This window comes from Oenanthe melanoleuca, chromosome Z, assembly GCF_029582105.1.
Source record: "Oenanthe melanoleuca isolate GR-GAL-2019-014 chromosome Z, OMel1.0, whole genome shotgun sequence".
NCBI lineage: Eukaryota > Metazoa > Chordata > Aves > Passeriformes > Muscicapidae > Oenanthe > Oenanthe melanoleuca.
This window is the reverse complement of record NC_079362.1, coordinates 30,392,898-30,680,084: the sequence shown is the minus strand read 5'-3', so window position 1 is coordinate 30,680,084 and position 287,187 is coordinate 30,392,898. Positions and strand designations below refer to the sequence as shown.

General features: G+C 40.7%; 9 protein-coding genes and 1 pseudogene across 12 annotated transcripts; 5 read left to right on the top strand and 5 right to left on the bottom strand.

The window, feature by feature from the left end:
* Positions 1-757: 757 nt before the first annotated feature.
* Positions 758-4,148, bottom strand: LOC130265449 (serine/threonine-protein kinase PAK 3-like; annotated as a pseudogene).
* An 8,301-nt stretch (positions 4,149-12,449) lies between these two features.
* Positions 12,450-21,415, bottom strand: LOC130265448 (serine/threonine-protein kinase PAK 3-like). Its single transcript, XM_056514548.1, has 12 exons — positions 21,337-21,415; positions 20,386-20,423; positions 19,863-19,985; positions 18,809-18,989; positions 17,824-17,887; positions 16,650-16,698; positions 15,710-15,822; positions 15,068-15,185; positions 14,319-14,418; positions 13,686-13,882; positions 12,962-13,099; positions 12,450-12,569 (listed from the first exon to the last, which is right to left on the bottom strand). Exons 1-12 carry the CDS (start codon positions 21,413-21,415, stop codon positions 12,450-12,452), a joined length of 1,320 nt encoding a protein of 439 aa, XP_056370523.1.
* Positions 21,416-24,036: 2,621 nt separating this feature from the next.
* LOC130265447 (serine/threonine-protein kinase PAK 3-like) lies at positions 24,037-33,280 on the bottom strand. The gene is made up of 13 exons (XM_056514547.1): positions 32,935-33,280; positions 31,986-32,023; positions 31,446-31,585; positions 30,815-30,938; positions 30,409-30,589; positions 29,424-29,487; positions 28,250-28,298; positions 27,310-27,422; positions 26,668-26,785; positions 25,919-26,018; positions 25,286-25,482; positions 24,562-24,699; positions 24,037-24,169 (listed from the first exon to the last, which is right to left on the bottom strand). Exons 1-13 carry the CDS (start codon positions 33,278-33,280, stop codon positions 24,080-24,082), a joined length of 1,698 nt encoding a protein of 565 aa, XP_056370522.1. The 3' UTR covers positions 24,037-24,079.
* An 18,590-nt stretch (positions 33,281-51,870) lies between these two features.
* Positions 51,871-61,811, top strand: MARVELD2 (MARVEL domain containing 2). The gene is made up of 6 exons (XM_056514020.1): positions 51,871-52,954; positions 54,578-54,610; positions 55,680-55,816; positions 56,636-56,807; positions 57,215-57,265; positions 58,191-61,811. Exons 1-6 carry the CDS (start codon positions 51,878-51,880, stop codon positions 58,305-58,307), a joined length of 1,587 nt encoding a protein of 528 aa, XP_056369995.1. The 5' UTR covers positions 51,871-51,877; the 3' UTR covers positions 58,308-61,811.
* A 1,426-nt stretch (positions 61,812-63,237) lies between these two features.
* Positions 63,238-75,480, top strand: GTF2H2 (general transcription factor IIH subunit 2). The gene is made up of 15 exons (XM_056513411.1): positions 63,238-63,601; positions 63,693-63,770; positions 64,759-64,795; positions 65,387-65,473; positions 66,276-66,326; positions 66,745-66,799; positions 67,553-67,658; positions 68,584-68,674; positions 68,841-68,928; positions 69,476-69,583; positions 70,753-70,816; positions 71,679-71,782; positions 73,304-73,406; positions 73,697-73,736; positions 74,160-75,480. Exons 1-15 carry the CDS (start codon positions 63,546-63,548, stop codon positions 74,277-74,279), a joined length of 1,188 nt encoding a protein of 395 aa, XP_056369386.1. The 5' UTR covers positions 63,238-63,545; the 3' UTR covers positions 74,280-75,480.
* Positions 75,481-82,342: 6,862 nt separating this feature from the next.
* Positions 82,343-87,740, bottom strand: SMN1 (survival of motor neuron 1, telomeric). Of its 4 annotated transcripts, none has more exons than XM_056513412.1 (9): positions 87,658-87,740; positions 87,506-87,577; positions 87,284-87,409; positions 86,802-87,002; positions 86,273-86,422; positions 85,189-85,260; positions 84,554-84,664; positions 83,538-83,623; positions 82,343-82,910 (listed from the first exon to the last, which is right to left on the bottom strand). In XM_056513412.1, the coding sequence occupies exons 1-8, from the start codon at positions 87,715-87,717 to the stop codon at positions 83,567-83,569; spliced, it is 849 nt and encodes a 282-aa protein (XP_056369387.1). In that variant the 5' UTR covers positions 87,718-87,740; the 3' UTR covers positions 82,343-82,910; positions 83,538-83,566. The 4 variants fall into 4 exon arrangements, with proteins under 4 accessions (XP_056369387.1, XP_056369388.1, XP_056369389.1 ...); XM_056513413.1 differs by having other exon boundaries at positions 82,343-82,906; XM_056513414.1 differs by having other exon boundaries at positions 86,829-87,002; positions 87,658-87,734.
* Positions 87,741-89,618: 1,878 nt separating this feature from the next.
* On the bottom strand, positions 89,619-93,894 carry SERF1A (small EDRK-rich factor 1A). Its single transcript, XM_056514786.1, has 3 exons — positions 93,812-93,894; positions 90,637-90,745; positions 89,619-90,129 (listed from the first exon to the last, which is right to left on the bottom strand). The coding sequence occupies exons 1-3, from the start codon at positions 93,816-93,818 to the stop codon at positions 90,057-90,059; spliced, it is 189 nt and encodes a 62-aa protein (XP_056370761.1). The 5' UTR covers positions 93,819-93,894; the 3' UTR covers positions 89,619-90,056.
* A 400-nt stretch (positions 93,895-94,294) lies between these two features.
* On the top strand, positions 94,295-146,429 carry BDP1 (B double prime 1, subunit of RNA polymerase III transcription initiation factor IIIB). The gene is made up of 42 exons (XM_056514785.1): positions 94,295-94,607; positions 99,148-99,700; positions 100,366-100,472; positions 101,443-101,502; positions 101,845-101,985; positions 102,858-102,991; positions 103,971-104,065; positions 104,637-104,691; positions 105,368-105,508; positions 107,029-107,313; positions 107,643-107,814; positions 108,825-108,978; positions 111,497-111,573; positions 112,974-113,115; positions 113,260-113,336; positions 113,925-114,084; positions 114,505-114,587; positions 115,646-115,877; positions 116,885-117,069; positions 117,740-117,947; positions 118,446-118,633; positions 119,196-119,370; positions 120,784-120,899; positions 121,561-121,780; positions 122,276-122,463; positions 125,191-125,383; positions 126,340-126,557; positions 127,435-127,825; positions 129,883-129,996; positions 130,269-130,305; positions 130,731-130,814; positions 131,445-131,676; positions 132,600-132,757; positions 133,383-133,521; positions 134,064-134,250; positions 135,528-135,588; positions 137,127-137,313; positions 138,700-138,913; positions 139,778-139,820; positions 140,667-140,961; positions 142,203-142,437; positions 142,807-146,429. Exons 1-42 carry the CDS (start codon positions 94,432-94,434, stop codon positions 142,933-142,935), a joined length of 7,041 nt encoding a protein of 2,346 aa, XP_056370760.1. The 5' UTR covers positions 94,295-94,431; the 3' UTR covers positions 142,936-146,429.
* A 525-nt stretch (positions 146,430-146,954) lies between these two features.
* Positions 146,955-183,685, top strand: MCCC2 (methylcrotonyl-CoA carboxylase subunit 2). Its single transcript, XM_056514784.1, has 17 exons — positions 146,955-147,169; positions 150,309-150,375; positions 153,636-153,720; positions 153,958-154,059; positions 154,644-154,771; positions 157,033-157,145; positions 161,787-161,900; positions 167,548-167,612; positions 168,528-168,627; positions 169,548-169,643; positions 170,862-170,934; positions 171,139-171,215; positions 173,243-173,309; positions 173,563-173,719; positions 174,491-174,605; positions 175,864-175,949; positions 183,239-183,685. The coding sequence occupies exons 1-17, from the start codon at positions 147,038-147,040 to the stop codon at positions 183,354-183,356; spliced, it is 1,695 nt and encodes a 564-aa protein (XP_056370759.1). The 5' UTR covers positions 146,955-147,037; the 3' UTR covers positions 183,357-183,685.
* Positions 183,686-190,178: 6,493 nt separating this feature from the next.
* Positions 190,179-191,924, top strand: CARTPT (CART prepropeptide). Its single transcript, XM_056514630.1, has 3 exons — positions 190,179-190,362; positions 190,442-190,525; positions 190,904-191,924. Exons 1-3 carry the CDS (start codon positions 190,246-190,248, stop codon positions 191,009-191,011), a joined length of 309 nt encoding a protein of 102 aa, XP_056370605.1. The 5' UTR covers positions 190,179-190,245; the 3' UTR covers positions 191,012-191,924.
* The last annotated feature ends 95,263 nt before the right edge of the window (positions 191,925-287,187 follow it).

Here is a 287,187-nt window from a genome sequence, read left to right as displayed (position 1 = left end):
ACCCAAGGAACTCCTTCACCATTTCCCATGGGCAGGCAGGTGTTCTGTGTCTCCAGGACAGCAGGGCCCCCTCAAGCCTCACAGTGACTTGGAAAGACAAATGCCATCATTCCAAATGTGCCCTCCTACCCCGCTCTTGTGCCCAGCTTGAAATACTGAGCAGGATGTCAGAGGGTCTGGAACAGCTCCTCGGCCACTTTGGGTCACCTGCCCTGGCTGTGTCTCCTCCCAGCCTCCTGGCACGCAGCGTGACCCCAGGCAGCTCTGTCTGGGCAGCTCCTTCAGCTGTGGTGGGTGCCCCGCTGACACAGGCCGTGGCTCACGCAGATCCAAAACTGCAGAAGTTTTCACTCCCTCACGTTGGCCGTAGTACCCATGAAGGATTCACATTCCCGCTGGACACTCACCTGCACCTGAGCCTGTGGAGAAGCCTGGCTGCCTCCTCCTCTGCCCAGAGCAGCATAGACACTCCCAACCTTTCCCTGGAGCTCCAACCCAACCACGGCCACAGTGGCGTCCCCAGCAGTGACACCACTGCTCTGCTCGCTTTCGTTCTACTCTGCTCCTCTCTTCACAGCTACAAGCCTGTATCTTCACAGGAGGTCGTGGCCTGGAGGCAATGAAGGAAGAAGAACTCTGCCCACTTCCAAACTGTGCCACAATCTGTGCCCATCCATGGTTTAGAAACGCCTGACCATTAAGAAGAAAATTTAGACCTTGTTCATAGGTTGAGAACAAAGGGAAGCTTCCAACACAGTGAAGGTTTTAAAGTATTTATTTTGACTATCAATCTAAACAAACTACCTGCCAGAAACTAGAAACTACAAACTAGAAACTACGAGCTACAAACTACAGCAAACAACAATGGCCTCTTCCAGGGCTAGTATCTGCTGTCAGCCATAAACTGCTGTGCTGCCATGATCAGAGGCGTCAGGCTGGAGGTCGGCTTGGCTGAGGTTACAAACGGATGCTGCCCAAAGAGAAAAAGAAGACATGAACATCTACTTTCCTCACAGGCTGAAACAGCCTTTCTCTGTCTACCAGAAAGAGACAGAAAGGAGGGCACGCTGTGCACCTCTGTCTCCACGTCCAGGACCCTGCTACCACGGGAAACCATGGCTCACAATCCCACAAAGGCATGAAGCCAGATGTCTTCAGCTTAAGGAGGTTTGGTCTTGGTGACCTTGAAAGGCTCCTTCAAAGCCAGTCCTCCCAGGCCAAGATTCTCCTTGCTTTTCCTTCAAAAAGCCCCCAGACTGGAGAATCTTAGGAGCAGGGCCCATCTGACGCCTTGCACTCGAGCCCAGGAGGAGCCCCTGGCAGCGGGCAGCTGGCGCACCCTGCGGCCGCTCTGCCTTTTACCTGCAGAAGTTCCTGGGCACACCAGCGCCTGTCCTCGTCTGTCTGCAGGCAGCAGCGCAGAAAGTCTCGCAGCCAAGGGGACTGCTGCCTGGGGTTCTGCAGCTTCGGGGTGCCCCCGGTGCTGATCAGCTGTCCAACCTGGAGTAGAAGGCAAGGTCACACTGCACCTGTCTCCTTCGCACCCAAACCTGCTCACCCACACCCCACTGCGCAAGCTCCACTCTCCAGTGGCGCTTTCCTCCCTGCCAGAGGGTGGCACATGCCTTTCCTAGCCCAAGCAACAGAACGCAAAGCCAGAGGCAAGCACAGCCTGCCCAATGTGCAAAGGCTCCTGCCTTGGGCCCTGATTTCATTGCCTGATGGAATTAGGAGCCACTTGATCAGCAAAAGCACCCTTTGCTTCTCTGAGGACTGACACCCCTTTAGAGTCCATTTGGAAGAGGGACTTTGGTCGAACTCTGCTATTGCCAAGGTTTTTTTCCAAAAATTCAGCTCGGCGCTGCTCGCTGCTCCCTTAGGCAAAGCTTCCATCAAGCAAAGGGCATCACAGATTTTTGGGCTCTTCATAATTAAATGGCAAGGGGAAAAAGCAGGGAACGATGCACAAGAGACTATGCAGCCCAGAACCCATGGTCTCCAGGTGTTACCAAGCTTCCCAGGCAGAAGGATGGGGACAGATTTTGCTAGAGTGACAGGAGGCTGTGAGAGAAGTTGCAGCGCACCGTGCGGGAGGTTTTCATCAGGTAAGGAGGCGCTCCTTCCACCATCTCGATGCCCACGATGCCAAAGGACCAGATGTCCACTTTGGGGCCATAGGGCTTCCTGGTGAAAATCTCTGGCGCCATCCAGTAAGTAGTGCCGACAGCTGATCTCCGTTTGCTCTGCTCAGCCGTGAGCTGAGCAGCGAGTCCAAAATCAGCTGAGGAGAAAAAAACCACTCTGATCAAGCCAGCGTGAATTAGGAAAGCAAACAGAAGAATTCCCCCCTCTAGCAATGTCCAAGAAGGCAGTGGGCAAACCAGCTGCAGAAGGGGCCATGCTGGCCTTCCTTAGGCCTGCAGCTGAGGGAATATGGGATTGCCCATACAGCAAAAGCCCCCAGTTTCACACAGTGGCTTTTAGTCCCCTGAAGCTCGAGAGTGAAACTGCCTTGCTTGGGAAGGGACACACACAAGCCAAAGCCCCTCCTGACACCTTCTTCCCAGCCACACCGCCCTGCACCTTGTGGCTGTGCTCTGCCCTTGCTGCAGGGCAGCCTGCACTGCCACAGGCGCCACTCCTGGGGATCTGGCAGTCACTCAAAGGCACCCCCACCCCGCAGCCCAGCACGGCTGAGCCTGGCCAACAACACCCACCCAGCTTGACAGATCCATCCAAGCTCAGGAGAATGTTGTGGCTTTTGATGTCTCGGTGGATCACTTGCTTGGAGTGAAGGAAATCCAGGCCTTGCAGGCACTGAGGGAGGAAAAAGAAACATGAGCCTAGGAGTCCCTCATCTGATTGCATCCCACAAGCAGGGAAGCGGCACATCTGCAAGACAGACTTGCTGGGCAGTGCTGAGCCGTGGCAGGAAAGGCTGCTGGCAAGGGCAAGAGCTTGCTGCTCCAACACGAGCACAGCAGTGCCTTTCTCAGTGAGGGTGTGTTCATTTTGGAAAGAGAAAGGGCAATTATTTCAGCTGACCAGTGCCCTGCAACCACAGACTGAAGGAGCACTGCTGCAGGGGCTGTGCTCTCTCCAGCCACATGGCAGCGGGTGCTTTTGCAAATCCCACTTTGGGTGCAAGGCTCTCCTTTGAGGCTGAGCTCTCTGAGAGCTCCTGCGAGTATCTCTTTGTCTTTCCCACTCTGTTGATATTGTGCCACCAGCACGTTTGCTCTTACCGGGACGGAATGCAGTACACGCAGGCTCCAGGCAAGTGTTTAGAGTGGCAAAGACAAAGAAACAGACTAGAAGAAGGGCCTGCACGTTGGCAGGCACTTCAGAGGCTCTTGCTCCTGGCAGTCATAAGAGAAAGGCAGAAAGGAAGCTCGGAAGGTAAAATCAATCCCCTCCTTGCCACCCATCCCACCCAAGGCACGGGAAGCACAAGCGCCGTCCCTCACCTCCCGAGAGACGACTGCAATCTCTCCTTCTGCCATCCTGGTCTCCCTGATGACATCGTGTAAGGAAGTCCATGTATTCCATCACAAGCCAGAGTTCCTCGTGCACCAGGTAGCTGAAAGGAGGAAACAACAGCCTGGAAATGAATGCGCACTCCTGCAAGACCTGGTGGATTCTTGTTTCCGTGTCTCTCTCCAAGGAAGACAGGAGGAAGGGAATAGTCATTCACTAGGCTCTACAGGGCTTGAACTCTGTGCAGTCTAAAAGACTGCTTGCTATCCACACCAATGCAACAGGCCAAGGGAACTACATCCTATAGTGCTTTGTCAGCACTTCAGAACCTTGGGAAAGAAACCAAACCCCAAAGCCAACAGGAAAACATGGAGGCAGCACAGCAACTTTGAGGCTGTTGGCTCAGTAAAATAGGGCCGAGTCCTGGCCTTTGAAAGTGCACTTGCAACTAGATATGGCAGAAAAAGATTAATGCAGCTCCCAAAGCAGTCTCATCCAAGATGCTGTAGATCAGCCCAGAAACAGGAATAAACAGCTCCACCCTCTGCCAGCAGCCAGAGGAGTGGTTGAAGCTCTGCCTTGCAGGAGGTGAGTGACCGCCCATGGCAGAAGAGCAGAACCACTCACCTGTCTATATAGTTCACCAGGTTGCCGTCCTTATTGTCCCGCATGACCTGGATTTCCTTCACGCATAGCTCGTTGCTGCTCTCTTGCAGGAGACTAATTTTCTTAATGGCCACCTAAAATGACATGCAAACCATGAACCAAAGTAGTTTGCCACAGGACCACATAGGGAACATGGGGGGCTTGATCATGACTCCAGCAGCCCACTACACAACAAGAAAGCAAACTTTTACGGACATGAGAAATAAAATGTCACCCTAGAAACATCCTCACCTTTATCCACCATAAGAAATACAGCCCTACAGATCTTATGGAAAAAATGCCCTGATGATGACCGCATCGTTAAGGACACCACCAAAAAAGACAATCCCTGCACTTTGTCACTTTAGGAATTTTCATTTTGCTCCACTAAAACACGTTTCTGCAAACCTCTGACATTTAAAATTCCTGCCTGAGTGCAAAAAGAAACAACCCAAGCCTTGAACCTCTAGCGATACATGCCGGCCTCTGAGTAGGGCTTAAGCCCTTGAGAGGCTCCTTGCAGACCTCTCTCTCTAAGCACACTTCCCAAGGGCAGCACTGAAGGTGGCTGAGCAACTACCAGCACAATTCCCATGGATTTGCTAACAGCCAGAAGTGAGAAGTCCAGGGAGCCCTGAGCTGCAGCCCCAAAGAGCAGTGCCATTCTCTGAGACACCCCCTCGGCACTAAGACCCACCTAGCATGTCCTCCTCTGCAAAACACCCCTTGGCTTCTTTGCATTCCTTGCAGCAGCTGAGAAGGACAAACTCTGTCCCCACTCTGTTCGGCAGGCTGACTCTGCTCTGCACTGCCTTTGCCTCTCCTGCAAAGCTCACCAGCGACCCAAAGCTCAAAGGCACAGCTCACAGCAAGGGGGAGGGCACTGGAGAGCTGCAGGAGCTGCAGCACTGCTTGACGCTTACCTCTTCTCCTATGGCAGTCTCCACTGCCGTGCACACAGTGCCGAAACCCCTAGAAACAAAACAGCAGCAGAGAAAGGAGAAGGCCTTTAGTCCCTGCAGGTGCCAGACACTGCACTCCAACAGGAAACAAAGTCCTGGGACAAACAGCAAATGCACCACCACAGATTGTGCTCTGCACTTTATCCCATTACTCTTTCGGGAGCTGTGCATGTGTGGGATCTTTCCAGACACACACATTCCCGCTGGGCATGCTCACACCTCTCCTTGGAGTCTATCTGCCAAATTCAGGCAGCAGCACACAGGCCTTCTGTGAAGCCTGAAGCCATGCAAGAGCAATCAGAGGAAAGCTTCCAGTAACAGATCCTTTCTCCAGCTGACAAGGAGAGTAGTCTCCAGCCACAGCTGCTTCTCTTTGGTGCACCGAAAGACACGGGAAGGACTCCACTTTTCAGGTGACTTCTTGCACGTTTGGCTCCTCCCAGAGGAAATGTTGCAAATCAATCCCATTTCCAGTCAGCAGAGCTGCCTTTCAAAAGGGACCAGATTGGTGGATTCTTTCCACTAAAGGCCTAAACCTCACAGGATCCACTGAGGGGTCTGACATCAGACAGATGTTGCCTTTTCCTCTAGAGTGCATTGGCATTGGGCAATCCCGTGAAGCCTTGACTTTTTCCACCTCAGCTACAAAAGAGAGCTGCTTCTTTCCTTTCTGCTTTTGCCTTCTAGACTAGAAGGTGGTCATGCTGACCACTCAATCTTGTTTTCAGCAAAATACTGGAAAGAAATTTTACTGACAGCTGACAGCCCTCAGCTACTAACTGGACCTTGGAGGCAATGAAGTTTTCCTCCTTTCATTCCCACGTATTCTGTATTCTTTTGGGACACACAGAAATTATTTCTCCTGAGAAAAGCGGCAAACAGGGGCAACACGCTTGAGGGAACAGGAGATCTGCCAGGTGCTGCACTTTGCTGCAGGAAAGACATTGCCACCATCCAGGCGTCTTTGCCATGCCTTCGGACCGCAGCTGTCAATGCTGAGCAGTACTGAGAGACGGCAGCGTCTCAAGGCAGTGTCTGAGCAGCTTTGGAGCTTGCCTGACGTCACTCTGGGGAGATGTGCCACCAGCACTACACAGCCCCTCCCTTTGAAGAAGGACCTGTGGCTGCACTCACCCTTTGCCAATGATTTCCAGATCTGTATATTTAGCCTCTGGATCTCTTTGCTCACCAGCATCCCTGTAAAAATGCAAAGGAAAGATGCTGACTTCAAAACAGAGATCCCACCGTGCAGCAGATCTGAAAGGCAGCCCCACTCTCTGGCCCACTGGGCCCGTTCAACTCACTCAGGAGAGAAACAACAACACCATTACTGCACCACCTGCACCACCAAAACAACAGCAGCAGCAAGAGCAGCAGCTCTGCAGCAAACATGGCCTGCACAAAACTACAAGTGTGAACTGAAATCTGAGCACATGGGGAAACTGTAGGGGAGACAGGGATCAGAAAACCATAACCAAAAGAAGTGATTGTTGTCTAAAAAAACAAAACATTTCTGTTTTGCAAAGAAAACCCTGTGACACTCAACAAAAGCTTTAATCCTTGCAAACAGCAAAGGCACCTTGGGCTCTGGAACCAGAACCTTTCCAGAACCAGAAGAACAGTGCAAAGTGCTCCCAGCAGAGGCGCGATCTCCAGCTGACAGCAGGACTTTGCCTAAACAAGGCCTTTCTGGCTTTCCAGAGCAGCAGCTGCTGTGAGCAGCTCCTGCAGTGGGCCTTAGCAATGAGGGCCCAGCTTTAGGCTGGGCTCAGCTCTCAAGATGGCCTTGGCCATGGCCCACAGGAGCTGGGCCCCACAGCAGCTCCCTGAGGCCCACGCATTCACAAGGTCACAGCCTTCCTGCCCAGCCAGAAACAAGCTCTGCTTTGCCTTGGGCAGCGAGGCAAGCTCAGGCAAAGCCAAAGCAGGCCAGGCTGCCCTCTGAGGCGGGAGCAACAGCCCGCTGCTCCTTCAGCACCTCAAAGCACAACCACAGCTCCTGTGTGGAGGCCACAGCACCGACACTCAGCTGAGCAGCAGCACCAGGCGGGACAGCTCGTGCTGACACACGCACACACAAGGCCCTGCTCCAGCAGACAGGGATCACAAAGGACATACTCAGCATGGCCAGCCACTCGTCCTCTGTCCTCTCTCGCAGCTGCTCTGTGCCGCCAGAGGAACTGCTTGTGCTCCAGGTGCACGAGCTGCTCGTGCTGGAGCTCCCAGCTTGGGGACTGGCGGCTTCTTCAGAGCCTGCAGCTGCAGCTCGTGCAGGTGCCACGACAGAGGCGCTGGAGCTCTGGGACAAGAGATGAGTTTGGGTCAGAAATGTGCCTGGCACAGATGCCCCTGCAATCCCATCTCAAATGCAAGCCCCTAGCAAGATGCTGCCGGCCACATCCAGGGCTCTTCACCTCTCGGCATTTGCTGCCCCTACTCCATCTCCAGGCTCAAAATCCATAGATTGCTTTTACATATGCACAAAATGACACCATAGACACAGCTAAGCAAAGCAGACACTTACTGATGCTGGCAGCTCAGGCCGTGGGCTGACAGCAGTGGCAGCTTCACTGGCACCTTCCTCCTCTTCAGCCTCTTCCTCGGCTGCTGAGGCAGCCAGAGCAGGTGCTGGCACTGCCCCTGTGCTCTGTGGGCAGACAGCAGCATGAGGGACAGGAAAGAACCTGTCCTTCAGAACCTCACGTGTATTCAGCTACAGGCCCCTGCTGCATCTCAGCTCTTCCTTTAGCTATCCACAGCTGCTCCATGGACAGGACCAGGTCCCTCCAGGGGACAGTGTCTCCTGTGGATCCTGCAAGGCTGTGAACTGCATGTTTGTGCAGCTCCCCTCACATCGGGCAGGGAGCCTGCACAGCCACTGGGCACAAAGGGCCTCACTTGTACCCCAGGAGCATCCAAAGACACCCCAATGCTACCTCTTGTCTCTTGCTGAGACAAATTCACAGCCCCTGGCACAACAGTGGGAAATTGATGCCCAAACGTCCAAATTCCACACCCCATTTCCAGGCCACACTGGCCAGAGAGCGTCTGGAAGTGCTGGAAAGATTCCAGCCCTCAGCATCCTCAGCCACGCATGGCAGGTGCTGTCTGATCAGAAACTTCCAGCTCTGCTCTGCTCCAGCTACAGGGCTACCCAGAGCTGGCGCTTACTGATGCTGGGTGCTCAGGCCCTGCAGTGGCAGCATCTGCAGCTTGGTGGGCATCTTCCTCCCCTTTGGCCTCTTCTTCAGCAACACAGGCAGCCAGAGGAAGCTCAGAGGTTGGTTTTGGGCTCTGCAGACATAAAGCAATGTGAGGGACAGGCAACCTTCTTTATATTCAGCTGAAGAGTCACATGTGCTTAGGAGAAACCATCTGCATTCTAAGTTGGTCAGCCTCAAGTAAAATGGGCCACGCAGAGCAGACTGCACTCTCTTGGACAGGAGAAATTCCATCATGGCTCCAAGCACCGAGCAAGCCCACTTTCATCTGCTGAAAAAGCTCTGAAGTGGAACTGGAGGAAACAGCCAGGAATCCTGTGGATGATGCTGCTGCTGCTGCTGCAGCTGCACAGAGCCTGGACTGTGCTTTCATTCATCCGAGCAGGCTGGCACTGGACTGCAGCACGCCCAGCTCACGCCGTGCTCCACAACTGTCCAACGCTCCCAAGGCCAAAGGCTCCTTTCCCACTCACCCAAGGAGCGGATTCTCTCCAGGCACGGGCGATGTGACCTGCAACACACAAGGGAAAAAGAAGCGGATGCTGTGAGAAAGCTGCCCGCACTGGGCAGGCCCAGCAAAAATTCAAGCCAAAGACAGAGCATTCTGCTTTCACTGCTTCCCTCCAGCAGCAACCCTTGTGTCACACAGCAAGCAAGACAAGAGCACAAAGTACTGTCTTGTGTCTGCCTTTTGTCCTCCTTGGCCACTCATCCCACAGAAACTTGAGACAAAGAAAGTCCAGATGGTTCTGTAACAGTCGCTGCTTCTGCCCCACCCCAGCCCTGCAGGAGCTACAGCTCCTCTCTTTGCTGGACTTCAGTTTTCTGAAGAGATGGCAAGCATCAATTGCCATGAGCTTGCTGAAAACTTTTCCTCAGAAGAGCTTCACCCAAAAGCCCTTAGCCATGGTGGCAGTTCTATTGTGACACAGCACAAGAACAGCTGCTGGGCTCAGGAGCATTCAAGAGCTCTTAGGAAATGTTGATTTCAGAGGCCATTTCCAAGTTGATTCCGTGATTTCATCACAGAGGGAAGGTCTCTTTTAGCACACAGCAAGTGTCAAGTTCCACAGACACATCCTGGGATGAGCGCATGCAGACAAGAAGATGCTTCTCCCCAGGCCTGGAGAGCAGCACACAGTTTTTACAAGGACTCCTGCCAAGCTCTCCCAGGCTTCCTGTCTTGAAACCTGTCTTGCTTGAGCCAGCAAACTGAGGAGATTCCCAGACTCCACTGCCACAGGCCATGCCATGGCATGGGGCAGCACAAGCCCTGCAGGCTACATGGCAAATGCAGCCCACGCCCTGCTGCCTAGAGACACCCCCTGCTCAGCTGAGGCTGGTGACAGCAGCTTTACCCAACCAAAGGCCTCTTCATGGCATTTTGGTTTCCACATGCCGCACCCAACAAAAACCTCTACTTACGTGCCAGGTGGGTGAAGAAGTACCCGGAATAAGCCACAGAAAAAGCCGTGCAAACTGCAGCAGCGCACACTCTGTCCATGGTCGCAGCAGTGCTGCTCAAGTCTGCACCGGACAATACCTGTGGGCACAAAGAAAATACTCAGAGTGCTGTCAGGGTGCAGCCTGCTGGCAGACACCTCGTCAAGCAGCAGCTCCCGCCTGCAGCGAGCGTGCCAAAGAGCTGCTCTGCACACTGAGGCCTCCCGAGCCTCGGCACAGCAACTTTGCCGTGACAGCGCCGGGATGCGGCCCCTGACATCACAATAGGAGCTCCACATCACAATTAGGAGGCTGGCTGGTGACGTCATGTGTAGAAGCAGACCTTCTCTACAGCTAATGCCAAAAAATGCCTGCAAAGTTCTCTGCTACAAAGCCACACAAAAAGCCCTCCTAGTGCATAACCTCTTGCTCAAGGCATCTAAGAGTGACTCCAAAGACACACCGAGCCCCTATAGCCCACACTGAGAAGCTGAACACTTGAGAAGGGACCATGATGTGAGGAAAGCAAAAAAGACAGCAGGACCTTTGGCCACTCATTCCCCTGTGGTAAAGCACAAGGCCTCTTCCAGCTAGGGCTCTAAAAGAAACATCCAAGGAAATCCCCGCTGCAATGACAGCTGGGGGACAAAACCTCAGGAAGCATTTTGGTAGATCTTCTTCCTCACATGTTTGCTGCAGTACAAGGTGGGACACAGGCCTAAAAACGGGTGGGCTTTAAGAAAACACGGAAAACTAAGCAAGACATCCACTGCAAACACACCATGCTGCTGCTGCACTGCCGTGGCATTTCCAAGGAGCCTCGCCCAACTGAGGTGCACCTCTGGGAGCTTCCCTGGCCACATCCGTGCATCAGAGGGAGCCGCCTGCTGTGGATGTAAAGCAAGCAGGAAAAGAATGTTCTAGCACGCTCTGGGGCAGCTCACAAAGTGCTGGTAGGAGGAAAGCAGTGGGCCCAAGTGGGCCGGTCCCAGAAAAAGTGAAGGTGTGAGGCAGAGTCCAAATAGATCAGGTGCTGGACAGGCTACAGGAAGGCAGGCTTAGGAAAACAGAAAAACCATCACCACCACCATTCCAAAATTTGGATGCTACATTCTCCCTCCTCTTGCATTAAAACCACTTTTTCTCTATTTCTCATGCTGTGGTTTAACCCCAGCCCGCAAGCAAGCACCACGCTGTCGGGGCTCTGGCTGTGTTGCATGAATATGAGAGACTCTGACTTTAAGAGAACTGCATCATTCTGTACTTTTCAGAGAGAATACTGACACTGAGCTATTCGTGAAGGAGATAAAAAGTAGTAACAATGAGCGGATGGGAAAGAATCAGAGTAGCAACAGTAGGAGGCTGAGGAGGTACATTAAAGTAGCAAGCGAGAAGGTAGACGGGCAGAGAAAATAGAATAAAGTAGCAAATAGGTAGAAGAGACGTGACTGACGTAGGGTGCTAGGATTGCTTGAGCCAAGAGGTGGAGAAATTGTCGTAACAACGCGTGAAACCAATCAATAAATAACAAGTCACATATGGACGATGCTCACTAACCACTGATATGCTTGCTGGCCTCGCGTGTTGCAACAGTGTTTAAGTACAAAAGAAGCAGTGCACAGCTAATAAACGGATAAGCCTTGCACCATACTGATGCGTGAGTCTTTTCTCATTCACCATGAAGATCCTTCTCTAGCTACGGCTCCGACACCAAACACAGCCATTCTCACTCAATGCCCCACCAGCAGGCTGGACTGTGCAGGGAAATGGAAGGGTAAAAGCAGGAAAGCTCACAGGTGGAGAACAATTCATTTGCATAGGGAATGCAGAAGCCATGCACACAGGCAAAAAACCCAAGGAACTCCTTCACCATTTCCCATGGGCAGGCAGGTGTTCTGTGTCTCCAGGACAGCAGGGCCCCCTCAAGCCTCACAGTGACTTGGAAAGACAAATGCCATCATTCCAAATGTGCCCTCCTACCCCGCTCTTGTGCCCAGCTTGAAATACTGAGCAGGATGTCAGAGGGTCTGGAACAGCTCCTCGGCCACTTTGGGTCACCTGCCCTGGCTGTGTCTCCTCCCAGCCTCCTGGCACGCAGCGTGACCCCAGGCAGCTCTGTCTGGGCAGCTCCTTCAGCTGTGGTGGGTGCCCCGCTGACACAGGCCGTGGCTCACGCAGATCCAAAACTGCAGAAGTTTTCACTCCCTCACGTTGGCCGTAGTACCCATGAAGGATTCACATTCCCGCTGGACACTCACCTGCACCTGAGCCTGTGGAGAAGCCTGGCTGCCTCCTCCTCTGCCCAGAGCAGCATAGACACTCCCAACCTTTTCCCTGGAGCTCCAACCCAACCACGGCCACAGTGGCGTCCCCAGCAGTGACACCACTGCTCTGCTCGCTTTCGTTCTACTCTGCTCCTCTCTTCACAGCTACAAGCCTGTATCTTCACAGGAGGTCGTGGCCTGGAGGCAATGAAGGAAGAAGAACTCTGCCCACTTCCAAACTGTGCCACAATCTGTGCCCATCCATGGTTTAGAAACGCCTGACCATTAAGAAGAAAATTTAGACCTTGTTCATAGGTTGAGAACAAAGGGAAGCTTCCAACACAGTGAAGGTTTTAAAGTATTTATTTTGACTATCAATCTAAACAAACTACCTGCCAGAAACTAGAAACTACAAACTAGAAACTACGAGCTACAAACTACAGCAAACAACAATGGCCTCTTCCAGGGCTAGTATCTGCTGTCAGCCATAACTGCTGTGCTGCCATGATCAGAGGCGTCAGGCTGGAGGTCGGCTTGGCTGAGGTTACAAACGGATGCTGCCCAAAGAGAAAAAGAAGACATGAACATCTACTTTCCTCACAGGCTGAAACAGCCTTTCTCTGTCTACCAGAAAGAGACAGAAAGGAGGGCACGCTGTGCACCTCTGTCTCCACGTCCAGGACCCTGCTACCACGGGAAACCATGGCTCACAATCCCACAAAGGCATGAAGCCAGATGTCTTCAGCTTAAGGAGGTTTGGTCTTGGTGACCTTGAAAGGCTCCTTCAAAGCCAGTCCTCCCAGGCCAAGATTCTCCTTGCTTTTCCTTCAAAAAGCCCCCAGACTGGAGAATCTTAGGAGCAGGGCCCATCTGACGCCTTGCACTCGAGCCCAGGAGGAGCCCCTGGCAGCGGGCAGCTGGCGCACCCTGCGGCCGCTCTGCCTTTTACCTGCAGAAGTTCCTGGGCACACCAGCGCCTGTCCTCGTCTGTCTGCAGGCAGCAGCGCAGAAAGTCTCGCAGCCAAGGGGACTGCTGCCTGGGGTTCTGCAGCTTCGGGGTGCCCCCGGTGCTGATCAGCTGTCCAACCTGGAGTAGAAGGCAAGGTCACACTGCACCTGTCTCCTTCGCACCCAAAACTGCTCACCCACACCCCACTGCGCAAGCTCCACTCTCCAGTGGCGCTTTCCTCCCTGCCAGAGGGTGGCACATGCCTTTCCTAGCCCAAGCAACAGAACGCAAAGCCAGAGGCAAGCACAGCCTGCCCAATGTGCAAAGGCTCCTGCCTTGGGCCCTGATTTCATTGCCTGATGGAATTAGGAGCCACTTGATCAGCAAAAGCACCCTTTGCTTCTCTGAGGACTGACACCACCTCTTAGAGTCCATTTGGAAGAGGGACTTTGGTCGAACTCTGCTATTGCCAAGGTTTTTTTCCAAAAATTCAGCTCGGCGCTGCTCGCTGCTCCCTTAGGCAAAGCTTCCATCAAGCAAAGGGCATCATAGATTTTTGGGCTCTTCATAATTAAATGGCAAGGGGAAAAAGCAGGGAACGATGCACAAGAGACTATGCAGCCCAGAACCCATGGTCTCCAGGTGTTACCAAGCTTCCCAGGCAGAAGGATGGGGACAGATTTTGCTAGAGTGACAGGAGGCTGTGAGAGAAGTTGCAGCGCACCGTGCGGGAGGTTTTCATCAGGTAAGGAGGCGCTCCTTCCACCATCTCGATGCCCACGATGCCAAAGGACCAGATGTCCACTTTGGGGCCATAGGGCTTCCTGGTGAAAATCTCTGGCGCCATCCAGTAAGTAGTGCCGACAGCTGATCTCCGTTTGCTCTGCTCAGCCGTGAGCTGAGCAGCGAGTCCAAAATCAGCTGAGGAGAAAAAAACCACTCTGATCAAGCCAGCGTGAATTAGGAAAGCAAACAGAAGAATTCCCCCCTCTAGCAATGTCCAAGAAGGCAGTGGGCAAACCAGCTGCAGAAGGGGCCATGCTGGCCTTCCTTAGGCCTGCAGCTGAGGGAATATGGGATTGGCCATTCAGCAAAAGCCCCCGATTTCACACAGTGGCTTTTAGTCCCCTGAAGCTCGAGAGTGAAACTGCCTTGCTTGGGAAGGGACACACACAAGCCAAAGCCCCTCCTGACACCTTCTTCCCAGCCACACCGCCCTGCACCTTGTGGCTGTGCTCTGCCCTTGCTGCAGGGCAGCCTGCACTGCCACAGGCACCACTGCCGGGGATCTGGCAGTCACTCAAAGGCACCCCCACCCCGCAGCCCAGCACGGCTGAGCCTGGCCAACAACACCCACCCAACTTGACAGATCCATCCAAGCTCAGGAGAATGTTGTGGCTTTTGATGTCTCGGTGGATCACTTGCTTGGAGTGAAGGAAATCCAGGCCTTGCAGGCACTGAGGGAGGAAAAAGAAACATGAGCCTAGGAGTCCCTCATCTGATTGCATCCCACAAGCAGGGAAGCGGCACATCTGCAAGACAGACTTGCTGGGCAGTGCTGAGCCGTGGCAGGAAAGGCTGCTGGCAAGGGCAAGAGCTTGCTGCTCCAACACGAGCACAGCAGTGCCTTTCTCAGTGAGGGTGTGTTCATTTTGGAAAGAGAAAGGGCAATTATTTCAGCTGACCAGTGCCCTGCAACCACAGACTGAAGGAGCACTGCTGCAGGGGCTGTGCTCTCTCCAGCCACATGGCAGCGGGTGCTTTTGCAAATCCCACTTTGGGTGCAAGGCTCTCCTTTGAGGCTGAGCTCTCTGAGAGTCCTGCGAGTATCTCTTTGTCTTTCCCACTCTGTTGATATTGTGCCACCAGCACGTTTGCTCTTACCGGGACGGAATGCAGTACACGCAGGCTCCAGGCAAGTGTTTAGAGTGGCAAAGACAAAGAAACAGACTAGAAGAAGGGCCTGCACGTTGGCAGGCACTTCAGAGGCTCTTGCTCCTGGCAGTCATAAGAGAAAGGCAGAAAGGAAGCTCGGAAGGTAAAATCAATCCCCTCCTTGCCACCCATCCCACCCAAGGCACGGGAAGCACAAGCGCCGTCCCTCACCTCCCGAGAGACGACTGCAATCTCTCCTTCTGCCATCCTGGTCTCCCTGATGACATCGTGTAAGGAACCTCCGTCCATGTATTCCATCACGAGCCAGAGTTCCTCGTGCACCAGGTAGCTGAAAGGAGGAAACAACAGCCTGGAGATGAATGCGCGCTCCTGCATGACCTGGTGGATTCTTGTTTCCGTGTCTCTCTCCAAGGAAGACAGGAGGAAGGGAATAGTCATTCACTAGGCTCTACAGGGCTTGAACTCTGTGCAGTCTAAAAGACTGCTTGCTATCCACACCAATGCAACAGGCCAAGGGAACTACATCCTGTAGTGCTTTGTCAGCACTTCAGAACCTTGGGAAAGAAACCAAACCCCAAAGCCAACAGGAAAACATGGAGGCAGCACAGCAACTTTGAGGCTGTTGGCTCAGTAAAATAGGGCCGAGTCCTGGCCTTTGAAAGTGCACTTGCAACTAGATATGGCAGAAAAAGATTAATGCAGCTCCCAAAGCAGTCTCATCCAAGATGCTGTAGATCAGCCCAGAAACAGGAATAAACAGCTCCACCCTCTGCCAGCAACCAGAGGAGTGGTTGAAGCTCTGCCTTGCAGGAGGTGAGTGACCGCCCATGGCAGAAGAGCAGAACCACTCACCTGTCTATATAGTTCACCAGGTTGCCGTCCTTATTGTCCCGCATGACCTGGATTTCCTTCACGCATAGCTCCTTGCTGCTCTCTTGCAGGAGACTAATTTTCTTAATGGCCACCTAAAATGACATGCAAACCATGAACCAAAGTAGTTTGCCACAGGACCACATAGGGAACATGGGGGGCTTGATCATGACTCCAGCAGCCCACTACACAACAAGAAAGCAAACTTTTACGGACATGAGAGATAAAATGTCACCCTAGAAACATCCTCACCTTTATCCACCATAAGAAATACAGCCCTACAGATCTTATGGAAAAAATGCCCTGATGATGACCGCATCGTTAAGGACACCACCAAAAAAGACAATCCCTGCACTTTGTCACTTTAGGAATTTTCATTTTGCTCCACTAAAACACGTTTCTGCAAACCTCTGACATTTAAAATTCCTGCCTGAGTGCAAAAAGAAACAACCCAAGCCTTGAACCTCTAGCGATACATGCCGGCCTCTGAGTAGGGCTTAGGCCCTTGAGAGGCTCCTTGCAGACCTCTCTCTCTAAGCACACTTCCCAAGGGTAGCACTAAAGGTGGCTGAGCAACTACCAGCACAATTCCCATGGATTTGCTAACAGCCAGAAGTGAGAAGTCCAGGGAGCCCTGAGCTGCAGCCCCAAAGAGCAGTGCCATTCTCTGAGACACCACCTCGGCACTAAGACCCACCTAGCATGTCCTCCTCTGCAAAACACCCCTTGGCTTCTTTGCATTCCTTGCAGCAGCTGAGAAGGACAAACTCTGTCCCCACTCTGTTCGGCAGGCTGACTCTGCTCTGCACTGCCTTTGCCTCTCCAGCAAAGCTCTACCAGCGACCCAAAGCTCAGGCACAGCTCACAGCAAGGGGGAGGGCACTGGAGAGCTGCAGGAGCTGCAGCACTGCTTGACGCTTACCTCTTCTCCTGTGGCAGTCTCCACCGCCGTGCACACAGTGCCGAAACCCCTAGAAACAAAACAGCAGCAGAGAAAGGAGAAGGCCTTTAGTCCCTGCAGGTGCCAGACACTGCCCTCCAACAGGAAACAAAGTCCTGGGGCAAACAGCAAATGCACCACCACAGATTGTGCTCTGCACTTTATCCCATTACTCTTTCGGGAGCTGTGCGCGTGTGGGATCTTTCCAGACACACACATTCCCGCTGGGCATGCTCACACCTCTCCTTGGAGTCTATCTGCCAAACTCAGGCAGCAGCACACAGGCCTTCTGAGAAGCCTGAAGCCATGCAAGAGCAATCAGAGGAAAGCTTCCAGTAACAGATCCTTTCTCCAGCTGACAAGGAGAGTAGTCTCCAGCCACAGCTGCTTCTCTTTGGTGCACCGAAAGACACGGGAAGGACTCCACTTTTCAGGTGACTTCTTGCACATTTGGCTCCTCCCAGAGGAAATGTTGCAAATCAATCCCATTTCCAGTCAGCAGAGCTGCCTTTCAAAAGGGACCAGATTGGTGGATTCTTTCCACTAAAGGCCTAAACCTCACAGGATCCACGAGGGGTCTGACATCAGACAGATGTTGCCTTTTCCTCTAGAGTGCATTGGCATTGGGCAATCCCGTGAAGCCTTGACTTTTTCCACCTCAGCTACAAAAGAGAGCTGCTTCTTTCCTTTCTGCTTTTGCCTTCTAGACTAGAAGGTGGTCATGCTGACCACTCAATCTTGTTTTCAGCAAAATACTGGAAAGAAATTTTACTGACAGCTGACAGCCCTCAGCTACTAACTGGACCTTGGAGGCAATGAAGTTTTCCTCCTTTCATTCCCACGTATTCTGTATTCTTTTGGGACACACAGAAATTATTTCTCCTGAGAAAAGCGGCAAACAGGGGCAACACGCTTGAGGGAACAGGAGATCTGCCAGGTGCTGCTCTTTGCTGCAGGAAAGACATTGCCACCATCCAGGCGTCTTTGCCATGCCTTCGGACCGCAGCTGTCAATGCTGAGCAGTACTGAGAGACGGCAGCGTCTCAAGGCAGTGTCTGAGCAGCTTTGGAGCTTGCCTGATGTCACTCTGGGGAGATGTGCCACCAGCACAGTACACAGCCCCTCCCTTTGAAGAAGGACCTGTGGCTGCACTCACCCTTTGCCAATGATTTCCAGATCTGTATATTTCGCCTCTGGATCTTCTTTGCTCACCAGCATCCCTGTAAAAATGCAAAGGAAAGATGCTGACTTCAAAACAGAGATCCCACCGTGCAGCAGATCTGAAAGGCAGCCCCACTCTCTGGCCCACTGGGCCCGTTCAACTCACTCAGGAGAGAAACAACAACACCATTACTGCACCACCTGCACCACCAAAACAACAGCAGCAGCAAGAGCAGCAGCTCTGCAGCAAACATGGCCTGCACAAAACTACAAGTGTGAACTGAAATCTGAGCACATGGGGAAACTGTAGGGGAGACAGGGATCAGAAAACCATAACCAAAAGAAGTGATTGTTGTCTAAAAAAACAAAACATTTCTGTTTTGCAAAGAAAACCCTGTGACACTCAACAAAAGCTTTAATCCTTGCAAACAGCAAAGGCACCTTGGGCTCTGGAACCAGAACCTTTCCAGAACCAGGAGAACAGTGCAAAGTGCTCCCAGCAGAGGCGCGATCTCCAGCTGACAGCAGGACTTTGCCTAAACAAGGCCTTTCTGGCTTTCCAGAGCAGCAGCTGCTGTGAGCAGCTCCTGCAGTGGGCCTTAGCAATGAGGGCCCAGCTTTAGGCTGGGCTCAGCTCTCAAGATGGCCTTGGCCATGGCCCACAGGAGCTGGGCCCCACAGCAGCTCCCTGAGGCCCACGCATTCACAAGGTCACAGCCTTCCTGCCCAGCCAGAAACAAGCTCTGCTTTGCCTTGGGCAGCGAGGCAAGCTCAGGCAAAGCCAAAGCAGGCCAGGCTGCCCTCTGAGGCGGGAGCAACAGCCCGCTGCTCCTTCAGCACCTCAAAGCACAACCACAGCTCCTGTGTGGAGGCCACAGCACCGACACTCAGCTGAGCAGCAGCACCAGGCGGGACAGCTCGTGCTGACACACGCACACACAAGGCCCTGCTCCAGCAGACAGGGATCACAAAGGACATACTCAGCATGGCCAGCCACTCGTCCTCTGTCCTCTCTCGCAGCTGCTCTGTGCCGCCAGAGGAACTGCTTGTGCTCCAGGTGCACGAGCTGCTCGTGCTGGAGCTCCCAGCTTGGGGACTGGCGGCTTCTTCAGAGCCTGCAGCTGCAGCTCGTGCAGGTGCCACGACAGAGGCGCTGGAGCTCTGGGACAAGAGATGAGTTTGGGTCAGAAATGTGCCTGGCACAGATGCCCCTGCAATCCCATCACAAATGCAAGCCCCTAGCAAGATGCTGCCGGCCACATCCAGGGCTCTTCACCTCTCGGCATTTGCTGCCCCTACTCCATCTCCAGGCTCAAAATCCATAGATTGCTTTTACATATGCACAAAATGACACCATAGACACAGCTAAGCAAAGCAGACACTTACTGATGCTGGCAGCTCAGGCCGTGGGCTGACAGCAGTGGCAGCTTCACTGGCACCTTCCTCCTCTTCAGCCTCTTCCTCGGCTGCTGAGGCAGCCAGAGCAGGTGCTGGCAGCTGCCCCTGTGCTCTGTGGGCAGACAGCAGCATGAGGGACAGGAAAGAACCTGTCCTTCAGAACCTCACGTGTATTCAGCTACAGGCCCTGCTGCATCTCAGCTCTTCCTTTAGCTATCCACAGCTGCTCCATGGACAGGACCAGGTCCCTCCAGGGGACAGTGTCTCCTGTGGATCCTGCAAGGCTGTGAACTGCATGTTTGTGCAGCTCCCCTCACATCGGGCGGGGAGCCTGCACAGCCACTGGGCACAAAGGGCCTCACTTGTACCCCGGGAGCATCCAAAGACACCCCAATGCTACCTCTTGTCTCTTGCTGAGACAAATTCACAGCCCCTGGCACAACAGTGGGAAATTGATGCCCAAACGTCCAAATTCCACACCCCATTTCCAGGCCACACTGGCCAGAGAAGCGTCTGGAAGTGCTGGAAAGATTCCAGCCCTCAGCATCCTCAGCCACGCATGGCAGGTGCTGTCTGATCAGAAACTTCCAGCTCTGCTCTGCTCCAGCTACAGGGCTACCCAGAGCTGGCGCTTACTGATGCTGGGTGCTCAGGCCCTGCAGTGGCAGCATCTGCAGCTTGGTGGGCATCTTCCTCCCCTTTGGCCTCTTCTTCAGCAACACAGGCAGCCAGAGGAAGCTCAGAGGTTGGTTTTGGGCTCTGCAGACATAAAGCAATGTGAGGGACAGGCAACCTTCTTTATATTCAGCTGAAGAGTCACATGTGCTTAGGAGAAACCATCTGCATTCTAAGTTGGTCAGCCTCAAGTAAAATGGGCCACGCAGAGCAGACTGCACTCTCTTGGACAGGAGAAATTCCATCATGGCTCCAAGCACCGAGCAAGCCCACTTTCATCTGCTGAAAAAGCTCTGAAGTGGAACTGGAGGAAACAGCCAGGAATCCTGTGGATGATGCTGCTGCTGCTGCTGCAGCTGCACAGAGCCTGGACTGTGCTTTCATTCATCCGAGCAGGCTGGCACTGGACTGCAGCACGCCCAGCTCACGCCGTGCTCCACAACTGTCCAACGCTCCCAAGGCCAAAGGCTCCTTTCCCACTCACCCAAGGAGCGGATTCTCTCCAGGCACGGGCGATGTGACCTGCAACACACAAGGGAAAAAGAAGCGGATGCTGTGAGAAAGCTGCCCGCACTGGGCAGGCCCAGCAAAAATTCAAGCCAAAGACAGAGCATTCTGCTTTCACTGCTTCCCTCCAGCAGCAACCCTTGTGTCACACAGCAAGCAAGACAAGAGCACAAAGTACTGTCTTGTGTCTGCCTTTTGTCCTCCTTGGCCACTCATCCCACAGAAACTTGAGACAAAGAAAGTCCAGATGGTTCTGTAACAGTCGCTGCTTCTGCCCCACCCCACCCTGCAGGAGCTACAGCTCCTCTCTTTGCTGGACTTCAGTTTTCTGAAGAGATGGCAAGCATCAATTGCCATGAGCTTGCTGAAAACTTTTCCTCAGAAGAGCTTCACCCAAAAGCCCTTAGCCATGGTGGCAGTTCTATTGTGACACAGCACAAGAACAGCTGCTGGGCTCAGGAGCATTCAAGAGCTCTGAGGAAATGTTGATTTCAGAGGCCATTTCCAAGTTGATTCCGTGATTTCATCACAGAGGGAAGGTCTCTTTTAGCACACAGCAAGTGTCAAGTTCCACAGACACATCCTGGGATGAGCGCATGCAGACAAGAAGATGCTTCTCCCCAGGCCTGGAGAGCAGCACACAGTTTTTACAAGGACTCCTGCCAAGCTCTCCCAGGCTTCCTGTCTTGAAACCTGTCTTGCTTGAGCCAGCAAACTGAGGAGATTCCAGACTCCACTGCCACAGGCCAGTGCCATGGCATGGGGCAGCACAAGCCCTGCAGGCTACATGGCAAATGCAGCCCACGCCCTGCTGCCTAGAGACACCCCCTGCTCAGCTGAGGCTGGTGACAGCAGCTTTACCCAACCAAAGGCCTCTTCATGGCATTTTGGTTTCCACATGCCGCACCCAACAAAAACCTCTACTTACGTGCCAGGTGGGTGAAGAAGTACCCGGAATAAGCCACAGAAAAAGCCGTGCAAACTGCAGCAGCGCACACTCTGTCCATGGTCGCAGCAGTGCTGCTCAAGTCTGCACCGGACAATACCTGTGGGCACAAAGAAAATACTCAGAGTGCTGTCAGGGTGCAGCCTGCTGGCAGACACCTCGTCAAGCAGCAGCTCCCGCCTGCAGCGAGCGTGCCAAAGAGCTGCTCTGCACACTGAGGCCTCCCGAGCCTCGGCACAGCAACTTTGCCGTGACAGCGCCGGGATGCGGCCCCTGACATCACAATAGGAGCTCCACATCACAATTAGGAGGCTGGCTGGTGAGGTCATGTGTAGAAGCAGACCTTCTCTACAGCTAATGCCAAAAAATGCCTGCAAAGTTCTCCTCTGCTACAAAGCCACACAAAAAGCCCTCCTAGTGCATAACCTCTTGCTCAAGGCATCTAAGAGTGACTCCAAAGACACACCGAGCCCCTATAGCCCACACTGAGAAGCTGAACACTTGAGAAGGGACCATGATGTGAGGAAAGCAAAAAAGACAGCAGGACCTTTGGCCACTCATTCCCCTGTGGTAAAGCACAAGGCCTCTTCCAGCTAGGGCTCTAAAAGAAACATCCAAGGAAATCCCCGCTGCAATGACAGCTGGGGGACAAAACCTCAGGAAGCATTTTGGTAGATCTTCTTCCTCACATGTTTGCTGCAGTACAAGGTGGGACACAGGCCTAAAAACGGGTGGGCTTTAAGAAAACACGGAAAACTAAGCAAGACATCCACTGCAAACACAGCATGCTGCTGCTGCACTGCCGTGGCATTTCCAAGGAGCCTCGCCCAACTGAGGTGCACCTCTGGGAGCTTCCCTGGCCACATCCGTGCATCAGAGGGAGCCGCCTGCTGTGGATGTAAAGCAAGCAGGAAAAGAATGTTCTAGCACGCTCTGGGGCAGCTCACAAAGTGCTGGTAGGAGGAAAGCAGTGGGCCCAAGTGGGCCGGTCCCAGAAAAAGTGAAGGTGTGAGGCAGAGACCAAATAGATCAGGTGCTGGACAGGCTACAGGAAGGCAGGCTTAGGAAAACAGAAAAACCATCACCACCACCATTCCAAAATTTGGATGCTACATTCTCCCTCCTCTTGCATTAAAACCACTTTTTCTCTATTTCTCATGCTGTGGTTTAACCCCAGCCCGCAAGCAAGCACCACGCTGTCGGGGCTCTGGCTGTGTTGCATGAATATGAGAGACTCTGACTTTAAGAGAACTGCATCATTCTGTACTTTTCAGAGAGAATACTGACACTGAGCTATTCGTGAAGGAGATAAAAAGTAGTAACAATGAGCGGATGGGAAAGAATCAGAGTAGCAACAGTAGGAGGCTGAGGAGGTACATTAAAGTAGCAAGCGAGAAGGTAGACGGGCAGAGAAAATAGAATAAAGTAGCAAATAGGTAGAAGAGACGTGACTGACGTAGGGTGCTAGGATTGCTTGAGCCAAGAGGTGGAGAAATTGTCGTAACAACGCGTGAAACCAATCAATAAATAGCAAGTCACATATGGACGATGCTCACTAACCACTGATATGCTTGCTGGCCTCGCATGTTGCAACAGTGTTTAAGTACAAAAGAAGCACTGCACAGCTAATAAACGGATAAGCCTTGCACCATACTGATGCGTGAGTCTTTTCTCATTCACCATGAAGATCCTTCTCTAGCTACGGCTCCGACACCAAACACAGCCATTCTCACTCAATGCCCCACCAGCAGGCTGGACTGTGCAGGGAAATGGAAGGGTAAAAGCAGGAAAGCTCACAGGTGGAGAACAATTCATTTGCATAGGGAATGCAGAAGCCATGCACGCAGGCAAAAAACCCAAGGAACTCCTTCACCATTTCCCATGGGCAGGCAGGTGTTCTGCGTCTCCAGGACAGCAGGGCCCCCTCAAGCCTCACAGTGACTTGGAAAGACAAATGCCATCATTCCAAATGTGCCCTCCTACCCCGCTCTTGTGCCCAGCTTGAAATACTGAGCAGGATGTCAGAGGGTCTGGAACAGCTCCTCGGCCACTTTGGGTCATCTGCCCTGGCTGTGTCTCCTCCCAGCCTCCTGGCACGCAGCGTGACCCCAGGCAGCTCTGTCTGGGCAGCTCCTTCAGCTGTGGTGGGTGCCCCGCTGACACAGGCCGTGGCTCACGCAGATCCAAAACTGCAGAAATTTTCACTCCCTCACGTTGGCCGTAGTACCCATGAAGGATTCACATTCCCGCTGGACACTCACCTGCACCTGAGCCTGTGGAGAAGCCTGGCTGCCTCCTCCTCTGCCCAGAGCAGCATAGACACTCCCAACCTTTCCCTGGAGCTCCAACCCAACCACGGCCACAGTGGCGTCCCCAGCAGTGACACCACTGCTCTGCTCGCTTTCGTTCTACTCTGCTCCTCTCTTCACAGCTACAAGCCTGTATCTTCACAGGAGGTCGTGGCCTGGAGGCAATGAAGGAAGAAGAACTCTGCCCACTTCCAAACTGTGCCACAATCTGTGCCCATCCATGGTTTAGAAACGCCTGACCATTAAGAAGAAAATTTAGACCTTGTTCATAGGTTGAGAACAAAGGGAAGCTTCGAACACAGTGAAGGTTTTAAAGTATTTATTTTGACTATCAATCTAAACAAACTACCTGCCAGAAACTAAACTAGAAACTACGAGCTACAAACTACAACAAACAACAATGGCCTCTTCCAGGGCTAGTATCTGCTGTCAGCCATGAACTGCTGTGCTGCCATGATCAGAGGCGTCAGGCTGGAGGTCGGCTTGGCTGAGGTTACAAACGGATGCTGCCCAAAGAGAAAAAGAAGACATGAACATCTACTTTCCTCACAGGCTGAAACAGCCTTTCTCTGTCTACCAGAAAGAGACAGAAAGGAGGGCACGCTGTGCACCTCTGTCTCCACGTCCAGGACCCTGCTACCACGGGAAACCATGGCTCACAATCCCACAAAGGCATGAAGCCAGATGTCTTCAGCTTAAGGAGGTTTGGTCTTGGTGACCTTGAAAGGCTCCTTCCAAGCCAATCCTCCCAGGCCAAGATTCTCCTTGCTTTTCCTTCAAAAAGCCCCCAGACTGGAGAATCTTAGGAGCAGGGCCCATCTGACGCCTTGCACTCGAGCCCAGGAGGAGCCCCTGGCAGCGGGCAGCTGGCGCACCCTGCGGCCGCTCTGCCTTTTACCTGCAGAAGTTCCTGGGCACACCAGCGCCTGTCCTCGTCTGTCTGCAGGCAGCAGCGCAGAAAGTCTCGCAGCCAAGGGGACTGCTGCCTGGGGTTCTGCAGCTTCGGGGTGCCCCCGGTGCTGATCAGCTGTCCAACCTGGAGTAGAAGGCAAGGTCACACTGCACCTGTCTCCTTCGCACCCAATACTGCTCACCCACACCCCACTGCGCAAGCTCCACTCTCCAGTGGCGCTTTCCTCCCTGCCAGAGGGTGGCACGTGCCTTTCCTAGCCCAAGCAACAGAACGCAAAGCCAGAGGCAAGCACAGCCTGCCCAATGTGCAAAGGCTCCTGCCTTGGGCCCTGATTTCATTGCCTGATGGAATTAGGAGCCACTCGATCAGCAAAAGCACCCTTTGCTTCTCTGAGGACTGACACCACCTCTTAGAGTCCATTTGGAAGAGGGACTTTGGTCAAACTCTGCTATTGCCAAGGTTTTTTTCCAAAAATTCAGCTCGGCGCTGCTCGCTGCTCCCTTAGGCAAAGCTTCCATCAAGCAAAGGGCATCACAGATTTTTGGGCTCTTCATAATTAAATGGCAAGGGGAAAAAGCAGGGAACTATGCACAAGAGACTGTGCAGCCCAGAACCCATGGTCTCCAGGTGTTACCAAGCTTCCCAGGCAGAAGGATGGGGGCAGATTTTGCTAGAGTGACAGGAGGCTGTGAGAGAAGTTGCAGCGCACCGTGCGGGAGGTTTTCATCAGGTAAGGAGGCGCTCCTTCCACCATCTCGATGCCCACGATGCCAAAGGACCAGATGTCCACTTTGGGGCCATAGGGCTTCCTGCTGAAAATCTCTGGCGCCATCCAGTAAGTAGTGCCGACAGCTGATCTCCGTTTGCTCTGCTCAGCCGTGAGCTGAGCAGCGAGTCCAAAATCAGCTGAGGAGAAAAAAACCACTCTGATCAAGCCAGCGTGAATTAGGAAAGCAAACAGAAGAATTCCCCACTCTAGCAATGTCCAAGAAGGCAGTGGGCAAACCAGCTGCAGAAGGGGCCATGCTGGCCTTCCTTAGGCCTGCAGCTGAGGGAATATGGGATTGGCCATTCAGCAAAAGCCCCCAATTTCACACAGTGGCTTTTAGTCCCCTGAAGCTCGAGAGTGAAACTGCCTTGCTTGGGAAGGGACACACACAAGCCAAAGCCCCTCCTGACACCTTCTTCCCAGCCACACCGCCCTGCACCTTGTGGCTGTGCTCTGCCCTTGCTGCAGGGCAGCCTGCACTGCCACAGGCGCCACTCCTGGGGATCTGGCAGTCACTCAAAGGCACCCCCACCCCGCAGCCCAGCACGGCTGAGCCTGGCCAACAACACCCACCCAACTTGACAGATCCATCCAAGCGCAGGAGAATGTTGTGGCTTTTGATGTCTCGGTGGATCACTTGCTTGGAGTGAAGGAAATCCAGGCCTTGCAGGCACTGAGAGAGGAAAAAGAAACATGAGCCTAGGAGTCCCTCATCTGATTGCATCCCACAAGCAGGGAAGCGGCACATCTGCAAGACAGACTTGCTGGGCAGTGCTGAGCCGTGGCAGGAAAGGCTGCTGGCAAGGGCAAGAGCTTGCTGCTCCAACACGAGCACAGCAGTGCCTTTCTCAGTGAGGGTGTGTTCATTTTGGAAAGAGAAAGGGCAATTATTTCAGCTGACCAGTGCCCTGCAACCACAGACTGAAGGAGCACTGCTGCAGGGGCTGTGCTCTCTCCAGCCACATGGCAGCGGGTGCTTTTGCAAATCCCACTTTGGGTGCAAGGCTCTCCTTTGAGGCTGAGCTCTCTGAGAGTCCTGCGAGTATCTCTTTGTCTTTCCCACTCTGTTGATATTGTGCCACCAGCACGTTTGCTCTTACCGGGACGGAATGCAGTACACGCAGGCTCCAGGCAAGTGTTTAGAGTGGCAAAGACAAAGAAACAGACTAGAAGAAGGGCCTGCACGTTGGCAGGCACTTCAGAGGCTCTTGCTCCTGGCAGTCATAAGAGAAAGGCAGAAAGGAAGCTCGGAAGGTAAAATCAATCCCCTCCTTGCCACCCATCCCACCCAAGGCACGGGAAGCACAAGCGCCGTCCCTCACCTCCCGAGAGACGACTGCAATCTCTCCTTCTGCCATCCTGGTCTCCCTGATGACATCGTGTAAGGAACCTCCGTCCATGTATTCCATCACGAGCCAGAGTTCCTCATGCACCAGGTAGCTGAAAGGAGGAAACAACAGCCTGGAGATGAATGCGCGCTCCTGCATGACCTGGTGGATTCTTGTTTCCATGTCTCTCTCCAAGGAAGACAGGAGGAAGGGAATAGTCATTCACTAGGCTCTACAGGGCTTGAACTCTGTGCAGTCTAAAAGACTGCTTGCTATCCACACCAATGCAACAGGCCAAGGGAACTACATCCTGTAGTGCTTTGTCAGCACTTCAGAACATTGGGAAAGAAACCAAACCCCAAAGCCAACAGGAAAACATGGAGGCAGCACAGCAACTTTGAGGCTGTTGGCTCAGTAAAATAGGGCCGAGTCCTGGCCTTTGAAAGTGCACTTCCAACTAGATATGGCAGAAAAAGATTAATGCAGCTCCCAAAGCAGTCTCATCCAAGATGCTGTAGATCAGCCCAGAAACAGGAATAAACAGCTCCACCCTCTGCCAGCAACCAGAGGAGTGGTTGAAGCTCTGCCTTGCAGGAGGTGAGTGACCGCCCATGGCAGAAGAGCAGAACCACTCACCTGTCTATATAGTTCACCAGGTTGCCGTCCTTATTGTCCCGCATGACCTGGATTTCCTTCACGCATAGCTCCTTGCTGCTCTCTTGCAGGAGACTAATTTTCTTAATGGCCACCTAAAATGACATGCAAACCATGAACCAAAGTAGTTTGCCACAGGACCACATAGGGAACATGGGGGGCTTGATCATGACTCCAGCAGCCCACTACACAACAAGAAAGCAAACTTTTACGGACATGAGAGATAAAATGTCACCCTAGAAACATCCTCACCTTTATCCACCATAAGAAATACAGCCCTACAGATCTTATGGAAAAAATGCCCTGATGATGACCGCATCGTTAAGGACACCACCAAAAAAGACAATCCCTGCACTTTGTCACTTTAGGAATTTTCATTTTGCTCCACTAAAACACGTTTCTGCAAACCTCTGACATTTAAAATTCCTGCCTGAGTGCAAAAAGAAACAACCCAAGCCTTGAACCTCTAGCGATACATGCCGGCCTCTGAGTAGGGCTTAGGCCCTTGAGAGGCTCCTTGCAGACCTCTCTCTCTAAGCACACTTCCCAAGGGCAGCACTGAAGGTGGCTGAGCAACTACCAGCACAATTCCCATGGATTTGCTAACAGCCAGAAGTGAGAAGTCCAGGGAGCCCTGAGCTGCAGCCCCAAAGAGCAGTGCCATTCTCTGAGACACCACCTCGGCACTAAGACCCACCTAGCATGTCCTCCTCTGCAAAACACCCCTTGGCTTCTTTGCATTCCTTGCAGCAGCTGAGAAGGACAAACTCTGTCCCCACTCTGTTCGGCAGGCTGACTCTGCTCTGCACTGCCTTTGCCTCTCCAGCAAAGCTCTACCAGCGACCCAAAGCTCAGGCACAGCTCACAGCAAGGGGGAGGGCACTGGAGAGCTGCAGGAGCTGCAGCACTGCTTGACGCTTACCTCTTCTCCTGTGGCAGTCTCCACCGCCATGCACACAGTGCCGAAACCCCTAGAAACAAAACAGCAGCAGAGAAAGGAGAAGGCCTTTAGTCCCTGCAGGTGCCAGACACTGCCCTCCAACAGGAAACAAAGTCCTGGGGCAAACAGCAAATGCACCACCACAGATTGTGCTCTGCACTTTATCCCATTACTCTTTCGGGAGCTGTGCGCGTGTGGGATCTTTCCAGACACACACATTCCCGCTGGGCATGCTCACACCTCTCCTTGGAGTCTATCTGCCAAACTCAGGCAGCAGCACACAGGCCTTCTGAGAAGCCTGAAGCCATGCAAGAGCAATCAGAGGAAAGCTTCCAGTAACAGATCCTTTCTCCAGCTGACAAGGAGAGTAGTCTCCAGCCACAGCTGCTTCTCTTTGGTGCACCGAAAGACACGGGAAGGACTCCACTTTTCAGGTGACTTCTTGCACATTTGGCTCCTCCCAGAGGAAATGTTGCAAATCAATCCCATTTCCAGTCAGCAGAGCTGCCTTTCAAAAGGGACCAGATTGGTGGATTCTTTCCACTAAAGGCCTAAACCTCACAGGATCCACGAGGGGTCTGACATCAGACAGATGTTGCCTTTTCCTCTAGAGTGCATTGGCATTGGGCAATCCCGTGAAGCCTTGACTTTTTCCACCTCAGCTACAAAAGAGAGCTGCTTCTTTCCTTTCTGCTTTTGCCTTCTAGACTAGAAGGTGGTCATGCTGACCACTCAATCTTGTTTTCAGCAAAATACTGGAAAGAAATTTTACTGACAGCTGACAGCCCTCAGCTACTAACTGGACCTTGGAGGCAATGAAGTTTTCCTCCTTTCATTCCCACGTATTCTGTATTCTTTTGGGACACACAGAAATTATTTCTCCTGAGAAAAGCGGCAAACAGGGGCAACACGCTTGAGAGAACAGGAGATCTGCCAGGTGCTGCTCTTTGCTGCAGGAAAGACATTGCCACCATCCAGGCGTCTTTGCCATGCCTTCGGACCGCAGCTGTCAATGCTGAGCAGTACTGAGAGACGGCAGCGTCTCAAGGCAGTGTCTGAGCAGCTTTGGAGCTTGCCTGACGCCACTCTGGGAAGATGTGCCACCAGCACTATACACAGCCCCTCCCTTTGAAGAAGGACCTGTGGCTGCACTCACCCTTTGCCAATGATTTCCAGATCTGTATATTTCGCCTCTGGATCTGCTTTGCTCACCAGCATCCCTGTAAAAATGCAAAGGAAAGATGCTGACTTCAAAACAGAGATCCCACCGTGCAGCAGATCTGAAAGGCAGCCCCACTCTCTGGCCCACTGGGCCCGTTCAACTCACTCAGGAGAGAAACAACAACACCATTACTGCACCACCTGCACCACCAAAACAACAGCAGCAGCAAGACCAGCAGCTCTGCAGCAAACATGGCCTGCACAAAACTACAAGTGTGAACTGAAATCTGAGCACATGGGGAAACTGTAGGGGAGACAGGGATCAGAAAACCATAACCAAAAGAAGTGATTGCTGTCTAAAAAAACAAAACATTTCTGTTTTGCAAAGAAAACCCTGTAACACTCAACAAAAGCTTTAATCCTTGCAAACAGCAAAGGCACCTTGGGCTCTGGAACCAGAACCTTTCCAGAACCAGAAGAACAGTGCAAAGTGCTCCCAGCAGAGGCGCGATCTCCAGCTGACAGCAGGACTTTGCCTAAACAAGGCCTTTCTGGCTTTCCAGAGCAGCAGCTGCTGTGAGCAGCTCCTGCAGTGGGCCTTAGCAATGAGGGCCCAGCTTTAGGCCGGGCTCAGCTCTCAAGATGGCCTTGGCCATGGTCCACAGGAGCTGGGCCCCACAGCAGCTCCCTGAGGCCCACGCATTCACAAGGTCACAGCCTCCTGCCCAGCCAGAAACAAGCTCTGCTTTGCCTTTGGCAGTGAGGCAAGCTCAGGCAAAGCCAAAGCAGGCCAGGCTGCCCTCTGAGGCAGGAGCAACAGCCCCGCTGCTCCTTCAGCACCTCAAAGCACAACCACAGCTCCTGTGTGGAGGCCACAGCACCGACACTCAGCTGAGCAGCAGCACCAGGCGGGACAGCTCGTGCTGACACACGCACACACAAGGCCCTGCTCCAGCAGACAGGGATCACAAAGGACATACTCAGCATGGCCAGCCACTCGTCCTCTGTCCTCTCTCGCAGCTGCTCTGTGCCGCCAGAGGAACTGCTTGTGCTCCAGGTGCACGAGCTGCTCGTGCTGGAGCTCCCAGCTTGGGGACTGGCGGCTTCTTCAGAGCCTGCAGCTGCAGCTCGTGCAGGTGCCACGACAGAGGCGCTGGAGCTCTGGGACAAGAGATGAGTTTGGGTCAGAAATGTGCCTGGCACAGATGCCCCTGCAATCCCATCTCAAATGCAAGCCCCTAGCAAGATGCTGCCGGCCACATCCAGGGCTCTTCACCTCTCGGCATTTGCTGCCCCTACTCCATCTCCAGGCTCAAAATCCATAGATTGCTTTTACATATGCACAAAATGACACCATAGACACAGCTAAGCAAAGCAGACACTTACTGATGCTGGCAGCTCAGGCCGTGGGCTGACAGCAGTGGCAGCTTCACTGGCACCTTCCGTCCTCTTCAGCCTCTTCCTCGGCTGCTGAGGCAGCCAGAGCAGGTGCTGGCGCTGCCCCTGTGCTCTGTGGGCAGACAGCAGCATGAGGGACAGGAAAGAACCTGTCCTTCAGAACCTCACGTGTATTCAGCTACAGGCCCCGCTGCATCTCAGCTCTTCCTTTAGCTACCCACAGCTGCTCCATGGACTGGACCAGGTCCCTCCAGGGGACAGTGTCTCCTGTGGATCCTGCAAGGCTGTGAACTGCATGTTTGTGCAGCTCCCCTCACATCGGGCAGGGAGCCTGCACAGCCACTGGGCACAAAGGGCCTCACTTGTACCCCGGGAGCATCCAAAGACACCCCAATGCTACCTCTTGTCTCTTGCTGAGACAAATTCACAGCCCCTGGCAGAACAGTGGGAAATTGATGCCCAAATGTCCAAATTCCACACCCCATTTCCAGGCCACACTGGCCAGAGAAGCGTCTGGAAGTGCTGGAAAGATTCCAGCCCTCAGCATCCTCAGCCACGCATGGCAGGTGCTGTCTGATCAGAAACTTCCAGCTCTGCTCTGCTCCAGCTACAGGGCTACCCAGAGCTGGCGCTTACTGATGCTGGGTGCTCAGGCCCTGCAGTGGCAGCATCTGCAGCTTGGTGGGCATCTTCCTCCCCTTTGGCCTCTTCTTCAGCAACACAGGCAGCCAGAGGAAGCTCAGAGGTTGGTTTTGGGCTCTGCAGACATAAAGCAATGTGAGGGACAGGCAACCTTCTTTATATTCAGCTGAAGAGTCACATGTACTTAGGAGAAACCATCTGCATTCTATGTCGGTCAGCCATAAGTAAAATGGGCCACGCAGAGCAGACTGCACTCTCTTGGACAGGAGAAATTCCATCATGGCTCCAAGCACCGAGCAAGCCCACTTTCATCTGCTGAAAAAGCTCTGAAGTGGAACTGGAGGAAACAGCCAGGAATCCTGTGGATGATGCTGCTGCTGTTGCTGCAGCTGCATACAGCCTGGACTGTGCTTTCATTCATCTGAGCAGGCTGGCACTGGACTGCAGCACGCCCAGCTCACGCCGTGCTCCACAACTGTCCAACGCTCCCAAGGCCAAAGGCTCCTTTCCCACTCACCCAAGGAGCGGATTCTCTCCAGGCACGGGCGATGTGACCTGCAACACACAAGAGAAAAAGAAGCGGATGCTGTGAGAAAGCTGCCCGCACTGGGCAGGCCCTCCAAAAATTCAAGCCAAAGACAGAGCATTCTGCTTTCACTGCTTCCCTCCAGCAGCAACCCTTGTGTCACACAGCAAGCAAGACAAGAGCACAAAGTACTGTCTTGTGTCTGCCTTTTGTCCTCCTTGGCCACTCATCCCACAGAAACTTGAGACAAAGAAAGTCCAGATGGTTCTGTAACAGTCGCTGCTTCTGCCCCACCCCAGCCAGCAGGAGCTACAGCTCCTCTCTTTCCTGGACTTCAGTTTTCTGAAGAGATGGCAAGCATAATTGCCATGAGCTTGCTGAAAACTTTTCCTCAGAAGAGCTTCACCCAAAAGCCCTTAGCCATGGTGGCAGTTCTATTGTGACACAGCACAAGAACAGCTGCTGGGCTCAGGAGCATTCAAGAGCTCTGAGGAAATGTTGATTTCAGAGGCCATTTCCAAGTTGATTCCGTGATTTCATCACAGAGGGAAGGTCTCTTTTAGCACACAGCAAGTGTCAAGTTCCACAGACACATCCTGGGATGAGCGCATGCAGACAAGAAGATGCTTCTCCCCAGGCCTGGAGAGCAGCACACAGTTTTTACAAGGACTCCTGCCAAGCTCTCCCAGGCTTCCTGTCTTGAAACCTGTCTTGCTTGAGCCAGCAAACTGAGGAGATCCCAGACTCCACTGCCACAGGCCGTGCCATGGCATGGGGCAGCACAAGCCCTGCAGGCTACATGGCAAATGCAGCCCACGCCCTGCTGCCTAGAGACACCCCCTGCTCAGCTGAGGCTGGTGACAGCAGCTTTACCCAACCAAAGGCCTCTTCACGGCATTTTGGTTTCCACATGCCGCACCCAACAAAAACCTCTACTTACGTGCCAGGTGGGTGAAGAAGTACCCGGAATAAGCCACAGAAAAAGCCGTGCAAACTGCAGCAGCGCACACTCTGTCCATGGTCGCAGCAGTGCTGCTCAAGTGTGCACCGACAATACCTGTGGGCACAAAGAAAATACTCAGAGTGCTGTCAGGGTGCAGCCTGCTGGCAGACACCTCGTCGAGCAGCAGCTCCCGCCTGCAGCGAGCGTGCCAAAGAGCTGCTCTGCACGCTGAGGCCTCCCGAGCCTCGGCACAGCAACTTTGCCGTGACAGCGCCGGGATGCGGCCCCTGACATCACAATAGGAGCTCCACATCACAATTAGGAGGCTGGCTGGTGATGTCATGTGTAGAAGCAGACCTTCTCTACAGCTAATGCCAAAAAATGCCTGCAAAGTTCTCCTCCGCTACAAATCCACACAAAGGCCCTCCTAGTCCCCAGTGTATTGCTCAAGGCATCTAAGAGTGACTCCAAAGACACACCGAGCCCCTATAGCCCACACTGAGAAAGTGAACACTGAGAAGGGGTCATGATGTGAGGAAGCACAGTAGTGAGCTTTGGCCACTAATGCTTATAAGCGAAAACTAAATCTCCTATTCCAGCTATTCCTTAGCTCTAGAAAGCAGCAAACAAGTAGAAGCATGACTTCCATTACATTTTGATGTTTCTCCTTTTCTAGAGAGACTAGGTCATGGATTTTTTAGAGCTATTTATTTGAATCAGATTCTATCATAGCCATGGTTGTGATTTAAGCAGGGAATTTTTATCACCAGAAATGTAAGGCGGATCATTCTGTCTTGCTCAGCGAGGCCTTGGGGCCCCAGCACCACCACCATTTCCCCCCTCATTTTCATCCTTTCATGTTAGTTTTGAGGACATGGGTTTGAGATGGGTGGCATGAGTTAGCAGTCCCTCTCCATTGTCATGGGGAAGGGGAGAGGGCAGAGACTTTACAGGGACTATCTCAAGTTAAGGACAAAGGAGAAAAAGCTGTTGAAAGAAAAAAACAACCCTCATGCTGCCTCTTTTGGAAGGAATAAAAGTGCAAGTTTCTTAATATCCAGCCACAAATCTTTGGAGTCTTGACAGCCAAGAAGCACAGGAACCTGGAAACCTTGTTGTGAGAGACTAGGGGAGATTGCTGACTTAGAACAATTCAAGTGCTAATAGTACGGAAAGCGACAGATCAAGCCTTGCTCTGGTGAGGCAATGCTCTGCTCTGCACATCCCACATCCACAGGCCTGTTTCCAAGCCCAGCAGATCAGGGCTGCTGATCTCTGGAACACCAGAGGCAATGTTCCACACCTGTGTCTGGAGCCCCTAAGCCAGCTCCTAAATGGCCAGGTGAGTGGGAGCCCTATGCAGGGGAAGGCCCCAGGAAAGCCAAAGGGTATTTAAGTCAGGCTATGTGGCAACCATGTCTTACCCCTACCTCCTCTTGGAATTTCTATCAGCCGAGCACCACTAGAATGAAGAATGGTAGCTATGTTGGCTCTTTTCTATGGCTTTTTTGTCATTCTCTCTTTATTTTTTTAATTCTCTCTTCTCAGATTTTTGAGTAACTTAAAATCTAACAGGCTTGGAGTTTGTAAGTTGAATGGGTTAAGTTAATACTTTATGGAATGCTTTATGTTGATTGAATGCTGCTCTAAATTTTTTACTAAAATTCTCTGATTTTTGAAAGTTGCCAGTGAAGGTTTTATTGTTGTTTTGACCTCTTGAGAACATCTTGTCAGTATTTCTCCTGCTTGTCTAACTCAGAGTACGTGAACAAGTTTAAGTCCTTTTAAGTCCTTAAGTATCTCAGTGAGCAATGTTTTTGGGGTCTTACATTTTAATTAGCACAGCGAGCAGTGTACTCTTGAGGTGACATGGCTCAGTTACAGATACAGCAGTAACTGCTCATCACATAATAGCTGCTGTTTTCTGGCAGAAAAGTAATGGAATCCCACAGAGTAACTGATCTCAACTGCTCTCTGCTGACAGACTTGCAAAAAGCTTATACAGAAAGCTTGTCCAGCCCTGAAGAGAGATGGGCACTGAGAAAAACTAGCCCCATCCGCAGTTACTTATGGAGACAACATGAACTTCGGTAAAAGAAAATTTAAAAATCCTAGTAAAGGACAAGGCCTGGTATCCACATGCATGTAGGTTTGACTCAGAGCAATATAAGTTGTGGAACAGCTAGAGAAGGAGCTGAATGAGTCGCAAATTGCCTCAGAGGCTGAAGCAACAGCCAGCCTCACGCTGGAGCAAGATTTGAATGCTGGGAGGAAGCTTGCCCCCAAAACCTGATAAACCAGTTAAACACGATTGTCCAAAGCCAAAAGCTTTAGAGTTGCAATTCAACACTGATGGGGAAGGCCTGCAACCAGCGTTTTCCAGACTCAAGGAAGGGGCGACCCTCCCTAAGAGCAACATCACTCCCACATCCTTTGAGGGGGGCTTAATGCGTCAAAGTCAAACCCCCCACCTCGTTCTGAACTCCGCCCACCCCTAAAAAATAGAGAGATGGACGCCCCGAAGATGATGTCACCTTCCTTCACTCCCTGGAGGAGAGGTTTGACTTTGCAAAACCAATCTTATTCCCACTTTCTCATCCCAAGCCCTGCCCACTCTTAAAGAAGGAATTCGCTTATCAGGAGGCGGAGTCCACTTTACGGATACCTCAGACTGCAACAGAATTTGTTTAATTACGCGGGAAAGTTAGCAATAATCCCAAAGAAAGTGAAATATAGAATGTTTTGAGAATTTCTTTAATGGGGGAATGAAATAAATCTTTTCGAGAAGGAAGTGCATGGTGAAAAGCCCTGGTCTTTTGTCCGGGGAACAATCTATAGTGTGGAAAGTTTGGACCCCTTGGAGGGGGGAGAACCCCTATCTATCCCCGCTCCAAAGTGTGCTGAAATTACTGGGAGAGTGTGGGAGGCAGCTGACCTCCAAGCAATGCATGAGAAACAGCTGATATCCCGTTGACCTTCTTCTGTGTTTTTGTTATTTATTTCAAAATGTAAGGAGAAAGACTGAGAAAACAAAATCTCAGCACCACCCCCAAAAAGTGAGTTGGCAGCGGGTGGTGAATTCAAATATCCTGAGAGGCTCTCTGGAAATGGGAAATAAATGGAATTCAGTTTCCCTGTAGCCTTAATGAAGCTTTGCAAGCTGCGGCTGCAGTGCCTCCTTCTGGCAGTAGTGGGTATTGAGCCTTGTCTGCCACCAGGGGCTGAGGCCGAAATGCTAGAGAATCGGCAACCTACAGAAGAAAACGTTTTTATCAGCATGCAAGTTTGTTGTTTTGGTCTCACTAATAACCCTGAATGTTCAAGTATATCCTCATCAGTCAGCAGACTGGGTATATGCCCAGACCTGGAATAAAGAGTCATTTAACCAGAAGTGGAAAGGGTTTTTGATCCCATGGCTGTGAGATCTACAGCTGTAGGCTCCTAAATTATGCTATTACAGTCAGCTCTGGACACACAAAATTGTATTGTACTGCACAGTAAACCTAACTCCGCTGCAGATAAAGCCGCAATGGAATAAGAAGCTCTAAAATTAAAAACATTAGATGGTTCATCTTTCCAGAGCAATGTCCCCAGTATGGCAGCATTTCTATTTGTTCCTGAATTAGTCAACTGTCCAAGCAGGACCTTGTACCTATTGACTGTAATAGCAAGTATGGCTTTGAGTGCCAGAGGGGTAAGAGAACAAGAAAGAAAAGAGATCCATGTCCTTTTCCCTAAGGACCACCCTAACATGACTCACATAGAACAGATACTACCGGACCCTCAGAAACAAAATTTTGTTTTATGAATTTCAGTCCAAATTTGCAAAATGTAATGTAGCAGAATGTGTAGGTCCAACCAAAAAACCCGCATGTTACCTAAAACTGAAAAGGTCTCAAAAGGATGATTGGATACTCTAACTTAGTTTGCCTACATGGTGCTAAGAATCCTCATCAGTATTGTTAAGGTACTAGATAATTTAAATAAGAAACCTTTTGCCGTGTAAGTTTTATTCATGATTGTCAGTTTCTTGATATCTTCTATATTTCTTTTTACAGACTTTTATTGTTGTTTTGATTGAAGGATCTCCAAAACTTTCTGCGGCAAAGAACACAAAAGAATACCAAGTGGATAGTTCTTCCTTATGAAGTAGGCCCAAGAGGGACTGAGCTTTCTCCTTCCAGAGGTGTTTCATGGAAAGATGAAGTGGTGACAGGAATGAAGAACTGCTGTTTTTCACTGCATCGAGTGTTTACACTAAGTTTTAAGACATTTATGTTCATATATTTTATATAAGTTTATTGCAAGCAGTATTTTGAAATTTTTGTATTTTCTCTCTGGTTGCCACATTGGGTGGTAAAGATTCCTCCCTAAATTTACCTTAGGCAAATTTTTATGCCTCTTCCCATCTCCTCAGAGCAAAGTATAAAATTACCACAGCAAGGCAAGTACATGTAGTAATGGTAGATGATGTGTAGAACATGATTGTGCAGAAGAAGGGCATATGGAACTGTTGGTGGCCCCTGGAAGCAGGGAGAAAAGGGGCTGACAGAGGAGCAGAGGTGGCCTCTGGAAAGCGCTCTCCAGCATAAATGACAAAGACAAAAATGGCTAAGCTGATAAAATACAAGAAGAAAGATTTTGGGTTTGAGAACCACTGAAGAGTTACGTAAAGTTGGAAAGGTATTTCATCTCAACCCAGGACTTTGACTGAAATTATATGCTGAGGTTGGAACCTCTTGAGTTTTGTTATATCTTTGACCCCCACTCCTGAGGCAATCCAGACTATTATGACTATTAGGTAATTTCAGATGATTTTACTCAGAAAAGTTGCTCTGATGTCATTTTCTGAAATGCAGTGAAATGATCCCTCTCTGGGTGCCTGTTCCCTTCTCTACCCCACATGGCAGCGAAAGTGAGCCCATCTCCAGCCAGTGGGGTGTGCAAATGGGGGATATCATGAGAATAGATGGCCAGCATGGAGCACTGCTATTGTGATGCAAAAATTCTGGTGGGACAAAAGGTTCTTGTGTCTCGTTTTTCAAGCTGAGCTTCCTATCCCCTTTCAAATCCTATCATAGTCTAATGCTCTGTCAACAGTGCTTCATTTCCATGATGGGAATTCTGAACTTCTTTCAAAGAATCTTTGTCTGAAAGAGAACACATCTTGCTTGCATTGTTCTGTAGGCCTTAGGAAACCACTTTGTCAGCCCTTACCTATCTATTGCCCAAAAGATCAAAAGATTTGCTAATGAAAATTATTGTGTGCCTGATGGGATCAAATCACGTACCAGGTGGGTGAAAAAAAAAAAGGACCTTAAGCCATTTATAATTAGCTCAGACAACAATCAGGGAGGAGAAGGTGCAAAGAAAGGAAGAGGTAGAAACATCAAAGGAATGAGAGGACTATGTACAGAAGTTGAAAGTAGCAAAAAGAGGGGAAAAAAGAGTAGTTGGATAAAATAAAGAAAAATTGAAGTGAGGCTTCTCCTGATGCTGGATGGTGCATTGAGGGATGGTGTTGGCAGCATTGGGTGCCCACCTGTTTTCCCTAAGCCCTGACAGGTCCAGGCAGGCTTTTTAACAGCATTGTCCCACAGGCTACAGAATCAATCATAAGCCTTTGATTAGCTTGTTTTCAGAAACGGGAAAGTGATATCAAGTTTGTTGTAGAAGTTTTCTCTGGGGAACACAAAATGCATTTTTAATCCAGTTTGAAAACATAGTTGGCCATTGCTTGAAAAACTCCCCAAAGATATCTATGGTACTTCATTGAATTCTCCTACCACTGTGCAAGGATTTCAGTTTAGATGTTTAAAGAAGTTTTTTATTTTAAGTGGATTAATTAGATGTCTAAATACTTGCAAGCATACACTCTACTGCTATCAGGATCACCCATCAGCTGGAAAATACATCTAAAGAATCCCTTCTGAAGGGAATGCCATGCATTTTTAGGCATTTTTGTTAGTTTGCTCATGTGGAGCCAGAAGAAATGTATGACCTCAAGACTAACTAGACTTCATTTAATCAGGGTGGGGATAAAAGACCTATGTGTTATTGTAAAAATGAGTGTAACAAAGGTTGGTATCATTGGGTTTTGGAGCATGCTTGGGTAGTAGCCAGGACCCACACAGACAGTGGCCTCCAACATGCTGTATTGGTCCAAGTGCCCCATCCCAATGAGCTGGACATCCCATTGTGATGTCACACATACTGTCACCTGGCAGTGAACTGTGATGTCTCTAGGGCTGGACTGCAACCTCACATCTCTTGGGGCTTTTATTCAGGCACAGAGAGAACCTGACCCAGGCTGGCTCAGGCACGATTTCCTACCATGTGTGTCCACAAAATCTGCAGGATTGAGCACAGGGACAGCAAGGGACCAAGGTTTCTCCATTTTGTTGCAGTGTGTGAGATCCTTTGGTAGTGCTAGTGATGGGAAGCAGCTTCTCAGGACTCCCTGAATTGCCATGGAGAACAGACAGAGCCATGGGGACAGAATGGAGCTGCCCCATCTGCCATGATGAGCAAGAGGGTGTTGCTTATGTGATACCCTGTGGCCATGAATTCTGCATGGGCTGCATCCTGCGTTGGGCAGAGAAGAAACCAGAGTGCCCACTCTGCAGAAGATTGATAGAGTCTGTCAGGTTTTCTCTGCAGGAACAAAAATATCTAGAATGTGTCATAACACCCCAGGGAGAATCACCAAAGACCATTAGCCAGGCAGAAAGATCTCTTGGCCTCCTGGATGGAAACAGCTGCCAGCGCCCTGGAGGGGTTCCTGTGCAAGGGACACTCTCCCCAGCTGAGCATGGTCCTGCAGGGTCAGAGGCTGTGGGTAGCCTGCTGCCCAGGGTCTGGGCAGAACTTTTCCGGAAAGAAGAACATGTTCTTGACCCCATGCTGCCCTGGCTGCGTCAGAGGCTGGATGCAATATATGGGTCCCAGTGGTGGCTGGCAGTGAGAGCAGAGAACAGCATCCTGTACACCCTGTGCCTCTGTGGTCCAGATAGGGAGGTCATGGTCCAGATGCTGCAGCCTCTCCTGGAGGAATATACAGAACAGCTGGTTGATGGCACTGTCAATTTCATTGTGGGCCAATGCAATGAGGAGGCCCAGAGGCTGCTGGGTTCCCATGCTGCTGGGAAGGAGGACAACAGCCCTGAGGCCAGTTCCTGCTCCATCCGCTCCAACTGCGCCCAGGGAGGAACTCCTATGTGGCATCCATCCCCTGCCAGCAGCCCTGCAGGCTCTGACATGGAGGACCAGCCCAGCACATCAGAAGCTGCCCTCTGTGCCCTCCGCATCCTCCAGCCATCTGTGCCAATTGGTACAGAGCAGGTGAAGCCCCAGAAAGAGCAAAAGGAGGTGGTGGTGGCAAGTTCCTCTACCCAAGGCAGCAGCCAAAATCCCACTGCACCTTGTCAGGGCCAGGAACACTCGCACAGGGGGTCCCAGCATACCCCAGAAAGGAGGGCCCCCAGCTGCCAGGACACTCCATGGAGTACAGATGAGTCCACAGAGAGAGAGTGGAGCTGCCCCATCTGCCATAATTCTCATGAGGATGCTGCTTATGCAATGCCCTGTGGCCACCAGTTCTGCCTGGGATGCATCATGCATTGGACAGACAGGAAACCAGCGTGCCCAGTCTGTAGCAGAACAATTTTGATTGTCAAGTTTTCTGTGCGTGAGGAAGACGACTATCTGCAGTGTCTTGTCACACCCTCTGGAGAGTTGCCAGAGACCCGCTGCCAGGCAGGAAGAGCTCCCAGCCACTTGGAAAACCATAGCCCCCATTGCCCTCTGCCATCCCTGCCATCTTCTCCACAGGGGACACTGTCCCCAGCTGAGCAGGGGGCTATGGGGCCAGAGGCTGTGGGGGGCCTCCTGCCTGAGGTGTGGGCAGAACTTTTCCAAGGTCAAAAGCATCTCCTAGACCGCATGCTGCCCTGGCTGTGTCAAAGACTTGAAGCAATATATGTGTCCCAATGGTGGCTAGCAAAGAATGCAGAGGGACACATCCTGCAGGCCCTATGCCTCTGTGGTCTGGATGGGAAGTTGTTGTTCCAGATGCTGCAGCCTGACCTTGAGGAATATACAGCACCACTGGTCTATGGCCTTATTAATGTCATTGTGCGTGAATGCAGCACGGAGGCCCAGAGGCTACTACAATCCCACATTACTGGGGAGAAGGACCATGACCCTGCAGCCAGCTCCACTAGCTCCTGGGAGCAAAATCCTGTCTTCTCTACAAGCAGCCCTGAAGGCTCTGATATGGAGGACCAAGCCAGCACCTCACAGACTGCCTTCTGCAGGGATACTGACTGTCCCTCCTCCATGTCCTCGCATGCAGAGCAGGTGCAGGCCCAGGAGGAGCTGAGGGAGGTGGAAGAGGCAGGTTATGCCCAGGGAAGGAAATGCAGACCCTCTTCCTCCATCCGAGGCAAGAACTTTTCACATGGGGGGTCCCAGTACCCCCGGAAAAGGAGGGCCCCCTGCTCCCAGAACTCTCCCAGCCCTGCGAGAGGCCACTCCAGTGGTGGCACAATCAAGGCTCCAGCAAGTCTTTATTCAAGAGACAGGAAATAAATTGTTATTTCCCTGACACAGTCACTGAGTGCTGCTTTCTCTCCCTTCACCTGGGGCCTGCCCCTGATCCCATGACACTCCACAGTCCAAAGATCTGAGGAACCCCATGGCCCTATTGGTGGTACCTCCTCCTGCAGGAAATCCTGCTGCAACCATGACAGTGGAAGAGGTTCTAACTAAAAAGGGAGCAGTGCATTTATGTAGGAGAATGTGCCAAATAAAGGCAAATGGTGCCCATGCACAGATGGAATGAGCATACTGCTCTGTGCAATGCCTTTCTGTGTGGCCAAGGGGACAGGAAGGTGGTCCTCTGGTCAGAGGGGTTTCTGGCCAAACAGGGTGGCAGGATGGCTCCTGCATCCCAGTCATGACAGCCTACGTGACTGAAAGGATGGTCTCCCTTCTAGGGTACAGGGCACTGGAGCTTCAGAGCAGCTTCTCTGAATCGAAACACTGCTTTTAGGGATAACCAGAGTTCTGTGACTGATCACAGCACTCAGATTGGCTCTGGCAAAAGAAAACAGTGGCCTTGATGCTGCTTGTAAACCTACACTTGCATGAAGAAATGGGGTTCAAGGGAGACGCTCCTTAGCTGATCCCTTGGCTGATCCTCAAAGTCAGGAAGTTTCTGGCTGATGGAGTGATTCTTCCTCCCTTCCTTACTTCCTCTCTCCCTCCCTACCTCCTTCTCTCTCCCCTCTCTGTCCCTTTCCTCTCTCTCTTCCTTCCTTCCTTCCTGTCTCCCTTCTCTCCTCTTTTTTCCACTTTCTCTTCCCCGTATCTATTCTGCCTCTCTGTCTCATTGAGGAGAACAATTGATGGGACATCACATCCCACCAAAACCGGGCTCTTGGTCTTCCTGGAGTAGAAAGAAGGTTGTCCCTTGTATCTTATTCTGGAGAGACAACTATAGTTCCTTCCTGTGTCTACAGGATCAGGTTCCATTGCTGGTGTTTTTGAGCAGTACCAGTACAACAGCTGACCAGGAGCACCGGCTTCCAGAAGCATGGCAGATATGGTAAGTGGAGAGGGACATGGCGTTGTGGGCAAGTGCCAATGGCACTGGATGAGAAGGTATTGTGGTTTAATCCAAGTCATCAACCAAGCATCATGCACGCACTTTCTCACTCCACTACCAGGAGCAGGGGAGAAAGAACTGGGAAAGTAAAAGTTACAAAACTCGTAAGTTAACTAAAAGACAGGTAATAGGTAAAACAAAAGCTGGATACAGAAGGAAAACAAAGCAAGGAATTAATTCACTGCTTCCCATGGGCAGGCAACCATTCCCAGAGAAGCAGGACTCCATCATGTGTAACATTTACTCGGGAAGAGAAACACAACAACTCTGTGTGTTCTCCCAGTCCTTCTTCCTCACTCTACATGCTAAGCATGATGCCATTTTGCAGTTACTGCGTCAGAATTCATCCATTCCCTCTTTGCTTCCTTTGGGTAACTGAGTGCTCCTGATAGCTCAGAGTTGTTTCTCCTGTGTACTGCCATGCAATAATGAAATATGCTCCAGCAGGTACTCCAAGCCTGCCTGCCTGCCACCTACTGAAAGCATTGTCCAAACAGTTCTTGAGCTCAGACAGACTTGGTGCTTTAACCACTTCCCTGGGAAGCCGTTCCAGACCCCAACCATCCTCTGGATGTAGAAACTTCTCCTGAAATCCAACATAAACCTCCCCAGATACAACTTCATGCCATTTATTTGTTTTTGTCACTAGTCAACAGAAAGAGGAGATCAGTCCCTGCCCCTCCACTTCCCCTCATGAGGAAACTGTAGACTGCTAAGGTTTCCAGTGTTTCTTCTTTTGCTTTTTCTTATTAGGAGGCCTCTCTGTGTCCACCACTTTTTCTTCATAGACTGTGTCCACACTTGGACTCCTCATCCTTTTTTTTGTTTTTTGTCACATTTTGTCTCACTGCATGCTAGGTATCCTGAAAGACTATATTCATCTTTTTAGCAGTCACTGAATTATGATAGTTTTGTCAAGGTCATTTTTTCTCACTGGGCTTGCAAGTTCCTCAACTATGCTCTCCATAGCAAGTTTTGTATTTCCTTTACCCAGCAGATTTTTCACTTTTCACCCTGCTCTTTTCTCCAGAAGAGCCCCAGTGATCTGTTATTTTTAGAGTTTCTCTTTTGTCAGAGCAGTAATATCTGCTGTTGTGTCCCCTCTAGCTGTACCTCTCTATTCAGTAAAGGATTTTATTCTGTTCAGTAGATTGCTGTAAACTGTGAACAGTAGCCTGAACCCTCCTCTGCCAAAGGACTAATCTTTCAAAAAACAGAACCTCTACAGTAATTACTATGCTTACTGTCTCTTCTGCAATATTGATTTCTGTCTCTGCTTCTTTATCTCTTTCTACCTTTTTCTTTACTACACAATCCTGACGTGCTTACTTCTCTAGATGTAGTGCCCTTAAGACTTAAAGAGCTAGAGCCTGACTCTTTGGAGAACACAGAATCACGGAATGGTTGAGGTTAGAAGGAATTTTGCATTGGTGCAAGAGGATTAGGTCAGGGAATACTTCAGCACACTGGAAATAAATAAATCTATGGGCCCTGATGGGATGCACCCATCAAATGCTGGGTGTTGAGGGAGTTGGCAGATGTAACTGTGAGGCCCCTCTCAGCAACCTTTGACCAACTACAGCAATTGTGGGCACTGCCCAAAAACTGGAGAAAGCTAATGTCACTCCTATCTTCCATGATGGTAAGAGCCTTCTCCTACCTTTTCCTGTTACTTTGGATGTTGTAAACTGTTCCTTGCAGAATAAAGAACAGAATTGTGTTCCCTCAAGAAGCTCTCTGGATATGATTTGCAAGGCTTTTCAGGTGATTTTCTTCTATGACAGATAAAGGCATATGATTTTGGTGAAAGTTAAATGACATTTTGACCAGTTCTGCTATAAAGGTGTTCCGCTCCCTGTTGAAACTCAGTAAAGAGAGCTGTGCAAAACATTTTTGATGTATTAGTCTAGAGCCTGAATAATTTTTTTTATAATGAATATGTAGAAGGGTTATGTCTATAATGTAAAATCTCAGAATTAGTTAGCCCAAATCCAATATTAGATATCTGTTACATAAATATTTATATAATTCAATGCAATGCCCTGTATTCTTTATGATTTTTTAATCACTATGACTTTACAGACCAAAGCTATTTATGATGTAATCTTTATTTGGGGGAGATATTTTTACTATTATGTTCTGTATACTTATCTAGGTTGTTACTGCCACACTTGAAGCATTTATGAAATAGCCCATTGACTTTGTATATGGCACTTCTGAAATAATTCATTTTGCTTTGAAGTGGCCACAGCTGCTGGTAAATTGAAGAGCTGGATTATATTTGATGTATTAACTGCATGTCAGAGGGAAGAGCGTTGTGTTTCTAGGTTTAACTTGTAAACATGAAAATAAATTTATTCTGGTGGTAACATTCTAAGGTTGTATTGTTTTATGTGCATTAGTAAAACATAACAAATACCTCTCATTAAAAGCATTTTGGCATTTTGGATTTCATGCCATTACACGGGTAAATGGATGGGCATGTCCAAGAGAGGTTCACTAGCTTACTTAAAGAGCTCATATATACTGTAGAAAAATGAAATAGTCCTAAGTTAACCTTAGATTTTAAATAAACTATCTTGAACTATAAAAACCAGAGTTACGAAGAGAACTTCAGAAAAACAAAGGTAACAGTTTTACAACTTCTGCAAGAGATATGTCAGAATTAGATACTCACATCATATTGCACTGAACACTGCTGTCTTGCATTTTATTTGGTGGAGACTAATGAGACAGGATGATCATGTCAAATAAAAACGGCTCAGTTGTTCGGGTGTTTCACTTAGATAACAGATTTGTACTCAATGATATTTTGCAAATTTTGGGGAGACCTCACCTTGATGCTGATATCCTGAGCACTATCAGAATATAGTATTATATTACTTTTTACACAGGTAATTTTTATTTTGCATTTCTGTATGTGCAGCACAAGCAATACAGTCACTTTGGCAGTATTAATGGATAAAATGGATCCATGATAATCACAGGAAAAGAGGCAGATAAATATGTAAAGTTTAAGTTCCCTTAGTTCAATAAAGAGCTTTCACTTGCCACTAAATCCAACTGTGGGTTTAAAATTTGAGTATTAAGTTAAAGAAGGGGTTTATTCCTTGTAGTTCATGTCATTGTGAGAAAGGTTCTTAGAAAAATAACCTAAATGAAAGGCTCTCTTTGCCTTCTTATACTTCAGTGAGAACATTATACAGGTCATGCCGATAGATGAGAAATTAATAATTGAATAGAATGCAACTGAAAGATTATTTACATATGTTTGCATTTCTGCTTTGTTTATAAAGAAGAAATTTAAAAGAAAGGCAAACTGTACACTCATTAGAGCTACAATGAGTAACTAAGGATCCCAGGTTCTCTTTGAGATCAGTTATTAATTATTTTAAAAATACTCCACACCCTGTATTTGGCTTAAGGCACAAAAGTGGAATGGAGCTTGCTAGTTGAGATGACTGGGTTGCCTTCCTAATTAAAAAATCTTCTTTTAGCACTTCTATTCATAAAACCTTTTCTGTTCCTTATATTTCCTTTTTTTTTTCCTTTTTTCCTGCTTTAGAATATTATCAGTATGATGTAGTAAGTGTAGAGCTTAAAAAAATTGAATCATGCTCTTTATCCTGTTTAAATTATTGCTTTGCTTTCTCATTGAAAAATCACTTTTGGTCAAAGTGGAAAGAGACATCACCACTCAAACATAAAGCGACAGCAGTGTCTGGAACAAGGAATGCATATTTGATATTTCAGAAGAGTGGGAGGTACAAGATGGCAAAGATGCTTTCTTCTGTGTTTTACGTGTTCAGGAGGAAATAAGCTACTGCAAAAGTTTAATCCATTTTTCTTTGTAATTGAGAAAAAATGTCAGCTTCTAGCAGCTAGTTATGTTAAAGTGAGGCTTAGGTTAACTTCTAATTCATGCTTGGACATAATAACAGTATAAAAACTAATGAAAGTTTGTGGTAACTTGAATTGCAGCTGTCTGCATCCATTAGCTAGATAGCACACACTTCAATAAAGGTCTGTTACATGTACATAATAAAACTGGGTAACTCTAATTGCAGTAGGTTTATGTGCCATCACACACAGCAAGCCAGGTAAATAGCCACCACATTTGTTACCTTGTGTAAAAGTAAAATTTTTATTTTGTATAGAATTTACACAGTGGTGTGGTTCTGTTTCGTATTTGTCAAAGGTTATAAAACAGTCCTGCAGCCTCTCAGCTACTGTTTCACTTATTTGTGTATAAGAGTGTGATTCCTTCTGCTGTTTTTTCCTCTCTTTCACTCACCTCCTTTATGTCTTTTGTGAGGAATAAATATGTGAGAACTCCTTTCTGACCTGGAAGGTTTTCCCACCTCTCTTTGCTGCCCTGTCTCCCTCTCCACCTCTATGTAATGTTTTCAACTTTCCTACTATTGAAAATTCAACATTTTAAACACTCAGGTTGGGTAAATTTACTTCCTGTCTGCTCCCTGTATGGGGCCACAGTGTAAAATTTTAACGTTTAAAAACTGTGCTTCCTAAGAATTTTATATTGCAATACTATCTGCACTCAGCTAAATTTGGATCTATGATGGCATTGGCTGTCCGTGTTTAGATAACAATGCATAGTTTTCCAAAATCATTTGAGGAGAAATAAGGAGATGAGGGGGATATGAAAATAATTTAATAAAGTATAATGTAACTAATCAGGCATTGACTATGTAACACTTACTATACAATTAAGTACTTATGCCTGCATCAAGAATGTCCTAGGAAATGAAAATGATGCAATATTTTGGTCAATGGATTCAGTAGTCGCTAGAAATCTTGTTCAATATACATGTTAAGTTGCTATTCATGCAGTTACATATCTCTGTTCTTGCTCCTTGTCATTTGTATTTAATTTTGACAGACATTGCCTCTCTTTCTCTTTAACCAGCTCACGCTAGGGGGTGGAGCTTTCTTTGCTGCAAGCTTTCACAGCTGCCTTTGATCTTTCTGCTCCACAATGTCAGGAGGAATCTGAGCTCACCTTTCTCTAATCACCAGAGCTAAGGCAGCGAAGCCTTCTGTCCCTGCACCTCACCATTAGCTTTTGCTGTGAGGAAAACAGCTTTCCTCCTGTGTATGAGCACCACTTCTCAGGTCATGAATGCCAGCTCCCTAACCATCTAAATGTATCCTAGATTTTATAGAATGTTTTTCCTTTTACAATGCATAAAACCTGAAGTAATTTTATCTAATATATTTATTTCTGTTTTGTTTGTATGAGTTTTTAATATGACATTAAAAAATCACATATGTCTGCAAAAACGTTCAACCTATACCTTCACCACCACTATGCAGACTTCTTTTCTGACATAGATAGATGATGTCAGAGAGACAATGAACACTTGAGTACTGCTGTTGTTCTTTGTAGGAATACCTAGAAATGTGAATGTAATTTCATATTCATATATGCATTTTTTTATACCCTGAAATTGAACTTCTAGATTCTTCTCTAACTGTTCATGAAGGATAGAAGACAATTATTTTCTTACAAGCTATATTGCTTCATATGTCTAGTTTAGTATAGGTGACAGTAAATTCTTAAAGACTGTTAAACTACATCAAAAGCATGGGATTCTGGGCTGTATCTGAGCCCCAGAGGTTCCTTATCAGTTAAGAGGTAAATGCTTGATGCTTTGAGGGAGATGTTATACATAAATCTGTTAGATAAGTAAGCAGAGCAGATAAGATTTCTACTCAATGTTAAAGTTGTTCACATATTTTACTAAAAGGTACTTGTATTAAAATACTTGCTTGAAGAGGCGCATTTGTATTTTTCCTTAAACGGAAAAATAAACAGGGGGCCTCTGATAATTCTATTCTTTGTGTCCAAGTTAATCTCTCTCTGTATTTCTGAGAGAATCGTAATTCCTTATTCATAAAAAAAAAAGTAATGTAGAAATACCGCAAAATATTCCTAATGTCAAGTTTAAGCTGGTGCAGTTTCAACCACATTAAACTGTCATGTAAATGTGCTTATCAAAAATAGCTTGTTCATGAGATTCCAAAGTGCTTGTCAATTTTTTACATTTGAACAAATACTTTTGTAGAGTGTAGCAAAAAAAAAAAAAAAAAAAGTATGTTGGTCCACACCATTAGTGAAATTTATGATTGAAGGATAAAAATTGTAATTTTAATATCCAGTGAAGGCAGAAATTGGGGAATGCATCATATTTGTGATCGGTATGTATTAACTCCATCTGCTTATGTATTTTCTAGATTCATTCTTCAGCAGTTTATGTGTAGTTATCATTAAAGCCATCTTGCTGTTTTTCCTTGCACAGAATATATCAAATAATTGTGGGAGGAACGGGTTAAAGCTTGGAAGACTGTTGAGAAGGATTGTAAATCAATCACTCAGGTGACCTTGCAGTTGGAAATAACTCTTTATAAGCCTCTGAGAACCACAGTCCAGTGATCCTCTAGAACGGACCATCTCTGCTTCTGTGCCTCTGCGCTGCTTTGGGGATCCCTTCATCAGCAAGGTAAATGGAAATACATTGATTGTTTATGTTCTGACTGCAAGTTTGTAGCTGTTCTGGCTGCCTGCCTGTGTCAACTCACAGTTTGAAACAAAACCAGTAACATCTTTAAAACTTAAGTAACTTCATACAATTAAATTTGTATCTGTCCCATCGAAGTGAGACGTATGTCATGCTTTATAAATACGTGAGCCAGGGTCCTCATGTTGCAGTATTTTAAATCCTTCATCTCTTTCTCTACTGCATGGATTTTAGGTGTCTGATTATGTTGAATTTGTGATGTTATTTGCCATTCAGTCTCATAAACTCCTGGCAGAATTCTTATGGCAGACCACATCCTTACTGGCCTGTCTAACATAGCATCAGTAGCAAAGCTGCTCGTCTCAGTCTTCACAAGGTTCTCTTTTTTTTTTTCAGAAGGTTATGTTTAGGAATATACTGGATAGCCCACGTCCCAGCACTGATCTCTGCAGAACTTTAGTGGCAAGTTTCCTTCATTCCAGGAGTTAACCATTAACTCATACTCCCTTCTCCCATTTCCTTCCCATCTGTTAATTATTCATCAAGCCTAAGAGCGAAGGTGTTATTTTAGGCTTAAGCCTTCTTTTAAGGCTTAAGGTTTCTTTCAAAATAAGTCTGCTTTAGGAGACTTGGAGAGAAGCCTTTTGGAAATCCCATAGACTCTATTAACTAGATCCTCATTGCTTATTGATCCTTTTAAAGGCTTTAAAAGCTTTTCCTTGCAGTAATAAACAAGACCAAAGTTTGCAGTACATTTAAAAAATGTGTACAATGAGGCAAGTACCAGATGATTACTGAGTACGGTATTTAATCCAAAAACCAGTGTTTAGACATCTGGGTCACTAAGCTATGTTAATTACTCCTAATAAAAGGCTTTATGTCTTAACTAAGGCTTTACCATCTGGATTAATTAATTTTTCAAGGTATGTAATGATAACTGTGTGATAAATACATAGCTTATGGACTGCAGGGGTTTATTAGTATTTGGAGGCAATTTGTAAATATGTTATGAAAATGAGAAAATATGAAGTGAAAAACACTTCAAATGTATATAAACTTTGGTATCCAAAATAATGCAGATATAAACAGGACCACTTAACTAAATATATGAATTAATTATTTTCCAGTGTCTTTAATGCTGAGTGCATTATGATCTACCCAATATAATACTGGTGATTATTTTTCTTAGGTCAGATTTCCTTTATACAAAACATAGGAAGACACTACAATACTGTAAAGGTATTTTTGGAGGTAAGCTTAGAACTTATCTTTAAAGAACACCTTCTTTTTTATTAAATTAAGGAATAACTCTTTAACACATTTTTATTTACTTTGCATTTGTATAGCTTGTTTCCAGAACCCATGATTGATAAGTTGTGAGCATTTGAAGGTTTTATTAAAATTTATACCTTAAGAACAATCACTCTTTGGAATTTTAAACCCTATAAAAGGAGAAACTGAAGCATACTGTGAACAAGTTGATAGCCCATACTGACAATGCAAATAAAACTCCTACTGCATTAATACTGTTTTGTACTCAGATGCAGATTACGTGGTGAATGTAGAAAGCTCTTTGCAGAAGACAATGGTGCAGCACACCAGATTTCTCCTTCAGCTCCTGAACCTGATAAATACTGGGAGAAATGCTAGTTTTGTCCAAACAGACTGCTCAGTGCCTTGGGTTTTGCTGTCATTGGGCTGGCTCCATGCCAGGCACTGCCCAAGCACAGCACAGGTTGGGACTGAAGCACAGTTCTGAGGAGAAAGACTTGCGAGTCCTGAAGGACAGCAGGCTGTCCATGAGCCAGCAGCGTGCCTCCGCGGCCAAGAAGGCAAACGGAATTCTGCAGTGCATTAGGAAGAGCATTGCCTGCAGTTTGAGGGAGGTGGTCCTGCCCCTCTATGGTGAGGCATATCTGGAGTGCTGTGTCCAGTTCTGGGGTCCCCAATACAAGAGAGACATGGAGTTCCGGGAGTGGGTGCACTGGAGAGCAGCAAAGTTGATGATGGACTGAAACATCTGCCTCTCTTACCAAAAAGGGCTGAGGAAACGGCACCAGCTTAGCCAAGAGAAGAGATGACTGAGAGGGGACCTTATCAATGTCCCTAAGTACCTAAAGGGAAGGTGCTAAGAGGATGGATCAGTGGTGCCAAGCAATAGGACAAGAGACAGTGGGCAGAAACGGAAGCAAAGTAAGTTCCACCTGAATGTGAAGAGTGCCTTTCTTTCTGTGCGAGTGACCAGGCATTGGGACAGATGGTGGAGTCTCTCTCAGCGGAGATACTCAAGAACTGTCTGGATGCAGTCCTGTGCGATGTGCCCTAGACGACCCTCCCTGAGCACCTGAGCAGGGAGATTGGAACCCACGACCCTCTGCGGTCCCTTCCAACCCGACCCACTCTGTCGCGCTGTGAGTCACCCTGTCACACCGCGAGTCACGCTGCGCCCGTCCCTCCTGCGCGGCCCGGCCGCGCCCCGCCGGCGCACGGCGGTTTCGGAAAAGCTCCCGCCGCTCCTGGCGGGGCCGTCCCGCCGCTCCCGGCCGGAAGCTCCCGCCTCCCCGGGCGAAGGCCGTGGGGCCGCCGCAGGTGAGGCCGCCGGGGCGCGCAGGTGTTGGGCGGCTGCTCCCTCCCGGGCCAGTGGGCGCTCTCCGCCCGGCTCGTCCCTCTCCGGCGCCGGCTGCCCTTGGCACCCCCCGGCAGCTGCCTCCCGTCGGGTGAGCCGAGCGCGGCCATGTCGCGGAGCTCGCAGGGCGGGCGGCCCGGCAGGTCCCCGCCGCCCCGCGGGGCCAGCCCCGGCTCGGCCGCCCCGCTGCCGCCGCCCCCGCTGCCCCTGCAGCCCCCCTTCGGCCCCGGCGGGGCCAGCCCGGGCCCCAGCGGCCCGGCAGAGCTGAAGCCGGTTCGGCGCTTCATTCCGGACTCGTGGAAGAACTTCTTCAAGGGGAGACGCCAGCCCGGCTCCAGCTGGGATAGCACGGCCTCCGACATCAGGTACATCTCGGACGGGGTCGAGTGCTCGCCGCCCGCCTCTCCCGCCCCGCTGCAGCCCGGTGCCAAGGCGGTGCCCGGCTCCTACACGGACCCGTTCGGGGGGTCGGGCGGGAGCTACAACTCTCGGAAGGAGGCCGAGGCCATGCTGCCCTCCGGAGACCCCTCGGGCTCGCTGGAGCGGCGCGCCGGCACCGGGCAGACGTACAGCGAGCGGGTGGAGGAGTACCACCAGCGCTACGCCTACATGAAGTCCTGGGCAGGGCTGCTCAGGATCCTCGGCGTGGCCGAGCTGCTGCTGGGCGCCGCCGTCTTCGCCTGTGTCACCGCCTACGTACACAAGGACAACGAGTGGTACAACATGTTCGGGTACTCGCAGCCCTACGGATACGGGGCGGGCAGCGCCTATGGGGGATACTCCTACAGCGGGCCAAAAACGCCCTTCATCCTGGTGGTGGCGGGCATGGCGTGGATCGTCACCATAGTGCTGCTCGTGCTGGGCATGTCCATGTACTACCGAACTATCCTCCTCGATTCCAACTGGTGGCCCCTGACCGAGTTTGGGATCAATGTGGCCTTGTTCTTCCTGTACATGTCGGCTGCCATAGTGTACGTAAACGATACCAACCGAGGCGGGCTGTGCTATTACCAGCTGTTCAAGACGCCGATAAATGCGGCTTTTTGCCGTGTGGAGGGCGGTCAGACTGCAGCAATCATCTTCTTGTTTGTCACGGTGATCATGTATCTAATTAGTGCGGTGGTTGCCCTAAAGTTGTGGAGGCACGAATCGGCCAGGAGGCACAGGGAATTAATGGAACAGGAGGTAAGTCATTAGTTACTGTTTTCTGTCTATCGGGTACCATATGATGGGGAGGCAGCAGCTGTAAGATCTTACCGTGGTGTAGACGGAGTCGAATCAAATGTCTTCTCTACAGCAGATCTATAGCCCTGAGGTTGAATTTTAACCAGTCTTACAGTATTAGAAACTGCCAAATGAAAAGTGTTTTTAAGGTGTCAGATCGAAAGTCTTGGACGCTTTTTTTTTTTTTTTTTTTTTTTTTTTTTTTTTTTTTTTTTTTTAATGTTTATAATTCACCTTGGGTAAGGACCTGGCTCTGTTCTCTTCATAATACTGGGCTCTCTTCTTGAGTCAGCTGATTAACTACTTCCTAGTGTGTATTTTCCAAACAAAGGAGGAAACGAACAATGTTCATCTGTTCAGCAGGGTTAGGTGGCTTAAAGCCACCTAGCATTTATTTGAAAACTGTGCATTCAGCACATCAGGTGCTAGTGTGAATAAACCTAAGAATGTGAAACACTTATTTTTGCTTTGTAAGCAAAATTCCAAGCAAAACGTCTTTATGCCTTTTCAGCTTTCCTCACAATAGTTATCAGCAAATATTAGTAGTAATAGCTTTGGCTAGATTTCAGTGTCTCAGATTTCAGTCAGCCACATCTTCTTCATGTCAGATATTTTGCCTGACCACTGGCCTTGCCCATCCTAGAAGCATTCAGTATTTGCCTGGTCAATGATAAACTATACCAGTAGAGATTGAACTCTGTAGGTAAGAGCGTCAAAAGTAATTTTGTGAAACTTACTTCACTTGAAAACTTCACCAAAAAACTCTTTAAAAATGAGTAAGACTTAATATGGAGTGAAAATTAATGCATGTGAAATGTACATAAACCTAACTTAAGGAGGGGTCAGCCTTTAAGTGATTTTAGAAGGCAAGAGTTTAAAGCTGTATTTCCTCTGCTCTGTGTCTTCAGTCTGATTTGAAGCATTTTCATTTAACAATAATTTCTAGTTCACCATCTTCCATAAAATTGAGACTTTTCTTTTGAGAGCTAATTATAATTCTTCAGTTAAAGTTTTTTAACAAACTGATAGTACGACCTCCAAGAATGAGGTGATTGCCAGTTACAAGGTATTCATTCTTCCCTGTTACTATCCAAGTTCTTTTAGTCCAGTTACTAAACATTTTTAAAGGGAATACTTTAATAATAGAGGTTATACTCTGGAGAGTGCTGTGCAAAACAGCTGCAGGTTGAGCTACTGGTTAGTGCACTGTTGTGTGTTCTAGGCAATGAATTAGGCTCAGAGTGTTAGTGAGTTAATGAACTCTGTGGGCTGGAATGTGAAACAATAATAAAGGAGCTTGAGAAGTGGATGGAGTATTTCCTGCAAGCTGTTCCTTACAGCTGTGCTCTGGGAAATCCTGTCGTTTTAGGGTTTGGGTGGTTGTTTTCCTTAAGCAACAAGTCTTGAAATTAGTGGATTTGAAAATATTCCTTATGCTAAATTTCATCATACCTAAATATAAATGTAATTTTCTATACAGTATGATTTTGAAAATGTTAAAATTTTAGGAGTCTGTGCTTATGCATAACAGTTTTGCTGAAAATAAAACTTAGTTCTTTCTTTTTTTTTTTTTTTTTTTGATAGATGAAAACACAATCCTCGTTTCCAGAAAAGAAGGTAGGAAAAATAAATTGATTTTTCTGTTTACTGATATTCTAAATGGTTATTCTTTCCCTTGTATTTTTAATTTATTTATTTGTTTGCTTATTTGACACCAAAGAGATTAGGTTTCATTTTTAAAGTTAGAATGGACAGCCATCTCGTGCCTAGAAGATTCAAAAGGAGTTTGTAAAGAACTTACTTCTAGTTTGGCTAAGTTAAAAAAATCTATAAAATTGTAAAATAGCAGATGTGATGGCTGCCTCTCCATGTGCTCTTACCCTTTTCTGTAAGGTGACAAATTCTCATCACAGAGTTTGGCAGACATGACTAAAACAGCAGGTCATCTGATTCTTGATAGGTTTGAGACTCTCTTCCTGGCTGTGTGCTTAATTTGCAGGAGAGTCAGTGGAAGCACAGTGTAGGTGCTCTGTGGGTTGAGCTTCTTCCTTGGTCTCTCTTCCTTGGACTGCTCCAAAAAACTCTTTCCAGTTCTAAAGAATCATCAATGTTAGTGTTTCAGCCACACAAAGTGTCATTGCATGCACTGCAAAGATTGCATAGGGTTTCCAGAGAAATTATGATGTATTAATTCCAGTCTTAAATGTGTGGATTTTCTACCACTGTTTTCTCTGTTGATTCAGAACTGGATCAGGATCCTTTCATTTGTGTTTTAAGAAGATTCCACGTTTTTGTTTCTGGATCAATGGTAGAATTGTGCTGTAAGAAACAAGGAGAAAAGGGAACTCCAGAGAACTGAAAAATTCCAGTTTATTCACAAATTAAATGAATACTTAAAGGAAACTTCCTCACAGTATTTTTTTAAGACATGCAAACAAATCTTTCCAAATCTCCAGAAGTATTTATCTGTACTGCTGTTAGGACAAACTGAAGAAAAATACTGTGTGAGAAGCATTACTGTAACTCATTAAACTGTTTTTCTATTTACAATAAGAGTTGTAAGAAATATTTGTGATTTGCTTCTACTGCTGCTCAATACACATATCTTCATCTTAAAGTTGCATATTCTGTGATACTTACGTAAAACTGATTTAATTAAGAACAAACTCCTTCTCTTTTAAAACAGTACGAAGCTGATGACAGACCAAGGGAAGAAGTCAGTTACAGGCAGCTCAAATCACTGGAAAGAAAACCAGAGCTACTTAATGGTCATATACCTGCAGGCCACATTCCTAAACCTATAGTGATGCCAGACTACTTAGCGTAAGTGACTTGATTTTGATGGACCAACTTCATGGAGGATACTTGAAAAATGCTTTTCACTCTGCATTTCTCCTATATACACTTGTGGTTTCTCTCCCATGCATGTGCTATGGGAACTCCTAATTGTGTAGTTAAAAAGTAGAGAGGATGGGACTGGTATCAGTGGCATAAGACCAGTAACTGTAAATAAGGAGTCTTAATTAAAAAAACAAACCCACACAAACCTTGAATGTTGAAGCACAATGTCATAATCAAGCAAGTACAGCAACTGCCAGAGGAGCAGAAGACTACTATATAGATACTAGAGGAAAAAACTAAAATTCAGGCCTTTTTAGGGCCTGAAATTTGACTAGTCTTATACTTTCTAAGTGCTGAATTTGTAACATGCTCCCTTTTAAAGGGTAGAGCTTTCCAAGTTTGATATAATAAATTAACTTTTATACTATTTGCTATGGGCACAAATAGAAACAAGGAGGTTTCACCTGAATATTAGGAAAATATTTTTCTCTGTGAGAGTTTGCACAGGTTTCCCAGAGAGACTGAGTCTCTATGCTTGGAGATATCAAAAGCTGTCTGGAACAGTCCTGGTCTAAGTGTTCCTGATTGTGCAGGAGGTTAGATCAGATAACCTCCAGATGTCTCTTACAACATCAGCTATACTGTGATTCTCTGATTTCAACGCTTTACAGACATGCAAATTTTAGCAGGTTATGAGATTAGCAAAAAAGTACAGAAATACACTGTTGGGGTGAAGAGTCTAAATATTGTTAATAAGTTGTATCTCTAAAACTAATTCTTAATTTATTGGTTTTTTTTCAGGAAATACCCTGTAATTCAAACAAATGAAATGAGAGACCGGTACAAAGCAGTATTCAATGATCAGTTTGCTGAGTATAAAGAACTGTCTATGGAAGTTCACGCTGTTTTAAAAAAGTTTGATGAGCTGGATGCATTGCTGAAACAGCTTCCACACCATCCTGAAAGCATATATGTAAGTACCTGTGAAATAGGCTCATGGAAAATAGTTGTATTAGGTGGTATTAGGCAGATTTTGACTGTCTTCAGCTAGGGCACAGTTTTTTCTAGTGCTGGCTGTGACCTGGTGTGAGAGGAAGTTTCCCTGTAGGTTACATCATCTCTCAGCATTAATTAGAGATACCAAGTTCCAGTTAAGATGTATACGTGGTTTTCTGGGGGTTTCTTTGCTTCATACTAGTAGCTTTTAAGTTCTAGTGAGTCACAGCTGATGTATTTTTATTATTTCTCAAATACAAGATTCACATCTAAAATGTTATAACCACAAGGTATTGATCAAATAGGAACTGATGAATATTTTGTAGAATCTACATTAATATATGGAGCACACTCAAAGTTTAAAAATCTGTGGTTTCTCATTAGGAACAGGAAAGGATATTGAAAGTTCTGCAAGAATACAAGAAGAAGAAAAATGTAAGTGTTTTTAGATTTACATTGCTATTGAATCTAATGACTAGCAAAGAGAATGTAAATAGCCAATACTTCTGACACTAGGCAGATTTCAGTACTTCAGGGTACCTGTACTGCTTTGTGTATTTTGTCTTCTAAAACTTTGGTAAAGTTAGGACACAACCCATACATTCATGCCAGCAAGCATTTTTGAGAATAGTGAATCCATAGCCACATGTGGGGAAAAACCCCAAACCACAACCCCAAACCAAGAGTTGAGCATTTTCATCTTCTGAGAGTATGCTTCATCTCTTAGCATTCTGCACTCAGAAGATTAGTTCAGTTATATTCACTGACTGACACAGCCAGTGGATGAAAACAGAAAACATAGTCTTACCATTGAAAAGAAGTTTTGTAACTTTTGAGGCATGGAATTTAGACACTCTCAGAAAGTAAATTTCAGTGTAAACCAAGAGGTCTCTCTGTAATTTTTAAATGCAAGCAGCAAATACGTATCTGCGTCCCATTAAAAACATTACATGTTACAAATACAAATTTTTTTTCTTCATGGATTTCAGAGTTTGTGTCCATCTTAGTTATCTTCATTGCTTTTTTTTGGGGGGAGGGGAAGGATTTATTGAGCATATAACAAATACAACTATTAAATCTAAATTATAAAATCTAAGCAGTAGGATGTAATTTGTATTTGCAGATTTTTGTTTTAAAAGAACTCTAAGTAACTACAACATATAAAGGCAGAACATTTTCTTCTGGCCTTTCATGAAGGAAGGGGAAACAGGAAATTAGAAAGGGCCAGGGGAAAAGAGTGTGATTTTTTGAGAATATTTAAATACTATCCTTTTAGTCAAGAACATAATTGGTAATAGACTATGCTTGGAAGAGTCTGAAAGCCGAATATATTAATGTAAAGGTTTTGTATTTTTGGCAGGATCCTGCATTTCTGGAGAAAAAGGAGCGTTGTGAATATCTGAAGAATAAGCTTTCTCACATAAAACAACGAATTCAGGACTATGATAAAGTTATGAATTGGAATGTAGAAACTTAGCAATGCCTTCACTTCATGGATGCTATTATCTGTTTTTAAAATCAATATATGTATTTTAACGTATTTATTCATTCTTTGAACAGTACACTTACGGGGATTACTTAATCACTGTCATATATTTGGATGTTGTTCATTACTGATAGGTTTTGTTTGCAGATCCAGTTGTAACTGAAGTTATGAGATAAGTTAGGAAACCTCTGCTAACATGCTGCTTTCATTCGTGCAAATCCTAGCCTCTTAAATATGAATACCTTATTTGAAAATACTTCATTTGCAAACTTGCAAAGCCTACCAGAGAAAGCAGTTTTCAAATACCTTGCAGAAACTTCGCACAGAAATGCTGTTAATAATTTTGGTTTTATTTCTATCTAACATCTTAATGATATCAGAAAGAGCTGAGCTGTTCTTTCTGTGTGGGGTTTTATGCACTGCCTAATTGTATTCAATAATTTGGGCAATTCAGAAGCTAGTTTAATAACAATTTTTATATTGTATTTCCAAATGCTGTACATTTTACCAGAAATCATCTTGAATTTTGCCCCACAAGAGAGGAAAAATAGCTTCTTATTTAAGCAGCTGGGGGAAGGGGACTTGGGTTTGGTTTTTGTATTGCCCTCTTCAGAGATGATGCAACAAATCTATACTTGGCCTTAAAGGAACAGAGGTACAGAATGAGACATATTAATGTTCCATTAGTGTTGCTATAGGTCAGTGTGCTCTGCCTGCCTTCTGGATCATGCTGTTAGGGGTACATGTGTTGAAGGGCTTCACTCTTCTTCAGCAAGTAACAGGACTTTTTGTCTATGCAGCAGCTCTTAGTGAACTTGGCATTCAGAGAGTAAGTACAGCAAAATGAATTCTCATTCAAAGTGTAAATTGCTAGTATCCTCTTTTAGGCCAGGTAAAATGTATTAAAAGACATACTTTCCAGAACATATTTGCCTAAATTCTATATATATTTTTATAATTTCTGGGGATATTTTGCTGGGGATAGGTTTGTATGTGCAAGTATTTTCATAAGCCAGTAAATTTTCTCTTTGTATCCTTTATTTACTTTATTAACTTTTTTACTTACTGAAATTGTTAGAAACATTGATAGTTTTTGTACAGTTTTCTATGACTGTAATTTGTTGGTTCTGAAATATGTTTTTAATATTTAAAAAGCCCACCAGTGTAGCCATATTACTCTATTGTTTCTAAAGACATTTTGTTCGAAAAAGGTGCTCTGGTTAGAGTTGCTGCAAATTTTTGTTAGTGATTTGGTTTTTTTCTTTGAAAGAAAATTTTTAACTTCTGCCTTAATTTAAAGGAACAACATCAGGAAAGCCATTTCCAGTTCAGTATGGTCATGGTAGCACCTCCTACTTCTGCTCTTCACTGCTGGAAATGTGTTAACATACCTCACTATGACCATTGTAGCCCTTCTGGTTTTTCAGCCCTTATCATTCACACTGCAGTCCTGATGGCCACCTTCATATTTGTAAAATTGACATTCCAGTTTTATCAGCTACTTAATGCCAATAGCTTTAGTGGATGAAGTAAATAGCACAAGATGCCATGGGAGCACTGAGAGAATTTGAAAATTTGGCACCTTTTCATTTCAAAGCCCCAATCTCATCTGCCTGGATAGTGCCTCAGTATTTTCATTATTCTGAGAACAGATGGCAGCCAGTGCTATGCCTTGTTCTCTCTTTTTCTTCTGTGCCTTTCTCTCTGGTTCTGGTTTGTATTCATTTCAAAGGAGAAACCTCTCTTCCACATAAAGGAGATGGGCCAATTTTTTATACTTGTGCTGAATACTTGTTAAATTGTTCTTTGTAAGAGAAATACTTGTCCAAATCTCCACAATTTAAATAAAGGACTTCTCACTGTATACCCAGATTTCTTGTTTTTTCTCAGTGAGAGTTCTGGGCATTGCATTGATAACAGAAGAAGATTAGTGCAAGTTTGAGGATCAACTGGTGTTCATAAAGTGCTAACAATAACATGACTGATGTTTTCTTTGAAAGATTCTGCACACTTAATAGGTCTTCTTTCTGTAGGACAGTGAGATGCAGCTCCGGGCTCCTTTTGACGGTTTCAATTTTCAAGAAACTGCCCTGTGGTCCCTCAGACAGTGTCTGCCTAGCCTGCAGAGAACCATCGTGCTGCTTCTTTCCTGCAAAATTTCCAACAAATGGATTGGGAAAAGGGAACACCATACATGTGCCTGGAATGAGGGGATCAAGTGGCAACATCTGTATGTGGATTCTTGTGTTTCCCAGCAGGATGCCACAGGTGTGGCCAAGTAGATTTTCCAAATGTTGGGAAGAGAAGGTGGGAGAGAAACACTCCCTTCTGCCCACCTTTTAGGTTCCAAACAGGATTGATGTTGGGCATGACAGAAGTAAGCTACCATCCTAATGTACTACAGACTATCCTAAGGCTGCAGCGTGTTGCAACCATTACAGTAAATTTTTTGCCCAGTCCTGTGTCTGTTACAGGTCTCAGGGCTGCTAAAGCACTTCTCATGTGTACAAACTGTGCACTGGTTTTGCTCTAACCTACCAACAGACGACTGGAAAGGGTCTTGTCTACAGTGCTGCAGACATGCTGGAGAAAGACTAAAATTAGTCTAATAGGTTAACATGTTCATGTCTCAGAGAAATTGAGATTAATGAATGAATTAATGGCCGGAAGCTAAAGTAACTCATAGCAAGACAGAAATTAGGAGGAAAGTGATGGGAGAATCCCTCAATCTGAGTTACCTAAGAACTATCAAGGAAAGTGGCCTCTTGATACTCTTGAAGAATAGAAGGCATACGCCAGACAAAACTGAAGCTTTTAGGTGATTATCACCTCAGTCTCTCTGTGTAGTCCTTCTAGGCCCAGCTCTGAATCTACACTTTTGCATGTACGTGTAAAAAATGTGCTGCAGGGTCTTACTGTGTGACTAGGTTTTTGCAGAAGGTAATTAACACATAAATGAATCACCAAGGAATATTGCCTTACATCAGTGGACTTGTCCTCAAACCCTGAGTGTACACAACAAGAAGTTTTATCCTTCAGTCTCCTCTTAGAAAATGCTTGCCTGGCTACATAGATCTACAAATCAAAATGCTCAAGATTCTTAGCATTTCTACAAATACTATAGTTTCTAAACAGGATTTGTGTTTTTCTTGTCTCTGTGAGCAGTTGGATATCCTAGATCAAAACAACTGTGGCAAGATTGGCATACTGTTTACTAAACCATACATTTTTTTCAGGCCAGATAAAGCAGTGACTAACAAATGTACCCAAAATTTTGACTTGTGCAATAGCCTGACCAGCTTTTGTGATGGCATGTTGACTACAAATGTTCATGGCAATGAAAAACCTAATTGCTTTGAAATTGTAAAAGGAGGTATCCAGTACATTATTAATGAAATACAATCAAGTTTTACAAAATGACTTTATATCCTGTATTTCAGTCCAGCACTGAAATTCTTGGTCTTGAGAATAAAAAATACTCCTGTTCTGAAAGAAGTCTTATTTCTCTCTTCTTTTATTCAAACTGCTAGCTTATAAGACACTTCATTTCAGTGTCCTATAGACTGGACTTTTTCCTGCTAAAGAAAAGATGGTGTATGTTCTTACGGGAGTTGTTCATACTGCAACTATTTCAGTTCCAAAAACCAAATCCTTGACTTTTCAAAGAATTCCTCTTTTCCTGTCTTCAGATTGCTTTCTTCAAAAAAGTTATTGGTTTTTCCCAGGTATGGTGTTGTAATTCAGTATTTGAGGTATAAGAAATTATATCAAGGTATCCTGTAACCGCCTTCCTGCAAACCCCAGTTCATGTCTTCCTTTCCGGTCCTGTGACCTTCCCCTGTGTCCTTGTACCCACCGGGGGTCGGGCAGGCTGTTCCTAGTCCCCCTGTGTCCTCATCCCTTTGGCAGCTAGCCAAAGCCACTCCCATTCCCTTCTCCTGAATACCTGGTTCCCAGAGAAACTCGGCCTCTTTCCGGCCACACCATCGCCCTGTAATAAACTGAGACTGAAAGAGCCTCTCTTTGTATCCTTCTCCATCCATGATGCGATACTTTGTCTAATATTAAATAATTAGGAAATAGACACAGTGTAACCGCATCAGTATGGTTTAACTGATAGCTAATTAATTCTCCTCTCTTTCCGTTATAATTATACTTTGCTTCTGATAAATGCAATAAGCTGAAGGGTACAGAAGTGGTTAGTTCTGCCCCACTCCTGTTTCAAGAATTGTTACTACTGTTTACATGTTTTCTTCCTCGTGTATTGTCCTACTTGGATGCAGAGTGAGACTCCTTAGAAACGGATGTTCGGTAATTTTCCTGTAATTCAGGAGGTGAAGCCCAGTCTTGGCATACTTCCACTGTACCCAGCAAAGTTTTAATCTCTCCTCAGAGCAATCAGCAATTAGCTCAGCTAGCTCTGAGCTAATCCTCACTGTGGTGTTTATGAAATGGAAGCTCTTGGTGACTTGAATGCTCAGAATTATTTTAGGCAGATGGAAAAACATAATTACTTAGCATCAAAACACCTTCAACTTCTTGCTTTTGCTGGCGGGATGATAGATGCCTTCCTTCATTAACCTTCATTATGAGCATAATCCTGTTGAAATCCAGTGCTTTTTCCAGGCTCCTGCGTTGTTCTGTTAATTACTGAAATGCTTCTATTAATTGCGAAGAGCCACCAAGACCCGGGCAGTGCCAGGAGCCTGGCGGCCGTGCCCGGGGGGACACACGAGCGAGGGCGTTCCCCGTGAGGCTTCTTACCCAGGCTCTTGTCCTCTCCATCGATGTCTCCAGGAGGAGTTTTAACGAGGCGCTGGTCCTCTCCATGAGCGCACTTTGGAGGATTTTGACGATGCTGTGGAAAACACAGCGGAACCTTCCGGCACGGTCGCTGCGCCTCCGGGGCGGCGGCCGGGGCGGTTTGGCGGCGCACCGAGGCGGAAGAGGGCGGGCGCCAGCGTGTCCGGGCGCGGGGCCTGGCGGCGGGCGCGGCCGGGGCTGCTCTCCGTGTGCTGCGCTTCTCCTCAGCCTTCCTCGGCTGCCCTTAGCCCCCCTCGGCCCTTCTCACCCCCCTCATCTCCCTGGGCTCTTCTCTCACCCCGGTCTCCTTCTCGCAGTCCCCCTCGTCAGCCCTGAACCCTCTCATCTCCCCTGAGCTCCCCTGATACTCGCTCAGCGCCCCGCATCTGCCCTGGTCTCCCCTCAGCCCCCTCGGCCCCCACGGAGATGGATGACGAACCAGAACGGACCAAGCGCTGGGAAGGAGGCTACGAAAGAACATGGTGTGTTCTTACCCCCTCACCTTTCCTTCCTGGCGAAAGAGGAGGAAAGATCTCCTCTCTGCCCACTGTTTTAACTCTCTGTGTCGCGTAGGGAAATTCTTAAGGAAGACGAATCCGGGTCGTTGAAAGCAACCATCGAGGACATTCTCTTCAAGGCAAAGAGGAAAAGGTACTTGGTGTGGCCACGACCCTGCTAGCACCACGGACTTGGGTGGTGGCTTGGTCATCCTGGAACGGGTCATGTGGGATGAACCGAGCATAAGGCATACCTGCAGGATGTTTTTATGGCCTTTCTCCTTCAGAGGGGCAGGTGCATGCCAGAAAAAACGGTGAAAAATTAATTTTTTATCTTTAAATACTGAATGTATACAGGATATGTATCCCCTGTGTATGCAAGCTGCAGGTCTTGTTCTGATTTAACAATGCAGTTGAAATCTGCACAGCTTAGAGGAATCTTCCTTTTTTTTTTTTTTTTTTTTAATATATAAATCAGAGATTTAATATGTATATTAATATGTATATTTAATATGTATATTAAAAAATTTAAAAACAGGATAGTTTAGGTTGGAAGGGACCTTAAAGATCATCTCACTCCAAACTGCCATGAGCAGGGACACCTTTAATGGGACCAGATTGGTCAGAGCCCCATCTAACCTGGCCTTGAGCTTACCCAGGGTTGTGGCATCCCCACCTTCTTCAGACAACCTGCTCTATTGCCTCACCACCTTCACGGTAAAAACATGTTTATCACTATCTAAATCGACCGTCTTCTAGTTAAAAATATTGCCCCTTGTCCTGTCACAACAGAATCTAGCTTCTGGTGTCGTGGTTACTGCTTTCTTTTTCAAGCTTCAGAAAAATTGCTGGGAAAAAAACCCAAGTTTTTGCATTATTTCAAGTTATGTTAGAACTTGATTTATCAAATTTGTGTAAAATTTTAAAGCTTCATTAACTGGTAGTAAGAAATAGTTCTTATTTATTTTCTGAGAGTTGCAAAATCTGTGATTGAGCTGTGGAGTATTTCAGCGTGAATAAATGTCTGCAGTTTGTTGCTTCTACATTTTTGCTAGAAGTCTAGTATTGGATTTGTTTGGACTTTTCTGTTAGGAGCCATTCACTCGTTTGAATTTTATTTAAATCCTTCTGTGTTTTCTTAGACTCTATGAACACCATGGACAAGTTCGGCTTGGAATGGTATGTTAATACCTTAACCTTGTTCTTTCCTTAGTCGAAAATTACTTGGCTAGAGATGGTATTCTGAGTCTGAAATACACTTCTGCTGGCCTAGCATACTTCATACCAAACCTTGTGGTTTCCACTGTTCATATTATTTTTTTAAGCATTATTTGTTGCCAGCGTGGAAGTGGAGCATAGCTATTCAGGGTTTGACACACGGGATGTTTTTGGCAGCGGAATTCAGACCACATGAGCTCACACTGTCCATTTCTCCTCATGTGAAAAATAGACATAATGGAAGTGAGTTGTAAATAACCACATTGGTTTGTGCTACACTGTGCTCTTCAGATGAAGACATGAATGTTCAAACTATTCATGTTATGTAGTTTATCATGAGAGGAGAACCGTGTGCAGTTTTCAAGAGAGGGGTTTTTTTTAAGAAAAAAGTGGAAGAATGCATTAATTTTCAGTTGATATTAATTGCACCTCTCAATCTATAGAATTTTCCCTGGTAGAGAAAGGAAGTAGAGGCTTTTTAAAGTAAATGGAGTAATGAATTCATTTCAATATGTATTCTGTGAGTGATTTTCAAATATGGTGGAAATGCAGATGCGTCATCTTTACGTGGTTGTTGATGGATCAAGAACGATGGAGGACCAAGACTTAAAACCAAACAGACTTACCTGCACTCTGAAGGTATTCCTGCACTCAAAAGTTTTTTCTTGCTGAGACACCCATTTCTCTATGAAGGGGTTGCATTTTGCATTTCAAAGAATTGCAGTTCCCTGTATGTACATAGCCTCATCTCTCATTCCTACATTTGTCTCCTTGCTTCTGTTGCTAATCTGTTACTTTCCTGTTTTTTGAATAGTAAAATCTGTGTGGCATTATTTTGCCTTGTACATGTACTTCTTAACAGTAGAAACTTTGTACGGGTGTATAATGGGAAGATACATTTGGAAACTATATGGAAATCAAGTGTTGCCCATAATAAGGGGATGAGATGTTTTCATTACACATCTAGAATTAGTTTATATTTTTTGCTTACAGTTGGGTTTTTTTTATGAATTCTTATTTGAAAGGATGCTAGATGAGAGTTTAACTGGGTTGCTGTTTCAGATTGTGTTCTTCGTGTTCTGGATGGTCTACTCCAACAGCTAAAGCATGAAATCATTTATTTTAGTGGTTTTGTACAGTTTAGTGTGTTTTGGTGTACTGAAAACCTCCATTTGAACCAGCAAGAATCTAGAATGTCAAGATAGGACATGAATAAAATAAGGGGGAGGGGTAATTTCTGAAGTCTGCATTTCACTGGTTACATGGGATGAAGGGGGAGGGATGGGGTGAAAGAAGAATGGGAAAAAAAGGCTCATTCCCCTTTTTGTGTTACCAAACTACTTTGATTTGCTTTTTAGCAAAACTAAATGTTTTGCATGTACTTAATGCATGTGTAATAAAAGTATAATTAGTTTTTAACTGTCTTAACTTTTCTTTATAGTTACTGGAATATTTTGTTGAAGAGTACTTTGACCAGAATCCTATTAGTCAGGTATGTATAGCAATGAAAGAAACAAATAACAGAAAACTGTTTTAAAAGGTAGTTTGGTTATAACACTACATAAACACTATATAGTAAACTATTTTCAATTTATGTGTACATTCCCATCCTTTATTCATCAGTCTAGTGAAATTCTTGTTTCTGCCTGCCTGTTTCTGCCAGGCATTTTGAATTTTAGGAGATTTCTTTTTGTACCTTTTGGCAGTAGTAATGAAAATATGGGAGTGTTGTAAACTGATGCATCGTGTTGTGCTACTGTTGTTACACTTGAAGTAGAACTTGGCCAGACTTATATGGTTAAACAATTCTGATCCATAAAAATGTAAAAAAAAGTATAATAAAATTCCAAGTAAACTCACTGTAAAACTTTCTAAGAAAAGTTTTATCTTTTTATTTCCCCCTTTTTCAGATTGGCTTAATTGTAACCAAGAGTAAAAGAGCGGAAAAAATGACAGAACTCTCAGGTAGGGAAGTAGTATTCTTTGCAGATGTTTTTGTCCTTTTCATTGGTGTTATAAGTTCTGCCTGATACATTGCTGAAAATGAAGTTATGTTATTATAATTAGTTTTAATTTGAAAGATAAATTACTGCAAGCTGTCTGAAGCTATCATCTACATCTTGACTGCTTTGATCCAGAATTGTCATTGTATGCTTGTCTGCAATCAAGTCTTGACCAGAATGCAACTCAAATATGTTCTGTTCTCCCCACAGTTAATTTTCTACCCTGTTTGTTAATTTTTTATGTCATGACATCTGTGTTTTTTGTGAGATCTGCTCTGATGTTAAATCAAGGTTTGTTTGGTTCCTATGTGCTGTTACACCAGTCTCCGTGGCTTCAGCAGGTTTCATTGAGGAAATTGAGGATCTTTGAACCATACTTTGAGGATAACAGAGGAAACGAAACTCTTTCATTTGTGAGACCAGTTGCTCTCATGTTGAGTGCTTAATGATACCCAGCTGTAACTTTATTATTTTCAGCTTCTAAAATTTCTAGCATCTGAGTGCCTGTAGGGTAAAAGTCGGTTTTACTGTTTTGTGCATTCTGCTCAAAATACCAATTTCTAAGGAAAAATACAGACCTGTTCCACTTTTAAACCCTTCTGTTGTTCAAGTACACTTCATTACTTATACAGTTTAAATATTTCTTTAAACTTTCTCTAAAACGTTCTTTAACTTGTTGCTTCATTTAAACGGATTGCATTTTTTTCACTTACAGGAAACTCAAAAAAGCATGTAACTGCTCTGAAGAAAGCAGTGGATATGAACTGTAGCGGAGAGCCTTCTCTATATAATTCCCTAAATTTGGCCATGCAAACCTTAAAGTTAGTATATACATGGAGTTTTTTGTTTTCTTTGTGATTGTGACTTTTTTGACAGGCAGGGACAGAATTTTTTGTAAGTAGTGTCTTGAATCATGCTGACTTGAGTCTTTAAAAGGTGACTTTATCTCATCTTACAATACAGATCATTAAGTTAAATCCTGTAGTGCAGAAGTTTATTTTTTATAACTAGATGCTTGTATTTAAGGACTTGAAAACCAAGTTGATGATGGTATGTAGATATTATGATGAAAGACATTGCAATTCTTTTTTACTGAAGGGCTGAGGTATGAGAGAGGACAGAGTTAGGGGCTAATAATGTAAGGGAACAGGAGAAGAAACAGCATTGTGTCACAATGATCTTGAGAGATTTTTGGCATACTTTAGAAAGATCAATTTTTGCGTAGGGTAGATTCAGAACACTTATTTGCTATGTGAGATATTGAGATGTATCCCAATTTGTTGAAGACTGAATAAAGAATTACAGCTAAAGACACTGACTGAACAAAGTTAATAATCAGTGTAGAGAAAAGCTATTTAATTACTAGCAGGAAGAGACTTTTCAGCTGAGGACTAGAAGTAATTAAAAGTAACAGATTTGCACTTGAAAAATGATTTGAGCTTTTTAGTAAGTCAGGAAGACTTACTAAGTGTGCTAGTTTGAAGATTATTTTTACCTGCGAGTATGGTTAAGGTACAAAGGATTCATTGTAGCAAATAATCAGGTCGCAACGACACAGTTAAATCCTGTATTTTAGATATTGGAAAGGTGTGGCTTTAGGAAGGTGAAAATCTGATGTTCAGACAAGGATTTGTAGAGGATTTCGTGTCATGTCATCTTTTGACTCCAATACATTAATGTCCTTGGAGATGTTATCATACAAATAGCTTAGTGTGCAGAAGAAAATTAACTTTGTGCTTTCCTTAGGCACATGCCAGGACATACAAGCAGAGAGGTTTTGGTAGTCCTCAGCAGTCTGACGACATGTGATCCAGCCAACATCTATGATCTAATTAAGGTACAGAACTGAAGTTTGACTACTGCACTGAACTGATCTAAGCTACTAGAGGAAAAACAGGCAGTTGCAGTGTCATCACCAGTTAATTTTCATTTAAGACTTTAAACCTTTTTACTATTTCTTGTTCTGCACATGAATTTAATATGCTTTTTTCCTCTATTTTAAGTGTCTAAAAGCAGTAAAGATCAGAGTATCTGTCATCGGCCTAAGTGCTGAAGTTCGAGTTTGTACAGTACTTGCCCGAGAAACTGGTGGTATGTATCTGAAGTTCAACAGTTATATTAATAAGACAGGTTTAAACTAAAAATTAAGTATGTAATTTGTTATATATTTATTACTGCGTTTTGATATTTTTAAGGATAAATAATTTCCATTGTGCTGGCAGAAAATTAAAGAGTTGCCCAAATCTAAACAAAACATACAGTAGTAAATGGAATAATTATCAGCTGGTAGCTGCAGCTCTAGATATATTTTCAAACCTTTTGGTCCACATACAGAGCTGTGTGATATGGAACTTCATCAGTGTAACATGTTAATATCCATTGCTACAGTGGTAACTCTTAGAGTATCATTACTACAGTGTAATTTTGGAGAAAAAGCTCTGTGCCTTCATATCTAATTTAACATTCTGTTATTACTAGTTTTAAAATTTGTCATTTACTGTAACATTAACAGGGCTGCTTTTTAGGAACAGGTTTGGATAAATTGTGTTTTCTACCTAAGTTTTTATCTGTCATTTGGAGTATATATTTGTATTCTTTTTTGCTCATAACCTGACAATAAGGCATTTCTTTGTGACAGGAACATACCACGTTATTTTAGATGAAAGTCATTATAAGGAGCTGTTGATGCACCATGTTAGTCCTCCACCTGCCAGTTCAACTTCTGAGTGCTCCCTTATTCGAATGGGTAGGATATGGTTTTGTCAAACTCCTAGCACGAGATTTGCTTTGTCTTTTCCTTTGTTTGCCTCTTCTTTGTTAAGGCTATACAAATAGTAAGAAGCGTAATAAAGACACAGTGCAATTTTTTTTTGTTTTAACTTTTATTTTGCTAGATAAGTATTAGTTTCCTTGACGTTATTTCTGCAAAGTAGTAAGCTTTTAAATAAAGCTTTTTAAGTAAGACAAGTTACTAAATAAAATATGGAAACAACAAAGTGGAACAATATTGATAGCATGGTAATTGTTAAAAACTTAATACTTAAAAATGAAGAATGAAAAACTATTTTATTTCTCTCTCTGCTTTTTTCCTTGCAGAAGGCAACTATTACAACTATTAATTGATTTAAGAACCATAGGTAGTACACATTTATTAGCAGCTTCTGGAGTATTCTTTCAATGAGTAGATTTGGTACCGTTTCTTTTCCTGATGTGTTTCTCAATAAATATAAGCTTGGAGTTAAACCAGAATAGGAACTCTGATGCTACAAAGTAGAGCATTGAGTTGTTACTTTCATCCACCTTTTCATAGATAAAAACGTATGTATTTTTATGTCTAGATATAGATAATGAAAAGGTTTACTTCTCATAGGTAAAGCCTGAGCAGCAGTTGGAGAAACCAACTTCTCATCTGTCACAATCTATAAAAAATAAATTATAGAAAGAAAGAAAGGTGTCAGTGTCCAAGAAGCCCTGTAGTCTCATCTGCCATATACTGCACTTGGAAGGTGAACATAGGCTGAATGGATGTTTATGAAAATATTTCCCCCTTAATTAGAAACTATTGTTTAAGTGAACTTTTGTATGCTGCTCATTCTGCTTTCCTACCATTTCACATATTTTTCTTTTTAACTGTTCTTCAAAAATGGGGTTCCAGTGCACTTCAGTTAATGCAAAGTCTATGACAAAGACATTTTTTCAGTTGAGGGGAAGTAAAGTCAGGGAGGTGTGGATGTAGGTACAGATCTTTGGGAAGAATTTGATACCTAGCAAGAGTGTATCAGTTCTCCTGTGATAACAAATGGGAAAGAGATAGGCCTGACTGTCAAGAATAACCTTTGAACTTTTCATTGAAGTAAGAAGCTGACACATTATTGCATGTTTAAAATTGTTACTGTGGGATGTTTTTCTCTTCAGGTTTTCCTCAGCATACTATCGCTTCTTTATCTGATCAAGATGCAAAGCCTTCCTTTAGCATGGCGTAAGTAGCATTGATTAGAATTCAATGAGCTGGTAATAATTCAATTTTAATTAGTCATATTTAGAAAATCTGCTTGACAAATGAAAGTATTGCAAAATAATATGAAAAAAAGAGTGAGCCAAATCTTGTGACTTCCCAGTAGACATTTTATTTCCATTGGTAGCTCCAGTGTGTGTCCATAGTTACCTCTGCTAAATACGTGCTTTAAAATTTGCATTTATGTTTGTTTTTTTTAAGGTAGTAAATGATACTTAGTGCTGTTACACAATGCTTGGGACGCACAGGTTGCTACAAGGTATTAAAGTAATCACGTGCAGTTCCTGGTTGAATTAATACTATCATTATAAAAGATAATTATGAGGATAAAAGGGTATTATCTGAATAAAGTATTTTTTATATTTTTTAACATGACTTTCAAGGGAAGTTTAAAGTAGAGGCCTCATTTCATGACTAGTGCACTTCTCGATGAAAAGAATCATTGTTTTCCAGGATGATAGGGGTGTCTGAATTTCAGAGTGAAACAGTTTGTAACAGCATGTGCTATTTGGAAGAATAAGTACTATGTGCTTCTAATATACAATATTAAATATTTTTGTGTCTAAAAAGATACAAGCATGTAGTTATTGTTCATATCTTTATTTTTAAAGATTGGATCCTTTATATGGAAATATTTGATCTTTGTTTCCTGTGGGAAAATGTGGTCACTGATATCTCACCATATCAATTGTTTTCTGACACACATTAAACCATTATGTGCAATCTAGTGAAACTTTTAAAATTATTTGATGTGAAAACATTATTTGTAGTTACATAGTAACATGATATTATTTTTTAAGTACTGACTTGCTTCTTTCTACTGTAGGCAATTGGAAAATAACAGTGACCCAGGTCTTACACTGGGTGGATATTTTTGTCCTCAGTGCAGAGCCAAATACTGTGAGCTTCCTGTGGAATGCAAAATATGTGGTAAGTAGCAAGAAAAGGTGAGCAGATGAATCAGGAGTTCATGGTAAGAGAGTTAAGGGGTAGAAAAATTCAGCTGTTCTTAATAAGTAAAAGCCAGTTCTGCTTTGTGATCTGGGATGTTAGCTTCCTACAAATGTTTCTCAGAACTATACCTGTAACAGTAAAGCTGTATCATATTCCTTGGTATAAGGAATATACCTAAGGCAAAGTGGGGTGATGCAGATGGGAATGGTAACTTCTCAGGAATCCTCATTTTACTAAACACACACAAGTTTCAGAGTCCTCAGTGCAAGGCCATGAAAACAGTGCTTTGGAGTAAGAGGACAGAAGTAACCTCACCTTCCAGGAGTATGTGGATGAAGGATTTCCAGGTTGAACCCAAGGGCAGGCTGCATAGTGACACATGGCAGGCTGTAGAGTTGTAAACAGAAGCTCTTCGGTCTTGCAAATGTTAATGGATGTGCAACCAATAATGCCTCCCTCCATTGCTCTTAGTGAGGATGAGAGGGAGTATTACATGGTTTGTAATACTAATGTTGTGCGGGGATGTTGTTCTCCTAGCTTCTACACGATAGGTGTTAGCAGGATGTGTGTATTTGGTAAGAGGATGAAATTATAGTTTTGGGTCACTTTATCCTAGTTTAATTTCAAGTTTTTTCTACCAGCATGAGTTTCATTCCAGCAAGGGAATAGTGTAACTGGAGAAATCCTGTGTATCTGCAGTGGATTTTCCACAGCTGCAGTTTAGACATTTACACTACATGTGAGCGTGTGATGGAGTTGTTTGTGCCAGCCCATGCCCCAGCTAACCTGTTCCCTTGGTCTAACCCCAACTGGCAACTCACCCACACATTCCCCCCTGGTGAGATGGGGGACAGAATCAGAAGAGTAATATAGTTACAGCAAAAGCTGTGCCTGCAAGGCAGGCAAAGTAGGTAATTCATTCACACTTGCCATCAGCAGAATCTCCAGGAAAGCAGGATTCCATTATGGGTAACAGTTACTTGAAAAAGTAAATGCCATCACCCTGAACATTCTCCCTTTTCCACCTTCTCCACCCAGCTTTATAGGCTGAGCATGATGCCACATAGGATGGGATATCCCTTTGTACTCTTGGCGGACTGTTGACTGCAATCCTAACTGTTTCCCCTCTTAGTGCCTTGTGCACCCCTGAGCCTGCTCACTGGTGGAGTAAGAAGCAGAAAGGTCCTTCATTGTGTGTAAGCACTACTCAGCAGTAAAAAAAAAAACATTCCTGCCTTATCAACCCTGTTTCCAGCATAGATTCAAAACACAGCCACATGCTAGTTAGTGTGACAAAAATTAACTGTTTCAAAACCAGCAGACCTATGTTAGCTGAAATAGGGCTGTGGCATGTTTTTGGCAGTAGTATAGCAGGCTGTAGTAGAGCTTTGTAAAAGGGCATAATTTTAACTGGTGGTGTGATACAGCAGAACCATCATTGCTAAAAGGAGCTTCCTAGCTGGCCTGGTAACAATATTTATGTCTCTTTATTTACAGGTCTTACATTAGTGTCTGCACCTCACCTGGCTCGGTCTTACCATCACTTGTTTCCTTTAGATGTCTTTCAGGAAGTTCCGCTGGAAGAATACAAGGGGGAACGGTATGCATATCTTATTTGTGATAATGAGTGTACTTATGGATCCTGTAACTTTTTGTCACAAAAGTAAGAATAGCTGGCAACAGTTTCTTTGTTGATGGAGATCCTCAGTGTTTGGGTGGTGTGGGGCATCTGTGACACTAAGAAATACTTGTAGTTTCCATGATCTGTGAGTTCAGTTAAATAGCTGAAATAATTGCCAGAAATTGTTATTATGTATGAGATCTTTTTTTAAACACTGATTTACACATTCTTGATTTTTTTTCAGTTAAAATATGCAATTATTCTTTTAGGCATTGTCAAGGCTGCCAGGGAGAAATAAAAGATCAAAATGTAAGTATGTTGAGTGGTGTTTTGATTTGCATTGAGGGGTTTGAGAAACAGAGATGATCCTTTAGCATTGTATTTTAAAGAGTAGAAAAATACTTGTGAAAATTAAGGTCATGGTTAACTAGAGTTCTGTATTACACAGTCACACTTTCTAGACTGCAAAGTGTATAGAAGTGTGGGAAGGGATTTCCTGGGAAACTGCATTAAAAAGCTTCCACTCTCAGCCATTTGGAAGCATTTACAGTGACCTCAGCTCAAGCCTGTGGATATACTTGCTGTCAGAAGATTTAATTCAGTTGAGTTTCTGTGATGCTAGCAGTATAGTTTGTTTACATTCTCTTGATGACATAACTGTTGCCCTACTCTAGTGCTATGATGATAATTTTTGCTAATTTGACTTGTCTTTCTGTCCCTCCCTATTCACAGGTGTACATATGCAAAGTGTGTCAGAATGCATTCTGTGTGGAATGTGATCTATTTGTTCATGATTCGCTGCACTGCTGTCCTGGCTGTATTCATGAGCACCCTGCTCCTGTGTCTGTATGATCTAATTTCTTTTAAAAAAATTGCTGTATTTTTGTCAATCTTGCATGAATCTAATTTGTTTATTCAGCCATCACTTTAACTGACACAACAAGAAGATGGTTACAAAGGGATGAACAGTGGAGTAGGTGCAAACTTTAATGTTTTAATGATTTTATTACTGTTAATGTATACTTTAATTATCTGTACGTATTTTTTGTTCTTGTCTAAAGAACTATGGCTTTTTCCAGCTGTTATTATAATAATATGTATATTTGTAAATGCGAAAGTTATAAAACCGGTTTTTATGAAAATGTGATGATTAATCTTGGTTTCATTACTTGTTCAGAAAGAAGCCCTGAAAATACATTTAACACATCTATTGTTACAAGATTTTGGTTTTGGTGGATGGTGGATTTCTGTAGATCAAATTATTCTTTTGCAAGAATTTAACAAAGATGTTTCTGAGCAATTAATTGGTAGATATTTCATGTATTAATTTCAAGTATTTTGAGTATTCACTTTGACTATTGGTAAGGCAGTACAAATACAGCTGTTACAAATGTGTGAAAACACATTTTAGGTTTTAATGGTGCAGCTCAAACTGAATTCTGTTGGTCATGTGTCTGCAGCTGTCTGGTTTAAGTTTCAATTTCTTGTAGGAGGGTAAGATTGCTGAAAGGCAGTGAACTTGCAAAAGGGCAAGACCTGAGTTAATACAAACTATTGTTTGATGCACTCAGTATTGAAGACAAAAAGAGCTGTTTTTGGTTCTGAGGCTGCATTGAATTGACGGAACTGCACGTCTTCTTCTCTCCTTGGCTAAACTCTTAGACGGACAGACAGTAAGGTGGGTGCAGGAGGAGAAGTGTCCATCCTTACCTGAAGTTTTAAGAATAGAAATTGAGACAAATGCAAGGCTGCTGTTTTGCAGTGTCTGTTCAAAGAGTGTTTGCAGCTTGAACCTGTGAGAATTGTAATGTGCTACACTTCAGTAAAAGGAGGTTACAGGTGCAGGTCTGAAGCAGTACATTACAATGGATTTTCTTGAGTCACCTTGTGATGATTGTAAATACATCAGTGACTGAGTTGCTCTGGGTGTATATGACTTAATTTTTGAGCTTTGTTTTCTGTCATACTAGAAATGGCAATATAACAGCTGAATCCTAACACAAAAACAAACAAAAAATCCAGCCCCCTCCTCTTACCTTGGTTCAATTTTTCATGCTCACCATATATAAACATACATGTAACTTTTCGGTTCTTACAGGCACTTTTCATTCACTTGTTCGTAAAGCTTTTTCTATGCTTTTTCTACTGATAGTGCCTGCATGCTGGATTGAGTGCAGTCATTCTTTTGTGTTGGCAAAAAAATAACTGTTGAGCATCTGCATCTCATTTTGTGCTGAGTCAGACAATCCCTATAAACTCTGCTGTCAGGTGGTTGCAGTGCCTATTATTAAAAACTAGCAGAAAAAGGACATGAGTGTTTGCTCTGGTCTAGCAGGCCATTCCAAGCCAAACAAATGCTCTAAGCATCTGGCTCTTAGATATTCTGATGCTGGTGACAGCCTCCTGAGACAGCATTTTCTGGTAATATTTTCATCTTTGCAGTCAGTATTTTCTAATGGAAATAAAAGGGGGTTTCAGAACACTTCAAATCCTCCTTCTTCTCTTGCTAGATACCAAAATAATATACTCCTACTCAGCTTCTATTTCTGAAAGAAAAAACCATGTAGAAGTTGCAGCCATATACTCCATTATCAGTACGTGGTCACAGCAATAATTTGGTTTATACTTTCCTACCCTTCTCATTGGCAGAACAGTTCAAACTAGCTCCTGAAAAATCAATACTAAGGCATTATTTCTCTGGTGTATAAAGACTTTCATTTCTGTCCTGTGTATTTAAAGCAGCATGGAGGAAATATTTCCTCCACTTGTTCTTTTTGACTGGAATTCACTGGCTCTCAAGTCTCCCTAGCTCCCTCTTTAATTCTTGTTCATTTCATTGTTTGCTGTATCTGCCATAAGATAAGTCAATCAATGAGGTTTTTAGGAGGCCTGTGAGAAATTCTTGTATGTCTTGAAGATACTGCATGAAAGATTTCAGACTTAAAGTGCTGAAGGAAGAGACAAAATGACCAAAACATCCTGTAGTGTAGTTGAGGATGCAGCTGTGGCAAGAAGTTTCGAGACTAGAGAGTGGTGCCTTGTGGAAGGGAGAGGATTTCAAAAGGGCGAGAGCCCTCACTTTCCTTCTAGTTTACATTTTCATTATAGGAATAAAAGTTCCCATCTGTAGTAACATTCATAGCTAATTTCCAAGAGTGGAAAGGCTGAAAATATATTAATTAAAATATGAGTAAAAGAGGACCCCACAAGTGAAGCAGGTGGATGCCTGAAGAAGGCCATGACCCTGTGGAAGGTCCACACTGTAGCAGGTTCTGTGGCCCCATGGAGAGTGGAGTCCATCCTGGAGCAGGTTTGCTGGCAGAACTCATGACCCTGTGGGAGACGCAAGCTGGAGCAGCTTGATCCTGAAGGACTGCACCCTGTGGCCAGGTTGTACACCAGAGCAGTTCTTAAAGAACTGGAGTCCTTGAGAAGGACCCGTATTGGAGCAGTTCACAGAGGACTGTCTCCCATGGGAGAGACCATACTGGTGTAGGAGAAAAGAATGAGGAGTTGTCCCTGATGGAGAAGAAGCAGTAGTATGGTGTGATGAATTGACCACAGAACCCATTTCTCTATATTGCTGGGGGATGGAGGTAGAGAAAATTGTAAGTGAAGTTAAATCCATGAAGAAGGGAAGGCTGGAAGGAAGGTGTTTTAAGATTTGGGTTTATTTCCGTTAACTTGCTTTAATTTGGTAGCAGTTTTTTAATTTCCCCTGTTTAAGTCTGTTTTGCCCAACAGTACCTGGTGATTAATTATTTCCCTGTGCTTGTATATTGATCCACAAGCCTTTCATTGTGTTTCCTCTCCTCTGCACAGCTAATGAGAGTAGGGTAGAGCAGCTTTGGTGGGCACCTCTTGTCCAGCCAGGGTCAACCCACCACAGTAATTTTTCAAAATACAGTAGGACTAGAAGACTTCTATAACAATCATAGCACTTTTTGGCTTGGGATTTGGCTAAGAGAGGAATGTGACTTTTATAGTCAGTAAAAAAAATAAATTAAAATGAAGAGATTATAGATCCTGGATTTAGAATCACTTTCTTAGGATGAATTTGTTTGGTAAGTGTCGTAAATCTTTAGGATCCCTCAATTACTTGGAAAAACAAGCTCTTTGGACTTACAGGGAGCAGAATTTGAATACATCTCGCTGAACTGCAGACATGTCTGCTACATTCTGAACCATCACAGAGCAAAGTATTTTCTATCGTCTTACCACAATACTAATAACATGACAGAATTGTATGTTTTGCCACCTGTTTTTTTTCCTTAATCTAAGCAAAAATTCAAAATGTGCTATCAACATTCAGTAATGGCTTTCAGATGGAAGAATTAAGATTGAGAGGTTTGTTGGTTCACTGGGGCCACTCTAGGTCTTTAAACTGCAGGATTAAGTTCTTTGGATCTGCTAATTGCCTGTGCCATCTTGCTCAAATCTCATTTCTCTTCTTTCCCTTCGTTTTGGTTGTAACACCTTCCAAATACTTGCTATTGTTATTGTAAAGGCACTAGTCAATAGGAGTTCATAGAAGTTTCAATTTGGTTAGTCAGATTTAATAATACACCTGTTTATACCATCTCTGCAGTTACCTAATCTTTTCTTAGCACACTAAAATCAACTTTCTATGACCTGTAGAAACCATGTTATTAAGGACAGAGAGGTGCTGATTAATGTTATCTAAGAGATGTGCATAATATAATTTAGTATATTTTTCAAAAAACAAAAGCATCTTTTTCAAAAAAGATCCTGTAGCAGAGACAAATAACAATTAAACACATGAGCTGAATCCTTCTGTTTTGTACTGATTCCCACATGTAGTCTTTGATTTTCTCACATTTGTCAAATACATGGAGACAGAAATCCAGGATGGTAATGAATAACTGCAGAAGAGTTAAAACCCTACCATAAAAAATGAGTAGGATAGATTAAAGTCCTTTTGGTCCAATACATCTTACTCATCATGGTCTTCAACAGATATGGCAACTGCTGCTTTTTTTCTCACACCCTTGTTCAATCCAGCAGTGTTTTTGCTATGGGTTATTTACCATGATGGTTAGATGTACCCCATGTGAACACACATATGAAGCACAAGAAATTCTGTCCCCCTTGTGAATTTGTCCTGGGTAAAAGTGTGGATAATATTTCAAAGTATGACAAACATGTTCAGAAGTTGAAGACCCCAGCAGAGACACTTAGAGGCACAGTGTGCAGGATGCAATTCTTTGGTAGATGGCTGTTGTATGCCAGAGGATCAAGCCCTGATTTATTTGCCAGAACTCGGTTCTTCTTTACAGGTAATTGAAAGCAAAGCTGGGAGGGATTGTTTGATTTATAGAATGGCAGAAGCCTACTTACAACACTTGAATGAGTATAGATTTTATTTTCATGCATCATTTGGCAATGCACTATATCCTGCATAAATTCTCTCATCCTCATGATGAAGAATACAGGCAACTCATTCAATCCTCAGGCAAAAAGTGCTCCAATTTTTTATCATCCTTACTGTGCTCCCTGCACCTTTTATTGTCCTAATAAAGTATTTTTTTGAGTTGAGAGGACTTCTTTCAAATGCACTGTGTAAGGTGGATCAGCTGTGAATTTTTACAGTGACATAATTTTCTGCTTGTTAGCCTGTAACAGATGCTAGGCTTACAGATGCAATGTCTTCTTCTCTACCCTAGAGGTGCAGATTGCTCTTTAAAAATTGGCAATATGTTTTCCCCACTGAGCAATAATTGATTTGATTTTGAATCTACCTTCTGCTATATGCCCTCCCCTTTTCTGATTTAGACAATGGGAATCTTCCTGAATTCATCTGCAGTGGACATTAATAAAATTATTCCAGAGAGTGTCACTTCAGATCCTCTACAATTGTATGGTTCCTTTGTAATCTGGTTACCTGGCTCTGCCAGCTTTTTTCACTGGCTTTTTGTTCCTGCTGTCTGGAAGAAGGTTTAAATTAGTTTAGCTGTTCTCAGGTATTTCATTTTTTTACCCAGCCAGAAGTTTTGAGCCTTTTGTTTTCTTTGTTTAAAAAGCTTCAGTTTTTTGAATTATGCTTTTGAATGGGAGCTTCAGACGAAGTTTATCACGGAGACCCTCCCCACCAAGACATGAAGTGCAGAGAGGAGCCACTTACCTTCTAAATTCAGGGTGGCTGGGTCCACTCTCAGCCCCAGATTTTATTTTCCTGTAAGCCCAAGATGCTGGTAATCTAGTTCTGTCTCTGCCTTGGAGAATGTGATAGCAGGCCAATGCTTTCCTAATAAATCACGTATCTTTGATTGCAAAGGCGATCTCACCTTGAGCAACTTTGAAGATGGAGAAGTCTGACTAGACTCTTTCAAAAAACTTGGCTTGCAGAAGCCCATGTGGAAGCCACATGGCTCTTACTAAGGCCAGGTGTTTTACATAAGCTTGAACTGTGCCAGTTAGCTATATAAACACAAAATTAGTAAAAGATACACTTTCCAATGCAGGTGGGACAGATGTTCAATGTAGTCCTGGTGCCTAGCTAAATTCTTGTCTTGGCTTTCCATTAGGAGAGTAATGCAGCTGAAAAATGAGAATGGCTTTTGCAAAAGTTGTGACAAGGAAATTGAAATTAAATTGCCCTAACCCTGTGTGAGGTAAAAGTCAGAGCAAAGAGTGGCAAAGAGAGTATGTTTCTAGAAAGGAGAAAGCATTTATCTGGACATTATTTGTATGGTGTTACTAGGAGAGTAATACTGAATAAGGTTTCACAAAGCAGTTGTAATGAAGGGCGTGTGTTCAGGTCCTTCTGAGAGGGATTAGCTGAATGAGATGAATGGTTCTCCTCAACTGGAATCGGAGGTGTTGAGCACCTCTGAAAGCCTAACACTGTCCTCCTGCAAAAAAACCCAGGTTTATAGGGAACAGGGGAAGGTTGAAACGGATTGCATTTGGAGAAGGGAGGATTGCTCTTTATTTCTGCCCTGTCCCTCCTTCCCTTCTTTTCCTGTGGGTGCCTTGACTTTAATGGAAAATTCCTTCTATCTCTAGAGTACTCATGAGACCTCTTGCACCCTTCCTGGAGAAGTAGTTTGCCTTTTCTGCTGATGACCTCTAAAAGCTATTGAGTTACAGAATGAAAAACAACAGCAGTATTATCTTCCTTTATTTTTGACATTCATTTCAGTATATATAGTGACGTAATTACAGAAGTCACATCTTCTAAGTAGGGTGGCCATAAGGCAAGGCTGGACAGCTCATGTGATGGCACTCAGGCCTGAGATTATGCTTGGTATCTCAATCTCTGCAGAGCTGATCTGCTGTCTGACCTCCAGTGGCTGCACAACTGGGCTTTTATTTGCTTTGTTCTGTATGAGTGGTATTTGAACACTTGTAAACATACCAGTATCTTATTCTGTTAGGCATTGATATGCCTTCTAGAGTATCCTTTATCAGTCTCCTCAGTCTCACAATGCTCAGAGTTCAAAGTTCTACTATTTTTTTGAACCTAGCAGCAACAAATTTTTATTATTTTTAATCTACAATGCCTCGGTTTCACTGTTTTTTGTTCACGTTTCATATGGCTTTGGAGCATTTTTAAATACTTATTGATGTCTGTTTAATTTTGCAGTGAAAGTAGCAAACTACAGAGGTTTCCAGAAGCTCGGAAAACTGTTAACAAGTCACATATTTGGTGTTACAGATAATTTAGAATACTTGATAATGTGTCTGCTTTAAAGTGGCCATTATCCGCATGTTCACACATCAGATCACAGCCAGAGAAGTGGCAATGGTGACTTTTCATCCCTGTTTCTTGATCATCTGGTCCCATGACAATGGCAATGGTGGGTTGGCTCCTTAAGTCAGAGGCTCTGAAAATCTCATGATGAAGGATCCCTAGTGGAGGAGTTTAAAATTACCCTGGCGATGGGTTTGCCCCTTTCACCAATTTTTAAAGCCTAGAGGAGTTTGAAAGTGTTAGGGCTTGGGGTTTTCTTCCCCCTCGTCTTCATGTATTACTAACTGTTCATTATAACCTCCACTGCAAACAAATACTGCTATGGTTCCAGCCAGGGTAGGGTTAATTTTTCCATCAGCCAGGAGAGGGCATTCTGTACCACCTCACAACGTCGATGGGAGAAAGGACCTTTCCAAGGTCACTTATCCTGGCAGTGGTCAGCTGTTTTTGGGAGTTCTAGTGTGGTGAGAACTCATGTGTGAACTATTTGCCTCTTTCTTGTATGCCTTTTTATTAATATTCTATTCAGTTGTTTTGCTTGAAAATAAATCAGTTACACAAATTACTTGTTTAAAACATAAACCTAAAATATAAACTGAAGTTGTAACTGCAGTAAAATTGTTGTATGCAAGATTTTACTAGTGTTAAAAACTGATGAAGACCACTTTTTGTAACAATGCCAGACACCAACAAAACTGAAGCAGAGGGCAGTTCTGCCTCTCTGAGAAGATGATTTATAAGCTTTGCCTCACTGCAATCAGTCTTAATTTATGTCACCTAGACAATAAAAAAAAAAAAAAAAAAAAAGAAGCCTTCAAAGTAGCTTAGGTAGGTTATGAGTAGGGTTTTTTTCTCAATTACTGTAGGAAAATTGATTTTTTGACACATGACCACAGTAGGAAGAGGAATGCAGTAAAGTTCATGCCTGTATTTCCCTGAAAAGCAAACCACTGGCATTAACTAAATTACTGTCAAGTTTTGTGGCTACAGCCTCTATTAAGAGTAGAGTAAAATTCAGCCCTGCATTGTAAGGGCTGAAACCTATGTCCATACTTACTTTTCCACAGGCTTTCCCTAATTTGCTTTCAGTAATGGTACTCAGAAAAAGACAACACACAAAGGCTTTCTGCTGCATTCAACCATTCATCTAACCAAGGAAGCTCAAAATAAAAACCACCCCAAACAAATTACATCCCCAAACTCAAAGCTTAAGAAGGAGAACTTTATTCACACATTTGATACAAGACAATAGCCTTCCTGAAACGAGCTGTGGTATTTCATGATTCTAATCAGACCTGTAAGATGTCCCTCCTACTATGACAGTGCACTGTTTTCCATGTCAGTGCCACTGTAACACACATTGCTGCCATAGCTCTCTCCTAAAAGACGATACCATACTCAATCATTCTGCTGCTGCCATTCAGACAGAAAGTCTAAGGAATGCAAGACATGTTGAGAGAGAAATGAAATCTATCACATGGGGTCAAAAGAGTTAAATCTATAGTGGTAAGAAGACTTGAGACTGCCTCAGGGAAGTAAAAAAGTATTTTGTTGCTGCAGTGCTTTTGAAATACATTTGACTAAAGGTCTTTAAGAAATAGTTCATTTCAATGCACATTTAATTACTAATCTGAGGTTATTTATTTGTTAATAGGAACAGCTCAGTGTTAAGAAAATGTTATGACTAATTGTCTTGAAAAAATTCAATTCTTCACAATCCCCAATGCATACGTGATAAACACTTCTCAGTGGAAAAGATCTGTACCTGGCTTCAAAAAAGAAGCAAAAATTAGTATAAAAGAGCTTTTTGGTTTTAAACACACAAAGAATCACTCAGTTACACAGAAATTACATGTTGTCACAGAAAATCAGAAAACAATTCCCCAGGAGAATATAGTTTTGTTTTATAAGGAAGTGAACAATACACTGGAGAATTCTGGACAAAGCATTTAAAATAAAAGAATAGCTACTGAGGTACTGAGAACAGAACTGCTAAACATAACCAAACTGAATTTGTCCTGAAAACAAAGTCTAGCTACAACCTACCATCCCATCTGCGTAAGGAAACACAGGTGAAAAAACTGCATTTCACTTACAACCTTTTGTTTTCAAAACAAGCCACTATGAACCATTAATAATTCAAACAAGTTGCCCTGTTAATCCTGATGTAGATACATTCTGTAGTTAAAACTCTCATCAGAGCAATTAATACTTTTCCTCATTCTAGCCACAAAAATACAATTCCACAGCTGCTAAGCAAAGATGGGATTACTACTGGCAGAAGTAGTCTTTACAGAGAGCTGTAAGAGTGGACCAAAGACCCAAAGCCAAGTGGTTTCTGAAGGGAATTCAAAACTTGGTTGTATCTTCATTTACCACAAAGCTGAAATACTTACAATCCTTCAGAACAATGGTGGATATTTGGTTACTTTGCATGCGTTTGTCTCTCCAGCGTTGCTTCCATTCGGCTTTGTTTTAAACCCTACAGGATATAATTTAGTAAAATCTTAGTTTTGCCAACATGCAAATAAAAACTTTAGTCGCAGAACAAAAACATTTCTGGACAATCTTCTTCAGTCCTCTACAAATAACGAACAGTTTTTAACTTTCTTTGGAAATCAGAATGGGCAGTTTAAAAACAATAAAAGCCAAACTACATGTTTTCTTTATAATCAGAGGCTGTACAAAATAATTTCAAATATATGCTTCTTATCCAACTGAAAGTAAATTAAAGCAATCCACAATTATATATAATTTGAAGCACCAAATCTTCCCTTTCCAATGTCCTCAGTGCAAAGAGTTCAGCACATCATTTTCTTTCTTCTTAAGTACACAGATGAAAATATGAATCAATAGTACAACTCACAGATTTTCAGTCACAGCACAACTATGCTGACAATTTATACTGGACCTTCACAATGACATGAAACAATTTCTGATGAATCATCTCTGCAAAAGTGCCAAATCTGATCTTAAATGTGATACTACCATTCATACTGAAAGAAAATACATACAAGACTATCAATAAATATATGTATTTACTCCCCCTGTCTACAAAGACAGAATTGGTTGTTTTAGAACGGCTGTAAAACAGTGGCTATAAAAGTACCTGACAGGACCCTCCAGCTGAACAAAGTACTAAAACATCAACTATATATATACATATATATATATACATAAACACACACGTTTACACATATATGTGTGTGTGTGTGTGTGTTTGTATACATATATATATGCTGGCTCATGTGAATTCTACTCAATGACAATACTTAAACAATACAAAACACCCTTAAACATAGCTATTGTAAATCAGAATAAGCAGCCCTCCCTGTATGGCTTCTTGCTGCAAACAGGAGCACCAACAGCATGCAAAATTACCAGGACACTTCAAAAGCACAGCAGCACATACCAGGTAATATCCAGTGTGGTAACCACTCATGTACCAGGCTATCAACATGCTCCCCAATGCTTCATCGTCCTCAGCAGAGTCTGGCATCATGGGCGGTGGAGGAGGAATCAACTAAGAAATCACAAAGGAAATGCCTGTTTCAACAGGATGTTCCCCAGATTTAATTATTTTATTAGAATTTAATTATTCTAAAATTCTGAGATTAAAACATGAAACTGGAAAATAGAAACATATCCTCAGTTTGTTTTCTGAAAGGGAGTCAAAGATGTTTTCTGAACACTTGTAATTTCCAAAGCCTAGGAAAAACAAGGCTCTGTTCGCTTACCTGTACAAAATGTGTTACTAGGGAAAAATACTAGCTTCTTCAGTGAAATGCTGTTAATATAAACTGTAGTCTCCTCAAATAATTTACCCCTTGATATTCTTACCAACAGCTTCACTGTCAGAGAAGTGAGTGCAAATCAGACCTTGTAATGTTAGATTATCACAGTATTTGCAACTGAATGTGCTAACAAATATGTGAAAAATACAGGCAAACAGAAAAAAATGTGTTCTAAAAACACAGGGAGTGAGCATATTCAGTGAGAAAACCTGAGATCACCAATACTCATCTTACCCATTCTTCTGTCACTTACTGGTGGTCCTGCTGGGAAGGGTGGAGGCCAGCAAGATAAAAATGATGGAGGTACCTTGAATTTTGATCCAGACTATATGAAAAAAAAAAGTAGAACAGTACAAATTAAAAGGGAATTTGGAGTATTAGGATTTTACTTAAGAGAATTATGTGAAACAATTCACATACTTTAAACAACAGACAACACATCCCAGCAATTTAATGAAAATAAAGCTATTTCTGAGGCACATTCCATAATTTGATAAGTACAATTTAAGATTACACATGTCACTGAGGTAAACACTACTGAAATAGGGTTCTGGTTAATACAAGCATTTTTAAAAGGTTTTCCTAAGTGGAAGTCAATGGTAATAACACTCTCAACAGGAAGAAACAGATCAAATATTCACAAAGGTAAACAGGCAGTTCCTCTGCTCCTGTGCAGATGAAGAATTTGACTAAATTCCATTATTCAAGTGAATGTCCTTAAATAAAGATCTAGATACAAATCTACTGACACAAAAGAAAAAAGATTAAATAAAGCCTTATAAAGAAATCTTGCACAAACAATAATATTTAGAAAACATAATGTCATAGTTTAGAAAAAAACTGCGTTACTACACATATTCCTACACAATAGGAAAACTGAAGGGTGTATCAATGTCCCATTCACTCCTAATTCAAGAGAGCAGCTACAGCTGAGAGGCTCTATGACATGGGAACATCACCTTCAACATCCTGTGAAGGGAAACATACCAAAATCCTCAAACATCAACAGCACTGCCATTGATCACATCACCAAAATCCAGGCAACAACATGCCTCTTAGTTAACTTCTTAGTTAGAAGGCAATTGGAAATTGAGTGTTAGCTGAGGACCAGAAGGTTCTCCTGACTAGACAGCAGCATTGCAGAAGGACTATACTGTGGCCAGCTTATTACAAAATGGCAAACCAACAGATACTGACAGGGGTATCTGTACATCCATTCCCAAAATGCTGCTAATTGAATTCCAGACAATGGTAAGTATCATCATATTGTCTCAGAATTCACAATAATATCAAGCTTAACAAGGGTACTGAATTATTTCAATTAAGGTTGAGCTTACCTTTCCTAGACCTGGGGCTGGTGGTGGTGGTGGTGTGGGAAATCTCAAGTTTTGAGGGGAAAATCTTGCTTTTGTGCAGTTGTTTTTGTTTCGGGGTGACTGGGAAGATTTTTCACTTTCATCTGTTGAATATGGGGTCTCATTGTCATTCTAGAAGACGAAGACATTTTTATGACATGCACTAAACAAAAGTTTACAACAAGCAATTTAGTGTGAAAAAGCTTGGAAAGTTCCATTCACACCCCTCCCTCTCTCTAGCCCTCCCAGTTCTACTCAGGAATAACTTTATCTGCTCACCATTTTAGCTATGTTATCTTTCACTAATGAATTTCTTGTTGTCCTCTCCCTTTCTACCATGCTGAGTTCAAGAAGTAAAAAAATGCTTTCATTCTCTCCATCAACTTGTGTCTGTTTACAATAGAATTGTGCATCGCTTCTCACTCTGAACACCAACAGTGCCACCAGATATACTAAAAGTTTATTCTCCAGCTTTCCCATTTGTTTACAGAAGAATAAGAGAGTCCCTCACCTCCCCAGAATGCCCCATCCCATTTACTGTTTCATCGCTGGCTGGAGGAAGTAGATCAGACAGGTTCTGCTCCTCCTGATTTCCATATCCCGTGTAAGTGACAACACATGTGCCTCGCTTCTGGTTGATGGAAGCAATAGTTGCTAGATACAAATTACCATCCTCAGACCAAACAGCACTGCAGCTGTCACCAACCTTCCACTGCAACAGAAGCAAGAGAAGCGTGTTAACACCTACACCAACGGCTGGACAGAAGGTGCCTTTTCCTAAACATCTTTTTGCCCAAAAAGATGGATTCCCCCTACAGTGTTTCCTTTGTACTTATTGAAATTTCTCTATGTAACCTAAAAATAAAGTTTATAATGTTATCACCCCACATCACCACCCCAAAATGTTACTCTCAAGGTGATGAAGTAGCTATTTTTGAGTACGGAAGTACAACACGCAGTACGAGCACCACCAGCATTTACAAGTGAGACGACCTGTTTCAAAGGCGCTGTATTGCTCTTTTTTCTATTTCTGTTCTTTTTATGGTTTTTTCTCTTTATCACCAGGCGCTGCTCCTGCTTCTCTGAAGGCTCAGAGCATTCTCCGTTCTTTAAGGCATTCTTAGGGAAGAGAAAGGAGAAAATAAATAAATGCCAACAACTGCCAATCCAGCGGCCTCAGCCCCAGATCCAGCCACGGCCGCGCCGACCCATTACCTTGAAGGAGGCCACCGCCTTGTCGTACGCCTTGATGAGGGCCGTGTCGTCCCAGATGTCCGAGTCGTCGCTCTGGGGAGGCCACAGACCGTTTAGCGCCATGGCAAGGCCCCGCTCCCGGCCCCGCTCCCTGCCCGCCCCGCCGCTCCCACCTGCCCGGTGCCGCGCCGGAACAGCACCGCGTCCGCCATGGCCGCGCGCCGCCCGCGCATGCGCCGAGCCGCGCGCCCGGCCCGCCGCCGGAAGGGGCGCGGCCTGGACCGGGACGGGGCCCGCCGGGAGCCGCCGGGAGCCGCCGCGGGGAGCCCTGGGCCGGCTCACCGGGACACCCGCCCTGGCCAGCTGCAGGGCTGTCACCCTGCCCGGGCCCGCCGGGAGCCGCCGCGGGGAGCCCTGGGCCGGCTCACCGGGACACCCGCCCTGGCCAGCTGCAGGGCTGTCACCCTGCCCGGGCCCGCCGGGAGCCGCCGCGGGGAGCCCTGGGCCGGCTCACCGGGACACCCGCCCTGGCCAGCTGCAGGGCTGTCACCCTGCCCGGGCCCGCCGGGAGCCGCCGCGGGGAGCCCTGGGCCGGCTCACCGGGACACCCGCCCTGGCCAGCTGCAGTGCGGCGTCCGCCAGGGCCAACGACAGGCGGGCAGAGGAATGGCTGCTGTGTTCACTGCTGGGCTCCTCCGTACAGGAAAGACAAAGAGTGCTGGAAAGGGTCCAGCAAGGGGTCACAAAGATGATTAGGGGTCTGGAGCGTCTTTCTTACGAGCAGAGGCTGCAGAATTGTGCCTGCTCGGTCCAGAGAAGAGAAGACTTAAGAGAGGGTCTCATGAAAATGTACATATATCTCAAAGGCAGGTGCCCAGTGGTGCTTTTCAGTGGTGCTCAGCGATAGGACAAGCAGTAATGGCCCTAAACTAAAACTCAAGAAGTTCCACCTCAGTGTCACAAGGAATTTCTTTACGCTGAGGGTGGCAGAGCCCTGGAACAGACTGCCCAGGGAAGTAATGGGATCTCACTCTCTGGCGATTTATCTTCACCTGGGCACGTTCCTGTGTCACCTGTTCCAGGTGACTGCCTCGGCAAGGGGCTTGGACTACATGATCTTCACAGGTCCCTTCCAAACATAACAATTCAGTGTTTCTGTGAATTTGCTTAATTTCTCACCAACTGCAGGTGTTAAATAGCCAGTACCAGCTCTGTTTTCCTTCCAGCTCTCCTAAAGTTGTGCCAGGGGCCTGTTACCAATAAATGCATGCACTTAGAAGGAACACAGCTTTAAATGCAAAGGCTTCAAAAGCTGTCTCTAGAGACGGCTGAGGAACACACTCAGTGCAGGCAGCTCAGGGTTGCAGCTGCAGTGGGAACCCAAGGCAAGAGAGTGTGAACTGCCAACCCACTGCAACTAAGGACACAGGGAACTGAGACAAGAGCCGGGACCCATCCCTAGACTGCGAGGATATAAAAGCTCTCTACTGAGGCACCAAGTGGAGCTGCTGTTACTTTGTATTGCACCAAAGTTAGGTTATATTAAAGATGAGGATGTCTGAGAATCTGCTATGGGAATCCCCATCTGAATGTGAGTGTGAATGGTGCAGCTGTGAAGAGGTTCAGTCCCAGCTCAGGTGGCATGAATGCAACTGCCAGAGTGGCTCCTGGATGGTCAGGTGGGGAAGTTTTCTCAACAGTTTTCCCATGGTCAGTATACAATATACTCAAACATGCCTGTGAAGCAAGGGCTGAATTTTTCCACACTAACTTTTATTCCTGAGATAGGTTTAAGCAGTAATTTCAAATCATTTTAGTGGTGTGACAGTTTCAAGATCTGCTTCCATTGGAACTCATTAACATCAAGCCTGCAGCTTCTTTCAGCTGGAATTAGGACTCAATTGAGTCACTTTTACACACCAATGTCTGCAACTCAAGAGGCATTTTTTCCTATAGGGTAGACTTAAACTGTATGTGACAGTACTTATAATACACATTTCTTATAAACTTTACTTTTATATTACACTTATATTCTTATACTTACTTCTCCACAAGATTATCCATTCCTTATGTTCTTAGTAACTTCTTAGAAATCAGTGGATTCTGAAGCATAACCATTTCAGATTAGACAGTATTTCATGCAACATTTTATTGTAAAAATAGTTTGAGATTTACAATTCAGACCTCTGCAAGGTTAAGCACATTTTATAAGTGTGTTCCATTCTGAATGAAGCTCTACTTTCAAGAATTCAGGCAACCAAATCTGGTCTTAACTGTAGATTCAGAAATTCTTTAACTGGAACCACTAAGTTAAACTAACAAATGAAGCAAAAGCTAGAATAAAGCTATTGCTTGGTACTTTTATTCATACACATGCAGAAGGGTGTAGTCAGTTTTGAAAGAGCACTGTAGACAACTAGGCCTATAGTAACCAGAAAATACTCTAACTAATGATAGTTGAACAACTCTGCACAATAAATGTTTAATCATTTAATGGCCAGACACTTCTATGAATGATCTTCTAGGTCCTTCCACTTCATTCGGTGTACTCTATCTTCTCCATAGTGGCAGATCATTTTGCTCCTGCCTGCAGAGATTTCCTTTCATTAGCTGCTTTTTGCTTTTGCTGCATGATTTCAGAGTCCCTGTGAAGAAAAAAAACAGTTGGATATCAGATACTGGCTCACAATTTTTCAAAGCAGAGTTCTCTCTCTTTAATAACCCCCACTTGAAGAAAAAAAAAAGGTCAGTATAAAATTTCTCAGTTAGCCACAAGCACAGTATTTTTATTACTCCATGAGGCAGACAATTTACTTGATTAGTAGACCTCATATAATTCTTTTGGTTTTAGAAGTAAAGGACATAATGGATGAAGCATCTTCAAGAAAGCATTACATAACCCTTTCCTGTTTGCAGTAGGCAAAAAGCTGCTCAAAAACAAATAAAAAGCTTTACAGGACTTAATAAAAATAAATCTGTTTAACAGCAGATACAGCAAAAGTTCACCCACAGTTTATGCTCTGGTAAGTGATTAGCCAATGAATAAAAATGAAGTATTCAAATGCTGTGTCAGCTAAGACACTGGATTCTTTCTGGCCCACTTCCCTCTCCTTCTTCTGCCTAAAAATTTCCTCAAGTTTACTAGATCTTACCTCTGTTTCCTCTGAGAAGCAGACAAGCTATCTTCTTTCCTTTTGCCTTTGTGGATTTCCTGAGTTTTCTTCAGGTTCTTTTGGCGAGCGAGTTCACGCTGGTTCCCACCTGCAAGATAATAGACAGTTAAACAAGCAATACCTGGAGAAAATAAAGGCTCATAGTTGTTACTTTTCCAATTCTGTATGTCATCTTCAGGAGATTACCAAAATGTTAATATTCCTTACAGAAACAAAACATAGTTTGCCATAGAAGACTAAAGGAAAACCATCACACCAACAGGCTGGGCAAAATCATATCAGTAACTCATCAAAAAAGGAGCCATCCACTCTCAAAAAGATTTCAGCATTCAGTATAGCTTACAAATTAATTTTAGACTGAAAGAACAGCATTGTAATTGATTACGCTCAAATACTATTGAAGAGGTGACCTCAACACATTTTGGTTTTTTACTCTGAAGTCAGGTGAAGAACTTAAGCCTGGGCCTTAGCAACTGGGTAGTATTACTTCCAACAAAAGTGAGAGGAGTAACATGACTTCTATATGGATATAAAGACACAAGCCCACATCACTGTGAGTAGAGAGGACACTTCAGGGAACAGACAGCTTTCCCCACAACTACCAACAAGATAGGAATGCAATCTCTTCGATCATACAGAGTTCCTGAGGGCACAATATCCGAACTATCAACTCACCATCTAAATACTCAGGGTCTTCCAGGCAATGGCCACAGACTGAAAACTCTTCTCCATTAGCTGGCAATCTGTCCTCAGTATTCTCTTCCTTAGTTCTACTTTCCTCCAACCTGCCAAACCTGGTTCATCACCTTGATACTTCTTGCTCTACTTTTTTTGGACTGACAGTGTTCCAGATACACTAGGCATAATCATTTGTGCTGTTGAACTAACACGATCACATTCTTTTATACTCAAAAATGACCATTATATATCTTCATAACTTCTGTTGTGTCTCTTCTCAGTCTCTCTACACTTTTAAGACTGCCTATGCCATCTTTCAGTCTCAAAGCCAGAGATATCAATCTCCAAGTGCCTGTAATTTCTGGTCTACAAAAGCATCTTAGGACTAGGTTACTTTTAAACAACACCCCGCTGTTATGATCCACCACTTGGTACCCACACCACTTCTGATCAGACAAAGGCACCTGCCATGTCAACAAGCAGACAAGAGCAACCCTGCAGAAGCAGGGGTTTGTGCATTCTTCACAACAGCCTATGGACCCCCTGCTAAGAGATGCCAGAAGCTCAAGTGAAAACAGCCTGTATGACTGCTCTTCCCAAGGGCTGCTTTTGTCTTGAAAGATATTTTTTTTGTCTGTGCCAGGACATTAAGTACTACCTTTTGGAAAAGCTAAGAGAACTTTTACTCATCATCCTCACTAGCATCCTGTCTCTTCCTCCGGTCGGAGGAGGATGTTTTCGCGTTCTGCTTCGGACAGCAGCAGACGTGGGGAAAAAAAACCTCCTCCGCACACACTCACCACTGGCGAGATTCCGCTGTGCCCAAAGTCCATCTAGAAGAAGACGACTTGTTAAGAGACTAAAGCAAACCAGCTGGCAGTACTAGTGTTGATTAAAACCTGATGACTCATGAGCAGATGACACATTCCAGGCCATAAATGGTTCCTGAGTTTTGTGGTGCTCAGGAGGCAAGAACATTATATGAACGAGATATGAAAGAGCTCTTCTGCGGTGCTTAAAAAAAATATCTTCTTTTATCATGAAGAAAACAGAAAGGAAGTCAAAACAAAGTGCTAAAGACAGAATTACCCTCCACCCCAAACCTCATGTATTTCCTTATAAGCAGTTACTCTCCACCCTTAACCCCCAGTTCTTCCTTGTTTTCCAAGCAAACACTGAGCACGGGCTCTGCAGAGCTTTTCCATACACATGGTAAGGTTTTGTATTTAGGAACAGAACTCAATTGCTGAAAAGCAACTGGCACAGCAAAGCAGAGAAGGTAGAAAAGCTGAACAAAACAGAATGCATACAAAAGCATAGAGTATCAAACAACTGTCTGAAGAGAAACTTACTCGTACCACCAATGCTTCCAAGTAAACATTGCCAAGGACTGTTTGTCCCCATTACTTCACCTGGGATGCTGAATAAGTATCCTTATCTTCAACGGAACCACTGGTGTTTTCTACATTCTATAGTATCAATCTAAATCTTGTCCCAACAGAAGACAATTAATCTTCCTGAAATTAAAGCATAAACTGCCACAAAAAAAACAGTACACCCTTCCTGCTTATACATTTTCATACATTCCTCTTAAGCATTCCCATCCTAGCCTGCTTGTGTAAGACACACACCTTAGTTCAACCTGTCCTTGCTCTTCCAACTCCAGGAGAAGAAAAATGCCAACAAAAATCATAAATGTGCCTCTTTATTATGTTCTGTGCACAAACTGTTTACATTCCAGGTCTTCAGCTGCACTTCACCAGCAGTGTGCCCTCATAACTGTGTATTTTCAAGACGAATGTGAAAGCACAGCCTCAAAACTATGTTTTTTTCGAGTAAATGTGAAAGCATAACACCGCGTTTCATTACTGCCAAACACAGTAGGCAGAAGGCAGAGGAGCACAGCCACCAGTCAGGGGAGCCGGCGCATCCTGGGTCCAGTTCATTCTCCGCCATTTTAGAGCGGGTGTACGAACACTGCTGCTCGTCAGCACGGAACGCAGTCACGATTTACCGAGTGCTCTTGTCCTTTCAGCAACAGCCTCAACAACCCCAAGTTATGCAGCGTAGTACTGAATGTTCAGCAGTGGTATAAAAATCCTTTTTTTCAGTCTGGACGGCAGCCGGGACTTAAATGGAGTGTGGCTGTTGTTTCAGCCCATCATCACCTTTATCTCTTCCTCCGGTCGGAGGAGGATGTTTTCGCGTTCTGCTTCGGACAGCAGCAGACGTGGGGAAAAAAAACCTCCTCCGCACACACTCACCACTGGCGAGATTCCGCCAGTGGGACGCCGAGTCCGCAAAGAGCCAGACGCGGCAGCGGCCTCAACCGCCGATGCCAGACCCCGGCCCAGGCATGACCCCCAGCTGGACTGTCCTGGGTGCAGCGCCCACACCTGGAACCGACCAGGAGGGGTCCCAAGTCCCGCCACCCACTTCGCTACCCAACGGGCCTCAAGCAGCCCCCGGTACTCACGGGTCATGGCGACACGCTCAGGCCGCGCAGCACTGCTGTCCCTACTACCGCAACCGCCGAGAGCTCCCCAGCAAACCCACGCTCGCTCCCACCACCGAGGCCGTTTGAGGCGCCGCCCGCCGCCGCTGCCCCTTATGCCGCCTCACTGGTCGCTGATGTCACAGCGCCGCGCGGACCCGGCCCAATCAGCGGGACGCGCGCCGCTGCCTCCCGCCCCTTGGGCGGGGCTCCTACGGAGGTTCGTGCGGCGCGTCCGCCCGAACTGGGCTGTGAGGGAGCGGCTTGGTGGGGGGGGGGTGTGGTGTAACAGGCTGGGCTCGGGGCCAAAGCGGGCGCCTAGAGAGCTGCTGAGAGCCGGCTGAACCGAGGGCTACGCGGCTGAGGAGCTGCTGGGGCGTTACAGGCGGTTCCGGCGCCGCTATTGGTTGCCCCCGACACGCTCCCCCTCCTGGCCCTCGTCTCCTGGTCGGCGCACGCTGATGACGTAGTCGGGCGCGCCGCCGGGGCGGCACGCCGTCAGCCGGCTGGGGTCGCGGTATCCGCGGGCCGCCGCCGCGCGCTGCTGACGCCGCCGAGCTCACGGGCGGGCGCGCGCCTCTCCCGGCGCCGCCGCCTCCGCCATGTTCCGGCGGGCCCGTCTCACCGTGCGGCCCAATGTGCGGCCCCCCGGCAGGGCCGCCGCCAGCGGCACTGGCGGGGTGGACCCGGAGCCGCCGGGACCCCCAGGTTCGGACACCCCGGCGGCGGATGGAGCAGGGACCGCGGCGGGATCGGCGGACGCGCGGCAGGCAGACGGGTGAGTCCCGCCAAACTCGCCGTGGCAGGGCAGTGTCGCGGCAGTGGGCCGCGTATCCCCGGGAGCGGGACGGGCCTGTGAGGGCGGGACCCGGCGGATCCCGGGGGGTGGCGGTGGCTCTGTGTAGCCGGGTTGTGGCCTGTCACCGCCCGGTTATCGGTGCTCCGCTGGCTCCTCCTGGAGACCTCGCGAAAGACAAGTGCGATCGGTGCCCGGTGGCTGCGCCTCCGGGGCTGTCGGACAGCATAGGGACTTGCGGGTGTTCGGCGCGTTCGCAGCCTAGCCTGAACCCGCGTTTCTTCACTGCCGTTGTGCAGCAGGCGCTTAGAATAACATCGGAACGGGCTGCCTAGGGAGGTGGCGGAGTCACCGTCCTTGGAGGTGTTTAGGGGAAGACTGGACATGGCATTTAGTGCCATGGTCTGGTTGACCAGGTGGTGTTGGGTCATGGGTTGGACTCGACGATCTCGAGGTGTTTTCCATACTGATTGATTTTGTGATTCTGTAAGTTAAGGCTGCAGAAGAGTGGCCCAGTGTGGTTTGACACTCCTTTTTTCTAACTCCATAGCAGCCAGTAAACCCTGGTTTACTGCGTGCAGCAATTCTTTGTGCTCTGTAACCAGATGAGCTTGATTCTGCATTCTTACAGCATTTTGTCTTTTGTATCCATTTCTTCATGTGTCGAAGGAGGACTTCCTGTCTTTTTGCCTATTTAGTTTTTGAGTACTTTTTATTGTGATGGAACGCCTGGTAAAAGTTGACCTTAGGAGTGGTCCTCCCTGAGGATCTCCCTGTTGTGGGTTAAGCCTGGCTGGTTGCTAAACCCCACAGTTTATTACTTGCTTCCCGACACGCCTGCCCCTCCCAGTCTCTTGCGATGGGCAGAAAATTAAAACGGGAAAAGTGCAAGAATAGGTGTGTCAAGATAAAGACAGTTCAATAGATAAAGAAATAGCAGTGCACATAAGCAAAGCAGAATTGGGAATTCATTTGCTACTACCTGCAGGTGTTTTACTGTCTCCAGGAAAGAAGGGATGTTGCTGTTGACCTCATTTAGAGAGATGGGACATATTCTTTTCATGGAGCAAAAGAAGCTAAAGGTTTATTACACACATCCCTTTATATGTAGCATTTAACAAGCATGCCATGTCTATCCCCTATTGATTAGTAACAAGCTGTTACCCCTGTTAATTATTGGTCAGTCTAGAAAAGGTGTCTATGTGCAAGAAAGAGTTGTTTATAAGATACTGCTTTCATTCTTCTACTTGACGGTTGAGAATTGCTGAAATAGGTGCAAGGAACAGTCCTAATCGGTAGAATTCTTTCCCAGGGAAACAATCTGCTTTTCACCATTGCAGGGGTCTGTTCTCATGAAGAGCTGGTAGCATTCTCACGGATCAAGTCAGAATTCAGTCAGTGAGACTTGCTCAGGCCTGTACAGGACTGCTGTTTCGCCACCACAACAGGATCTATCATTCATAGCACTTACTTGGGAAGACAAATGCCATAGGTCTAAATGTCCTTTCTTCCTCTAGCTTTTACTGAGGAGCATGATGTGGTATCACAGCAGTGATCAGTCATTTGATATCAGCTGTCCTGGTTGTGTCCTCTGCCAGCTTCTTGTCCATCCCCAGTGTGCTCAGCCATGCAGCAATGTGAGAAAAGACCCTGGTGCTGCATAATCATTACTCAGCATTAGCTGGAAACATGGGTGTGCTATTGGTGCTGTTGTTTCACAAATCTGAAACATCACCATGTGAGCTACTGCCCACCAAAGGCAGTGCAGATCAGCATTTCAGGACATTTCCTCAATCTGATAATTGTTCTTCAGAACAGCATTCACGCTTCTTTTGTACAGTTGGGTTTGAGTTTTCATAAATACCTCTATTCTTTTAGTTGAAGCTTGTCCCTTATGACAGTATGATGAAATAGAGTTAGAGTCTCCTGTTTTGGTGGCTAGAAATTCAGGACTCAGACTAGTTGGCAAACCCATGCTGCCTTTTATTCCTTACATCTTTACTTGTTTTGCGTTCTGCTTCAAGGATGTCATTATTTCAAGTTGTATTTATAAAATTTTTATGTTACAGGGATCACCTGCTATCTGATTTTTTTAATGAAAAAAATTTTACTATTTTTCACTTAGATCCTACTGTTGTTTTAAACGATTTGTTAAAGACTTTTGTGTTTGTACTTTAACAAGTGATTACATTTAACTGATATGTATAACAATATATCAGTGTAATATAATTTTGAGTTTCAAAACTAGATATTGGTGCGACTCTGAAAGGCTCTCTGATTTATTCTCATGGCCTAAAAATAGGCCTTTGCCTTATAACTTCTGATGGGGTAGCCCACCTAGCTGACCAAAGGAAGCTGGTTCATGTAGTCTTTTTGATTTCAGTAAAACTTTTGAGACTGGCTCTCACAGTATCCTTCCTTCTGGACAAAACATCCAGCACACATCTGGATAAACACATAATGGGATGGGTGAGCAACTGGCTCACAGATCAGGTACAAAGGGTTACATGAATGGGTGACATCAGACTGGTGACCTGTCACTGGTGGGGTTCCACAGAGCTCCAACCTCAGCCCTGTGCTCTTCAGTATCTTCGTAAATGAATGACCTAGACACAGGATTCAAAGGTATATTAAGTAATTAAAAAAAGGTAGATTAGCCTGTTGACTCTCTTGAGGACAGGGAGGCCCTGCAGAGAGGCCTCAACAAATTAGAGGGCTGGGGAAACACCAGGCATATGAAGTTCAAAAAGGGAAATTGCCAGATTCTGCAGCTGAGGTGGGGCAACACTGAGTGTATGGACAGACTGGGGAACAAGAGACTGGAGGAAAATGACCAGGGGGTCTTGGTCAGTGGCAAGGTGAACATGAGCCAGCAGTGCCCTGGCAGCCAGGAGGGCCAACCCTGTCCTGGGGTGCATCAGGCACAGCATCACAGCCGGGCAAGGGAGGGGATTGTCCTGCTCTGCTCTGAGCTGGGGCAGCCTTACCTCCAGTGCTGGGGCAGAAATGGGTGACACAGAGTAAGAAAGACATTGAGCTGTTAGAGAGCACCCAAAGGGGGGCAACAAAGTTTGCAAGGGGCCTTGAGGTGAAGTTGTACGGGGAGTGGCAGAGGTCACTTGGTCTGTTCAGCCTGGAGGGGATTGAGGGGAAGCCACATTGCAGTCTAAAACTTCTTCGTGGGGGGAAGTGGAGGGGCAGACACTGATCTCTTCACTCACAGGTGCTCAAGTCTGTGTCTGTAGTATCAGACACTTTATATTGCTTTGTTTTCTATATACTGAATAAGTTTTGTTAATTATCAGGGAAGTGAAAATTTTATAAGTGTAAGAGAATTGTAGTTTTTTTAACACACTTTCTGTTAAATTGTATTTAACTGTTCAGAAATCCAGTATTGCACAGTGGTTAAAAACACCACATAACACAGGTGGTATGAAGAAGGTGGATGAAGAATTACTTTCCATTGTCTCCTGCTGTACAAAGAACAGTGGGTGTTGAGTGGAATTTGCAAGGATCTCGTTCAAAACACATAAATAGGCACCATGTAATAAGCCCTCAAAACTCTTTTCCCAGGGGTTTCTGTATTAAAAATGTGTATGAACTCACAGTGGGGACAAATTGATTCAGCCATTTAACAGAGGCTGCAGAATGCAAGCACATCATCTGCAGCGTTTGCCTGAATCACAGACAGTAGCTGGAGACAAATTTGAAAAGTTTTACTGTGTATTTATACACTTTTTGTATTTCTTGGAAAGCATTTACTTCTGACCATTTTTCAAAAGAACCATGGGTGTGGTTGTCCTCACGTACAGAAACAGGGCATAGTTCCAACATAAAATTAAAAAAACTCTTTATGATTCAGTTATAGTTATACTGCAGTCTTGCCATCAGCAACAGCCATAAAGCTGAGAACTGGTGGAGTCAGCAGACTTGGATAATCATAATGATTGGCAATTTTACTTGCACTTTGAAAATTATTTCTGCCTAAGTGGTAGAAAAAGTACTAACATATAAAGTTTTCTAGGGAAGCTAAGTGAAGTGTGAGCAGCAGTTTGACTGCTGAAGTTTTTCTGGAAGCCACAGTTTACATATCATCTTGCAAATGTGTAAGAGGAATGTTCACTTTTAGTGTAATAAAAGTCATTAAACCACTGTTACATACAGTTTTGTTAAACTGTTTTTAATGCGTTGCCTACATTATGTGGGTGATCTTTTATAAACCTTTATGATATTGGTATTTTTAGCTGAAAGGAGAGAGCCTTCCAAAAAAAGAGGTGCAGTGTGGGAATCTGTTACTGTTACAATCTTGATCAGTGATTAGTATTAGGAAATAATACACCTGTTCTTAAAGCTGATTATTTTATGAGGAGGTACCAGCTACAGGTTGGTCCCAGCATGGCTCCTTGTGTATAACTGTTTTCCCACAGCCTAGTGTTTGATTGGCCCATAAACACATCTTGAAAGTAAAAGTAACAAATCTATGGCTGCAAAGACCTTCAGAATACTCTCTTCAATTTTGCAGTGATGACAAGGCAAATAATACAAGCAGCGCTGGGGAAGCTAGTAAGCCTGCAGAGATGCTTACCCAGAGAAGAAAACGTATCTCCACCATGCCAAATCTTGCCAAACCCAGAGCTGGACCATCGTCTGCTCCACGTTCTGCACCAAAACCGCAGAGGCGACCATCACAGACTTCTGATGGCAGTGCTTCATTTCAGAAGGATCCCTCCCCATCAGAAAAGAGTAATGTTGAAAGCTCTGTAAAGTCTCCCATGCTTCCTGAGAAGAAAACACCTGTGCCTCAAGTGCCACAATTTTCGCCGCTAAAAAAATCTGTGAACAAAGAGCAAACTGTTAGTGTAGCTGCTTCGAAAAATGATGATAGCTTGCAGAAGAATGTACCCTCTCCTCTCAAGGAGAGACCAACACAGGAAAGATCACGAACACAGGAGGAAAATCTACCTGTGAAACCTTCTCCTGAGAAAGTCAAACGAACATGTTCTGACCGGGAAAGGATCCTCAAAGCTCGGAAATTAAGAGAAATGCTTAAAGAAGAGCTGAAGAAGGAGCGAATGGTAAGGCCTCTGTGTTGAGCAGTACTTATCTGTGAAGGGAAAGACACCCTGTGATTCAGCCTGCATACATTGTCTCATTGCTGTTGTGTTTTCTGATGTTCGTCAGTACTACTACTGCCAGTAGTCTGTCTTACCTCATAACTCTCTATGTGTTTATTCTGTTTATAAGCCGTAGCAGCACTTTGTTCCCTAATAATACAGATTTTACAAGGAATTGCCTATATTTTTATTTGATTAGCCATCAGACTTTTTGACATAATACCTGGTTTTTTAGTTAACTTCTAATTTTGAAAGTTTCATGGTTTGTAATACAGCAGGGAAGTAGGCTGCAAGAAGCTTGGATTTGGGATGTCTCATATTTTTTCGAGTTGATCATTGTCAAAGTTCTATAATTTTGAAGAACTTTTAATTTATTTGTGCCAGGTATTGAATGCTTCTGAAAGGGTAAGTGGCTTAAGGGTCCATATTGCCCTCTCTGAGAAAGGAACACTTTTAAGATAATCTTGTTTTGGTTCTTGGGAGTGGTATATGTGTGCGTCTGAACAGCGAAATTCCATTAATGGAAATTTTGTAAACAAACAAGAGTAATAATAATGTGTGAGATATTAAATACTTTTAGGGTAAATTTAAGCATTTGTTTTATTTCATTTTGGTTTGTATGGAAGAAGTCGAAACACAGGCCTCCAATAATTGAAGGGCGTTCTCCACCAGATCGTTCTAAAATGACCATGAGAGACTTAATATACTATCTGCCAGAAAACAATCCTATGAAGTAAGTATGACTTTTTTTCTCTCTCCTTAGGTTAAATTACTTTCCAACCTCTATAATACTTAAATACAGAGTTTTAGCACAGACACAGTATTGTTGCAATAGTAACCAAAGCTTCAAGACTAGCTTCTAGTTTTCACATCTGCTTAATTATAGTATAGAAGTGAGAATGGAGCTTTGTGTACTGTTGAAATACATGAACATGAACCTGTCCCTAGTGTTGATTTATCTCTACAGAAATACAGAATAGTAAAATTTTATTATTTTTTCCAGCTGCTTGCTGTGAAATTTTTAGTTGTGGCTGTTAGTTGTTATAATTGCCCACTAGATCCAATGGACTCAGGAAGCTAAGCAATTCTCCTTCTAGATGCTGAAGTGCAAAACACACTGCAAGACCCTTGAGGGTGGCTACTGCTGCTCCACTGACATGTTTCACCAGTAGCAAGGCTGAGGTGCCCGCAGGGAGCACTAATGTAGTGGGCTGCACAGGCTGCCGCAGACAGAGCAGAGCAGGGCCTTCTCCCTGCAACTGTCACCAGCAATCACGTGAATAGAAGTACAGTTATCCAAGTCCTGTTCCTTCAGTAGTAGATGAGTTTTCTGGTGGTGTCTGTTATCACCTGCTTGTTACTGTTTGTGTGCTTGTGCGTTTTATTTTATTTATCACTTCCCTTATTTTTTCTTTTACACTGAATAGTCCCTCAGGAGGTAAAAAGCAAGACGGTATCATATTCCCTTTATCCTAACAAGGGATTTCTGCTTGAGATACTTTTTTTGTCCTTGCTTGTACAAAAACAAGGCAAAATTTACTAAACCTTGGTGGTTGTGTAGTTGAATCTAGATGTGATACAAATAATTGAATAAAAAAAGCTTTGTGTTTCTTTGTCCATTGCTCATTAAAAGCCAGTTTCATGGAAGAAAGTTGAAATGCATCTGTACAAACAATCATCTCTAGCTTTTTATGATATTCTAGGTCTTCATTGGTAGAAGAAAAGAGAACAGAAAAAAATTCTTCACTGAGTCAGATGAAAGAGTAAGTCTTGATGGTGAAGTATAGTTAAAAAGTTTTCTGGTATAAAAACCCCTGCATTTCTATGATAATACAGTGTAGATATATGTCTTTACTGTTTCAGTATCATAGCCTAATTTATAAAAATTGTACTTTGGGCAGGTAGGGTGGTTAAAAAACATTTTACTTTCAACATTAAATTTTGCATATTTCTGTTTTACAGTAGAATGAAAAGCAGGTTTTAAAGTTCACATATTTCTTGATGTGTTGTATTGCTGGGTGGTTCATCAGATTGTTGAGTGTCTGACATACTAAGCAGCAATTCAAAACACTTAATATTTTTGCTTGCTGTCTTAAAAACTGTAGACAGGAAGAGAAAAGTACTCCTGATCATGAAGAAGAGGAGGAGGAAGAAGAAGAGAATGGGGAGGAGAGTCAGGATGGCCCACTTCTCGTTCCTCGTGTGAAAGTAGCAGAAGATGGTTCCATCATTCTGGATGAAGAAAGGTGACAAATTCTGTACCTGACTCATGTGGACTGTACTGCACTGTGGCTCAGTTTGTAAACAGAGGAATACTTTGCTCTGGGACAAGTATGAGTATATTTATGTTTGGGAGTTGAGCCACACTGACTTAGGAAACAGTGCAAGAATGTGGCAAAATATGAGCAGTAGTAATTTGCGTCTCTGTAGTGGCATTCTTTATGAGAAGTGTTGTTGGGGAAGGAGGTAGAGAGGAAGATTACATATTTTTTTACTGTGAATGAACACTGAAGATGTGTCAAACTTTCAAATGTCTTCTGTTTAGCTGACTTTTCTGCTTCTCACAGTTAACATGTATCTGCTTACTGTTATTTTGGTTATCAGTACAATTTGCTCCAGCTTTACATCTTGCCTGTTGCTACTTTATTCTTCTGGCAGTGTTTTTAGTAACTTTGCTTAGAATATGATGTTTAAAAAGTAGATTATTAAATTTCTGAGTTCCCCAAAGGTACTAACACAAGATTTAGGCCAAGATTTAAGGATAAAGAGGGCCTGGTAAAAAATTTTGAAAGTAATGTCGAAGGATATTGAGTTCTAATGGTTTTACAAAATGTATTTCTCAAATGTTAAGAAGGTTTTTTTTAAACGATAATTATGCCTATCTGTATTATATCTTATAAAACAGGAAAAGGAGATTTACTGACAGGGGGTAAATAGGGTAGTGTTTTCTTGCTACATTCTCCCATTAAAGTACATGCTAGTGTAATTATTAAAATTATTACATAGTAGAAGTGCTCACTTGTGGGGGAAAAAATTGAATAGCTGTCTTACAAACATCTACTGTGTGTTTTCTTAGCAATATTTTGAGGTGAGTCTTCTTGTGTGTTTTCTTTCCCAGTTTAACGGTAGAAGTTCTAAGAACAAAAGGTCCATGTGTTGTAGAGGAAAATGATCCCATCTTTGAGCGTGGCTCTACAACTACATATTCTAGCTTCAGAAAAAGTTTTTACACAAAACCATGGTCAAATAAAGGTGAGTATATTTTTGGTTTCAAGTTCTGAGTCTGCAGAAAAGTCCCAGTTTTCACCTATGCTTTATACTTGACAGTTTGCATCCCTAGTGGACTAAATGGATCTACTTACATGTCATATCAACCCTCCACACTCTTACAACAGGCAGAGATGTGGTATTTACTGTGAAACTGACTTTCTAAAAATCCAGTGCCTTTTAATATGTAGACTACCTGTGCTTTTTTTCCCGCCATGGATGTTCTGATGCTGAGGAAATGCTAATCTGCTTTATCAAGAGCATAATTTTGGGTTTTGGTTTACAGATATTTGGGTTCTATATGGAGCTTAAACTAGGTTATTCCAGCATGGGCAGGAATAGATTGTGTAGGGTATCTCTGTGTGGACTGATTTCAGTGCAAGTGGACAGCTGTGTTCTTATGAGTGGTTGAGTTAGGTTCTTCGTTACGCCTGCTGTGAATTTAGTATTGTCTCTAGGCTGACTTACAACACTGTGCAAGACTTTTTACAATTGAAAATGACTTTTTACTGCTATAGATGGAAAAATTATCTTCGGAATTCATTGTGCTCTCTTTGGGATGCACTCTTTTCCTGTTAATAATGGAGACAGTAGATTTACATCATGTTTTTCTGATTTCTGTTTGTGCTTGTGTTCATAATAAAAATGGACATGGACAATTTGGGGTTGGTTAGCTTTGATTTACTAGCTTTAGAAAGCACCCTTCACGTTCTGAAGTTTTCTAGTAAATTAGACAGTCCTTTTTGTTGATAGTTCATTTAGCAAATGTTGATAGAGGGACCAAGGTAAAATAACGAACATATACTCCATGTATATTCATCTGGACTTGCAGCTACAGTAGACCACCTCAAAGTTACTGATCTTATCACATTAAGGTAGCAAGGTGTTCTTATTTCTTGTAGCAAGAAGGATGTTTTAATAAATATTTAAGTGTGTGTAATTTTTTTCTTTCTTTCCCTTCTAGAAACAGACATGTTCTTTTTAGCTATCAGTATGGTAGGAACAGACTTCTCCTTGATTGGGCGGCTGTTTCCTCATAGAGCCAGAGCAGAAATTAAGGTAAAAATTAAAGCATTCAATAAATAAACTGAACACCTGGTTTTACTTTTCTTCTTCTTATTTGCATTCCCATGCTTCCTCTACTAGTGTTGATAATTTTGGTGAGAATTTTCTCCACAGTAGTGCTTTTTTTCTGGTAGCTGTTTCAAGAGGTTGTAAGTATCTGAAACATTAAAATGCTGGTTGGATTTCCATCAATGTATCTAGTAAATGTAGCGTACTTGAACTGACTGTTTTAGTTGTAGAATGCTGATATGCCTAAATGGCTTTGGTGCGGGGCTTCTGTGTTATCTCTTGTTGTACACAGCTGGGAAAGTTTTTGATATTTCAAATCTTGCTCAGATTAAAAGTCAGGAAAAGGTGTAGAAAATAATAAAAGTGTAGCTGGTGATAGTCGTGGTAACAGATGTTATATTTAAAAATTAATTGCAAACTTGTGTGGATATGTATGTGAATTCCAACAACTTTAGTTGATTTGTTACAATGAAGGCTGAGCTTGAGCTGCCATTTTGTACTACATATTGTTGCATTTCTTGCTTAATGATAAACACAGCTGTGCATTTGCTTTTAGAACAAGTTCAAACGTGAGGAAAAAGCTAATGGATGGAGAATAGACAAAGCTTTCAGTAAGTAAATATTCCCTACCCTATAAAGAGTCACTAAATGGTAGCCATCTATTTTCATGGTAATTTCTGTGCTTTGCCTTGTCTGAACTACTTAGAATAAATTTTTTGCTCATAGATGAATCCAGAAGCTGTGGAATCTTAGGTTTTCATAACAAGCATAGTTCACATTAACAATCTCCAGGTTTGTTTTTTATCTTTTCTAGATGTCTGCTAAATGAGATTAATATAAACTTTCTCCTGTATATTCAGTTGAAGATATTTCTTCCTATTCATGAGAATTTCTAGCACAGTTATTTATTGTAAACTGCTTTGAGACTTCTTGAAGACTTTCTTTGTTAGTTGAATGAGGTACATATATCCTACAGCAGCATGTTAATACATTTTTTAGTACTATGGTACAATTTATGTATTTGTCAGTTCTCAAGTTTTTTGAACTACTTAGTTTTATAACTTGTTTTTTAAAAGCTAGCTACCATAATCCAGTCAACTTCAACTCTATGTCAACTTCAGCCCTGCTCAAGTGATACAGAAAATACTTTCAAGATCTCTGTTTAAATGTATATAACCTTTGCTTTTTAGTATTATATCATGTATGACTGATTATTTTACAAAGATGAAACTCAAAAAAAATAATCAACTTTAAAATCTGTTCTCTTTCTTTGCTTTAACCTTATAGAAGAAAAACGACCCTTTGATTTTGAATTCTTTGCCCAGCTGCTTGAGAAGGTCTTAGCAGATGAGAGAAAGAGGAAGCAAAAGACTGTTAAAAACCAAAAGCCAAAAGAAAAAAAGTCTCCAAGGCCACAGAAGTCAAAAGGTACTTTAAAAGAGTACTTGAGATGGCATTACAGAGCAGTGGTCAGTAATGTGTTGCTAGCAGAGGAAAAATCACATAGGGCATTACATTTTCCTTCCCTGTTGTGGACACGATAAGAAAATCTTCGTTTTGTAGTGTAACTTTTTCAGGTGTAGTTTATTGATATGCAGGGTGGTAATAATTAGTAAAAGAGCAAAAAACATGATACCATGGTGAAAATGGTCCTCTTCTACTATCTGAAGTGCTGATATTCTAAGTTACCAGTTGATAGTATCTCCATGAGTTGCTAATCAATTCACTTGTAGAATTTTTGAGCCAAAATAATATTTTTAGCAAACTCTTCTGTGTTGAAAGTTTTCTTGTATTTAAAATCCTCCTCTTTTAAGGGTTCTGTTTCTCCTTTAATGGTAGTTTAACTTCTTGAGTCTTAGGAGTATGATTCTTCTCAGAGAATCATGTAAAAGTTGTTTTTTCTTTCTGATCTGTTCAAAATAATGATTATGCTTAATTACTGTTGATCACCACTGTGTCTTACTACCTCAGTACCTGGGAAAGGACCTTTGACAGATGCACTTTTATTAAAAACAGTTATACTGACGCCATTTTGTGCATTTCTTGCTAATTCTAGTTTGTTCCACAAAGGCCCATCCTTTTGTAAGTGGTATTGTGAAACAAACAAGTGAACATCTTTTAAAGGGGATGCTAGCTAGGAAGCAACATCTCTTAAAATTGAAGTAGTTGCTGCTTTTCTGTAGCCTTGGCTTTGGATTTGATTAAGTAAAATATCCCATGTATTAGGCCTTAAAACCATGTAGAGAAATCTTGTTTCTACACTTTAGTGGTAGACTAAAGATTATGTCGTGTGAGTATGCTTTTCTACTTCTTTTCATTTTGGACTTCTTAATTACAAGGAAACAAGTTCATTTAAAATGAATAAAAAGGAAAGGAAAGGTTCTTGGTGGTTAAATACAGGATCAAGGCAAAATGTCCTTAAAATAGTGGGGAGGGAAATTTTAGAAACTCATTAAACCCAGAAAATAACTTTTTAATTATTAGCTAGATAATATTTCAGCTTTCTTACGTAAGCTAGAATGATCAATTCTTATGCATTTCTTGATGAAAAATTACTTTTGCATAGCTTACATTCTGTAATCATCATCACCTATTTCTGCAGACATACAAAAATTCTTTGTAGGAATAGCAATTCTGTTTTCCCTGAATGCAAATGTAACTGTATTAACTGAGAAAAAGCACAGGCACAATAGCATTTACTAAATTTGTTGTACATTTTGACCTTCCCCTGGTGAAGTGTTGTCCCATGTACTAAATGCTGAAGTGAGTCTGTGCTGGAGCTTTTCTGATAAGTCAATGACTGATGCTCCCCAGTCCTGCTCATACACCTGACAGTGTATTGGCAGTGCTTTGTGAATACTCAAATGTTTTTAATAGAGGTGCCTTTGCTGTTTGTGGCTCCTGCTACTCCACCAGTCCATTTACCAAGAACCATATTGTCTCAATAGCAAAAGCTGCTAGTCCAGAAGCTGCTAATGATCAAGATGAACTTCAGGAAGCCAGAATTTCTGAATCAGAAACAGAAGCAGATGGTGTAACAGCTGAGAAAGAAAATGAGGAATCTTTGGGCATTCCTGAACAGGCAGAAGAACAGGTTACATCAGAGCCAGCATTAGCCAAAAAGAAGAGAAAGAGGAAGAGAAAAGATGATCTTGAACAGGAAGTGGAGAATATTCCAGAAGAAATGCCTGTTCCTTCAAAAACTGCTGAAGAAGGGAAGTCCTCTAATAAAAGTAAGAGACAAAAATGCTTGCTTTCAAGTGTCAGATAGAAATTTTATATAAATTCATTGCAAACGTAAAAGTCAAAATTTGGTCTTTGTTTTATATTGCTGATCTGCCTTGTAGGAGGTTGTGGAACAATGCCTTTTAAAATCAGCATTCATTCTAAATCTAAACATATTTTGTTTTAGATGAGAACAGTTCTCCTAATACTTAGATTTTTTCAAATGGGACTTTTAGGCTTATATTAACTCTTCTTCACTGAATCTAGTATTTGGCTACTGGAATTCTAAGATATTTCCCAGAATGTCCAAACTAATTTAATTCTTACTAATTATCAGGGAAAAAAATGGTACATGCAAGCAGTGATGGTCGTACTACTTGTGGAGAAGAAGTGGATTGTGCTATTGACGGAAAACAAAATGGGACTGCTGTAACAGAGGAAGAGAGATCAGAATCCTGTTCACCAGTGAATAACCAAATGGAAAGAGAAGGTGGTGTCAGTTTATGCAGGTAATGTTTATAATGGAAAGCTTAGGCAAAACAAACACATAGTTTCAAGTTTTAATATTGGTTTTATTTTTTCATGATTACCACCATTTAACTGCCACAGAAAGTGCAGGTTTCTGAGACCTGTCACGGGATTTATTTAGTAAACTGTTTATAATTTGCATAGTCAAAATATTCTTTGCCTTAATGAGCTGCCCTTGCAAAATTAATTACATAATTGCAGAAGTCACTTCCAGTAGTTATTTGATTTTTTAAGGGTGTTTAGGAAGACCATTGTTTATCCTAACTTCTAGTATTTCTCTTGAAGCACTGCTTGATAATGTTGGTAAGTTGAGTTGATATATGCTTGGAATTCTTATCTATAATAAAATTATTCTTGTGAAAAAGGAATATTGCTTTGATTTTATTTATGCATAATCTAGGTGAACAGCAAGCTTAGGTTCAGTTTTGGGCATACTTTTACTAAAAAGAAAGTGTATACTTGTTTATTAAACTTGTTTTAAGTGAAAGTGGTAAATCTAAAAATTCATTATGATACTACTTCAGAATTTTGTGTGTTAATTTGTTGTATTTAGTTGTATTGTAATTGTTTGTAGTTTTATACAGATTCCCAGAAACTTCAATTTTCTTTAATAGTTCATTAGAAATAAATGAAGGGACAGTTATTTGCCTTTCTCAACTTAGAAAGTTACAAAAATCAGATAAAGAACGATTAGCACACAATTGTTCATGTTAAAGTTTATTTTCATAAAAGTAATCAGTCTAGAATCATCAGATTAAATTTTAACATCATATAATTGCAGTACAAAAGTACAAAAGTTTTTTTGAAGGTCACAGTCTGCAAATATTACTAAAACTTTGTGAGATTCTGTGAAATTTATTTAGGTTTTATTTATTTATTTATTTATTTATCAAAATTGCATTATTTTTCAGTGAACTTCCTCTGTCTGTAAGCAAAATAGCTTTTTTTCTACAAGTACACTAATGTTCCTGTATGTTTTTATTTATTTCAGCCTTGAAGATAGCAATGATGTTATACTAGAACCTGCTAAATTGAGAACTGGAGATATTAGAGATAATACATCACGGGAAAGCCAGATTCCAGAGTTACCAGTTTCAGATAATAGAACCAAGGAAACACAAGCTCTAGAAACTACAGAATCAAAGGTATTATTATATTTTTATATAGTTCTTCTCAAGATCTTGCTCTTGATCATTAAAAGTGGTTTGTAAATCAAGGCCATTTTTTGGTTGTTTGTGTGATGTTTTCACCACCAGGTGGAAAACAGTCAATAGGCCTAAGAACATTACCAAAACTGAAATTCTCTCCATTCTCCTGGGCTTAATGGGCTGTCGGTTAACCTAAATGTATTCAGAGAGCTGTGCGTGCCTAACTTAGCTCATCGACAATTTAAACAGCTGAACAGTTTAGTTATTCAAAAGTGAAGGATTACACAATGAGCAGCTAGACCTCGGAGCAGGATTTTTCTGGTATATGCTTAGTGGCACGGTGTTGAAAACCAATTTGAGTGGAACACGTTGGGTTGTTGGTGTTGCTTCGTGAATGATCTAGATACTGGAGCAAGGTGTAACCTCAGCAAGTTTACAGATTAGGCAGGTCTAGAAGGAATTGCTAAGACATCCAAAGGTTAAACAGGCCTCTAGAGGGACCTGCATAGGCTGGACAAATGGGCTGACAGGAACCTCAGGAAGTTCAGCAAGGGGAGATGCCAAGACCTGCACAGGGGAGAAACAACCCGAGGCACCAGTGCATGCTGCAAGCCAGCCAGACAGAAAGCAGCTTTTCAGAAAAGAACCTGGCTGTCCTGGAGATCTCTGAGTTGAGCATGAGCCAGGAAGGTGCTGTGGCTGCACAAACTGCTAAGAGTGACCTGGGCTGCAGCAGGAGAAGCGTTGCCAGCAGGCCGAGGGAGGTGATCCCTGCCCCTTGTTCAGAACTGGTGAAGCCAAACCTGGAGGACTGACCAGTTCTGGGCTCCCTGGTAGGAGATACTTGGACACGCTGGAGACAGCCCCTCAAAGGGTCACACAGATGGTAAAGGGCTGGAAGCATCTCTCCTATGACAAAAAGCTGAAGGAGCAGCAACTATTCAACCTGGAGAGAAGGCTCAGGGGGATCTCTTCAACAGCTCCACCAAAGCCCAAGGGAAGGGTGCAACTAGGACAGAGCCAGGCTCTTTTCAGGGGTGCCCAGTGACAGTTCAAGAGACAGTGGGCAAACAGTGCAAGACAGGAGGTTCCTTCTGAGCACCAGGAAATTCTGTGAGGGTTACCAAGCACTGGCACAGGCTGCACAGAGAGACTGTGGAGTCTCCATCCTTGGCAAGTTTCAGAAGCTGTCTGGACACAGTATTGGACAACCAGCTCCAGGTGGCTTGATGTGTTGGTTTTGTGTGGCCTGGTTTGATAACAAGGGGCTGGAGGAGTGGCCTCCAGAAGCTCCAGAAGCTGGAAGCTTCTTCCATGCCCAGCAGAGCCAATCCTTGGTGCCTCCAAAGATGCATGTGCAGCTGGCCAAGGCTGGGCCAATTAGAAATGATGGTAACACTCTGTGGTAACAGATTTGAGAAGAATTCAGAACAAAAAGAGGTTGTAGAGGTGTAACTGCTACCAGAGAAGAGTGGAGTGAGAACATGTGAGAGCAACTCTACAGGTTGGTGGAGAAGGAGGGGCAGGAGGTTCTCCAGCCACTGGAGCCAAGATTCCCCTGCAGCCTGAGGTACAGACAGACTATGGTGAAGCAACTGTACTCCTGCAACTCATGGGGATCCACAGGGGATGCAGAGATCCACCCACAGCCCATGGGGATCCATGGGGGATGCAGAGATCCACCCACAGCCCATGGGATCCATGGGGGATGCAGAGATCCACCCACAGCCCATGGGATCCATGGGGGATGCAGAGATCCACCCACAGCCCATGAAGGAGCCCCATGCTGGAGCAGGTGGGTGCCTGGAGGAGGCTGTGACCCCGTGGGAGACCTGTGGAGAGAGGGGCTCTGCTCCTAGGGTGGAGCAGCTTGTCCTTGGAGGACTGGACCCTGTGGAAGAGTGACCCACACCACAGCAGTTTTGGGAGGACTGTCTGCCCATGAGATGGAGCCAGGTCAGAAAAGCTCATGGGGAACTGTCTTCTGTGGGAGGGACCCCAGAGTGCAGCAGGAGAACAGATCCTCTCCCTGAGCAGTAGAAGCCTCGGGTAATGACCTGACCGTAATCCCCATCCCCTGTCTCCTTGCACTGCTGGGGAAGGAGGGAGAGGTGTGGGGAAGGTATACTTAAGGATTTATTTAGCTTCTTATTATCCTGCTCTGATTTTGTTAGTAATAAATTCATTTCATATTTCTAAGTTGAGCCTGTTTTGCCTCTGATGGCGTTTAGTAAGTGATATCTCTCCTAGTCCTTATCTCCTGCCATGAACCCTGCATTAAATTTTCTTTCTCCTGTCCAGCTTCAGAGAGGACAGAGTGAGCAGCTTTGGTGGTGCCTGGCATCTGGCCCAGGTTAGCCCACTATCCTTGATCAGGGGGACTGGACCTGAAGACCATAGCAGACTCTTCCACTCTCAATCACTGTGGCAATCTTGTTTCTGCTTTTCTTCATATTGCAGTAGATGACAAAAAAGTTTATTGGTTCTTTTCTACAACATTTATTTTCTTCCCCAGAATGAAGAAACACATCACTCACAAAGAACAGATGGAAAGCAGAGTGCATCAGAAAGTGGTTCACAGTCTGAAATCACGTAAGTGGGATTATTCTACTTTGCACTTGCACTTGAACTAAACCTGGATCTATTCAATTTGAATACAATTCCAATTGACCGTTTTGAGTTGAACCAGTCAGGAGATAGTGATAACTTGTTTTCCATATTCAGTGGAGTTTTTTGGTAAAAATTCTGATTGCTGAGTAGCAGTGCATTAGCTAAGATCTAAATGGTAGATAGGAATAGGGAGAAAGACTTAGCTAAACTTTGAGGAAAAAAAAGCTAATCTTTCTACAGCCAGCAAGAGCAAGAAAATGAAGAAATTCTGCCAAATTATGGGTAAAGCTTGGCTGTGAAATTTGATTTTTGTTTTTTTTAATAGAAGGGCCTCTCTGAATTCTTTGACATTCATAAGCTCTCCATCAGAGCTTATTAGCTGTACACATCATGAGTATAGTGTATTTCTTCTTTCTTACTTGGAAACTGTTCCTCTTCAGAACTTAGTGCAAGCTTCTAAGATAAAAAAACTCTCAAAATGTCTCTATCTTATCTGTACTCCTTTATGAAGTTAATTTTGGTGACTGTTTCCTACATTGAGAAATGGTATTTAAAGAAGTCTGTGCCTAAGATTTCCATTTTTGCATGATCATTGACTTCTTATTTCATAATACTGTTTTTTAAAAGCGATTTAGAGATGGGGTACTAGTTAATGCTAAGTTGGTTTTCATACTTCTGTCTTTCCCTTTTTGAAGGGCAGATCACTCTTATGATAAAGACTGTCAAAGCTTTATTTGTCTTGTTCTAGGGAGAATATAAGAAAAGTTAGTAGTTCCCAATCTGAAGATTATTGATAAGATGTAGGGCTGTGTCAGTGTGTGAATCCCAGGATATGCCATTGCAATGGTTAAGGACACAGAGAGTGATGTACATACCCCATTCTTCAGTAAGATGTGGATGTTGGCAGTAGGACAAGGTATTTGAAAAAAGTTCGGTTTTCCATGACTAAGATAGCTTTGAAAGGGTATGGGAGGACAGGAGAGGTGGATGCAAAATATTGTATGTAGGACAGATTAATATTGTTTCTGTATAAAATTAATCACACTGAAATGAATTGTGAATCCCTTGGAGAAGATATATTCCTATTTATGTAACAGCAGGAAATACTTCCTTCAAGTATTTTGAAGTAGATTCCACTGAAATCCAGCCAAGCTGTTAAGGTTTATTTGATGTTCTTTTAATAACTTTGTAGCATTTCTTCTAATACCAGAAAGATGCAATGGGGTTTTTTTCTGTTTGTTGTCTGCTGCATGCAATGTCCATGCAGTCCATGATAATTGACACCATGCAGTCTGTGATGCTCTTGAAGTACATCTCGAACCATATAAGGCTTTAAGTTTCACTTTGGTAATAATGTATACCACCTTTTTTTATACCTTAAGGAAAACTGAAAAGCCAGCAGATAGAAGGCGCTTGCAAAGACCTAAACCCAATTTGGTGAGATCATCTGGAAGGAGAGAGACAGCAGCACAAGACAAAATGGAGGCCAAAACTTCTCCAACTGTTGCAAATGCAGATGAAAAGGTCAGAATGTTGTTCTTGATGCTGCGTCTGTTTTGTTCAGTGGAGATACTGTGGGCCAGCAGCAGTCATAGAAATCACATTTTCGGAACATCTACTAGGACATCTGTACACTTGTAAAAGTAATATTCCTTGCCTCAATTCCAGTGCTCTGAAGAGGACAGCAGAAGAAAAAGAAATGAGGCCACAGAAGTAGAGAGCAGGGATTTGGATACTGCATCTCAGTAAGTATTGAGAGCACTTTTCCGGTCTCCTAGTATTAACTGACTATACTTGTTAATTTATTCCATATAGTTCTCTTAGAAAAAGATAGTAGTAACTGTGAAACTTTAAAATAAATTTCAAAATTGACTTCAGCATTTTTTTGGATATCAGGTGGTACTAAGGTGGAAGGTATATGCTTCTTTCCTGGCAAGTTGATGAAAGCATCACTTTATGAAATACCAACAATGCCTGTAATTTGAGAGGCAGGAGTGGTAGTGATGACTATGTCTTTGCTTTCCTCCCAGCCTCAGTTATCCAGATAATGGCTCTGCTTCTGGTGCTTGCAGAAGCAGCTGTGGTATGCAATCTAGTTAGGTTCCTCCCTTGTGTGACAAATCAATCTCCTTTTAATACGTAGATAAATTGAGTTTTCACACATTGTTAAGACTAAACAAAACTTGTTTCTTGTGTGAAGCAACTTGCGTAAGTTTGGGCAAATCTTTCTGAAGATAACACAGTTTCAATAAAGAAATCTGTGCAAGATGTTTTATGGTTAGATAGCTTGAATATTATGGAGTAAATGCAACTGTTCTGGATCCTTTGTGCAGAGAACCCGAAAAAAATGCAATTGCAAAGACAGTAGTTAGAGGATATCGACAGAGATTTAAGCCTAATATTACAAGAGCATCTGGAAGGAAAGAAGAGCCTGAAAAAGATGCAAGAAATGATAAAATATCCCATCTACAGACTGAGGGGGAAATGGAAAAGGTATTAATAAAGTAACATAACTGAATATAATGTGTTAGCTAAAAAGCCGCTGAATGCAACAGTAATGTTGCCTCTTTTTTCTTTACTTTTTTTGCTCCTGAGTATGACCAGGAATTAGCCACTTACTTAACCTGCTTTCAGTGATAGTGTGGTATTGCTCAGTAACCTCATCTGTGGTGAGAGATTATTATACAAATAGTAGATAACAATAGTCTTTCATGTCCTTCAGCAAATACAACTTCAGGTGTTTGCTCTAGTTTTTATTGCGCTTGTCTGACTGAGAAATTTGTCCTGTAATTGTTTGTGTGTCGTAAGTAATCTCTTTTGTCTCCTCTTATGAGCGGTTAATTGGTCAGTTAGGTGATGCTGTACTTTATGAATGTAAGACAGTTCATGTCATAATACTCTGTTTCTGTTCAGAATAATGACCAAGGTAATAGATCTGGTGTTAACAGTGAAGATGCTGTAGAAAAAGATGACAAAATCCTGGAGACAATGTCTCAGTAAGTATGAGAAAAATAAGACGACAACTGCTGCTGTCCAGCAATTTATCATTCTTGTCACTTCTGTAGTATTTTTTAGTGCGGTAGTTATAGAAGTTTTTGAAGAAACTTCTGCAGTACAGAAATTGAGGTTAAAATATGAATCTTTATTAATTTATGAAACATACATTAACCATTTTCATTTTTAAAGTGGTACTTCTAAATTATAAGTCAGTCGTGATAAATGTAAAAGCTAAAACAAGCCTTAGCTACTTGCTTTTAATGCTAAAATGCATCAATTTCAGTGGTTAAGTATTTAAACAGTAGTCGTAAGTGTTCTTAAAGAGTAGTTAAGCGTTGCCAAATAAGAGGAGAAAAAAATCCAATGTGTGGGCATTGTAGTACATATATTCATTAAGTGTTGTGTTTTTCTTCAGTGAAGTGGCAGCTGTAAAAGGAGTAATACATTTTACAGAAGACATTGTAAGAAATAAAAACTAAAAAAAGCCAACTTTGCCCCAAATACTCCCCCACAAAAAAGTTCCCAAAACAACTTAAACCAAGAACAGAAATAAAAAACCTGAAACCTCAAACTTCTTTTAAAGGGAGTTAGTTGCGGAGAATGGATAGATGTAAAATGGGTGCAATAATCTACCAGAAAAATATTTTCGGTTATTTCTTTCATGAACCTGCTCTGTAACTTGATGCTCAGTTTTCTGAATACACTAAACTCTAAATATTTGCATATTTTTTAAACTCTTTATTAAATTAGGTCTTTCTGCCTCTAGACCAGATAGGAATACAAAAAGGTTGTCCATTATGGATCAGAAAAAGGTGTCTCTTATGTAGTATTCTGTCGCCAATGGGAAGAAGAAAATAACAGGGCAAACATATGTTTAAACTCTCAGTCACCAGTAGATACACTTCCAATTTTATTTTTTCAGAAAGCTAATAATACATTTTAGATAACTGTATGCTAATAACTATTTAAAAGAAAGGGGGGAAAAAAATCACTTCTCCAAAGTCTCCTCCCGTTTCAGATGTGGTATGTACTTCCTGGATTATCTGTGTTTTTCTAGATGTAATGAAACAGCTGGTTTAAAAGAAGATGGCAAACAGATTGTGTTGAATCAAGCACCTCTGAAGAGAGGTAGAATACAGAGACCAAAACCAAATCTTGGAAGAACTGTTGCTAGGCAAAAAGAACTGATAGATAAAAAAGATCCTGAAGAGGAGACAACTGCAAGTGGAGAAGCAGAAAAAGGTGTCAAACACCATCAAGATGAAAACAATGATCCATGCTTCAAAAGTGTAAGTTTCTTGAGCAGTTGCTTATTCACACTGTTTTGCTGGGTCCTTAGTAAAAGCCTTGGTAACAAAGACCTAGTAATTTGTAGGGATTGGCTTTGCATTCTTTATTTATTATTTCAGAATAAACTAAATTTGTGATAAAATTTCCTCATTTTTCCACTGGGGTTCTGTTTTCCATTGTGTCAGGTTTAACCCCAGTCAGCAACCAGGTAGCAGCTTGCTTGCTCACTGGCCCACCAGCAGCACTAGAGACAGAACTGGAAGGGTAAAAGCTGGAAGACAGGGGCTGAGATAAACTCCTGTGTGCTGGATGTAAGGCTTAATAGAGAAAGTAGAAGCTACACTCATGTGCAGAGCATTATCAGGAGCTTCCCATGAACAGGCAGGTGTTCAGCCATCTCCAGGAAAGCTGGGCTTCATCACACATAATGGTTACTTGGGAAGACAAAAGCCATTCCCCCCACTTTGTGTATGAGCTGCAGGACATGGTATATCCCTTTGGTCACTTGGGGTCACCTGTCCTGACTGTGTCCCCTCCCATCCTTTCATGCGCCCCCGACTTCCTCTCCAGCTTGGCAATATGAAAAGCAGAAAAGGCCTTGGCTCTATGTAAGCCCTGCTCAGCAATAATTAAAACATCTCTGTATTATCAACCCAGCATTAACCCAAAACACAGCCCCATACTTGACACTGTGAAAAAAGCTAACTCTACCCTAGTCAAAACCAGCTTATGTGGAAATGGAATATGTCTCATTTTGTTGTATTGTGATACCAGATCTGAAAAGAGAAATGCAGAGAAAAAATGTCTCAGAAGATTAACCACTTAAAAGAGAAAATATAAAGAAAAACTTTTCTTTCATAGTGGGCACTGGTATTAATTGGATGCACAAGAAGCAAGAGAAGTCTTAGTGTTTCTGTAGAAAATATTAAAACTTTCTCATTTTTCTCCTACTCTCCTAGAAGAGAGATATATCCTCTTAACAGAGTGGAACTTTTATTTGTTTTAGGATTTAACAGTTCATGAAAACACTCAGCCATCTACTGTGATATTAGAGGATGTTTCTACAGATTCTGAGATGAACTCAATATATTCAAGACAGTGTTTCCAAGAAAAGTCCTCAGACGCAGAAAGCTATGAAAGTGAAAAGGAATTGTCAGATGTCTCGAAACAGATTTCAGATTCCAATACAAGGTAAGGTTATTTCACTTTAATGGAGAAAAATGGATGGTTCAAAGCTATCAGTATTTCTAGGTATTATACCATTTTACATTCAACTCCAGCATTACAAACAAGTTTTATGTATATAAAGACATATTTAATCAAGACAATACTAGACTTTAGCCAACAGAACTCCAAAAGCTTGAAAGCATTAAATTTACATGCTGTTGGAGGTTAATTTGATTTTTAAACTATTGTCCTAATTTTCAGAAAAATGCATCTTTCTGATACTCAGTCCCTGTTATTGTCTTCTCCATGTTTGTCTCCATAATGCATCCCAGTGTGCTTCTATAAATTCTTGGGTACAGTGTCTGGTTTCCTATTAAAGCATCTCTTAAAAAAAAAGTCAAGCACAGGTATTCTGTAAGTCTGCTGGGTAGCTCTAGACATAATTAGAGGAAGGTATTCGTAAAATATATATATCATTCTAGAATGTCTCAAATTATCTTCCATCTCTCAAGTGGAAGTGGCAGTCAACTTACCTTTGCTTACCTGCTTGTAAGATACAGAGGCTTTTGGTGATGATCACTGTGTTATTTTGGATCTTTTTCATGTCACTAATGTTGTTATTGCTCCGAGAGCTGTATACAAATATGCCATTTTGTCCCATGGCTTTGATTGTTCTTTTTGCTTATTTTTGTAGGGAATCTCAGAAGCAAGAGGAGAAAACTGTTGTATCATCAGCTCAGCTAGTGAGGACACGATTCCAGAGACCAAAGCCAAACTTAAGAATGACGAGTAGAAAGGAAGTTCTGGATGTAAATAGTAAAGGTTTATCACAGAAAGATGCCAACAGAGAAGGAAGTTTGGCACAGTGTGATAGTGAATGTAGCATTCCTTCTGACACAGATGTAAGGCTTTTGGTTTTTTCCTTTAGTTACATTTGAGCTTTTGGTTTTGTGAACTGGTGATTTAAAAAATACAGAGTTAACTTTTTGAAACAAATTTTTCAAAAGCTAAAATTTTCTGCATTAAAACTTGTGTGCTTTTCATTTGGTCATATGTGAGGAGAAAATAATGACTGAATCTCTTGTTATGTGTCCAGATGTCTTTCTGACTCAAGGTGGTATTATAGAGTTGACCGGGAAGAAAGAAAATGTATTAGTGGAAGATGGCACAGAGGAAATACAGATTTCAAGCTATTTTATCTTAAATTAAAAAGTGTGTATTTGTCCAGGAAAGACTAGGAAATCGTTAGTTAGCGATTACAGAAGAGTTTTTTAGGAGAGGGCAAAGAACTCTCTTGAGTTTTTCAGCCAGTAATAAGTACCAAACTTCACGGACATCATAAAGTCTCCTTTTGGTTTATTATTACAGCTTTTTCTGGTTCTTTTGTTTACATTTTTCAGAAAGCAGGAAAATGTGAAGTCTTAAACACACTAGAATCCTTGGAAAAGGAGAAGTCACTTTCCTCTCAGCAGGTTCCTGAGAGGCCAAGTTGTAAGTCTCCAAAAACATTTTCAAGATCAGAGGATGGTGAACTGGAGTTCTGTCACCTTGAAATTAGCCGAGATGACATTTCTACTACTATTGCAGGGTAAGGGCTTAGTTATTTTTGATTCTTGGCTGTAACAATGAAAGAATTTTACAAGGAAATCATCGTGCCATCTGGCAAACATAGACTAATGAAAATACAGCACAAAATTTCCATTCTCATAGTTTAACACTAGTGATACTACAATTTTAGTAGCTTCTATGCTAAGCATGACATTAATAAGCATTTACTCTACTGTTTCATCATCTCAAAGCCTGGATTCATTCCATGTAAGCAGGGAAATGCTAGTTTCCTTACCAAAGAAACCATATGAAAATTGCTTTGGTTTTATAGCAACAAGTAGTCAGTAAGTTAATACCTTTAGTGAGTTAGTTAATTCTGTTGTTGGAATCATTTAGAAGACCAGTGCGTCGAAATTTTTGCTGGAACATTGTAGTTTGTAATTTAAACTCAGCTGAACTTCTAGTTCACAAGATTTCTCTTAAAAACTCAAGTGTTTTTTGCATGAAATACTAATGGACCTGTGTATATATTTGTTATATGCATTTGTACCAAGTTTTGGATTATTTTTGCTGTCTTAACTTTGCATCATTGACAAAAGCAGCACTCAAGAAGAGTGTCAATACACACCTCTTCCACCTGTCCAGCTGGCACGGAACAAGAGGTACAAGCCAAACTTGGTAAGCACTGTTGGAAAGAAGGAGTTACAAACATCAGAAAATGAGAGGAAGAGAAAGCCTGAAGCCAAGCAAAACGATGAGTTTGACAGTACTGTCATGGTAAGCCTTACTAAGAGTGAGCTTTGCCTTCAAACTTGGTTTGAAGTGCATGTTCACTTTTATGAAGTTAAAAGAAAACAGTGAAATTGCATTGCCTGAAGTTGGGACAGTATATGAAATGAAAAAAAATTCCCAAACTCTGGTAAGCTGAATTATTGTAGGTATGCAATCAGTAAGGTCTTGAACTTGAAGTTTTTTTGTTTTTTTTTTTTTTTTTTACAAAGGATCTGCTTTTGGTTGGATTGCATGATAGGAAAAAATTATGCACATTTATACAACCTCTATGACAAAAGTGCATAAAAATTAGCTTTTTTTTTTCTGATTTCATCTTTCCTGTTTGGATGACTCACATCTCTGTTGGGCATTCTAGTATAATGTCTCAAGTGAAGGTAGAGAACACCTATTTCTATGAAAAAAGTGGTTTTAAATTTGATAAGCTTTAACTGCCCTCATCAATACAGTACCTGATACTCCGCTATTTCATAAGAGTAACTGGCACTGTGTATCCCCACAGACATTGTACTAGGGACTGTAAAAAATGTGGAAATCCTCGGAAGCCATTTACAGTGTGATGTGTTCTCTGTAACCATTTTGTGAGTTGCGCATGAATCGTATCACGGGGTAGTGGTATCTGTGTAGACTTGCCTTAGGTGTGGAATACAGCTAAACTTTGCAAAAGTGACTGTTTTGGATGATGTTTGGTTATAGCTGGTTTTGTTCTTGAGTCTGTGAAAAGTCCTTGTGTCCTGCGTTCATGTCTCACCTCCCATCTTCCTTCAGTGCCGCAGTCGGCTCATCCCTAGCTGCGATAGTTTCTTGTGGTTCAGCTCTGGCTGCTCTAGACCTGTGGCGTGTGAACCATGCACATGCATCTGTTCTGTACTGGGGAAACCTGTAGAACCGGAGCAGATTTGATGCTCCTCTTTATTAATCAAGCTGACACAGGCTGAAGAGGTGAAAGATACATTTGAGTGGCTTCTTTGTGGAACCAGTGTAGCAAATATAGACATAAAACTTATTGGGCCTTCTGGATCTTGAGGTTGTGTTATTGTGGCTTGGGTGTGTCTGTGCTGCCCTCTGCAGTGTCCAGTTTTCAAAGGCTTTCCATTTGCTGAAGTATCTTGTTTCCACAGTGCTTCATGTATTAGGGAATTGATTGAATACTAAATAGACTAAGTGTTTCCCATAATGCTTGGGTGCACATAGTATTTAAGAGCTTAACTCTAGGTATCCCAGGAGTCTGAGGACTTCTGTTTCTTTTTGCATATAAATTGAATTACGGTAACATGATTCTTGCCCTTATTCCAATTGGGAAAATAACATTGTTTCTATTCTTGTATATAAAATATATGTATCTTTCAGAAGCTTACATACTTCTATTTTTCTTCATGCTTCTTTTACTGTAAATTAAAGGGTGAAAATGAAGCTGTATTGTATCAAGCTAATGTACTGAGCAAAGAAGAACAGGAACAGCAAGAGGTGCCTCAGGTGCTCTCTATTTCTGAAACCTTATTGTCTGAACAAAGCAGGTGAGGTTTGAGTTTATGAAAATTGCATTTGAAAAGCATTTGTGCATAATGAGACACCTTTGCAATTGTCAATTCTTCTGTTCCTTGTCTTTTGTCTTTACAGCATTTCATTTTCAGTACCTACAAACAGCTTCTTCCAGTGTTTTCAGAGAACATTTTTTTAGCTGCACTCCTTGTCATTGTTTATCTGGTACATACTTGATCTGTGTGAGCTCACAGGTCTTCTTGACAAAGGTTTTTTATTACTGGATCTGCATTTGCTTAAGTAACAATCACACATGTAAGATATGTAAAATACAAATTTTGAGAAATGTCAGAGACTTGACTTTCATTGATCCATCCATGTGCTCTTCTATTTTACTGCCACTGTTGGTAAAATAAGATCTTCAGTGTGTGTTAGACTGCTGATACTTTGATGTTGGTGTGGTTAGCAACACAACTTACTTTTTATATTAAAAATGCCTTGACAAAGACTTTTTGTTTTTCTGCTCTAAAGTTAACCATAAATGAGAAATACATTTGAAAGTATCATTTTATCTATCTTAAAGCAGTCTTGTGTAAGTATTGATTTAAAACTTAAGTGCAGAAGTGCTTTATTTCTCTCCCAGCCAAAGTCAAATGTGTTTTTTCTGGTTTTGTTTGTTTGCTTTAAATTCACCAGTGATGAAAAATTTACCTCCCAAGAAGGCAAGCTGAGTACTCTGAAACCAGAACAATTCATAAAGGCTGAGTCTCCAAGAGCTAGACCAAACCTAGAAAGAGCAAACAGTGAAAAAGGATGTCCAGTAGTACAAAAACTTGCTGCCCCAGATGAAGAAAAAATGAGTCAAGGAGAGAATCTGCCTGCGGCAGAAGAATCTGAAAACCCTCTCTCCTCAAAAGTGAGATTCTCTTAATTTATTTATGATGACACTTTCTGATGCTTGGTTCCACACTAGCTGTTTTTAAGACATCTAAATGAGCTGTTGTAAATGCATTAATGAATTTCAGCCTAGTAGGAATTATTTTTCAATATTTGCAATCTATTATAGAGTTTTCCAAAATCCTGTGACACTTTGATAAGATGTACAAAGTTCACTTGAACTTTGACATTTCAGTCATATTGATGATACATGAATAGTTACCTACATGCTGTATTTTTGTTGCTGGGTTTCTCCTGAGCTCCTTGATAGCTTCTCATGAAGGACTATATTGGTTATAGTATCTGTTTTTGTTAGCTAAATGCCTTCCTAGTGGAACAAGAAACAGTGATGATGCCATAAACTTCTTGGAAGTTTTTAAGTGAAGTTTCATCTCAAATTAACAAATTGATCATAATTTGCAATACTTTATTTTACAAGTGCTAATGTTGGTTTTTTTTTTTTCTCACATCAAAGGGTGACATGGAGGTATTGTTGCTTGTGGGGAATTTGGCTGAGAATGACAATTTAGACATAAATTCAGGGAGCATGACATCAGGAATGCTTTGTTCTTCTAAAAAATCACCAAGTTGCAACAGCAGAAATGAGCAAGAAGAGTGTCTATATACAGATGCTATAGGAAGCATTCAGGATACCACAGAAAGGTAAAGTTACCTGTTGACAAAATCAAAAATCTCTCTTTTTGATTTCAGCTTGGGTAGAATTTATTTTCTTCTTAGTAGCTGGTACAGTGCTGCATTTTGGATTCAATATGAGAATAGCATTGATAACACACTGACATTTTAGTTGTTGTGGAGCAGTGCTTACTCTGAGTTGAGGTCTTACCAGTGTCTCATAGTCTGCTGGTGAGCAGGTGCACAAGCAGATCACAGCCAGGACAGCTCATCTGAATATCCAAAAGGATATTCCATAATATAGAACATCATGCTTAGTCTGTTAACTGGAGAGACCTGGCCAGGGGCTGCTGAACACTGCTTGGGAACAGGCTGGGCATCAGGCAGCAAGCAGTGAGCAGATGTGCATAATTTGTTTTCCTTGCATTTCACTCCCCTCTGTTTGTCTCCTTTTCATTATTTTATATTTTACTTTGTTTTGGTTATTAAGCTGTTCTTATCTAAACCTACAAGGTTTACCTTTTCTTTCCAATTCTCCTTCTCCTGGGGTCTGGGGACTAACTGACTGACTGCATGGCACTTACTTGCCAGCTGGGGTTAAGCTGCAAAAGTACTTTAAAAATTTTGTGCATTTGTCTAGTTGTTTTCGTACTGCACTTGCTTTTGGAACCGCAGGCTCTGGGTTGTATTAGGTGATATCTACTACGTACTGTGAAATCACTAGGTGGCATTCTTAAGTCATGTAAGAGTTTTTAACAGGATTAGGGGATTTTTTTTGAAGGCTGTTTTCCTTTTTAGAGGGTACTTCATGGGTGAGAGCAGATGCAAGGGTTTAGGGTCTGAATTTCTCACTAATAAACTCTTGGGGTACAGTGCACCATGAATGTTTAACAAAGGCTGAGCAGCTCCATTTGCACTCCCATTTAATTGAGAAGTGGCAAGAAGACAGCAAGCCCATTTTATGTTTCTGTAAGATATATTCTGAGTCTCTTCAATTTTTCTTTCCAGTAGGAGAAGTTCTGTAATGATGCTTATATGTGAAGTATGAGACAGATAGTGCCACTTATAAGTGATAATTCTGAGTTACATTATAAGCTACCTTTTGCTCAGTCTTAACTTACACAGAGCAGACCCAAATCAATTTATTTTACAATTTTGCTGTTTTCAGGAATTAACTTCTGTTTTGCATCTGTCTCTTCAACTTGAAAACTCTAAAATCTCTTCCGTAACTTATGTTGCAATCATGTCCAAAGTCTTTGTGATAATAAGACAAGGGCCTTATTTGACAGTCTTCATGTCTTCTGTGATGGTGGACTTCCAAAGACTCACAGAATGGTTGAGGGTGGAAGGGTCTGCTAGGAGTCTTCTGATCAACCCCCCAGTTAAGCCACCTGGAGCTGGTTGTCCAATACTATGTCCAGACAGCTTCTGAAACTTGCCAACAATGGAGACTCCACGGTCTCTCTGTGCAGCCTGTGCCAGTGCTTGGTAACCCTCACAGAATTTCCTGGTGCTCAGAAGGAACCTCCTGTCTTGCACTGTTTGCCCACTGTCTCTTGAACTGTCACTGGGCACCCCTGAAAAGAGCCTGGCTCTGTCCTAGTTGCACCCTTCCCTTGGGCTTTGGTGGAGCTGTTGAAGAGATCCCCCTGAGCCTTCTCTCCAGGTTGAATAGTTGCTGCTCCTTCAGCTTTTTGTCATAGGAGAGATGCTTCCAGCCCTTTACCATCTGTGTGACCTTTGAGGGGCTGTCTCCAGCGTGTCCAAGTATCTCCTACCAGGGAGCCCAGAACTGGTCAGTCCTCCAGGTGTGGCTTCACCAGTTCTGAACAAGGGGCAGGGATCACCTCCCTCGGCCTGCTGGCAACGCTTCTCCTGCTGCAGCCCAGGTCACTCTTAGCAGTTTGTGCAGCCACAGCACCTTCCTGGCTCATGCTCAACTCAGAGATCTCCAGGACAGCCAGGTTCTTTTCTGAAAAGCTGCTTTCTGTCTGGCTGGCTTGCAGCATGCACTGGTGCCTCGGGTTGTTTCTCCCCTGTGCAGGTCTTGGCATCTCCCCTTGCTGAACTTCCTGAGGTTCCTGTCAGCCCATTTGTCCAGCCTATGCAGGTCCCTCTGGAGGGGGACTGCTCTGCCTTCATTTATTGAGCCAGTCATTTCATTGAAAGATGTTACCAAGTTGATTAAGCATAACTTTCCCAGTATGAATCCATCCTGACTACTCTAACTTTCATGTGTCTGAAAGTAGTTTCCAGCTTTAGTTGTTCCATCACTTTCCATGGACTGAGATTAGGCTGACTAAATTGTATTCTTCTGGATTACTCTTAGTCCCTTTTTTATCAAATCATGAGCTTAGAAGGCCAGGATTTCTGTTTTACTGATCTGAATGTGTTTGAACAGATATAAGAATTCTATCATTTTTGAAATCAGAACCTTGAGCACTGGAATTAATGAATATAATGTTCCTATGGCTGCTTAATTTTGGAGACCTATGTTGACACTTTCCCATCTCTCTGACTTAATGTTGTTTTCCCTCCAAAAAATCTTTCCTAAAAGTAATCAGGAATGTCCATTGCTGCAGATGAATTAACTCCTTTATGCAGAGTTTTTTCCTTCCTTTATGTTTTTTTTACAGGTAGCCACCGAAGTAAACAAAAATTCAAAACACAAGTTCATTTCTAGCTAGAAGTACTAAATAGTTTATAGAGTGTACTTTGTAGTTCTTCAGAAGTAAAAGTTGAAACATATTTTTGTAGGTCCAATGATAAATTAAGTTCTGGAGAAGAAAGTGGACAGAGAGCAAGGGAACCCCATTGGAACCCAAGGCCAGACCAAATGAGACTTAATAGGAAAAGAGATTATCCCAAAGAGTGTGAAAACAGAGAAGAGGACAACATTGAGAGAAATGAAGATGAGGTTTTGGTGTTATTAAAACCATGTGTATCAGGGGTAAGTGCTGATCATGTATTTTGAGCCAGTTATACCTCATCCTTTTGCCAAAGTTCTTAGAAAGATAGCTGGCACAGAAATCCAGTGTATGACTTGAAAATCTTAATGGGATTATTTGACTTTTTCAAAATTCACTATTGGAAACTATTCAGAATAAATGGCCTTAGAATTTAAATACTGTGGAAATACTTAATATACACTGTTGTCTTAAGTTCTATGGTTTATATGATCAGAAATGTGCTTTATAAATGCGTGCTAACATTCTTAAAAATAACTTACTGTTTGTTATTAATTGGAAAATGGAAAATATCAGATACTACCTAAAATCTGTATTAAAATGAGTGTGAACAAAGTTTGGACAGCAAATTTGGCCTAAGTTAGCCCAGACTAGTTCCATCTCTGTCTAATCTGTGAAAACTGAGTCAAGTTTATCTGGTGTTCCCTATTTTCTATATGGATGACTAAAAACTTCTAATTAACATATTATTTTAGCCAAGTATCCATAGTTAACAGAACTGTGTTTGCTGATATTTGTCTATGTGTATGTTGAATAATATTTAAATGCTTTTATATAAAGTATGATAGTCTTTTCTTCCTACCTTGTTCCCATGGCAAAAAAAATTCATACCTGAAAATTGTTCTTTAAATTAATAAATAGTTTTAGAAAATGATTCATCTTTCCAGCTTTGAAAGAGTTGTTGCTCTTGATAAATTGAGCATGGTCTTGTTCTGTTAACTACTAGCAGCACTTGGAATTCATGCATCATAGATAATACCAGTTAATGACAGCTCTGCTACAGAGTCCAAAATTAAAGACAGTGAGCAAGAATAGCCTAAGTCATCAGAGATGACAGCTGAGCACGTTCTCAAGATCCTCAAACTGAGTTATTTAAGTCAGCAAAACCAGTTGCAAATGTTTGGCACTTAATATGGTAATAATTATCTCCTCTGTTCAGCAAAACTCCAGTAATACAGTGGAAGCTGAATCCTTCTCAGAAGCTACAAGGAAACACAATTTTGCAGAGCATGTTGAAGAAACGTCTCATAAAAGAATCAAGCAGGACATTACACTTCAGTCTCCAGGGATATCATCAGAGAGTGAGAGTCAGGTAGAACAAGATAATGATTCACTGCTTTCTACCTCACTGGAAAAGCATTCAGACAATTTCCCAAGGTAAAACAACTGTTTTGTTTTATAAACCAAACTCAGTTGATTGATAATTATTGGCCATAGTTCTGCCATGTGTTATGTGAGTGCATGCAGCATGTCAGTTTTTGTGCCTTCCATCTGAACTTACAGATACTCCTTCATCTCTTACTCTGCCTTTATTCTCATGAAATGAACAACCAGCACTCTCACCAATCCATCCCATGGTTTCAACATAAATTCCTGATTTTATAGGAGTACCTATATTTGGGGGCACAGAGATTGTGGGATTAACCTAAAGAAAAATTTTGCTCTAAAAGTGTCCTCTGATGCCATTTGCTGCCACTCCCCACTGCCACAGTTTACCAAGGCAAATGTTTTGGGGGGAAAGTTTGTCATTACTTTTGATACTCAAAGTGGTTGTGCCCATGATTTTGAAGAAGGAAACTGTAGGTAACTGATTATTGAAGAGAATGCTGTCTGAGAAACCAAAGCAGATAAGTAGTTACCATCTAACAGTTTCAGTTTGTAAACGATAGTCTGATCAATTAAAGTATTATAGTTTGGGGCTTCTAGTGTAGTTTTAGCAAAAGACAGCTGGAAGTGTTCCCAAATTAAAATGATTTCATACTTTTCTAATCAAAGAATTGGTATCTTGCAGTTCAGTTGTGAAGATTTCTATCATTCTGAAACTGCTTAATACACATTTGCAGTCAGTACCTTATGTACACAGGAAGAAATTAAATTTCTGATTAAATGCTTATTTATCACTATTATGTTAAGAAGTAAGTAGTTTGCATTGTTGGTCACAATGAAAACTTTTTTTTAATTGAGTTTGATTTGATTTGTAATATCCCTCTCTTTGGAAAGTCTTGGATTTCATTGGTTTTGTTCTGTACTTTAGAAGGCAGTTCAGGAGATCATCAAAACAGGCAGCACTGCCAGAACATGTGTTGGACCCAAAAACTGCTACTTCTTCTGCCTCTGAATGTGAGGCTAATTGTAGTGAGAAGGGGAGTCAAAGGCAAGAACCTAAACTGCGTGTTACCAGGGACAAAAGTTTGAAAACTACACAGAGAAGAAAATCTGGAAAGGAACCCAGAAGTTCAAAGATAACCTTTGTTACCCTTCGGGCTTCTGAAGAGGAGGAGGATGAGGAGGCCGATGACTTTGAGCTTGATGATGAAGATGAATGCTTTGCATCAGAGGAAGTAAACAAGGCTCCAGTGTTTGTTCCTATAGGTCTTCGATCTCCAAAACCAGTTCCTATGCAGATACAGGAAACCATGGAGGAGGTATTGTGTAGCTGGGTTCTACATATATAATTTTGTTTTGATTGTTTAAAAAGATTTTATTCTAATTGTATCTCTGAGTATTTGGGTTTTATCCAAGGTCAAGTTAAGAATGGTGTTGAGAGTAGTAGGGATGTTACTTGGCACATACACTTGTTTTTGGACTTAATACTACCTCAGTCTAAAATCTAGCTATGTCATTATGTTTACAAACTATATAGGTCTGCAGAGTAATTACCAGTTTGTTTACTGAGATTGAATATAGGCCCAGACTCAATGCTCATCCATGTATTTTGAGGCCCAAGATGGATCAAATGGACCACTTCAATTTCATATTTGAATGTTAGGAAATGAGGGTATGACGAAAATGTTTCTGTATGTCATGTCCCCCTTGTCGTGAAACTTTTTTAACTGTCAGGTAGGCTGACCTGTCCAGCAGCCAGACACACAAATCTGCTTGCTCACTCTGTTTTCCTGTGCGACAAGGAGAAATTAGAAGGAGGGCAAGAAGATTTCTCTATTGATATAATGACCGTTACATACATGAAGGAAAAGCTGCGTGTAAATGAAAAGCAAAATAAGGAATTTTTGGCTGCTTTCCGTTGTCTGGTTACTTTCTGGAAATCAGGGTCTCAGTCTGTCTAAGACTAATTTTAGAAGACAAACGCCCTAACCACAAATGCCTCCTCTTCTCCCATCTTTCCCTGAGCTTTTCTTGCTGAGCATGTAAATGCACGATACAGAATTCTCCTTTGATCAGTTTGGGTCAGCTGTCCTAGTTGTGTGCTCTCCTGACCTCTTGCTTACCCTTGGCCTCCTTGCTGGGTAAAAAACTAGGAAAAACACTTCGACATTGTGCAGGGAGTGGAAAAACACTGGTGTGTTACCAACACTATTGTAGTTATAAATCCAAAAGGTAACACTATGTGGGCTGGTATGAAGAAAATTAACTTCATCCCAGCCATGCCCAGTACAATCTTCACCCTTTATTTCATGCAATTTTTGTCATGCCTAGGTCTTAAACTATCCAGTACAAGACATTTTTCTGTTTTTTTTTTGTCTGTTATTACTACTTCCCATTCACTTCAGTGCTTTTTGCTTTTGAGTACTTTTTTGCTTACTATTACTGCTAGTCCTCTTCCTCTCTTTGCCCATTGAAATCTTGCTTTTTATTGTCTTCAGGATTAGTCACACTCTTATTTCTCCAGGTGAAACAGCAGAATAATTTAAAGCTCAGTCAAAGCACCAAGAAATCTCTAGAACAATAATGGGCAGCAAAGTTGCTGCATGGAAACTTTTGCTGAATCCTTGATTTCAGAGATGTGGGATATTATGTGTGGGGATTGTAATCAGGTTGCCTAGTTTAACGCTTACAAGACATGAGTACTGGTGGGGGATGTGCTTAAATACCCAAGGACCCAGCTGTTGTAAAATTCAAATAGGTCAGTCGAAACATTACAAGCTGTACTTGTAAAGTGCAAGCCTTTGAGAGCAGCCCAGACTGAGCAGTGTTTTCTGTGAGAATTTCCCTGGAAATATCATAAACTTTCTCTCAAATTTCAAGTCCTCATTTTGAAAATGTCAGATGTCTGAAGTTCTCAGTGAAAACACAGTGCTGAAGAAAAAAAATAGGTTAAATGGTGAGTGGGTTTGTTTCTATGTGTATACATGTCTATTCCCTATCTTGCTTTGGAATTAAGTCTGAACTGTTTTGCCTTCCTGAAGACTTAGAAAGCAAAAAAAGAGTAAAAACTAAGAAAACCCGTTTGAGGTCAACAGTCACTATAAAAGGTCTCAGCTGCATAACTTAATTTGGTGGAGAAATGAGTGACTAGAAACAAGGTCTTAGGTCTGATGCTTCCACTTAGCTACAGGTAGAAGTACTTGTTCTGCCTTCTGTTCATACCACTGCTTCCTTCTCAAATCAGAAGGTATGACTTTTGCAAAGGATCCCTCTAGATGTTGAACATGTGTTAAATATATGAGGTTTATAAAAATTTGCATTGACAGATTTTCTTTTGAGTCTGATGAACTGAAATACTGTAAAATTACTTTTACAGCTGGAAATACCTGTGAATCTCTCAGATGTGCAGGTGGCTACTGATGCTGAAATTCTTCCGTGTGCTTCTATCCAACCAGTACAGAGGGAAGAAAAAATAAGCACCTCAATAGCTGTAAGAATGTCTTTTGTTTGTTTCATTGGTCATACAAAGCTGTTTCAGCAGTCTCTTGTTGCAGTGTCTGAATGTAACTGTGTAGCTTATTGGACTGCTACCTGTCCCACACAGATGTGAGGCACAACTGTGGGAAAACTATGTTAGTAAATATTTTGTTAGCTTTAAAAACCAGGGTAACTTGTGGGCACAGAATTTATGTGTAAGCATTAAATAAAAATTATGGAGTCATTTTATATAGAGCTTTGATGCTGTTTTTCTTTGTATTTAAGGGAACAATCATACCTGAGAATCCAGAGGTGGACAAAGGTAGGTATGACACAGTCTTGCTCATGTATTTCCTGTTAACTTGCTACCAACATATACATTTCCTCTTTTCTTAAATATGTTTCCAAAGGTGCCACCATCTTGGCTGACAGGTTCAGCTGTGTCCTGCCGAGGGTCAGCTGGAACTGGCTGTGTCCAGGCAGGCCCTTGCTGTCAACACCTTGCCCCATGTATCCAGTACACCCATTAAAGGCAGTCATGTTGCTACTCAGTGTTTTAACAGTAGTTTGAATTTGCTAGATGAGAATGGCTGCTTGTCTACAAGCATTTTGATCCATAAATAAGGTCAATTTAAAAAATCTGTACTTCACTGTATTGGTGGTAGTGTCAAATACTTTCTGGTTACGGGTAACTGGATTTCTGATTAATATGCTTGTGATTTTTAATGTGTGTGAACAACTTCACAGGAATTAACGATGGAAGCACTGAAGCTGCTATGACTTTACTTGCAATGGGTGATCCAAATTTCCAGTTAAAAACAAGCACTGAAGGTATGATCTGATTTATGGGACAAAGCCTTGCTCTTGTGCTTTCTGGGTCCACCTAAGCAGTGGCTGCAAAGCTCTTCCACATGCTGCTGCATAGCAGGAGGTCAAGAATCTGTTATGCTTTTAGTCCTATTGAATTGTAACACCTGGTGAGTCCAGCCAGTGCAGGTTGGCTGGAAAGAAGCAGGCACCCCACTGAATACTGCCAAGTGTATCAGTGCTACAAAGTTGTTTCTGGCACCTGTTTTAGGAAGCACATGTTTGAATTGATCTGGGCACATAAACTGGATGAAAGAAAGGTATCATGCTTAAATGACTGTAACTTTCAAGGTTCTTTTCAGACCTTTAATGTGAAGCATAGCCTTTGCATCCTAACTAGCTACAACCTGAAATTACCTGTGTTTTTTATAGATTTTTTAATAACATTTATTATCTGCATTTTCCCAAATGTTGGTTGTTGTATTCTTACCACAAAAAGTGTTCTCTTGGGATTGTATTTATCTGGGATTTAAATCTCTGTCTTTAGAGAATACAAACTTCGTTAAATGAGGCTTGAAGTTATATAGCTTTATATACATGCCAAACCTGAGTTTTAAATGACGTTTTCCCATTCTTATTTTTTGTTATAACCAGAACAGACACGTATGTCACCTGCTCAAGATGACTTGGACATGGCTGATAGCCTTGTAATTCACACCTACTCCAAAGAAAATAGAGCTTCTAGTCAGTATTCGCTTGCTTCAGATACCTCTATCAAGGAATTGCTTTTTTCTGAGGTTGGAAACAACGTGAATGTAGAGCATCAAATCACTGGCACAAGAATAGGTGTAGAAGAATATTCAGAGATGGATGCTACCGACACCAGGTTAAATTACTACTTCATTTTCTTTAGTGAGAGAGATCCTGTGCTGCTTACTGTTGCTATGTTCTTTCTGGCATTTTTATTGATTTGCAAGCAGTAAGTAATCTGGAAATCAGTCCGTAATCTGGAAAAACTCCTCTTGTCTCTTTCTTTACTACTTTCATGAAGTGTTTGTATATAATTTTGGGTATCTACAGCTAGTTTTTCTCTCATTAAATTAAATTTACCTGGGGAAGGAGGATTAAAAAAATATGCAAACTAATGATGTACTGGATTACTGTTAATTATAAGGCTTTTTTTTTGCAAACTTCTCTACTTCTAATCAGACCAAGGCAAATTGTGTCACTGCTTAAGTGACAAGGCTTAAGTGTCACTGCTGCTATGGGGGTGTAGATCAAAGATCTGGAGCAGAGGGATGGCAAGAAACCAGTTGATCTTCCATCATTATCGTTTTAAGTGGTTGATCCTTTACAATTTTGCATTTCTGAATTATGAAACAGCTTAATGGGACACTTTTCCACAAAACATATGCTGGTGATCATGTATTATTTGAAAGATTACTTTACTTGTTGTTGCTTGAACAAACAATGAGATTATACACTTTGAAAAATCATAATCCAAGATAATTTATTTTGCATCCAGTTTAATTATATTATTAAACCAGAATTTACTATCATGTCATATGTATTAGAGTTCTGATCTTCTCCTGTTACTTAAATTTTTCTTTCTTTTTAAAAAATTCCTATGTTAGAAACATACTAGTTTGCAGCATGCCTATCTGTTTCAATTTGCAGGTTATTTTTATATTTTTTTTATCATGCAGATTAGGTTTCTGTCTTCTCTGCCAGTTGCAGCCTGCATTTCAGGTCTTCACTAATGTAAAAAATCAAGGATTCTATTGATGACATTTTTCCTTTTACTTGCAGTGGTAGCTCTTTGTCTCTGGTGAATAGTATGAGACTAACAGGAGGCAGACACCTGGAGCCTGAGCCAACCTCTGAAATACTGAGGTCCAATGAAGACATAATGCAGGAGATACTAAATGCAAATGTGCTTGTGGAACAACTAGAGCAAATTCAAACAGGTAAGCCTGTTTCTTATCTTAGGGCTCTGAGAATGTTTATTCAATAGATTCACGTCTATTCATGAAGTAAAAGCTGAAAATCCTCACTTTCCATTCATGTTCACAGATGATACATTGCCACTGTGACATAGGGTACCCATTTGTGATGCAGTTTTATACACAAGTATACCTTTCAGTATAAAATTAAATTAAATTTGAATAGCAGGTTTTTTCTGCAGGTATTAAATTATCTGGAAAGCACTTAAATTACTGGACTGCCAATTACAGAAATACAGTCTAATACTAAGTGTACTTTTTTCTATTATTACTACTGTCTTTTCCTTCCATTAAAAGTTGAAGAGGAGATAGAAAGAACTGGCTTTCTGTTCTTAAAGCAGTTGCAAAAATAGTAGTCTTCAAACTCTTAATTTTCATACCATAGGAAAGGCAAGATGACATATGTGTATGTGCCTTATTTATATAAGACACACAAGTATACATGTGCACGTTCATGTATATGTATCTGTATAAACATACTACAACACTTTAATACATACAAGATTGTATGTTAAAAGTAATACAGATATGTGTATACACCCACAGACTGAGAACAAATTATTTTAATGTTTGCTTTTATGAAACCTAGATTGTGCAACTCTGAGTGGTAATGCAGAAATGCAGAATGTGGAACCAGAACCAATCAAACCTGCAGATGATCCTTCAGTTCTTCATGACTTTGCGACTGGAAGTATGGAACTTACCAAGCAAGCAGACAAAACTGAGAGGTAGGAAGACCCATCATTTAATACTGACTTTATTCCTACTGTCTCTTAAAATATGCAGCTGAAGTTCAGGTGTAGTATGCAACTGTAATGGAACCAGTGTGCTTACAGACACTGTTATACAGACACCATACAGTTTAGACTTCGCGTTTTTCTCCCTTGCATGTTGTGCTACAGCTTTTGGAGATAGAACATTAACTTTCGTTTGGTATTTCAGAACTTAGCAATTACTTTGCTGCTTAGCTGTCTTTCATGAAACTGCAAGGAAATGTTAGAGTTGATTCATTTAGAAATGTTAATGAGCTAATAATGCTTCCTGCTTGGTTGTACTTTTAGTAGGAATGTCTCCATTAGTCGAGTTACAGAGGTCTTGCCCTGAAAGATTTGTTCAAAGATTATGCATTCTGTTTAGTACAACGATGTATTTTTTAAAGGGGTGCTTTGTTTCCCTATAATTCCAAATTAAATACATTGTAACATTGAATTTAGCGTTTGCACACAGTATCTTCTTTTGATTTCGAATTAACTAGATATATACCTTGCAGAACAGAAAAGCAGATGAGAGATGCTTGTGGAAATTCAGGAGATTTAAGACATCTAACTGCATCACCCAAACCTGAAAAATCACACCTTGGACTAGAAGATTGTCCAAATCCAAATTCTGCAGATGAACTGTCTGAGCAAAATCCTTGTCCTCTTAAGCACCATATATGTACAGTCAACTTTACTCAGGTAAAGAACAAAAACTTAATTACAGTCCAGAAATGCCCAGATTTTGAAATTCTGTAAAGAAAGAGGTTTTCAGTGCAAATGTTCTCACCAATTCTAAAGACCTGGTAATTCAACTGGTAAATGAAACTTGCTTTTTTCACAGGGGTGTATCCAAACAATCTTTCAGACAGACTTAATCTTTACAAACTCAGTTTAGAACAGAGTAATGTATTACTTATCCCTAATAAGTGATGTGCATTAGCAAAATTATGAGGAATTTTTAAGAAGTCTGGATAGAAGAAGTTACCTAGGATTTGTGTATCCATTCAGAGTGGCCTCTTACTGTTATATTTGTTTACATTAAATTGAAGTAAAAATGTTGCTGCTTGGATGGAGCATGTTCGTTGTCACTTTCATTTGCTTTGTTTAAAAGAAACTGCATCCTTTGTTATGCTCTTTCTCATTTATTTAAAAACAGTCAAGAGCTTTACATTCATATTATTATATGACATACACAAATTTTGCCGATTTTTACATATATCTATATAATTTTTATCATCATTATGTGTGTTGTCATGGGCAAACAGTATGTCTTTCACACCCATTTGTTTGCAGTGGTTTGTATGTCCGTGTTCTAGTACAAATGAGAACATAATGAGAGAAAGATTAATTCGCAGTTCCCTCAAGGTTTCTACTGAGATCAGCAAGCTCGTAGTTCCAGTGGAACAACTGATGCATAGATGCTTGTTTTCCGAGTATTGCAGGTTGCTGTGTCAAGGCTGATATCATGTTAGGACAATGTGCAAGAATGATGCTGGTCTTACAGGCCTGGCAAAGAGTATTAGAAAAGACAGCTTACAGTAGATTATTCCTGGTTTTAGCAAAGGGACAAGCCATAGAATGGAAGGGATAGATAAGCTGTAGAGCTTAGTGTTTCTCTTTGGTACTCAGTGGTTTGTTAAGGGTTGTAGGAATCTGCTTTCTTAGTGCCACTGAACAATTTATCATGTGAGTCATCTCTGACAGAGTTGTCCTGTAGGAAGTAGGAATTTATTTTGACAAAGCATCAATACAGACAAGCTGCACATAAATTTTATATTTCCCCAGTGTTTCTTGTCCTTGTTAGGCTAATACTCTTTGGCCTAGAATAGCTAGATGTGAAAACTGACAAATGAAATAATGATGTTGTCATTGGATTTTTTGGCTCTTCAGCATTTGACATGTTTTGTTTCTTCCTGTTTCCTAGAGTAATTTCCCAGATTTACTAAGTTGTTTTTTTTCAACTGTGTTGTTTCTAGAATGAAGCTTGTACTCAGGACTCTCAACAGCACTGCGTAAGCAGCACAGAAGAAACTTCAGGTATAATGTGCTAATATTCAAAGTTAGCAAAAGCCCACATTTGTGTATTTGCAGTTACTAAAAGATGAATTTAAAACCTAAAGTTTTTATTTAAAAAAACTTTAAATTTTCTTTTTAATGAAATGATAAAATTTATCAATCTGTTCCATTAACACAAATAATGATCTACAGCATAGTGACAGTTCCCTCCCTAACCTCTTGTCTTTACATTTTGTTGAAAGAAACTAGACTTGGGAACTATTTGAATAACCCTTCATTAAGTTTAAATATCAGGGGAAGGGAAACTTGTTTTCTTTGCCCTGTTGTGAGCTGCTGCTGCTTACCTTGTAGTAGGTATAGCAGTTTTTAGAGCCTTTTATGCACCTCTGACTCACCTGTCAAAAACTGAACACGCCAGAGGGAGAGAAACTGTGTAGTTTTCCACTGGCTTAGTGAGCTATAGTTGCTCATGAAGTTATCAAGTGGATGCTGTTCTCAGAGTTGTGTGAGTAGGAGGGCTGTACTTTGCAAGTGGAGCAGGAGGGAAAGGAGAAGTGTGAGACAATCAAACTTCCTTCTTTAGCTGTACTGAGTCAACAGATTAATGCCTAGCTGATCAGGTGTGATGAAAGTTACGAAGGTGATATCAGCCCTTCCCTATAACAAATTGAAGTGGTTGGTTTGGAACCACTACTTGTCCAACATATGGGATGATCACAGTGATGGAAGCCCAGTATACTCACTTTACATGGAAAGTGCAGTCCAAAGCTGTAACTCATGAGCTTGTGTAAAAGATCAGGCTAATACTACTTCTTAGATGTCTGTTGCTATGCTCTATTGTTGCAAGAATCTTGAGATGAGGCATCTTAAACCATGTTTAATTAAATGAAGAATCCAAGCAAGGTGAGGTTGGAATAACAGCTTTACATTGAGAGCTGCCTTAAATGATGGAGTACCATTGTTGTTTTCCATCTTTTGAAAGCTTTTTGAATGTTTGTACCTTAAATTCTAACAGATGGCAGCTGGCAGTTATCTGTTAATGTCTGTTTGTTGATTAAATTATCTGTATTTTTCATCTTTTAAATTCAAGACTATGCTTCTCAAATCCTGTTCTGCCAGTCTGCAGTGAGGGGGAAATCCTGTGCTTACCTTCAAAACGGCAGGCATCTGCCATTTAAAGAAGTAACTCTTAATACCTGAGAGTTAAAGACAGGGGGCCATTTGACCACCATGACATAAGTTTAATTAAACTGCAAATTGCTCTTTAATGCTAGAACACTCATTTAAAACCTTTGTCATTACTAGGCATTTTTAATATTCCTCATTCTGAATGGTAATCAGAATGAGTGCTTATTCTGCAGTGAATAAGCACTAGAGATGATTTGTATCTCATCTGAGAAGACAGGAAACTTACTGTCTCAAGAATATGCTCAGTGCCTTTTCTATGGAGAAATGAGCCTAAAATTTCAGTACTCTGTGTAGGGAGGATATGAAGAGAACAGCATAATTTCATGTTTGATTAATAGTTTTTGTTATTTATTTCTCTGAAAAAATTATAGTAGTGAACAATGATCTTAGATGTCCAGAGGAAGAACAGACATTCATTTTAACATTGGTGGAAATACCAGCTGACTCAAAAGAGTTTGATGCATCTGCTATGGTGGAACAAACTTCTGAACCAGTACTACCAGCCCCAATACTTATCAGCCAAATAAATGCAAGTGAAACTGTAACTGAAGTGGAGAGGTAAACGCTCTATTTTTTAACAAAGTGAAACACTTCTTGTGTACCTTGATTGTTCTCTGAGTGCATTACAAATTAGAACTTCTAGAAAGAAGAAATGCAAGAGGAAGTAATTTTGATGAACTAGTTAGAGAATTAAGAAAGTAAAAAGGGCTCTAATCCGATTTGAGGAAGATTTTATAGGTGTTTCAAATTTAGTGTTTTAGTTAGCTGGGATTTTGGTGTCACCTTAATTCTGATTTACCCTTTAGAGTAGGTCTTCCTTTTTAGTAGAAGTCATTTGTCTAGCTTGAGCCCTATTTTGCCTCATGGATATTTACAATGCAAAGAAATTGAAATGAGAAAATATACGCATGTTTGCATTTTTACAGTACTTTAACAGTTTTGTAGAGTAGCTGTTTATTAATTGCTCTTCCAGATTTTTCATGTAGCTGGTCTTCTGGAAAACATGATAAACAGTAAATGTAAATTCTTACATTATTCTCTTGAGTTTGCTCTGTTCAAAAGGCAGACAAGATGAAAACACAAACTTAATTAATTACTCCAAAGAGTAGTAGCTGGTTTGTCTACTGCAATCTGAAAGGGTTTGAATTTCTTTTACAAAGAGTACCTCTAAATGCAGTGTAACAAATTTTTATGTCAACATTACAGTTGACCTAAATCTCGTAGTCAGTTTGGAAGAAAAAAAAAAATCAAAGGAAAAAGATATTATGAAAAATTGAATTGTTGCAAAGTAGTAAAACACCCACAAACCCTAATACTATACTAATGTAAGTCCTCAGATCATAACTAGAGATGTGATGCAATTCTGTATAATTGTGGAGAATCTTGTCCTGTGATATCAGATGCTAAAATCATTCCTTTTTTGAAAGGATAAGTCTTTGAGTGAATGTTGGCTACCAGTGTAAGAATTCTAACTCCTGTGGAACTACTGATGATAAACAGAATAGCTGACAGGCAGAGATAGAGTACATGTTCTGTCTCACTGTTCTTGTACTGCTTTACCATATTTTCCTAGTCTCTGCTGCTTCTCTATATATCTTATATATGTCTGTATGTCTTTTGACAACAAAGGGGGTTCAACTGTGCAGATAAACAGTACTGTATTTTAACATGTTCTAGGGCAGTTAATATGGTGCCATATTTTTGCATCGTATGAAAAGATCAAGTGGAGTTCAAATAGAACAGCTAAACTAGACTCAATATGACTAGCAACAAGTTGTTTCTTGGTAGTAAATGGTACATTTGAAGTAAATACTGACATTGAGCAAGAAAGAGTATCAGCATAGATTCATATGTAATTCCATACACAAACCTTATACAAAGTAAATGTTGGCTTCTTTTACTGTCACAATAATGACGTATATTTATATGTATATATATAAACAGTATTGGATCCTTTACAACTGCAGCTGGTGAAGTTGCTGCACCTTTAAACAGCAGTATGGAAACCAAACAACTAGAAAGTGGAGTAGACCCTGTTCCAAAGTTGCAGATGGCTCAAAAACAGTTCGCTGCTGACCTTGAAGAGAATGATTTTCCTCCTTCCAAGAAAACTCTATCTACTGTTGCAGTGGAAGATAACTTGGAAACCACTTACAAGGTGAGATCATAATTTGTGAGTTTTCATGCATGGGGTAGATGCATAATAGAGCATTTTAATTATGTTTATTTTTTAATGGTGTCACTTGTTTAAATATGTACTGCCTAAACAACTTAAAAGGAAAATAAATACCTACAGATTGCTTTTAATTTCTGGGTATTCATTTCTTTTTTATTAGGGTTTTTTGAGAATCGGTAGACTCTCAGGTTTTTTTAATTAGACTTCCTAGTAGACAAACTGGTAATATGTCTTACTTGCTTAATTCTGCAATGCTCTTATGACAATGGCATTTAGGAGAGAAAACTGGCGGTATACTGGATGACTGCCAGGATGTCTAGGTTCACTGAATGATGTTTTGAATCTGCACTGTGTCTGTTACATGAAGAAGCTGTTAGATATGTTCCTATTGATTCTTAACATAGCAGGTATTAGTTTAAAAGAGTGAGCTGCTAGTGAAAACAAGCCACCCTCTTTTCAGCTTCCTTCTATGCTTTTTTACAATATGATCAAGCTTGTGGCAGCAATTATTATTGATCTTTGTAAGTGGGCTAAGACTGTGTAGTGTACCTTGTAGGAATGGGTGGCAATTCTCCACATGATTCAGAGCTTTTCTAGGAAGGGATGGATAACAATCTTCTTCCTTCTTCAATCTCTTATCTCAATATCCTTGTCTTGAGTAATTTATCATAAGAACACATTGAAAAGCCTGCTCAGGAAATGAGTTAAGTGATGAATGATGCTGCACTGTCTTTTATATCAGTCCTGCTCTTAGAACTGTATATGTATGATATGAGTTTAACAACTTCATTGTCTATTCTGTATTGAGAGCAATGAAAAACTTTTTTTTTTCTTTTTTGAATACAGGGTTATTCAATTAAATCCACAGATGTGCCAGTGGTAACTTCTGGTAGGTACACTTAAACTTGTAAGCTGAAATATCATGAATGTAAACACATCACAACCTAATACTGGTTTTCATGTTAAATAGTTCTGTCTGAGGCTATTTAATACAAAAGTAGAAACAAATTTTCCTGGTACTACACTAATACCATCATTCCATGCTTTCTGCTCTAAACTAGGTGTGCTGAATTATGTCAATGTTATTAATTTAATAATGGTTCTAAAAGCATTGCTGTACGTAGTTTATTAATAAATTTGAGAGGGTTTTTTGACTAAACATGTTATCTTTTGTTAAGCAAATACTTCCACCTGTTAAAGACCACTAATAATCAAAAGTATTAACAGGCATTTTAACCATACTATGCCAAAATAGTTTGTTTTTATTTTGTTCTGCATTTTTACTAAAAATATGTAATTGTTTACAAGCTTAATCTGTCTCTGAAGAAACAGAGAAAAAGCAGAACTGCTGACAATGCAATCTTCATTGATCTGAGCCTGTGAAGGGCTTGGTGAATTGTAATTTTGCCTCTGGAAAAGACTTCTAAGGGAAGTTTTAGAAGCTTAAACAGCTGGACTAAGTTCTGTGGTGTGCTGTAAAGGATGAGAGTGTGCTGTAAAATTTAAAACCACACTTCTACCAGCTTTTCCCCATAACATCTGTATGATCTTACAGACTTTAAAAGTAGACCATGAACTTTTAATTTGTAGTAATGACTTATAAAAATAAATGGACAAATAAAACTAAACAAAAATTCAGCCTTTCTGTTGTAATGGTGCAAGCCATTTTAATACAATGCATTTTTTTAGTTCTTATATTATCACTGAAATCTTTGACTCTCAACTCCTTTTACAGAGAATCCTTTTCAAAAAACAGAGTCTTCAGGAAAGGAAAAAGTACTTACTTCTGTATTAGTGTCTGAGTCTATCTCACAACTGGCTGAGAGAAGCCAGCTTGAGACTTTGGAGAGCTTAGGGAAAGCACCACTTGAGAATCCAGCATCCAAAAAGGAAGAGGAGGTTATGTCTGGATTAACCTCTGACAGAAAAGCAGAAATAAGTGGACAAGGAAAGCAGGAGAATGTGCATGAATCTGCACAGCTGGAACATACTGGAAGCCCAGCATCATCTTCAAAAACTCCTTTACTCAGGTATTCAATAATTGCCATGATGTTTTCTCAGCTTGTTCTGTAAAAAAAGATTGTGTTTCTATGTTGACAGCTTTTCAGTACTGTTGTTTGTGACCTGTATGGCTAAGAGTTAACAGTATCCATACTCTGCTGCAACTCAGGATCAAACTGTCTGCTTTGACATTTGCGTTCTTTTACTCATTAAAAATGAGTAGATCAAGTGGAGGGCACTACTGACATGTTGTGTGTCTATTTAGACATGGTAGATGCCTCTTGTCAGGCAGACATCCATTGGCTATGATAAGAACTTAGGATAATTTGTTGTTTTCCATAAGTAAGTTGTGGGATACATACCCATCCACTTCTTTTGGTGTTTGTTCTGCCAGTAAGATTTGTTACTGGTACAGTACTGAGCACACTGAATTTTTAGGACTAACTTTAGTTATTTCCACAAAGGAGTTTCAGTCTTGGCAGCTCAGAAGATATTCCTCTTACCTGTGTGTTGACTAGATTTTTTAAATATATCTTTCTGTACTGTTTGTTTAGATGTTTTGAGTTCTTGCTCTCTGTTGCTTCTGTCTCAATTATTTTGATTGTAACGCTCCACTGTCAATTACTTTTTCATTATGCTAGCGTGAATACCAGTACTGGCTATTTATACTTGGGACATCCAGAGCAATTGGATAGTGATGCATTAACATCAGAATCCTTGCCTTAAAGTTTACTTTCTAATTTGTAAACTCTTAACAACATGAAAAGTTAATGCTTTGTGTACCTCCTCAGTGCTGTGACTTCCATAAGCTCGCTGGTCTGGGTTTGCTGCTGTAAGTAGTCTAAAACCCTGCAGCAGGTAGTCTGCTGTAGCCCCATCCTTGGGGATCAAGTTTCCCACTGATTACCTGAAGGATGTTCAGAATTTTCAGTTTGTTCTTCAGGAGTGTGTCTCTGTCCTTGGAACCACTCTGAAAGTCTGTTAATTTGTTACGAGCTGTGGATTAGCAGCAAATAATAGGTTCCTGTTCTTAGGGTTAAAAATTGTCAAGAATCTTTGTGACTGTTCAAAAAACCTCTTGCACCTGAATATTCAGTAATATGAAGGCCTTTCTCAGAAAGGCTTTTTGGGTTTTTTTCCTTAGAATTTTCATATGTCCTATAGGTGTGTGTTTGTTTCCTGTGTAATGATTTGGACTCCTGCAATGCTATTTACATCTTCGTTTTATGGAGCAATCCTATGACGTCTTGACTATATTTGTTTTGAACAGGGGTGGACGAAAACCATTGGGGTTTTTATCTTTAATTTGCAAAAAAAGTAATTCTGAATCTGCAGAAGACACCAAAGGGAATAGAGGGAAGATCCAAAAGCCTCGAATTGTGGCTCCAAAACGAAGTCTAAAGAAATCCATTCCATCCACTAAGGATGATAGGGAATCTTGTTCCTTTCCCTCTACATCATCATCTGTGGAACACGAGCATGTAGCTGCTGCTGCTGCAGTTACGGTATGAGTTTACTTTTTGAGCACCCATGCATTTCTAAAGTGCAAAGAACAGAGAATTAGTTGTTCCAGGAGTAGGTAGATGGGTGTGTAGCATTCATGCTTTGGGACCTGATATCTGCTTGCTCTCTGCTCCAGTTGACAAATTCTGACTTGTACATGTGTAGGAAACCTGTAAGGGAACTAAGTTGATTTTTCTCTGCATGGATATCTATTTATTTCTCATTTTCAGTAAACTCTGATTTTTTTTTTTCCTTTGGTCAAAACTTGCTACATAAATAAAAATATCCTTACAAAAGCATATATATGTAAATATATTCACACATACACACCGATGAAGACTGTTAAGAGCAACCTTTTCTTGTTTTATCAGGTTCCAAGTACCAACTCATCTGAGAAGCCACCTCTCTGTCGTAAAGACCAAGAGAAGGAAGGAGAGCCAACCAAAATCTCTGAGTACTTTTTCAGTGACATCTTTATGGAAGTGGATGATTCAGAATAGCAAATGGTTTTTATAAAAACCTAGGATCACAGAATATACTGCAACAAGAAACAAGTATTTTAAAAGTTACACTTCGTTCTGATATTCAACTGCCAGCCAGTTTTTACAGTACCAGATAAAATACCAGGAAAGAGGTCTCTTTAGCTTTCAAGGGAAACTGAACATTCTCAAGAAGTGATGTAGCATATTCAAAGGAGAAGAAGGAAAGGTTAGGCTGAAAAGCCTCATCTCTTGCTCCTCCTCTAAAAACTGGGTGCAATTACAAATAAACCCCCAAAACATGCTACTGGAACTAGGCCACAGGATAGAATGAAGAAGCCATAATCCATTCATATCTTGAACAAACTCCTATACCTTTGTAAACTCTCTATAAACTTATAAACTCTCTATTATCATTGAGCCCAGCACAGTAGCAACCTGAATTCATGCCCCTCTACTGTAAAAGCTATGTGTTGGGGACACTAGAGCTATCTCTTGATAAGAAAATAAGCCTAGGGACCAGAAAGGTATTCAAACCTCAAAAAAGCCTAGGGACCAGAGACACATGAATGCCTCCACCCAGAGACACATTATAAATTCAAGCACCATGGTTTACTGACTGCTTTATCCCAACACAGAGTAAGGACAACCAAAATGCAATCAGTACAGGTTTTTTCTACTTTCTCAAGCCCCACATTGGGTGCCAAGAATGTATTTGTCCTGGTTTAGGGAGGAAGCTTTCAAAGGGGTCCCTCTGGAAAGCAGATTCATGTGGCCCCTCCCCTGACTGGTTTGGGAAAAGATTTTGTTTAAGAAAAGTGGAAAAAACTTGTTTATTTAACAAGCAAAGTATTTACAAGCTTAAAAAAATCATAATATTAAACAATAAAACCTCTTGCTGTTCTGAAGAGATGGCAAATTCAGAAAGTCCTTGCTTTGGAGTGTAGCTCAGTTCACTCAGTCTCTTATCAGTCCCTCCAGTGCTGGAAAATGCCACGTCTCAGGCCCTGGTGGGCCACAGGTGTGACTTCTCACTGTTCTTCAGTTTTCAGTCTAGAGCAGTTCCAAGAAAAAGAAGAGGCACAGTCCGGGGAACTTCTCTGCCTCAGTTAGCTAAAAACAAACTAACTAAGAAGCAAAGGAGTGCTCTCTCCCAGTGCCCACGCTGCAGACAGCACAGTCTGTGAGAAGGACGTGGGGCAGTGAGTGCAGTGTCTGCAAACAAACTACGCACTTCTTTTCTCCCCCTTCGCTCTCAGAACCGTCTTAGAGATGCAGAATTAATATCCAGCGTAATCAGAACAGGTGACTGGGGATACAAGCATCATAAAGGCACCCTCAGACATTTTGTTAATTAATGCCATCAAGGTGAAATGGATTCTTTGTGAAGCAACCTGGGCACTTTCAAAATGCTGACATAGTCTAAACCACTACAGTGACATCATTGGACCAGACTACCAACTGCTGGCTTACAGTTTCACTTGTTTAGACACTGATAGTGAGTGCGTGACTATCCTACACAAAAGTGCAATGAAATAATGTTTAATCTTGCAACAAATATCCTTTTCCATTTTAATGCTAAAGTTTTTTGGTACTGACTATTCAAGTTCCTTACTTCTTTTTGTGAAGTATGTTGCATTAGAAGGAGGAATGAACTTTTTGGGGATAATGTAATATCTGAAGATCAGAATGCAAATACTGGGAGTGGTGTAGTAAATACGTATATATGTCGAGCACTGCAGGTATTTTTCTTAGAATCTCCAAGTTATGTATTTTTGTAAGCGTTTTTTCACCACATAATTTAAAATGATCCTAACCTGAAAAGCCCAATAGGATTAGTTAAAAATGTGTTGAAAACTTAAAAACACAATTTACTAAAAGTTGATAACACAAGGTTGTTTGCAACCTTTTTTATCACTTGGAGAAAGAGATTGATATTTCCTAGTATGAATGTTAATTTTCTTCTAAATTGGAAAACAAAGCTATAGATGCAATTTCTTTTTCTTGTTTTTACATGTAGTTGTTTGTGTATTTGCTTATTTCCTTGGTTTCCCTTGTGCAAAGTAGCACAAAGAGATGGGATTGAAACCATGATTAAACAGTGTCACTTTTGAGAATTTGCTGCTTTGAAGCAGTTGAATTGAAAGGGTTTTCTCATGTTGTGTGTCTGCTTGTACTGTAACTTGCTCTAAAATTCTGGAGCAGCTTTAGATTTTAGTCTAAGTTTTACTTACCTCATCAAGAAGTTTGTCTTGATGAGGTATTTAGGTTTACGCACCTAAAGTCAGGTGGTCACTGAAAGATTCAGAACTTAGTCTGAAATTCCTGCTTGCACGAGCTTGATTAGTCCTAAAATTTTTCCCATTACTCAATAGTTGCAGGTACTTTTGCAAAACAATTTATTATGAATCGTGAAACTGATGAGGTGAAACTGATGTTTAAATGGTATTGTTAATGCTCTCTAGAAACCTGTCATCAGGTTTGGACAGGGTAGTCCTTTACTGGCAGGTAAATAATATAAATATGTAGTTAATTTTGAAATAGTTGATGAAGTTTGAAAATGTTTTTCTTTTCAGAGGTTATTAGCAAGGGTTCTGAAGGAACCTTTACAATTTTGTCAGAGAGAAGAAATACAGAAAATAATCTACTGTTACTGCGAATTGGTATGTTAGCTGGTCTCTGCCAATGGAATGTCACTAGCAGCAGTATTCCTTGAGGTGATGGAAAAGGGGCTTGTGGTCCCAGTATAGAGTAACTTACTTGAAATCATCTGATCAACCCACCTCACCCCTCAAAAAACCCTCTAAAACAGCAACAACACATTCTGTTCAGATGGTATCTTGTGCTTTGCCTAATCCGTTTAACTTGAAATGTTTATCTAAATATTGTTTTACTGTAAACATTATGAAACAGATTAATGTATACATATAACTCTATGTATTGTATATCTTGTAGATATTAAGTATGCAAGTGTTTACTTCTTGATACGTGTGGCATGTTTATATCACTTGCACTCATCGAGCCTAAAAATAGATTATTGGGGACTGGCTGTGGAATAATTGCTGTGAGTACCTTCTGAGTGAGTTCTGAGGGGATAACTATTCTACATTTAGTTGCATACATTTTAGCTTGCATTCATGTTACAAGGGAGAAAAAATCAACTACTTAATTACTAAGATTTATGGTGCCTTATCTGCATTGTTAAATGGGGCTATGTTTTCTTTTTCCTTGCAGCAAATTACATGCACTTTGTTAGAGGATTTTTTTTTAAGAACAAATTTAATTTGAATAGTGAAATGTTCTGCTTTGTGTATGGAAGTTTTATAATGATGAAGGATGTAAGAAAATACCATTGATATCTCAATATATTTGAGTAGCATTTTTACAAAGATAAAAAAGCTGCTTTGCTTAGAGTTGTCTGACACCCTGTATCATCACATATAAGCTTTCTGTGTCAAAGGAAGAAAGTAGTCCTATTCTGTATGTAAATTATGTGAATAAATTATTTTCTTTTACCTGTGTTTTTATTTCTTAAAGTATCATTTGCAGTTTTAAATACTTATAAGTATAGGAAGCTAACAAGTGTGAACCAAAGGAAAGGCTGCAGTTTGGGCTTGCACCACTGCTGGCAACAGGCTGAGTGTGGTTTAACAGTGGCATTGTTATTGTTCCCTGGCTTTGTTTTAGAACAGAGCTTAATTTACTTGGTATCAGGCTCCTCGGTGTCACCTCTCTCTAAAGACAAGGGCCTTGACTTAAAGTCAAATTGGAATGCTGATGAATAGCAGTTTTCACGCAAGGGAGAAACTCGACCAAAGATCGTTTGGGTTTTAAACAGATCTGTCCCTGTTACTGTATAGCAAGTTTCTAAGAAGGGCAAGGTTTTCTTGGGCTGTACAAGTATGTAGTCTTGCGTGCAAAGTGGGGCGACCCAGCACAATTCTTCGAAGGGCGTGCGACAGCATTAGCTTGTCCGGGGGACCGGGCGAGGCTCCGCGGCCGGGCCCGGCCCCGCTGTGCCCATTGGCTGCGCCGGGGGGAGTGGCGGCGGCGGCGGCGGCCTGGGACGGCCGCGGGCTCGGCTTGCTCGGCTCGGCCCTGCCCGGCCCGGCTCGTCCCGGCCATGCTGCTGGGCACCCCGCGGCTCCCGGGCCGCTGCCTGCGGCTGCTGCGCCCGCTGCTCGCCCGCGGGTACCGCGGCGAGGCGGTGGCGGCCGTGGGGTCGCCGCCCGACGCGGGCTCCGCGCTCTACCAGGTAGGGCGGCGGGGCGGCAGGGCCCGGCGGGCCGCGGGGCGGGGAGCGGCGGCGCCATGGAGGAGCGGAGCTGCGGGGCACCGGGGCGTGGCGAGAGCCCGAGCGCCCGGGCCTGTCCATCCCTGCGGGCTGAGCCCTCAGGGACCGCGTGAGCGCAGCGGGCTGCCTCGTCATGGGTGTCTTGGCACCTTTAAATCAGCATGCCCGCTCTTGCTGCCTTTCAGGCTGGTCGATTCCGTGCTGATGAGGTGGAGGCGGGGTCTGTAAACAGTGGAAGATGGAGCCTGGTGATTTCAAAGTTGGATGTTTCCTTGTGTTTGCACACTGGTTCCCGAGTTGAAAACAGGTGCAATAGCTGTACAGAGTCATAGGTTTGCCTCCAAAAACATCATCTTTTGAGGAGGAGAGCTAGGTGTAATTCTAGTTGTCTTTACGAAAAGAGAGCAGTACTTCCACCTAGTATAAATAAATTTATTTTTAGTGGGGCATTATTAACGTCATCCTATTCAGAAATCATGTTTACAGTTAGGTTGAGAAAAACATGGCTTTAGGTATGGATCAAGGCTGATAGGCGGATATGTGTTTATTTTCATATTTGTTCACATAAAATATAAAACAGCACGTGAAGCAACAATATGTATTCTTACAGACATAGGTCCATTGGTTCTGTGTTTGGTTCTGTGCTTTGTTTAACAGAAACTAAATTCATGCGTATTATATATATGTGTATGTATGTATACATACAAAGCTTTTGTACGTTAAGTGTATGAAGGTATGTGTACACATTCATATTTTGTGCACCAAAAAATAATAGTACTTTAATAAAGATGTTCGCTCATCCGAGCTGCCTCCAGATTCTCAGTTGTGTCTGTGAAAAGAAAGGCAAGGCTTGGTAAAGTAGCTAATAGTGTTAGTATTTGGTAGAAATAATTTATGGAACACTGTAAGTGCAAGCACTGCTTTACAAACACAGAGAGCCGAGGTCCCTGCTGTGAGGCACTTCACCATCTGAAGAAAAAGTAATACAGGGAATAACAGTGCAAACACAAGAAGACGTGATACATAATGAAGGTCTTGCCTTCTTTGGCCAATGTTTGCCTTTCTGGCTGTGAATTCAACTAGACAGGCTGGCCTTCATGATGCAAACTGTCTCTTGAACCAGATGGGGAAAAAGGTAATTTCAAAGTGAGTGAGTCTAAATTCTGGAAAACAAAAGAAAGTCCCTTTGAAGATTCCATGGCATAGCTCTTACATCCCCTTTGGTGATGTAGCAGTAATTCTTGTAGCTTCTGCAGTAACTGTAGGATTAGTCTGTAGGCTTTGCCTCTTAATTTTGCATTAAAATTTGCAGAAATCCTCAAATTAACAGCAGAATTTTGCACAACTTGCTGGTGCAAGAACCAGTTTCTAGAAGGAACTTGCTGCCAGTTCAGTGACATTTTTTTCATTATTTAATGACAATAATGAAGAGCCCCCAAATACATGGTAGAACTGGCACATTTATTTCTGAGAATAGTCTTTTCTGTGTGTATTCAGAATTATTTTAAAACATCCTTATTTATCTTTAATAACGTATAACAGTGTTTTTTTCTGGTTTAAGGCATGAAAGATCATGATAGAACTCAAGGGAATTTAAGCAACTCAGATGTTTTTGTGCACTGTTTTTTATAGTTTATCTAAAAAGACCTTTCACCTTTTTTTCATGTAGAGTAGCTTAACTAGCTACAGACAGTCAAAATCTAATTTAAAAGTCTGTGATTACTGTTCCTCTGGTAATATCCGCTGCCCTTTTAGCTGCTTTTTTCTTTTTTTCCTATGTCAAAGGGGAGTTTTTAAGCACAGTATTGTGTGCAAACGGTGATTATGTTTAGAGAAAACAGTCTGACTGAACAAGGAGAAACAGGGGAAATTTTTAATTTGTAAAGGTGCAAAACGACCCAGCCGGACAAGCTGAATGCTGTTGCAGAGTAATACTGGGTGTTGTGACAACTGCAGACTTCTCAAAGTATGGAATTACAAGATACGTTTTTACCTTTCGAGAGAGTATTTTTAATAAATTTCTAGCAATTACAAAGGCAGCAAAATATGTTCTTTTGAAAGTCACTGTACAGCCAAAGCACTTCAAATATGAGCTGAATTTGTACATGTTATTTTATTTCTGCTTTACTTCTTTGCCTTTCAGTGCCTAAGTGAACAAACTCAACTGCAACATTTGCAGCTTCTTCTTAAGGGAAACCTTAAGTCTCAGTGTTCAAGTATATATGAGTGTAGAGTTACCAGGTTTTTTTTCTGTCAAAGTAGACTCAAGCATCATGTGAATGAGAGTTAGACAAGGCAATAAGACCTTTTTGTGCAGCGTGTTCTTTTATTGCAGTTGTACTTTTCAAAAAGGTAGTAAAGTTCTTAATGTGTCTGCAAAAAATCCCCAACAAATTAAGCTTGACTAATACCTTTAAATTAAGAAACCGTAAAAAAACTGCTGTAATGTGCACATGATGTTCTGGATAATTCTGATAGAAATGGTGAGCTCAGTACTGATTCACTCATATTCAGAATATGAGTCTTTGTTTTTCTGAAGGTATAATCAGAAGAACACCAACTTAAAAAAAAAACCAAAAAACAAAAAAAAACCAAAACAACCAAACCAAGACAAAACCTAACCAACTTTTGTTTTATCTTTTTGTTCAACCGTAACAACTAGAATCTAAAAAGTGTTTACCAAAATCTGTTTGACCTAGGTCATTCATCCTTTGGTAAAGTCATAAGAGCACTTAATTTAAATCTGCATTTTTACAAAATTAGATTTAAAATGTGGACAAACCTATGCCAAAAATTAACAGAATGTAAGAATCAGCATTTCAGCTCTGTATGACTAGTTCTCTTTTAGTTTATTAAATTCAGAACTAGTCTGTTACTATCGCAAAACAATAAGACTTTTTGTAAAGCATTTTCATTAAATGCTTTGGGATGCTTGAGAAAAGCCAGTACATAGGTAGTAAAGACATAACAGAGACAGTATTTAGTAAGGTAAAATTAGATTTGGAAAAGAAATTAGTCTTGTGCTTCTTATGTTTGGTTATTAGAAATTAATATAGTCGCCCTTGGTTGAATTTAAAGTTCTGTTTTGTTCCCCACTTAGGAGAACTATGAACGAATGAAAGCACTGGTAACTGAACTACAGGAACAAGCAGAAAAAATCAGGTTAGGTAAGTATGATGGTCTAGACTTAAAAATAATAACCTGGCACTTGGCCTTGTACGTCAAAGAGTTGTCCTTGGCCCATTGATCCAGCCTGTCCAGATCCCTCTGCAGAGCCTTCCTGCCCTCCAGCACAGCAGCAGTCCCAGCCTGGTGTTGTGTGGGAACTTACTGAGGGTGCACTCAATCCTCTGTCCTAATTGTTTTTGAACTTATTAAAAAGGACTGGACCCAAAACCAAGCCCTGGGGAACCCACTAGTGACCACTCGTGACCTGGATGTAACTCAGCTGCCTCCTCTCTCTGGGCCCAGCTGTCCAGACAGGGCCTTTTACCCAGCCAAGAGTGCCCCAATACAAGCCATGAACAGCAAGTTTCTCCAGAGAATGCTGTGGGAGACAGTGTCAAAGGCCTTGCCAAAGTGCAAGGAGACAACATCCACAGCCTTTCTCCCTTCCACTAAGTGGGTCATCCTGTTATAGAAGGAGATCAGGTTGGTCAACAGGATCTGCCTTTCCTAAACCTTTGCTGGCTGGGCCTGATCCCCTGGTTGTCCTGTATGTGATGCATAATGGCATTCAGCATGATCTGCTCCATGTCCTTCCCTGGCACCACTGTCAGACTGGCAGGCCTGTAATTCCCTGGATGGTATCTCCAGTCCTTCCTGTAGATGGGTGTCACACTGACTAACTTCTGGTCACTGAGACCTCTCTGTTTAGTCAGGCCTGCTGGGAAATGGTGGAAAGTGCCTCTGTGAGCTCTTCCTCATTACCCTTGGGTGGGTCCATCTGCCCCCAGAAACTTGTCTGTGTATGAATAGTGTAGCAGATCACTAGCCAGTTCCCCTTGGATTAAGAGGGCTTCACTTTGCTCCCTGTCCCCATCTTCCAACTCAGTGGGCAGGTATCCAGTTAAGGACTGAATCAAGGAATGTATTAAGTACTTCTGCCTTTTCCTCATCCTCGGCCAGTGTATTTCCCCATTTATCCAATAAAGGATGGGGATTCTCCTTTGTCCTCCTTTTATTGGTTGTTCTTTTCCAAGTTCCTAACTGTAATTGTGCTGGCAGAGAGGAAGGAGGTCTGTAGTAGTTTAAAATATTGAAATCTGTGTTTCATTTTTTGACTTGTAAGGCTATTGAATGAATTGCAGTTGACTGTAATTAATGGAGACAATGAAATGAAAACATTTAATAAATGCTTAATTAAGCTACTAGAGGCTGAGCACGTAGCTTTAATTCTGCCCTTTTTGTGACTATGATGATACTGGTTTTGTCATTTTATATACTGTTTCTCATATAATGCATTTTCTTTTACAGCTTTGGAAAGGAGTACAGTTAAGATTCTGTACTCAGTGCTTTTTCTTTCTTGCTGTGAAACAAGGGTCCAGAGTTTCCTGAGGAGATGCTAAAACTCATGAACTGCCTCTGTCTTTTGTGGGTGTAGAGACTGTTTAGCAATTCATGAACTAATGATGTATGTCTCATGAACTAATGATTATGGCCTTCTTCCTTGCTGCTCGTTTGGCTGTTCTTGCCTGTTAGACAGTGAAAGGACAAGACCATGGTGCTTGTCTTCCCTTCATCTGAGCAACCTCTACAAGGATGTTAATACAATTTTGAGGGACATTGATTGAAATTGCTTTAAGTATCATTTAAGTATATAAGAAATATTAGGCACCTATGTTGAATATTTCTGAAGGATATGTGTAGCATCTTTAGATTTCACTGTAAAAGCTGTCTGTCAGAGGATGAGTTCTTGCTTGAGGTCTTTGTAATGAATGCTTCATTCGTTAGCTGTTATTCAGTGTGTAGGATTTTTCATATCACACTCTACTGAGTAATCCCCAGCTGTGCAACAGGAAGTGGTCCCTGCCTCTTTACAACAAGTAGTTTTCTGACAGGAAGCACAAGAAGAAGATGAGATACCTTTAATCTCCATGACTGATCATAACACATCAGCAGTCACAGTGGTGTAGGCATTGTTGTAAAGGAGAAATTAAGAAGAGATTTCAAATTAAATGCCTCCACATTTGTTTCATTGTTAAGGACACTGCTTCTCAGAAGGGAGGTTAGTGCAGGGTAGATTGTCTTGGTGTTGCAGTAGAATGGCTACAGAGCCTGGGAAGCAAACACTTGTGATTATTGTATGAAGAGGAGGGGTGCACAGAGATGACAGAAGTGTCAGGATGGAAATTATTTTTGCAGCATCACACAGTGTAAATGAAAGACTTCAGAGGTCAGAGATAATGCAGTTTTGATGTGAGATGTTGAGAACATGGATGAGAGTAGTATCCCCGTGGGTAGATATAAGAGGTTGTTTCTTAAGAAACTTGTTCAGAAAGAATTTACAGGATTTAGTCTTAAGCTGGATGTATAGACCTAATGAACTGGCTGAAGTGAAAGTAAAATGTGGGCTTTCTGGCATGCTTAACAAGTAGGAAATTATGTGTGTAGTGATCAAGGAAGGAAGTGGGACAAAGGACTTCAAAGGTAGGCTTAGAAGCTCTGTTTCAGTGATGCCTAGCCGACAGAGAAATCCTGGAGTCTCAGGAGAAATGTTAGCAAAACAGCACCTTCTTTATTTTGGACAGAGAGACAATTTTAGAGTGATGAGGTGGATCAGTGATCTGTCTACATAGAGAAACAGTGTTTGTATAAGCTGTTATTATAAAGAGGCTGAGATGTGTCAACAAATCTTGAAGTATTGAATGACACAAAGCTCTAGAGAGCAAAAGATATGATTTAGGATGACCTCTAGTGAAGGGTTGAGATGGAACGAATATAAACTTGATATTAAATGCTGTATGTCTGAGTTCTGCTTACAGTTATGGCATGGTCTAAGGAAATTAATCCAGATGGTGCTGGTCATTCAAGATTGCGTTCAGCATAGCTATTCTGAATCTCTGAATAGAGATTAGTATTTCCTGTAGTTCTGCTGCTGTGCTTTCTATATATTTGTGTTGTCTGCTGTTGTGTTTATTGCCAAGCAGTGGGGGAAGTTTCAGACAATTATGTTTCTTAAAATCTTTACTTCAAGACTAACTGTAAAAAATGAGGGGGGAAATAAAATAGGTTCTAAAAAACAAGCCTTTTTATCAATACCTTAAATCTGTTTGAAGTGGAAACTATTATTTATTATATTTATTATTAAGGCTCATACTTCAAAAACTGGGAACTCGCCAGCATTTCCATTTGAAGTTTTAATATAACTGATGATTTATCTTATCCACGTCCATAGAAAGTGTGACAATTTACTGTTGTATCACAGGAGGTGGAGAAAAAGCTCGTAAGCTTCATACATCAAGAGGAAAGCTGTTACCCAGAGAGAGAATTGACAAGCTTATTGATCCTGGGTAGGTACTTCCTTTTTCTTTTTAACGTTTCAGGTTTTCTTTTGCAGGTAGATAGTACAACAGGCTTCTTTCCTCTTTTCTAGCTTCCATAAACACTGGCAAATAAATATGACTGAAATTTTACAGAAGCGTACTTTGAAATACTGATTACTTTAAAAAAAATTTTAATTTAACCTTTTAAGTGAAGTTCAATGGCAGATTGTAATTTTTTAGTTTTGTTTAATTTTCATTATTCAGATCCCCATTTTTGGAGTTCTCTCAGTTTGCTGGTTACCAGTTGTATGGTAATGAAGAGGTACCTGCAGGAGGCATTATCACAGGCATTGGACGAGTATCTGGGTGAGAGATTCCAGTCATCTGCATTACTTATGATATGAAAAAGAAGAAGGTATAATTTTATTCAGTTTCCAGAATTAGGCTGTTAGTGTTTTTGGTGTTCTGTTTCTGAGACTCAAAAAATCAGCAAAGCTGATATCTCAATTTGTTTGGTCATAGCCAAAAGAAGGTGAAGTTTTGGGGTTTTTTTTTGGTATTTTGGGGTTTTTTTAGTTAGTGTATCCCACTAACTAAACAAAACATGGAGTTTCAGGTGTCCAGTGAAGGAAGGAAGTTAGTGCATCTGGAAACCAATTTCTAAAAATAAGATAGTATTTTCTAAAAATTTGTTTTGCTTATTCAAAGTACCTCCAAGACTGTTACTGAAATTAATTTATGGTGCTATGCAGCATTATTTTATTCCCTAAAAAAGGACATTATAGTGCTGAGACTGCTGTTACAATGTGCCCTTGAGGGAATGCAAGTGAGAAGAGATCTCTTAGAGCATCAGGGCTTCAAGAATCCTTGGCATGTTGCTGTTCTTAACTGACATGCATACTTGCTCGTTAGAAATACTTTTCTCTCTCATAAACTATTTTTATTTTTAGGACGGAATGCTTGATTGTTGCTAATGATGCAACTGTCAAAGGTGGTACCTATTATCCCATCACTGTTAAGAAACATTTACGTGCTCAAGAAATTGCAATGCAAAATCATCTCCCTTGCCTTTATTTGGGTAAGTCCCATTGCAGGAATAGCCAAGGTCCTGTGTTAAGGGCAGCTGATGTGTCTGCAGATCTGACTAACCAGGAATGTATTTAAGCACACCTATTCAAATATATTTTCATTGATACGATATTATTTCTACAGAGTGGTGGCACATCTTAGCTGGAAAGTGTGTACAGGTTCTCAGCACTATCCACTGCACTGCTATAGGGCTGGGTTCATAAAGTACAGATACAGCTGTTAACACTGTATCACTTCTTTCTGTCATGGATAAGCAATATTTCCTGTAGACTCATCCAGTCAATTCACATCACAGTTTAAAAAAAAAAAAAAAAGTAGTACATTCTGGTGGAGGATGTATCTGTATGAGAAAACATACCAAGGCAATAAAAATAATAAGAGTGACAAAATTGTCAAAAATAATTTGAATCAATAGATTTTTAGGATTTGGGATTAATTTTTTTGAAACAGAAATGTAATTGTATTTTATTTTACATTTTGAGTTTAGTCTATTAGATCAGTATTTAGCCAAACCTTCATGTAAGTTTTACTTACATAAGCTTTTATTATAAAACATGAAGAACAGTGACAGATATCTGTAATACATTATCAGTAGTGTTTCCTTAGCCTGGTTTTATACAAATTCAAGAGGTTTCTGGCAGTGCCTTCCTTTCAGCCTGAATTCCCCGTCTAATGACTTTTGAATCTATTAGCCAGTTTCAGTCAGCTTTGACAGAGAGTTATAAGAAAGTGTATATTCCTGTGGATGTTGTGTTGTGTATGTCAGCATCAGAAAAGAGACTTTCTACTCCATTTTGAAAAACAGAAAAGGTTATTCTTTTTGTGTTCAGCTTAATTTAGCAACTTAAACATCAGATGTTTGCCAGTCTGGATTCTTGTATTGGTTAAATAGTCAGCATCAATACAAATCCCATCCAGCACAAGTGTTTGAAGTTTCTTGCCCTGCTGCTAAGTCAAACATGTAAATAAGACCAATAGAATGATTAGGAGAAGTCTGAACTTGAAACTGTTGGTGAGGCCTATACAGGGACAATGTGGGTGTAGATTTTGTGGGATTGCTATAGAAAGAGTCCTGGAGAGAAAGGGAGGGCTAAATTTTGTCTTAGTTGTTAAAAAGCTGAAGAAACTTGGCTTTGCTGTTTGCAAAACAATTGTTAACAATTTTTTTGGTCTGAATTATCAGTGGGTAATTCTACTGTTTTAAGATCCTATGGAATGAGGAACTGTGGGACACAACTATGCCTTTGAAAGAAGTGAGACGGGTAATCCTTGAATGTACAGTGTCATTCATACCTAGTGAGTTACTTTACCCTTGCAGTTTCTGTACCTGGCCTTGTTCCAGTTGATTTGTGCTGTGTGATAAGAGGGAGTGCTTAGTAGCCAGTCAGCACTGTGCTGACCATGTAATTTTCATGTTGTTTGAACTGCCTTTTCCACCAGTGATAACAACTGCCTAGGTGCTAATTCTTATGTGGACACCTGGTGCCATTTGTCACTGAGTCAGTCATTGGTGTAGACATTTTGTTTTGACTGCAGTCATGTAAGATGAGATTGTACGTACAGACTGGTGGTTGATGGTAAAAATTAATTACCAGGAGCCAGAGTTCTCAGAGAACTTCCTTGTGCATTTCCTCATGGTCTTCTGTCCTTTGGATACTTCCCATGATAGGTTGTATTTTCATTAATTGGGAGCAGAGAGGTGGCTGCTGTTGGAGACCCATAAGCAGGAGGGTGTATCCTGAGGCAAGGGCACATAATAAATGAATCATCCTAAAGATAGTTTAATGCTTTTTGTGAAAGCATTTAATGTGAAGTTTAATCAAGCTGTGAAAGAACAGAGGCAGCACCTTTTGAACTCTGGTGATTAGCTCTGCCTTTTTCTGGAGCTTGTGACAGAATTGCAATAGAGTAGTTGAGTTAAAATTGTACATTAAAAGTGTTCTTAGTTTAAATATTTTGCAGTAAGATGAGTTTAAAAGTTTGTTTAGGGAGGTATGTTTGCATCTCTAAGCATGTCAGAGTTTATTTTCCATGAAAATCATTGGGATGGATGTTATTTTGGAGAGGGGTGTGTTTACTGTTTTTCTTCTTTATTTTTCCAGAAAGAATGTCTTATTATACCTACTTTCATGGAAATATATACAGTATTAGTGATAGTAATTGCTGTATATTTTAGGTAATATGCAGATACTTTACCAGCAAGTATGTAACACTGTTCAAAACTTGTTAATATAATTTGTTTCATTCCAGTTGACTCAGGAGGAGCAAATTTACCACGGCAAGCGGAAGTATTTCCAGATCGAGATCATTTTGGCCGTATCTTCTATAATCAAGCAGTCATGTCCTCACAAGGAATTCCACAGGTAATTTTATCTAAGAATTAAATGTACTAAATGGTTTCTATGCTTGCTGCCATTGCCTGTTTTCAAGGCTTGTGCCCATGTTTTGTTTCTGATGGCATTGTGTTGTGCTAACCTGATGGCCCACTCTGGGGCTTGGAAGCTCTGTAAACACAGTAATTGTCCATAAGAATTCATTATAGTTTTGAAGTAGCTGTCTACTTTCTTAGTGTTAATGATTTGACCTGCTCCTGTCGGAGTAGGAGAGAACTTGGACTTGGGAACATGGTATTTAGAGCCATTAAAGAAAGCACAAGAAAATGTCTTGGAACAGTTCTGGATAAGCTCTGCAAAGGTGAGGACCCCCTTGAGGATGGCTAGTAAATGAGACACATTTTCCACTAGCAAGGGTATGTGTATATTTATAAATCCATTTTATACCCTGATGTTCTTTATGCTGAAGCAGCCCTAGTAATAAGGTTATTTTCTAATGTGTTAATGATGCACAGAATTACTGTTAGTCACAGTTCCTGGATTTAGAAGTGGTTTTGTGTCATGGTTCACTCAGAAATGCATAGGGGTCAGTTTTTTGATGCAGGTGGTGTGCTAGGGAACCAAAACCACATGTTTTGCTGAATCTATTACTCATGAAGAATGCAAAATATTTGAAGATTGGTGATGGGCAGCTATGGCTGCAGTGACAGTGATGGGCAGAATGTACGGTCCCAGTGGAGTTGAGAAAGGTAACAGAATAAATACTTGAAGGGAATTGCTAGCAGGGACATGGGAGAAGCTGCCAGGGAGGGTGGAAAAATCCATGGTCTTTGAAGATGACCTCCTGCAAATAAAGAAACACTACAGAAGAGCAAACGACTGGGTAATTCCTACAGAGTTGCTGTCTACTCAGTCACCTTCTACCTCTTTGAATGGTTCTGTAGCCCTCTCCTATACCTGCCTTATACTCCCATTTGCAGACCAAACAATTCAGGCTTACTTAGCTGTTCTTCCTGCAGTGTTCCACACCTTTGATGGTCCTAGTTCATCTTCTTTTCCTGATCTTTCTGTATCTTTTTTAACATGAAGGAGACACAGACTGCACCAACAGTCCTTAAAACAAGTCAAAAAAAGACAAATTTTGTGGAATTTGTTAGAACCACCAGTTCTGAGCACCAGTTCTCAGAACTAATCTTTTTTTTCTTTCGTCCCAAGGGAGAACAGACAGCTTCCTCATTTAGCACCGAGGCACAGCAAAATTCACTGGATCCTGCAGAACCCTTTCTGTTTATCAGGGGAAAGTACATACTGTCTTCCAACAAAACAATAAATTACTAGAAGAAATAAAGACATTGTTTGAAACCCGCATTCTTTATGGGCATCTGCAAGTGGACAGAACAAAAAAAAGTTATGATCATTTATCCAGGTTCTCTTTTAGGCCTGTGATATATACAATCCTGACAGATTAATCTATGGCTAATTACAGTAAGAGCCGAGGAATTCACAACATTAAAAATTATTCAACCTCTGTTTCCTGTACAATGAGAACAGCAAAATCTATTCTGAGTGAGAAACAGGTCATACATACAGTGGAACTTGTGATGACAATATTTGTTTTCAAGAGCAAGAATTTCTCTACCACACTTTGAAGCCCTGAAAAACCTGGTCATTGTCTTGGCAAATGGCTGGGATACAGTTTAATTTGTGAGTGCTTGCAGTGTGCCCTGAGGTTCTCCCAAGTTATGTGTCATAGCAGTTATTTCACTCTGTGTTGTCTGAGGCTGGGCTGTCACACAACCAGAGCCCATGGCAGTGCTGTGTCACAAATCCCACTATAATACCACTACCCAGTGTTCTTTTATAGAAGAATAAAACCATTGAGAGACCATCCTCACCGGATTCTCCTGCGCTGGGGCTCAGGGGGACACGATTCCAACTGCTCACACAAGAGACTCCACTGGGGCCTTGGGTAGGGTTTTTTTCCTGGGGGAAGTGGGGAGTAGAAGCCAATACTTAGAGGGTGAAGCAGATGCACTAGTCAAGGATACAGTATTCAGTGTGACTCCTTACATGACAAATACTGGCTTTGCAGGATTTTTGAGTTAACTGCCTCTGTTACCTTGATATCTTTTTGGCACATTTTGGAAGAGTTCAGACCTTCAACCATCTTTTACTCTTCCAAAGAATCATGACATCCATTGCCTCTATAGAAATGCAAGACTGAAGATTCCAACAGTGCACTAAATCTCTTTAGGAAGTATGACATAATTTACCTTCTGCGGTTCTTTCCAACAGTAGACTTGAACCAATGGTAGTGATTAGGTAGGTCTCCAGAGAAAAGCTGTGTTTAGTTAGAACGAAAATATGTAGGAGAGAAAGACAGTTTGTAAGCTGGTCATTGTGTAGGACTCCCTGATAGATCTAGATTGGTCCTAGTGTTTTTGTGGCACAGCAAGTGTCAAAGGAGCAATATTTTGCTGAATTATATTTTTGGAGAAATTTTGGGAAACCTTATTTTTGCTAGAGGCTTCAATCATCATCTGCTATGGGAGTAATGATTTTTAGATGTTATGTCAAAGATAGAGAGATATCTATACCTAGCTTGCAAGGCTGAAATTACTGATGTTGTGCAGGACCTTTCCAGAAATGCTTGACCCTACGGTCATGCTCTTTTTTCCAGCATATCTTGAAATGTATTTTACATACTTCTAAAGTTGCATTAAAAGGTTGAATCTGTTTTTCTTTCAATTACCATATGGTGTTGTATTAGGAGTAATTGTATTCACATACAATAAAAACTAAATATAAGAAAGATTTGTCTTTTAATAAAACACTTTTCTGTTTGTTATGTCTCTGATAAAGTGAAATTTCTCAAGAATGACACTGATGAATGTTTATCTTTCTTTAAATATTTATGGGAGACTGGGAAAAGTGTTTTACTGAAGTACTTCCTTTATTTAAAGGGTGTAATAAGTGTGCATTTTGTCTGGGAGATGTATCTATGCTTTGTTTTATTTCAAAGAGGCACTGTTAACATTTGTAAATCTATTTTTGGTCATGTGCTAACAGATTGTGGTAGCTAGAACCATCTTCCCTGTCTGAGAATATGTTTCTTTAGAAAATGGGATTAGGAAATTATGCACTCTGGTCTCCACTCTGGTAAATTCTTCTAAGATGTGAGTCTGGTTATTGTTAGTTTGCTGCCTGATGTTTTATGCCGTGGCCTGCTTGAAGGTCTCTTCATCTGATCATTAGTTCTTCCCAATTTGGCCCTGAAAGTGCTTGCTTTTTCCCCCTTTTTTTATTTTCTACTTGCTGATAGTGCTTTTAATTTCGCCCTCTAATTTTACCTGTGACTAATTTATTATTCACCCACTACAGCTTAAATTACATTGTTGTCTATATGGGTGTGAATCAGAAAGCTGTGATTAGCTCCTCATTAGCTTCTTCCTGAGCTCTCGCACTCATATGCTGCATGGATACAATGAGGGATGGATCAGTGGATGTGAAACAGTGTATGTGCACTCAGGACTGTTGACTTTTATTGAACACATTAAAAATTTCTTTGCAGCAATTTAGAAAATAAAGTCAGGAGGTTGGACATTATTTGGGAATTTGATAAGTAGGTTTTATTTTTTCCAGTAGGTACATATTCCAGTTTTTATGTTGGAAAAAATTAACACCTGTGTTAAAATTTAAATGCAGGCACATTTTTTCAGTGTGAGTATGGTGAAATTAAGAATAGGAAAAAAACCACAAATCCTGGAGGGCAAAAACAAATAAACATATTCACACCAAATTTCTTCCTGTTCTAGAGGCTTATGTTATTTTTTAATTTGCCCGGAGTTATTTATTAAATACACAAGAGAAATATTACAGATTAATCGTGTGACTCTGAATATGGTTTAAGATCCTGAAAACCATTTGCTGAAAAGGCTCTTTGATTTGATGATAGCAGATTAGCATAGTTCATGTAATCCTGCTTTAGATATGCATAATGTGATTTGGAAGTTCTATTTTGCTATGTGCTGTTTTCTAAATTATCATGTAACAGATTGTAATTGATGTCACCTTAGAAATACCTTGAAACAAACTTAACATAAAATATTATTGTTTTCTGGGGGTTTTTTTGGCAGTTATGTGTATGTATATGTGTGGTTGTGAAAGAAAGTGTTTGCGTTTTTCATGTGAGTATTCCTTTTCTTCTGCTCTACAAGTGTCTTGAAAGGGTCTTTGAAGGTGCTCCTGTGAAGGAGAAATTGAGAAACTTCACTTCCTTGATTGTCTACAGTTACAATTACAGTAGTCATCATATCTGAGGTCAAGTCAGTTTTGTAAAAGTGTCACCAAGATATTACTGGTAGAAAATGTTCGCAGGGTAGGTGTTCATCTCAAAATTAGGCAAAAGGATGAAGCAGAGATTATTCCTATTGAAGTCTGTAACAAGATGTTCAACACGTCTTGAAAGGACAAAATTAATTAGTTGATCCATTGAAGACCTGAAGTAGCATACTAGGAGATGGGAGAAGTTTCCTTCAGAAGATGTTAACACTGGTGCAATTATGCCGATAAACAGTAACTGAAGCCCATTAAAATACTTAATATCTTGTGCCTTTGCTATTTTTAAGGGTTGGATTGTTCATTAACTTGTGTTATTTGTTTTCCTGACAGATAGCAGTAGTCATGGGATCCTGTACAGCAGGAGGAGCATACGTACCTGCAATGGCTGATGAAAGTATTATTGTTGGCAAACAGGGAACAATATTCCTGGGAGGGCCACCACTGGTAAGGATACAGAAGTTTCTAGCGACATGGCCCCTCTCCTCCCCCTCACCCCAAATCATGCTGCAATAATTGTACACCTTAAGCAGTTGAGACATTTCTTGGTGAGATATTTCTAGATATTCTGTAGATGAGTTTGTATTTTTAAGTATATCTGTATGTTTCTATACTAAATCAAATCTCTTCTGTTCATTAGAGGTGTATATAGATAAATCAGATTGTGTCATGGTGTTTTTCTAGTACTGCTTGTAGATTACTGTGCACATTTTAATTGATAAAAATTGTTTCTGTATTCAGTTATGGGCGCTCTAGGTTGAACACAAAATTTGAAGAAATCACAGCCATGTGTATTTTATCTCAAAGTCAAGATCAAAGATAAAAGAACTTCTAAAGCAGGACTGATCTGTATTTTTACGTCAGTTTACTGACAGTGAGGCACACTTACAATGGACTTTGTCCTAGTTCCCAGTTTCTTTCCTTCCTGCCTCCTTTCCTACCTCCCTTCCTGCCTCCCTTCTTTTCTTCCTTCTTAATAAGGAAATTGTTCCTAAGAAAACTGACCTGAAGAATTCCTGTGAATTAAACCTTGCTTTATTGTGGAACTCATAGTGGAATTTTTGATTGTGAAGTATTGCAGTATAATAGTTTGGCACAACAAAACAATGCTTCAGTGTGGTTTATCATATTAGAAATAATTGTATGTCCTAGTGTAGGCTCAGTTCTTTACCAATATGTATAATAATACAATAATGTCAGTCTTTTGCTGGCAAAGATTATTCTACTTAACATAAGCTTTATGAGAAGAAATTAATTTTAGGAATAAATATTAGTGCTAGAACTAACAGAGTATCATTTATCTCAGCTATTCAAGTCTCAATGGAACATGGCTAAATAAACTTGCTTTTTTGAAATAGTCAAATATTTGTCAAATTTAGTGTATAAACTGGTCTGAGGCAGCATGATGGCTCTGTTTCTGTTACAGTCTTTTGGGAACTTTAGGGTGTGCTTCCTGTGACAAAGCCAAATGTAAATCAAGTGTCTCTCAAGAGTCCTTCCAAGTTTAACATGCCAAAATGGAGAAATTGCTTTGTAACAGCATTGTTAATGAAAATACTGCTCCATTGATTCCTCTAGTAACAGAGGAGGCAAAGTCTCTTGGAAGTCACTTTCTTCAACACTTAAAATACTGGGAAATTGCGGCACATCACATAAAATGGTGGGGAAGCAGTCACTGACAGATTTATTTGTTGACTAGTTCCTAAGGCATAATTGTGATACTCTCATTAAAAGTAGGAAGGACTCATCCTTTGATGTGATGTGTTTACTTGTATAGCTTTGCTCTCATTTCCACAGCATATTTTTGTATTGCATTCTTTTCCTTTAGAGTGAATTTTTCCCCATTGCGTCATATTGTCAATGAAAGTAGATTTGGCATTTTATACCTCTTTCAAAGTTCAGTGTATAGATGGTTTTTAAATTCTTGTGCAGTGGAAAAGGAAAAGGAAAAGGAAAAGGAAAAGGAAAAGGAAAAGGAAAAGGAAAAGGAAAAGGAAAAGGAAAAGGAAAAGGAAAAGGAAAAGGAAAAGGAAAGAAGAAAAAATCTTACATTTATATATCTTAAATAAATTCACAATTTAACTGGCATGTGGAAAGCAGGGCCATGGTACACACATTCAAAAGTACAAGGATACTTTGTTGTCTACTTTAATAAAACAAGGTATTTAGTTTGAGTTAATTTATTTTGTGGAGGCTTTCCAAGTTGATAAGAAGAACAAAGTAATCAAGAAAAGCAGATGAAGTTATGAATAGCAACTATGTAATGCAAAAGTAACCTATTTACTGCTTATTTGGATTTTGTTGTTAGAATTTTGTTGACAGTAATTGTTTCAAATGCCCTACCTAGGTTTCCATTCCTTATTATCTTGTATTAGTGTTTTTCCACTTGTTTATAGGTAAACATAGAAAAATCTTCCTTAAAACAAAGTCATTCTCTATAAGTTTATTGCTGTAATTTAGATATTTGGAGTTTCTTGTTGAAAAGTGGCATAAACATCAATGAGATTATTTGAGAATAATATTAGTTGAGTGAGTAACATGTGATTTGTGCATCTTTCCTTTGAGATAAGAAAACTGGTGTGATGAAAGACATGAACTTTGTACATCAGAGTGTGAATAGGTTCATTACTCTAAGAATAACTACTCTGGTTGCAGGAACACCTGACCTGTCCAAGTAAATACATTTTCAAAAGGTTTTCAGTAAGACATCTAATACACAGTACAACCCAGAAAGCTGGCTTGGAAGATGAAAAAAAGAGAACCACCTTCTTGTTCTCTGGGAATGGTAATCATTTAACATCACAAGGCAGTTTAGATCATGTGTGTGTGCCACTGAGATGTAGCACTTGAAACTTTTGCCAGGATAGACATCTGGAAAAGGATGACCCGAGTCAGGCCTCAAAGGGAGGACTTGATGAGACAAGTCAGTGACTGCAAGGGTGTTATGAAGTTAGAAAGTTTTAAAAACTTTCCCCATTTTCAGAGGAAGATTTCACAACTATCCTCCAGTTTAATTTGTTTCTTAGCAACCTGCAGATGTAATGATCCTTATCTTTGTGCGTATAGATCAAACTTTATTATCTTCACCTGTCAGATTTTCTGTTCCATAGAGCTTTTCATATTTTCACTGAAAATATTCTACTTGCCTTCTTCTAAGCGTCAAAGCTACTTCAGAGTCTCATAGAAACTCCTGTTTCATGCTGTAGCCATTATTGAGTGAGCTCTGTTCCCCAAAACATCTCTCCCATATGAAGAAAATTGGATTGGATTTTATTGCTTACCTGCCTAAAGCAAAACATCCCAAGGAAGTGAAAAAAGAAAAATCCCTGATGTTACTTATAATTAGTCTTGAGATGTGTATGATAAAAAAAAAGTGAATTGTAGGTACAGTCCACCCTCTAAAATGGAAGTTTTCTTGGCCTTTTCTTTTGGGAAGGTGAGGAGTAATGACTTCATAAACAGGCAGATCTCAGTAGAAGACAGTGGGTATCACAGTGATGATAATATTCAGGGCCATTCTTGTGCATTTTCTTAAGTGGAGTGTCTGTATCCTCATTTTTGGCAGTACTGATTGGTAGTTCAGGATGTCATGTAGACTATAGGCTTGTATTCCAGAAACTTCTGAGTTTTCCTTCCTGAGGGAAAATTTGCTATTTTCTGTCCTCAGAGGTGAGAAGAAGTCTGGTAAAAAGAGGGAATACGTTTTTCAAATTCATGTGTGGACCGGGAACTTTTCCTACATATTGGCCTCATCTGTTGTGCAAAAAATATTCATATATAGCCTTTACTTTATAGCTATAGTTTATGTGTATTTCTTTTAATAATTTCTAGCTGAAGTAGCTTGAACAGGTGTTTCTTAGAAAATGCCCACATATCTTGTTGAGGCACATATCTAGTTGCAGTCTGTTAGAACTAATGAACTTCAAGGTAACTTCAACCACTAACTCTAAGTATCTTTACTGTTACTTAAAACTGCAGTTTGTTGAATGCTCTGCTCCACTGCGGTAAAATACTTGTTCTCACCTTTTCTGACAGAGTAACACATATTTGAGCTGCAGGGTGCAGCTCTGGGTGCTCCAGAATAAGCTCTAGTGAGACAGTGAAATTCCATGAAGATGATGGAGTGGAGAGTCTGTAAAATGAGGAGAATGTGAGAGAGATGAGGATTTTCAATCTGGTGAAAACATGTCTTGTGGCAAATCTATCCATACTTTGCAAGGGGGAGTAAAGGTAGTAGAGCCAAGCTTCTTATTGCTACCCTGTGATGGGTCAAGAGGCTACCAAGCACAAACTGAAATACAGGAAGTTCTGTTTAGGCATAAGAAAACATTTGCTGGAAACCAAGTTGTCCAGACAGTTTGTGGAGTCTCCATTTTTGAGCTATTCAGAACTCATGGTCATTATGTGATTATTAGCAGCCTTCTCTGGTTGACTGTGCTTTGAGCACAGGAGTTAAACTTTGCCATCTCACATGGTGGCAGACAGACTCCACAGCTCCAATATTTGATTTGGAGAAGGAAAACTTCACCTCTGAGGAAAAATAAAAAAGCCATTTTTTAAAAATATTTTATGGAATCATTGCACTATTCAGCTTTGTGCCAAGTTCTGCAGTAGTTAATAGTATGTTGTAACTCATTGCATAATGACAGACGTATGTAATTATTTAATAGAATCATGTAATAAAATAATTTAATCAAATGGTAGGATAACTTATCTTATAATACACCCTAAAGGACATTGTGTCTGGCCATTAACCTCACACTGCGAAATGCACCACTAAGCTGTGCATTAAACCCTTAAATGCCACATCTGTAGGCATTGAAATACCTCCAGGGATTTTTCCACTACCCTGGACAGCCTGTTCCAGTGCTGCATAACCCTTCCAGTTAAGAAATCTTCCTCACTTCTCTTAAAAGAATTTTCTTATGCTCACTATTTAATGAAGAATCAAGTTAATTATGTCTCTGACAGAAACTTTCTATTAATTAATATGCCATACCTTCATATTCCATGGGCAATTCAAATTTCTAAGCAAAAATTCACTGCTGAAGAAATATCTATAATTAAGTGTGCAAACCTGACAGTTTGGAAATGTGTGTATGGGAATAGAGATAGATAGATAGATAGATAGATAGATAGATAGATAGATAGATAGATAGATAGATAGATGTATAATTAGTGTGCTACGTTTCTAGACATGAAACTTGGAACTGAAATCTGTTTTGGAAATAATGATAGTTATCCTTTCCCTTCCTTGTCTTCTACTTCTGTATTCTCTGTGGGTGATGAATAATGGTTTCTTCAGCTTTCAAGGAATCCTTTTCAGAGCTTACTGTAGTGAAATGCCTCAAGGAGTCTTCTGGGTTTTTTTTAACCTCAGTAGTAAATTATACTGTTTTGTTCTAAGAAGGAGACCATTCACTCTTAAATTATCCTTTCAGGTCTAAGATTACAAAGATCTAGGCTTTGGATTGTGCAGTCCAGGTACTTTTATGGAGACATACTTGATCCAAGCAGTTACATGCCACTGATACTCTCTTTTAAGGAAAATTATTATTACTAAATGATTGTATATTTACTGGAAGGTTAAGAAAATAAAAACTTCCAATGGTTGTTCTAGGGTTAATATTTAAATGAGTAAGTTAAAATTCACAGAAGTTTATGTTTATGTAGAGAAAGCAGAATTGAAAAATTCTAGATTTCAGCTCTTGAAGTAATGCATAGAAATATCTGGAATTTCATACTAAGTGCTGAGAAAATTTTTGTGAGAAAGTATGTTTATGAGTCTGAAGGACATATAAATGTAGGCACTCAAATGATGGACACAGCAGTAAGTCAAACAGTGGGGAATATATTTGTAAATAAAAACTACTTAATAACACTAGAATAAGCATGCAAAGTCGAAGAAAAAAAATAATTTTTACAAGATTTTATGCTGTCATATTTTGATGCTCTGAGGGAGAATAAACAGGGAAATATGATCAATGAAGACGCATTTTGTATAGATTTCTGTTATTACTGTGTCTAAGATAGTATAGATATTAGTGCAAGACAAATGTCAACTGTGAAGCTCATTTTCCTTTCCTTGTTTTAGGTTAAAGCAGCAACAGGTGAACAGGTATCAGCAGAGGATCTTGGAGGGGCAGATCTTCATTGCAGGTTTAAAGAAATATTTTCCCAGAGTTAATTTTTTCCATATTTTAGACTTCCCTTTCCCTTTCCTCGCCTTTATTTTATTTTATTTTATTTTATTTTATTTTATTTTATTTTATTTTATTTTATTTTATTTTATTTTATTTTATTTTATTTTATTTTATTTTATTTTATTTTATTTTATTTCATTTGGGTTTTGATCTTTCTTAAGCTATGTTTACTTTTTGAAAGTTATTTCTGACTTGTTATCTGATGCTGACTGATTGTTTTATTGTTAGAATATCACAATTATTTTGTGTTAGTCTTGTTAGCATTGTTTCCTTCATTTACTGCTTTAAAATACTCACATATCTAGTGTACTGCAGCATCATGCATAATATGGAGGACTTTAATACTGACTGTTAACAGAATAATATAATGTATTTTGCAAGTTGTATCTTTCTTACCGCCACATAGAATTCACTACAAGCAAGATCAATAGCTTGTGTTTTTTATAAAAAATACTTCTTATCAAACCCCAAATATATGTGCACATTTAAATTCTGCAATTAATAATAAACAAAATTTGGTATTACTTCACACTTAGTTATGTATTGCTGTATAATAAATATTTATTTGTAACTTCAATTTGAAGTGAACAAAGGATTATTTTGAAGGGCAGTTCATGCCATTTTTTTGTAAATGTGTTTTTCTTTATAATTGAAGTGAATTTTTGCTGCAAATGAACAACGCTTGTTATATTTTATATTGTCATTTAGATTTTTATTTCATGTCTGATAACTTGGACATACTATTTTGAAGAAAAAGTCAGGCATGAGTTTTAAAGTAATTTCGTAATAAAACACAGCTGAATTGTTGTTTTCATTGCCTGATATATTTTTTTCCCAAAGTATTCATCTTGCTGTTGTTGTTTATAAACAGAAAATCTGGTGTAACAGATCATTATGCTTTGGATGACAATCATGCACTTCATCTGGCAAGGAAAGTTGTAAGAAGTTTGAATCTCCAGAAGAAAGTAGATGTAAGTGTATAGAGTCTGAAAACACTTCATTGTTGAAATTGGGAAAGCTTTTCTCTGCCTGATTGATATAACACTTGTTTTAGTGAATAGAATGCATATTTTTGTCCATTACTTCACACATTTGAAAATGGAAGGTTCTTGTCCTTAAAGATTTCTCTGATGCTTCAGTTCTGCCATCCCAGTTATTCCCAATAAAACTACTGTGATTAAATGCAAGAGTGAAGCAACTAAAAGAGTGATAGAAGAGTCATAGAATTGCAATTTCAGATTAATCCTGTTTTGCGAGATATTTGATTTAATTTTAAACCCACACGATTATTTCCATGGATTTAAAATTAGATACCTGCTAAACCATGTTTTTGAATAGATGTTTTCTGGGATTATTAAGAAGTTGAAAATCAAGGGGATAGGCCTAAATCCTATTGTATTGGTTTAAGAATTCCATGTAGTAAATGGGATGGATAGCATATGGGGGTGGAATTGCCTTAATTTATTTTAGTAGGAGATAAGAAAGGGTGAATGGAAGCTCGAGGAAGACAAGATGTTGTATTCAGTTGTATGACAAAATCGTCACCCATTTTTCAGAATGCTGACTGCCTTAGAAGGCACAGGGGAAAGTAAGAAAAAAGGAGGACATGCCTAATTTTTTTATAACATGAAAGGAATGGAGCACATGTGGAGATATATGCAGGAGTAGGGAAAAGGTGACAGTAAGTGAGAAACCGTTATCAACCTTCAGTTTAGGAAACTTGATCTTTATGCAAGACAAGAAGCCAGTACTGGCATTTTGATGTTATTGGGTAAGAGAAGTCTGCGTTCAAAGAAGTTGACAAACTAATTGTTATTTGAGTTTGTAAGTCATAATGTGAGCACATGGTTCCCTTCATTGTTGTGTAAATTGTTTTGTTAAATTGCTATAGGTGACTATAGAACCGTCAGAAGAGCCTTTATTTCCAGCTGATGAAATATATGGAATAGTTGGTGACCAGCTAAAAAGAAATTTTGATGTCAAAGAGGTATGAGTATTAATTCAAGATCCATATGCCCACACATACATACACCCAATTTCTTGCAGGAAATCACTCTTTATATTGTCATAATTGATTTGGGTACTTATATCTGATTTGGGTACTTATTTCTTTATATTTTTGTCCAACAGATCCATTGCAATAGCAGTGACTTGTTGAAAATATAATAGCTTTTGGTTATACTTTTAAGAAGGATGAGCAAGGATGAGAGATGAAAAAGCTGACAGAAATGGAAACTCCTAATTGGCAAAGCATTCTATAGGATGCCCAGGGATATGATGGCTTTCTTTTCCTGTCAGTCCTATGATAAATGAATTGTTTAAGTATTTATGGAGTATAAGCATCATAAATACTTAAACACCGAAGGATTGAGCTTGCTGCCAACTGCATACAAAGACTATTGTACTCTGCTGCAGGTCTAGTGTAATTATCTGCCTTGGATCCTTCATCTGAACCAACATGCTTTCTCATATTTTGCACAAATCTCACATTCAGAACCTTTTTCACTCCTAGCCAAGTATGTATTTTGAGAGGAGTCTTAATATCTACTAGTCTTAAAATATGTGGCAGAAATTACTAAGATTTGCTTTGCATTAAGGGGGAAAAGAGATGAACAATTTAATTGAGTTCATACTTCACTGTCAAAAGTTGGAATAGTTCAGATTTATGTTCTTTTAAAGTTGAAATAAATATCTTCTGGCAAATGTCTTGCTAGCAGTGTATCTGTATTTATAAAAAACAGCTCCTTTGCATCACAGAGAAATCTCAAATCAGGTCTTCATTATTTTTGTATGTCACAAACTTAAGTGAGCCTAAAAATAATCATATCTTTAAGAAAGTGATTAATGAGTGTGTATGTGTTTTTCTTTACAAATGAGAGGTTATTGATTAACGTTTAATATAAGCAGAGTTTTTTCTTTGAAATTCAACTCATTAAGAAGATGTTGTTCCTGTGTAAATTGCATTTAGCTATTTGTTTAGAACATTCTTAATCTTGAAATTCCATTTTTTACAAACATGTAGATAAATCACACTTAAAAAACTAAATGGGCTTTGCCAGCCATCCAAAGTCTTTATGTGGTGGGCTGAATGATGTTCTATAGATGGAAAGGTTTTAAGTTATATGTTATCATGGCATTCCTTTCTAAACAACTTAAAACCTTGAAGGATTAGGAATTTAATGTTATTTTTCCATTTATTCCTAAGGTCATCGCTAGGATTGTAGATGGAAGTAGATTTGATGAATTCAAAGCCTTGTATGGGGATACTTTAGTTACAGGTAAGTAGAAATATAATTATTCTGTATATGGTCCCCCCCGGTTTTATAGTTGGATTTATTCTGGCTCAGCCACTGATATTTTTAATTTTTAATTTTATCTTCAGAAGAATAGCCATTTCTGTTATCAGGAGAAAGTATTACCTTTATATACAATGGAAAAATTAATACATTTGGAAATTTATGAATTAAATCTCTCTCTTTTAGGATTTGCAAGAATTTTTGGTTACCCAGTAGGAATTATTGGAAACAATGGAGTTCTTTTCTCAGAGTCCGCAAAAAAGGTAAATAGATAATTAGCTTCTTTGCCATTGAAAAACAAAACTTCTGGTGGACTGCTTGCTCTTGAGATGAGGAACTTTTCTAAATAATGAGAGAGGATTGGCTCCATGTTTTTCATGTAAATGTGAGACAGCTATAAGCTGCTTATGAGCTGTAAAAAAAATTGACCATATTTTAGAGACAGTGTTTGGTAGATTTTTCTGATGTGAAGAAGGTAGACCAACAGCAAGACAGCATTTGGATTTGTGTGAATGCAGCATAGTTGAAGTAGTATATCCTGAAACATACATCTGTTACAAGACAAGTCCATCCCGATTGCCTCAAATACTCTGTTGGCCATTTCTAACTGCTAAACCCTGAAGTACTGTGGAAAATAATATAATTGTTTTTTGTAATAACTAGAAGATCTAAAACTTGGATTCCAGTGCCCAGTTTGTTGGTTTACCGGAGTTTTAATTTTCATACTTTGCTGCAGCATCTCCTGGCCTAATAATGAGAATAATGGTTGAATATCTGTGCAGTCTCCCAAAATCCTTGAGCTAAAATACCTGTTTTGTGAATGGCTGTGTGAAGGAATATTGTGATTTTATTATAGTTACTGGTGCTTTACAGTTTGGACTTCAGGGAATGATGGTGATGAAGAGTATCTGGGTATTGCAAAGTGTTTACTTTGGTCTGTGTTGCTTGCTTTAGTTCTTTATTTTTTCAAGAAACAACTGTCAGTTGATTTTTTTTAATAGCAATGGTATATGCTAGTTTTGTTCTAGAAGGCTTCTTGAGCAAACAGTGAGGAAATCAGTGTTGAGAATTTATAGAAAAAGGAAGCATTGATGAGGGAGGTGGAGGAAGGAAGTAATTTTATTGGATTTATTTCTGTTATAAAATAATACACAAAATTGAGTTTCACGTGCTGAAGGAATACTTCCAAATTGGAGCACTGCAGTAAATTACATTTTTTTTGTCTGACATTTGTTTTAACAGTTATTTTCAGGTAGAAAATAACTCTTGCAGTATTTCTAATGCTTTCATTATTTTTCTTACAATTTAGTGCTATAAATCTTTTTCCTAACAATGAAAATATATAAGGCATCTTAATTTCATGACTTTTACTGACATATCAGTACTGTAAAAGGAAATTCACTTCTAGAGAAACCTATGTCCATCATGTTGGTTCTATAATCAACATACCTCAGCAATACTCCTTTTTTTTCCCCTTGCATTTTTGTAATGAGTTGTTGCAGTTTTTTTCCTGTGATCATCACTATGCTATTCACATGTTTCTCTGAAGAAGATTATATTTAATTATTTTTCTCTCTTTTTTCTTTCTATAACCTTTGCAGGTTTTATATAATGAAGAGGTTAGATGTTTTCTCAGTTGTGCTACATAACTTTGTTTTGTTTTGTTTACCAGCAAGTGTGTAAATAGAACTTCATAGATTTAGATTAGTTCAAGTGGAGGCTTGGAATCCACTATTTGTAACTTTGCTAAGAAATTGGTCTTTTTCTAGTAAATAGGGAGAGGGCATCTGCCTTCAGGAGTGGGAGAAAATGTTACAGCAATTGGCAGGCCATGAGTAAATAATATATATGGGCCTTTCCCAGTTTTAGAGATCACTTTTCTCTTGTATAGAAAATGGGGAGATCTGTTTTTATGACTGACTGTCTTAATTTCTCTGAGTCTTACCAACTCAATGTCAGATGCCACACTGGTGCTGTCCATGGTTTAATTGTATATTGGCTGAGTCACAGCAGTTGAGCTTGTCAATAATAGTAGTAATGCCTTTTAAGGATATTATTTCTGTTTTATCTATGGTTTCACATACTTTTGGAGATCTCTTACTTCTGCCACAGTGAATGCATGTTTTGCAATTAACTTTGGGTGAAGGAGTAGTAGTATAGCACTTCCTGATAGAAATACTGTGACGGACGTCAGTGGAAGGATTTAGCACAGACTTCAGATGCTGGTAGTGATAGCTTCACTTGTCTAACTTTTAATGTCTTACTCTTTTCTTTTTTTTCCTCTCCATAGGGTACACATTTTATCCAGTTGTGTTGCCAGAGAAATATTCCCATTGTGTTTCTGCAGAATATTACAGGTGAGTAAGATCAAGTTTTGAGGTTTCACTTTGCTGTAAATTGTTGAGGCTGTATTCTAGCCTCTTGTATGCTTTGTAATACCTACATCTCCAGCCTGTTTGGAAATCAGCCTGTCAGCAGGTGGTGAATGCCTTGCCTTATGATTTGCTTCTCAGTTCTTTCTGCATGTGCTGTGAAACACATAGTATGACGTATTGCAGAGTATTATAATATAAAGCTGGTGAGCCTTTTGTTCATGTTGTATTTCTTTAGGTTTCATGGTTGGCAGAGAATATGAGGCTGGAGGGATAGCAAAAGATGGTGCCAAGATGGTAACTGCTGTAGCTTGTGCCAATGTACCTAAAATAACCGTCATTATCGGTGGCTCTTATGGAGCTGGAAACTATGGGATGTGTGGAAGAGCATATAGGTGAGTGTTGCTTCAAATTATGACAGCAGACAGAAGCAATTTAAGAGAGCACAACCTTGAAAGTACCATTCTGAAAAATCATCTGAACTCTTGAAGAAGTTATGCTGTTTGAAAAAGAGTTTGCTATGAATATGTGAATAAATAAATAACAGCCTGAAATTTGTGGAGACTGATAAGTCTCGTGATTCACCTTGAATTAGGTGACAGAGGAGACATTCTAAAGTAAACATATTCATATCCTTTTCTTCCATTTCGATTTTTGGTGGAAAAATTGTGAAGTCTTAAACAATCATTGGCAGTATAGGCTGGTCCTTTATTCTGCATTCATAGGAATAGTGTATCAGCTTGTGTAAAAACTCCTTATTCACTTCAATCAGCCTATTTTTATGACTAAGGTTTGTATAACCCCTAAAGATTTCTTCTTTTTGTTGACCCTTTGGACATGGCTTATGTGTTTTTTAAAATTTCATTTTTGAAGGTTCCTGATACTATTGTTTAGGAGCAAAATTCCTGTGGGTTGGGAATGTGAGCTGAAGAGATTCAAGAAAGAGGAATTTTTTTAAAAGGTGTTTGAATAATGGAAATGAACAGGATTTTTGCATTTTCAAATGTAGTGCTGTAAGCATTAAAGTATGTTGATGTACCTTATTAAAAAATGATATACTGTAAAATTGTCGTGCATAAAAATGTAATCTTAGTTGAGTGAGAATTAGTTTTTCACTTGGAAATATGACAATGTTTTACCTTAATGTTTAATATGTATTTTTTCAGTCCAAGATTTCTGTATATGTGGCCAAATGCTCGCATATCAGTGATGGGAGGGGAACAAGCTGCAACTGTTCTGGCTACAATAGCTAAGGACCAAAAAGCAAGGGAGGGAAAACAGGTATATCTTTCTTCTTTCATTTCTGGTAAAGTCATTATCACTTACTCTTTCACTGGAGTTGGTCACTTTGTGAGCTAGGAAGGGGTGGAAGAGAGTGAGTGCCACTTAGTGCACTGACAAAGCATTTGTGAAATGTTACTGCTTACTTCTTTGAAATGTGAAGATCATTAATAACATTTCTTATCTTTGCTTAAAAAGACAAGTATTTAATATACCTTTGTATTTGTGTCCTTTGTGCACCAAGTTATTAGTTCTACCTGAGGTGAGCAATCAGGAATCCTCCTTGGTTTGGGAGTGTGAAACATGTCAGGAAAGTGTGTCTTTCCAATGTGTGTCTTTGCAATTATTATGAAGGTGGCAGTTCTAGAGAAAATTGATCTTCAAATGATGCACTAATTGAGAATTATGAAGATTGTAACAGCAGAAGTCTGGAGAGATTTGGAAAAGTTTTTGCTCATTTCAACATTTTAATTGAAAATTGAAGGTATATTGTTTATATAATAAACATTTTATTATATCTTATAATAATATTTTACAGTTTCACTGCACACTCTTTTCTACTGAGTTGGGTTTTTTTAATTGCAAGTTTTATGGTTATACTACTGCCTTGATTCCATAAGAAGTGGTTTTGCTATGGTTGTCTTAAAATTATTCATATTTATCATGAATAGTTATTCAGAATAGGGAAGCAGTATGAACATGTTATCTCAGTGTCATTACTTTCCAACACTTGACTTGTTCTTTTTGTGGGTAAAATATACTCATCCTTATCTCTGTCTGTCTTAATTTCCCAAATCCATGATACCCAGAAAGAAATTCAAGAAAAATAATTATTAGTAGTTAAATGTCAGTCAAGTGTGTTAGAAACTTGGAAGTTCTCTGAATTACTGTGGCCAGTCTGGATCATAGAGAAATCCAGTGTTAGAATAGCACAAACTTATTTTATTAAAAAATCTTGCCAAAGGCAATCCAAATTTTTTTTCCCTATACACTAGCTTCAGTAATTTTTCAAGTGGCAGACACCAATTACTTTTGCATTCAGTTAAGTATATGCTTATTCTCCTTTTTCCACCCACTTGATTTGGAAAGTGCTATTTTAGTTTTGTTGTCAAACATGCAAAATTGGCAACTATGTGCTAAAAGAGTAAAAAAACTTTGAGGAGATAATTTAGGCATTTTTTTCAGGTTGATGCTGCATATAAAACTTCGCTATCACTGGATAAGAAAATATTAAGGAATATTTTATGTGATTTTTTAGTTGTCTGAGGCAGATGAAGCAGCTTTGAAGGAGCCAATCATTAGAAGGTTCGAGGAGGAAGGAAACCCTTATTATTCCAGTGCAAGGTAACATACAAATAACTGTTCTAAAACTTAATTGTAATCGTGGGACTTGACATGTAACTCTTGGTATTAAAGAACAGCAGAACAGAGCAGTTGGAAGCAAAGATTGTGTTTGATGTGCGTTCAAACGAGTGTTTTGTCTGTCTTATCTCTGGGACCTGGTACCATGAGCTGTTTCAGAAGACTGCATGCACTTGCAGGAATTACTTCACTGGTTCTGTAAGGAATTTTATGGTACCATGGAGTTTCTATGCTTTGTGCTTTATTCTGCATAAGTTTTATATCATTCTTCCCAATGTAGTATCTGGTCACCTTTCTAAAGCCTGTTAAACAGTATAATATAAATAAAAGTGGGTGCATGTGTATTAGGAGGATTACATTTTAGTGGGGTCCTGCAAGTAGGAGGCCAGTGGAAAAGAAGGTAGCAATTCCAAGAAGACCTGAAGCCATTGGCAAATTTCAGGTCACGGTCATGGTAGGTAATTTTGTTTGACGATAGCAATGATGCTATAGGGCTTTAGCATGCTCATGTTTGCTGAGAAGTCCTTTGCAGCATTTCATGCTCAGGCTGATGAAATATTCGTAAATAACCAGGAACTAGTTAGGCTGATGAAACAAGGTGGCATCCTGAAGTGATACAGATACGTCTGGAAAGTAGCCTGGGAGCTTTCTTGGCCTTTGATGGTTAATTTGCATTAGTTTCATCCTGTCAATGCTATAGTTCTTGCATATTTCTGGTTGTGGTATCCAAAAGCTAATTTTCCACAAGCGCTCAGCTGCTAATGGTGGTAGAAGGTAGCATGTTTCAGTGACCCAGATGTCAGTTGTGAAAGCAGCAGATCTGGCAGTGAACAACCCAGGAGACTCCTGGAGTAGGTGGGGAACAGCTTCCTGGTCCAGGTGTCACACAGGTCAAGCAGAGGTGTGGAAATCCTGGGTGCTCAGTACTGCAGGGGAGCTCATTAGAGAGTCATGGCTGGAAGCAGCCAGGACTGTAATGAGCACAACCCAGGCTGAGTTCAGGATCTCAGGGAATGTGAGGCAGAAAAGAGAAACTCCAAACCCTAAATTTAGAGGAGTGAACTTCCGGGAGTTTAAAGGGTTAGTGGAGGGGATCACGTGGGAAACTCCTTGAGAACAGAGGAGTGGATTAGAGCTGGCAATTCTTTAAAGACACTTTTCTCAGAACACAAGAGCTTTTTGTTCCTATGTGTAGGAAATTGAGCATGGCAGGCTGGAAACTGGCATGGCTGAGCAAGGATTTTCTCCTCAAACTGAGGAGTAAGAAGGAAATGTACACACTGTGGAAGCAGGGACAGGTAGCCTGGGAAGAGCTCCTTCTGCATGATCAGAAGTAAGATACGAAATTACTGTTAACTTTTACTCATTTCTGTAGGGATAGTGGAATATACTTAACTGAGGTATTTATACCTGGGAAATCAACATTAATTTTAATTTTTCATCAAATGAATTCCTTAATCAGGCTTGATCTTTAATGAGTGGTAAAAGAAAGAGCACAAAAGTTTTTAACAGCTGACCTTTAACAACTGACCTTGTGCTCTAACACAAGAAACAAAAATGAAAAAAATATGTACTATTTTTATAACTAGATTTTAAGAAGAATATTCCACTTATATAACATTTTAAAAATGAGTCAAACTGTCTGTATTTAAAATTAATGACTACTCCAGAGAAGATGAATAATGTGATTTTTTTTTTTAATTTCTTTTTTTTATATGTTCACTGGAAACAGTCAGACTCTTTTACTCATGACTTATTTAACATTCAATATATTAGATATATTAGCAATATAAAAACTTATCCTCTCCCAAAAGCCAACAGACAATTGTCAGTATTTACAACAGGAAGTTACTAATCTGTAAGAATGCAGTTTTACATGTAAAGTTAAGACTAGCATTAAAAAAAAATCAAATTTTAAATTTTTAATAATGTCTGATGATGACATGAAACTTGAGTGTTTAATACCAGCTTTGTACTCTCTGATGAGCAACTTTTATGAGTTTATATTTTCAGAATATCTGGCCATTTTGTGAAGTTAAGTTGCAAATCTAGTAGTCACCCCAGCAAATAACTTAAATTTTCTCAGCCTGGGCCTTAGAAAGTGCTTTTAGTACTAAGTGATCTGTCATTTAGGGTAGTTATGCACTTCTTGCTGTGTCCTCTTGGAAAGGAAATGTGACAGTGCACAGATGTGAGTTGGCTGAGAAGTAGCGTGGGTCTGGATTGCATGTGGTTGAGTTCATGTGACGCTGCACTCAAGATAATAAGCCCAGCTGAGACATGAAGTCAAATGTCAGAGCTGAAATCCCACTGAGGCTTATCTCACCATGAGCAACGAAGGTGAAATGCCTTTTCTCACAAAAGAGTGCTTTAGACGACAGTGTGTGAGTTGCTCAGGTCAAAGCAGTCCTGGCTGGTTTCTGTCGTCTTTCAGTTCAAGTAGGTGCAGTCTGCATTGTCTAGGAGCTTTTAGTTGCTCTCTTGTAGAGTTAATTGGGTATTTCGGTGGATATACTCATGTTTCCTGCCCTTCATTCTTTGCATTAATTAATTCCTAAGGAAGATCTCAGATCAATAGTTCAGAAGTGTTCATTACTGTGGAGTAGGCTGTCCAAGCAGAAACAATGAGGTGAAGTGGATTACAGTCTTTGCAGCATGTGTATTCAGGGGGGAGGATGTACCACTCACCTTCCACCTTGGAGACAACCCTTTCCTCAGCCAACATCAGCAGCTGCTTATTAGCAAGCATTTGCTGTAATTCAGGGAGGAGTAATCTGTCACTTTTGCAACCCGTTCCTGTTGGGCACCAGGCATGGTAAAACCCCAGCTAATTGTCAACCAAATGTCAGGGTACTGTAATTGAAACTGAATCCAGACAGCCTTTGTTTTGTAAGCTTCCTCCACCAGAAATGTCAACATGGAAACTCTAACAAACAGCTTTGCATTTCTGAGAGAACAAAAGCGACAGATGGGCACAAAGATTGTTGTCTGTATTGCTGCTTACCTGCAGCTCCTTTGGAGGCTCCCTGATACTGTCCTCCTGCCTGATATCAATCTCACCCTTCATAGCCATTGAGATTGATGTGAGCCTTCCATTTGACTTATTCAGGCTTTGAATCAAGATTTTAGCAGTAATAAGGAGAGAGAAGGAAAATGCCCTAACAGTCTTAAAAGACAAGAAGATATCCCTGTTTATATAATTTTCCTTTTAAGACATAACTTCCTATATGTACAGGATGTCAATACTGTTCCCTGCAGTTGTATTTTCTAATCAGACTTTAACCAATTTTGTGATTAGAACCTTTCACAATGAGCAGTCTTAATTAATGGCGGTCGTTAGGCAGCACCCTTTTTAATGAGTTATATTAATCTGCTCACTGGTTTCTTAAAAGATTTCAGAGGTTTGCATCTTAACAAATTACACAAGCATTTTACTTTAGGCAACTTCATTTCTTTTACTCACACTATCTCAATTACAGATATTTTATGCGTGTAGTGTGACTCATGTTCCTGCAATGGGGTTTTAATGGATAGTTTAATTATTAATGTTACATCCCAGTAGAGAAGGTAGTTTTCTTTAAACAAAGAGAAGCAGAAGCCAGGAGTGACCGTGTGAAAGCAGTTTGACTTCCATGCAACATAAAACCTCTACAGTTGTCAATATAAGTCAGTTGTGTTGTTATGAAAGAAAAACAGAAAAAAAAATACAAATCTGCCATTAAAATATGTTTCATGTTCGTATAGTTATTGCAGCAATAATCACGGTGAAGTTGCAACTTGCAAGGTATTGCACTAAGTTGGTGATTTTTTTGCATTCAGTTCATCCCTGCCTATTCCAGGCCTGAACAGATGTGTTGAACATTTTAAGTAGTATGAATTCTGTCATTCTGTTGCAACGTGCTTCATAAATAAGAAAGTTAGTTGCGGGTATTTATTGGGGAAAAAAAAATTATATGCAGAGCAAACAAACCTGTAACAGTCAAAAAACCAAAATTTGCTTAAGAATAGAAATTACTGTATTTGAAATTGTTCATAAAGTTGGGGGTTTTTTTCATAGTCTTAAGAAATCAGAAGGCTGGAATTGACCTCACAAAACTACTTTTATCTTCACTATTAAGAAGGATTTTCTCCATTCCTTTGGCAGATTAATCTGACTATATTCATCATAACTCAATCAAAATATAAATATAAGATGGAGAAAAAAAGCATATCCATTAAACTTTAGTAATGCACACTCTCTGAAATTGAAAATATAGAAAATACTGTCTTGGTCATTCTGGATTATAGCAAGCTACAACTATTGTCTTGAGAAAAATCAAAAAATTCAAACATCTCTTAAGTAAGTCTCTTTAAAACCAAGTTAGACTTTTCTTCGGCTGTTTTGAACCAAAAAAAACTTCCAATTGCTCTTGATTTTGTATGGTAAGAAGCACTTCCTCTGCGTCTTTTCAATGGAGTATTGCCCAAATAAGCCCAAAAATTTTAATGAGTTGCTACTTAAGATTTAGTTACTATTTAAGATTTAAAGATGCAGTTAGGAAAGAAGTTACTCAGACAGCTCTTGAGTTACCTGAAACAGAATTTACTGCTGCTACCACTTTCATGCAGGTACAAGTGTGGCTGCTAGAGTATTCCAGTGCTTAGGCTACTAGCCCATTAGAAGGAAGTGCTGACTGAGAATCCTAAAATGAGAAGTTTGGTGGCGCTACAGTTTTCTCATGTTTGTAATTTGGGTTTATAGCAGGGGGTCTTTTTGCCATGCCAGAAGTTTTTCTCCTTTTTACATTTGAGGAAATTTTTTACTGCAAGGCACTGGTTGCCCAGAGGATCAATCCTCTGCCCATCCCTGGAAGTATTCAGTGCCAGGTTTGATGGGGCTCTGAGCAGCCTGGTCTAGTGAAAGGTGTCCCTGCCTATAGTGGGGAGGATAGCTAGAGGATCTTTAATGTCTCTTCCAATTCTATGATTCTGTCATTTTTTTAATATTCATTCTCTGCTTGTTGGGATCGGCAGCCAGGTCAGTGAGTGCCACAGCTACTGTGGTGCAATACTTCTTAAATCAAAATTTGTTTTTCACTCCCAAAAAAGAAAGATCCTGATTTTGCCCAGTTAGCAGCAGTCTTCCCTTCTCCAAACCCTTTCTTCTTCTGTACTTCAGTTTTGCTCTTGTGCCCCATATAATTTAACAGTGTCCTGCTTGAGAGGCTGCACCATAGTAAGATTTCATAGCAGAGTGTTCTTTCTGAGCTGGGGTATCCTTTTTGTTCTCTGTCTAATAATTTGAAAACATGCTCCTAGAGCTGAGCCTGAACCCTTGTGACTGGTCTTGTTCAAGGTGTCTTCTACTGCAATTCCATTTTGTGCAGCATAGAATAGATTCCCCTTGTAAAATAAAAAGTATATATTGTCAATCTCTTAGTATTTTTATCTGATTTGATCAATATTGCTTTCACAGTGAATGGCAAAATAAAGCAAATATGGAAAATACTTAAGTGTTGCCTGGAGTTTTTCAGCATGTATTCATATACAGTTTGCAGTCCTCTTGGGGATGAGATTGGCACATTTAGGATTGAAAGAAGACTGCAAAATATCTTGTTTCCTGTCTAATAGATTTTGTTAATCTCCAAACAATATAAAACTTGCAGATGGAACTTCAGTTAGAAAGGAAAGGCTGTGTCTTCTCTTGGTAGAGTCAGTCTTGGTTCCCTGTTCATGTCTGTTTCTTGTATTTTCAAATTTTCCACAAAGAATGAGGCATTGATCAGCACTGAAGTAAGTTCACAAAGAATGCAAAATAAGTCTCTCAAGGGAAAGATGGGATGGAGGAGGAGCATCCCTCTCTTAACCTCTCTGTGCATGCGTTCTGCAGATGCTGATTAAAGTATTTAAGTGAGACTAGGTTTTCAGTGAACAATCTGGTATCTTGTTTAAATATCTTGCTGAGAAAATAACAATATTTACAGTTTCATGGCCTGCTGGGAATTTCAATATGGATTTTAATTTAGGTAGGATGGAGCTGTCATTAAGAGCTGATGCCTTAATTTTTGGATACTATCAAAGAGATTACAAGTATTGGTGATTTTGGGAATTTCACAACTCATTTATAATTTAATTGCCTTCACTGTTAAGGAGAGTAGTATCTTCCAGTTGTTTAGAAATGAACTTAATGGCAAAATAAAGAAATTGTATTGGGTCTTGCTGAGATGGAGTTCATTTTCCCACAGCAGCCCTCATAGAGCTGTGCCTTCCATTAGTAGGTGAAAAGGTGCTGACAGTACAGCAGTGCCTTGGCTGAGCAGTGCTGGCACAGCACCAGCCTCTCTCTCCAGCATTTTCCCCCCAGCAGTGTCCTTGGGTAGGCAAGATCCTGGGAGGGGGCACACACAAATTAACCAAAGGGATATTCCCTAGCATATGACTTCAGCTCAGTTCCAAAAGCTAAGGAAAGGAGGAAGAAGATGGAGCATAGGTTATTTACAGTGTTTGCTTTCCCAAGCAAATGCCAGCGCTGAAGCCCTGCTTCCTGGGAAGTGACCAGACATTGCTTACTGATGGGAAATAGAGAATAAAGTTGTTAACCAATTTTTTCCCTCTTCGTTCACATGCAAACTTTCACTTACACTTAAGTAAACTGTCTTATCTCAACCTGTTGTTTTCCATCTTATTTTCTCTTCTCTATCCAGCTGGGAAAGGGAAGAGATAGAGCGGCCCTGTGGGCACCTGGAATCAAAGAAAGATCAACCTGCTACAGAAATTTGAAAATACTTGAAATTTATACTGACTTTTTAAGGATGAAAGAATAAACATTTATATCATCCTCATCTGGCAGTTGAATTAACCTGAATAGTGTAAACAACAATGTGACATAAGCCTTAAAGTGCAAGCATTCTTAATAGAATTAGATAGGTCTTTGACAGATGGTAATTCTCCACTTGAACATTCACAAGCAAAGAGGGCATTTTTTCTTGAAGGAGATGATTAAGTATGAAGAATCTATTTAAAATATGTAGGTCTGACATTCTTCACTTACCTAAAAATATAAGTTGTTCTAGATGACAAATTCCCATGGAGTAATGCACACCAGTCTGTTGCATTTATGAATAGCATGACTTGACTTCGTAGTTTTAAGTATAATTTAGCTCTTTACTCTTTCTTTAATATGAAGTACTTCCAATTGCATGGCTTTGAAAGTATACCAGCTATATATGTTGATTTCCTTTAATTATTAAAAGTTTCAGTTTGTTATGTTTTTGTTATGTTTTTTTCTCTAGATTATGGGATGACGGAATTATTGATCCAGCTGACACAAGACTGGTTTTGGGCCTCAGTCTCAGTGCAGCACTAAATGCACCTACAAAGAAGACAGAATTTGGAGTTTTCAGGATGTAAACTTAAACATGTGATCATCAGAATTACCTCTGTATATTTTATTTGGGGCTGGGCAGCACACTAACTATAATACTGCGGTGATTAAAAATAGAGATTTATCAGATGTTATTTTTAATGAAACTTACATCATTATTTTCAGTAACTGTAATTGTCACACAGTGCTTCTGGTTTTTGATAGTGATTTGAGATTAGTCATTTAGGTGCTTATATAACTGCATTGCATGAATAAATTGCAGCTTCTAGCATTATACTTCATTTTTAACAAGAAACTATTGATACTATCTCTTACATAAATAAATGTGCAAAATAAAGTGCATATTTGGTGTTTATCAGTTTCTTTTTTGTATGTCTCCTGTAAATGTACTTTTGCAGTTCAACAAAGAAAAACCCACATTTGCTAATAAATAATTTTTGTGAAAGAGAAGTGCTGTAAGGGCAGCCAAGGATTTCAACATGGCATGAAATTACAGATTTCATACAGTTGTTGTCATCTTGTTCTATCTCTGGCTTTCATCCAAAAAACATTGCTTTTCTGTGTGGTTCCCTGAAGTCAAAACAACTATTGAACCTGATGGATGCATAATGTTTTCTGGAAGAGCTAGGAGGTGTGTGCTGCTATCTTTGAAATCAGCAGGTTGCTGAGAGCATGTGTGAGGACAGGGGTTGGCTGCAAAGGTATTTAAACATCTTGGTGTGCTGTCCTGGTAATTTTGGTTTCACAGAGTGTTCTCTCCATACAGATCAATGCTTTGCTCAGAGCAGAATCCTGAAATCCATTGACTTAAGGAGTTTGGGGATGCTGGAGTGCTTTTTTTATTCTGATTTATTTAGGGTAGCTTGTTGGGGTGTCTAGTTTTTTGAGAATTCACTGTCATTTAATTTGTTCTCTTCAGAAACGTTGCACCTTTGTAGAAACTACATACTGTTCTAGCTGGGAACAGGAAGGTGATTTATTTTTATCTAGTTTTGCTCTACAGGTGCTCAGCCATTGCCAGGAGTATTAACTGATAGTCAAATCCAAGAAGAGCCAGTGTACATGAGTAGAGGTCCTGTCCTGTGCTGGCCTGTGGGGAGAGGAGAGACTCCTGAGAGGAGAGATCACCTGGGTAAGGTGCTAGCTGTAATCTTCCTAGGCTTGTGTGGAGAGGAGTTCTCCTTGGATCCAGGAGGAGGATGGAAGGTCTGCTATCTGCTTTTCCAGTTGTGTCTCAGACAGATGCAAAAGAGAAAATGAAATAAATCTTTGGAATGGGGATCTTCAGTATGTGATATAGACAATGTAGACAGCCTAGCGTATGTTGAGCTGTGTGGTCTCTGGCAGAGTTCTATACTGCACAAAAAGAGCAAACTTCCCTCTCTTTTTACTGAGATGAAATGTGTCCAAAGCCTGGTATATTCTGAACCACTAGAAAGATTACTTCTGTAGGTCTGCACTCTCTTAGTATATTTAATAAATATTTAACAGAGAATAATACTTTAAAATGGAGCCAGTGAGGCAGAGAGCTGTGCTTTTGTGCCACTTGTCTCACTACACACATTTGTGATTATGTTTGGCATAGACCCAAGATTCCTTGATCCTGAAAGTAAAGTGTAATTATTTATGGTTAGTAGGTTTCTGAAATGCATTTAAAAATACCCTTCTTCAAAATACTGATATATAAAATATATAATTATATATTTAACATATATAAGCAAGGAGAAAAAGAGTTCCAGATCCTGAAATATTGTTAGTGGCTTCCAATAAGAAGAAATACGCTGTATTTTCTCCTACTCCAGTTGAATAATCAGTTCAGCGCTTGACTTTCTATTCTGAATTATGGGGATCACTCTTGCCTGTCACTTCCAAAGCTATGAGGACTACTGCCTCTTTCTGCTAAGAAATCTGATCTGTTCTGAATAATATTTTTATTTTTAATATATTCTTTCAATTACACTGGTAATTAAATCATGCCAAGTTGGAGACAGTAACAGATAATCCTGGGATACAGATGATAGGAGCAGATATGTTTGGAAGGATGCTTCTGAGAATGGTAATTCCTTGTTACATCTGAAAAGACAGTTACTTGCATTTGTCAAAATTTCTTTTTTTGAATATGTGTGCAAGCGAAGTCAAAACACGTCTGAGTAAATAGGAATGTTCTGCCTTAATAATACTTAGCATTGTAAACACATTTAGTAAATTAAATTAATCATCACAGGTTTAGCATCCTATCAGCATGATCTAGTTAGCAGTCACTACCAAGCAGGATCTTCAGCGCAGAGCAACAGTTCAGAGAGCCACTAGTGGTTATCACTCCTCCACTACACAGCTATTTTGGAAAAGCTTTTGTCTGTTACAATGCTGCACAATGTTTGCTGTTACAGTGTCCCTGGTGTGTGATGGTGTTCTGATCACTGCGATGGGTCTCTTGCTGCCCAGAGGTTTGCTGAAAAACATTCTTTTCTGTGGAGTCAGCAGGAGCACAAAGTTAGACCCCGTGCTTGTACCACATTTGATGATGTTGGTAGATCTATTTCTGCTATCTCAAAATAATCACACAGAGCTCTCACATTGTGTCTGCCACCAGGAGTCTCATGCTTTTGCAGTAGCAGCTCCTTTTTAGGCTTGACAGGGATGCCATTACAACAGTGATTTTCAGTTTTTATTTGCGTTGTGCTACCAGTAGGATTTCTTCTGGAATGAAAGGAAATTTCAAATAAAACTAAAGGTAGCTGCCACTTTAAGGGCATAATATTTGTGATGGAAGAGGCAATGTAAAAGCTGTGGGTGACTATTTCATGACTTCTCCTGCTTGTCTCTGGTACATGTAATTTCTTCACTGTAGTATTGGAGCAGCTCTAAACCACTAATATGTTTCCTTACTGGGAAGGGTGATCCTTGGGATGACGCTGATTTTTTCAAATGAAGGTTGAAGAACCAGGGAAATAGCTGTACCATATCAAGCACACAGTGGTGAACCAGGGCATCACACCAGGTGCTCTAGACTTCCTGGGGACCTTTGTTTCTATCTAGTCTTGCCTGAGGCATAGCTGTTCTGAGCTATATGCCTCCCTCCAGCCCCTGGCAGGAGAGGAAGCCAAGAGGTTACCTGGTTCTGTTTCTCCATGATAGTTAGATGTGGTCTCTTCAAGAGGTTAACACTTAACTGCAAGGAGTTTAAAAGACTCAGTGCTGTGACCTTGAGGGTATTTTCAAACACCTCAACAGAAGGAAATGGGAAACATGAATGAGGTGGGCTAAGCTGCTTTTCATGTTGCACTCTCAAATTACCTGGGCTGAGATGGTGATGGATTGTAAAAATGTACCCATTGCCATTTTCCTTTTTATTTTCATGGCAGTTAGGAAGGTGCTGGGAGCCTGGGGGCTACAGTTTGGTCTTCAATCAAAATTGGTGGCAGTTTGTTTAACAGACATCAAGGCAGAGCCTCTGGAACACAATCATGACAAGCCTGCCTCCAGGGCTGAAATGAGATGTGAATAGTGCACAGCCTCTGTGATAGCACTGCCTGCAGAAGAGGAGAAGCCACTGGGGACCTGTTCCCACTGCTCTTCCACCTGTGTGGGGTTAGTTTACTGGGGAGTTTGTAGCCTCCCTGTTTGTGTGGGCATTGGTATACGTACTGTTCTGAGAACCCATCTTTTATTTAAGTGGCTTTTTTCCAATCTATTACTCATCAAGATAAATTGCTATCTCCTGCTGAGATAGATGTCTTTCAAGTGTGCCTGTGGACTCTTACTGCTTCAGTTGTGGCAGAACTCTGATTTATCTTAGATTTTCCTCAGTGTTCGAGGCTTCAGTAAAAAAAAAAAAGTCTTGATTCAGAAAACCAATGATGGTATATTATTTTTTTAACTGTGGTTTATAAATTAAGGCAATTTAACAAGGCAGTTTTAAAAGCCTGCTGCTTTTCTGCAAAGCCTTAAAGCACCCACTTAAAGCCATATGCCCATTTTCATGTCTCTGATTCAGTAGAGCACTTGTTCAAATGCTTGACACTAATCTCTAGAGTCTAGTAGTCCTAAAATCCATCCAACTCCATGTCTATGCAAAGCCAAAGCTAGAACACACATAAATCCTCAGAACTCCTTACCAGCATCAATGTAAACCTCTATTATTTTCCCACTTTTAGAAGTACACTTAATTAATTGATCATGATGGAACAGTGTGATTATGTAAAGCATGTGTGATTTTCAAAGTTATCCATTTGATATACAGATGCTAATGCACTTTGATAGTGTTCTGTTTGTACAATTGTGTGCAATAACACTTGCATGGAGAAAATTAGTTTTAAGAAACTTGAATTAGTACTTAGGTACAACAGACCTGTACCCAAGTCCATGCCCAAGGTCTTGCATTTCATGTGGATTACCCAACGCTGAGCTCTGAAGTTCCACAGGCTCCCCTCATTCCATAGCCAGCTATCTTATGACTGGCTACTGATGCTGTTGGATAGTACCTGCCTTTTTGTAATTGTAAACAGTGATTTTCTGTTTTTGTACCTTGACCCTTTTCTGCTCCTTGACCTGGGAGCCTCTGACACTCTTACTTAATATTCAGCTATCCTGCTGATATTAATCGTGCTGATGTTTTATCCCCTAGTGCTGGAGACAAAGTGTACAGTGCTGAATGGGGAACAAGGGAACAAGGGACAGTGATGTCTGCAGAGACAGTGTGATCCAGATAGGAACAGGCACAGAAACTTGTAAAGTTCTGTGGATTTCTGTAGCCAGATAGATAAAATGACTTCTGGAAACAGAAATTTGTAATTGCCTTCACATTCAACAATGTTGGAGTAGCTAACATTAAATTCAGCTTTTTACTGAAAGCTCAAGTTGGAAAGAAAACAGTGATGTTGTCTGAGCATCTCTGGTGTGGTCAGCACTGCATGAGTAATCCTTATACTATAAAATATGGTTTGAATTTTGGTCAGGTTTCACAGATACTGCTTTTGAAGTTGAATAGGCCATATATCTGCCTCTCTGTATGAAGAGGCATTTTTCATAGCCTGGATTATTTCTCTGTTCTAAGAAACTTCGTTTTGGCACACCCATCATTTTCAGTACTGCGCGGGGTTGTGGTTTTGCTCCAGCCTGGGAACAAAGCCTGGACTTTGCTATGAGTGGCTTACCACCAGCATGACATCTGAAATCTTAGCCTTCTCTGTGGCTAAATGAAACCAGAGGATCCACACAGACAAACAGAGGATCTCTACTCTGACCAGCAATTACAAATGAGACCTTTGCTGGATGTGATGATCAATAGGAGTGTGTGGGAGGAGGTAACAGCAAGAGGTGAACATGCAGCACTGGAGGCAAGCAACGTGATAGAGAGATCAGAGTCTTTTTATTGCTTCAAACAAAATGCTGCTGTTGAAAATTACTGGTTATACCACACTCCTTTTTTCCCTTGAAAAAATGCCTGCCTGTTTGGAAAAATGCATGCCTGGACCTGTTTAATTTTTATCTAAACAACTTTCTTTGTGTGTGTGCTCACATTGTATTGTCTTTTCAAGCTGTTCCTAGCTCCCCTTCCTAGCTTCTCTACAAATGACCAGGTGTTAAGAGTTTGTTAACAGCTGTGAGAATTCTGTTAGCAAGGTTTTCCAGTTTCCTCCTTCTCCAAATGATCTTCCCTTGCCATAAGGAGACAGCCCAGTTACTGCTGCTGTTGCCCTGTAGCAGGAACATCCCCATAGCGACTTCAGAGCTGTGATCTGGAAGTGAAGTCTCCTCACAGGCAGGCCCAGCTCGCTGCCTCCTTGTCCCAACAACCTCATGGCCGAATGTCTCAGGCCAGCAACCTGCTGCTCAGCCACCCTGTTTAACCCCAGCCTTGGCCCAGAGGAGGCTGAACATTGTCCTTCATCTTGCATGCTCTTCTTGGCATGCCACTGCTTTTCTTAATGGGAAGAGCTGCCCCTGCAACCACCATGGCCATGAGGTTTGACCTGCCAGGGATCTTCTCAGTGAGAGTAAGTGCGGACAAGAGGCCACTGGGTTTGCTGAACCAAACGTCAGTGGGAAAGTGTGAATGTGTTCACTGATGCTAGGTCTCCCTTTGGCAACTGCACTATTTCTCTCCCAAAACATTTCACAGAGGGTATGATGCTCCCCAAGAACCTGCTAAGTGGTATGATATTTGACCTCAAGCACCATTCACAGTTGTAGTATTAGCAGTTACTTTTATCCTGGGCCTTTTGATGCTGCTTCTTTCACCGGAGCCCTTGCTCTTTGTGGCCTTGAGCCTCCCCACATTGTTGGTTCCCACCTGTCCGTATTCAAGCATTCACATCCTCATCAGCTTGTTGTTCATCATCACTGTCTACCATCCCCCTCATCCCCCGCCACTCTTTCAGAGGGTCTTCCTTCCAGCACATCATGTTTCTCCTTAGCCCACGGGGCTTACTCTGCCTCATGTCAGATCCCTGTGCTGAGATCCAAGCCTAGTGTCCCTGTTCTGCACGCCCAACTTCCACTTTCATCTCTGTGTGTCCAATGTCCACCGTCTCCCTCAGCCATCCCAGCCGCCAGGGGCGAGGGAATTGTTTCCCAGCCTGCTCACAGCCCTGGGCTGTGGACGAGCACAGGGAGCGCGGGCAGGGTGCGGCTGGGCTGGCCGCCTTCCTGTCGGTCACCCTCAGAGATGGATCCGCTGTTCGGGACGAGGGCCAGGGACGGCCGGCGCTTTGGGGCGCCGACTGGGGCGGTGGGGCGGTGGGTACTGGAGCCCAGCCGCGCCGGCTCTCGGGGCCCTGGGGCGGTGGGTGCCGGAGCCCAGCCGCGCTGCGCCGGGCCGGCTCTCGGGCGCGGCGGCGGTGGGCGCTGACGCACGGCGGGGCGGGCGCGGCGCTATAAAGGCGGCGGCGGCGGCTGCGGGGCGGCAGCACCATGGAGAGCTGCCGGGCGCTGGCGCTGTGCGCCGTGGCGGCCGCGCTGCTGCTGAGCGCCCGCGGACACGGATCGGCCCTGGGAGCGCCCGGCGGCGCCTCCCGGGAGAAGGAGCTGGTGCGGCGGGGACCGGGAGCGGGCGGGAGGCGCCGCCGGGGCGGGCGCGGGCTGACGGTGCTCTGTGCTCTCTCGGCAGATCGAGGCGCTGCAGGAGGTGCTGGAGAAGCTCAAGAGCAAGAGGGGACCGCACTACGAGAAGAAGTTCGGGCAGGTGCCCATGGTGGGTGCCCCGGCAGGACGGGTCGGGACGGAACCGGGAAAAGACTAAAAAGGAAGGGGAAGGGGGCAGAGCAGAACGAGGCAGGACGGGACGATAAAGGGGAAGGGAAGGGAAGGGAAGGGAAGGGAAGGGAAGGGAAGGGAAGGGAAGGGAAGGGATGTTTCAGGGAAGGGAAGGGAAGGGAAGGGAAGGGAAGGGAAGGGAAGGGAAGGGAAGGGAAGGGAAGGGAAGGGAAGGGAAGGGAAGGGAAGGGAAGGGACGGGACTGGTCTAGACGGGACAGGACGACACGGGAGAGAATGGGACTAGGCTGGACGGGACGGGACAGGACTGGGCGGCCGCTGGTGGGGTCCCACTGACCGCCGGCCGCTGCCCGCAGTGCGACGCCGGGGAGCAGTGCGCCGTGAGGAAGGGGGCTCGCATCGGGAAGCTCTGCGACTGCCCCCGGGGGACGTCGTGCAATTCCTTCCTCCTCAAGTGCCTGTAAGCAGGGGCGCCCCGGGACAAGCCGCCGGGAGCGCAGGCACTGACGTCTGGCCGCCCCGACGTGCCGGCGGCTTCCCGCAGCTCCTCCGCCCGAGAAAAGCAGCGAGAAGCCCCCGCGTCGCCCGTGTAACGCCGTCCGTGACATCCGACATCCGTGGAGCTGTTTTCTTCCTCTCTCCCGCCCCACCCTTCCTCTCCCTCTCCTCTAGCCCCCGCTTGTTTTTGTCCGTCCAGGAATATCCCGGGCCGTGCCTTGGGAGCAGAGGTGCCGCTCCCGGGAGCTGCAGTGCCGTCCCAGTGCAGACCCGAGTAGCTCCAAGCCGTGCCGAGAAGGGGTAGTGGCGCCGTGCCGTGCCCCGGGCTGTCCGGCTCCTTCCTCGGGCTGGAAACACCCATCCGCAGCCGGCTGGAGGAGCCGGGGAATTCCCCTGGGGGGGCTGGGGGTAGCGGGACAGGCGGGATGCGGGTGTGTCCAAAGCACCATGACACCCTCTCTCTTGCCTCCCCGCCGAGCGGACCCAGCCCGGCACACCCCGGAGCGAGCAGCCTGCAGCTCTCGGTGGGGTTCACCCGCACCGCCGGCCTCAGGCCAAATCCAGCTGTGCTCACCCGGTGCTGCAGAAAGTCGGCATGGGACGCTGATGGTGTGCAGGGGGCCGGCACTAGCCTAGCTGGGGTGGGGCTGGGGCGAAATCGGTTGCTTTACCTGGGCCACCACGGAGAGAAAGCTGTCTGGATTCGTTGCAAACTACCTGGGGATATCCTAGTCACCTAGACCAAATGGCTCACGTTTCTGCAATGAGCTGATGTATATAAATATGTCTGTCCTCCACATGTACACTTGTATTTCAGTGAAGTCATTATGTGTTTTAATCCTTTGTCTCTATTAATAAAGTCAGTGTTCTGATGACGGTATTTTGGGTGTTTTAACTCACACATGGGAAACCCTAGCACATCTCCATAACTACTGCAGGTGTTACTGTGTGCTGTAGCCAGGCTAGCAGCCAGGTCAGGGCAGGACTAGAAATCAAGGTTCATATGTTCTGGTACTGCTCTACTGACGTCTACTCCCTCCCACAGGCATCCAGAGGGACTGTGACAAAAACAGAGGCTCAGGACCTCAGGTTTTAATTTGGGAGAGGACAGGGTGTATCCTGCCTGTAGTGACTTGTCAGGGGAGGCAGTGTATGGGGGACAACCACCATGAGCTTTGTGTTTGATTCCCATAAATGATGGATCAAATGATGAAGGAACTTCTTGCCTCTCCTTTGCCACAATTTGTAAGAACCAGCTCTTAATTCTGTCAGCATGGAGATGAGGGGCTGCATGGGCCAAGACAGAGACAAAGACATACAAGGAGAGGGTTTTGTGATAAAAATGCTTCTATAAGGCATTTGCTTTACTCCTAAACAATAAGAGCACATAAGCAATTCTGACTGAAACAGGTACAGGGAAGCTGACTTAATAAGAAGTCACTGCTCATTTTGCTATTACTAATTCTGGAATTCTAGTTGCTGGGGTTTATTTTTGCTATTAGTTGTTATTTTCCAGCACCAGAATGAACTCTTCTTAGCCTGGAGAAGGACAAAATAAAGGGTAGATGAAAACTCCCAGAGTGTGAAGGCTCCATAGGGCCACAAGACTGAGGAATTCAGGGGCAAGGGAGTTCTGCCTGGGGGACTGTGTATGTGGGGGAGTCAGGAGGAGAGGGTTAAATAAAGCAGGAGCCATGGTGCACTTGGTGGGAACACTGTTCAGGGAGGACTTAACAGAGGGAAATGGATATGCAGTGAGCAGGAGCAGTCAGGAGTGGCAGCCAGCTCTGCCTGCAACTTTTGTGACCGTGGGTGAGTAACACCTGTTGCAGACAGGTGTGATAGTGCATTCGCAGGGCTGGACCCTGTGTCAGATTTTGTAAACTTGCAACTGCATGTGGATATTTTTATGGTATTTCCCAGAGATATTGTAGAAATCCTTTATTTTTCAAGGAATAATGAAAACATTTTTGTGGCATCTCTGTCTGGTTCACATGAAACAATAACCAGGACTTATGGTATTTTTTATAGTCTGTTTGATGGTCTCATCAGTGCTGTGTCCTGCCCAAAGTACCACAATCATCTCAATGAACTGCTCCTGTAGATTGACTCTACATGTAACATTTACTGAAGGTGTATTTACACAGAATTGGACTGAAACATGAAATATTGGACTAAAATCTATCAAGAACTAGTCGGCATATGTGTTGATTTTATAGTTCTTATTTTGCCTGATTGTAGTGCTCAAAATTATTAATGTGGCATACATAAAGATCAAAATTATAAATCTAAAACCTAACTTAAGGAGTCAGAATTTTGGGTTTATTTTCATGATGCTGACATCATGACAACACTCTGCAATATTGTGTGACTAATCTGAGGGCTTTTAATTTGTTGATTATATGCATGACCATGTACATGACAACCACAGATGCTTCTATGTAGAGATTTAAAAAATAGGTGAGGAGAGAAACTTGTGCTGTAAGAATTAGGATAGAACTAGCATTTGTGGTTTTTTCACTCTTGAAATCAATTACATGAAATGACAAAAATTTTTAATTTCAAATACCTCTTGATTTCACCATACTAACACTTCCAAGGTGTGCCTTACATACAACAGGTTCAAAACAAGAAGCAGGGATTTTGAGGGTTCTTGGATTTAGACACCAGAGACAGTTGCAAAAGAGCCTGGATTCAATAATTCTCGTTCAGAATTAATGTCTTTACTGAGTATGAAGTAGAAAAACTCAGTTGCTTCAAGTCCCATTGTATTAGAAGTCAACCACAGTAAATCTGCTTGCCTCCTACCATTTGAAGAACAATTTTTTCTTACTGACTGGATCTTCCAACTAGAAAGGGATGCTAGAAGGATAAACTGCTCCTGATGGGCCACAGCCCAGGGGATCTGTGCTGTGTGTTTGGGTTATCAGTTTCAGAGGCTTCTGAGCTGCTCTCAGGCACTTGAGTTTGGCTAAAACATTACCCCTGTCTTCAGCTACTCTGCACATGAAGACCAAACCACAGGGAGATACCATGGAAAAGTCTAGCAAAAAGGTGTTAATTCAATATACAACTGCTATCTGAAGTACATAAAAATGAAATACACTGCTAGAAATCAAGGAATCCATGCAGAAACCATGGGGTTTCTGTCAGTAGTTCAACCCCAATGGAGAAGCTAGTTGAACATCAAGCAGCTGGACAAAGAGGCCCAGCCAGTCTGTGCAGTTTGTCTCTTCTCCTCACCATCTGCGGGTTTTCCCCATGTCGTACCTGCTAGCACAGTGTCATCCTCCTTCTTCTAGAGCAAACCTCTTCCCAGGGACCACCTAGTCAAAACTCAAAGATGAACAACTTACACTACTTATCTGCAGCCAAGTCTTCTCCAGGAGGCTCTACACAATTCTCAGGCTTGGTGTTTCTGGTGGAGGCAGGCACTACTCTTCATTAACCAACATCTGGAAAATGTATGCCTATGGGTGGCAGCCCCTGGGGTAAGAGATTGTACAAATACTGACAGGAAAACTGAGGTTCACCTCAGAAGTCACTGAGTTTGGAGGTAACAGTGCATGGATAAAATGTATTTCACATACTGGACAAATTCCATGACATTTTTCCGTGAGGTGGTTTTTCTACTTCTCAGATTCTGGGATGTTTTTTGGTTGTTGTAGTAGGTTTGGCTTGTTTCCCCCTCTTTCCCCACCCCATTTCTTTCAGTACCTCCTTCTTCGAGTTTGCAGAGAAAATAGTTACACACCAATCAACATTGACAGAATATGTGTATGTTCTCAAGCATTCTACTTTTTTGTAATTTGTATAGAAGTACATGGCATTGCATCCAGCCAGATTCTCCTCCTTGCGAGGTTTCAGTTTATCAAAAGGAATGAAGACCTTATGCCTTTCTGCTGGGGGTGGAGCCACCACAGGCTGGAGCTGGGCAAAAACAAAACCAGCAGAAGGAACAAGAGGTGGCAGTGTTGTAATGCAATGATATTCTCAGCACACAGCTGTCTCTCCTCTAAATGAGTGTGTTAGCTTAACAGTGACAAATGGGATTTGGGGGGGGTGCTTTTTTTTTTTTTTTTTTTTTTTTAATTTATTTAACAATAGAGCAATCTGGAACATGCAGCCATACTGCCCATCTAGAGAAGCTGTGACACCTTACAACTTCCAGCAAGTAGTCAGCCTTCAGATCTGGGTCTCTAGGAGATGTGGTAAAACCCCTTGCTGGGAAGGGAGGCTGCACAAAAAGAGACTCAGGAACCTTCCTTCTCCCCCCCACCCAGTCCCTCATCCCATCTGTGTGAGCCCCTTTTCAGCTTAGGTCTGGGCCTTCAGATTTTGGCAAGATTGTGCAGAAGGTGTGTGGGAGCTGCCTGGAGCCCTTCCACACAGTCTGTCTGCAGTAGCAACTGCAATGAGATTGGAAATGAAAACACAAATACTGATTAAGCATTCAAGAGTGGCTCTTTTGATTCCTCCCAAGTAAATGGCAAATACTCTTTTGTATGTGGTAATTGACTTGATTGCAACTTTAAGATCCTTCCTGTTTTGTCTGGGAGGCAGAATATCTTCTCACTTGCAGGCACTAGTGTAACAGAATGACCACGACTAAACAGGAACCAGACTTTGCCCCTGAAATACTTCCCTTCTTGCCATCCCCTGTGGTTGTAGGATTCTACAGGATTCACAGAAATTATCACACCAATGCAAAGAACCATCTGCTGGCTTCCAGCTGTGAACCACAAATTACTTTTCAGGGTCCAGCACAGAGAGAGTGGGTGAAGGTGAGGGCTCACTTCTATGTCTGGGAAGAGAGATCCCCCTGGAAACTGCTAAAGCAGACAGAGAACAGGGAGATGAAGCTGCCAGCGCAGCTTCACCAAGGGAAAGTCCTTCCTGGCCAACCCATTGGTCTTCTCTGGCGGAGTGACAAGAGAAGAGCTACAGGTGTCTTCTGTAAGGCGTTTGACACAGTCCCTCATCTCATCCTCCTCTCTAAATTGGAGAGAGATGATTTTGATGGGTGGACTTCTTGGTGGATGAGGAATTGATCAGATGGTCACCTCCAGAGGGTAGTGGTCAACTGCCCAGTGTCCAGATGGACATCAGTGAAAAGTGGTATTCCTCAGGGGTCTGTATTGGGATCGGTACCATTAAATGTCTTCAGCAATGACACACACAGTGGCATTAAGTGCAGGTTTGCAGATGACACCAAGCTGAGTGGTGCTGCTGACATTCCTGAAGGACAGGATGCCATCCAGAGGGACCTGGACAAGCTCAAGAAGTGTGCCCATAGGAATCTCATGAGGGTCAACAAGGCCAAGTGCAAGGTGCTGCACCTGGGTCAGGACAGCCCCCAGCATTGGCACAGCTGGGGATGAACAGATCAGAGCAGCCCTGGGAGAAGGACTTGGGGGTGCTGGGGGTGAGAGGCTGCACATGACCCAGCCATGGGCACTGCCAGCCCAGAAACCAAACGTGTCCTGGGCTGCATCCAGAGCAGCGTGGGCAGCAGGGGAGGGAGGGGATTCTGCCCCTCTGCTCTGCTCTGTGAGACCCCAGCTGGAACCCTGCACCCAGCTCTGGGGTCCGGCACAGGAAGGACATGGAACTGCTGGAATGAATCCAGAGGATGACTATAGAAATTATCAGAGGGATGAAAGACCTCACCTATGAGGAAAGACTGACACAGTTGGGGTTGTTCAGAGAACAGACGGCCCCAGGAAGATCTTATTGCCATCTTTCAATACTCACAGGGGGCTTATAATAAAGATGGGCCCTGCTCTTGGCAGGGCCTGCTGTAATATGGCAGGTGACAGTGGTTTTAAATTGAAAGAGGGCAAATTTAAGTTGGATATAAGGAAGTAATTTCATGATGAGGGTAGAAAAAAAATGGCACAGGTATCCCAGAGATGTAGTAGGTGCCCCAACCTGGAAACATTCAAAGTCAGGTTGGACAAGGCTCTGAGCAACCTGATCTAGCTGAAGATATCCCTGCTTATTGCAGGGAGGTATTGGACCAGATGGCCTCTAAAGGTACCTTCCAACCCAAAGGATTGATTCAATGACTATAAAAATTAATCATATCCTACTATTCTTCATAACAGACTTATTAACTCTAGTTTGTGCTCACACTAGATGTGCTGATTTTTGTCCCTTATGGAGCTGGAGCTCCAGTATGTCTGTTTGCACTGGTCTGGTTAAAGTACATTCCCCCTGACTAACCTTCCAGACTATTTAGAATTCATTAATGACATACAATTTTCAGGTACACTCTTCTCTGTTGTATCAGCTAGAGATTTTTCTGCTTTTTCCAAAAAGCTCTGTGGAGCAATCATACATTAGTTCACCTTTTTTTTTAGTAGCATTGTGTTGGCTTTGCACGGCCTGGTATTTGGTATCAAGGGGACCACAGAGGTGGCTTCTGTGAGAAGCTGCTGGAAGTTTCCACCATGTCCAGCAGAGCCAATCCCTGGTGACTCTGAGGATGGACACATTGCTGGGCAAGGCTGGGCCAATTATAGAGGTTGGTAATGTCTCTGTGATGACAGGTTTGATAAGAAAACCAAACCAAAGTGAGGCACACAGTGTTAATTCCAGTCTGAGAAGAGGAGGAGGTGAGAACATGTAAGGGAAACAACATGGAGACACCAAGGTCAGTGGAGAAGGAGGGGCAAGAGCTGCTCCAGGCACTGGAGATTCCCCTGCAGCCCGTGGTACAGACAGACCATGGTGAAGTAGCTGGGCCCCTGCAGCCCATGGGAATCCATAGGGATGGAATGATCCACCCACAGCCCATGGGAATGCAGAGATCCACCCACAGCCCATGGGGATCCATAGGGATGGAGAGATCCACCCACAGCCCATGGGAATGCAGAGATCCACCCACAGCCCATGGGGATCCAAGGGGATGCAGAGATCCACCCACAGCCCATGGGGATCCATGGGGGATGCAGAGATCCACCCACAGCCCATGGGATCCATGGGGGATGCAGAGATCCACCCACAGCCCATGAAGGAGCCCCATGCTGGAGCAGGTGGGTGCCTGGAGGAGGCTGTGACCCCGTGGGAGACCTGTGGAGAGAGGGGCCCTGCTCCTAGGGTGTCCTTGGAGGCTGTACCCCATGGAAGAGTGATCCATGCTGCAGCAGTTTTGGGAGGACCATGAGGGAGATTCACATTGCAGCAGTTTTGGGAGAACTGCTGCTCCTGAGATTTGGAGCCACGCTGGAGAAGTTCACAGAGAACTGTCTCCTATGGGAGGGACCCCACAGTCTCACAGGGGAACGACTTCTCTCCCTGTGCAGCAGAAGAAAACCTCAGGTGATGAGCTGACCAAAACCCCACGCCATGTCTCCCTGCACTGTCAGTGGGAAGGAGCAAGGAATTGAGGGGAAAATATGTTTTTAAGGGTTTATTTAATTTCTCATTATCCTCCTCTGATTTTGTAAGCAATAAGTTCACTTTATACCTCTAAGATGAGCCTGTTTTGCCCTTGGAGTGTTTTCTCCTGATCCTTAACTCATGAAGACTTAATTTAATTTTTTCCTTCCTCTGCCCAGCAGGGAAGGGTGAATGAGTGACTTTTGCCTGGCATTTGGCCATTGCCAAACCACAATAAGCCTTTAGAATAGTCACTGAGTTCACGAATATTTGCAACAAGATTTTACAAGTTTTGTTTAGAGGTTTGCACTTTTTCTTTTAAGCACCTTTCATGACATCTATAAGGAATTAAAGAAACCAAACCACAGACTTCATTGAGAAATGCAATAAGTAAGCATAAAAAGACTGCTTCAGTATCTTTGAGGCCAAGATAAAGACTTTGTTTATATACAGAATTGTTTAAAGCATTATTGAATTCTGGTTGTGAATTTGGGAGTTGTCTGCTTGTGTTTATCCATAAAACAGGTAACACTTCAGACCAAAGTGCACATCTTTGACAATCAGAAATTAAACTAATGATGACAGTACAACAATGTGTTAAACAAAATGCAACTAAAATTAAAAGCATAATGAAAAGCATAAAGACAAGTGAGAGATTATCACTTTTTAGGTGACTTACCCATGGAGGATGCTGTACAAGCCATAGCTTTATTGTAACCTCACCTCTTATTTGTATTGATGGAATAATCAGCAATCTTTGTGAAGTACATCAGTTCTGCACCTGAATACAGAATTTTTTGTCTTATTTAAATTGTGATACTAAAGTCATGTGGAGATTAGTAGACGGTGTCTGTCTTTTTAAACAGCGGAATCAATGAGGGAATAACTAATTTATTTGTATTCAAAAACAAGGGGACACCTTTTTTCCTGTCAATGTATGATAAACACTAGTGCAGCTACAGGGTTTCATAATGAAGCAATGAAGGACAGCAGATGTAAAAGCACACCACCTAGGATGCTGCACTGCTCCCTGCCAAAGCTGCAAGAGCTGAAATCCCTTCTCACCCATACTTTTTTGTATTCCTGATACACATTAAAAGACAGGAATTTAGAATATGTCATACCCTAACTTGAGCTGATCTAGCAGGTTTTTGCATGCAGTATTTCACCCTCACTATATACATAAGGACCACTGTGGTTTTGGTTACAAAGCTGTTTTTTCATTTTAATTACTTTTGATGGTAATCCTTGAAATCTACCTGTATGAGTGCATTCTCTGCATCTTCATGCTCTTCAGAATATATTTTACCTTAATTTAACTCATCTACTGCAAGCTTATACATCTTATTTACATCTGTCACTTTGTAAATTCAAATTGGATTCAAATTTACCTAGTTTCAATACTATACTTATGTGGAAAAGTTATTCAAGACTCATTAGCAAAGATGACAAAATTCTATGTAAGTAAGATACAAACCTAATAAAATACATTTATAATCACAAGCAAAATACTTGGACTTTCTTTTTTTTAAATTTTAATTAAACAGAAAATAGTGATTATACTGGAAGATTCTTGGAGAATGACTGCTGTGCAATAAGAGCATTATATAGAGAATTATATATAGACTGTAGGAGGACTTTAAAAAGCAGCAAAAAGATGCAGTTCTCTAAGAGCCATAGAATAGCCTAAGGTGGGAAGGATCCACATGGATCATTAAGTCCAGCACCTGTCTCAGCACAAGGCACCCCAAAAGTCACACCATGTGCCTGAGAGTATTTCCAAACATTTCCTGAACTCTGCCAGGTCCTGTGACCGCTTCTTTGCAGAGCCTGTTCCAGTGCCCGACCACTGTCTGGCTGAAGAACCTTTTCCAAATATCTAGCCTAAATATCCTTGACACAGCTTTGTGCCATTACCTCAGGAATTAAGTTCTGTAGCTGTTGAGTAGTTTCTACAGAGAACTGTATGCAAACTGTATGCAATTCTGAATTTCTGTACAAAGAAATCCAAACAGGAAAACAACAAGAACAACAACACACTTCAGGGACAGTTTAGCGGCTGGAGAAGTGATGCACCATCAGTTGTTCTTTTATTTAGATACCAGTACTGTACCCTAGCCAAACTGCATATTTGTTCTGATTTGGATTTACTTGTGCCATTTCATTGCTATTACACTATTTCTAGGGCTGTTTCTATCTCATAAATCCTTAACTGAGAAAAGTATTGGAGATCTGAAGAGCCATAGGAAACTTGCCAGCTTCTGTTGAAGACATAGTGTAAACTCTACTTTGAGAAACACCCGAGCTGCTTGGAAAGTCAGTGGTAGCTCAAAAGAAAGACTTGGGGCAGAAGTGGTTCAGATTATTTATTATCAGAATATTTCTGATGGCGTTTGAGAAAATTATGTGAGGTACATACAGCCATGCTAATTACTGCTTTCCTGCCTGGGCAGTAGCCAGCAGTTATTGGAGAAACATGCATAAGATTTCAGGTTCCTGCTGCTACTTCAGGTTTGGGGCTGTGGAAGGTGCTTCACGAGGAAGCTCCGGAGTCACCCGGAGTTACTTGGAACGGGGTTCGGCCTCTGCATGCCATGAACACAAGAGGGTGCTGGTTACTGTGCGGAGACTTTACCTTAGGAAATAACCTTTTTTCCCCTGGTTCTGGAATGGAAAAGAGAGGGGGAAGTCTGCTGCCCTGAAGACCCATATACCGTGTGCTCAAGAGACATGATCGAAGTCACCAGTATACATGAAATAATAGTCACTCAAGTAAGCTTCCTTAACAGAACTGAAGTTACAGGTATTTATAGTTTGCATCCTTCTTCATCCCTCCTTTACTCTTCCGAATCAAAGAAAGTAGTACTTAAAAAGGATGCAACGTTGTGGCATCAGTTCAGCAGGTGTGGGTGCTTGGATAAAGCAACTGAGTAGCCCTCCCATGTGAGGGTTTAGCAAGGTCAATCCTGTGCTCAGAGGGCACCCAGTGCCACCCAGATTCTGGATGGGCTTTGTTCGTCAATTTTGATTTGCTTTATGGCTCCATTATAAGAATATGCTCATCCAAGCACTGTTAAATATATACACAGATTAGTTCTTCGACCTTATTCTGCAAATTCAGCAAAAGAGAGAAGCAGAGGAGTATGCCCTGTTCTCTTGGGACATTGCTGGAAAACAGTTTAGAAGTTGGTAGAGGAATTATCATAACAGTTTTCTGGATTACGCATATTGTGTCTGGAAATGGGATATATAGGTGAATGAGTAGCCAGGAGCCCAATTTGACCACCCAGCTAATGTTTACCTGAGTAAATCTGGTACATTGCCTGAGGAGTACCACTTGAATTAAAATTAGTTCAGATACACACTTGGAGAAGAACAAGAGGTATGTGAAGATAGACATGAGAAATTTCTTGTGCTTTGGTTTACAATATCTTATGAATGCTGGAAATTTATTAAGCAGCTTCTTGACTGTAAGATGGGAGTTTAAGAAACATGGAATTTGTTCAGAGAAATTGTAGTTTTGGTTGGGGTAGGGAGTGGGGGTTTGTGCTGTGTAAGAAAGACACTTATTCATGCTTACGCACTTTTTTGGTGTTTATTGTGGTTCAGGAGAGACTGATGTTGAGGTAGGAAAGATAACCCAAGAATGACATGGTGCTGTGTTAATTTTAAAATACCTTAAGTAGATTCTTACCGATGTATTTCAGAATTCCTACTGAGGGCACACACTTACCTATCTATGAATCAACCAATATATATATATATATATATATATATATATATATATATATATATATATATTTTCTCTGCATGCACGCATACATACAGGTCAGCAGAACATGTAAGCAAGTTTCATCATGTGATGGAAAAGGAGGAAAGCACTTTGCAACAGTTTTCCTTTTGTATATGCCAACTTTTATCCAGTCCCTTCTTGCTCTTTAGCAAGCGGAACTACTGTTTTTAGTACCATTATTAATTTTGTATCTTCTTTCTTAAGTAAGCCTAACTTTTTTTTCTTGGAATGGCAGTAAGTAAACAGTTTCATTTCATTTCCTATCCAATTCTATCCCTTTTCCTTTTTCTCACTCTCCAATCAGGCATGTGCTTCAGCACTGGAAAACTTCCCAGCTCTGAAAGAATACAAATGCAGCAATGAATACAAAAAAATATAAAAACAGCTCCTGCAACTTAAATCTGTACCTCATCTTAATAATGATTTAATTAAGTAGACCAGCTAATAAAAAAAATGCAATTTACCCCTGAATTACTTAAGAAATGCTCTACAGAGCTGGCAGAAATCATGAATGAAACTGCTTCTAAGTACATCCAAAATACTTAATGCTAGGGATATTTGTCAATGGAGCTATCAAAAATTGAGCATTCATCAAGTACTAGCTTGACTATGCTCTTGGAAAATAATCTAAGAAATTACCTGACTATGAAAGAGAATATTTTAAAGAATTTTTACCAGCAGCCAACCTAGAGTCAAATTCATTTCTTGTACTGAGATGTAGCTTCACCTTTTGTTGTTCTATCCTTCTGATTTCATTCTTTATGACAGAGCAGCAAAGTCATTGTCATTTACTGAAAAAAAAACCCAAGGTAAGAAGCAAATAATGCTGTTGACAAACAGCTTTCAATACAGTGCATCATTTGAGGACTACTTCTTTGACATAGGCACTAGGACTGTGTGTACCGTGAGTGAACAGGTAATCTCCCTCTGGGAAAGATGTTTTGCAGTTGATCTGGATGAGAATAGGCTTTGTTTTCCAGAAGAGTCCTGAATGCTACTCTCCAGACAAGACAACACACTTAAGCAAGCAGTTTGTTTTTACCTGTGCCCTGATCACAAAAGTATAAAAGAAGAGAAACCTTTGTTCTGTGCTTTTTCTTGCCTCACTGCATGTCTTAATTGTGTTTGCAATTATCAGGTAGCAGGGCAGAGAAAAGTCAGTGCTATATAGAACATGTACTCACATGAAATCAGATAGACATTCTGAGTGCCAGATCCAGAGTAGAGGATAATGGAATCACTGGAAAAAAAAATCAAGTCTCTTTGCTTCCTCTTTTTCAGAAGACACTTTGTGTTACCAGTTTTCAATTACCTTTGCCTCTCCTGCCTTCCCCCTCCCCAGCTCATGGTATTTTCTTATTTTGGACACGTGCTATATTCACAGTATATTTCCACGGTCACAGGAGCCAAGCTGGCCCACTGCTGTTAAATGCTGATGACTAATGAAGCACATCCACTGGGCTGCCTGGCAGAGTACTTACGTATTTCATTCCCCAGCTACCTCCTGGACAAATTCTCTTCTTTTTCTATCAGCACAAAGAGGCCTCCATTTCCCTTTACTCCTTTGCTTACAAAGCAGAAGTGCTGGTGCTAGGATGATAAGTGAAGCACAACAACTGAGCATTGTTAAGGATTGAAGTTCATAAAGATGTTCTAAACCAGACCTTGCTAACAATGAACTAAATTTCATGTCTGTATCCTCATCCTAAATAAAGATGGAACAATAGTTGTGCTGACACCAGCAAGGTCAGAATCTCACCCCAGGCTCTTGACTTCCCCTTCCTTATAATTCTGCCCAGTCTTGTATTTGGCAAGAAAGATATGGATAATTTTCCTTGTTCTTGTTCAAATCTTTCCTGCACCTTTTATCATTCTACTCAACATATCAGATCACCTTTAACATTAATTCTAAGTTTATATGCACAAAACAAGTAAACCAGTTATACTTTACTTGAAGTGCACCTATTAAGTATGTTTCTTATGATACAGAAGACAGTTTACAGTATCCAGAGTAAAGTAGACATATGGCTCCTAAAGCAGAGTCGTTTCCTACAGAATAGTAAGATTTTGCCATAACTCCTGTCTGATCATAAAATATGCTTATGTTATTTAGTTTGTTGAACATTAGGCCCAGTACTGTTTAAGCTCTACATATGTACTACTAAAACGTTGCCCTATGTAATGAAGATGTTAAAAAAAAAATTTCTTCACCGTAGGTTCGTCACAGCAGAGTTTCTGACATCCAGCTGCAGGAAAAAATAACCGAATAATTGAACGGTACATCAATAGGACAGCTAGAGCCTGTTAATCTATTGAGGGAACCCCATATAAAGACCCATGGGCCTTTATTCCCTCAGAATTCATGCTGTTGCTCCTCATGTGCCCTGCATGTGCCTCTTGATGTAATGGCAACTTTTAGTCTGGGGCCTCCTAACACCTTATAGGATTCTTTTCCCAAACCCACAGGCAGGCCAGTAACTGTTCTTATCTTGTGGAGATTCAGCTTCTGCTGAGGACTGTGGCCTCATCTTCTGGTTTGCACTTCTGATGCACTAATTTAGTTGGTAGAAGACAGGAAAATAAGAAGCCCTTGGTTTAAAGTAAGGACTGCTAGGCAATAACTTGAACACTGGTTTGTAATCAAGATTATTCTCACTGTACATGCTAGTAGGAAAGTTACTAAGAAAATTAATTCAATTCCAGCCAGAAACAACTCTAGATGAAAGCTTACAACTATTGGCATACAACTCCAGAAAATTCAGCTAGTAAATTCAAGGCAAACAATATACTATATCACACTGTGTTGTAACTCTAAGTGCCTTATTCTTACTTAGAACTTGCTTATTAAGTCAAACATTAATATCTCCCCACAAGGACCAGTCCATAATCATTGTTTTCCAATATCAAATCCCTGTCTCCATTTTTCTTTAATTCATTCTATCAGGTTAAGTATCTTCTCATCATTATTTTCCTACTAGAAAACCAAATATTATTTATTTTGCTTATTAGCACAAGATCCATTATCACACACTAGGTGCTCAGATAAGGAGACTCTCTTGTTTGAGAGTAAGAAGTTACCTTGCTACAGGAAAAATGACAGATGCTCTGTGGATCTGTGGTAAGTTTGGCACAATAGGAGCTGAATTTTCAGTTCTGTCTACATCCTGCTGTTAGAACAAAAGTAATGTGTTTCAGCCTTCAGACCTTGTTATTTAAATATCAAATTCAACATCAATCAGGAGAGGAGCATTGTCTATGTTTATTAGAATGATGAAATTTTCTACAGCTATATTTGGTGTGCTACTCTGTCATCATGAGTGCTTTAAAATACTAAAATGTGTTATATAAAATAAACACATATATATATACATAAAGTTTAGGCATCACTTGAGTGACTTGCCACTGTAAATACATACATGGTTTAAGTGTAGAGGCCATATATTACATAGCTGAAAGTAATAAGAACTTTTGTTATAATAATTTTGTTACGGTGGGTGCAGATAATAACCCAAAGTTAGGTTTGGCAATGACATAGCCTAATCATAATAAATTTCTTTTTTTTTTATATACAGATCAAACACAGTACTTGAGTGACAAGAATGAGTTAGAAGTGTAAAAGGACTGCTTTTATGTATACTTTTGTGTACTTTTGTGTACGCAGTGTGGAATCCAGTTCTACTTCATTATGGTTTTTTAAAGTAGCACTACTACTCGTGATCCAGCCTCTAATTTTAGATTCTCAAAGCAAAATTCCAGTTGTGTGAAGTAACACCTTATGTAGAATAAGTACATGAATGATAAAATTGCTATATAGAATTTATATTTTTCATGTGGTTCTCTGTACAGAAATCATGAGACTCTGTGGATCAAGTTTTACTGGTTTATTTTTCTTAATTAAGTATTGAAAACAGATCAGTGAAATGTAGCTACAATGTTTCATTAGCAGATGCTCATTCATTTTATGACTACCACCGTATTTTCATTGCTCAACACCCTTTACTAGATGGCTCTTAACAGAAAATACAAATGTGAAAAGTACACAGGGATGAAGAATAGAGTCAGAAAAGAAAAAAAATTATGTAAACAGAAATACTCATTTGCAGACAGCTCATAACCTCTCTGCAAATGTGTAGAAAAATGACTCAGTTCTTGTCCTGTCCCCCAATGGCCCCTCAAGCCCTTTTCTTTCTGCATCTCCACATTAACTTTTCTAGAGCATGTCAAACTGTTTGCTGCTTGAGTAATGAAAGAACCCAAGTCAAATTCTGTCCCTCCTTTGGTTGTTAGGTAACTAATAAACACTTGCTTCATTGACTCAAAAGCAGGGCCAGAAAAATGGCACTTCAAGTTATCTATAAAGCTGTTCCAAATGCCCATTATGAGGTGTAACTTCCCTCTGCCGCAAACAGACAGGAAAGATGACAATATGTTGGCATAGCAGGTTTTTAGGTCAACAGCTATGCCAACATCTTGCCTCCTCTCCAGCTCCGCATAAAGAAACTTCCTGGAAAGATGTCTGTAGGAATTGTACAATCTTTAAGTGTGATTTTTTTGATCTAAAATAGAAAACCAAAATTTATGTAAAAGCTTCACACTGTTATACAAAACATTTGAATATCAGTCTCACCATACAGTGTGCAGTGAGGCTAATGTGAGGGGTTTTTTACCCCTTAGGCTATGAGATAAAAAAAAAATCTCTGACAAAAGCCAAGTTTGTAGTTCTGTGCCTATAACAGCTGCAGAGCAGAGACAGTGTTTCTTAATTATTTTTCACAAAGCAATAATGTGTTCAGGACTTTTCTTACCAGAGCATCAATAAAATCCAAGAGAGAGGGTAGATGATCTAGAGCTGTATCTTATACACTGTAGTGGAATTGTATTCTCAAGTGACTTCATTTTAAACTCATTTTCTGTTCGGTTTCTCTTTTTTTCTCCAGATTCACCTAAACAAAGAAGTTATTACAAAGGAAGAGATTTAAAAACGCACATTTGCTGTTATAAAAATACATCAGCAGCTTCATTCATACTTAGAAATCACACTGCCACCTTCTTGTAATCTGTTTCCATTCGCACAAACATTTGCAGACAGTATTTTTGGGGGCAGTGGATTTGCCAAGGAGACAGATTTTTAGGAGGAAAGTGGTAGTCATTACAAAACTGGAGACAGACTCCTTCAATTTACCTTGCCCACAGTGCACACTTCCACTTTGATGGTTGATTGGTGTTTTGACTTATTTTAAACAAAAGAGAGGAGATATTTTTATTTCTCTAATCTCTGGTTCTATACTGCAGTCAGAATGGCAAGAGTGAAACATAAGAGTCTAATAAGTGTGAAGACAGCTGATAACCATCTGGAGCACATTGGCTAGGTCAGTCATTTACAACACCAAACATATTCTTTATTGAACAGATGACATTGTCAGCTGTGGAAGTTGCCCACTGTACCTCTAACTTTCATTTCCAAACTTTGTATTCAAACCTGACACCTTGAATTTATATCGGCATTGTGGAATTTTGGTAGTTTTGGGGTTTTATTACCTCCAGATTTTTAAGAATGAGAAGAGATTCAAAGGAAAGGTGGTTTACATTTGTTACTACATCTTTAATGTAAGAGAAGTGCATTCACAGACAGCCTGGTATTTTAAAATTTTGTAGGTAATCTTTGAGGAAGCTGGGATTCAGTAAAATCTTTCAAAGCTGAGGTTGCACAATGTAGTCTCCTCCAGGTGTTATCTTGCTATCAATGATCAAGCCACTTCAAAATATACAACCTAGAACCCCCCCAAAAGAGGGAGTGAAGACAGAAAAGCACATTTTTCCATATTACATAAATAGAATAAAAAACATTCTGAAGCCAAGCACTTCATCACATTTCAAAACACAACAAGAGAGCACTTTTTGTTGTCCTTGTTAACACTTGTGTCTTTAATTAACATTACAATTAGCATGTGAGCTGTCTCTTACAAATAAAAGCCTGTTTTCCACCAATTACTCTAGTCTAAGAAAACTGTTGAGTTGAAGACTTGTGAATGACACTACATTTCAAAGAGTCCCTTTGGAGTTATATTTAAGGAAAAGTTCTTAAATCTGCCATTTGGGAATTATCATTATCAGTGAATTCCATTAGAATTTTCCATTCAGGTATCTCAAGATGGGAAAAGGTTTAAATTTTTCAAAATGGAAAGTAAATCGTAAGTTTCAAATGCTTGTTTCATAAAAATTCATGGATGCACAGAAAAACATATTTACTTGCTTATTTGATGTTTCCTAAACCTTTCTTTCTGCCTTTAGAATTTAGTTTATAAATATATATGAAGCTTGTATGTTCATATATAACTTTCCTGTACCATTATCTTATAGATCTCTTATAAATCAGTGTGGTAATTTAAAAACTTTTGCATAATATCTGCATAATAATCTCTGAATTTGCTTAAAATAACAACTTTTCCAATACTTTTTTTTTTTTTTTTTTAACTGAAAACTGCTTACATTTGGGATCATATTCTGCAGAATGTTTGCATGTACGTGTACTCACATCACTAGAGGGTTTTTCTACTCTGACATGACATAAAATAAACAAGATTTAAATTAAACAGCTGCGTCAGCAGACACGATCAGGGTGTGTTAATGTCGATGCTCTCTGACCTGCCAATCTGATGTCTCATACAATCACTTCTGTCCTAACAAAGCCTGGTTTTTTGGAGAGCAGTGTATGAAATACAGCTTAGTCTGGACTTAGGCCAAGGAAGGCATTATTTCAAAGTGGCTGTGCCACTAACCCAAAGGATTTGGCATGCTGTGATGACCCAAAATCTAATCAGTTCAAACACAGGCAAGACTATGCTTTGCAGCAGTAACAGGCTGCTGCTGGAAGTTAACAACCCATTTGACAAATCCAGCTCTGAAGCTGAAAGCAGAGATGCACAGAGCTTGCAGAACTAACATGAAGTGCTTGAAGCACAAGATTCTGACAATCTGTAGATGAAGTACCTTTGATGTCACAGCTCGTTTTAGACAAAGTTTATTGTGATAGGAAAAAGGAAGTTGTATATAATACAATATAATATAATTAATGGATTTTGTCTATTTTGTAGATTTTTTCACAGGCCCTATGAGCTACAAAAACCAACAGGTTAAGTATCTGGCAGTACCTCAAATGCTACCAAATACATAAAGCAAACTAGCTGTTGAAAGGACCATTTTTTGACTAAGGAAAAACATGTAATTATAACTGATAAAACCAGAGGTGGGATAATGCATTTTTTCTAAATAACTTGCCAAGTGCACCTGTTCTCCCTGTTAAAAATATCAGTAGCAGAACACAACTCATCTTCAGAACACCCAGGTCAGAATATAAAAGGGGAAAGCAAGCAGACTACAGGCTTAATTCATTTGATGTATTAAAGCATCTCCCACTCTCAGACTGCACTTCAAAATTTTCAAACATGCTGCAACAGGGGAGCAGGGAAGAGAGACAGCAAAGGAAGACATAACACACACAGAAAGAAAGGGAGGTGATAACACAGGAGAACAGAAACTTGCAACAGCAAGGATCTGCAGAAAGAATTCCCCAAAGCCTGAGATGCTCTTGCAGAGTCAGTTCAACACTCTGCAGACTAAGAAGAAAGACCTGCCAGATCAGAAGCACCAGGGCTGAGTAATGCAGACCCATCTGGTCCCACATCACAGCCAGCACAACTGAGAAAAGGCTAGAGGTGACAGCAGTAGGTGACTTCTGAGAGGTTCAGAGGTGCCCGTTTGATGACCTGAAACACTCTCTAGAGGGGTGCCGCTTTCTGGGGAGTCCCAGCAAGGATGTCACAGACAGGCTATTGAGCCTTGTACAGTCTGCAATTGCACACTGCTGTTGTTTCACATGATACAGCAACAGTGATACAGCCAGGAGACTGAGGAGTATCAAGGATTACAGAACCTTGGCTGTGACAGTAAGGGATTCTGAAGGGCAGGTAGTTTTTTTCATCAGTCCACCTGGTCAAAGGGCGGGTGGAATCAGGTCTGGGCTGATGGCAGGGCAGGGACAGGTGACATTATAGCAGGGGCCCACTACAGGCTGCCTGACCAGGAACACTGAGCAACTGAGGCCCTCCGCAGACAGACAGGAGCAGCCTCACATTCACAAACCTGGTCCACAGAGGGGACTTGAACCACCTGACAGCTGTTCAAGGGAGAATACAGCAGGACATCAGCAATTTAGGAGGTTCCTGGAATGCAGCGTTGACAACTTCCTTCTCCAAGTGACAGAGTAACCAACAGGGAAAGGTGCTACCCCGGACCTTGCTCTCACCAACAAGGAATGGTTCAGATTAGCTAATTCTCACTGCGAGAGTGATGAGGCACTGGCACAGGGCCTGTGGCACTGGTCCAGAGAAGCTGGCCACCCCATCCCTAGAAGTGTTCAGTGCCAGGTTGGATGGAGCTCTGAGCAATCTGGTCTAGTGGAAGGTGTCACTGCCTATGACAGAGAGGTTGGAACTAGATGATCTTTAAGGTCTCTTCCAACACAACCCATCCTATGATTCTGCGATTCTATCACAAAAAAGTGCTTGAATCAGACACAGAACCAGCACCTCACTGAAACAAAAATGTAGTTTTAAACTAATCTTGAAACAAGGGAAAACTGCATATGGACAATGAAAGTTATGCTTTTGGGAAGGAAAAAAGGAAGGGAGAAATTATGATTGTTGATACTGATTCACTGGGATGAACCTTGCAGTATAGAATGCAAGGTTACCTTCCAACCCCCAGCATTACCTGGTTATTGTGTATAGACCTGCTCTGAGCAGGTTTAGACAATCAGTATTCAAAGCACTGGCAGCTGCCTGGAGCTCCTCGTATTATAGGACTCCCACTACCAGAAGCAGAAGCTGCACTGGCATTAGCAATAGCAGAGTATGTGTGAGGGAAAGCACCAGGAGAAAATAGGCAGCCTTACGGGCATAGTTTAATCCCTGTAATTATGCAGACCTAGTAATGTAAAGATCTACAAATTCTGAAGGTTCATAAAACTTGGAGTTTGGGACATTCCCTCAAGGATCTTTGTTTCTAAACCAAGTATTTTGGCAGCCTCTGACATGCATGATCCATTTCGATATATTTTTTCACTAATTATAGAGAGACTATACCTAATTTCCTCAGAAGAATAGCCTGAATTTTTTAAAGATAAGAGTCTGTCATAAATTGACTTAATTGCATTTTAATTAATTTTCATTTATTACACTGGCTAAAGTATTTTCTCCCATTAAATGCAGAATAGACACATTTCTGAAGAAAAGAAATACTTCAAGGAGACCAACCCAACATATGCATGCACAAATCTCCTGAGAAGTAGCACTCTTAATCCTACACCCAGGAGGGGCTCCAAGGTGTAGGGAGACTAAGGCCAAAGACATGTCAACTCTCCTACAGACTGGGTTCCCAAAGAACATTTGGTAGATTTCTGAAAATCTGAAAGCATTCTGCACTCGGAAGAAGATGGAAGGAGTAAGCAGACAAACAGTTTCTAGAAGGTTCTACAGTCCTATTTCCCATGCAAATTTTCAGCTGGGAATGTATCAATAGTAGAGAAGAAGCAGCTGGAAACTGAAAAACATACTGCTGCTTGAAATACTCATTGAGGAAAACTTTGTCATATTTCTTTATAAAGGCTCACATATATTCTTCCCTCACACCAAATTACCTGACCACAGGGAATTTGATAAATTATTCACGCAGAAATATTTATTCACTATTACAGTATAAACCATTATTCATTATAACTGCATTTGACTGAACAGAACTGTCCTCTTCCTTCAATTGAAGGATTCTTCCATTTTAAGTTTTCCACCGGTTTTCTGCTAGTTAAATTAGAATTTTTTTTTCCCCTCATTTCTAAAACCTATGAGATTATGACACAGCCTAATGCACTTAAATTTTCCTGAATGGTCTCAAAAGACACACCCTTGTCAAAGAGATTCCAGTTAATTTCTGTGGGTTTTTAATTGAGTCTACTGGGTATACATATGATGCTTTTTTTTCTCCCTTTTCTTTTCAGGCATGTCTTGTGTTGGCACTTAAAACATTTTTTAAAAAATGTGCAAATTTTTGTTGATCTTTGTATGTCCATATTGAAGTTAGTTAAGGTATGACTAACCCTCATCTACCTTCACAAATGACGATGTTCAGGCTCAAGCTGAAAAACAATTTTAAATTACTTTAAATAAAATTAGCCTGTGAGCTCCTTTGATCTTTGCATTGGATATTACTTCAATCACTGAACTAAACTTCTTTAAACTGTGATTTTTGTCCTTTAAAATAATCTAACTTTTTGTAGATGGCTGTGGGAATAACAGACATATAGGACAGACTGTGTCATTTGAGGAATGATCATTATCTATCTTTCTCTGGATGCTGAAAGAAAGTGGAGTTTCAAAACTAAATATTATTGGGAAGATCCGAGAATTAATAATCCTGTGAAGGTCTAGTTTCTCAGATTTAGCTGAATTCCAAGTCTCTGGCATACTCAGCAATCTTTAAGGTGGCCCCAGTGCCAAGGAACTGAGGTGTGTGATTAAATGAGGTTGTCTCAGCATCTAACAATGCATCACTGAACCTTGACCCACTAATACCCCTGACTTCAAGTGATAATGGAAAAGCTGTCACTCTTATGCAGTTGTTTGATGCTAACAATTCACTTTCAAAAAATTCTGGCCTATGAGTTTGTTTTAAGACAATGTAGCTGCAGTTTAATTTCATTCACTTACATTCATGTTTATGTAGATATAAATAAAATACACATTTTATCAATATTTGAATTAAGCAATATACTTTGCATGTTCCAATGGTGAAGTCTGCAACACGACTAACAACTTCAGACCCTGTTGTTTATCAGTCAGATGGAAACAAAAACTATTTAAATGGGATCAGATAAAACCAAATAGCAACACATAAAACTTGCCAAGATATCTGATGCTACAGACCCACCAATATGCCTGTAGCTCTTATTTATAAAAGAAATTCCTGTGATTTTAATGTCAGCCCCTGTATTAAAAAATTACCTGGATTAAAGCCCCAGGTTTTAAACTTCACTGCAAGTGATGGATGCATTTCCTCAATTAACTCTTCAACTTATCTAAGAAGTCTGCTCATCAAGTCAATTTGTAAGAGTTAAAAGCGATACTACGCTTTCTGATATTTAATTCTGATTAGCTAGACAGCCATCATATCTGTTATCCAAAACTGAGTTCAAATTTGCATGAGATATCAGGAAAGTAAGTCATGCAACTAAGCAGGAAAGTAAGAATATTTTTCAAAAAATCAAATACAATAACTGACATCAGTAAACCAGTAAACCCATAAAGGCACTTGTCACAACTACATTAAACTTCTTGACTCTCTTTAAGATTAAAACATTTACAAAGAAGCTTGAAATATGGGATCCTGAGAATTTTCAGCCCTGTATTTGGATTCCAAACAGGTGTAACAAGAACACCCCTCACCCTTACTGGAAGCAAAAACTCCAAAAATCAAAATCAATTAACAGCTGACAAGTCAGTCTTCTGGGTAAATGGGATTTTGGCACTGACTTGGTGGAAGCATGAACAGACTAATGCTTATGTTTGGAAGTCAGAATGTGAATGAAACCAGAATGAAGTTAATAGCACTTCCAGTCTCCTGTGTGAATTCTGTCCTTTTAACACACTCTGTAAGGCATTAGTATGCCATGGGAAATAATAGGTTGCCGTAAAAAACCAAACAACCAAACCCTCCCCCCCCCAAAAAACCCCCCTCAAAACTCAAAAAACCACCATGAAGCAATTCAGGTCTTCTGAATAGTTCTCTTTCTCCAACGACAATCAATGAGGACAGTTAGCTAATACATAATCAAATAAAAAAAATAAATTAAAAAAAAAATCTTTTAAAATTTGCTAGGATAGACATCAGTGACGATGGGAAATTCTGCCATCTTTAAATAGGAACAGGGCATTCTACAGGCTCATAGTAAATTTAACTTTGTCCCCAGAAGACTAATTTTAACAGCATTTTAATAATGAAAATAATGGGTGTGATTTTTCTTCAGAAGTATCTTGTATATTGCTAGTACATGTATCCACAGTAAAGGGGATATAATGCATAGCACCTGAACACATTGCTTGGTATGATTGTCATCCTTCATCCTTGAAGCAAAGCTTGATATAAACGACAGATAACACTCTTAAGTGCAACAACTAAGGTAAATGCTGTTTTGTGAAAATATAAGCCCACTAATATTTGTATATTCTCTACTGGCAAAGAAACAGACTAGGTTTTACTTCCTTTATTTGCCCAAATAGATTAAGAGAAGCAGATCTCAAGGCACAATCAAAAAATTCAAATGAACAATTTTGTAACACAGAAGTGTTGCCCACATTGTCCTGTTCATACAAATAACTTTTCTGTTATTGCTGTTGTAAAAGGATTTTCCCATTTTGTATGTGATGGTGTAGGATGCACACACTGAATGGTCGTGGGACATGGTAATGAGAATGGCTTTGGTGTGTAAAATTGTATTTAAGTGCACTGTGATACATTGACCTAAGGGCACAGCTGGGTCTGAACAAATATGTAACAAATACATAACAAACTCTCTGTTTCATCAATAGGTTATGGTAACTAACAAAGGATGTATGGAATCAAAAACAGAACACAGCATTTTGTTAAGTCTTTAAGCTTTTTGTTATTTCTACCGTGTGTTTCACTTGGACTGCAGGGTAAGGTAGATATAAAGGACTTGCAGGCATATAGTGGCATTAATTACTGACCTGCTGTTCCTTCTCAGTCTACCAAATTAACCACTAAGTCTAGAAAAATGAATCACAATAACATGAGGTATAAATTGCTCTGCAGCCCACAGGTTGTCAGTTGTCCAAATTATTCAGCCCATTTTTTCCACTCAGTGCAGAAACCAGATCCTGATTCCTCAACATAGGAAAACTCAGAAGTTGTAAGGCAAGTTACTGCACTATAATCCTCAGAGAGGCATGCCATATCCATACATCCATCCTTCCCTTTGCATTATGATTAGTTCATATTAGCCATAGTATTAGGGAAATATGTTTGTGTTACCCACAAACTGTTGTCTGCTACTGCTGTCACAATAATAATTTACTAGTTTACAGGCTAGGACTTCCACAACCTGGTTATAAATGAATAAAAAGTTTGTATACATGTCTGTCTTAATAGGAGTTGGAGAGTTAAAAACACACCGTTATTCCTTCAAGATTTTGCAAAAAAACCAAAAAAACCCCCAATTATCTACTTATGAAATCAGCTATTCTGTGCTATTTTTTGTGCTGTGCTTCATTTTTCTGTTCTTGACCCTATCTCTCTGAAATTCTATGTTGCACTTTAAGGCAAGGTGTTAATTACTATTCCTGGGTAACTTCTTACAGGGGCAGGTGTCTTGCAAATGTGTTCGTGCAATTTAAAATGTTCTTAAAATAGCTTGCTGTGAGCAGCATGTTCCTAAGTAGGTCTAAGAAACACTGATTAAGTAAAGCTCCCTACTGTGTAGAGAACATCTTTTTTGGAAAGAAATTTCAAATTAACCAGAGTTCATCTGGATTTCTGAATTTTAAGTAAGGTTTAATCCTGCTTCACGCCAAACCAAGAAAGTTTTGGGTTTCAGTTTTGGGCTCAGACATTTTCAGTTCACTGCACAGTAAGCCTTCTAATGTCTACTACAGTGCTGCCTTTCTTCCCCTTCATGCCATCACTTACATTGCAGTCACTGCTGGTAAAGATACAACTTGTTATTGGAAGTTAAGGTGTGTCAGTGATGAATGCTGGGGACACAGAAATTATTGATGGAATTTTGCATTTTCTTGGTTCATTTTTTTCATTTTTTTGGTTTGTTTGGTTTTTTTTTTTAATGTGGAGTTTAAAAATGTAATAGATTGGCAATTCTGAATAAGAATGATAGGAAGAAGGAAAGGTTCACCATGATTAGCCAGTAAAAGTTATGTGGATAGCACACGGTAATTACTCTTCCTCACGCAGAACTGTTAAAGAACACATCCCTCTGTACAAATGGTTAAACCAAACAGCCTCTAGAGAATAGGTTTCCAGGGTCTACAAGCAGTGGGGCTGGCAGGTACATTCTGAATCCAATCTACGGGTACATTAGGCATCACAAAGAAAGACTCGGAGTGGCTGGTCACTTCTGATGGAGGATTCCTTGGACAGTCATCGCAGGAGAAGACCTGCTGAACTGGCCTCTGACGTAGCACATCAAGATCAACACAGTAGCAAAAAGCAATTTTTTTTCCTCCTCTTTATAAACAGGAGAAGATTTTTATGCTCAGTAAGTGCTCTCCAATATCTGAATATAACAAATTCAGCCAGAAAACAGAATTGCATTACTTGTTGCACCCAGTAACAAAAATTCCCCTAAAACAGTATCAGACTGGAGAACATCTACACAGTTAGCAAACTAACCTTTAAGTAGTTTTTGAAAATAATCTTATGATGTTTCATTGCTTAAATGAAGCTACCTTCTCTTTTAAGGTCCACTTGAGAAAATCTACAGAAAACAAATTGACTTAGTCTTTGTTCAGTTTTGGTTTTTCTTTATAATTAAATGAGTTACTATTTGAATTCTTAAATTCTGAGATAAAGGAATGACACCTATAAAAGAGTTATTTTAGACATAGATTTTATATTAAAAAACTGAATGGATTGAAATTTTCTCATTAATATTTCATGCATTCAAGTGGGTTATGCACAAGTACACAGTAAAAGGAAGAAATGTCTTCTTTGCTCCCCCTAAACCACACCAATTGATTAAAACAAGATTTTGTGGCCATAAGGTCTCCATCAAGAGGTTTACAAACACATTTTTTGTGTTAAAGTCATGCATTCAAGAAAAAAAATGTATCGTACTAGTGCAAATAATGTTGTATCTATTTAATACAAATATTGAAATTGACTCCAGATTTATGAGTTTGATTTTTTTCTTTTTTTAATACTAATTTTAAAGAAGCTTTTAAATGCATTCAGAGCATAATAGTTCATTGCTCCTTTGCTCTTTTAAAAAAATCTTACATATTTTAGCCTCTAATTTTTTTCTGCTGGTTATCTTGAAGATTTGTAAATATTATTTATAAAGACAATTGCTTCATGTATATTGCTGCAGGAAGTACTGCCTCAATTTCTCTGAATGCCAGGGTTAGTTCTGCTAACCAAGTCTGTGGAAATGACCAGTGCATAGCACCCTACCAGACCAAATCTCAACAGATAATTATTTACTGCCAAACACAAGTGTAGTTTTTTATTTCACTGACTTCCTTAGAGAAATTTTATTTCGTATTTACAATATTTACTAGCTATATGCTCAGAAGGTTTTCTCCTAGCAAGTTTTTAAAATTTTCTACCTTGTACTGTCAATTCAAAAGACTGTGATCTGGGAAATCAGTAATTGTAGTACATGAAAGGACAGACTTTGCACTGCTTGCTGCAGACATTACTGGAGATACGTGAATTAAGAATTGGGGTGGGAGAAATGAAATGAGTTATTTTGCTGAAAGACATCCTAGAAAACTGAATTCTTTTTCAAGCCTACATTTCCTATGCAAAGCAGGTACCAGACTTCTTCCTCAGTTTTTGGAAATGTCTACTAGTTGTTAGCACTTTGTTTTCTGAACAGCCAGGATGAAATACATGAAGACAGAACAAGAGGTGTGATGAGAATCTCCCTGCTGTGCTGCAGAAATATTCACCTAAAGTATAGCAAACTCAGCCAAGACACCCAGTACATGCATTTCATTGTATTTGCTCTGCTATTTACCCAAGTCTTGCAGGTTTTGGGAAATTGAATTGGTTTGTTATGAGACACACAGAAATCACACCAACACTTGAACTTAATGCACATTTAGGAAAAAAAATTAAGAAATGGTCTTTGGTCTGCAATAGATAAACTTAAATAAAGTCAAAGCCTGATTAAATAAATGTGGTGAATGGTATTTAAAAAAAAAAAAAAAAAAAGAGTGAGGAGAGAGAGAAAATAATTATTTCACCAAATGAAGATGGGACTCTACTAAGCAAAAAGTATACAGTAGATCTTCCTTCTCTGGATTTTGTGCTGATGCGTTGATACTAATTTTACAATCAAGTTAGTCATTGTCTTTTAAAAGAAATCATCTCTCTGCTGTGGCCAAAAAAAAAAAAAAAAAAGGAAGAGAAAAAAAAGAAGTGACCAACTTCTGAGGGCCAGAAGCTCTTGCTAAGAAGCACCAACATTGGAGTCACAGGCAGACTCATTTCGTTGCTGCCCTGGATCCATGCACATGCATTCTAAGCCTCTATATGAGTAGACAAAATGGACTTTGCTACAAACTGACTAATTTTTTAGTCAAAACAGAAAGATGTAGTCCTTTCAAAAGACAACAGCTAATGTTATTGTAAAATTTGTATCAACACATCTACTAACATTGAAAAAACACAGCAAAATATGAAATCCAGAGAAGGAAGATCTATAGACTGTAGAGTAGGATGGTATTATCCTGTTGTTTAGCATCAGGTCTCTCTTTAAAAACAAATGTCATATTTAAGAATTAATTCATCTGCCCTATTTTCAAACTTGTCATAGCTCATTCCTATAAAGACATTCCTCCTACCACTAATCTTTCCTCTGCTGGAAGGTTCTCACAGCATCTGTTCATCTGCCAACTGCACAGCATCACTAACAAGCGAGGGAAGACCAAGACACAGAAGAGATGGCCAAAGCTATTCTGAGCTGAGCCAAACATTAATTTCACCTATACTGTACAGGCAAATTCCTTTCCCTTCTGCTCCAGCCTCCTCAAAGAAAAACCAAATCCCCAGTGTTATTCTTCACTGAACTTTGATCGTGGGTTTTAAACTGCCAAGAACAAAATTGTGATTGAGTTCCTCAATTCTGCCCATCCTGTAGCTCTCCCCACCCAGCAGACATGTTACTTGTCATACCATGTGAGGGAATGCCATGCCTTCTTTTTCTGGACGGAACCTGAATGTCCTCCCTATTGATTTTTAAGGAGAAACAGTATTGCTTAACTACCTGTTTCCTGAGGAGACACAATAGCCACATGGGTTGCTGAAATAAATGGAAATAACACAAGAATCACTAGCTAAGACCACAAGTAGAATTTAGACAAAGATTTTTTTTACTCATAATTTCTTCACTTTCTTCCAGCCTGTGCTTTCTCATTCTGTCCACAGCTCCTTCATACAATACTCTTGCACTAAGAAATAATAAACAACCCAGACAATTCCATATACTAGAACAAATGTCATTCCCATATCTGAGATTTTAGAGTTCTAGGAAGTCTCCAAAAAAAGGACAGTTTGCTTAATATCTTGGAATAACTTGGTCAAACAAAAAGAAAGAGAAGCTTCAAGATAAGGGACCACTCAAAACTAAGAAGGGAGCAGGCTTCCTCCTATAGCTAAGGACAATAGTGTCTTGTTCTTTTGCCAAGCATCCCAACACAGTGACACACATTACCTCAAAGCAAAAATCCCGATTCTATTCCCAGGATAGAAACTCTTCTGTAACTGCAGTGTTCTGCAAATATTTAAAGCAGCCTGTTTGCTTTACAAAAAAAAAAAAAAAAAAAAAAAAAAAAAAATTAAAAAAAAGGCATAAACCTGCTGCCACCACTACTTGCACAAAGTCCAAAATCTAAATTCAACCATAGTGCAAATTCATTAGTAATCAGCCTTTACAGCTACAAAGATACTTAAGAGATTTTTTCTCTACATACTGTTATGCTATTACCTACAAGTAGTAGTCTTGAAAAGTAGTTACCTTGAAAATGACACTTACCTTGTGTCACTCAATAGTAAAAATCTTGTCTTAATTTTAAAGGTTTAAAACTCATTCTGTATGAAGTTTTATTTACATTGAGCATTCAATCATATACTGGGCTAATTATAACTGCCTATCTAAGTTTTCTTTACTCCTCCCCAAACCAGATGCAGGAAGCATTAAAAAAATAATGGCTACACACAACTGTGACACTTGTTATAGAGTCCAGATGTCAAATACTGCAGAATAACATAAAGGTTATGACTGTTCGGCATAGACTTGGGCTAGTCAGGTGGTATAGAAGGATGATTTTTTTTCTCCCGTTTTTAACCAACCCTACCACACATGGACTCATACTCTTCTTAGTCTTAAAGTGACACTTTAAAATCTTTTTATAGCTAAGTTAAGAAGGTATTTTATTTCTTATATTAAAAGTTCTGTCTTGAAGTAATCTATAAACAAATCCCTTCTTTAAACTATGTGTCTCTAAATACATGTGCAGGGTAAATATTTTTGTCCTAGTTCTACTATATAAAGAAGTTTTCTGAAAAACTTCAAGTTAAGTGGGCTTTAACAGAAGCAATGCCAAAGGGAAATTTGACTTGCAGTGTAGCCTCACTGTGGTCAAGGGTTCCTTCTAAAAACAAAAACTTAAAATCAGGAGATTCCAACAAGCCATGGGCTGCAGGTCCATAGTCTCTAACACCTTTCTGCTGAATTAAAGACGAAAGTGTCAATAGCAGTCTGTACCATAAATGTCCCAAACTCACCAGCACAGAATAATTACTAGCTTAATAAAAAAACAAAAAACAACAACAACAACAACCACAAAAAAACCTGCACCAAAAAACCCCATAAACAACCCTCCTCCACCAAATTTATTAAAGTCGCTCAGAGACCGAAAAAAAGACATTAAAAATTTTAAATGTTGTATTGTTTGTAGGTTTTTGCTCAATGAGAGCATAGACTTCAGAAATTTTTTTTGTACTATGGCTCAACTCCTGTCATAGGAATGAAAGGATCCAGTTAAATATTGTGGAGGAGACACAAGCGCTAGTAAAAAGCAGCATGTTTGACAGTGTCTGCAGGAAGAGGTATTTCAGAGATCTGCACAGGGCTAAACATAACTAAGTCTGTAATCAAATAGAGCGTCTTAACAAGGCCAGCTGTAAAACGCAGTAGTTGCCCTACTACAGCATTTACCTTACACCACACCTGAGCACCACGACAGGGTCTGCCTGTGGCTTTGTCCCTTTTCCCATTATTTGCGTGAGATTAATTTGCTCTTTGATCCTTACCGTTCACTCTTTAAGCACATTCCAGCTAACAGGATACCTGTTTCGCGTTAGCGCTACTCCTGTTTCAACAGGAGAATGACTTTCATTACTTCGACTCGCCGGCCGACGAGCAGGACCACTCTGCGGTGCGGGGGGGCGGCGGGAGGGAGCCGAGCGCCCCCGGGGGCCCGGGACATCCGCGTCCCTCCGCACGTCCCTGCGCCCGCCGGAGCCGCCGCTGCCGAGGCACGGCCTGCTGCCGGCGCCGCGCCGCTCCGCTCCGGGGCTGCGGGACACCGCACCGGCGGGACAGCCGTACCTGCGGGACACCGCACCGGCGGGACAGCCGTACCTGCGGGACAGCCGTACCTGCGGGACACCGCACCGGCGGGACACCCGTACCTGCGGGACAGCCGTACCTGCGGGACAGCCGTACCTGCGGGACACCGCACCGGCGGGACACCCGTACCTACGGGACAGCCGTACCTGCGGGAAACCCGCACCGGCGGGACAGCCGTACCTGCGGCCACAGGGCTGACGAGCGGCGCTCGGGTCCCTTCAGCCCGAGCACTGCCGGGGCCGCCGCTCCTCCAGAGAAACCGCGCTCCCTTCCTCCAAACCAAGCCCGTCCCGACGGGAAGACTCCCTGCCGCGGCTCGCCTCCTGCAGCGGGAAGCGAGGGCGGTCTCACCCGCGACGGCTTGGGGCTCCGCGCAGCCCCCGGCCCCCAGACGGGACCACCAGGACGGCCCTGCTCCAGCACAGCCGCCAGCCGCGGCTCCGCAGCGCGACCCCGTCCGTACCTGCAGCGGCGCACGGCAGTGCCGGGAGAGCGGCGGCTCGGCTGTCCCCGCTCCGTGCCCGTCCCCGCCGCCGCACACCTGCCGCTGCCGCAGCCGCGCAGGAGCGGCCGCCAGCCCCGAGCGCTGCCCTCGCCCGCGGGGGACACGCCTCGCCCCGGCGGGGCGGGGGGGCCCTCTGGGCCGGGGCCGGCCCCGACGGCCGCCGCCTACGGCCTGCCCGCTGCGGCCCGCCCGCTCCCCTCCCTCCGCGTCCCCCGGGCCCGCGGGTGCCGTGTTCGGCCTCACTCCTGCTCCCCAGGTGTTCCCCGTGCGCCGGGGCCGGGGGCCGCCGCAGCCCTTCCCCGAGAGCCAGGCTCCGAGCGGCGGTGGCCCCTGGCCGGGAGCGAGCCCTCCCGCGGGTCCCGGCCGCAGAGCCGCCCCTCGGCCCGACGCGGCCCGCAGGCCCGGCCGTCCTGCCTCCCATCGCTGGGGACCGCCGGCCCGGCCAAAACCCCGCAGCGGGCCCTGGGACCTCCGGGCTTGCCCCCTGTCGCGACAGCAGCCGGCGGCAGGGGAGAGCTCATCTCCTGGTGTGGGCTAACAGCCTCTTCACATAAGCGCTGTACACGTCTGGACACAGAGAAATCTGTACAACGCCTAGCATTTCAAAACCGTGCATCCCAAATTTGGCCTTCCAACCGAGTGCTCGGTAGCTTTTGCCACTTCCTGTTCGTTTTGGAGCAACCAGCTCTACACAAGCAGCCTACACAAAATATCAACACCACCTGATTCTTCCTGCAGTTTTTATGGTTGTAGGACAACCACATCTTAATTTTTGATTTTTTTTTTTTTAAATCGAACGTCTTATTTTTTTGTATGCAGAGAGAAAGTGTTGCTTATCTGACCTGACAATACAGTTGGGAAACACAGTCAAACTTTTGGACCCAATTCCTTGTGGATGAAAAGGAGCAGCAAAATGCAAGTTTAGAAGTGAAATGAAGGTTAAGTACAATGTTTAAAGTAGTCCGTTGGGTTAGTTCAAAATAGAGGTATAGAATATTGTTGTAGCAAAGTGGAGTGATGGGTGGGTTTTCTATCCTGTTACTCATGGAAGGTGAGCCCTCACAATTTCTCTCCAGTGGTGTTTTACTCACAATCTAAGTTTATGCTAGAAGCTGCAATACAGAAAAGCTAAAAACACATTTAAAATGTGACCTTTAAAATAAGATTTCCGTATGAGATAGTCAAGTCTTTGGAGTTGACTCAAGTCTTTGGAACTTTTGTTTCAAAAAGTGCCTAGGCATGCACATAGAAAAGCATACTGCTAATTAAAAATTGTGCTAATTTCTAAATTTAGCTACATTTACTTCCAATGCATTTTTTATAAAGCAGTGATTAGACAAATATATATTTCTTTATTCCTGTTCTGGTTTGTACTCTTATCAGAAATATCTTTGTATGGAGTAATTTTCAGTATTTCCTTCTGTGCTCCGTTAATTGCATAGCGCCATGTTCTTTTATGCAATGTTCTCACAGCAATTTGAGACATTCTTTTGAAATTAAAAGAAGGCAATTGTAAACCCACAAAACTGACAGAGCAGCTAGTGAGATAAAATCTTCAGGTGCCTAGCTAAGAGGATTTTCAGTTATACACATGCGGACTGTTTTTCCTCAATGCATCCTGTAAGAGATGGCTCAACAGTATTCCAGGAGAAAGTTTGCTGACTTGAAATTGCCATTAGTTCCCCGCAGTTGTGTTGCAAAACTGACTGCAGTTTTTTTACTAGCTGCAAAATTGTGTCAGTTTTAGTCACCTTCCTCTTGATTAGAGAGGAAAGCAATATGTGCTACAAAAGCAGTCCCTCACCAGTTTACTGCACAACCAAGCAAGGCTTGAACAGACCTCCCAGCACATGTGAAATCCCTTTCTGCTTGTGCCAGTGCATTACAGCTCAGTTCATTTCTGGTGGTGTGAGCTGTTGCTCAGATGTTTTTCATGGCATAGATAATATACACATATGTTCAGCAGGCTTCCTCTGCTTCCAGTCACAATTAATACAGCCTGACTTTGTGAAAAACACAGAATTTGCTTGCTTGTAAAATAACATTAGTTGAGCAGTCTAGAAATATCTTGGTCATACATGCAGGCCTGCTACTGTACTGTACCTTGGCAAAATCTTTTGAAATGGATAAAAGAACCAGACTGGATTATTAGAAGAGAAAAGCAACAACAGCCACACAAGGCTGAAATATATGTCAAGCTGGTCATACAACTTTTGAGAGATTTGTGTATGCTTTGTGAATTGATACATTTCAGAAAGTGCAGATCCCCTGGATTTGTGAAGTATCATGTGTGTTTTTGCACTTTTTTATTGTCCAGGCATGCTGTGACTCTAATGTCTAGTCCAGTCAAACCTAATCCTTACCCTGCAGTAAAACTGGACCCATACCTGCTTGTTGATTCACATGATATGTGATGTGTTAGGTATCATAAAGCACTTTGAATCACAGAATCACTAGGTTGGAAGAGACCTTCAAGGTCACTGAGTCCAATCCATGCCCTAAAACCTCAACTAGACCATGGCACCATGTGCCAAATCCAATCTTTTTTCAAACACATCCAGGGGTGGTAACTCTACCACCTCCCCAGGCAGACAATTCCAGTACTTGATCACTCTTTCCATAAAAAACTTTTTCTTAATATCAGCCTATATTTCCCTTGGCACAGCTTAAGACTGAAGATCATCAGCTAATTTTTTAATAGTTTTTCTGATATTTCTGTTGACCATGAGTGCATTTTTTTCCCCCTGGATTTTCTTCAGAAGCTCATGACAGCACAGTTTTCTCACCTTTGAAATAATAATAAGATATATCCTAAATGAAATCCCAAACTAAAACTGTGTTCTTCTGTTCTGTTGATTCTTTCTCCTCATCTGGTCAAAACCTGAAAGATTTCAGACTACTTAAAACTGCAGATGAAATGGGAAAGAAAAAAACGAAAATGAGAGGGAGGAAAAAATTAGGAAGACATTTTTTACTGTGGGGTGGTGATATGCCCAGGGAGGTCCTGGATGCCCCAAATCTGACACTGTTCAAGGCCAGGTTAGGTAAGGCCTTGAGCAGCCTGGTCTAGTGGGAGATGTGACTGCCCATGGCAGAGGAAGTTGGGTCTGGATGAACTTTAAACTCCATTCCAACCCCTTTACATCCTATGATTCTATGACTATGCTAAAAGGAAAACTGAATTCTTATGCTGAAAACCCTAAAACAACTTCAAGAAATGTCAACAAACTGAAGGGCATGTATATCCACCTAATATTTAAACATGTAATTGTGTAAGTTATATTATTTTTAGAAGCACCTACAAATCAACTGACAAGAGCTTTTATTTTGATGTACTTTGTGGGACTTGAAATACTGCATATAGTTCCTGCTGCCTTTTTCTGTTGAAAGTTAAAACTCTAAAACCTGAATTCCAGTTTCTGGGTTTGCTGAGCATATATTAGTGCTGCATTTTTACATCCATGTGGTAGTTTTTACTCAAGGACACCGCCACTGAAGCAAACACTGAAGCAAAGTTCTTTGAAAAGTCACCCACTACATGTGTTGTGCAGGTGAGAAACTGGGCTCAGTGAGCTGGCTAAAGTGCTGTACTGGGTCAGGAGTGTGGCTGGTCAGGGAGCTACAGAAAGAGCATACAGTCCTCTAGCCAGAAACAAAGAGCAGCCCGTGAGAAGGAGGCTGCTCAGCTCCAACGGCTGCATTCCCTGTATGCCGACCTCCTTTAAAGACTGAAAACTTCCCTGGCCAAGTTTGCAAACCTCAGAGTGGTGAAGGCAGTGGAGGGGATGCCATTGTAAACTACAGTTCTTCCCCTGGATTCTCTGCACTCCACCTCCTGTTTGTGCATTGAGATCTGAGATGGTGAAGGGGAAGCCACTTCTTCTTAGGCAAAATTGGGAGTTTTACACAGTTCTGACTCTTCCCATCAACTTTGCAATGTGGGAGGGGAGGTAAGGACCTCACTCAGAATTCCTATGTTGTGGCTATTGAGCCACGAGGAGAGCAAACATAGAGGAAGTAGAAAAATTTCTTCAGTTGCTTTTCTGGCAATGTGTAACTCTTTTACCAACATATTACACAAAATGAACTTTTATTCTGAATTTTAAAGTCTGCCTTGAAGGAGAGAAGGCAGCCCAGAGTGGTATAGAAAGCTTTCAAGTAGTTCAGCAGTGCCATGACACTGCCATCTCTCCCAGTTTTATCCTGCATGGTCAGGACTGACTTCCCCTTCAAATTTGATAGAAAACACAGTATTAAATTATATATTATATTAAATATGTATTATGATTAAGTTATATTTTCCTTCAAATTATCTCCTTTTCTGGAACAATTGGTTAGTTTTATCAGAAAATAAAAAATTCTTATGTGTTTGGAGTTTTACTTCTGTTTTTCAAGAACACCTGTCTTCTCTTGATCTGAAAGTTCTACCACTTTTCTAGTCAACTGTGCTACTATATTTATAGGATTTTAATAGTAGTATCTGGAAACTAAAAATTACCAAGAACATTTTTTCATAATTAAAGCAATGTTTCTTTAATCTTGTGGGAACTTTTTAAAGCTTTTTTAACCCCTTCATTTGGAGAGAGAAAAGAAAACAGGCTTAAGATTTTTAAAAACCTTGGATTAGCAAAAAGTTGTAGGAGTCTGTAGTTTTAGAATTTCTGTTTTACGGGAATAATTTTTTTCTTGTATCTCCCTTTTTTCTGTTTATTGGGAAGAGTAGTAAGTAATAAAAATGAGATATATATATATATATAGAACATTAATAAAATGCAGAATCTCAAATCTATATGAGAAACCCTGAGTTCTGTGGCAATGCTAGTCCAATTTGAGGCTGTAGTAGGTGCTTTTGAGTGATTTGAGTGAAACAGCATGAGCTGTCCTGTCTGCCAGCTTACCTGCCCTATTCCTTTTCTCCAACACACCTCACTCCTCCACTACCTTCACACAGAGCACAGAGGCTGCAAACATGCCAAAAATAAGTGAGTTCAAGAGAAAGTGTGTGCTTGCACATGCACAGTCTTCACCACAAAAAATAGAAGATGCATGCAGAGACCATGAAAGTGCTGTTTAACCCTATACAGGCTGTTTTGGTAGAGTATTTAACTGTGGCTTTTTGATACCCTTTTGTCTTTCATTTCTAGGTAAAAGAAATATTGTGAAATTACTTAATTCATGTGTAAGACAAAGGCGTGAATAGCAGATCTCAGCTACCTCTCCATGACCAGTTGGTTAACTCTATCAGTGACAATTTAAAAACAATGAGAATATGAACTGAGCTTCCTGCCAGACTGCAGAGAGGCAGGTGCTCTCTTGCAGGTCGCTTTTCAATAATACCAAAGGGCCTCTGGCCTGACAAACAGCTGCACATAGAACTTACTAATACAGAGTACTTTGCTGCTGCTATTCTTCCTCTCTTTAAATGTGTGTAAGGCAGTTCTCTTGTCAGTAGCTAAACACCCTTGGGTCTGATTACCAAATTTTTCAAGGCAAAAGAAGTGCAGTTAAGCTTTTCCTTTTTTACTGGATACCTGAAATAGAAAAAATTCCTAGTGCTTTAAAGTATAACAAGACCTAGAAAGCCACATGGATAAAAGAACGGAAGTTGCTCAAAATGGAATTATTTTCTTAATGTAGAAAACAAAATCCTCAAAGAAAACTCTCCAAACTTAATTAGCAACCTGCTGATTCTAGAATTCTACCTCTCCTAAGTGCTGCAGCATTTAGCATTCATTTGATTTACTCTGCTTTACATTAAAAGCTGAACAACTTCAGTGATGTGAAAAGCAGGAGTTTTGACTTCACAGCTACTATCTGATTCTTCATCAAGAGTTCAAACCTCTCATAAATAGGTGCTTTATTGTGCTCCTTCAGAAGCTTTATGAGATACTGCAGTCATGTCAAATGTAGTAACTGTGTTTGAGGTTGACCGCTGCACAGGAAATCCTCCCACAAGTAAGACTAGACTATTCGCTTCCTTACACACTTCAGTGAGGAACTTGTGGGTTACCCTTTCCACAAGCTTAGGTAATTTGAAGAACTCCATCTCTGTGCTTACTCCTTTTTTTCAGACCATAGTTTGACTAATTCTTGGTGATTTGCTTGTAGAATAGATATACATATTACAGCACATTTTATAATGAAAGATACATGGAAGATAATATGAAAGAAAAATATGTACCTGTGTGTGTTTGTAAATATCTGTTCTTATGGGCTTGACATGAGTAGTTATCAAAGTGAAGTATTGGGCTGATAATCAAACAGATCCATCCACATAAGGTTTCATTATCCATGTCTCTGTAAAATTATGGAATTAGTTTTCTGCTGGTTTGAAAAATTAAGTTGCTGTAAGCTCCAGTGCCCAGAATATAAAGGCAAAAATCAGAAGGAACAGGATTTCTTCTCCAGCCATATTAGCCTTAGTACTTTTCACCTACAAAATGCTAGATAAATGTCATTAAGTAGGTAGATAGTATGGCCTAATTTTACTGATGTAAAAGCTTGGGATCAAGCAGCACAGGTAATTTGTGTGAGTACATACAGTGTAATCAGTGTCAAAAAGGCCTCTTTTGTTTTCTGCATTAAAACGGAGATCACAAAATAAAGCTGCTGCCTTAAGGGACAGAAGTTATGTGGTGGGGCGAGCCAGTGTGCCTTTCACAGCTCCTGTGAACTTGTATCTGCACTTGATTGCCGCTGAAGATGAGCAAGGGGATAAAGAGTAACAACGGAATAACATTGATAGGTCAATGATTTTTGGTATTGTATGACACTGAAACTGAAAGTTAGCAACCTTGTGCCTTACTTTGAGCAACATAGTTGTGTAGGTACAGATAAGCAAAGGCAGCTTTAGAAGAACTCTATCAGTGTTAGGAAAATTGTAATACAGGAATTCTCTGATTTGAGAAAAAAAGAATGCTAGACTTTCAGCCACATCACTTGGTTTATCTGCTTGGATTTTGTCAGCCTGTCAGCACCACTGATTTGGAAATTTCTGTTCGCGTTTAATCAGGAAAAGACTTCCTAGGAGGATATAGTGCAAGATTCACCTGTTTCTTGAACCAAACCAATTACAGAGCAAATTTACCATCTTCACTTATGTTGGGCTTTGTCTGCTTGTAAAGGTCTGAGCACAGTATCCATGCTCTGTTAGTCTCCTTTTCCCTCCAAACCTGCACAGCAAGTGTCTGGCAGGCTAAAAACTGCTCATCTTTCTGGCTGTCTTTCCTTGGGGGCTTTACACAGATGGTGTTACAGGAAACAATGAAGTCAGAAACAAATGAAGAGATCCATGCTTTACAGCACAGCTGCTCCTGATCAGCTGGAATTATGGATCTTGCCTTATATGGGATCCAGATGTTGTAGAGATAAAGGAGCAGAAAGGTGGCACAGCTTTTGGAACTGGGAAATGGTCGCACCCATGGATGAAAGGGTACTCCCTTCTGGGAGCAGTTTGTGCAGCTGTCAGTGTTGCTGCTTTCCCTCAGCTCTGTCCTCAAAGCAGCAATAGGATGAGATACCCATGAAAAGTAACACACAGGGCTGCATTAGCCTTTGTGCTTTGTGGGTTGTACAGAAGCATTTCAGATACTACAGAAGAAAAAAATTGTTTGCTTTCTGTTGTGTTTGAGTAATTTTTTGTTACAACAGAGTATGTACTGCTAGGGATGTCCTTTTCAGTCTGGGATATCTCTTCTCTTGTTTTCTCTGGTACATTCAGAGTGGTAACTTTTTAATCTCTAAGCTTTCCAAAGAGTGCTTGTATAGTTCTACCCAATTACTTTTGAGCTTGCATCTGTTTCCTTGAACCCTTGCTTTGAGACATCAATTTAATTTTTACATTTTGAAAGTATTTTCTTTGTCTAGCCAGGTGGTAGCCATTCATAGTGAAGCTAAGACACTTCACTGTTGCATGGGAAGGTTGTGCAAACTGAAAGCATCTGAGAATGCATTCAGAAATCATATTTATTCTCTATGACTGAAATAAATACATACGGAGATGCACATTTGAAAGCTACAATAGAAAAATTTGAAGGCTACAATAACAAAAATCCTCATTTTGTATGCAGTTGGAATGTGCTAGATTTATCTGTCTTGTTTATTTATTATACACTTGCACACTCAATTTATAAGGCTACTTTTGAAAATCTAGTCTAAATTATGTAAGTCTAATACAGGTATTGCAGCTGACAAAGCATGTTGAAATATATGAAATTTCTAATCAGAAGCTCTCCTCAGAGCCCCTGAGGAGTAGCTAAAACACACTTTTTGGAGAACAACAGCCTGTAAGAGGCAAATAATTTAACAACAGTCAGAAAGTGGTTTTGATACACCATACCTCTAGACGTCGGGGAGAGGGATTTTACTGTATGCTATTGTCATGGTGTGAAGCCAATACACCAGTTGAATTTAATTGAACATGTGTTAGGCTTTCTGGAAGTAATTAATGGCTGTTTATAAGTCATAATTTCAGTAAAGGTTAAGTTGCCTGGTTTTGCCACAAGATTTTTTTTTATTGCTGTTGATAAAAGATTAAGAAATGATAATTTTCAAATGGCTGAGGCATTTTTCTTTACCCTAAATGGAGAAAACACAGAAGCTCTGTGATGTCCCAGGCCTATATGTCAGTAATGAACTGTTCAGCATCTAGACATCTGCTCTAAGGCAAAACCTATGAGGCAGAAATGAAAGGAAGAAAACTTTTTATGCGTTTGAGATTTTCCTGGATAGTTTGGGTTTTTTTGGGTTTTGTTTTTATTTTTTTTGTTTTGTTTTGTTTTGTTTTTGTTTTTATTTTTGTTTTTTTGTTTTTTTGGTTTTTTTTAAACAGAAGTAATATTTTTAATATTTTGAAACAATTTATTATCTTGAGCATTGTGAACATTGCATAAAGAAACAATAAAAGGATAAAGAACTTGTTTCATTGAGAAAATTATATTCACTTTAAACTATTGACAGGCTCATCTATAAGAATGAAAAAAAGAAAAATAGAGTGAGTGCTTCGCACTGTGGCATCTGAGCTGTTCCTTTTTTGTCAGTGGCAAAATGTGGTGTGCATGAATGAACAGGATTAATCTCAAGAGCATCTTCATATGTCATAAATTATATAACATGTATGAGTACATATTACATAATATGTATGAAGTATATGTATATATATATATGTATATATATAGTGTTTGTTGTTGATTCAGCAGCACTGCTAAGGATCACAGAGATGAAGCTCTCAAAACTCCATGGAATAAACTACTGACACTTTAAAATATGGTAGAATAATTTTCTTCAGGCAGGAGTGTTGTGTCAGATCACCTCATTTGTACTGCTTTAGGATTATTCCTTTACTTTTTCTACTGGGTGTTGGTATTGTTTGAGAGCTCAGACTGTCTCATCTCATTCAGAATACTTTTGACCTGATGTATTATTGCTGCAGACAACAGGCATTAAAAATAAAAAAGAAAGAAAGAAAGAAAGAGAGAAAGAGAGAAAGAGAGAAAGAGAGAAAGAGAGAAAGAGAGAAAGAGAGAAAGAGAGAAAGAAAGAAAGAAAGAAAGAAAGAAAGAAAGAAAGAAAGAAAGAAAGAAAGAAAGAAAGAAAAGAAAGAAAGAAAGAAAGAAAGAAAGAAGAAAATAAAACAAACCCCTAACTTCAACAACAAAACCAGGGCAGTTAGGATTGCATTTTGAGGTAGAATTACCCTTTCTTTTCTTTACCACCTTTAAAGTTTTCTTCTTATATCTAGGAATTTTTACGTGATTGTTTTCTACCTTATCTCATGTGTTTTTTATAAAAATTCACGTATCTTTAATGAAAACTTACGATTGCTACTGACTGAAATGAAATTGCAGATCTCATAGACTGAGTTTTAATTTGGGTGTTTGGAATTGGGGTTTTAAAATTTTTAATGTTTCTAAGGAGCTCATTATATTTGTTCATGATTCCTGGTCATAAATGACCTGATCTCAGCTGTCCCTGCTTTGAGGAGGGTTGTCTCCAACCATTAGAGTTTTCTGTTTGTGCAGCAACAGGAAAAACCATGTCTGGGCACAGCTTAAGGGCTGTGCAGCCAAACCTGAGATTTCTTGCGAAGGCTGAGGAAGCTCACTTAGCAGTTTGTTGTGCAGACGTGGCAGTCTGAGGTGGCAGAATCAGCCCTGTGACCATATTTACCTCTGAAGCAACTCCAAAGACTTCAGCCATGGTGATGCTCATGTTTACTCATAATACACTTCCTGATAACATATTTATCATAATTGGGTGTGCATAACAAAATTGGCATTGTATGAGACCCTTTTGCTGCTTGGAGAGTCAGAGAATTCTGTTTTCTTCTTGTTTTCACTTCCTAATATTTCAATTGGGACACAATATCAGAAGTATGATGCTCAAGAAAGCAAGAAATTAGAAAGCAAGTTCGTATTTTTTCCTTTATGCACACAGAACAGGAGCCAGATTAATTTCTCTTCTTCCTTTCGCTTGTCGTTCTTATCCTAAAATCTGTTTGGCATCCAGAGCGGTAGACCTTTACTAGATCTGAAACATTTCCTGTGCATTTACTCTGTTTTTTTTGAGAATTAGGATTTTGCCAAGTACTGCAGAGTTTCTTGCTCCGCAGAAGTTTGGTCATACATTTAAATTCTAAAATGGGACTTGAAATGAGAGATGTGAATGCAGAAAGACCTTGAGTATCAGTCCAGAGGCTTTTCATAACTTTGCACTGTGAGGGATGGATCTGTCTAGCTTTTGAAATATAGGATGGCATAAGATCCTATGGTATGGCTATAATAAATCACTAATGAGAGAAGTAGACATAAAAGGAATTCTTTCATATAAAATATATATATTTTTTAATGCCTGTATTTTTAAATATTCTGCATCCAAATGCTCAAGAAAAGAAGTAGTACTGCTGTGTCCATTCATGCTATACAAGTGTTCCTTTTATGGATAATAGATATCAAATTTGGATTGTCTTAACAGACGTTTAATTTAATTGAACTATGCACATACATGTAGCTGGTTACATGTATAGAGCCTTTAAGAAAATGTAAAAAATAAGGTACTATAAATGACCAGAATAAGTGGTCTCTGTTTTTAGAAGTCTAGAAGAGAAAGGCAGGGCCTGAACTTTAGGTGCATATTGCGTGCAGAGCGCAGCTGGAACAAGCATCTTTAAGAGAGCTGCCTAGCTTAGGATAAACACAACTGTCTTATGCATCAGCATGCAGCTTGGTTTGAGCTTGATTGAGCTTGTCACTTAGCTCGGTGAAAGTGGACTCTTTAGAAGGACTGCTGGGCGTGTTTACACTGTGGTCACTCCTGCGGACACACCTGAGTTCAGGTGTTGAAATGGATGCTGCTGGCAGAGCTGCAGCACTGAGTGCAGTGCAGGCCACTGCATGAATGAATGTTTGCACAGCTGGTGGAACGGAGGGTTTGCAGTCTGCTACCATCTCCATGGGTATGCAAATGTTTTAAGGGATGTGGATGCACAAACACTGCCCAACTATCCAAAACTGTTCTTGGTCTCCTTTAAGATGCTGAAACTGCATTAAAACGAGTTGCAAAGATCCTCCACGTGGCACTGAATGAGCAAATTTCAGAGCTGGTCAGATATAGAGCTATGTCCGTGGGACAAGCTATACATAGAGTTACATCTTTTGACAGTTACTCTGAGAGGTGGAACCTTTTAGCTGGAGGTGACGGTGGTAAACAGAGTAATGTGGCTTCTGAGAACCAGGTTAGAGCCTAATCTCAAGGAGTAGTTGCATTATTGACCTGACTGGTTATCTTGTTTCCTCTGACAGACTGAATTGTCATCTTATGTGTAACAGCCTCAAACTAGCTTAGTGCTCTTAAATGCTGCCATTATAACTTTTTGAAGGCACATATTTCTTCTGTAACATTCTGTCAAGCAGAATTTACATCCTAATGCAGCCTAGTAGATTTAAATTTTGCAGTGAAACTTACTGAAAATTCTATCACTTTCTCATGATCCTCAACGTGACTCTAAAAGACAAAAATTGTATTTTGCAATCTCTTTTGACAGCAATCTACTGGTCTTATGATGCCCACACCCATCATAGGAGCAAGTAATTCAGTTTTTCATTATCACTGTGGCTTCCACAGGTGAGTGCCAAAACAAACATTTATAGAGTTGTATCGCTGAATGGAGAGATTACATCTGTAGGATTGTAACAGCTCCCAAGTTTGGCGGTAGAAATAATTACTAGTGTCCCCCATGTGCACATCCTATTCTTTGAGGGGTTTTGGTTTAGGTTTTAAAGCATTGTAGGGGCCTGAGGTGAGATGAACCACTTGTCATAGGAGAATTGCCCTAGCATCACTGCCGTTTAGGTAAAATGTATCCTCTTTCTTAACCTGTATTGTTAATGAAATCTGAGATCTCTATCCAATGACTGAGGTATTGCTTTATTCTGAAAAACTCTTTTTGGACATTTTATTGTTGCTATACAGTGTTATATTGTCTTCTCAATTGCAAGAATATGCAAGAATACATTTACTGCGGAATCCATTCCAAAGGTGCATGATTGATGAAGGTCTGGTGCCTAAATATCAGCCAACTTTTTTTTGAGACCTGTTTCAAACAGTGTCTCAGGACTGACACAAAAGCATGTGTCATTCTAAGATTATAATAAATAAACTGCTTCAATAGCAGTCAACTTTAATCTCAAATGTGTTGGACACAGGTAAGAATTTTGTAAGTTAGAAAATAGTTTGTTTTACCTGTGTTTCATAGTACCTATGAGAATTTATTAGCTGGACATCATACTTCATTGGAATATGATAAATACAAATGAAGGATAATTGTAGGGAACATACCCTTTCCTTTTGGAATAATTTTTATTTGTAAATATTGAAAAAATGGGGGTGTTTGGTGGCTTGTTCTTTACATAGTGTATCACACCTTTAGAAGCCAAAGTATCCTTGATTAAGATGCTCATAATTTGTCTTAGTTGCAGTAAATCTGTGAGACCCTTTAGAAAACACTGCAGTCTGACTGTGTTCTATGTATTTGTCACCACTGACTTACATATAGATTAAACAAGCCCTTGTTAAGTCTCATATTTCTCTTAAATAAGCAGAATTAAAGTATTTAATGTTCTTTTTTTCTTTGGAGAAGTAGTGTAACTTTGCTTTCCATTCTTGCTTTAGTAAGTGTTCAGGAGCACTTAGAGAAACAGATCCATCATGGGCATTATTTAACTTGTGTAACATACTTCTGTGAACATATATGTATACACATGTCTGTATCAAAGAAACCCCAGGATTTTTTCAAATAAATTTTAAAGAAAAGTCTTTGAAAGACCATCTCAATTTGTTTCGAAAGAAAGTCTGTACAATGTAGCAAATTATCTCAAGAAAAGGGAGTCAGAAGTATTACATGAAAGCATCAAAGCCAGCATTAATATACATTGTGTCCTTCAAATTATCTCAGTAATTTCTCATGCTTCCTGGGACATGTTCTCTTTTTCCAATAACCCAATTTTTCTGTCTTACCTAACTTTCTTCATTTTTAATCAGCCACTAGCATTGATACTAATCATATATAATGCTTTCTTCATTCATGATAGAGACCCTCTTTTACTTGAAATGACTAAATACTCAGGAATGTCTCCATCTGACTGTCTTGTCCTTATCTTACAGTCCCACTGTAAACTTTCAATCACTTATATATTTGCTCAGTTTTATCTTGAAAATGTCCCATGGTCTCCTTAAATTTAAGATCCAAATGAAAAGTAAACTATCAGTAGCACTTAAGGCGTGATGAGTTACCAACTACAGAAAAGAAATTAAATTATTAATTCACAATTTATTGCAATGTATTAACAACATGCTGTGATAAGCAGACACTGGGTGAGAGTGATATTAGGAGTTGCAATAAATAGCTGATGCTTGATACTGAATTTTGAATATTTATTTTTTCACGTATTTCAAGACTTGCAACTTCTTATGTAAAGCAGAAGGTAAGAAAATGTTAGTGTTGTAGTTGTGGTGACCTACAGACTGGAGGAATGCTGCTTTGGTTGCTCTTTCTGTGTTTCTAGGCATTCCTGCAGTTTGGAGAGTCAGTGAAGGAAGTGGAGAAAAAGTGGTGAAAGGGATTTATTGTCTGCAATTATTCTCATTAAGAGTGATCCTAGAAGACATAGTGCAGATCCCTCTGGTTCCTTTCACTCTGGCTTTTTTCTACTGTGTCTGGTTGCTTACAGATGGACAAAGGTCCTAGACTTTTCTTTCAAAACCAGGGGTAAAAAACTCTTAACACTTTCCTCCTTATGCAGTCATAAATGTGCATAAAGAAATTTGAAGAAGTTTTGGAGTGCAGAGCCGAGAAGCAAGGGAAAGGAGTGAAGCAGAGCAGTATGAAGCTGAAGAGGAATTTTTCATTTAGCAGCAGATACAGTGTGTGTCAGAAAGGCTGCTGGCTTCTTCAGTCCTTTCCTTGGAGACTGCAAATTACACTAAATTAGACAAATTAGTCTAGTTGTGACCCTCTGTGGAAGAGTTTTTCCCCACTAGCTGCTCATGGGGGCACCAATCAGTTTCCTGCTGTAAGCCCACTGTAATGGTGGGCTGACCTAAACCTTACTGGGACCCAGTATGGAGTAAACAGGTAGGGCAATGATTCAACATGTGCAGAGTGTACACTGCTTTGTTCTGTAACAGATTGCCACACAGACAAGCTGGTACTCGCCCCTACAAACAGCACCCGCAGCCAAGTCTTCACCAGTGACTTCAGCTGGTGACAGCCTCCATGGTTTGTGCTCTTAACAGTGTAATTCCCCTCTTGCAATACTCTATGTGGAGGAATGGAGTTGCCTCATTTGCTAGTTTCTCTGCTCTTTGTAGTCGGCCCTTTCTGATGGTTAGCTAATAAAAAAGTTCACTATCTTTCTTCTGGTAATGCTGAGCTATCAGACACAATTAGGGGTAATAAACCAAGTGTTCTATGGTTCTAGGAAATAGGTTTTCCTGTGAAATACTTTAAATACATACTCAGCAGTTATTCAAGGACCAGTTGTCCCCACGCTCATTTCAACTCTTACCTTCTATAAAATATGACAATTAGTAGGAAGACCAGATCCTCTATTGTACCTTATTTAAGTCTTCACTTTTGTATTCTGTAGGCTGAGTGATACAAAAACATATGTGTTATATGTATATATACACAACATATATATATGGTATGTATATGGCACACACACACTTTCTTATTACTGGAAGTATGGCATAGTTCTTGCCTTTCCCTAAATTACTGCTATTTTCCTTCTATGATACAGATTTTTTTTCTTATGAGTAACAAATAAGTTCAAAGTCTTCTAAATTCTATTGAAGAACATAATCACTCTTTATTTATGGGACCTAGGAGAAAAGTCTTGTTTAGTCATGACAATTTTAATTTATTAAGTTCATGGTTAGAATCTTCTGGAAAAATATTTATCTGTACATCTGTTGATGTGTTTGCCTTTTATAATAATTAACATTTTGCATTTGATAACTGGCTATCAGTTTGGGCATTTCCTGCTTTCTCTAGAGGCAAGCTTATCTGAGATTTAAGGTTGTTCTTAATATCAGATCCCATAGGAAATGTTCTTAAGGATGTTATCAAGAATGTCTTAAAGATTTCAGGATTGGAGAAGCATTTTCACCCTGTAATTACTTATTCATAGAGTCTTTTGAGCTGTCAATGCATGATAAGGAATATTCTCATTGAAACCATGAAATTATTTTCTATGTATTTTAAGTGTTGTAGCCGCCCTTTCAAAGTGATTTTAAACTACTTGAAGAAGACGGATGATTTTCTTTCCACCCATGAAACAGTAATGAATTTTCTTAGTGATACAAATTATACAAGAAAAGAGTTACTATTGATGCTAGCTCAATCCTTTCTTATTTCTTTAATCTGAAAGACTTGTTTCAGTTTCCTTGTTATGTCGCTCTACTCAACTGCATGAATATTTCCAGCTGAAGGCTTTGTCTTGAGGAACTTGAATACAGCAGTTTTTATTTGCTGTCATGTTCAAGGAAATCCAGCAGATTTCTAAATTAGCATCAGGCCTACAGTTTATTCCAAAGATTTTTCTTATGATCTGGCGTTTGTGGGTCTTGGTGGAAATGCATACATTTTAACCACCAGTTGAAAAGAAAAATATACTCCACAGAGCTGCAGTCCTCATCACCATGTCTGGGTTATTAACAGTTTATTATGTATACCTGGGGAAAGCTTTCATTGCATAGTCCATGAAATTGTTTCCAGAGCCGAAAGATACCATTTTTGGGAGGAAAGTGAACATCTTCAATCCTTAGCTATTTTTGCAGGTCAAAAGAGGGCATAGGACAAACTGGAGATGCTTAACATTTTACAAGATCAAACAGAATGAAATTAAAATAAAAGAAATACCTTACATAAATCCGTCTAGATATGCAGTATCTCCTAGAAACATTTTTGTCTATTTGATGAATCCAAGGATGTCAAAGTTATCCCAGTCTGAATTGAGATCAGTCATTCCTGTGTTATGCATTTCTTTTACTTGTGGCTAGAATTTACCCTGCATGTCAATGAATGTTTTGAGTTTTACAGAGTCAGTCCCATATCATAGGTATGTCCTGTAAAAATGACACAAGCCCTACACCGTAAGCAGACATTAAGGGGTCAATAGTAACGCTGTCTTTGCTGTTCCCTGTAGCTTTTACCCTCGATAATTATTCTCAGCAGTAATTTCCTTTTTGCAGCATCTAACAAAAGGGTTTGGTACTCATTTTCCAAATGCAGAGACAGAGATTTTCAGATACACTCTGAAAGAAACAAAACCATCCAGTGTGGTCTTTTTCATTAAAGGTATTTTGTCTAAATCACCAAGATAGCCCTGAAAATCATATTAAATTTGATTAATTTTGGCTTTTTAAAAATGTAGTCCTTATTTTAGTTGGATGTAGGTTTACTTCTATCTACAAAAAAAATTCTTTAGCACCTCTCTGAACACGGAAAACAAGCTTACAGTAACTGCAAATTAGTGTTGTGAAAACTCCCTTTAATTGCATACTGTGCTTTACCTCCCTTTAATGCAAAAGGCAGAAATGGATTTATAGAGGCCTTGGTGATTATACCTGAGAGATCTTTTGAAGAAAGACCCTTTCCCAAGTCTTTTAGGCACATAACCTTCAGAGAAAACACAATAGGGAGCAACAGATTGTCAGTGCATTTACATTTCTTCTGAAAACAATACTTGCTACCAAATATTAACTAATAATTAATCTGTACTTCAGGAATTTTTTACCATGTGTTACCATTTTCTAATGTGTTTTTTCCACAGAAAGCCTAGAAAAGATATATGGGCCATCCAATCTCCTGAAGAAAAATGTTCATTTTTTTGAGGAAAAATTCAGTGGGTTTTTTTTCTGAAACAGTCTCTTCATCTAGTGCTGTCTTTGGAAAGTCACCTATCATGTGAACCCTGTCTGAAATTGCAAGGTTTTTGTGCCATCAGAAGTGTTCCTTTTCTGTATAGAAGGTGAATTCCAAAGGATTGCTCTTATGAACCTCTAACTGAAAACATGTTTAAGAGACAAAGCCATATCAGTCATATAGCCAATTTAGTGTACTAGATTACTAACATTTGTAGCTTAGAGAACAAAACTCGTATTTTACCATGTGTTTTTCAGAAAGTTACTGGAGTGGCCAAGTATTTTAAAAGCATTTCTTTTTTCAGCAATCTGATAAAAAGCAGTTGAACTGATGTGGAGCTGCTGAGATTGATTAGTGAGTGATAAACTTCCATCAAAATACATCAGTGAAGACATTGCTGACCAGGAGACTCTTCATCCTAAAGAGGTGTATTTCTTTTCTGCTTTCTCCTAGTGCTGCTCACAGGCCACACCTGAATTATCTTTGTGAAGACAAGTTTAAATCTATGATTAAACTGAAGTTTGTATTGTCTCTTGCACAAATGTCATGCTATCTTGAATATTTTTGAAAATTTTAGTTGTTTGTACTGCTATATAAGGCTCTGCTTTGTTTTTTTCACACTCTTACCAACAGACCCTGGATTAAGCAATCTCTTGAAAGTAATCAAACATTTTCTAGCTTTAGCCATGGAGGCATCAAGGCTTCTGCTGAAGTTGGCTCTCTCCTTTTGCAGTACACTTTGTCAAGATGCTTCTGATGGAAGTCCCATCTGGCTTTAACTGTATGCCTGCAAGGCAAAAGTCAACTCCTCCTGTATTTCTTTCTTTTTTGTTTTATTCTTTTCCCTCTCACATGGCTCTTTGTGCTAGCCAGACAATAATCTTGCTATGGATACTTCTCCTTTTACCCTGCAGCCAGAGAAAAACACTTTAGAGGCAGTGATGTACTCAAGGCAGATTTTTCTTGCTATTTAATACTTTATGATCGTGCCTTTGGCAGAAATTTGGAAAGTACCACGTTCTTGGTGGGGCTGTAGGAGGTAAGGTGGGGTTTCTTCAGCTGCAGAGTGATTGACATGCTGGAACAGCACTTACCACAGTGAGTTACCCTAGGGTTGAGCACCTGGGCTAATAAAAAAGTGTTCTAAACAGTCTTCTGCTTATAGATACAGGCTAGATCGATCTATTTGTCTGTTTTTAAAATCTGTATGCTATAGTGAATATATATGGCTCAGTTCTAGTTTTAAGTCTGCTTTGAGCTGCTAATCATTGTGGCTTTTCATTGCAGATACCTGTTTTGATTTCTACATCTTTCATTAAATTATTATTATTAATTCACTAAGCTGCCACCTGCTTCTAGTATCTGCCCATTCTATAAGATTAAATTATTGAGGTGCAAGCAAGGCATCTGCAGGGTGTTTTTAAAAGTGAAGAGTAACAAGGTATCCCTGTTTCAACTGACTTAACATTTATTGCATTGATGTGCTGTTGTTATGTAAATGACTGTCATAAGAAAAATCCCCTTAAGACTAGAGGGGACTGTAGACCGTGTGGAGTCACTAAACATATCTTTTATTTTATCTCGGCTGGTTTCCTGATTTCTGCTGTCGGGAGCATAAGAAGTGACCCAGCCTGTCTGGCAGATGAGATCAGATGGCACATTTGTGCATCCACCACAAAACGCCAAGAAAAGCCTGCATTAGATATCCCTAGGTCTACTGTGCAGACACTGTATAAACAATTGTACAGTCTCAGGCTTATTAAAGGAATGGGATCATCTTCTGAATTTCAAAGGTGAAGCTGAGGTCTACAGAAGTACACTTAGTACACTTATGGTAGTACAATTACTAACATCAAAGGTGTTGAATAAAAGTGTTTTTCAAATGACCTGAAGTATTTTGAAACATACCATTTGCTGACCTAATAAATCAAGATGTAACTTAGCTCAAGTAAAAGTACTGCATTTGCACAGAAAGAACTTCTGCTATTTTACTTACTGAAGTTTGAAAACAGCTGAGCAACTTTTTAAAATGTTTGCATTCTCTTGTATTACTTTTGTAAAAAAAAAAATCATATATTTAGAGTAGTGTTTGCTTTTCTGCGTAAAGGTGCGAAGTTATGCTTTTCAGAGTATGTGACATTGTTTTTCTTTGTGAGTACTAAAAGGTTTGTTGCAAACTTTTCTTTTCATATTTTTTTTTCCTCCAGGAAAGGAATCAACTGCCAGATTGAAAATTTTTGGAATAGTATTGTTCAATGTAGAAAAAAAGATTGGATTCTTTCTGGGAAAATTTTTCATTCTTTAGGTGTTGCAGTTAATTTCTCCTGGATGTTTGTTTATTTGGAGTTTCATTTAAAACCAAGAGGTTTTTTTTCTCCTTTTATTAAGCAGACTTTTTCCATGGAAGGACTTCTGCATCAAGATATTAGCTTGATACATGTGATCACTACAGTTGATACTGAACATGATCAATGCAGAAATTTAATTCTTCTTAGAAAAAGGATTCCAGGAATCCATTAATATACATTAAATATAAGAATTGGTGTTATTTGAAATATAAGTGCAAAAGTAATTTCCAAAGCAGCAGTTAAATGGTAAAAGACCCTGTTGGTATTTATACAAGTCACCATCCATGACATGAAGGCAAATGGAGCTCAGACTGAATAAGCATGAAGCAATATCACAGCACACACAGTTATTTATTTGCACAAGTGAGATGTTTATGTTTAATATGTATAGATATATTCATATATATTCAGTATATATTGTATTGAATTTAGTAGGGTTTGTCAGAAATGCACAACAGCAGTAAACAGTACCTATTGTCATTTTTAACCAAGAAATCTTCGAATATCTCTGAAGAAAGTTATCTAACTTTGGGGAGCCTTGTGTTAGTAAGATTACAAAGTTACTACAATTAGACTAAATCATAAAAGATAATATCCTATCTAAAAAGTGAATATTTTCTAATGAACATTTTAAACTAAACTGAGAGTGTGAAATGTGTGATTATTTAATCATCCTGAAAGTACTTACAATCTAATGTTTTCTGAATAGCATCCTGGGCTTTGATATAAGTGTGATTTAAGCAGTAAAGGGGATAGATTTCACATCTTACAGTTAGCAGAGATGAGGAAGGCTAGGAAGCTGTAATCATCCTTTAAAAAAATATTCATGACCAAGGATATTTGCTATCTGCTCAAACAAGATCAGTTTTCACATGAACTTTGTTATTTTTGCAAGTCTCTGGTGCTTAGTTGATGTGTTCAAAGTTTATAAGGACTCATTGTCCAGTTGGATGTTAACTGAGGATAAAGTGAGAGTGGACTGGTCTTATTACTGTGTTTTAGAAAAGAACTAACACAAAAGGTGTGGAAGGGTAGATAAATGAATGGATAGTTAGAAATTAATTCAAAGGTGTCTTTTCCCATACCACAGAAAACCTGAAAGAAATATTATACTATATATAAAATTTTGCTCAAGTGAAAACCAGTTTCACTAAAATGGCTATAATCTTGGAATATTTACTAGCACTTCCCTGAATATTTCCAATATCAGACACACTCACGTAAAGACAACAGTAATGCTCACATGTAAATACATATGATATCAATATTAATATTTTAGAATTGCACAGAATGGTCTTCAGTCCTCCATTAAGGATAAAAAAAAAATCACTGAAATGTTTCCCTTACCTTTTAGTGACTGTGTTGGACTGTCTTTCAATCTGATGACATTATTATGCTGGTTGTTCCTAAAATTTGCAATATACTTATTCTTCGGCTTTGTTTCCCTTTCATGCTTGCATTTTGGCTGACCAGACAAATACGAATGGCAGATAGAATTGTTCAGGTAGGTTTGAAATTGAGCAGAATGAGTCCACCCATCCACAAGTGAGAACTTTTGAGCCATGGTCTTTGGAGACACGTAATTATTAGTCAACAAATAGCCTCTCGCTGGTGATTGATGTACTGTGATCCTTCTCACTAATCCTTTCTGTGATTCTTCTAATTAATTGATGAGGGAGATTAGCAGGAGTGTTTATGGACCAAGGGAAAACCCAGCCTTAAGGGAATATATTTCTGCTGTTTTCTCTTACCCTTTCTTTTTTTCCTCTCTTTCATGTAATTACCATGTAGGATGAAAATATTGACTCATATCCTGGGCTTGCCAGGTACACCTCACTGCTGTGTTTTTTTACACCTACACCTGAACGCAATCTTAAGAATGACAAATTCTAAACCTATTGTCTAAGGAAGCAGAGATGTTCTCATGTCAGTGTGCTGCTGGGTCCAGTTGAGGCACAATCAAACAAGAATGACTTTGGAATTACTCGTGAGCCTTTCTTCCTGATCCAAGGTCTTTGGCTGTAATCCTATTGACATTCAAATAATATTGGGCACATAGCTGCCTTTTTGCAAAATGGCTACTCAATGTAGTGAGCACATCAGCTTTATGTATCATTAATAACACTTGATATAACATAAAATTTGAATGGCGTGGATTAGCCATACTTGATCATGACTGCAGCCTTTCATACGAAATAAAAGTTTCAAAGTTTTCTAAACTAATTTGAACCAGCAGAATTGCTTTAAGTTACATCAGCACTTTGCCACATGTGACTACATCATTTTTCATGTGATAGAAGAAACCCCAAAGACATATTTATCTCTTTACAAAACCACTGTTTCTTACATTAAACAGTGGTACACGTTCTTCTCAGAAAGAAACTTCAGCTTACAAGATGCATAATTTTTCACATACGTATAATGAGCCTACTTCTATGGTCTTTGAACACTGCACACTTTACACATGTGAACACTTCACTTCCTGTGAAGATTTCATTTAATTTCCTATACTGTTATCTTCTTTCTAAAGTTTCTCATTTTGCAAGCTATAAATGGAATACTTTTGGAAAAATTTAACAGAAGATGTAATTTTTAAACATAATATCTGGGAAGTAACAGCTGGGCAGGGAGAACAAGAAATTTTTTAATACTAAATTTCTCCTAAGAAGTAGCTTTTTAAGTGTTGTAGTATCTTCCTGGAGTGGGCCTATTTTTCTTAAAGCTGAAGAGCATTTTCTGCTTAAAAAAAGCTTTTTCTTCTTTGAAGGACTCTGAGATTTCTGTTTTGCTTCACATGATTTCATGCTAGTTTGCATATTCCAAATTCAGAGTAATATGAACTAGGTGTCCCCAGCAGCTGATCTGTGTTCCCAAAACCAGCACGACATGAACAAACTTACTTAGAGTTGAATTTACTACCACTTTGGCCTTTGCCTATGAGAAGAGTGCAGAGGCTCCAACAGTATGATATTCAACTTTTGTGCCACCAAGAATCCCTTCAGAGAGAGGAAGCTCCTGTCTAAGAATAACTGGTTATTGAGTGTGGCTTTGAACCCAGTGTTCCCTGCAGAGAATGTGGGAATGCATATGGGGTAACCATTGCCAGACAGAAATGAAGGAAGGAAGGAAAGGAGTTTAATGATATAGCTGAGATCAGGTTGTTGAAACTCATTCTAGGAGGAATGAAGAGGGAAACAGAGAAATATGGTACAAGGACAGAGCAAGGCTTCGCTTCTAACCCCTTCATTTTGAATGTTTTGGGGTTGTTTTTCTCAAAGGCTTATCTTTTAAGCAGTCCTGGATGCTGATTTATTAATTCTTCAGAACTGATTTTACAAATTAATATATTATTAAATATAAAACTGTCATCTCATGTAAGGGACTTCTGATTGGAAATATTTTTGCTGCCTTATTATGTATACTTTTATTATTTACACCTTTACAGAGACAGCTGTACATAGGACCTTGAAAGCAGAGGTAGAATTTGTTCTTGTTGCTACATGGAAAATACATAGTCACCTCAAAAGTAAATATTTTCCAGCCTAGCAACATGTGGTGAAATTATGGCATTTTAACTCTTTCTGAGTAGATAGGAAAGCAGTCAAGCAAAACCTGAGATACCAGATACTTTTCTGCAAAAAATCAGAGTTCTAAATGGTACATCCCATAATGGGGAACTGACTGAGAAATTAGACTTTGCATCCTCAGTAGGTCTGATGTTTCTGGCACACTGGTGTCTCAGAGCTAGAATCAAAACTATGGACGTATAATGAGTTAGTCACCCAAATTACTTGTCCTTTTTGCAGTGGGATAATCATCATGGTTCTGTTTCTGATAATCTTGACACTTTTTCTTACTTGGGATTCAAACTGTATCTGGGAAGAGAGGTCTGGCAACCAACTGAGAATACAGGAAGTAGATACGGACTGAATTTTCTGGGAGAGCTGAGTTGGAATCATGCTGAATCAGAGCTACTCCATATCAAAGGGTACAAAAGGAACAAGAATGCTGCCAAAGGAAGTGATGCAAGACCAGAAAGCCTTGGACTCACTTTGCATACTGAACACTTGTTTTTTCCCTTCAAAGTAATGAATCAACATTTATTTCCCACACCTTTACATCTCACTGAGTTCCTGGGCAAAGCGTTATCTGCCCTGATTTAGGGTTGTGCAATATGTGCACTGATACAGGTGGTTACGCTCTTATTGTCAGTGCCCTTAAGTGTTTGCTTTAAGCCCCTGTTAGGTTCAAGTGGAAGCCTATCTCTTTTTACAGGTATTAATCATCCCTTAGTCAGAAGTCCCGGTGTGGGTGCAGGTGAGCTGTGCTCAGGAGGCATCGCCCTCAGCAAAGGTGTTGCCTCACAAATGTGTGCCAGTTGTGCCACTGCTAGGCCTGAAAGGAGCAGTTAAAGATAAGGCTTAATATACAGCCCTGCCGGGATTAAAGACTCTTAGGTTTAAGGTAGGATTGAAATTAGGAAATGAGATGTTCAAGGAGAGAGGATGTTTCTCATCAACTAGGGTGGAAATAGAGCTGTGCTACCTGTACAACACGCAGTTGGGGTCTGTCTCTTCCTTGGAAGAACTGCTTGTCTTTTGGTTTTGATGTCTTTGTGAGCACCATTGTTTCTGCTCTCGAGATAGTGCACCACATGATGATGCACTGGTGACTTGCAGACTAGTTTTCATTCAAGGATGGCTGTGTGAAGAATATTCGTATATAGATGTGTACATACAAGAAACTCTTCATGAGGTATCTGAACTGCCCTCTGAAAGGGACTTTCTGTCCCCATTCACTGTGTATTAGTAAGCCAATTGCATTTTAACTTTCTACAAAGCATTAGTACTTTCCAGCCAGCTTGCATGTTTTACTGGGGTATTTATGCTTTGTTTCACTCTATAAATATATTTTTTTCTCACTTTGAAAGAATATATTTATTTATATTTGTTATTACAGGTATAATAGCATTGATATTACATTTGAATTGTGTTCTCTTTGGCCTCAGTAATAAATAGACAATTTGGGATAATGTTGTTTCTGCAGCAATATTCCAGTCCTAGAAAATCATGATCCTGAAAGGTTACTTTCAATGCAGCGTGTGAGATCCGGGTGATCAGGACCAGCAGACATAAAATACATTCTCAGCAAGATGAGTGCTCAACTCTAAATGATCCTCAGAGCTTGACATTACCATGGCTACTCATGATGTGGTAAGAACTGAATCTGACAAGTTTGGCTGTAGTTCATATCCTTTCAAAGTGTGAAGATCTTTGGGAGCTCCCTTCCAAAATATACACTGGCTACAGGAAAACCAGACAGTGGTGTGAAAAGTGAACAGCAGAAATCAGGAATCCTGTTTTGCTCTTTGTACTTCAAATCTTAGTCTTTAAGGACTGAGCTCTAGCCTTGAAATACATAAGGGTTTTTTTCATTTTTCTGTCCTTGAATACCTGTTATGAAAACTGTAGGAATGTAGAACTTCTGAGGCCTCTGTACCAATTAGATTTCTTGGCACATTGATTCAAACGTAGATTTTCAGGGAAGTCAGACATTCCTAGCCTTTTGCCCTGATTCCAGTGTACAATTCCCTTGTGATTTTCTCAGTGCTCTGTATTGAAAAAATGCTGTCATGCTTTTAGTCTCCCTTTGCATCCATTCTTCCCTCTTAGAAAATGAGAGGGATGAGATTTTGTGCATAATGAAGGATCAAGAGTTCTTCATCCAAGTTCATAAACCCTATTTGAGATATTTTAGTTGAAAATAAAAAGAAACGTTTGTAAATTTTTCTTCTGCAGCATTCTCAAGAGTCTACATTAACACTGCAGATTAGAGTGAGGTTTCACAGTATGGTTTCTGGGAGAAAAATCTAGTTAAAAGCTTTTCATCACACCACTACCCTCAGTAACCTGTGGGACGTGTGCTCTGTGCCAGTGAGTGAAATGAACTGGGTTGTGAACTGCTGCCTAAAATATAGAACAGCAACCTTAGCATCTCAGTCTTCAATGTGTTCTTGGTGACTGACTTGGCCTGCATCACAGGGGTATTTCTTGGTGGCGAAGTGTATTTTCTAAGCCATAAGAGATCTCCGTTACTATTTTTGTTTGCTTGTTTTCTTCTTCTCGTTCAATCTTTGTTATGTATGAATTTTTTAGTCACTTTAATTTTAGAGAGACTTACAGCTTCAGAGAGACTCTCAGTTTCTCCAGAAAAATTCTTTAATTATTTGTATATTATTTTGATGACTGCTTAATCTCTGTATGCTTAATATATATTTAGCTAATATATAAAATAACAAAACAACAAACCACATATGTAGATGCTTTGTAGATTGCTCTCTTGACTATCAAAAGTAGTAAGAATTCTAATAAATCTTACAATCGTACAGCAATAGCATAAAATCTTACAAACATGGGATCTTATTAATTCATTTACCATGCTCCCTTCCTCGTGGTGACAAAATGTCACACAGCAATTGAGTAAGTTACAGTCTTTGAAGCACATAATAATAACTTCAGGACAGGAATAAAGTAATGGGATGTGTAAAGGTGTGCAAGCTCATTATCTTGGATTAAATAAATTCTTGTGAGTAATTAATGGTTTCTAGTTACTTTCATGATTGCTCCTCCTTGTCTTCAAACTCTTTTCCATTAAAAATTTCCTCTGCAAATGGCATGAAAGCATGAAAAAAAGAATGGTAGCAGAACATCAGTGTCACAAAGAGAAAGCAGACAGATTTATCAATGGATGACATATCTTTTCTATCAGGAGTGACAAGGAGTCTCTGACAAATGATATCTGTGTGATAGCTCTTCTGAGAGACCCACAGCAGATACTGCCCTTCCAAAATGAAACCAGGAGCTCTCTCTTCTCTAAAACTGCAGACACGATTCTGTTTAAAAAGAGTTCAACCATCACAGGATATATGGGTTTTCTGTAGGTGATGCTGTACCTCAGCTTGTTTTTGGGGGGTGCCACCAGATACAGTTACAGCACAATTTTTCCTCTCTTCTCTTGGTTGTTGATTGAATTCACTGCACAACTTTTATTCAAAGAGCTTGCACTATTAAGAACACCTTCCTTGTATTATGGGACCAAGCCTGAAGCAGAGTTTTCAAAATTGTATTTAGAGGGGGCCAAATAGAGAATGGGACATCATGCTAGGAAATAGGCAGCAAAATGTGTCTGCTCTGTAACCTGAGAGGGTGAAGATTTATTAAGCACTTTCCCAAGCTCTTGTTAAATATGCTTGAGACTGCCTGCTCTCTGTCACCCTGAAGAAAGCCCATACGTTGCAACAGTTTTAACTCAAGGCCATCTGTGTCAAAGCCATTATCAGAAAAAATACTCTTATTGATAGAGACACTACGAGATCAAGCAGCTTAGGTAACATGACTGTCTCTTCTGGGTATTGGAAAAAAATACTCAAGTTTTAACACTGGATGGGTGTTGTCATTTCTGACGGCAGCAGAGCTCTGGAATTTGTATTAATTGTCAAAAGTGAAATGACTGTACTGTTTTAACAGTTGGGATAAGGAAATCCTCATTGAGAATGAATGAGTCATAAAAAGAACTAGGTTTACTCACAGTAATTAACTTCCTGTTGTCCCAGTGTATGATCTGTTAGATACTGGAATCAGGCCATCATGATTGAGGACATCAAAGTACCTGTTGTACCTACATCTCCTTTTTAGAAATTCTACATTTCCTTAATATGCAAAGTTTGGAGATTTTTTTTTTTAAATAGTTACAAAAACTAATACAAAAATAGTGAAGAGAATAAATAATTTACTAAATAGTGAAGAGAACAGCAGAAGCTCAATGCAATATGCATACAGGACAGTGCATATATACAGCATATGTAGTGTATTTCGTAAATCCTAACCTGTAAGCAGGTTCTGAAGTATGATTATAGTGAGATAACAGATATTTCACAGGAGCCAATGAAATTTCGTTGGCCTCTATGAAATATCTCTCTGTGTGAGTAGGTAAGAAAACCTTGCAGAACTGCATTGGTAAATTAACATTTGCAAGATAAAGACAGTAAAGAATGAGACTTCATTTTAATTATATTTTCTTCTGTGCCCTTAGGGCTTTTTTAATTTATATGCAGTACATATCATTTACTGAAGCTTAAGCCTATGAAAGATACTCCACCAAAGTGCCAAAGATTTAGAAATTGATTGCTTTTTCTGATTGGTTGTTTTCATTTTAGCTGTACTTTGGCTTTTAACCCATTTATTTAATGGATATCTTTGGAACTGTTGTAAGCAAAATTTCTCTTCTGACTGCATTTAGCAGAACTGAGGTGCTCTGTTGCGAAAGACAGAAAAGAGAAACATATGTGAAATAGGCATGTAGGTTTCAATTTAAGACAACAATATTATTATAAATTTTCTTGAAATATGTTATAGCTCCTATTCATTGTCAACAAATACATGATACATGTACAAGATCAAGCAGCATATGTAACATAACTCTCTTTCGTGAATTGGAAAAAAATACTCAAGTTTTAACATGGGATAAACTGCTCCACAATGCTTTGGGGTTTGAAAATGTTCCCAACCAACTTCTTTAAAAAGGCGTTGGTTGTTTTTTTTTTAATTTTGTTTCTATTTGTTTTTTGAGGTTTTTGTTTTTTTGTTTTTTTGGTTTTTTTTGCAAAGCACCCTTTTATAGGAAGAGTGTATAAATAAATAAATGTCAGAGTAATTTTCTTTGTGAGTGAGAATTTTCCAGTGTGTGACTGAAATGTGTCCAGCAAAGTCCTCTGGCATGTTGCTGCATATTGCTGCTGTGGTGAATTGGACTGCTGCTGCCCCAGGGTTATGCATGCATTTCAGTGCTTTGCTCCATCAGGGCCTAATTTTAGATAATTTTTGGCTCTTTAAGCTCTGATGATATTGATAATGCCATGAGTCTACTTTGGTTCTTTGAGTCTACTGATACCTGATAATGCCATATATGAAAAATTGCTTTGCTGTGATTATACTAAATGAGCCACACTACAGGCACGAACTTTTTGGAGTAGGTGGTTCCCTTTCTAGATGATGGTTTATATTTTGTCTTACTCCTTACAGCTGTTTTCTTTTCCAATTAACATAGAAAATATAAATAAAATATTAGCACTTAGGATGAGTATAGAATTCTCTTCATCATAAGTATTCTATGTATTGATATTTTCCAGAGGAAATACTTTAAAAAATTAAGTTATAATAATTTGCTGTACATTTTATTTCAATCCAGAGGTTTAAAAGGCTGATTCGCTTCTTTGTTCTTTTTCTTTTTGTCAAAATATTCATTTTTTAGGAGACTAACTGATTTTCCCATAACTGCCCAATTTTCTCATAAAGTAATTATTCTTGTTGCTACTCAGACTTGGCCTTTAACCATATTCTGGCATCTAAAAATACCAAGTTAAACAAATTATTTGTCCTTTTCAGAAAGCTCTGCTTTTGGGAGGGTTCAAGGCCAGTCTGGATGGGGCTTCGAGCACTTTGTCTAGTGGAAGGTGTCTGTGGCCACAGCAAGGAAGTTGGAACTGGATGGGACCTTCCAACCAAACCATTATGTAATCTCTGGATATAGAAGTAGCTGTAGCAGCCTCAGACCTTTCTGACTGATTTCACTCTTTCTTTTTTTATTGATCCTCTATTATGAGCCTTTCTTTTGGGGTTTGGAACCCTCCTTTTTGTTAGAAACATTTCATTCTAATTATTGAAAAAAATATGCTGCTCTTAGTTAATTCTCTATGTTTCTTTCAGCTTGAATGTTTAAGTACCTAGACATCCAGTCTAAATTTTTATCTACAGTTTCTAGATTATTTACTTAATTGATTTTTATGCATTTGTGGCAGTATTTGCATTGTAAATGCTCTGAGAGACTATTTGCTTTTTAAACTGGATTTTGCTTCAAATCACGAAACAGATTTGCACTTGTCCTAGGCAAAGTAAAATTTGTGTTTATTAGCTGTCAGTTTTATATAAAGTCTCAACTGATTACTCTGGTTCAAGGGTTACAGATAAAGAAAATTATGATCCATTCTTTTTTATTTTCTGCCTCAAAAAATAATGTAAGAAAAAACAATTTTAACAAATCAAAAGGGAGAAATCACTACTGAAATGTATGTGAAATACATATAAAAAGCAGAAGTTGATGGAAATTGAGAATAGAATTCCTGTGAACTACAAATACACTTATAAAGCTAGTATAGGCTTTTATATTTGTGCTCTAAGTTTGGAGCACATGTAAGAAATTATGAACTCACCAAATGCTAACTCCCTCACCAACACAGGGAACCCTTATACAAGAATTATTTTCTGGAGCACAAACTACTAAGTCATTACAGAAAAAACACAGATTGATTCTACCCTTCACTTCAAGGGTATGATGAATCTCACTGAAACTAATGTTGTGGAACAACATTAATAATACTTCTGTTACATTTGAACCTACACATGCCTTAGTCTGTGTTATGCAGTACTCCTACCAAAAAGAAATGCATGTAGGTTTGGGGTTTACCTGTGACTTTTTTGTGTAGTGCTATATATCCATGCCCAATAGAATTAATACCTTGATGACAATAGTTATGTTGTGACTGTTCTCTTTGATTAAAAGCAGGTATCCATTGCTTGAGAATAGTTGGTGTCCATCTGTCATGGTGTGACTTGGGTTTTGCCAATTTTAGTATTTTTAGTTTCCTTTAGAGACAGGATTTAGGAGCAGAGACAAGGCAGGCTTAAAACTTAAAAGGGTATAAGAAGAAATTTATTAATAACACAAAAAGAATTCAGAATAAAATTTCTAGATAATTCCCTCCTCCCCCTCCCTTCATGCCACATTTCTTAACAACAACAACATACAGAAAACCCTTCCGTCAGTTATCTACTTAAATAATCATTTCAGTTCACTCTAGAGAGAAAAGTTCTTCTTTTGGTTTAGGCTTAGGGGTGTCTCACTCTCACAATCTATATCTGCCCAGAAAATACTGCAGCTTATGACTCTCCTCCCATCTCCACAGTCCTTCCAGAGCTGTGCTATGGGTTATGTTGTACACTTGGGGTACCACTTTTATAGGCAGGCTGCTGAAAGACAAAATTCTCTTCATCTCTTTTTCTTTTAAATGTCTCTGTCCATATTTCCAGTCCTAAAATGGAGAGCCCCCATTTTCCTCAAAGCAAAAATGTCTTCTTTTCAGGCAATTAAGCTCCCCAAGTATATTTCACAGTTTAAAGGAATTTTAGTGTAGTCACAATCCCCTCCTAGCCCACAAAAAAAGGTTTTCAGCTACTTATCAGTTGCATCTTTTCAATCTCTTCCCATCAGGAAGTTTATCTTCATTCCACCGACCTCTGTAGACTCCGTGCTTTATTTCTTCTCATTCAGGGGAGCTCAGGAGATCGAGAATCTTACCTAGGCATTAAAAGGGTTAAAGTTGCATCCAGGACATGAAGAAGCTGGGCCAGGCCATTGCTGGAAAAACTCTGAGCCATGCGGATCATCTGGGGCCTCTCTCCTCAGAACGGGGTGAGGGGAAGGGAGAGCCTTTGGTGGCTGCCCCATCCCCCTGCTCGGCCATGCCACGTGGAGAGGGGAGCTGAGTTGAGCCGAGCCCCGCCGAGCCGGGGCCGGGGTGCTGGGACCCAGGCCGAGGCTGAGGCCGAGCCCGGAGCCGGGCCGGGGCCCCGGCCAGAGGCCACCGCACCTCCAGGGAGGCCGGAAGCCAAAAGAGAGGGGCCCACCCCCCACCAAAGTGATTTATGAAAACGAAACAACACTCATTGGCCACCTGGGATGCCAACCACCAGATCAGCCCTTCGACTGGTCCTCGCGTCCCACAGGGGAAGCTACCAGAGGGGGGACAGTCCCTCTCTTCCCTGGCCTCACGGTGCTTTTCCTCAGGCAGCTCCACCCCTCCCCGCTTCCATGTGAAACCAGCGCGCTATCCCAGGTTATGGTAACACTTAAGAAGTGGAAACAAATCATTGCAGCACCTAGAGCGAAGTTTTTGTGTTATGCAGACTATTGTCTCTTACTAATGATTTGTTCATTCGGTTTGCAAAACATTCATGTACTTTGCTAAATTATAGGCAACAACTTTTTTTGTATTTTTTGATAAAAGCAACCTTCAAGCAGAGTAGGCACTGTCTTGTCATGGTGTTATCTCTTCTTGCTGACTTAACTAGTAGCCTGTTATTGTATAAAATGCAAAAGAAGGGAGAGATTTAGACCTTCAGGTAACAATATTCATGTGGACTACAGAATTCAACATTTTCTTTGAAGTTTATTCTTGTGTAGAGCAGGCACGCTTATGTTACCCTGCTTGTTGGAGGAGTATGTGCAAGTGTAAATATTGCATAAATGAAGTGCTGTACCCTGCTCAGGCTTGTATTTTACTCATAGTTAGTATTTCAGCCCTGGAATTTAATATTTGCTTTTCTCAATTTTTTTTCCCCCCAAGAAAACGTAATAGCTCATGAATCAATGTAAAGTTAAAAGAGTGCTTAAATTCAATTGTTTTGAAGTGGTCCTTTCCACTGAATCCTGTCAGAATTTTTTGTTGTTGTTGTACAAATCTAGTTTTTGTGACCAGAGAGAAAAATTTTCAATACTGTTCTGGTAAGTAAAAGTACTAGTAGCATTCCTTATTGTATTGGAGATTCCTGTTTCCAAATGCTATCTAATCTGCTGAAGGAAACTCTGGATCTGTGCATTTGACTTCAATTTCCTAGTCCTCTTTATCCATTTGGTTTTAGTCATAACAGTATTAATACACTTCATGAGATAAATGAGACCATGAAAGAGCTTTTAGACCTGTTAATGTATAATTTCTCTTCTCTTCTCTTCTCTTCTCTTCTCTTCTCTTCTCTTCTCTTCTCTTCTCTTCTCTTCTCTTCTCTTCTCTTCTCTTCTCTTCTCTTCTCTTCTCTTCTCTTCTCTTCTCTTCTCTTCTCTTCTCTTCTCTTCTCTTCTCTTCTCTTCTCTTCCTTCTCTACAAGGAGCTAAGTGGAGTGTCTTTCTTTTTTGCAGGGCTGTGTTTAGGAGAAAGTGGTTACTTCTAAATGCATTGTATTCATACGATAATCCAGACTCCTGCACAACTATACTCTTTCCTGCTCCTTGGAATGTAACTCTTCAAAGGACTTAATTTCAGAGGTTGCCTTAATTCCTGCTGATCAACAGTAATTAATTTTAGAACCCTAAGGAATCAACAGAGGGGTGGGTGCCGGTTAAAAGCAAGGTCATTCTGGTTGTCCAGTATTTTTCATGGGAAAGCAAAGCCCTTGGATGTTTTTGCCCTTGCATGGAACAACTCCAAGCCTCCTTTGCTAAGGAATTTGACAGAGTGGGCTCTTGACTATACTAAGTAAGATGCATCACAGCAGTGGTGGCTTATTTATCTCACTCTGAATCCTAAATTTCCCAAAAACAGAAGGATGAGAAGGTTTTCTGATATTGATAGCAAATGATAATAACTTTGAAAGTCAGGAAGAACTAATCATCAAGTAATCTATTTGATGCTCTTTTTCATCAAATGGTCAACTAATAGGTCTTGAATACAATTGCCAATTAAACTGAAAGCTAACATATACCTCATTTTAGCACGCGAGGAATAGTGAAACTTAAGTGTTCAATAAAATTCAGCTCTGAATTAGGTTCCATAAAGTGGGATGGAGTTATCTCACATTGTCATTCCAAAGTGTGAGAAGGGAATTTGTCTACTGCTTCTGGTTCACATCCATCTGCCTTAGTATTCATACATTTAGCAGGAGAAGCAGAAGGTGATACCTAACAAGAACTCCCACAGATTTGGGCTAAAAGCAGCTTTTCTAACAGCAAAGAAGAAAAGGGGATCCATTCCTTTCTCTGTCCTCCTTCTCTTTGAGTGCAGCTTCACCAGCTCATGGGGCAGGGCCATGCTTCAGCTGCCACACACCATAGTATCTTCAGAAAACTGGTACATGTTCAGACAAAGAGTTTGCTTTGTAGCCTCTTGTGTTTTGACTTACAGCCAGTTGCAGTCTGTCCTTTAAAAAGGTCCAGTATTGTTATATTCTTTAACCAAGCTACAGATGGATGTAAACAGTAACTTTTCCTTTTGATTAAGGTCATTACTACCTTTTCAGCTCGTTCTTATCTGTTTGTTGGAAACTGGGCAAGGACATTGGTTGTACCACTTATGGAGAATATAAGGTTATAAAACATCAGGACTTTGTATAATGACTTGTAATGGCATTTTTCTCTTCCTTTCTATTAAGGAAATTTTATTATAAATTTCTATATTTTTTTTCTGAGTATGTTTTATATGTTGATTTTCTGAAAACTCGGTTTTTTCAAGTTGTCTTTGGGCTCCTACCTGAAACCTTGAAGTAGATGTCATCTAATATACTACCTACAGCCAACAGTAAGGGATTCAAACCTCTAAATGATGACTTAGATTTGCAGACAACAAAATCTGAATTTTCAGTCATTTCAACAGTATCAATACTTCCCTGCTCTGCCACTCACACACCTCCTAAATCTTTATTTTTCTCCATGTCAGATAACTCTTATTTTCAGATTGTTCCCTGCAGCAGTCCTTGATGTTCCCCTCCCTTTCCCCTAGGAGAAAATCTGCCTTGTCTCTGACTCACTGCCATGTTTAGCCCCCTCATGTTCTTGAGTGTTTGTCCCACAGAGCCAAGATTGTTTCCTCACCCCACCCCTTGTTTAGTGACTGTACCCAATCTATTCCACAACCTCTCTCTCAGAGACTTTTCTATACCTCCTTGAAGATTACCAACAATTAAAAGTCATAATTAACATAAATGATAAAATATGCATTAGTAGGAGACAAAACTCTTAAGTGCTGTTTCATACTGACTGTATCTCAGTTTTCGGGTTTCTCCTGCAAGTCCAAGCAAGCAACTCAGTAAGCTCAAAGTATTTAATATTGTATATGTTGTTCTTTGCCTTGGTTTGCATTATTTGACAACCATTTCTTCAGGTTCGTTTGTAAGAAAGTTTCAGTACTGCCAAGTTCTCTGAAAATTCAGTGCACTCCACTGAAGTATTTTTGGGTATGTGTCTGTGCATGTGTGAATATATACATAAAAATATTATATATACTCCTGTACACGTATTTACCCCTCCATTATGTTAAGGTTTTTTGTATGTCCTTGTCTAAGGTAACTGGTGCAGATATTCAGGATAGATTGAACAGTTGATAAAATATGTTGTTTCAGAGTGATTGCTGATATATTGCAAATAGTTTATGTGGTTACTAATATTATAAAATTAGTAATTATTACTTAATGAGGATATCTGGTGAGAAATAGCCAGAACTGACCAATATCCACCATGATTGTTAAGTTGCAGGCTCTTATTGTGTTATACTACCAGAAAAAACTGCAAACCAGAATACAGCCTTCGTTACAGAAATTATTTTCTTATTTGTTTCCCTCCAGATAACCTTTTCCAGTTATTATTTGGGTAAAATTTTCAATACTAGGAGCTAGATGCTTTGTTTTCTATGAAATAGCACAGTTTGGTACTTGCTGACATGGGGCTTTGGGAATTTTTGCACTGTGGGTAGGATCACGGAGGACGAAGTAACATCTTTATGCAAGGTTTGGGCTTCAGTGAAATTCCTGGCTTACTAGGAATCTGTGAGATGTCCTACGGATTTAAGGCTTTTGTGGTACCTTGGCAATACTGTATGCTATTGCACAGCTTCTGCTACATCACTCAAGGCTCATAATAGGATGCAAATCTGGGTTTACAAGAAAGTCCTCAAGGTGGCAAAGCAAAACTGCCCCCCTCATTTCCTTCCCTTTTATAACTCATTCATGCTGCTGCAGACTTTGCAGAAACAAGGCCCTTTGGATAGCATCACTTATCTTCAAGAAAAGATTATTTTTGTTTTCTATCTCCTCCTTTCACATTCTTTGCTCAAGTGTTGGCTTACTGAACTCAGCATGAGTTAAGTGGATTCAGTCGAAATTCAGCTCCTTTTGTCTATCACCATGCAATCTAAGGAAGAGGCTTGTTTTAAAATAATCAGTCTATTAGTTTTGCATTCATGAACAGTCTTACCTGCAGGCACGAAGTGAAGCTTGCTTTCTTCCTGTGGTTAGTCTCTGGTTTATAATATTTAGGTGCTATATTTTAATGCTACCTGATAACAATTACCAGTGTAAATTAAAGTAGCCATGAGATAGTGAATTTAACTTTGTCCCCAAGGGACCACCCCAAAAGTGAGACTAGTTGGATGCTGTGTCTCAAAACACGTTCACTTTCACTGGCCCTGCCCTTTACACAAAAGCTTGGGAGAGTATTTAAAAATCTCTTTATGCCAAAGGCATAATTTGATGGGTAGCTGAGGTAGGTTTTGGAATGCATACTGCTGGAGCTGGTGCAAAGCGTGTGGAACAGACCCAAAATTAGACCACAGACTTTAATTGCATGATGACTCAGGTAAAACTCCTTGCAGATGAGGTTTTTCTCATCCCTCCATTTGCTTAAAAAAATATTGTACTCCATATTTTTATTTATTGAACAAGCCCAAATGGCTTGCATTGAGCCATTTCAGGCTCTACTTTATCTGATTTAGATTTTTATTTAATTTTTATTTCTGCTTTCCTAGGCAGGTGTCTAAAGAGCATTTTGGTTCTGAGTTAAGGTGGAGAAGTGATAGTGAAATTAAAAGACTTATGTCTGGCTTCTCTTTTAGAAGATCTCTAACCTTTGCCTTGCAATGACACAGAAATTATATTTGTGTCTTTGTCCTTTAATAGACTAACCTACCTCACCTCATAGTATTTTCTAATCAGAGGATGAGGAGTACACCTTTGAAATGAACTAAGTAGCACTGAATTTCTCTGAAAAATAAACGTATGGATTGTTTTTACAAATAAACATTGAAAAGTAATAATGATTTATATCATTAGAGATGTTTTCATGGCACTGGAACTCTCCATCTGACAAGGTTTGACAATTTGAACACACAGGATTTTTAAGTTTAAAGAAATTCAGTTTAGTTTTGCTTAAAATACAGACTTTCCTCCAAATCATATAAAATAATCTTAGTTTCAAACTTTTAAACTAAGTGTTCTGGAAAGCTGGGTGAAAACTACATGAAGTGACATAATTTTCCTGGCAAATATTAGTTTTCAATGAATTGTCATTTTCTGATGAAACAGAATCATTTTGAAAAATTCCCAGCTTGATGCTTTCTCGATCAGCCTACCTCACAATTACATGTAACGTGTGTGTTTTTTGAAACTATCACTTAATAACTGAGAACTCCAAATTCCACTTTGTGTAGTCAATAGGTATCAAGCTATTGTATCCATATTGTGACACCTCTACACTGATTGTATAGTGGTATCATCTCATCCCATAACACCTTAAAAGTCTGACACTTATTATACTTGGGCCGTTTCTATGGGCCTCCCCCTCTTTTTAAAAGATGCTTAGTTTTCCTATCTGAACTCCAACAGCTTTATGGTTTCCCACAAATCTGTTTTTCCTCACACAGTTGGTCTATCTAACAAAATCAAGAAAAGTCCTAGATTTTCCAATGTCCTGTGGAAGGATTTTAGTAAAATACCATGTACTTTTCCCATGTCTACATGCTGCAATGCATGTAAAACTCTTGTCTTTTAAATACCCTTCTGCAGGACTCTCAGCCTCTCTTGGTGTTATGACACTAAGTTCATTTGAGAAATTACTTGTTAGATGTTGCAGGGATTTTCATGGATATATCACCAGGAAGTCTTGTAGTTACTGGGTCTGTGATTTGTCAATATAGGTAGATGGCCTGGGACAAAAGAGGTCTTGAAGCTCATCCAGCTCTTTAGATTTAGATTTCAAACTGGCATTTATGATCACTTTCCCATCTTGGGCAAACTTAGTTACCTATTTCAAGTAATCACAGCTGAGAAGGTGTTGTTTCTTCTTTTTATGTAATTTCTGTCTTCAAAGAACTCCTACAAGTGCACTGAAGCAGTTAATATGTTACGTGTTGACAGCCAATAACAGTCCTATCTGTTGGATATCCGTGGTGGAAAGAGGATGAGTTTGTTAACTGCCATTGAAAATCAAAGCACATCAAGAACATTTGTGTCTCTTGGCAGTGTTTGACTACCAAGATGTGCTGGGATGCCATAAGAAGAGAACAGTCCCATTTTTCAATTGTTACCAGATGATAAATTGTCTACACCTGGTGAGCTAACACAATTCTTCTTCTCCAAAACTACTGACCTATGAGCTGCACAATATCCATTGTGTAAGAAGGAGAACTGGAAGTTCACCAACCGAAGTGCCCTGCCAACTCAGCCAGGTCAAATGTAACATTGGGGTCTCCAGCCACTTGGGACCACCAGACTGACCCCAAGGATGGAAGAATGCATGTGTAAAGGGGAGGGAAAAGATGTTAATGATTTCAGGGAAATAATTCTCATATCTATCTGGGACAATTGATGAATGTGTATGTAGAATACATAGAAACTTTCCTGTACTCAGCATGCATGGATTTGGGAGGAGCTATTACCCCATGTATCTGGCCAGACATAGAATGTCTGCTTCTTAATGCTACATTAGTGTCAAGGAGTTTTTCCATTTTACCAAATTTTCTGTAACACAATGAGCAAGTTATGTGAAAGCCTAAACTATGAAAGAAAAAGCCTAGGAAAACAGATATAATATTATAGAAAGCTCCATTATCTACTGAATGTTGTTTGCTAGTGGATGTTGACAGAGTGTTTTAAGGGACACCAGAGGCCCATTTCTCATTTGCTAGGCTTTTTACAAATAGATTTGTATGACTGTCATGTCTGAAAGCGAGGAGTATCCAAACTATTAACTGCAAAAGAGATTCAGCTGCAGTTAAGAAAGATGATTTTTTGCTGTTACAGTACTGTCAGGTAGAAATTCTCATTGAGAAATGCCTGGAAATAAACAAGTTTTTCAGATTTTCAACTCCACATAGTGGTTTTTAAGTCAGCCTGTGGGCAGCATGTCTAAGTGCACCTAATGGCCTTCAGACAGCCAAAGTCCATCTGTCACATACCAGACAGACTCAAGGAAAGCAGTCCTTGCCTGGATTTGGGACTGCACTGATAGGTTTGCTGCCTGCATACACAGCTGATCTGAGAATGAACCTTGAGAATGGCCTTGCAGTACTCTTGAGGAGACAGCCCATATATATTCTCCGAGTCCAAATCAGGATTTGTGCTGCTTCTGCACAGCAGGGACTGCACAATGCTGATTTTGGTACTTACAACTCAGAAAGAATAGGTTACATGCTCTTAGTGACAGAAGGAATCCCTGAGGCTATCATGCTATGTAATATCTATGACCACCTTTGTGCACTGGCTTGTCTCTTTACACAAGATGTGGTTCTGGTATGTGGAAGCATCTGCAGAATGATGGATATGTGCCATAGTGCTCTTTGGGTTGAGCCATGCATCTTTTGGAGTGGAATCTATTCCAGGTGTGGCTCTGTGTCCATATCTATCACTATATATCTCATATGTATTTCTTTTTAAACAACAGAGAAGTAATTTGCTCTTCAGCTAAGTAAGAAATATCCAAAAGTAATTTCATACAATAAATATGCTTAAGAAAATTCCAGCATATGCAAAATGTCCTCATCTTCTTCCCTGAATGTCTGCTAATCAGGTGAGTGGAATAGAAATTAATATAATGCATATTTGGACTTGCCTCCCTCTCTGGCCCTTATAAATAAAAAGAAAAAAAAAAAAAAAAAAAGAAAAAAAGACCAGCTAACAAACAACAACAACAAAATATGGGCACAGGTAAAATAATTGTGAAGATTGGACAACTTTCTTTAAGGAAAATTTTAAAATGAGGACAAATGGAACAAATGTTGGGTTTTCTCTGCCACTGGAAGGACAGCATTTTTGTCATCTCATCAATAGCAACTTTTTATGGGAGAAAAGGAAATCATCATGGTGCTAAGGACTGAAGGGTGTAAGAGAGAAAATTCTTAAATAGGTGAAACAATGACCTACAAGCAGACTTCCTGCCACCTATGATATTTTTCATCTCTGTAAGGAAATAGATATGATGGTATGTAAATTAGGAAACAGTACATATTGATAAGTTAGCTATAAAAAAAGCAGCAGAAAAATGTGGTTTACTCTCTTCTGTAGAATTATGTGGAAGGCCCTGTTGATTCTCCCATGGAAACCTCAGTTGATTCTCCCACTGCAGACATTGCAGAATGGAATCGTAGCCCATGGAATGTATTGAAAAAGGAGGGAGGGGAAAAGATGTTCAGGGATTTTTTGAGAAAGCATAAATAAAATCCAGCTCTTCTGCCAAGGGCATCTGTAAGGTGCCCCATTACTGAGCAATGGCTTCAGCACCAATTCCAGGAGCACCTTGAGCACTGTATACAGCAGTGAAGTTAGTTCAAAGCAGAGGGGAGCACAGGGGCTTTCAAAATCCACCCACACACAATCATTTTGATGAGGAATAAAACCAATATCTAGCTGTAATTGAAACTGGGTGTGGTTAGAGTAAAGCTCATTACTGAAGAGGGACTGGCAACAGCAAAGCACTGTGCTGGGAATGCCTGATGAGGGATACCTGAGGAATGGGTGGGCTGCTCAGAGTAGGCAGAAGGGACCACAGAAGGTTCTTCTCAAGTTATGCGCTGCTGTGGGACTGAAACACAGAAGGATTCCCCCAATAATCAGTACTTGTGCTCTGTCTGTTTGAATGAAAAGGTTGTGTTTGGCAGCCCTGCTCTGATATACTTCCTTACTTTTGGTTATGGGGACTAGGGAATTGTTATTTTCCACTCACATCCCTCAGGGATCTCCTTCTCTGACTGATGGCTCTACCTGGGACCTCTGTGGGTAAAGGTGAATATATTATATAATAAATTATCTTACTTGTGTGCAGTTGAGTCTGAGTCTCTGCATCTTCAGTCTGAAGTCCTGCAGCTGGAGATGGTGAATGGATGGTTTTACTTCTTAACAGATGACTCTACTGGATCTGTAATCAAGCTAATATACAACTGATGAGAATGTCAGAGACATCAATAGACCTTGAGCTTAGCTGTAGGTTGAAGTAGGGGAGAGCAAGCATCTTCTTGATCTAAGAAAGACCTAAATTAGAACTGAAAGAAAATCACTTTTTCATGAATGAAAAGTGAACTGGACTATACCTTAAGGTGAGATCATATTCAGAAGGTGGTACTGTCCATAAGGAGGCCAGGAAATGAGCCATGACTCCAGAGTCCTCAGAAGCAAAAATCCACAGGGGCCTTACCATCATGCACTACTGCTTGGCACCACAAATTCTTAGAATATCCCGAATTAAGAGGGACCTACAAAGATCATCAAACCCAACTTTCAAGCAAAGGGCCTAACAGAAATTGAAATAACTACCTTGTTCTTACTGACACCCTGTTATAACCAACAAAGCCAGTCTCAGCTTCTCTTCAACAAGATCCATCTATGCTACACAAGGAAAAGTGCCCCAAAAACAGATTTTAGCTTGCTTCCATCAAGTCTGCTTTCTTGCATTAAATGTCCACACTTTTTTGGAGCAATTAAACATTTGCATTATGCTTTGACTTGTCCTGTTGAAATTATTTTTCCCTCTACAAAGTTCTGTGGCACTCTGTTTTTCTCCTAAGTTGTTGTGGAGAAGGTTCATTACTTCCTCTTGAAAGTCTGATTTTCCTCATGTGTCATTTTGCTCTCTGCACTTTTTGTATTCTTCCTTCTTAGAGTCATCTACTGTAAGGTTTTTTGAAAACTGTGACAGTTTGTGCTGTGTTTCTCTGTGAATGCTGTTTGTTCTAGTAATACATTTCTGTGATAAGGACATGTAGCTTCTCAGCATTTTGGCACTGCCTTTCCCTTAAAATCTATTACCAGAAGAGCAAACAGCGGAATGTATCATTCACATTCTCAGCAGGTCAGAATAGGTATAAATTTTCTTTTTGTACAATTGTTAAAGCATTGTTTACAATTCGGTGCCCTGTAATATTTCTTTGTGGTTTTGTAATGCTTCTTAGAGGGACTTGCTGACTGAAAGAAAAATAATATGGCAACTGCAGCTATCAGTTGGTTTTGGTATCTTAAGACATTATTAGATGTTACAAAGTCACAGAATTGCCACTTCACATCTGGGAATCTAATACTTGTAAAGGACACAAATATCCTCCCGATTTGAGAGTAACATTTGGATATACACAGGCTGAAGTGGCCAATAAAAGAGCCCAGTTCTATATGCTTGTGATTTTAGAGGAAAATGCACCATTAAGATGGTGTAGCTCTGGTTCTTCTGTTTGCTTTGAATGAATCAAATTACTTGCAATAAAAAGACTATTTCCTTCCGTGGTTATTTTTAACCTTTGCTGTAATATCTCTAAGTAATTAACTTATTTCAAATCAGTTAAAGCAATTTTAGACATACTATAGAAGATAAAATAATGTATTATTGTACTTATTATTGTATACAAAATAGGGCAAGTACGTATCTATTTCCTACTTCTTTTGCATATAGTGTCACAATCATCATCAATCAAACTCTATTTACAGAGCCCTTGAAGAGCAAGACAACTGGATTTGCCTGAACTTACCTTTCTGTTGCATTTGTAAAAATTGGAAGTACCTCAGCTTTGATTTGCTGCATTACTTGTCAGTTTGTGAAGAAACTTCACAGAAATCCTGCACTTTAGCTGCTCATTGTGTCTGTGGTGAAAGAAGCACATAAACATTTTCAATTGGAGCATTTTTGTTTTAAAAAATATAATTCTACCATTTCAGTAATTCTGCATTTTCCCCTTTACTTATGGAGATAAAAAAGAACTATCAGCTGCTAAAATTTTAACTTTCTTTCCTTTGTGTTCAATAATTTTTACCAAGGAATTATTAAATCATTTACAGAAGTTACCTGCCAAAAGCTCCTGAGCTCTGTTATTTTATGTGGCTTCTATTTTATTCCTACCTCCTATTCCACAAAAAGATTCCAGATGAATTTATTTTCCAGCACTTAATTACCACCAGAGATCAGATGTTTGGCTGATTCATAGGCAAACTTAGAGCCTTCCTCACAGCTGTGGTTTTTCAAGTAGGAACTAGCTTCCTGATTTCACCTTCTTCCTTCTTGTGATCTTCATCTCTCTTCATTCTTATACGACTGCAAGATTTTTCATTGTAGGTAAGGCTCAGGTTTACTTTTTATATATATACATTTATATATCTATGTGTGTATATATATAATACACACAGAGAAAATTTTATAAGAATATATTATTGCCTTGAGTTCTCTATTATTTTTTTTAATTAGTTTGCTTTTCTTCTAATATGATGTAGTAAAAAATATTATAACAATCCTTTTAAGTAACTGGGGCAATATTTATCATAGAATTCATTTTAGCAAAGGGCACTGTTATCCTTTGCATAGTAACTCTTGAAAGAGCTGGCAAGATAAAATTTCATAACAAGCAGACAAAAATTGCAGTTTTTCAAGTGTTTCCACTTTTTTCCAGTATTTAATATTCTTTCAAATATTGTTCAAAGCTGATATTTTGTTGTTGTTAGAAAAGTAAGTAAGCACTGTGTTCTCACCAAAGGAAATTTGGGGTAAAATGGCTTTTGAGAAAATTGTTGCCTGTTCTGAAGGGTTGTACAATGTGTCTTCTGATCAGACAGCCTGATTTTTTTTTTTTTTAAATAATAAGCTTTCAAAGTGATAATTTGCAAAGAGTTATTTGGTCACTCGAAAAATATAGTGCTTCTACTAAACTTGTATACACAATTATGCAGAAAGGCAGGATATAAACTCTGGAGAATACAGTGAAATTCACAGCAGCAGACATTTATTCCATCAGGATAAAAAGGGATTGCATCCCTAAACCTTGCAGGGTAATCTCTAAACCTTGTTGCTCTAATGGCTGTATTTATACCTTACTTGTTTTCACCTTATTGCTGCTGCTCCGAGGTTTCTGTCCTAGCTATCAGACATCCAAGATTATTCCTAACAAGATTATACAGATATTCCTAACAAGATTCCTGACAGTATTGTCCAGGTATCAATTTTGTTTTAGCAGCACTTTGCATGAGATTTGTTGGTTGGGGTTTGGATTTTTGGTGTTAGTCTGGTTTTTTTTCAAACTGCAACAGACTTTTCAGACTTCAGGAGAACCATGAGTTAATTACAGTTATTATCGTTGATAAGTGAAATAGAGCATAGTTGGAACGTCTCTGTAGGCGGCATAAATGGCTTTTGGTCTACTGATTTTCATATCCAGAAACTCTCACTTTAAATACGGGGTGGAGTGCTTTATGGCAGCTTTGTATTTGTTGTAACAAGAAAAAAGACACAAAGCTCTTTCTTCAACACACAGGATCAGCCATTTAAACACTAATGCGTTTCACTAACTTAAACACTAACTTTTCTTCCTTTTTTCAAAGAATTTTTTCCTTGTATTTTTCAAATACAAAATAAAGTAAATGAAGAACAATTGTGTGTCCAGTTCCCAAGGAGTCTCAGAGCTTCTTCCTAAAAGAGGCAGCTTAAACTAGACAAATAAAAAAAAAGTTTCACAGTCTTAATCTGGATATAAAAATATCTGGTACTCTCAGAGGCTTATGTTTTTCATTTAATTCAAACCAGCAACTGACAAACCTCTCTGAGTTTTCTATTGGCTGTAAAATTTGGTCCTGCTCTGAATTTGTCAAATGATTAGCTGACACGTCTCCAAATTACATAGATGTCCCTGACTCCTGTAGCCTTCCTCTTTTGCTAAACAGTCCTTCCCTGGAACAAACTCAGCATCTCTCCCCCTTTTCTGTCCCTTCACCTCTGTTCCCTCCCACCTATCCCTGAACAAATCTTGTGTGTCACACTGTCCCTTCCTGCAAGTATCCTCTCTTCACACTGTCATTAGCTGACTTCCTTGCTCCTTTCAAAATTAAGGGTAGAATAATCTTCCCTCTGCTGTCCATGGAGATTTACTTTGAGAATGCCAACATTTTAGCCAGGAGTTTTGTGAGAATGGTGCTTTTTATGGGCCTCATCAGAAACAATGTTTTTCAAGGGTTTCAGCACAAATGTTCGGAAAACAATCAGAAAGTTGGGTGTCAGGGACACATCTTATGGTAGCAGTGGCATTTTGCCCTTCCTACTTTTTACATAAGCAATTTTCCTCCAGTAGGGTGTTTTTCATAACCAGATAAATTAAATCTTTATGACACAATGGGAGGTTTTATTTTATCCTTGTTGCTTACTGTGTAACTCAGGTGAACTTTCCTCAGTAATATTTCTGATACCTTTTCTCCTCTGTCACTGCTAAAAAAAATACAGACATCAGTCAAAAAAATTACTTTCTCCAGCCTAAAATGGTAGCAATTGGACATCTGTGGATTTGAGCACCAAGATGTGAAATCCAAATGTTAAATTAATGTATTAACAATGTTTATAGTTTTATTACCCTGTAATTATATCATACCTCCTGATTGTTTTTCTTTTCATCCCTGTCTATAAAAGGTATTTGCCTGAACCTGTTGTGAATGTCTGCACTTCTAGTATTAGTCCTAGTGATGTTTTGCCAGGTTCAGTGGAAGAAAAGGCAGTTGTAAGGATAGAATTGTTATACTGAAGGATCTATCAGATGGTGAATTAGAGACAGCTGGAGACGTGATTTGGCCCTGTAGCTATGTTTGGCATCCTTTCTGCCAAAATGCTATGTGGAAGGGGTCATTAAATGCAGTCTTGAATAGTGATGGCTGGGAAGTAACAGCAAGGCTAAGCTGTGTGGTGTCAGGGAATTAACTGGTTGCAATAACACGGGAGAAGGGAATGTCAGGGTCTTCTCAATGGCAGAGTCCTCTGAGCACAACATTGATTGACTTAATGGTGTTGTTCTCTTTCTGTCAGATTCCAGGAAAAAAAACCTTTCGTATGTATTTATATTTTTTCATCTTCCTAATCAAAATGACTGCAGAAGCCAGCATATTGGCTAGTCTGAAGCCTAAAATTAAACACTATCATTGTTTGATCGCAGCAAGGGAATCCTCCTGATATCTTGGTGACAACTAAGACTGGGCTTGTCTTTGTTCATACCTCTGCTGCCATTGCTATTTCATTATGAAACTCTACTTTCATGTCATTGAAGACATTTTGTACTAATTATTCCTTATTTGTTAATTTAAAATGCCAACGTGAACTTTGCTTCTATTTTCTGACTGAAATTAAATGCTGATAAATATTAAAATATAGGGTACTCACTAATTACATTGGATGAGAGTCTGAGTTCTTACTGGTAATTTTGGATAGCAGTTTCTGAAATGAATGTTGTGAAGAATTTCACGGAAGAAAACTTCATTATCTACATTATCTGGAAAATTATAATTTTACAGAGCCAAGGAAGCATTTTGCCATTGTTACATCTATCTGCTTCAACAGTCTGTGGAATGGAAAATAGGAGGGGTTTAGCACCCCAATAAATCTGTGGTAATTTATAGGAGTACAAAGCAGTGTTTTCTGCTGAAAATTAATGCAGGATAGTTGGGCCAGTGAAATAACAGAGATGTTCCAAGCTGCAGGACTTTTGAAGGCTATTTGTAAGCAACACCTTGTTTTTTTATTCCACCTATGGTCTCTGACATGTTTGAGTAAGTTTAATAATTTGTGCTATATAGTTTATGGAAGATTTGCAAAGCATTGTCCCACCAGATACACTTGACTTCAGTGAGGACAACTGCTTCCAAGTGGGTCATCTAACAGAGATAGAAGGCAAATCTCTGAGCTCTGATTGAAGTAGTATGACCATGTGAAGTTGGAAGATACTTGGCTTTCTAGACTGAATATGATATTAGAGCTACAGAAAAACATGTAAACAGGCAAAATTCCTCCTCTTCAGCACCTAAGTGTGTGTCTTCCACACCTTAGTTATTGGTTAAGTTTTTCTACTAGTTCTCATGAAACTACCTTATCATCAGCTGATTTCCATTTTAAGGGAGCCTGTGGCTGAATTTAGTGAAATATCTTGACTTATTGAGGAACTGTAGAGAGTTTTAGCTAATAACTGGTCATGTGATTGCCATAAGCCAGAATTGCTGTTGCTTAACTGAAGGAGCTCCAGCTGAAGCTGTCAGTTTTGGCTTATCATAGATGAGGGAGGTCACCTGCAGTCTGCTGTCACCTCCAATTATTACAGTCAATCAGTGCTTTTTTCCCAAAGCCTTTTAGGGATTACCCACTTGAAATTTAGGAATGGCAGAAATCAAATATTGAGCATTGGGCAAAGCTTCTGTTGAGTAAATTGAGCATGGGTGTAGAAGGGTGGTTAGGAAGGATTGGTAAACTGGTGCATAAACAGCATCAGGGGAGGGAGGCTACATTTTTTTCCTTTTCTTTTACCCCATTTTATTTTCTTTTCCCCAGACAGTCCATTAGAGTCTGTCTAGCTAGGACAAAATGCAGAGAAATATCAAAATGTGTGTATCTATTTGTTGTCTACAGAAGACTCAGCTCTGGCCTTCAGACAGTTCGCAGAGCTGCACAGATATTAAAGGTGGAACTTCCATTGCTACCTGTGGGAATTTTACCACAGGAAAGAGAACAGGTCTGGGCCCAGCATGTGAGATTGGTCTGTGTTGGTTCTGTTGACACTAAGTTCCTAAAGAGAGATAACCATTATGATGGCCAACTGATGCTTAACAATGCTCTGTCTGGGCTTGCCCAGATGAGTGATTCACTTGAAATCCTTTTTACTTTGATTCAATTGTATGTCTTTTGGCACTGAAATTTTTATCAGAGAGATAGATTTGCTGATTTTGAGATCTTTTGAACATGCAAGTAATGCATCAGTTTTTGAGGACACTAATATAACCTTGGCTTGCTGTGTTGGGACAAATTTTGCATGGTAATCTTAGAGCTGTTCTTCTTCATCTTTTGACCCTGTGTGTAATGAACCAAACATGAAAACTTTAAATGGTGGAGCTCAGGGCTGACGCTCAGGAAGCTGCTGCTACCTTGGCACCTCTACTCTTCCTCTGACAGTGCTCCAGTCATTATTGTGGAATTTCCTCTCTTTCCTCTCTTATAGATGTAATTCTTGGCCTCAGATCCATCCACACATTTCGCATGGGAGTTATTGTGTTTGCTCCCATTGGACTACTCATGTATAGTTAGAGAAATGCATGTAGTAAGGGCTCTTAGTCCCTACAGGGAACTACGACCTGCAAGGATGGTTGCATTACCTTACCAATCAGAACAACTTGAGAGCTGCCAAACAGTGTAGCTATGTACCACTATTTAGATTTTCAAAGCACTGTTTTTAGAGAGGTCTCTTCCTGGAAAATTAAACAGATGAAAGAATAAATAGATTAAAGAGAATAATGTGGGCAGACTTCACTACACAACTGTTTTGGCTGATCCTTTGATCCACCTTCCAATTGCCATGCTAAACACAATTTATGCTGAGCACTAATATGCGAGATCTCCTATTTATTCCTTTGTTGTTTCAAAGTTTGGAATGATTGTTCAATTAGTACCTTGGTTTGCAGGACCATAGTCATAAAATAGCTATCATCAGATTTAATGTATTAAGGACAAGAAATGGATGTGCTCATTAAAAATGAAGTGTATATGTAAAAGGGGGCACAGTCCCGGTCTTTTATTTTTTCCGAAACCCAACACCCAATTTTCATACATATTTACATATAAGAATGAATGGATGAATTAACATGAATGAAATACATATTTATAAGCTAATTTAACATGATTTTATTGCAATCCAATTTTTAAAAACAATGTCAGCTGCACCCCAGTTTCTCAATTTCAAATATCTTATATAGCATCTTGTAGTACAACCCCCTTTGCAGTGTAGCAAGCAAGAAAGAATCTGCCTTTCAACGCTTATGTTCAGGAGATGATTTTAGGTCCTGAACTTTGAATTTGTTTGCTCATTAGATTTTACTCATGCAAAAGTCTCACTTGAAACTAGTAAATCTTTAGGTAATTAAGGATTGTCTGTGACCAGATTTTCAGGAATGAAATTTTACTATGTCCAAGGTAAAAAAAACAAAACAAAACAAAAACCCAAAAACCCAAAACCAAACCAAAACAAGAAACTGTTTGAGACCAATTTGCCCTATAGAGAATGATGCATTAAAATCACTTCTCCATAAATGAAAAGTCGCCTCCATTGTCATTAACTAGGTTTTTTTTTAAAGTTTTTGGGGAGAGGTTGAAAACAGGAATAGCCACTGAACAAAACTCACTATTAAACTATTAATATTTATTGGGAATTATTTACATACATACATACATACATACAGCTCAATTTTTGTTGTTTTAATCTTTAGACTGGAACACCCAGAACAGAAAAACTTCAGAAATATTTATTTTTTACTTTCTTTGAATTGAATTTGTTTCATTGGCTTGATAAAACTTGAACAAGAAGCGTTTCTCCCTGTTAGATGTTAAAATACACAAGCAGACTCTTTTCATGCATTCAGATCTTGAGCCAAAATTAACTGAAGCCTACACCAAGATTCACATTTTCTTGAATGGATTTTTCTCAGATTTATCAGTGGAGAACATTTTTAGAAGTATAGCAAATTATGCAAACGGAGTCCAAGCTGTGCTGCTGTAACTGTAGTGGTCCTTACTGTATCCCCAGAACCTCCCCAAACAAAAAGGTTTAAGATGCAGTGACAGAAACATTCAGCTGAAAGTCTCTACAAGAGACTGTGCGTCTGTAAACTTCTGTTAAAAGCCTCCATGGCAGCTCATCACACACTGCTTTGGAAAACTTATTTGACTGATTTCATAAAGATTTTTTTACTGCTAATGAAGATAATCTCTTCTTTCCCGGCATGGAAAGCAACTGATCACTTCATTAAACACTCCTTTACATAATGTCCCATCTCTGTACTTTTATATCCAAGTTAAATATATCCACTCATCTCACTTTTTATTCTATAGGAGTTGTTTTCCAGTCTGTTACCATTCGTATTTTTGGAATGCAGTGCAATTAATTTTGCTTTCAAAGTCAGATCCAAGAAAGGATACAGCACTAAATCTGTAGTGAATATTAGGATAATTATCTTCCAAGTCTGCTATATATCACTCCTCTCAGTAACATCCCAGGATAGGTTCGTTTTTCTCATTCTTTCTAAGGATTCTATACTGTGCTCCATCTCATTTTGCATCTGCCATTTTGTTCTAAGCAAATTCTTATTATAATAATTCCTCAATTTCAACAAAATTTGGCTGAAGAGTGCATAATGATCCATAGTTCTTATGAATTTTGTGAAAATCTGTGTCTGGAGAGGTAACAGAGACCCTGCTAGGTATAGACACCTGAAAGGCTGGGTGGTTGGCATGTATGCCCTGTCCACTCTGTCATTGTAATCCACATCTGGCTTCCTTTTCCTCTGGCATGTGAGGCAAAAAAGGGAGCAAAATCGAGGGATTTGACAAGCATGAGAGTGTATCACAAATATTTTGGTGGGTAGATTATATTTAGGAAGAAATAGCTGCATGTATTGGTTTGGAAGGGGCTAATTGCAAGTTAATATTTAGTGAATATCATTAGTTCCCCCACTGACAGCAATTCAGAGGGGATTTTTTTTTATTTTGCATTTGAGTTTGGTCATTTTTCTGCTTGTTGGCCAAAGTTGTGACCTGCTGGCTTATTTTCAGGTTGCCGTACAGCATAATCCTTACATTATTTCCTTCAATTATGATCCTGGTATTCCTGCTGGTGTTTTATGCCTTCTTCCCAGATGCAGTTTGCACTTTGAAGTATATATTTAAAAAGAAAATTAAAAAATTGAGAGGAATACATAGGTAACTGAAATGCAGCATTTAGATGCACTTGATGGTAAGTTTCAATTGCTGTGCATTACAGGACAGAAAAGAAAAACGTTGCAAACAATCATTTTTCTGTATCCTCACCTTTTCCCAGAGGAAATCTGGACATCTTTTCAGCAGTCTGAGTTTACTTTGCCCATGCTTTTATAAGGTTTGTACTGAAATACTAAACAGACAGCATTCCTTGCTTACCCCAAAAGTTCAGTTTATTGCATGAAAACCCTTCTGCAATATGAATATGTCAGATCAGACTGCTGAGACTTCTGTTGCCTTGAGGAATGGAACCAACTGAGCAGAGAAAGAGACTGACAATATTCTCATTACTTTGCAATGATCCTTTAACTCCGAGGTTATCTGTGCACTTGGTGACGCTGAAGAGTTTCACTTCGCTGTCTGCAAGGGACAGATTGTTTGGATAGAGAATTCAAGCCTGCAAACCTCAATATTTCCAAAAGGGGTGGGATAATTCAAGTGTTAACAGCAAAATAGACTATAAAGTCAACAGTGGAATGACATCACAGTTTAGTTGATTCGCCTTGACATAAATTAACTGCCAGTTCATGTTACTTATATTCTTCTTCATTTTCCACTCGCACCAATCTGATGCTATACTCTTAATTCAGACAAACTGGAATACAATAAATGATAAAAATGGATTAATTCTATCTGTAAATATTAGCATGGGTGAATACTGTATACCGCTGCAGTATTTGCACTTACAGTGCTTATGTGATATGCCAGAGTAGGCATAAGGTGCACAGGCCTTCTATTCATGCTTTAATTTTGGAATTATAACAGAATACTTATTTGAGTTTTGATGATTTTTATTGAAGAAAATTAAAGCATTTCCCTAAATAGTGGCAGGCAAGATATCAGCTAAAGAGCAAAATAATAATTTTTTATTTGTATGACTTGAGACAGCCTACTTTATTGTATTAGGTGCTCAGTGTGGTGTGAAAATAGCTGCACTTTTCCAGTTTTTTTAATGTCAAAGATAAATTCAAATCAGGTTACCTTGTTAAAGGAGAAGCTCCTACTGTTTTTAAAAGCCCAAGCATTAGTCTGAAAAAAGAACTTTGAAACCAGGCATCATTGCACATCCTGTCTACCTTGAGAACAAAATTGGGAGGATATGAATGTCCAAAGATATCCATCACTGAAAACTAGGTCTTCTACATGTGCAGTGTAACAATAATTTATAGGATTTTCACCTTACTTTTTAATTATGATGAATAGAAGAATAGTAAAAATATGTGATCATCTAAGACTCATATAAGTCATCAAAAACCAAAACAGGTATTAATGTTTTGTAAGTAGAATGGGTATGCTGACCCTTGCTCCCAGGTCCAATTTCCCCTTAAACAGGGAGTCACTTTATCTAAGCACATGCACACATGTATGCACAGGTATGGCTGTTTCTTTTTAGATACCAATTTAAATGAAAGCACTAAAACCAGAATTTGTGGTAAGAGGCTTCTTTATAAGATATTATATCAGCATTTTTGTGAATGAGGAAAGGACAGGAAGCCAATATATTTCTGTTCTTCTCCGTATGTACCAAACACAGAAATATGCACATGAAAGCACATGTATTTATATATAAACATATATAAAATAGAAAAAAGTAAAGGCTTGACTGTAAAGCTAAAAATCTGAAATCAGATTATTTTCCTTGAAGTGAAGTTTTGTGGGCTGCAAAACCATTTTTTGCCATTTTTGAGTCGTCCCATGTCGTAATGTTGGAAAGATTGGATTTAGTAGCCGTCTTTCCCCTTGGATCTTGGGTCTTACACAGTGCTGAGAGGCACTTTGCAAAGAAGGCAGCATATAAACTTTAAAAGAGATAGAATGTGAAGTGAACTGAAAGAGAAAGGGAAAGGAAACTGTAGCTTGAGCAGAGTGATCTTCAGGGCCAGACTGTGGCTGTGTGGGACCCTCCTCACTGATGTCTGGTACAGCTGCTATGTACAGCTGTTTGTGTAAAGTTACTGCTCTGCATGTCCCAGAACCACAATGGGCTGCAGGGTCTGGACAGGTGGTACCCAAGATTAACTGCTCCTGCAGGTCTTTGGAAGCCTAGCTCTGTTCCCAGACACTTTCCTGATTCTGGTCCACCTTTTGTGTTCCAAAGAGCTGTAGGATGGAGCCTGTGTTTTTTACCCAGTAATTGGTTGTGGTGTTTTATCTGAAATGTTACAGCTGTTCCTCTTCTGTTTCTTGTATTTGTATTTGAAGCAAATTGTTTTTCTTATCCAATAGTCAGGACTGGGTTTTCGTAGAAGTTCATATAGATAGTATTTGTTTTGGGTTTCTAGTTAGTTAGTTAGTTATTGTTTGATTCCTTTTTCTGTATAAACCGCTCAGAATCACACACAACAATGCAGACTTGTGAATGCTCTTGCAGGAGGGGTCAAAGGCTTGGCAAAAAATAAATGTGTCTTCTTCTTTCCAGACATACTTGGCATATTTTTTCGTTTGTACTTTAGGTCTTCCTTATTTCTCCACTTTCCAATATCACAAGTACCACATTTATAATTTTACATGCTTTCCTGTAGTGAAAGAGACTGTTTTTGTGTAGGTCTGATAAAAAATCCCTGGATATTTTTCAGTTTGACAGATCTCCATAATTGTCTGTAAGGCTATGTAATGCTGCAATAGAACTTCATAATCGCACTTTAATTTATAATATTTTAGGACATATTCCTTCTCAACTAACAAGTAAGCACATGGTAAACAAGGTAGTAATTTCATCTAAAAAAAAATCAAAAGAGGTACAATTGCCGTGCATCTGTCTACCATCCCCTTACACTAAAAATAGGTTGCTTGGATGAGTAAGAATGACTCACAAGAGCATACTGATGCTTAAAAAACCTGACATTACAGTTAACCTTATTTATAACAGACATTATTAACAGACATTTCAGAAATAATTCAAGTTGCTATGGGATCCTTTAAAAAAGCAGTCGTGGTATGTAATGTCTGGGACTGTGTTAGGCTGGGTTACATAACTTAAGTCTTTTTCTTCCCTCCTGTTTATAAATTATTGGTGGGGTGAGATACAAGAGTCTCCATAAAATCTCTGGCCTTTCTTGGGGAGCTTGTTCATACTTTCTCAGTACTCTGTGTGTGTGAATATACTGTGCCCTATCCACATAATTGTATTTACATTGCCCACTCTGGCATCACCAGCTGCTTTCATTTTTTTCAGTAAAATTCTGTGAAAGCTTGAAACAGGCTTTCCTTAATAAATAAATTTTATCATGTGTGGTTGTTATCTCACATGGCTTTTGAAAATTTTTTTGCAAAAGGATAAATTTCTCTTTCTCAAATACTACATTTTTTATTAGGCGTTGAAATAATTTTTATATAAGGAATGTGTGTATACTGACTGTATTGTTATCATGATCTATTTGGGACAGAACAAAACCAACATGAAGCAAATTTTTAAAAATGAGATAAAAAAATAGTGAATTACATATTTGTACATCTGCTTGCGGGGAAAAGAAAGGGCTTTTTTTATTAGTCATTCTTAAAACCGTAAATCAGGAGGAACACTATGGAAAAGCTGAGTTTTGACATGTGAAGTCTGAGCCTCAGAAATCACACTTTTGTTCTAGGCAATGTAAAGAAAATAACTCTTTAATTTCTGAAGAAAAACACTTAGATGATTTTACTTTATCTCTGAGTTTCCAGCTAACATCCTGCCAGCCAAATAAACTGAGAGATTTTGCAAAACAATCAATAACATGACATGAAAGCAGATTATGTAAGTAGGAGTGCAAAACCTTTAAACAATGTTTATTAGTAAGCAGTAAGAGAAGCATAGGCAAATATCAATTCTGTTTGAATTCAGAAGGGTTTGTTTCTGATGTTAGTCAATACATAATAAGCTCAGGCCCTTTGTAGCATGATGCTTTGATGCTGCACAGATCTGGTCATGAGGCTGTTTCTACAAACTATAATTAAAAATCAGAAAAGCAAGCCTCCTTACAGTTAGGTAAAATGTACTTGTTCTAGAACAGCAACAACTGCATTAGAATTCCCTATCATGCTATTACAAAAATAAATAAATTTCTTATACTGTTTCAGATTTTTGCACTGGTTTCTGGAAAGAGCAATTTATAGTATTAATTTGCCCAGCCAGAAAGGGGATTTTCAACAAGCCATAGACTTCTGTCTTCTCCCTGATGAGCGAATATGCTTTGCCCTCACTAGGAAAAGAAAAAATTTCATGTACTCTGAAATTTCATGCATAAGACTTTTTCAGGACCTAGATGACCATCTTTGCAGATTTTCTGCATACCTCAAAACCTGAATAAAATAAAACCTTCGCACTCAAACTTACAGAGTCATTAATGTTAAGCATGACTCAAAAGAAAATGAAGATGTGGAAAACTGATTTTTAACAAAATTCAGAATCAGCTAAAAAGAACTTTTGGTTTTTATCAAGCATGGTTCTATCAAACTGTGCATTCTGGACAATTAGAAAATAGCTCTGCTGTACGGTGGTGGTAATTGAGAGTGAGGGTATTTTTGTTTGTATATTACTCATTTTATTAAATTGATCAAGACATAAATATATTTATATTATCCATATTTTATACCTAATTTTTATACATTAATTTTAATAAATTACAATAGCTTTGGGGTTAAGATATCAAACACACTTCAGCTGATTTAGGAATCTTGATTTTAGTAGTAGGGAGATAATTTACACTGTAATACCTCAGTCTAGTGATACATTTTAGCACACCTTTGCTCTAAGTTGAGCTGCCTGAAGCACTTGTCCATTTGTCTGGGTCTGTAGCTTTTAATGCTCTTAAAACAATTTGCAGCTGCTCAAAACATTGTGCTCCAATATGAACAAGAGGCTCTTCCAGGCTTTCTTAAGCTCTTCTTGGGTGTACATTGCCAACGGGAATAAAATTTTCCCTGAAGATGATTGGAGAAAAACTTGATAATCAGAGCAGGTTTTAAAGTACTCAATAGCCACAATGCAACAACACACCTACTGATAAAAATCCTATTAAAAGCCATTCAATAAAAATCAGGAAAGTTAAATCCAAAGACATCAATTTATTGTCTTGTTCCAAAGGCACTCACAAGAAGTTTTTAAAAACTACCAGTTGAAAACATAATGAATTTTTGTCTTTTTTCTTTTTTTTCTCTCCCTGGTCAAAGGCAACTGATGGCCACATCTTGTCAGCATCCTGAGAGCTTGTCCCTGACCATGTATCAGATGGCCCCAGGTGAAGTGGTGGACATTCTCCAGCATGTTTGGCAGCCCAGCTTGGAGATTGCTGCTCACAAGAGACGGGAATGTGCCAGCTTTTGCAGATCTGTACTTGCAGGAGGAGACCTAGACCTGTGAGACATCACCCTGCCATCCGGCTCCTGGCTGGCACCCAGACGCTGTGAGTAATCCTCCAGTGGGGGAGGCATTCCAGCTGAAGGGAGCCGTCTCTTATTCCTTATGCCCCCAGCAAAAACCCCAAATGAGCAGCTGTTTCCAGAGGAAGATTTAGGGGCTCACCAGGCACGTGGGGCTCCTAAGATCTGCTCTTTGAAGGGTTTTGAAGAGCACTGGTATCACATATGCTTAGGTAGAATGGGAGAACTTCTTCTCATGTGAAGGATCTAGGGTTGCAGATCTCCTGGCCACTCTCAGCTTTTTGGACCCTCAGCTGATTTACAGCCCCAGCTGACCGTAAAAGGCATGCATCCATTCCTCCTTGGCACCAGGCTGACAGCACAGAAATGTAGGCAGCTACGCTAAGTCCAAGGAGCTGGGAAACCCAAGTTTCTGGTGCTTGTCAGCAATGTCACCTTGGTGGTCCGTGGGCAAGGAAAAGGGAACTCTCAGCAGTGGTTCTGGTGTCCCCACATCACACGTAGCCAAGCCCAGCACCCGTCAGGCACATGGGGCAAGCCTCAGGGCTCTGGGCTCCAAAGGTGAGTGAGCAGTTTGGCCGTGCCAGCACTCATCCTTACGCCTGCAAGCAAAACTCTTTTTCCACATATTCTTTATTCCACTGCCAGGCCTCTGAATCACCATGTCCTTCCCTGCTTCCCCCTCACTTGTGCGCACATCTAGTTTGCTTATGTTTCTTAATGGATGAAAAAAGTGCAAACTTTTCTGCCTACAGATGTTTTGGGACATTCCTGCCTTGTCATCTTCATTGTGCAAGGCATATAGTGCAGCAGGAACAAAAATCTGATTTTTTTTTTCCTTGATCTTTATGCTAATAATTTCGTACTAAACAGCAGAAGTAATTTCAAAATACCAGGAAAGCAATTAAAAGAAAAAAACAAACTTGACATGTAATAAATAATTTAACACCTCACCCTAATGCAACCTGCAGTGTCTTTCAGTCACGTTATGGATGTACACTCATCAGTTTTCTTGCTTTGCATAAATTTCATTAATATGAACAGGGTAATATTAAAACACACACATAGACACAATTTTCTGGCTTTTCAGCTCATTATGAAATACTTTACCTCTGGGCAGATGACTAATATGCTATTAAATTTCTCTATCCTTGAGTTGTGTCATAGCCAAAAAAAGGGTGCAGTCACTCATAATCTTTATTAAATGAGCTGAATACACCCACTCAGGGAAAATGCTGTTGTATGACTTTAATGTGTCCAGCAGCATTAGCATGCTTTTAGGTCATTCAGCTCCATGCTGTGGAGCTACAATAATAAAACCATGGTGAAAACTGGGGGAAATTCCCTGCCTGTTCTGAGTAGTTTGGGAGGCATTACCCAGAAGGTTTAAATTCCTGCTTAGCAGAAGGAAAGCTTTGCCTCATGCTGTATTGCGAACCCTACAGTCAAGCACAGATTTCACTGCCATAACAAGGCAGATGCTTTTATTTAGGAATAAAAAAGAGGTCTGCACAGTTGTACCCCAACACTAGCCAAATTTCCCAGTTCAGATCCCCTCTCTACCAAGGATCCCTCATATAATTTTCCTTATTTTCCTGGGTTGTTGGTTTCTAATATGGAAACCAGAATAAACAAATTGCTTTTTTTGCTGCTCCCACTTGCAGAGGATTGATGTGAACCTGGTCTGGAAAGGCTGGCATGGTCCCCCTCCAGCTGTGCCTGGAAATGGGGAGTTTGATTGATAATGAGGTGTCGAGATGCTGCAGCACTGCAGCTAATTCCCCTTATGCTGATACATAAGGGAGGGATAAAACCCATTATGAGTTTTTAGTGTAGCAGGTCACTGCTGCAAACTATGGAGTTTATGTATCTGAGGATGCAGTAAACTCTAGCAAACCATTTGAGTGGGGCAATATAATTCTGAATAAACTTTTAGTTTCACCAGTTTTGTAAAAAAAGTTTGTTTAAAATTGTAATCTTCTGACGGATTAATCTTTAGGAGAATAGGCATTAAACTTGAATTGTTTCTTATTGATTTTATTATTGATTCTGTCTAGAGCTAGACATGAATTCCTGTGTTTTTTCTCTTAAACTGAAGAGGGAAAACATGCAACCACTATAAACCATAAATAGGAAATCCAAACAGCTTATATAACATAAAAATATATCATTAAACCTTTTGTGAATACAGTTTAGGCCAAAACCAGCTTATTTTCAAAGTGGAATAGAAAACACTCTAATTTACCAGCCATTAAAACATCTCTATAAATATTAGCAGGATTAAGCTAGTCATTTCAACTGGAAAACAGTTTCCTCTGGTAACTTGCAATGAATAAATTTCTTGTCACTGTAACTTCTTTGTCTACCCTTACAGCTAGTCCTATTGAATGTTGTATGAATGATTCAAGGCCATTTAGAAGAACAACACAAATCTATTTGCCCATACAGGAAATCTGGGATATGTTCTGGTAGTAGCTGACAGTGACCACACTGGAAATTAATTCACCTTATGAACAAACTTGATTCAGTGTCTTGTTATGAATGGAGAATCATCTGGTTTGCTCATATTTAGGGATATATTTTTGCTTGGGTAAGGAAATTATTTTTAAGTTAAAAAAGAGATATTCAGAAAGTTATTTCTAATCTTAATAGGTTTTTTTTTCTTTCCAAGCTTGCACTTATTGAAATGAACTTGGAATATTTTAGACATTTTATTTTGTAATTAAGAGGTTCATTGTCCTGTCATGGGGACATATTCTAGAGATAATGATGTTAATTCTAGGAATTCTAGTAAATCCTAATTATTCTAGTAATTCTAATAAAACAATGTGTACATTCTAGTGATTCTAAGAAATATCTATTGCAGCAAAAGAATAATATGAAAGCCAAATTTTTAACTCTTTTCAAGAAACAAAAAGCAAAATTCTCTTAATAACTTGATCAGTAAGAACTCCTTCCTTTACCTCTACTTATTGGTACATTGAATTACAGTAGAAGTACTTGAATTGATGAAACAAAGGAACATGAACATGAACAGCAACAACAACAAAACAACTAACAAGATAGTAATGAATCGCGGGCCTTGTTAAAAATTGCTCTTCAAGGTGCACATTTATTGTGAATGCCTTCGCTTAATGACTTTTATCGTTAGCCTTACAGTGATATGTAATAAATACTTAACTTTCTGCAGAGCAACGTTTCTCATCTCATTTCTTGGACATAAATTGCCTAAAGCTGATCTTTAAAAAACTTTTAAAATGTCTAAATGCTTAATGTGGAAGATAAAGAAATATGACTGTGGCTAGAATTCCACTGCTATAAAGATTAGATTGCCAAAACTGCTCTACTAATGAAAGGAAAAACCACCATCTTTAGCTTATTATGATTGTCACAACAGTAAAAGTTCATGCCATGTAACTATTCTGATTTATTCTTCTGTTTTTCTGTAACTTGTAACTTCATTCAAAACAGATGCAATAAAAACCAAATAAAAACAAAACAAACAAAAAATCCCCCAAAAACCAAAGAAATAAAAAATGACATCCCAAAAACCATGCGAATAAAAACAAAGTAAATATTCCAAAACCTTCTTTGTGAAAAATCACTTAGTCTTAAGGGTTGTTAGCAAACCTGAGTGATTAAAAATTAGGGTCCTATGAATAATTGCTATTTCATAATGCCAGGCTAAAGGCAAAGACAAGAGAACAGTCATAAAATTGTACAGTTCTTATTCAAGAAGCAAACCAGCAACTCAGAAGCACATTAGAAAAAATATGAATAATTTAGATGTCGAGCTGACACATACTGGACTAGCTTCCTTGCCTCTTAAAATTCCTAAGTCTATACAGGTCTTATAGTATGATTCAGATCTCATAATTTAATGAAACAAACTTAATCAGAGGCACTCATTAAATAACAATTCTGATAGAGAGATAATTAAGAATGACGAATTGAAGACCTACTTTCTTTTCCTCTCTCATTCTGTGAACAGTTCTACAGATGTGTAATTTGCTAATTAAATCGTGGTCCAAATCGATGTTTCAGATATGTAATTGCTTGGTGTTTCACTCTTCTTGAAGAAATCATGGAAATTTCCAGGAGAACTGAGGATGTACCTCCTTTTTATTACTCTTTAAAACTATATTCTCAGTTAAGATGCTGATGACGTCTTTTTCTGTACTTTCTTAAAAAGTAGATAAGAGACTAAGACAGACTAAAAGTAGTTAAGTTTAGAATTCAGAGTATATCGAGATTGGGTGTGCTTAAAGTTGTGAGAATCTTTCAGGAGTAAGCTGGTCTTCAGTTTAAGTACAGCAAATTACTTAATTGTACTCTCATTTCTATCCCTGTTCATGGAAGAACAAAACCACATAGTCTACGTGAAGGGTGCATTTCTGCAATTTTGCACAACTACTTAAATTTTGTTTTCCTCCTCTTTCCTCCTTGTTTTTATGTGCAAAATAACGTCTTAAAAATTAGTGAAAACTCAGTTTAAATGTTTTCACTATCTCTTCCTGGTGCAGATAATTTCTGCAATCATGTCAAGAATTAAGTATTATTTTGTATTGCATGCTGCTGTGAATGTAGGTGGTTACAATCTGTCTTTGAGAAACTCCATCATCAAAACATTAGATGATAACTTGATTTGTTAAAAAATACAGAATTTATTGAACATCTCTTTATAGATGGATAGAATTTATCCTTCAAAACTGCAAGTAAGGCTGAGTGCAGTGCATAATTCTTAATAATAAGGGAAATTACAAACTAGAAATCATCCTTTTCGGTTAAAAATTTCATAATCTTATTTTTTAAGGGGTATACTTAAAATTTCTTGTTTATTCATGGACGGTTTCTAGTTTGCTCAAGAACAGACTTAGATTTCTTGCTAAAAGAGAGTAAGTTTCCAGTGGTCAATTCACTGCTTTTCTATTTGTCTGCTTTGCTTTGGGGTTTTTTCATGTTTCTGCCATTATTGTCCTTACAGAAATCTGTCAGGTCTAATGTGACATGTCTTTATGACACTACGGGGATACTAAGAAGAAGAGGAGGAAAAAATCAATTGAACTCACATTTAGCTAAAGTTGAATCTTTATTACAGAAATTTTTTACAAATTGTCCAAATGCAATTTTTCTAGCTGCTTGTTCCTACCATCCTGTTTTCCAGCTGGCAAATGGAAAAGCTAAGAACAAGTGGCACAGAGACTGCAGTTTCTGTACTTTCCCAGAAACTTTCTCTTTGCTTTGGTGCCTTGTGTTAATACTTACTTTTTCTGATTTCTGATTGACTACTTGTGCACTCTCTTATTTTCAGAAATTTCTTAGGTAGCCACAGTTTGAGATTAGCACATCTTTAGAAATGTGACTAGCAATTCGGTTGTAGTTATTTAGCTTCCCATCAGTAGCAGTGAGTTAACCATTTCCTGGCAGCAGGACTTCAATTTTGTGTGGGGAGGGTTCTGTGGATTTTCCAGTTTTCAGAAAAGTTTTCCAGAGACAATACTGCCATGGGCTACAGATATTCAAGGTCGACAGATTTTCAAACTTGCAGCAGTTGAATGGTGCAATGCTGATTTTCACGTGCTGCCCTATAACTCAGAGACATTTAGCACCCACCCATCACAACTTTGCCTGGCCAGTGTTACTAATCCTTGTCTGGAGAGTAGTTAAAATCACCATTTTCATACCTGTGTTTTTATGTGCTGGGACTGCTCTTCTCTGACTGCTCTAACATGTCTCAGTGGCATCGGTGGCCCCCTGAAAGTTGGGAGTAATGGGACAATGATGCCTGGATATGCCTCTCCTCCCTGCCTGCTCTGCAGCCTACATATGGGATTGTCAAACCTAATTAAGCATACCCTAGGACAGTGTATTAGACTAGAAACCCATAAAACTGGAATATCTTCCAGCAGACATCCTGACTGCTTTACATCTTTGCATTCTCTTTATGCTTCTTAGCTAGATGTAAAGGACACAGACAAAAGCACACTGACCTCATATCTCAATGTCTCCGTTACTTTTACAAGAGAGGTGACGTGAAAACACAAAAACATATTACTATTGTGGGAATTCCCAAGAACTTTGAATCATGATATGTCAATGATCAGTCAATGAGTCAATGATAAGTATAAATGGCCTCTGCATAGGATAAACCACTTAAGTATCCATTGGCAAAATTTTCGTATCTGAAAGTGTTTAAGCATGGCCCTATGCCCAGAAAAAACTTTCCCAACTATCTCTGAAATTTCTGGGATTAATATGAAGGTGGCAAGATTAATAATATCAAACCATCTCCTGTTTTGTGTGAACAGTGATAAATTCTAAAGTACTACTGGAGCACAACCTTTATTAGACATGACCTGACCAGACTTGTTCTTCCATTGTAGCTCAAGATTAAAGCATTTGTTGCAACATTTTTAAAGTAATCCTCTCTCTGGCTGATTCATAACAGCTGTTAAATAACTAGATATTTAGCTTAAGATGAACTGAACCTATAAATTTAAAAGTGATATAATAACCAACTCCTTTACACCTAGCAAAATGCATCTGTCATCATTTGAATGCCTTATGCTGACCTCACTGTCTGCGTCTGATCAAACTGATCAAATACCATAGTTGACAAAAAATTATAACAATGATGATTATGTATTTCTGATGCATTATGGAGAAGGACAGATACCACATAAGAGTAAGAGGAATTGTATGGTGGGAGATGAAAAGTTGACATAACATTTTCAAAATGTCCAAGAGATTGTTTGGATTTTGTTGCTGAGTGTTTCAATGGCAGCACATACAAAAAGTACACATGCTTTCTTTTTCTTTATTTTATTAACCCTCTTTTCCAGTTATCTGTAGTTCTCTCTTTCCTCCCGCAGGGCTATCAATGAAATCACAGCTTTGTTAGGAATGTAATGGTGATATATTCACCATTTTTTTTCTGCCCTCTTAGAAGTTCTGATCTGTCAGAAACTTCCTAACAGTAATTCTACCTGGTGCTCCTGCAGCAGCTCATTCTTTCTTGACCATAGTGCCTCAGAAGCATTGACTTTTTCTGATGGGAGAGGCTGACACCCAGAGAAGTAAAATGATTTCTGTAGGGCAGATTCAGTCTTTTTATTCATAGCCCCCTCCTAACTTCATCATAAGGAGTCCTCATGCCTTTTTTCCTCAATGAAGAGAGCACATGCATATAAAGGCTTTTATTAAAACAAATATGTAAAGACTCAACCAAATGAAAAAAATCCTCTCTTTTTTCTTGCTGACACAACCAAGTTGCCTTCTTTTCACATATTCTCTTGGTTCAATTTGCGCTAGTCCTAAGGTCTGCTTTAACCTTTGCAGTAATATTTGAAAAGACATCATCTACCACTGGAATTAAATCAAGGATGTGTGAGGGGTTTTTTCTATGTGCACAGGTTTCCTGAAGACTGAAGTAAAATGACAGTTTTAAAGATCATAGGCACATTCCTGAAACCTTTTAAAAAGACACTCAGCTTTAAGCCTGTGTAAAGTGCCTTAGGACTTGAAGGTTAATGATTTGAGTAATGTCTTGTGTCAGTGCAGACTTGGATTTATAAGATAATAATTCATGCTCAGAAGTGAAAATGCTCAGTTTTGCTCTTCCCACAGTAAACATGCTTGTGATCACCAGTGGTTTCAGTACACTTTTTTAAAATTTCCTTCTGTTTTGAGCCACATTAGTATTGTTGGGAAGTCTAAGAGTGCTTAGATACACTGTGCAAACACGGAGTGAAATAACATCTTTTTTGAGACCTGATAGAGCACAACAGTAACACAGATGCATCTGTCATGATTCTAATCTGAGCCAGCCGATAGTAAGTCTTACTAACATGATTTGATTTCTCCTCAGAGTGTAGGGGGCAACAAGAGAAAAAGTCTGAAGATGATTACGGAAAATGAAGTGGAGGAAATTCTGTCACTGTGAGCTACTCTGCAGTATTAATCACCTTATCAATAAGAGAGAATCATTGATCATATTGTGGATTTTAAGAGCTGAAGAACCAAATGTATTGTTTGGAATAGCCGCATCTGTGAGAAAGAGAAAACAGACAACGAGACAATCAATACAATATTATAGATTGAGTCTGTGAGGCAGGTAAGCAGAAAGAAAGTAGGAAAAGTGTGCCAAAACAGAGGGATGGCTCAAAACCTCCTGAAGAGATGTGAGAAAGACAGGACAATTCTTCATTTTTGACTATAAAATTGGCCTAGAGTAGTCAGTGGTTGCCTTGTTTCTCTCATGTAACTTTGAGGATTAAATAGAAATATCTCATATAACATTAAAAAAGTATTACAGGTCAAGTGTATTTATAGCCTTCTATCAGCTAATCAGGCATAGTAATTTTTTTGGTCATGCACTGCCCTCTGCCCAAGCTGAGAGTGGGGCTTCCATCAGAGCTAGGGGTTTCCCCTCCTGGAAGAGGATGTGATGTGATGTGATGTGATGTGATGTGATGTGATGTGATGTGATGTGATGTGATGTGATGTGATGTGATGAGATGTGATGTGATGTGAATGTAGCACATTGCACCACATAAAACTGGCTTTTATTAGCTGTGCTCCTCACAGAGCAACTGCTCCACAGCTGCAGTTTTACAGCTCAGGGTGAGGATCTCCATGGGGCTTGGGCTCTGCTTCAGGGCTATGAACAGCTCAGCGTCCATCTGTGGGGTCTTCAGTTAGCCATGAGAAATAATTAATAGCCACATAGTATGGCATCCAGGGGCTTTTAGAAGAGGAAGAACAGTGCTCTTACAGACTTAAGTCTTCTAATCTTTCACCTTCTCCCTTTGCACACCTTTATGTTCTGCCAGGTGTTCGCTCTTGAACAGATACTAATCTTTGTCACAGACTTAATTCCTGTCATCAACTTAGCTTTCTCTGCAATCATCATGCTGTTGAAATCACTAATGAAATGTACAAACGTGAAAAAATTTTTGCAATCAGACACACATCAGGTTGGCTTACAAACACATGCTTGGAAAGTGAAAAT

Coding starts and splice junctions, on each gene's coding strand:
- LOC130265448 (XM_056514548.1), bottom strand. CDS start 21,415: ATGGACAGAGTGTGCGCTGCTGCAGTTTGCACGGCTTTTTCTGTGGCT. Junction 15,823..16,649: donor AGACTGCCACAGGAGAAGAG/GTAAGCGTCAAG, acceptor ATGTCATTTTAG/GTGGCCATTAAGAAAATTAG. Junction 12,570..12,961: donor GTGCCCAGGAACTTCTGCAG/GTAAAAGGCAGA, acceptor CTCTTTGGGCAG/CATCCGTTTGTAACCTCAGC.
- LOC130265447 (XM_056514547.1), bottom strand. CDS start 33,280: ATGACATCACCAGCCAGCCTCCTAATTGTGATGTGGAGCTCCTATTGT. Junction 27,423..28,249: donor AGACTGCCACAGGAGAAGAG/GTAAGCGTCAAG, acceptor ATGTCATTTTAG/GTGGCCATTAAGAAAATTAG. Junction 24,700..25,285: donor TGATGAAAACCTCCCGCACG/GTGCGCTGCAAC, acceptor CTTCTACTCCAG/GTTGGACAGCTGATCAGCAC.
- MARVELD2 (XM_056514020.1), top strand. CDS start 51,878: ATGTCGCGGAGCTCGCAGGGCGGGCGGCCCGGCAGGTCCCCGCCGCCC. Junction 55,817..56,635: donor GTGATGCCAGACTACTTAGC/GTAAGTGACTTG, acceptor GTTTTTTTTCAG/GAAATACCCTGTAATTCAAA. Junction 56,808..57,214: donor ACCATCCTGAAAGCATATAT/GTAAGTACCTGT, acceptor GTTTCTCATTAG/GAACAGGAAAGGATATTGAA.
- GTF2H2 (XM_056513411.1), top strand. CDS start 63,546: ATGGATGACGAACCAGAACGGACCAAGCGCTGGGAAGGAGGCTACGAA. Junction 63,602..63,692: donor GGAGGCTACGAAAGAACATG/GTGTGTTCTTAC, acceptor TGTGTCGCGTAG/GGAAATTCTTAAGGAAGACG. Junction 65,474..66,275: donor GACTTACCTGCACTCTGAAG/GTATTCCTGCAC, acceptor TTTTCTTTATAG/TTACTGGAATATTTTGTTGA.
- SMN1 (XM_056513412.1), bottom strand. CDS start 87,717: ATGCGCGGGCGGCGCGCGGCCATGGCGGACGCGGTGCTGTTCCGGCGC. Junction 87,578..87,657: donor TCCGGCGCGGCACCGGGCAG/GTGGGAGCGGCG, acceptor TGGCCTCCCCAG/AGCGACGACTCGGACATCTG. Junction 86,423..86,801: donor GGATGGGGCATTCTGGGGAG/GTGAGGGACTCT, acceptor TTCGTCTTCTAG/AATGACAATGAGACCCCATA.
- SERF1A (XM_056514786.1), bottom strand. Junction 90,130..90,636: donor GCTTCTCAGAGGAAACAGAG/GTAAGATCTAGT, acceptor TTTTCTTCACAG/GGACTCTGAAATCATGCAGC.
- BDP1 (XM_056514785.1), top strand. CDS start 94,432: ATGTTCCGGCGGGCCCGTCTCACCGTGCGGCCCAATGTGCGGCCCCCC. Junction 135,589..137,126: donor CAGCACAGAAGAAACTTCAG/GTATAATGTGCT, acceptor AAAAAATTATAG/TAGTGAACAATGATCTTAGA. Junction 138,914..139,777: donor ACTTGGAAACCACTTACAAG/GTGAGATCATAA, acceptor TTTTGAATACAG/GGTTATTCAATTAAATCCAC.
- MCCC2 (XM_056514784.1), top strand. CDS start 147,038: ATGCTGCTGGGCACCCCGCGGCTCCCGGGCCGCTGCCTGCGGCTGCTG. Junction 154,772..157,032: donor TCTCCCTTGCCTTTATTTGG/GTAAGTCCCATT, acceptor GTTTCATTCCAG/TTGACTCAGGAGGAGCAAAT. Junction 167,613..168,527: donor GGGGCAGATCTTCATTGCAG/GTTTAAAGAAAT, acceptor GTTTATAAACAG/AAAATCTGGTGTAACAGATC.
- CARTPT (XM_056514630.1), top strand. CDS start 190,246: ATGGAGAGCTGCCGGGCGCTGGCGCTGTGCGCCGTGGCGGCCGCGCTG. Junction 190,363..190,441: donor CCTCCCGGGAGAAGGAGCTG/GTGCGGCGGGGA, acceptor CTCTCTCGGCAG/ATCGAGGCGCTGCAGGAGGT. Junction 190,526..190,903: donor AGTTCGGGCAGGTGCCCATG/GTGGGTGCCCCG, acceptor CGCTGCCCGCAG/TGCGACGCCGGGGAGCAGTG.